Here is a 269,017-nt window from a genome sequence, read left to right as displayed (position 1 = left end):
CAAAACACTCCGCGAGAGTCCGGTTGGTCGCCCGTTGGTGCCGATAATAAGGTTGTTTCTCTTTGTTCATGCCGCCTTACCCAGCCAGCCAGCCGCCGTGCCGCCGCCAACTGGACTCAAGCCAAGGAGCAGATTCCAACTTCAACAAGGCATCTGCCGGGACGACATCGACCTTCCCAGTCATCTTCGATTGCTTTTGGGCGGAGCGGGACCCGGGTAGGAAACAAATGACGACGTCAACAAACCCGCAGGCCGGGAATCACAGCTGTCAAGTACAAACTCCCAAGCTTCCAAGGTTCCAAGCTTCGACTGCCCTGGGCAACACAGCCCTTCCCCTTCCGCCCCCCGTCCCCGTGTCCCCATGTGCAGTGCATCGCAGGCAAGTGGAGAGAGGCATCAAAGTATTTTCTCATACTGATCTGGGCGGCCAGGTACAAGATTGAGAATATTGGCTTTTGCTGCTGAGTGGCTTGACGCCAAATCTCCTCCTTTCCCCCCTCCCGGCGCCCTTCCTCAAGCGGCTAGCGGCTGGCATGCTGCTGCCCTACCCCTGTCCCCCTGATCGAAGTCCCCTGTCCCTGCCAGGGGTGCCGGTTCTTTCGCGGACCTGGACCATGGACCACCGGCCACGAACCAGTCCAAGTTCAGGGCAGCGCACTTTGGCCACATCCACATCAGTTCGTCTGCTGGCCCGGTGCGTGTGCAGGTCCCAGGTGAGGGTGCGGAGGGTCTGGGTCTGTCTGTCCAGGTCCGGGTTTTTGTCTTGCGCTGGGTTGCGTTGTGCTGTGCTGCGTTCTGCTGCGCGATAGCGGAATCATTGACAAGTTTTGCCCCCAAACCCCCCGTTCCCTTTTTGCTCTGATTCCTGAATGAAAATACGACGCAGCCCACCACGGGTGCCGTCCATGCTTCGTCCATACTCCACTGCAGAAGCCAGCGCCCGGCCCTTTGCTCTCTACACCCAACGCAGGTTCGTCTATCCGTACCGTTCCTTGAGTAAGGTACGGAGACATACCGCACTGCAGTAGCAACAGCGGCAGCAGTCAAAGGCTTCCTTCCCCTGGACCCCTGTTCCCCTGGTGCCATCCCATCCCAGGAACCGAGCAAGCCAGGGCCAACCGTGCCTCCCACCACGCGAGCGAGCCAAGCCAAGCCAATATTGCTCGCTCTCCCCCCATCCCATCCCATCTATTCCATAGTGTCCCGTCCCGTCCACCCATCCACTCGTTGCTTCTCCTTCTTAATCACCTCCTCTCCCCCAGCCAGAGCCAGGGATCGTCGTCGCCCTTTCAGAGCCTCACCTGCTTCCTGTCGCCAACCGTCCAAGCCGACTGAGCTGCTCGCCTCGACACGACAATACGCCTGTCAGTCGACGACCTCGAGACCGCACCCACTTCGTCTGACTCCTGTCTTCTTCGCTCCGCCGAAAAAGGTCAACCGGCGCGTCGACAACCTGGAAAGCTTCGAGCATTTGGATATCGCTCGAGCAATTATTTAATCACTCCGAATAATCTCAAATCGACCACTTGCGGAAGAATCGCCGACTTGAGGGTTCACGCCAGAGGCCACCGAACCGATTCGCTATTAATCCTTCGACTGCATCGCTCTCAGCTCGCATTCGACTCCTTCATTGGTGTTGTTGGAAACTCATCTGGCGGATCACTCGCTTACCCGCCTACGTCCGAACTCACCGGCTCTCGACAAGCACCGAATAGGTCGCCTGCACAAGTCCTCCGCCTTGGTGCAAGCAGTGGAGTGGTGCTCTTGTTTTTCCTTGGTGCCATAATATATCCACCATCGCGTGCGTGATCTGGTCGATCACCGGCTAGAGACAATCGACGCCGATCACAACGTGGGGTTCTCCAGGGAAACGAACAAAACCATCTGTCCAGCCAACATCGAGCGAGAGGCACCTCTTCTCGAACCTTGCCACCACAGTCCGGCAAAAGGATTATGTTCCGCATCTCCAACCTGCGTCCCGCAGCTTCCTCATGATGGCCTCACCTCTCATCATGTCTTCATTCGCTACACACTCAACCTCCCCCCGCAGGCCACGGTCACTATGGCTTTTCCTTTTCCTCACCATCGCCTCCATGGTCTCGGCCACCTCCGAATCTCTTTCTGAACTCCCGGCTCAGATTACCGCCCCCGCAGTCATCGCCCCCATGGACGCCCTCGTCGTCGACGACCGCACTCCGACCATGATCAAGGGCCGCTGGACCATGATGCCTTACGAGGAGCTCAAGAAGCGTGACGACGAGAGCGCAACAGCGACTGCAACCCAGACAGTCAAGGCAACGGACGACCCGACGACCTTGACTCTCTCCGTTACCGTTCCCGCTGCGACCGTCGAGGCTGCTTCGCCTCTGCCATCTCCCTTCGACACTAGCTTGGCCTTCAACTTCACCAGCAACGACGGCGCCTCGTGCCCCCGCTTCATCAACGAAGTCCTCACCAACTCCAACTTTAAGAAGTGCTACCCGCTCTCTATGCTTCTTCAGGTGAGTTCCACGATTTGCCGACCAAGACGTGTACTAACTTATACAGGGTTCGAGGTCCTTTTTTGAGGCTGAGAAGAAGCTCTTGAGCATTGTCAAGGTGCTCGACGCCACCTGCAGTGCGGATGTCGACTTCTGCACCACGTACTTGAACGGCGTGGCCAGCAACCTGACTCTGGCCGCCAACTGCGGATCGGACTATGAAGCCGGCAACCCTATCGTCATGCAAGCCTACCTCGGCATGAAGTCGTATGAGATGCTATACAAGGCCACCTGTCTCACAGACCCCGACACCTCCATGTACTGCTTCGCCAACGCCGTCACCAACCTGACCACGCCTTCGAATGTCTACTTCTACTACCTCCCTCTCAACATGACTCTCCCCGGCAGCGCCAACCCTACTTGCGGCTCGTGTCTTAGGCGGACCATGGAAATCTACCAGACGTACACGTCCAATCGGAAGCTCCCTATATCGTATACGTACGAGGATGCCGCCAGCCAAGTCAACACCATGTGTGGCCCCGAATACGTCAATATCACGCTGCTAGCGGCCGTCAGCAAAGCGGGGTTGTCAATACCGTCATGGGCCCTGTCGACAGCAGCAATCGTGCTGGCGATGGTGTTCAACTTCTGGTAGACAGCATCACGCCAGCAGTACAGCAGCAGCAGGTTGTTCAACGATCTGTACGGATGGTTATGAGTCATGTTTAGATATTTGATTTTCCAGCAAGCGCCTTGATACCCCTCAAACATTCTTTCGCATTTACTTCTTTTCATAATTCGCCGCCCCCACGGGCCTCTCGAGTTATCACTCGGTCTTTATCTACACCTTTTATATTAGTCTCTAGTGCGTCACATCATGGCTGGGCTGGAAAGAAAAATAGCCAAGAGCTGGCATTGGTTGGCGGTTTGTCGATTTGACTGGGCATTTACACCACAGCCGGGAAGGCTGATCATGATCATATGGGAATATTCGCTGAGGACAGCGATGAAGAGTCGGAAGGCACACGGCGCCACATACTGGCACATTGTCGGCATCCAATCAGATGCGGCACAAATAGTAATCTTTGCATGTGCGAGTCTTAATCCTATTCTTGTAGATACTCTTGAAGATGGTGGTTTATCTTGGGGAATGAGAGGAAGAAGACAACGACCTATCATGGTCATCTCAATACAATCAATAAGTAGCGAAGACCTTGTGCTTTCCTTGCGCGACATGGTGATGGAAGATGATGGGGTGTGAGATTAGTTCTCGGACCCGACAGCCTGTTTGCATTTCATGCAGGTTTGTCCAAGCCACCACCAACACCCAACGGCTAGGCTGGCTGCAGTTTTTGTGGGTTTCAACTTAACTTTGTGCAACGACGATCCGATGTAGGAAGCGCTGATCTTTCTTGGAGTATGCTGATCCTGTCTTAGGTATTCACCTTTTCACATTATCAGACGTAAAGAATCTAGAAGATGGAAGAGCTCCGCCTCCCGCGTTGCACTTTTTCACACCTGAAGTCGCTCTGTTAAGGCAGGCACTTCCGTCAAGAGAAGGGTTACACTTTTTAGTCATTACAAAATGGGTTTCAATATTAGAGAAATGTGATGCATTTATTCTTGTCATAACAATCATTTGTTGATTTTCCTCGCATAATCAGCGTGTGGTGGATATTTAGTGGCGCATGAGGTTGAGAGCTGGCCAGAATAGCTCGCCGCGGCACGAACCAGCTGAGACAAGGGAAAGGAAAAGATTTTAAGAACACATAAATATCTTTCGACTAAAGAGCTATAACATGCAAGCGTAAGATTTTCTTTGCTGCTAAAAAAGAAGAAGACTAAAAGTTGAACGTGTAAGTCGCGCTTTCTTCCCCAACCTAAACACCACCTTCTCCTCCTCGTATTTTCACTGCCAGCATCCGTCCACCTACCTCACCGGCAAACATCAGCAACCAAAAGTCCCCTCCAAATATAGTCGACAACGCAGTGCCATGGCTTCGTCAAAAAACAAGAATACGATTGGCCGTTCAAGAAGAGAGAAGCGGCAGGAAGCGCGCCAGGGGCGACGACGACGAGCATCGGATCCAATTCTCGTCAAAGGATATCGCGGGAAAACTTGACAACAGACGGTAGCTCCTGTATCCTGGGAATACTTCGATGGTTTAAGAAGCGGCATACCTCCTGCACTCCATAGTATCGGTAGGACGAACAGGAAAGCCAGACTCGCTGCGCTCGAACGTGAAGAGGAGGGTAGACGTCAGAAGCATACGCATGGTGAAGAGAGTGAGAACTGGGAGGAGAAGGAGGAGGAGGAGACTGATGAGCAAGGGCATGCACATCGCCTTACGATGGAGAAGACACACAGCGAGCAAGGCGGTGCCGGCAATCAGGAGGCGGGGGAGGAGCACGAGCGGCCGATGCGGGAGAGAAAACGCATTAGGGAGGCGGACTCACTGTGACTGGATCGTGGGGACTCTGGCGAAGCTGTCCCGGAGTGGTACGACCCAACGGCAAGCTCAGATGTTGACCAGCAGGCGATGAACTCTCAGGCTCATCTACCGTCGCGCGAAGGACGACAAAATAACTCTACGGGAGGCGACGACATCGACTCAAGCCGTGGAAAGGAATCAGAATCCAGCGAGGTCGAGAAGATCAGGGCCGTGCGACATTAAAAGGACGAGATGCTGCCGGTTTCCAGGAAGACGATCCGCACCAAGACAGCCGCGACGAAGACGACAAGTAAGAAGAATGGTACCATGATCACCACCGTCATCAAGAAAACTACGAAAGTCTCACGGAAGAGGTTTGAGAGACGATGAATGACGGCGGGTTCACCATGAAATCCTCAGGGTCAGCCCTTCTCTATGCTGCCGGTGGTGCTGGTAGATTATCATCGTCCAATGATAATAACGGTCGAGCAAGCCCTCCACAATCGGCAAAATCAGCACATGACATTCAACCTTGAGGCAGCTGAGACTGAAGCTCATATCAAAGCTCTTCACAAGGAGATAGAAATATTTGTGCGGAAGTAAAGATGCAAAGAAGCAGAGACTGAAGTGGAATAAAGCACACAGGGCGACTTCAGCTTCGTCTGCTGAGCTGGTTGATCAAGGATCCAACCCGAACTTCGTCTCTTAATAGACAGAACCGACGACATTGGTAAAGAGCTGCTCATGTTCATCATACCTACTCCGTGTAGGCAGCGGTTTCTTCGTCACAAGCTTGGACCTATTGACAGCTTTTGGCGTGTTTGCATGGTCAGCTTGCAGCCACGCTGACCGTCCGGATCCGAGGGCCCCAAAGAGGTTGCCTGCCCTCTCCCCGCGCCAGACCGAAGGATGCTGACAGCATACCAAGCTTTGATGGCTGAATCTCCGGCCTTTCCGGGTAAAACCGTGGCCATGGTCGAGTGAAATCGCATATGAAGGTGAAATTGATGCTACCCTCCTGAACCTGAACTTGGAATCTCGCATCGCCCCCAAATGAAATGCTAGTACAGCCATGGCAGCCCAGAACATCATCACAGACGACATGATTGCTATCCTCCAGAAGGAGCTGACCGAGAGCGGCGTCGCGCCTGTTGGTCTCTTGTTTCCCGGGTCCGATGAATACGCCGAGCATCGCAAGCTCCGGGACGGTGCCAAGGGATTCGAGCACATCCGTCCTGCCGCTATTGCAGTTCCACGAGACGGCTCCGAGGTAGGGCGACTCGTTCGATGGGCCAAGTCGATTGATCTCAAGTTCACCATCCGCGGAGGAGGCAATGACTTTTGGGCGCGCAGCATTGCACATGACACCCTCATGATCGACATGCGCGGCATCAACAGCATCAAGGTCGCGGAAGATCGTCAGACAGTCGTCATTGGGGGTGGGGTTCTGATGAAGGACCTGATCCTCGCTTTGGACGATGTTGGCTTGATGACGCCGACGGGGCATACTTGGATCATTGGCTATGCGGGTTGGGTATCGAACGGCGGCTACGGGACGAGCACCCATATCTATGGCATGGGAATCGAGCAGGTCGTCGGGGCGGAGCTCGTGAACGCAGAAGGCGAGGAAGTTGTCGCCGACGAGGAAATGCTTGAGGGAGTCAGAGGTGTTTGCGGTCACCTCGGGGTGATTACAAGTCTGACCGTGAAGGTGTACCCCAAACACGATGTAAGTTGAAAGAAGACCCGCCGACCTGACCGAGCTAACTTCAACAGCCCCTCGGCGGCTTTCTCATCTTCGAATCCAGCGACATCCGGAAAACTTTGGAGGCATACTTTGAAGCCACCCCAAAGCTCCCTATGCCCAAGGAGCTCACGATCCACAACTTCATCAGCTGGCAGCCCCAAAGAGGAGTCGTCTTTAGCGTCATCTGGACCTGGACGGGCGACATCGAGAAGGGACAGGCGTGCCTGCAGACCTGGAAAGACAACGCCCCGCCTTTGCTCATGTCCACCGTGGAGGTGTTGCCCGATAAAGTCCGCCAGCATAATATGCCTCCGCCGTGTCCTCTGAAAGGTGGACAAAGAAATTGTTTCCTCGCTTGTCTCCCAACAAGCGATGCCGGCGACGAGCTGGCAGCAGCCATTCTTGATGGCGCCGAAGCTATGCCCAAGACGACGGGCCCAAACATTGCGTGGGGTGGGATGGTGGACATTGATGCTGCGACGATGCCGCCGAATTGTTTCGTCGACAAGAGCCACTCCTACTTCTCCTGTTCATACCAATACCCGACGGAAGAGTACGCCGACGAAACCATGGCGTGGAGCAAGTCTCTGATTGCAAGGCTTCGGTCGCTAGGCGGGGATATGGTACTGGATAGGGGTTACCCAGCCACGAATCCGCCGGGAGAGAAGAGTGCGGCGGAGCTCTACGGTGAGAAGTGGAACAGGGTGAAGGAGCTTAAGATGAAGTACGACCCAACGAACGTCTTCAGCCATGCGTACCCCAAGATAGATATTTGAACAACTCGTCAGCGGCAATTCGCTTGGCAGAGTACAACAACAGAACGTTCAAGTCCAAAGTAACTCATCAACATGAAGGCATACAGTTGGCATCATATATATTAACACGGCATCTTACATATCAAACAGACCAGACGAAGTGCAAAACATCAAACGTACGGCTCCAACTCCTTCTCCGTCCAGTCCCATAGCTTCTCAACAAGGTCATCATCCAAAGAAAGCTTCGAGTCCTTACCCGTCACGCCCACAGGCCAGTAAAACACGCCAGTCTTCGCCTCCGGGCTCGTCGCGGCCCACAGCTGGTTCTTGGCTCCCTCCCCAACCGACGTCGTCACAGCCCACAGCGCAAGGTTGATCAGGGGCCTGAATAGCGGCCAGCTAGCCAACAGCCCGCTGCCGAGGTTCGTGCTGACAACACCGGGATGGAGCGAGATGCAGCGGATCTCCGGATACCTCTTGGCCAGAGCGCGAGCGTGGTGGACGTTGGCAAGCTTCGAGCAGCCGTAGCGAGCCCAGGTGCTGTACGAGGCCATGTCGGTCTTGAGGGCCTCAAAGTTCCACACGTCTTTCGACGGGTACCCCTCGGCGGCCGAGGAGAGGTTGATGATGCGCACGTCCTTGTCGCTGTCCGACTTGGCGGTCTTGGAGAGCGTGGGGAGGAGGAGCTTGGTGAAGAGGGCGTGGCCCATGTGGTTTGTGCCGAACTGGATCTCGTACCCTTCCTTCGTGGTGTCGGCGGGCCAGGCCATGATGCCGGCGTTGTTGATGAGGAGGTGGAGCTTCTGTTCCTTGGACTGGAACTCCTTGGCGGCTCGCTTGACACTCTCAAAGGATGTCAGGTCGAGTTCCAGGAAAGTGATGGGCGCGGCGTCGGAGACATTCTTCTTGATGTCTTCGATGGCTGCCAGCGCTTTTGACTGGCTTCTAGCGGCGAGGTAGATGTGTGCTGGGTTGTGCTTGCTGAGCTGCGTGACGGTCTCCTTGCCGAGGCCGATGTTGCCTCCGGTGACGATGATGACCTTGCCTGAAAGGTCAGGGATGTCGCTGCTTGGGTTGAACCGGACCATGTTTGCGAGAGCTGTAAGTCGTGATCTTCAGCTGGGGAGATGTCTAGTCTGTCGCGAACGAAACGAAACTGGCCGGAATGCCGATGGAGTCGCTTTATATCACCATTCTCGATGCAATACTTGAGGCGGTCTAGGGTCTACACTAACGCGTTTCTAGAATTTCATTTGTTGAGGCGCCTGGACGCTAAGACACGATTCAGGCCATGGGACGAATAAAGCGGGGTCTGATGAAACCCGCACTCCGAAAGTCTAATAACTTGCGGACGGGCCGGGACATGGAGATACGTAGGCTCGTCACCTAAGTCCGACGGGCGGGCTTGCGGAGCGGGTGGGGCCCGTCGGCAGTTGATGCTTCGAAGGATGAGGTCCCGGCCGGGCGTCAGCCGGCCCTCTGCCGATTGGTGTACCGAATCAAAGTTGGTCCGGATCTGGGTTTGAACGGGGCGCACCTTAACTGTGTTGAAATGGTTTGCATTGAAACAAAGTTTTGACCGGCGGCACCAATGAGATAAGAGTCGCTGTCGTCCCGACTTACCTCCTACTGGCCGCTTTGCGGAGCTAATGGAATCAGATGTCAGCACTGCGAATGCCATAATGAGCGTTATCATCCTCGTAAATCACGACATCCGAACCCTGGCAGCTGTGCGATGAAAGTATTATTCTATGTTGGACCCATGTCTATGCAGCCTTTTTTCTACTTTCTTGAACTGAAGTTCCGGTCGATGGGCTGGATAATGATTCTGCGATAGCTCGTCAAAGGCGGCGAGCCATTGTCCTGGACCTCCAGGATCAAATGGAGAGGAAGACCGCGCTCGAGAGGAATCTTCTCCCTCCAAACCAAACACGACTTTTCTGCCGGGGCAATGGTGATTTCCACCTTGCTTCCGTCCTCGTTCAGAGGCTTGATCTCAAGGTCAGAGACCTCCATGCCGTGGTACGTCTGCAGCGAGCTGGGCTCACGGTACTGATACCACTTATAGCTCAGCTTATCGCCGTCCGGATCGTAACTCTCGGATGCGTCAAACGAGACAACACCGCCGGCGTCTGCGTCAACATGGATTGGTGTCAGACTGGAGTCACCGTTGACTGAAAGAACGGGGTGGTGGTTGACTTTGCTAAAGTCAGACGTGAGAGTCCACTGCATGCGCGCTGCAAAGTCGTCCTGGAAGGTATTCCGCCAGCGCCAGATGGTAGCCTGGTTCGATCTGTGCGGCTTGCCATCTACGCCGATCACGGTGTCGATGGCATCGGCAAAGTGGCCCCTGGCGGGCAGGCCCTTGGAGCTGACATTGGCCGGGATGTAGCGTCCTCCCCAGGATCCGTATATGGGCTCTTCGGGAACACCAAGACCATTCTGGATGAGATAAAGGAAAGTCGGCGTGTCTCCTTCGATGATGAACTCGAAGTTGGGGTAAGCCGCTCCCAGGGGGCCGATCTGGACGTTCTCCTTGACCCATTCGTGCGTCACCTTCGAGCCGTCCGGCCCGCCCTGGTCACCTGCGCAGGGGGCGGAGATGCCGGTCCACGCGGCGCACTGATACTGGTTCCAGCCGTGGACGGAGCAGATGTAGAAGATCTCGGGCCACTGCTGGCGGATCCAGGCGCCGCAGTCGTCCTGGTCGGAGATGGTGTAGACGCGCAGCTTCTGACGCAGGGCCGCGGCGTCGGGCCGGTCGCGGATCTTGTGCAGGACCTGGGCGAGGACGTTGATGCCGCCCCAGACGAGGACCCAGAGCGGCTCGGCGTCGGGCGCGGTTAGTCGCTCGAGGAGCAGCTCGCCGCCTTCGCTCAGGGGGATGTCGTCGCCGACAGCTTCCATGCCATAGACCTGACGACCGATTCCAGTCAGCCATTGTGAGGGGGCTCAAAGAACAGGAGTTGGTTTACCGGAGGGCCAGACTTGATAAGGTCTCTCACTGTCTGTGCCGAAGGGTAGGGGGAGCCCGGATGCGCATGGGCGTTGAGGTTATCGACAACCTTCTCATACGCATTCACAATCTCGTGGAGGTTTTGCGGCGCGACCTTGTTCCTGAGCCATACCGACGTGACGGCGACGACGCCTTCTGTGCGGAACTGGTTGGAGTAAGTGAGGTAACGGCAAAAGGACTCGGCATCGTCAGGCTCGTTGGTGATGTCTGTCAAAATAAAGACTCGCGGCTTTGACGGGAACTGAGTGAGGGCGGCTGCCCCTTTGGTTGTTGACGCGGCCATCTTTGGGATGGGTTTTTGGTGATGTCTGTGGAGGTGGGATTTTGGGAGCTCGGATGCGATCGGACTTGTATTCGGAGTTGACTCGAATCTTTGGTCTGGTGATCGGCGCGAATGTTTTGGGCGGCGACCTGCTATTCAATGTCGTCTACGTCGTCGTCCGCTCTTGAGATTTCTCAAACGAGTCGAAATGAGAGCCCACGCACGCCGTTTAAGAAGGGGCCAAACTCTAAAACTTGGCGTCTCTGACAAAACTCTCCCGTTCACCAGCTGCTCGTCGTCCGAAGAGGCAGTCGGAGGCTCTGAAGAATGTTCGGCGAGGGGTAAGTCCAAGGATGGGGGCTGCAAAATACGGGGAATCTAAACTAGCACCTGATTCAAACCACGCGGGCCTGTCCCGATCGGGCAATTTGAGCCACCCGCGAACCCCTCACCCCATGGGCAGCCTACCACGAATGCGGAGGTGAGTGCCTACGACTCCCGCGTTGGTACGTGGTCACGCCTTGGTAGCACCCTGGTCATTCCCTGCTCGCGGCCCACCTCCGCATAAATCTTGACACCCCCATGGGGGAACCATTTTTCGCTGCGGCGGTAGATGGCAGCTTGGGGCGGTTCCCTCGAACCGGTCGTCTGGGCCCCTCGCCAATTCCCCAGACTTGTCTCCCCCAGACGCTCGGATATGTCGTCCGAGTCTAATTATCATGCCTTGGTTTCCCAATTTTGCATTCGTGTATTAAAAGTCTCTGACAACCCTCAACTCGGGCCAATTGCTTTTCAGTGTTGGCTCGGCATCGACGAAGACATTCTTTCTTTTATTTTTATTTTCTGTGCTGTTGGTTCATGAGATAATCACTCACCATGACTGCACAGAACGATGGCGACGGCTACGAAGCCGAAAAGGTCGACTCGCATGCCAAGCACGTTGAAGTCACCGCCGACTCGCAGTTGGCTCACGCCGCCGACCACGAGGACCACGAGACTGGTATCCTCAAATCCTTCATCCGCTATCCTTGGGCTTCAGCTTGGTGTGTGTATGCCTGCTGGACCATCATCCTGCTCAGTTTCGACACCCAAGCGGCCAGTTCCGTTGTCGGAATTCCCGAGTTTCGAAAGGACTTTGGTTATGAGTACAAGGGACAATATGTTCTACATGCCGTGTGGCAGTCTGCATTCAATGGCGCTCCCGTTGCCTCGTAAGTCCATTGACTCGTCGGCTTCTTTGACATGTTGTGATGGCTGACTTGCCCGCTTAGTGCGGTCATCTCGTCAATTGCCTCCGCCGAGCTCGCCGACTATATCGGACGTAAGAAGGTCCTCGCTCTTGCTCTCATCATATCCTTCATCGCTGTCGCCATCGAGTTCGTGGCTACGACGAACGTGGTCTTCTTCCTTGGTAAACTTCTCAATGGTGTAATGGTTGGTGCTGTCGGTACTGTCATGGTCAGCTATATCGGAGAGGTATGTCGGAGACCCCTTTCTTCGGTGCTGCCCAACTGACTCCTACCACTTAGATCACCCCGTTGGCGCTTCGTGGTGTTTTCACCTGCGGTGTCGGTGTAGCATACGGTATTGGCCCTCTGGTCGCCTTCATTGTCATCAATTACACTGGACAGGTCCAGTCCCGATGGGCCTATCGCACCGTGTTTTGCTGCCAGTTCGGCTTTGCAGGAGTCTCTGCCCTCTTGTGGCCATTCATGCCAGAGTAAGTTCGGCTGGACGCGAAGCCTAGTTCGGTCTGCACCCGAAATAAGCTAACTCTTACTCTGCACAGGTCACCATGGTGGCTCGTGTCCAAAGGAAAGAAGGAGCAGGCACTCAAGAGTCTGCATAGACTTGGACACAGGGGGGATGAGGGTAAAGCAAAGCTCGCACTCATCGAGCTCACCCTTGATGAAGTTCGCAAAGAAACTCAGGGTGTGACATACCTGGAATGTTTCAAGAAGTCCAACTTGCGTCGCACGATCATTAGTATCATGCCCCTAATCATTCAGGCTTTCTCTGGCATCTCGTTTGTCGCTGGGTAAGATACGCACTGTCTCAGACCCTTGACTGCAAACCTCAGCTAACACATAAGTCTAGATACTTTACATACTATCTTCAACTTGCCGGCTACTCGACCTCGATGAGTTACCAGCTACAGATTGCGCAACCTGTTCTGTCAATCGTCGGAAATCTGATGGCTGCTGCTGTCGTCGACAAGGTTGGCCGAAGAAATCTCACCTTCTACGGCCTCGCCATCCTCACCGCATTTCTGCTCATCACCGGAGGTCTGGGAACAGGCACCAGCCAGCCCATGATCAAGGGGACTGTAGCCTTCATTCTCATCTACAGCTGGTGGTACAACGTCTCGATCGGATCGACCGCCTTCTCTCTTCTCGCCGAAACATCGACGTCGCGCCTGAGAGTCAAGACCGTCGCTATCGGCTATGCATCCCAAAACTCCATCAACGTCATGTGGCAGTTCGTCATTCCGTATCTGTGAGTGGATCCATGAAACGAATTTCTGGGGAAGATTACTGACTTGGAAATAAGTTTCAACCCTGATAAGGCCAATCTGGGTGCCAAGATTGCTTTCATATTCTTTGCGCTCTGCTTCTTCTCCTTGCTCTACCTCTGGTACTTCCAGCCGGAGACTGGAGGCCGATCTTATGCGGAACTCGACGAGATGTTCGCAAAGGGCGTTCCGGCCCGGAAATTCAAGACTTACAAGACTACGGTCCAACAGCAGAACGAGACTGCTGCCATGGAAATGGCTCATTAAGGGGGAGCTACGTGAGTGTACGCTATCTTATCAGTGGTAACCCCAAGTCACAAGCAAACTCGTTTAAATGGCATCTTAGAAAAAGTGGATGTTAGTATGTAACGTCAGATTAATTCAGTAGTCTTCTTTGTATTTGCCCAGTTGTGAAGTGAAGGAATCATCATTCCAGCATGACTGAAAAGTTGAGGATATCATTCTTTGCAGAGACAACAAAGCAAGGTCGGTGTATTCACAAAATGTTGAAGGCGAGAGTAGTGCTATAGAGGCATACAATCCATTATTGATATTTGCGAGGCTACCAAATAGCCGATCATTCTAGCTGCTAGAGACTAAGTTTACATGCTACTGAAGCGGAAGACAAGTCTGTCAAAGATCTTGTGATCCATCGTCCATCATTAAACCCAGCCATTAAGACCCATTGAGTCGGTACAAGGAAAGAACCGCTGACGGCTCAGCTCAGACTGTCCCCTAGATGGCAGCAGGGGGAGGAACCTGCTGGTTGGCGGGGGGAGGAGGAGGGGGCTGCTGCTTGGGGGCAGCACGAGCCTGGTTGGGCTTGGGAGGAGGAGGAGTCTGGTTGTTGGCAGGAGGGGGAGGAGCCTGCTGGTTGGGCTGCTGGTTGGGAGCAGCACGGGCCTGGTTAGGCTTGGGAGGGGGAGGAGTGTTGTTGTTGTTGTTGTTGGCGGGAGGAGGAGGAGCCTGAGCCTGCTGGTTAGGCTGCTGCTGCTGCTGCTGGTTGGGAGCCGCACGAGCCTGGTTAGGCTTGGGGGGAGGAGGCGTCTGGTTGTTGGCGGGAGGAGGAGGGGGCTGCTGGTTGGGAGCAGCGCGGCGGAAGTTGCCATTGCCGGCGGCGTTGCGGCCAGCTCCGGTGGCTCCGTTGGCTCCGTTAGCCTGGTTGTTCACAGCGTTGTTGTTGGCACCGTTGTTCGCGGCGGCGTTGTTGTTGCCCTGCTGCTGCTGCTGGTTCTGGTTCTGGTTTTGGTTGGTGGCAGGGGGCGGGGCCTGGTTGTTGTTGTTGTTATTTTTGTTGTTGGCGGGAGGAGGAGGAGCCTGGTTGTTGTTCTGGCCGTTGTTCTGGTTCTGGCCATTGTTCTGGTTCTGGCCGTTGTTGGCACCGGCTCCGGCGCCGCCGTTGTTGGCTCCGTTGTTGTTGCCTCCGCCAATGTTACCGCCTCCGATGGCGCCGGCACCACCCTGAGGAGTAGGGGCAGTCAAGGCATTGCCGGTAAGAAGGGCAATGGCGAGAACGGTGAGAGTGGAGTAACGCATTTTGAAGAATGGACACTAAAGATTGACTTGAAAAAAGTTGACAAGTAGGAGTTGATGTTCAAGTGAGGGTATCGTCGAAGAATCGAAAACTCGAGAATAAGACTTAAATGTTAAAAAGTGCACAGCACAAGAGAATGTTGAAGAGTAGAGGAAAGTAGAAAACTGTTGGTGTTGTTGAGAATGATGAGGAAAACAAAACCAACTCTGGCCGAGATCGAGGCGAGTCTTTATACTTGGATTCTCATCTCATTGTCACCGTCAAAAAAAGGAGGATCGCCAGCTCCGCGTTCAGCTCCAGCTCCAGCTCGTGTCGGCTTGCCATTCAGCTGACGTTTCTCGGGCGATCTCTACCGACAGTCCAGACATGTCGACGCGTTCGACATATGCACCTGGGAGACATCACGACATCGCCACCAGGCATCTTGCAACAACCGGAGTTTAGATGGCATGTCATTGCCCGCCGACCTCAAACGAGCTTTGACATGGACCAGATGGGATAACCCAGCCTCCATCGGACGATTGCGAAGCTTGAATTAGGTAAAAGGAAACAGAAAAAAGACTAGCTTGACCCCAGCCTCACGGCATACCCCGTAAAGAGGCTCTGCAGCTTCAGTCGCATGGCTGAGCCTATCGACGGAGGGCGGGTTGGTTCCAACGGGTAAGCGGGAGCCAAAGCCTTGTGGGGCGGCGGGAGCTTGTTTTGGGAACCCAGTCTCTTCGGAGAAAAAGCGCGAAAAGGGTGCAAACAAGGAGACGTATCACGGGAAGCTGGGGGTTTCTGGCTCCGACGTTGCCTTGTAGATTCGCAATCCTCTTTGGACCCCACACGTCCATGTTTCGACTCTGATGTGACAGCGGGGGCCGTTGATTGCGCGGCCGATCTACACGTGATGTGGGAGATTCCGGGGTCGACGTCGGATTCCGGCAAATCCTGTCATTTTTGGAGCCTCCTTTTTCTCTTCAGCTGAAAACTTCAGACCGACCGCATGGATCGAAGCTCGGGTTTTCAAACGTCTAGAACTCATCGTGGAAGTTCGGCCAGGTGAGCTGAAGGGTGCGACGATCAGGGGTATGGAATGTCGAAAGATTATTGGCCCATTGCGCAGCTACACCGCCTTCGTCAGTCGCGATGACGAACGACTTTTGCGGCGTAGCTATAGAGAAAGTCATGATATTGGTAAAGGCGCAGTTTGAACGGATGGAATGTGGGAGACACATGGCTCTCTGAGGCCCGTGTCGATATGGGGTTTCCGGTGGTTGGGACGGCAGTCATTGGAGGCCAACAACACAAGCATTTCACTAATTCGAACAAACGTTAGGCTTAACTTTACAGTTCACGATGTTCTCCATTCTGTAATTAAATTAAATTGATGCCAAATTCAAGCCTTGAAGGCCCCGTTTACTGTACTGGCCTGGGCGCTACACTCAACTAGTTCAAGCACTCCACCCACGATGATTGAAAACCAACTATTTTAGCGGCGTAGTATGATTTCCCGAGGGAGTTTCTGAGTCCAGAAATATGCAGGCAACTCAGAAAACCGTGATCTAATAATGGAATTCACAAAGACTCACACAACTGCCGTTTGGCTGTGTTTGTCGCTCGGTTTCGATGCTACCTTACGAAAAGCACCACAAGACTGCTACAATGGGTCGGGAACGTGGGTCCTGGGCGTCGCTCCAGACCCTCACTCTTGTTTGCGCTTGGGACCAGAAAAGTCTCCTCATTATTTACGATCCATATTTACACATGATGCAAAGCCAACACAACTAGTGATGCACTAAAGGTGAATGAACGTCATTCTGTCGTTGAGAATCATAAGAAAAACAGCCAAGCACAGTTTGAGCTCACTCAACATGCCCTCACATGCCTTGTACTGCTCAACCGGCTAACCGTGGAAAAGTACATCTTTTTGTGCATTCCGGAGGCCTTCCTGGGCCCAGTGCGGCCACCCGCGTGCTCCCGCAGCACGCGAGTACTGTTTGGGGACATATACTTGCCCGCTACGTCCAGACATGATTTGCTTGAAGATTTGGTGTACGACATGTTCAGGTTCAAGCAGCAAGGCCTTGAACTTTCCTGAGCTGTGCACTCTGTCAATCAGAGCCGTGCGCACATATGTTGGATGAATGATGCTATTCCCGGAGGGGTCGCGTCAGTCTCGTCTCCCGAAATGATCTAGCTAGGGTTTCCGGGCTTGGCCTCACCTCGTTCGGACCTTGGGTGCATGGTAGCGATGCCGAAGTTCCTGTGCCAACCCCTCGTGGAGGGCCAGAGCGCCGACCTTGGTGCAGGAGTAGTCAACGTTCTGCACGCCGGTCACGAAGCTGGCCATGCTCGCAATCGTGACGACGTGACCGTGGTTGCGTTTGATCATTGAAGGGAGGAACTCTTTGATCAGGAGGAAGTTGGAAATAATGTTTACGTCAAAGGTTTGGCGGATTTGCTCCTCCGTCTCGTCGAGAATAGTGGAGATCTTCATGACGCCGGCGTTATTGACCAGGACAGTGGGGTCTCCGTGATCTTGCCGGATCCGGTCAGCGGCCTCCTTGATGGACGTTGCCTTGGTGATATCCGCTTGGTAGAAGTATGCGTTGGACGCTGAAAATTCGGTCAGATGAGGCATAAATCGCCCTGTGAGAGAAGGACGAATAAGAAGACGTGAAAGTTGATGAACTCACGCAGTGGTTTTCTTGGAGGAACTATGTCAATACTGACGACCTTGACGCAGTTCTTTGCCAATTTGCGTACGAGCATGTCGCCCATGTCACCGGAACCACCGGTAACCAGCACCAGCTCCCGTCTCCAGTCATACTTGTCGTGGCTGTAGTTATTCAAGGCGGCATCGCCCAGCGCTCTGCTCGCCTTCTTCACAGCTGTCCAACCGAGTAGGATTGCCAAGGCATATCTTGCCCAGCCATTTCGAGAGAACGATTTGGAGATTTTGGATATCTTCAAGAAGCGGAGCAGGTCGGGAATTCGTCCGGTGACGCCGGAGGGTGCAAGATTGAGTAGAGTCGACATGATGAACAAGCGAAAGCACCCAGCAACCTCAATCAACAATTAACCAGTTGTTATCACTCCCGACTACGTGAACAGCGAGCTCAAAGGGCTATCGTGTATATGCAGGCCGGATGGACGGATGGACAGCGTCTCCGAAGGTGGGGTCCGGGCTCCGTTCAACGTCTTCCCCGCAACTGCCGTACTGCGCCTGTTAAGCTTTCATCAGGGCGACGTCAGACGATGTGATACTCCGCATTTCAGGCCGAGGTTTAACTTCGAATTTCGTCTGTGCGAAGATCTCGAATTGTAGAATTGGCTCTCGTAGCGAGATCAGCGCAAATCATAGTAATGATTAGTGATTCTAACATTCTTCATCGACTTCGAGTCTGAATACCAAGCACGCACTGAACTTGCGTTGTAAGGAAATCTCGTGAACACTCCCCAACAGGTCACCCTTTTTTTGTCAGTACCCCTGTCACAATGGGTTATACCATCGAAGACGGGTTCGTTCGGTCCAGCCGGAAAAACGAGAAAATTGCCATCTCGATATATAAACCAGATGGACTCAAGCGACCCGTTCCAACGATTGTAATGGGCCACGGTATTGGAGCCATCAAAGCTGCGGGCTTGTCTCCTTTCGCGAGCGCCTTCACTTCAGAGGGATATGTGGCGGTGACGTTCGATTATATCGGCTTTGGGGAAAGCGAAGGCACCCCACGAAACGTTCTCAACGTCCAACACCAGTTGCAAGATTTTCGAGACGTTCTCAAGTGGGTGCGGGATCCAGATCAAAGCGAATGGGTCGACTCTTCCCGCATCGTTGCATGGGGCAGCAGTTTTGGTGGCATGCATGTCACAGCGCTCATGAGTGAGGATCATGACCTCGTTGCCGGGATTTCTCAGTGTCCTCTGGTGGACGGCCCCGCGGGTGTCCTTCAAATGCCGCTACTGCGGTCTTTGAGACTGGCAGTCACTGCTACTGCAGACATTGTTGGTTCATTGGTGGGATTCCAAGAGCCACAGTATGTCAAGCTGGTGAGCGACGGGTCTTCGACGGCTATCATGGCCTCCAAAGAGGTCATTGAGGGCTGGTCTAGGTTGGAGCCTGAGAACGGGGAATCTTGGCCGAACATGATTGCTGGGAGATCTTTGTTGAGTATCGTGCTATCCCGGCCGCTGCTGCAAGTTCACAAGAGCACCCGACCGTACCTGATTGTCTTGCCGACGTGGGATCATGAAGCGTCTTTGGAAGCAGCAGAACAATGTGTAAAGCGAGCGCCGCTAGGAGAGGCGCTCAGAGTCGAAGGGGGGCACTTTGACTTATACAAAGGTGGGATATCATTCGAGAAAAATGTTGAGGGGCAAAAACAGTTCTTGCGGCGTGTTTTGATGATGTGAAGTGCTATCGATTTGGGAAAATATTGACAACGGCTGAGTCTGTATAGTAGGCACAACAGTTCACATTTACGTTACTTAGTCATTAAGTTTATACGTTTAACTTCACTTAAATTAGTATTGCTTCTCAAATGTAGCTGTAGAAGCTCTGTTGTTATTTTCATCAACATCCAAACGTCACACCGAACCGTGCGAATACACCGGTGAAGCGGCGTCCAGATTTTGGCGTTGGCTGCGAAGGACCTCCAAACTCTTGCGGATCTTCAACGAGTCGACGGGAAACAGTTCGAACATACGCTCAGCCTGGTCGAGAAGATTTTCCATATCTCCCAATACCCGAAAGATGGGCACCAAGGCAGGAACAGATTTGACCTGGACCAGAACTAAATATGCCGCGAACAGAAGTTGGATGTCACACCAGCTGCGATATGATCGTTCCATCTTGCTGCTCTGAGAGTCCATGGAGATGCATGAGAAGTGTACAAAGAGCGTGGCGCCCTCGATGCAGTCGCGGCACGACTCGAGGATCCAGGGTGCTTGGTCGGAGCGAAGCGCTTGTGTGTCGGGGGGTCGTACCGTGTACTCCATGTCCTTGTGGAGGAAGAAGTACAATACGGGGCGATGTAACAGAAAGGCGCATGCGAAGTATCGTAGTGCGATTTCTCTCTATAGTCACAGAATGTCAGTGGATCTTTTTCTTAACAAAGAGTCTCGCTCACTTTTCGTAAAGGCATGGTGGGAACGCTCATGCTAAATGCTGTGGCGTCGCGTGCGAATTGGGCGCCCAAAGGTTGAGATTGGAACCAGCCCCGGAGGTCCGCGGACAAGTTGCAAACCAGATCGGCAAGTTCGTGAGGCTGGGCATATGCCTTGCTTGTGCTGTAAAGGTACTGGAGTACTTTATTGAGGTGGCTTCTAAGCCACAAATGGCTCTCCAGAAAGCCCGACATGGACTCATCGTTGGTTTTGGTAAGCACCTCGAATGTTTTATCCGATGGTATGCCATCAACTTCGGTAAGGATATCACTAGAACATATGAGTCTTCCGAGGAAATCTGGCTTGCAAAAGTTTCCACTGACCATTCAATGATGTAGTGCAGTCTGTAGTAGAGCCTTCCGAGACTGTGGAGACGTGAGTAAGATGAGGTCATTGATCTTGTGTAACAACGTACGATTCGTCTCCATTCCTCATAGAGAAAGTGCGTATTACCGGGTCTAGTGACTGTACCAATCCCAGTGCATGAAACGGTCTCGCCCAGAAATACATCAAGCAGTAGGCCATAAGAAGAGACAGTGGTATCCGTTCTTCGTCTACAACAGAGAGCAAAGTCCATTGACTTTGGAGTGCATTTGTGAAGCTGGCCTCGGACAGCGCCAGGAGTAGCTCTGGTCCCAAGTTGAGGGGACTATTATCAGCCGATCTTAGTGCGATGGAAAGAACGAGTAATATCGAGATCGGAAGCTGTTTGATGTCCACAAGAACAGTATCCAAGGAGTCCATGTCCATTCCAAACATGTTTCGCAGGTTGTTAGCCACAAACTGACTACTAAGCTTAGGACAACTTTGAATCAACTCCGAGATGTAGACTGGTAGGTTACTCGAAGTATTATCGTAGAACTCTTCGAGCACTCGAGACACTTGCCAGAGCATCAAGGTTGGGGTTGAAGATCTTGACGAGAGGGAGCTGAGCAGGGTTGCGTCTGAGTGATCAGTCTCGGACAAATAATTTGCAGCTGAGATCCCAGGGACGGTAAAATTGATACGGATCCTGGGCCAGTAGACAAGCATTTTGCAAGCGGCTGCAGTGTGAAGCTCTGGAAACTTGACGAGAGAGGAATGCTGAGATGAGGTTGCATGCGCGCTCGGAGTACTATGACAAGTAGACGCAAGTCCTTCGCTTGCACGACGGCTGTGATCTGATCTCTCTTCGAGTTGCTTGAGGCGTGCCTCTACGTGTGTTAACCGGGACAAAACATAGTTATCCCTGTGATCGTCTTAGTGTTTGGGCTCGACCCCCCCTCATTTCTTCCTTGGCAAAGTACACCTGCGAATCCTGAATAATGGCTGGTAGTTGAGATCACTTACGCTTCTAGGCTTGTCGGGGTTGGCCTGTAGGTGCACTCACGTCCCGCATTTCTGCAATGGGTGCAGATCGGACGAACGCCATCGCATCGCGATTTTCTTTGACGGCAGGTATCGCAGGCAAGATTTGTCTTGGGCGTAGGCGCCATCTTCGCGGAACATCATGGCAACGCAACCACTGATTGGATTTCAATTTCTTTGGTGGAGAAAGGTGAAAGTAGAAACATTGAAACGACTGGGAGGGGGAGGGGAAGTCAATCGGTGGAACGTCGGCTAACATTTGTCAAGGTGTAAAAGTCACTAGCCTACGTCACCCAGAGCTGAATTCTAGGTCAAAAACAAGCCCTCGTGGCTGGGAAATGTCGGTGAGATCCTGAAAGATCCAAATGTTTTCAATGCTTAATACAAATGTATTTTATGGCATCTTGTAGTAGGATTATCGGCCTGGGCCGATGCTATTTAGCAGCAGAGGACATTCCACTCCTCAGGGTTTCTCTCTCAGTCACATGGACCACGGACTTGGGATCCTCGGCACCAGCCACGTCCATGAAGCGGTGCCTCTTCCATTGCCGAACCGGAACCTTCTCCAAGAAAAATCGTTCGAGTTCGAGGTTGCTTCGGCCCGTCGTTTCCCCAACACAGAACCAGACATATGTGAGCGTGATAATGGTCGTCCCTGCCCAGACAAACCCTAGCATGGGCCCCAAGTTCGCGTCATAGTACAAGTAAGGGGAAACGAAAGCAATGACCCAAACAGTCAGGAAGAAACAGACAATTGAGCAAGACATGATCTTGTTTCTGTTGCGCCCCACTGCCATCTCCGAGGCGATTGTGAAAGCCAGTGGGCCCAACGAAAAATTGAAGCAGACGATCACGATGTATGAGAAAACCACAATGGCAGCGCTGGTGCCGTTGGAGAACGGAGCTCTCTGCGAACCCAGTCCTCCAACAACGACAAGCGCACCGAAGATGCCGGCTGTGCAAATCAGGAGATTCTTGCGACGGGAAATTTTGTTACCAAGGACAACTGAAACAGCAACTGAGATGACCTGTAGAATATTTGTAATAAGCGAAATTGTGAAGGCCTCCTTGATGCCAATTGATTGCGCGAAAACCACACCATAGGAATAGAAAAACTGGATGCCGTTGATTTGCTGTGCAATCATGGCGCCGCAGGAGTAAATCAGCTTGCGGCGCTCGATTGGGTCTCGCAGAAGAGAAATCCAGGTAGAATCTGCAGCGTAGGCAGCCTCTTTCTTGACCGCCTCGTCTAAAACTTGAATATCGTAAGCAGGTTGATAGTCGCGGTGACTCTTGTTGATTTTTCTCAAAGCTATCTCGGCTTCAGGTAGCCGTCCTTTTGTCGCGTACCATGTCGGGCTCTCTGGCGTGAACGGCAATGCCATGATCATCAGCCCAGGGAGAAGAATCAAAAGACCCATCGGGATCAGGTATGCGTTCTTGTTGGGAATCGCCTCGGTCCCCTGGGTGATGCCTGAGCCGACAAGTTGGGAACAGGACTGCATGAATTGGAACATCATGAGTGCAGGCCCCCGGATCGCAAGTGGAGCCACCTCGCCGATGTACAGCAAGCAGGTGACCGTGAACTGACCGACACCGAGACCGATCAAAATGCGACCGAGGATGATGAGGCCTTCGATACCGTGGGCGGTAAGCTGGACAACTGCCCCTGCAATGATGCAGGAAGAGGCGAAGTAGAACACCGCCTTTCGACCCCAGCGATCGTTGATCGGAGCGGCAAGCAGGGCGCCAACGAGTTCGCCGACATAAATGATGGAAGCTGTTAGCGACATAAAGGACGTCGTCAGGGCCTTGAGCCCTTTGCTATCGGTCGCCGTGCCATAATCGTCGATGAACGGTCGCATACCCAGGAGGCCAGTGTAGTAAATCTGGTCGTAGCCATAACAAAGAGCGCCGAAGGTCGAGACCCCGCAGTACGCCAGGGCCCAGGCGTTAGGACGCCAGTCAATGTTGAACATGCCCATCTCGAGAGGGCTTCGAAAACGCTTCGAAAACGACCGGAACAGAGATCGCTGAACGATGTCAAACTCTTGAGCGAACGGCGCAATCAAGTCATGGCATCTTGGCGATAAATGTTTGTAGATGGCAGGTTGACATCTGGTGGGCCCGTAACACTAGAGACCACTAAAGCCCACTAGCCCCGCCCGTAAGGAATGGATCACTGGGGTACACATTGTCCGAGTCTGGGGTAAGGCTTAGGGAAAGGAACTGTGAAAACGGGGGGCCCAGATTGTTTAATCGGGGAACGCTCCGGTAGACTAGTGAAACTGCTAATATTGGTAAGTCGTGCCTTGAAGCTTAAACAGTGATGGTTATACAGAATGTCGCAGCAAATGTTTATTACTTAGTCAGTGATTTGGTGAGACGCGATACTGTGCTTGAAGCCAGGAGTGTCCTGGTTGGCCTCATCATCCGGGGGATGCTCCGACGGGGGACTGATCCGACGGACCATCCCCCGACATTTTATCATCAGCTATCAGTTATATTTTGATTGCTGTTAATTTTGAAATGATGAAGATGTACCATGACTTACCTACTGCATTGCCAGGTTGATGTTCCACATTTGCTTAGGTGATGATTGTTCGTTATGCCAGCAAGTACACTGCTAAAGCTTTTCAACCCATTGCCTCGCAACTATTGTCCAGTGCATCTAAAATATACTCGCAGCGAGCAAGAAAACATCATCATGGGCACTGGACCTTTACAGCAGCTGCAGGATGCCGGCACAGTTCTGATTGCTGATACCGCCGACTTTGACAGTAAGTCGACTACTTCGCACTCCTGAAGCTCCCTATCAGAAAGCAGAACAGAAATTGCTAATTGGAAGTTAGAAATCTCTCAGTTCAACGCCTCTGAGGGAACAACTAACCCAAGTCTCCTTTACTCAGCAGCACAAAATACATCATACGCTACACTTATATCGAACACCATCGCGTACGCGAATGCGCTGCCTTCGACCATCTCGTCCTCTGAGCGCTTGACCGCGGCAGTGGATCATCTTGCCGTTCAGTTTGGCACGCGAATCTTTAAGTTGACTGGCAAAGTCAGCACCGAAGTGGACGTCACTCTCTCTTTCAACACTGCGGCCACTATCGCCGCAGCTTTGCGCATCATCGACCTCTACCATGAACAGGGTGTACCAAAGAGTCAAGTCCGCATTAAGATCAGTGCCACCTGGGAAGGCATTCAAGCTGCGCGTGTGCTACAGAGAGAGCATGGCGTGAGCTGCTTGATTACGGTGGTCTTTGGACTGGTCCAGGCTATCACTGCAGCCGAGGCCGACGTTGACGCCATCGCACCGTACGTCGGGCGAATAACAGACTGGGGAAAGTTGCACGGTATTGCGAATGATTTGGGTGTTGAGACTGTCTCGAAGATACAAAACTATCTGAGGAAGTACGGTTTCAAGACCAAGGTGATGGCTGCCAGTTTCCGCAGCACCAAGCAGATTCGAGACCTAGCGGGTATCGATCTGCTGACAGCTTCGCCGGCAATTCTTGAGGCTTTGGAACAAGAGTCTGAGCCTGTCGATCGTAGATTGACGCTAGAATCTGGTAAGCGCTTTTGCTGATAGTAACCAACCAGAGTCCAAAGTCTTCTGCTAACTTTCTTTAGCACGGCATATGAACCTGCATAAATCTTCCTTCATTAATGATGAATCAGCATTCAGATGGGCTTTCAATAGTGACGAGTGCGCTGTTGAAAAGTCAGCCGAGGCTATGAGAAAATTTGGCGAAGACACGGAAAAGCTCAAACTTTTACTGTCAAAGATGCTCCAGGTGGGATAGTTTTGCTAGAATTATCGCAAAAAGACAACTCATAATCTTCGATGATTATTTTCGAGGCGCCCCATCCTTCCTGTGATAGAGCGACCACTCTTTCTGCGTTCTTGCTATCGTCGCCACTGCCATCCATCATCGCTATCATTACTACTTCTACGTTGAACATTTCCGCCGTTGTTGTCGTCGGTATCGTCGTTGGCTCTCGTAACGACGATTTGCGATCATTCCAATTAAAGGAAAATCTCATGATCTATCAAGTACATAGAAAGTATAGTCGCGCAGACACACGAGAAATTAGGCGGTATGTTTTCTCGCACCCGAATGGATCAACGAGGTTTCCAATCGCGGCGGAGTTTGGCGTTCATCTTGTGTTAGCGGCTCTTTGTGTTGCGAAGACTATCAAGGCTTGCATCTGGAGGAGCACGATTCTTGGCATATTCTGTATTGTTCATCTGAGCGGATGTACTCTCCCGAATCGTATGACTTGCAGCGATTTAACAGGCTCTCTATCGGCTGCAACCTGCAGTTCTCGTAAGATAGGTCAGCTCACGTCCGCAGCGTGCAACATCAGCTGCGAGTTGTCTCCACTTGGCTTTGTGTGACTTCCCCTCTCTTCGGGGGATCCCCCGATGGGCTAGCGAACTAGTCCATGCTCCGATTCCTAATGTGGCAATGTGATCAGATCTGGAAGCTGTCAACCCCCACATAATTGCTCGGTAATCTGGAAACTGGACGGGGAATGATCCTGTTTCCAGATCTCCCAAACCACGGCCCGATGCTAGCATTTGTCTTGGTATAAGTCGGGAGGGCGGCCCAGACAGGCACCCGGTCTCACCTCTCCCCCAAGCCACATCACGTCGTTCTCTTCACAGCGCCTTCAAAATGACCTACATCGTAGGCTTGAACAGTGGCTCGTCGTTCGACGGTGTTGATGCCGTTCTTTGCCAAATCGGAATCGCGGAGGACGGCCACCCTTCTCGACCCCAATACATCGACGGTCTAACGGTAGACTGGCCTCTCGAACTTCAACCGTTGATACTGCGAGCCTTCAACAATGATTTGACCATCTTCGAAATGACGCGGTTAAACTACGCCGCCGGTGCGCTGTATGCCGAGGCAGCCAACGACCTCATTCAGAGAAACAATCTGAAGCCCGAAGACATCGATGTCATCGGCTACGACGGCCAGACCATCTACCAAGAGCCGCCAGACCGTGTCAAAGAGAGGGAGTATGTTCTAAGTGGAAACAAGAGTCTTGTGGACCGCTGGCTAAAAGGAGGATTTCCTTGCGGCTTCTTTATTGCCGAATCCGGTGTCGTCGCCGCTCTAACCGATGTCGATACGGTCACCCAGTTTCGACCTCTCGACCACGCCCTTGGTGGTTCTGCCGCACCACTCATGCAGTACCTCGACTTTGTCGCTTTTCGGAATGATGGACCGACGGTCACTCTTAACATTGGCGGAATTGCAAACTTGCAACTTGCTAATGCGGACCGGAGCAAGATGATGGCATTCGACACAGGTCCGGGAAATGTCATGATCGACCACATCTCCAAAGCTCGCACTGGGAGAGGCTACGACAAAGATGGCGAGCTTGCAGCGCAAGGAAAGGTCATCCCCAAACTTCATGAAGAGCTCCTGCAGCACGACTTCTACACGCGGAAACCACCAAGGTCCGCATGGCGTCTTGACTTTGGCGCGGCATATGCAGATGCCGTTCTTGAGAGATACTCCGCGGCATCCACCGAAGATCTCCTCGCAACGCTGACACGATTTACGGCAATATCCATCACGAAGAGCCTGACAGACTTCATCCTTCCGAAAACGGAGGTTACAAGAGTTGTGGCATCTGGGGGCGGTACTCGGAACGCGACGCTGATGAAGAACCTCGGAGAAGAGGTAGAGAAGCACGGGTTGAAGCTCGTGACTAGCGACGAGTTTGGGATTCCTGCTGCATACAAGGAAGCCATCAAGTTTGCTACCCTGGCATTTGCCAACAAGAGGAGCTTGGCAAACAATATTCCAGCTGCAGGGGGTGCTGTGAGATATGCTTCTCTTGGAAAACTTAGCCTGGCTCCCCGGAGAGCCAAGAACTCCGAGCCTGTTGTTGGAAGAGACGAGAAGGTGCTGGGATTAAACGCTGATGGACATTAAGTGTTACGAACATTCCATTGTACATGTCTGCTCGGATTATGGATTGAGTTGTAAATGGGCACCAAGCGTTTGAGTGGTAGCATAAGCATACCTAGACTTGAAAGTTATGTAGCATCAGTGTTGTGCCTTATCTGTAAATTCTTCCGAGGACCTTCATCCCAACACTGTGACTTTCTGACGTTCACGGTGCATGTTAACCGACCTTTTAGTGTCCGAATGTCTTGTGGAATGTGTCAACATGAATTCCGCAAATTGGTAGGGTGTGCAAACACTTATGTATCAGGTAGCCTACAGCGCAACGTCGCATGCGACACGTCTACAAACCATATCAGATTGAACTTTTCAAAGCAGGTCTTTCATCATAATTATCTAGGTATCTTTATCAACAAAGAATAGGTCAACGTTCCTCATAGGAGGATGATGTCGTCCAAGAGGACTGGGTTATTCTTTCCATTAGTATCACTCCAAACAACTTCCACCACGATATCTGTGTTCTTCGCCGCGGCGAGACTAAGCGATAGCTTGGTAACGATTCTGTAATAGCCCAATGTACCAGGAGCGTTGAGGTTGCATTTGTTCTGAGAAGATCCACAAGCATCCCACTGGTGAATGCGCACTCTGCCGTAGCTGACGGTAATTTGAGGACCGCCATCATCAATCGTCGCTTTAGTTAGTCTACCAAAGAAGCCGGCAAATGCTCTTGGTTCAGTGATATTGACACCGGCAAGTGTCTGGCGGAGGACAACCCGGCGCACGCCGTCAGATGGAGAGGAACGGGGTGTCAACATGCTAAAACGCGGCTAGAATTAGCTGTGCTCAGGATGGGCAATCCCAACGTGGGGTTCTTACAGAGTTGAACATCCGCCCATTGGATGGTTGTTAGTGATGACTTCTGCCGTAACGTCTCCGGATGTAACCTTAAAAGCCCAGCTGGCAAGGCCACTCTCGAAACCAGCGTTCTTGACGTAAGCACCTGAGTTGTGTGTCAGTACCTTCAACTTGCGAAAGATGAGATTAACCCAGTTCTTCCAGGGGAGACATACTGTCAGCTAAGAGTAAGTCAGTTGAATGTTCAAATAATTAGAGAGTGATTGAAGTGACTTACGAGATGTCCTGGTGCAAGCACTCGTTGCTGCGCGGGCAGGAGCCTGTTTGATTCAGCGTTTGGCGTTAATATTGTTTGAGATGTTGAGTTCTTACAGTGGATGATGTTGAAAGAAAAACTTGAGGGATAGCTGTTGAGCTAGGCGTGGAAACGCTCAAAGTGGTTGAAAATGTGGGTATGGTTGTCGTCGTAGAAGCAACGGAAATAAGTGTGGTTGATGGAGTCACCAGAGTGGTGCCAATAGATGAAATGGAGGAGGAGAGCGCAATGGCAGACGTCATTGAGGCGGAAGATGTTGGCAAAGTAGTTGTCGAACTGGAAGACGGAATGACAATGGCTGAAGACGACGTTGTTGAGAAGTCCAGGTCCAGTGAAGCAAGCGAGTAGAGATTGAGTCGATCGGGGCCACCGCACATCTCCGCCGTGTTTCCTTTGCAGGGCATGTTGCAGCCGTCAGTGGTAGGGATGCCACCAAATTTGATGGAGTTATCACACCAGCATTCTTGCGCGTACTCAACACCAGCCAAGGTGTAGCCAGCTGCAGCGCATGCCGCAATGCAATTGGCAACATTCGTGTAACCACCTTCCACACCGACATAAACACCGAGGCTTCGGCCGCCAATGTTATCTTTCAAGCAGCCTTGGAATTTCCACCCTGTGGGCAAAACGCTGGGTGTCTTTGGAGCAACTGCCCCCTTGTAGAGAATGATACGGTTGGGTCCGCCGCAGAGTTCCGAGTTGTTACCTCCACATAGCATGTTGCAGTCGTCTTCTGGAGCACTTGAGGCCCCCCCTCGAATGGCATCATCGCACCAACACTCTGTACCGTACTCAACTCCAGCAAACGCGAAGCCAGCAGCCGTGCATGCAGTGGTACATTGCAGAACGGACATGGCAGAGCCGCCTCCTGATATACTTGCTCGATATGAGAGCGTTCGGGTGCCACCATCCGTGTAGCAACCGAGAAATGTCCAGCCTGAAGGGCCAGGATTGACAGCAGGGCTAGTACCTCCATTGGAAAAGACGGTCAACCTATTGCCTGCGCCGCAGTACTCTGTCGAATCGCCGCTGCAGACCATGTTGCAGTCCGTCTCAGGCTTCCGTTCGGCGGGGATCTTGTAGTCGCACCAACACTGGATTACGAAGTCAGCGAGAAGAGAACAAGGTGCCGACAGTCATAAAGTAAATATGACATTAGCAGAGTAAAATGATTGAGAAAACACATGCTTCTGAAGAATACTCAACACCAGCCACAGGAAAACCATGGTCTTGACAGAAATTGACGCAAGATTCTTCTGTCATGGAAGGATCCGCGTAGTTGGCTCGAGCCAGTTGACGGCTAGGTCCATCGGTGTAGCAGCCTTTGTAAGTCCATCCATTTGGAAGATTTGCTCCGACATTGACCTCGCGTTTTGCAATGTACGCGGCGTGACCAGACGCCGAAAGAAGATACACAAGAGTTGAAACTGAAAAAGAAGGCATCTTGGAAGTGGAAATGAGTGAAAGAGGGGGAGCCGCGTTGCTGACTAGGCTAAATGGACAACATTCCGCTATGTCAATGGCTGCGGTACTCGTACTTATCAATGAGACTATGATCGCGACGAGAGTCGATGGGTCAGAATTGGCCACCTCGTAGGGCCGACTTTTGTTCCAGCTGAGCGTCCAAAAAGCCACGTTTGCGCGAAGTGAAAAGCACTCAGAAGTCTGGATGCTAAGTTATTCGAAGCCAACATCATTGGTGCCCAGGAAAGCGCCCTGAGAAGTTGATCATCGACAAAACTCGCCGCAATAGGAAGGTTTCCTTCGTACGGGGAGTCTAACGTTAAAACTGTCCCTCTGATGGCTTGCCTTGTTACAACCGGTCTTCTCGGTTCGACGTTCGAGTGGTAGGTGGCCATAACTAACGGCAGTTACTTGTGTGGCTGTGTCACTCCCATTGCGAGGCACTTGTTGAACTATACGGTGATCTGCACCACAGCTCAATTCCAGCTATGACTAACAATTCCTCAGGTAATTAATGTTTTCTTTGATTCATTGGGCATCAAAGTCCGGATTCAGCATTAGCGCCAAGCCCAAACGAATAGCCAGCAACGAATAAGCGGGTTTGCTAAGTGTGTTCTTTGTCAAGCTGGGGAAATCAAGTTGTTTTTGTAGCGTGTTCTAGTTTTTCCATTATTCAGAAGAAGCTGAAACGCGAGCCATGGGAGCTCCAGACAGGAAATGCCAAGAAATATTCAAACGATTCAGAGAATGCGCAAACCATATTAGGCTTCAAGCCTTCAGCAGGCTTGATTGACAGAGAAAAGGCCTTGCTTAAGCTCCTCTTGATTAACCTATAATGACGCAAAAACTGGGGCATCACTCCTTTCCTCCAGAGTCGCGCTGCTTTGAATCACCAAGATGTTTGAGGAAGAATTTGCAACCAGTACGATAAAATACCAAAACTGTATTATTCCAAGAAACGCCCGATGAATGAAATGCAAGCAGCAATGGAGCTCACCGTGGCTCAGCGAACTTCATCCACAGAGGCTCATGCATCAACCTATCCAAACAGTTGGCCTCAACACCAACGAGAATCTCCATTCCACCATCCGGCAAGATCGGCAGAACAACCTGCAACCCGTTGATGACTCCAACATGTGGAGAACGAACAGCTTGAATGCTGTTACCAAGAGATGGGCCCCACTGAACATCGTACAATGAGAAATTGACCCAGGAGCTCTGAATACAGTTATTACCCGGAACATCGAGCAAAGCAGTAGGAAGAACCCGGTTGACGTCTTCCACGGTGTCGATTAACGTCGCAACATCGTCAACGAACTGGTTACCTGCTCGGAGTAGTGCTTGGCGGACCAAAATTGCCAGGTCAGCCAGGCTTGCTGAGCCGAGCATCTTCCGAATCGGAGCGGACGCCGCAACATAGCCCAGGAAGCACCCCATAGTGTGAGGATGGACCGGTGGATCGGTGCGCGGGCGGCCATCTATGGCAATGTTGTAGACGGATACTGGGTCGCCTTCGAGAGTCTCAAGAGGAGACTGTACAGCCATGACCGTGCGCCAAAGAAGGGCAGAAAGAGCATCATTGGTGGAAATCCATTTCTGGTTTGTTGGTTCTGTCGCATTCTGAGGGGATGCTTCAGCCTTGAGTCTGGCCAGAGACTCAGGGGAGAAGTAGAAAACCTGCCCTCGGTGGGCCTCGGAGAGCATGTTAGGTGGCATGCCCTGGGGTGTAAACGGGAGGATGGTATATTCCGGGTGGTCCTCGGGTTTGCCCTTGTTCTTTCCAGAGGGCTTCATGATGCGTTGACGGTCTCTGATTAGAGCCTCGTCAAGCTTGAAGGGGTCGGTGATGTCGAGGCCTTGGGCACGCCGGCACTCCTCCGCCCAAACTTTGGTCCAGGTGAGAAAGGTGTTACCATCGCCAAACATATGGAAGATACACCAGGAGAGAATCATGCCCCCTTGAATGAAGTTGGCTTGGGGAAGAGAGACAGGAAGACGTTCCCCTGCAGAGGGCCAGACGGAGCGGCGCATGATGGTGTTCGCATCGAAAGCAGACACAGGGAATGCTTTGGACTTGAGCTCCGAATAGGTCATCGGGAAGGCCCCTGGTTTTCTCAAGTCCTTGACGGCGATGCCTTCTACTTCGCCTGAGCGCAATCTCTGTAGCTTTAGAGTACCGGCTTGCTTGGCGTCTGGGTTTGGAACAGCCTCGCAATCGAGAACTGCAATTCTTCTCTGGGCGGCTTCATATCCTGTGCGGAGTACCGAAGCTGCTTCCTCGAGATCGTAGTCATCAGGAAGTTGGAACGGGAAGACATAGCGAAGATAGCCTTTCGGACCGATACGCTCAAGAGGCGTAAGATCGGGAATCTCTGTCCATCCTGATAGGGAGCCCATGGTAATGATAGGTTGTCGAAAAATAATTCGCTTTGCAGAAATCAGTGAAAACGGTCGAGGGGTAGGGAGAGGGGCAAGACTGATTTAATGACAGCACATAATGTTGAAGGGCCTGTTTCGCCGTCTTGAGTTGTAAGAGGGTCGGCCAGACTTCCTCCGACGCATTTGTGCTGCGCCTCAGACGTACATTCTAATCACTTCATTGTATGTTCGTCCAAGAACCAACGACCGCCATGGTGTACGGATTGAAGATGCCTGCACCCCCGTACCAACAAGTGGACCGAATTTCATCCCCGCCATTCCAAACGGGGCAAGACCGACAGGATACTGTTGAGCATGCAGAACATCTTCATTATTCTTTGCATTGCACCTTCAGGTGAGTCGAGCTACTAATCTCTTTTGAAACTGCCAATGGCTGCTCGCAACACATCGTCAGATCGCCTACTGCTTTTGAATATTGACCGGAGAAGTTGGAGATCCTTGTCAACGGAGTCACACCCTGACCACCGCTTAACGATCCATGCAAGCCAAGTCGGCCCGCTAGGAATTACTTCCCCGTCCGCAACCCGTCAAGATGCTAAAGAGTTCCTTACATGACAGCGGCTAGGCTCAAGCACAACGTACATAACCGTATCGAGATGGAGGCATCGTTGTGTCTCCCTGATTTCTTCATTGCTACATGTGTGAAGATCGAGCGGTGTAATTTTGTTTTTCGACACATGCCACTGATCTGGGAATTCCAAAATCGCAAGGGGTAGGTCGAAGTGTTCAAGAACCTCAAGTCTACAATGCATCGGACCTCCCCCTTCACTTGTTCGTCCATTTCTTCCGGATGCATGTGAAGAATGCTCATCACATTTCAAGGGCTACAGTGAGCTGCATATACCAGGGCCAACCGCAGAATCGTCGTCATGAAATGCCTGGGACCCTGGCAGCTCGAGCCGCCTCCAGAGGAGAACCAACAGCATCCCCTCGTCTGTGCATTCGTTCCCTGTACGGAGAAACTACACATGCATATACGGTTCCACTTTATGGAACAGGCCACAAGAGTATCATACGATGTGAACCAACGGCCAACGACATCTTTTTCTCGTGCTAAGAGAGGAGCCGATCCGAATGTGACTGTGCACGGAAGTTGTATCCCACAACCACTGAATATCTGGGTCTTCATCAACCAATCTGCAAGGTTGTGGAGACTACGTCTGGGATAACGACGACCAACAGCCAGCACGAGCCCAATCTTCGAATTCCAGCTCAGACTCGCGTCCAGAATTTCTTTCCCCGCAACCGGCGTTCCTTCCGCGTAGAGACTCTGCCGCAGCCATTTCCCGCCGAAGCTGCTCGGTTCTGCATGACGAAAATCTTTCTTGTCGTGGTCGAGGAATTATGTGCGGCGTAAAATATGTCTTTCCGCCCCCATTCATCATGGCGTTGCTTCGTGCCGGGTTCTCGATCTCTTTACCTCGATGATGGAACCCAATGCAGACATTGTTGCTGTATTTGGACCGCCGCCGGACGGTATCGACATTGCTGAAAGCAGCATCGCGCAAAACAATGCTGCAGTCATTGTTCTCGCAGTCCTCGCTTCTGCGGCTGTGGCTTTGAGAATTCTGTCCAGGATTCTTCAAGGGCATGATTTGAAGGCCGATGACTGGGCTATCGTTGGGTCTTTGGTATGTTCCTACAAGACGAGACGGGTCCGAATGCTGGACTGACCTTTTTGGTGATAGCTCCTCGTCGGCGCGACGGTCGGCCTTAGCATCGCCGGCGGTACATATGGCGCCGGCAACCATATCTGGTCCTTCACGCTCCCTGGTCTTACGAAGGTCTTCCAGGTAAGTTGGCGCTTCTGATGATAACGCGTTCATTTCTGACAACAGTCTTTTGCGGTCAGATTCTGTACGCCTACACTTTTGTTTATGGCACCGCCTGCGCCGCTACTAAGATCTCCATCCTCCTTTTTTACCAGCGTGTCTTCATCTCAAGAGTGCCCTCCTTCAGATTGTCGTTGATTACGGGCTACTTCCTCTCCATTGCCTATCCGATCGTCATTTGGGGAACTATGGGCAACGCTTGCAAACCCTTGCACTTTTACTGGGACCAATTCGTTGGAGCGCAAGGGACATGCATCGACCTGAACACATTCTACCTCGCCCTTGGTATCATCAACATGATCAACGACATCATAGTTCTACTCCTTCCGATACCACAAATTTTGAAATTGCAGATGTCGGGGAGAAAGAAGCTGGCTGTATGCAGCATCATGCTTCTGGGTAGCTTGTGCGACTAGCCCCTTTTCTCTGCGTGGAAATTCAATGGCTGACATAGTCAATAGTGTTTGCGTCGCCAGTGTTGTTCGAATCTGGTACCTCGACAAGTTCTCCAAGTCCTCGGACGTTACCTGGATGATGGGCCCCGTGTTCATCTGGTCTGCAATCGAACCGTCAGTTGCAATAGTATCTGCTTGCCTTCCCCACCTGGCACCTTTGCGACATCTCGTCCGCCACAAGATATCGTCTAGTCAACGGAGTAATGGCCAGTCCGGCCCATCATCAGCCAGTGCACCATGGAGATCGGGAAAGGGGGGAACAGGGGGTAACTCGCAAAAAGGAGCTGGTGCACTTTTCACGTATGGAGGTTCGAGATTCAATTTTGGCAGTGGTGGAGATGGTAGAGTGAAGCTTGACGAAGAGGGAGACGAGATAGGTCTCACAAACAGAATAACGGCGGGAGACGGTGTCGGGAAGAGTATGTCTGCCGCTTCGGGGTCAGATGAGAACATCAACGGACGGTCCATTGTAGTTCAATCTAGTTTTGTACAGGAAAGTCTGAGAACTCGATAGTCAAATATATCATGATTGCCAAGCATCATATGTTACTAGAAGCATGCTGTATTGCATTGTGGTCTCTACCAGCATACTAAACCATCGCTGTGATGGCTGTTCAAAAATCAAAGCGAAACTTGCAAATTTGGCATGAGACAACGGCATGAGGCATGATGAACATCTTCTACAGTTAGGCCTAGAAGAGATGCATTGCTGCCAGCGGTTGGTAAATTTTGCGGCATAATATTAAGCAGTAACCAAATTGGTGTGGTATGGGGCAGGAAATAACAGAAACGCTGGGAATCTTAGAATTCTTTCCACATCTGTCAGACTCTTCCATGATTGGTTACGCATGCTTATCTCCTCTTTTCGTAACGTTGAACGAATTGGCGGGGATGGTTCCACAGACAAGCAACCTCAAGGATCCGATTCTCACCGCTGGTATCAAGCTCATACAATAGCTCTCAAATCGACATAATGAATGACGGCGATCGTCTCTCGTTGGCTGCCAACATCTCAGGAATGATATCTCTCGCCGATGTTGTCTTTAAAAGCGGCAAACAACTCTATGAGCTTTACCAACGTTGCAAAGCTGCGCCTACATCCAAAGCACAGCTCCTCGCAGAAATCACAACGTCATCATCAATTGTCGCAGGGGCAAGAATATTTCTTCAAGAGTACCATAGCTCAGCTTTCGTTCTCGAAGATGGACACTCATTGCCGCATATCAAGACGATTCTTACCCTTTTCAGCCAAGAGTTCGATCATTTGAGTAAGATCCTGTTGGCAGCACAAGTATCTCCATGCGACGGTTGGTTCAATCAGATGACGAAGACTTTCCGCTGGGCCATGGAAGAGTCAACAACCAAGGAAGCTTGTCATCGTTTGCATCATCTTAGGACTTCGCTGGCTTCTGCACTTTCAGTCACTGGAAGGTAATCACAGCGCTCTATTGTCGGCACACAGTTGCAGGCTATAGCAAGAACCTATCTGCTAAAGATTCCCTAGGCGCAACGATATTGTTGTTCGCAAAGAGATCGACAAGGTTGTCAAGCTTACGGAGGCAACTCAAAGAATGCAAGATGAGATGAGAATACTCCTCACTTCACCGTCATTGACACCTGTCATATCCCGACCAGAAGTGCCGATGCAAGACCTAGCAACCATAAATCTCGTCGAATTCGAGAAGAGCAAAATCAAAATTCGAGAACCGGTGCAAAACGACCTCACTATGCCGTTGATGCTAATGCAGAAAGCGCTGCTGATGGCATTGAACGATGCAGCGATTAAAACCTCACTTATCCTTCCAGACGAAAACGCTAGATTTATTAGCAGCATCATGGAACGGCTGATGATTCAAGCTCACGGCTCGTCTGCGAACCGGATTTGGGCCCGAAGTAGGCCAACCCAACAGAACTCCGCATTGCCGCCTCGACAGCATGAACAGATTTCGCTAGAGCCATGGATGAGCAATGCTGTATTCGAGATACCCCGTCCAAATTCAAAAGTCAAGCAAATACAGACGCCTAGTGGTATTTTGGGAGGCCATCCTCACATTTCACAAGAGGTCTCAATGGCAACTCCTTGGGGAACGGTTAGGATCTTGCTGATCCAGGGTGGAGATCATACAGAGCCAGAGGTTCTCTGCTTCAAGTTCAGTTTTTTTGTCAAAGCAGACTTATCCATTCCTGGCCTCACACTCACATTTGCTTCCAAGCGTTTGGGCACAGAGGTTGTCTAGTATTTCTGAATACATGTACTTCACGATGGCTTCATAGACCATGCAGACTCTTTGTGTCTTGCTTCAACAAAATGCTCGAGATATCACACGATCAATCTTTCGTAACACCACCTCTCGAGAATCCTTCCAGACTCTGTAAAACATGATTTGGCAAAAGCTACTGAAATAGGTGGGGATCAAAGTGCAGTTTTATATTGAGTAAGGTCTGAATGAGCGGGTTGGCACAATCGTTTGCTGTGCCTCGTTACTACTCATGGATTCTCTGACGTCAGCTTCAGTGTAATGTGTCTTGATGGTGACGTCGAGCAGGCAGCAGCGGTACGGATTTCTGCTAGAATTATTTACTATCTAGGAGTTGAACTTCATTTGGCATATTCATGTTTCATGCGAACTCGTATCTATCAACAATAGCATTCAGCTCTGAACATGGACTCCAGAATCTAAGCCGTCGATATAAATATGTCGGACGCGGGATCTCAGGAATGGTGTCCTTACGTTGATTGCGCAGAGACGGATAACATAAAGATTAAGCCCTATGCTGACATATCAGGCTACGGAGTAAGTAGATCTCCCCAATGGTATCTTCTAGGCTGGTCTGGACTGGTGGCTAAGTCCGTCTCAGGTTGTATGCGGATTCTTGGGAACGGCATATTTTGTATTGCTTTTGGTGATTGCAGACTACATATTCGCATTCGATCCAGATGAAGGCCCGCTGCGAACACATGAGACTGATAGTAGGCTTACGGGCAAGGTGCGATGGCAGCCAAATCCCGTTGACGATCGCCTCCTCAAACGCCTTCGCAAGGATTTCCACCTTCCACTCAATGGATCTGATCGCTTTCCAGCGGCATTCAACGAGGCGTGTTTTCCTTCATGACGTTACAAAGCTAGAAAGATTAGCCTTGATTTACTATCAATTAACAATGTCGTCGCATTATAGTCTGTCATTACGATGTGTGATATTCAGGTCATCACCGGCCTCGGCATACTTTTAACTGGCTATATCCTCCTTCCATGTGGACTAAACGCATACCACTGGCAACTCGCGGTATACCTGGCCTGGTTCTATGCAGTAACACACCTGTCTGGACTGTCGGTTCTTCGGACGCGTCTCAACAGATATATCTGGGCAAAGTACGTGCGATACGGCTTGATGCTTTCGCTCCTTATCTTTCTTGTCGTTGGAATGTTGCCCACCGGACTGTTCTTCGACCTTTCCAAGCCTGCTGTGTGCTACTTTTATCAGAGTGGCAACACTCCTCAAAGAGAGACACCAAAGGAGGACGATCCGGACTGGCAGGCAATGGTGCTTTCAGTGTTTCTGCTCATTTTTGGTTTCGTCACTCGCTCTATCAAGCTCTTTCGTCCTTTCTCGGCCACTCTCAGAACAAGGCTCAGACAACCGATTGGAGATTGGTCGGAGAAGAGTTTGAAAAGTCTCGCACGACCTCGCTCATCCCACGCTTAACTTGAGTCACTGAGAATCAACTTGGTCTTTAAACCGGTCTTGTCAGTATTCTTCATGCTCCGCCTCAGCTTTGACTTGTACAGCTCTACGATGTTCGAGGTAAGCAATGTCAATAACTTTGTAAACGATCTCGTCGCTCTGACAGAATCTATCAGGTGTACTGGCTTTTGGTGATCCTGTGGGCAACGCGAAGTTTTTGACGTCCGAAACTCCCCTCCAGATGACAAAGATGGTTCTCTGAAGTTGGAGGAGAATAGGTGGACATTCGGCCAGATATTGCCAGTCATCTTGCTGATTGGCCCAGCTTTCACAATCCTCGGCATATTTGCGTTTCATTTAACGAAAAAAGAGGCCCCCAGCTCTGGTCCACACATAGAACTGAACGGTTTTGATGAGGTCGGACAAAGGACAGCATCGGAAACAATCCCAACGCAAAGTCCTAGTCAAGATCTCGAAAGCAACGAATCTCCAATCGTAATCGAGCAGGTTGGTGGACGACCGAGGCTGAACCAGATGATTTAGCCACGGATATTGACTCCCAAAAGTTTGATTCCCATGGACTGAAAAATTACGGTGACACGCTTTGGCTGCCGACCTGTTTGGGATTTTTGTTTTTCAATGTCTGAGCGGCAACGCTTAACGCTTTTTCCATGGTATTCTTCTCTAGCGCGGGACCTGAAGAGGGCTGGACGTCATTGTATGAACTCTGGATCAGCGAGTTCGGCTTCATCTATCCTTTGTTTATCAGCTATCCCTGCGCTTGCACGACCCTAACTCGTCTTGGTTTAGGCATGAAGAGATGGCTGGTACACGTCCGGAGGCAATATCGTTTTCTTCGTATATGCTTCGTCTTTTACACCCTGGACTTCTTCATGCTTGTTTTGCCGCTTAGCGGTTTGGAACTTGGGTGGCTGTCTTACTTCGGGGGCCTCATTAGAATGTTTTCCATGTACTTTCTGAATGCCTTGTTTTCATTCAGGAAAGCACTATTGTATACTTGGATGGTTACAAATGTGGCACGTTGAGATGTGTGCCGTTAGAATATTTTGAATGTTCTAAATATATCTTTTCACCCGCGATTGACTAATCGCGTTGAATCAATAATAATGATCAACAGCTAAATTGACTACATTGACCAGTCAATAAAACAAGTACACAGGTACATGTAGTGGTTGGAGATGCCTTCTATTTTCATTTTCATATCTAGCCATCTATCTAATCCGCACCAGTCAACTCAAAGTAACGTCTGATCGCAGGCAAAAACTTCTGAGCCTGGCGGAACTCGCCCAGCTTAACGCGCATCTGGTCAAAGGCAAGCAGGACGGCCTGGTCGGAGCCGTCCGCGGTCTCCCGTTTCTCGGCGATGGGGACCTTCGCGTAGCGCTGCGAGAAGTGCGTGAGAAGCACGCGGCGGGCGCCCATGCGGTACGCAACGTCGAGGGCCTCGGACATGGTGGAGTGCTTCTTGGCGATGGCGTCGCCCTTCTTGTCGTCGTCGAAGGTGCTCTCGTGGATCAGGAGGGTGGCGCCCTTGCCGGCCTTGACGAGCGAATCGCTGGGCCGGCAGTCGCCCGAGAAGGCGATCTTCAGGCCCGAGGGGAAGGTGAAGACGGGAGCGTAGGAGTTTTGGCAGTGTTTGACGGGGACGAGGACGGCAGAGGCGAGCCTCGTTGGGTCGTCCTCGGGTAGTTTGGCGTCGTCCTTGGGCCAAACAACATTGCGAGCCTCGATGCGACGACCGTTTACAGTTTGGATATTTTCAATGCGACCATACTCCTGCAGAAACAGATGCATACTCACGGGGCAGTAGATAACAAGCCTGGGTTGAGGGCTGATATGTTCGGTGGCGTCGCACCATGCACGCAGTAGGCTCGCTGTGCCAAGATGGTGGTCTGCGTGCATGTGGCTAATGAATATGCAACGAAGATTCCGAAGAATCTGGACTAGTTCGTCAGCAGGGAAAGCTCGTCGCAGCTGACCCATTGTGTTTTCGCCAGCGTCAAGAATGTAGTTGCCATATTGCGGCACACGAATGAGTGTCGAAGAAACATTGCGATACTTGGATGGCAGAGCGGACCCAGTACCGAGGGGTATAATTTCGGCGTCTCTGTTGGGGATGTCCTTCTCAACTTGCTGAACCTCCGCCATAAACTTGGGCTCTTTGATCGCGGCCTTTGCCTCATCCGCGAGTGCCAGGACTTCTTCCGGAATTGCACCGGCTTCTTCAAACGTCGGGAACGGAAGAATTTCGTCATCTTTCATGCTGAAGCTCGGCGAGAGCATCGTCTTCATACCGACGCGGCCTGCTTGTACATTCGGGCCAATGAAAGACAGGTCTCGAACGCTGTTGTCAAAGTTGAGGAGAGGAAAGCGGTCTGGGTCGATTCGTCGTAGCTTTGCCAACAAAATGGCGCAAGACTCTATAGTCACCATGTTTGGGCTTGTCTGTGGGGCCAGGACGATGTGGTTCACATCAGGCCTCTCCCTCATGAAGCTTTGAATGCGGGTATCGTCGATGACAGTCGGACCGAGAAGCCAGTAGAAGATGGGCACATTTTCCATCAGGGTAGAGTTCTTCCATTCTGGCCTTGCAAGAAAAGATTCCACTGCCGACAAGCTTGGGATATCAACCAACGCAAACCCGCATGGCTTGATTCGCTCACCCAACACCATGTCAGGTGTCACATCGACACCATCTGCACCTTTGACAGTCTTTCCAGCTGCTAGATGCTTGAACTCAACTGGCTTGATGCCATATTGCTTGGCGAGTTGCGGATTGAACTTTCCTCGACGACCTCTGTTCTTGACAATATAACAAACAGACATATCGGATGGTTGCTTCGGGCTTGGAAGACGTACGACTTTAGTGGCGGGCCAGGGGAATCGCACGAGAACATCGATATCGGGGACGGGCCCCTTATCGCCAGGCAGAGGTCCCTTGTACCTCTCAATTTGCCCATTCTTTCTCACGAAAATAGTGGCGGGGAGGGAAACATTGTGCAGCTTCGTCTCACAAAGAGTATCCTTGCTCCAGTCCGAGTTGAACATGTCTTCCACCACAGCAGCGACACCTTCGCGATTGAGCCTTTCGTGTTCTTGTGGAGCCAGCGTGGGCTGGGTCGTGTGATCAGACGCCACTTGCTCATCCTCAGCAGCCATGACCTCATGGCTCCTCTTACGCGACCTAGCCTGAGGCTCACCGGCAACAACAGGGACTTTCCAGACCTGAATGGCATCATCCTCCCAGTCAGGGTTGGTGGCTTCGGGATTGGCAATCCTTGGATCGTCATGGCATTCAACGGGATGGATGGGCATGCCCTTCCTGAAGACGAAATACCTTGCCGTGGCGAGACTGTAGGTAAGGTTGCGGCCTCCATGAATCTCTATGCGCTCAGGGCCCTTCGTCTCCAGCAACGCCTTCTGGGACTGCTTCCTGGCCTGGTTCTGAGCCTCAATCTCCTTCCGACTGCCCTCGAGGACGTCGGCGACTGTGAGCATCATGCCAATCATCCCACCAGTGTATTCCCATTTCGTTTGACCAGACATGAACATGTTTTCCAACTTTGCCATGGCGACCTTGCGCTGACCCAACGCTCTTTGCGTACCCTCTGACAGATGTCCAAAGAGATACCTCCGATGGTCAAAGTGCAACAGCAAGCTGCCGCCCGTGTCCGCCGTCGGGGTCGTAGTAATTTGGACGTGATTCGTCATGTTTTCAACGCGCTCGTTTGGTTGCCAGGGAATAGGGGATTTTCGTATCGGCGGCCCTGTGAGCAGATAGAAGCGTAGAAACCAACGGCCTGGTGTCGCTCTATTCCAGTCGCTGGGGATCAGGTAGGCGGTCTTGCCACCAAATTGGTCTGGATTGCCTGTGTGGACGACCCTTGCCTTTTCTGATAGGTGAAATGGGCTGGTGTTGTAGCACAAACGGTTGATCGAAGCAATGAGCTCTTTGGGAGCACGTTTGAAATCGGCCTTGCCCAACAGAAATTCGTCAACGTTTTCAGGTTTGGACGGTCGTCGAGGTCGGGGCTCCAAGTTCCAGAGGCGTTTTCCACTTCCGCCCGATGAAGCTTGCTCGGGTTTTATTGTGTCCGCGGACCTTCTTCTCGGCGTCGTAGTGTTTGTGCTGGCTTTTGGCTTGACGGCGCGATGTTGCGCAGATGCTGCTTTGGCTGCTGGAGGAGGGGTGGGTCGAGGGGTAGGTCGTCGGGCTTCGTCGCGACTGTTCGGTCGAGAAGCGGAAGGCGGTTTGTCGAGTGGCTTCTGTCCGAGAGGCTTCGCAAAAAAAGGACGGGGTGCGGAGGGAGGCGCGCGGCGACGAAATGTTGGTCCAACGTTCGTCCGTCCACGTCCCAGAGGCATGGAGAAGGGGAAAAGAAAGAGTGTGTGGAGCGCGAGGCTCAAAGGGAGGGGAGGGTCTTGAAGAAAAACCCGCTGGTGGATATCAAGACATTGGAGAAGGGCAAAGAACTGCACGTCCAACGCCAGAGCCAAACGAGCACCTCGACGGGTTGAAGTGGAACCGAGTTCTGACTATCGCGGCAACGGCGAGTGACTCTTGCTGTACGACATCGGCGAGTGAATCGACAATGGGCGGCGTGGCTGTTGACGCAAAAAATTCATTCCATCCTTGCTGAGGTATCCCTGCAACGCCTCTGATAAGGGCTTATCGGAGGCGTTGAGCTGAGTCATCAACATGAGGAATGTACCCAACACTAGAATAGATGCAATTGCAATTGAACAAGCCAAGTTGGGATCCGAAAATAGAGGTAAAGAAGCTTATTCTTTTTTGAAGTCATATTCGAACCATGATATCTAACGCCCTTTTCAACCCTGAAGTGATACCTGCGCCAAACACCACCGCCATATTCGGCCCCAAAATCACATTCTGCACCATGGATATCCCGTTACCCCTCCAAATATGTCCGTCGACGCCGTCTCCCAAGCCAAATCATCATCACATTTCCCGATGTGCCGGCATCGTGTACCAAGTCTTTGACGCCCCCGACGTGTACTGCTGGTTCCGACTCAGCACGATCGCAACCATCTCCCGCGCAGAAGTGAGACGAGGTTGCGACTCATCATGCACACGGGGCCGCGAAGGGATCGTTGCCATCGTCACGACTTGCACCGCTGTGCGATGCAGTCATAACGCCTGACCCTGCCAACCCAGAGATGTTGTTGACAGAGCGGCACTGCGCTTGGTGGTGGTTTGCGCCGCGGATGCCGTGGGCCGGCTGCTTGCGGGGCCGAGGGGCTGTTGCATGTAGCCCAGCTCCGCGTCAAGCGGAGCTGATGCCGATGTGCGTTGTGGGAAGTGACTGCGGACGGAGGCAGCCCCGGGGAGTGTTGCTACACCGCCGAGAAGGAGGAGAGCTGATGAGGATGATCGGATGGCGCTCATGATGATTATGCACTGTTGAAACTTGGGAGTGTGGATGGTTGCAACTGTTGTGCTTTCAAGTGGAAGTTCTCTTGAGTTGGAATCGACTGAGAACTCGAAGTGTCGAGACCTGAATACTTATACTCGAGTCTGGATCTGTTGAGACGGCATAGCTGCAACCTCACCATCCCTCCCTCGAAAATCGATACCCGACCGTTCCTGGCAAGCGGCCACTCGGCGGCATTCCATTCACATTTGCAAAGCACCTGCATGGAGAAACAAGGCCAATAACGGGCCGAGCCCACGGCCCCATCAGGCCATGCACCGTGTCGATGGCACGACGGGAATGGCGGGGGTGGAACGTGTTTGCGAAGCTGAGGGCGTACCGAGTATGAGCCGAATGGGGAATCGAAAGAATGCCGTCTCAGGTTCCGTGCCTCTCCCCCCCACGGGCGGTTTCCTCTCTGTTGATAACCGTGTAACCTCGATAACCATGCATGGCCACTCGGGGAACGTTGTTGTCTCTGCCCGTCTCTCAACGCACCATCTCAACTGGTTCGATGCTGTTTAAGAAAACAGCCCACGACTCTCGCTAACCACCAGATGTGGTCCCCTCCCCGCCCGCGGCCGCTGTTGAGACATTCATCTCGCCGCTGCAGCCCAACCCCAACAACGCGGGCATGCGAACAAGAGACACCCGTCGCGCTTGATAACTGGCCATGTTCTGCATCTCGAACTCAGAATCATGCGCTCAGAATTCTTTGTGGTGTGGTGGTGAAGTCAATTTGCCATCAACCAAAACACAGCAGCGACGGAGGCGTCCTCACAAATACCGATCCTCAGATGTCCCGTCGATCTCTTAGTCGCCTGTCTGGGCCTATTGCAGTGCCGTAGGCCGCTCCCGAAGCAATGCATCTATCAGGTCGAGGCAACCTTATCTTATCGAGCCATCCCGCCATCACATCCCGCCATCCATGATCCCCCACCCGGCGTCCAAGCATCTCCACATTGAGTTCCATGTGGAGGTTCCTGTCCTGGCCCCCGACCTGTCACTTGGCTTCCGAGTTCCGATTTCCATCCCCCGAGCCTCAGCCCGGGTCGAATCCCAGCTTACGGAACGAATTACCAATGGCCAATTTGTCAACGACAATAGCTTCTCGCAAGCCGGAACGCATCTCAAATCCCCCAGACAGCTAGATTTTGCACCAGAAAGGACCCTAACCCAACCCCAAATCCGGCCCGCCAAGTCAATTGCATCATGGACAAGGGCCCCTCCTCGAACCCTGCCACCACCTCTTCAACCCCTCCATGCCCCTCCACATCTGGCCCCCCTCGGCGTAGACTCCACCATCCGAGAAGCTAGGCCGGCAGCTATCGGTAATGGGTAAGCATCAGTAAGGGACACCAACTGAGAAGTGACTGCCTTTCCGCTTTGTGTTTCCAAACGTCCTCGAGAGAAAGTGGGTTCTTCCAACGCATCCCGCAATCGCAGAATTGACTCGCGCCCGCTCCCCGTTTCGTGACCCGCGATATATAACCCACATAACCTCCCGCGCAAACAAAGCCATGCCAAACGTCCGCCCTCTCCTCCTCCGTCTCTCCACGATACCCTTCTCCCGCCCATCGCCCTCCCTCGTCCTCCGCAACAGCCGCCGCGCATTCTCCAAAATGGCCCAGCAAAACACAAAATTCGAAGGCGGCTCCTCCGCCACGCACAACCCCCACCCAGACTTCAAGTCCGTCGAGGCGACACGGCCCCCCTTCGACCCCTCCCTCAACGTCCGCTTCACAAAGACAATCGACCCGGACTGGAAATACGGCTCCGGCGCCAACGCCCTCGGCCAGTCCGCCGCCGCGCACGTCTCCATCGACCCGCACGAGGAGGGCCGCCCCGCGGGCTTCAACTACAAGCTGCTCATCTCGGGCGTCGTCCCGCGCCCCATCGCCTTCCTCTCCACCCGCTCCGCCGACGGCTCCGTCACCAACCTCGCCCCCTTCAGCTACTTCAACATGGTCAACCACGACCCGCCCCTCTTCGTCGTCGGCTTCGCCGCCTCCGTCGACAAGCCCAAGGACTCGCTCAAGTGCCTGCTCGAGAGCAAGGAGTGCGTCATCAACATCATCTCCGAGGGCTTCCTCGAGGCCGCCAACGCCACGAGCGTCAACGCGCCCTACGGCAAGAGCGAGTGGGACGTCAGCGGCCTGACGCCCGTGTCCGACTGCAAGCACGTCAAGGCTGCGCGCGTCAAGGAGGCCATCTTCAGCATCGAGGGCGTGCTGGACTCGTTTAAGGAGTACGACTCAAGAGCCACGCCGGGAAAGAAGAGCGGCGTCGTATGTATCATCGAGGGAAAGAACTTTTGGGTCAGGGAGGATGCCATCAACGAGCAGAGGAACATCATTGATCCTACGGTGAGTTGTTGCAGTCGTTCATCACTAACAGGGATGCTGATGCTGACGTTTAATAGGTTCTCCGCCCGGTAAGCAGACTTGGCGGCATCACGTACGGTCGTACCACCGAGGTCCTTGAGATTCCCCGCGCGGACTGGGACAAGAACATTGGCGGCGAAGAGGGGTACCAGAAGATCAAGAACGCACAATAGAATATCTGAGATGTAGTGACGACACGTGAGAGAACATATAGACGGGGCAACCAGAGAAAGTAATGACACAGCAACTCATGCGGCGGCCCGTGAAGGCGTCCGGCGGATATATAGAATGCAGAAATGGAAATACAAGGACACGGTATATACCCATGCCGTCAACCCCAAGACCGAACTCCAGAAAGGCATAACCTGGTATCTGACCGTTTTTCATGCAAGTCATACTCCCCTCCTTCGGGTCCAAGTCATTATAAAACGCTGGCTTTATAGGTAGATACTCTGCCCTTGCTTTGAGACGATGAACTCGCAGCCCAGTTGGGCCACCTCTTCGTGGGCCCGCAGCTCATTCAGGATTACATCTCTTGTGTTGCGTCCGTCGAAACGCTCTTTGACGTGAATGATTACGATTTTGAGGCCTTTCAGGGGAAGGCCCAGCTGATGTCCGTCTTCAGACTCGCTGACGCCGAGCTCCGCCTCTCTCAGCGACAGCTCTTGGGTGGGCGTAGTAAGATGGGGGCTCTCCACAGATGTTGCAGCGGGCGGAAGTGGCGGCACGTGGGATATGTCTGCGGACACAGCGCGTCTTGCTACCGATTTCGGGCTGATAGGGGACTCGTCGCCGCTAGCCAGACGGCCGAACGCCCCGCCTGTCCTACGGCGAGGAATGGTGTCTGCATCGGCCACCCGTTTGCGTTTGCGTGATGGATGAGGTGCGTCCCGAACATTTTCAACTTCCTGAGCTAGATTGCCCAGTTCTTCGATCAGAAAGCTGGGTTTCAGGTGGCCGAAGAGACGGTCCACAGACTGCGAATCGTCGTAGGAGCATTCGATGAAGATCGCGCCGAGTTGACCTGATACGATTCTGGGGGCGGCTTCCTGCCATACAAAATGATTTCGGGGGGACAACGAGAGCGAATCTGGTTCAACGTCACCGAAAATGAGGATCTGATGGTTCGTGGCGAGATCAAGGATGAAGTAGGCTGAAGAATCGACGACGCAGATGCTTGCTTGAGGTTCCGGCGCAATGGAGTGGTTGCGCGCTGTACTGGCGATGTTGTAGGGAAGGATGCGTGGCGATGCAACGGAGGCGGCGTCAACAGAACCGTAACGTAGTGGCGTCGCAGTCGAGGACGTCGAGCCGCGGTGAGGGTGGCGTTCGACACAGTGGCCGTGTGAGATGGCGTGAGCCTTTACCGCAATGCGGTCGGCGACCTCGAGGTAGCCTTTGGCTTCGCCTTCGCCAATCGCCGGTGAGCCGCCTTCGACAAGCCTAGTGAAATTTACGAGACCTGCGCCGTTGTTCTCGTCTGACAGGTTAGGCCAGATTATATTATTGAAAATATGACTCTTGAGGGCGTCAACGGCATAGGGCAGGGCAGCCACGCGTTTTGGGCGGGTAAGTCCAGCAGTATTGATGACAAGTCCGGCGAAGTGGTCCAGATGAGGATGTGTGATGAGATAGGTGTCGATGAGAGATTTGGTTATATACGACGCGATAATTGACGGATATAGGACCGGCGCATCCGGGGGGAGCATCCCCGCGGTCAGCTCCAGCCCGGCAAATGGGCCTTCTTTCAGGATATACGGAAGGGGAACCTGCCCACCAAGACCCGGAGGTGTCGTTTCCTCAAGTATGCGGGTGATGGCGGAGAGACCAACACCGGCATCGACAGAGATGAGAGAGCCTTTGGTCCACCCGGAAGCGACTGAACGAACCAAGAGGGAGGTCGTATTGTTTTCTTGGGGACCGCCGCCGGCGCCCTGCAGCGGGTTAGTGGGGTGCGACGACTCAGATGCATATCAACGAGGGGATTTCGTGAAGTGCGACAGGTCGCAGTCTATTGGTCAGCGCCTCATTATATCGATCTCAAGATTCATAGTATCTTTGAGGTATTTCTTGAGGTTTGCTGATATGCGTGGTACCCGATGTGCACTTGCAGATTCAGGTTGGCTCGCGGCTGCAGAATGAGTTGCCTATTCGGTACGATTGGGGTCCCGATAAAGACGACTGCATGAACGGCAGAGAATGCGCCGCCCGGTTGGGTCGGGTTGACTGCGCGGCTGTCCATTGCGACTAATATCGACTCCCATCAACGAGAAATGGCGGTCGAGTGTAGCCAGCGAAGAAACTAATTGCGCCGCTGGGCCGAACAGGAGGCAGACAACGTGACGGGCAGCAGTTTCGGGATGCGAAGGACGACGGATGATGACGAATGAAGACCATAAACAACAGCAACAGAAGACGAAAAAAGGCGACAAAGATGAGATGGACGTACCAGAACAATGACCTGAAGAGACGGCCGACGAGCCTTTTCCGGCTCCCCGTTCGTGTCTGCCATGATGGGGTCTTCTCAGCCCGAGGCGCAATGCAGATTCACGTTATGAGATGCGTGTGAGAAGATTAAGATTTCTGCCAGTGGTGACAGCGCAGCCAATGCCGCTTCGAAAGCCACCACCCGCCAATACAGAATTGCCGCGATGAGGTAATGGGGCGCGTGGACGTGACAGGAGGAGGGACGGTACGGCACGGCAAATGGACTTGGCGCAAAATGCGACGTTCAGATGCGCGCGTGTTGGGTTGCTGTATCGCGGAGGCCGGCGCAACTTTAGCGGAAGTATGAGTGGTGGTCGCAACGACTAGCAGGTCCAGGATGAACAGCCTGAAGGGATGATGAGCGGACGATGAAAGATTTTGAGGCGAACCGTGATGGTTGTTGTCGGTGAGTGATGGTTGGTCGGCAACTGAAGGGAGCTATCCAGGTGTAAGGCACGACGAGGTTGAGGCGAGGCGAGGAAGTCAAAAGGTAAGACAGCCTTTTCCAGAAGAGTCGTAGTAGCCTTCGGGGTGGGCTTGTTCCCCCGAGGACATCAGCCTGCGAAAAATATGAGGAGGCTAGAAGAGAAGGACACCGTTTCGAAGCAGCGAATCGAAACAAGGGCTGGGGCGCAGGTCAGGTCAGGTTAAGGTAGATCGGGTCTGATGTTTGCGCCTACGCCGCCCTCTTTCCCTTTTGATCCCTTTTTTTCCCTTTACCTCTTTCTCAAATGTCCTTCTTGCTGGCTGTCGGCGATTGGCGACGGCGACGGCCTCCACACAGCTCGGTGGTCCCAGGTCCCTGGGAGGAAATGGGGATTGGGGAATGGGGGGGATGGAGACGGTATGGACGGCTTCCCCGATGCGCCGGCCGACGACGTCGTGCACGACGCACGCAGTGAGTGGATTTGGCGGCAAGCGCCCCTCCGCGGTCGTCGGTTGCGCGTAGTGCTGCTTGGGTAAACGTAACGTAGGTAAGGTAGATAAGGTAAGGTGCGGTGCGGTGCGGATACGGGACCGCTGCAGAGGATTAATTGATTGTGGATTCCGGCCTCTTGGGTGTAAGGTATTAAGGTCGGGTAGGTTGGGGTGCGGATGATGGTGTGTTTAAGTCCGATGAGCTGGTTTTTTGTCAATGGCTTTGTTCGGGGGGTAGGGCGTTGACTTCAGCAAAAGGTTGTAAGAGAAAACGAGAAAGAAGTAGCAGGGAACAAAGGGCAGAGGCAACGGCCGAAGAAAGGCCAAAAGGTAAAGCAGAGAGAAGCACACACCTCGGTCGGATGCAGTGACAATGGAGCGGGCGTCGCCAGAAATGTTTGTGCTCTCTCTCTCTCTGTGCTCTGTTGCTACCTTGGCTGCTGCTGCAGCAATGCAGGTGCGAGTGCAGCACAGGAGGTGAGAGGTGCCGGGTGTGTGTGTGTGTGTGTGTCGGTGCTAGCTGCTGCTGCTGCTGCTGAGGTGCTGCTTGGAGGATTAGCGCTGCAATGTGCTTCCACTCGCAACTTGGGTGGGAAGATACCTGCTGGAAAGGGCGGATCCTGACAGTCAATGTCAAATGTTCTGCAGCTTGAGGTGAGTGAGATGCAGCATCCGGCTGTAGATTGCTCCTAGTGGGTGCCCTGCTGCAGTGTGGTAGGTGCTCAGCTGGCTCGTGCTCAGCTCCCCAGATGCTCCCCAAGGCGTGTGGTGAATCTGAGATCCAGGCTGAAGATGCGATGCGGCAAGTGGTGCCGTGATGAAGTGCAGGTGCTTGTTATGGTTGGTTGATCGGTTGGTTGTTTAGTCAGGGCAGGTACTCAGTAGGTAGGTAGGCGGTGGTGTTGGTTGTTTGGCTGCAGTGATGTAGGTTGTTGCCGTTGTATCGCGACTTCAGTCCTGCCGGCTATTGCTCACGCGCAGAAGGTAGCTCCAAGTTCTTTCCTTCCCGCCAACTCGTGCGTGTCGTGGTAGCTTTCTTCCGGCTGTCAGGGTCCTAGGCAATGAACCACCTCATCGAAAAAGGCAAGAACCACTGAGAGTTCCGGCTGCCGTTTCCCGAAGCTGTCGGGTCGGAAGCTGTCCCTCACCCTCTTTGCGCTTGCCTGCCGTCGTGACCTCCGTCCTTCCTGCTCTTTCTTTGGACGTTGGGCTGGCTGCCTTCCAATTCTGGTATTTCACCTTAACCAAGGTTGAACTCTGCACGACGTGATGCTGCCCGTCATTGGCCTTTCTCGCGCCAATTCTCGCTCTAGTCTCGGCTCTCGTCTTCGTCTCTTCCTCGATCTCGAACCCAATTGCAGGCCAGTTGCCCCAAAGCCTGCTGTTCTTCGTCCTCACTCTGGTCTCTGCTCGCAATGTATCGCCTCGTCTTGCTCAACCCAGAAAAGCACAATCCCAGAAGCGACGAAGATCACCCGGTTACACCCCAGGCTAAGCTTCAACCCAGTGTTCCAGCTCTGTGCCGTCTGATGTCCGATCGCCAATGGCTCGCGGGGGAGACCGGGCTTCGAAGCCGAGCAATCAATCCCAACCTTGGGACGAAGCAAATCACTTCCACGAGGCAGCGTCACCCTTTCCTCGGATCCCTGGCACCCTCTTCGCAGCGCGCGATGTTGCCTCTGCGTATCCGGTTATCAATGCGATGGCCCTCTGCGAGCGTAACAGACTTTGAGTCTACAGCGAACCGTCAAGTCAGAGAAGGAAAATAGAACAACAGAAACAAAGTCTCCAAGTCAGGCCAGAGTTTCTCGTGCCAGAAGTCGAGTCAAAATTGCCTCATCGGCCTTTCGAGAACAACCATGTCCACCTCCTTCATGACAAACGACAGAAGACAATGACGACAAGCCGACAAGGACCGCGCTCTCATATTTGTATCTACCGTACCTCGACTTCCACGCGAAAACGCCTCTTAGTACGTGGCTATCCCGTCCTGCCAATGCTCTGACTAACCCACGATTACATTGTTTGCCTTGCGCCATCATCTGCACCACCACCTGCAACTGCCCTCGTTGTGTTTCGTCTCTTGCGTCCCGCGCCGACGCCGACGCCGCTGTGCGCCCTGCTCGCTTACATTCCGGTCTTACCAGTTCAGCCCTGGAACCGACGGGCACACAAGAACGGTCGACAACGACCGCGGAATCGATTGGGCGGATCACTTGCACTTGCTCTGTCGATACAAGCGCCATGGACACGCCGTCTTCAGCGAGGAGACTTCAGTCGTCGTCACGCAGCTCTGCATCCATGCTGCACTAGCGCCTCACCCGCCTTCGGCCTCGCCGCTGCAGTTGGGTGCCAGCGATTCCCACCAGCCAAACCTGCGACTCATTTGTCCACATCTACAACCCGCTTTCAACCTTCGTTGCTCCGACATTGCTTGCGCTATGCTGAATTCTGTCTGCTCACAAACCATGCCATAATGCGGACGAAAGTCCATCACGATGCTCACCCAATCCATGTCGCTGCATCCATTGGCGCCTCTAGCGTGCCATGAGGCTGTCCCTGATGGAAACTTTCTTATGTGGAAAGCCCCGCTCTTCAAGGGTGCCACAGCCGCCTTCATCACCCAAATTCTCCTCCGGTTCCCCCTCCCCCTCCCCGGCCGCCGCCGTGCAAGCCCTGCGGGCGGCTGTCCAAGCTTTCCCAATCTCTTCGAATCCTCTTTTCACGATCAAATCGTGGCCATTAGCGTGAGCGCGTGCTCTGCGCCGCCCTCTCATGCCCGGCCGTTTGGGACCGTTGTCTGACAGGGCGTTTGCGGCTGCCCCGGTCCAACAACTCCAATACTTGGCAAGCCCTTGGCTTGAGCCTGGATAGTGAGTCAGGTCTCACAGCCGCAACAACGGGGAAAGCATGTACGCGCTCCTTAGCGGGACTTTTTGATATATGTGTCTGTCTACTTTTGTCTACCTGGCCCGGTGGCTACCGGCCTTTGTGCTCCGAAATATTTTCCGTCATCCCATACACCCTTGTCAAGTTGACAAGATTAAGTCTAAGTAAACAAAGATACGCTGGCAAATTGCTCGAGGTCCTAGCTCGAGACGAAAGAGAGGATGAATAAACTATATACAGAATGGCGCACAAAGACACCGAGGTCTCCATCTGCAGAATGGTTTCAGGGCCAGCCAACAGACCAAGGCTGCGTGGGACGTGCCCAGTCCAGTGCCGAGAACCGAAGGACGGATCATGAGATTGATCTGCACTGACGGCGCTGGCGTTTATGGCTGTCGTCCAACTCACACTCGTCCACCAGGCAGCGTTGGCGCTTATTGCCGTTTGTTTCGGCCAGCTCAGCGTTGCGCCCGTCATCCTCAGCCTTGCGGCGCGGTGTCTTCCTAGTGGTCTTGGTATCGTCCACTGCGCTCTGAGGAGCTTCCTCATCCTCGCTGAAGATCTCCTCGCAATCGGCCAACCGAGCAAGCGCTCTTGACCCGGCGTCCCTCTGCGCCTTTGCCCGCTTCTTCCTCTCGTTCACCTTTTTGACGTACCAGCCTAGGTCGCCCCTGTGCTGATCGATTGATATCCCGCCGCGGGAATCCCGCATCTGCTGCCGGACACCGGTCTCCAGGGCGAGATGTTTGGTAGTCAGGGTGTACCATAGCTTCTGCTGCTTTTCAACAACGCGGTTCTCCGTAGGCAGGCCGAGAACCTTGTTCGTCTCGCAGAGTGCCCTCCACTCCTCGTAGCCCTGCTTCTGCGCCTCTCGCCAGTTCTCGTACTCCATGACCATCTCGTCGCCGTCCCGGTTCATGGCCATCGGGTTCTTCTCTTCCTTCTCAAAATGTCTCGCGTCAGGGCGCATGTCGAAGGCTTCCGAGATCTCGAAGAGGTCAAAGCACCGGTCCATACAGTACAGATGCATGTACCCGGCGTTGAAGAACGGGTTGTACTCCTTACCGGAAGACTCTGGCCGCTCGTCGAAGCAGACCCTCCAGAAGCCCTTCAGAATGGTGCCCGTCGGCACGGGGCAGCCGTTCCAGCGGCATTTGAGCGTTCTCGGGTCCGGGACGCGGCTGGTGCAGCCGTGCGGATGGTTCTGTATCCAGATAGTGAGAGGGAGTGAGAGGCGCTTACGCTCCGTCATGTAGTGCAGGAGCTCGTCACGCGAGAAGCGGCACTCGGGTTTCCATTCGCCGGTGGGCCTGTACTGGAAGAGAGGCTTGGTCGCGGGAGAAGGGCCGCCCCAGTCCGGCGTCGCGGGGGGCACGGCGTACCAGTCTGAGGCGTCGATGTCTTTTGCCTTCGCGGGACGGGGGATGCGTTTGATTACCTTGCCGTTGACGACTGGCGGCGTTGTGTCGCGGGCGGAGGGCGCCGGGGAGGCGGTTGTTGAGGGGACTGGGGTGGCGAGCAGTTGGCCCTGGAAGTCGACTATGCTTGAGGGTGCGAAGCTGACAGACGGCTCGACGCTGCAGCGCTCGGACTTGATGAAGGTGGGAGATGCCGGGGCGATTGGCTGTGGGCGCTGGAGTGTTGTCGTTGCTGTCGAGAGTGTAGTTGAAGGGAACGGCGGGGGATAGATGGACTGCGGTGAGGTTAGGGAGACGGCTGGCGGAAGAGTGGAGAGGAGGGATACCGCCTCTTCGTCGAATGTGAATGGGATTTCACCGGTTGAGACGGTAGAGAGGTCTGAGAAGAAAGAGTCGGTGGTGGTCAGGGCGGTGGATGTCTTTGTCTCGGGGACGGAGACTTCGGGTAAAGTGAACAAGTCAAGGTCGAGGTTTGGGGCAGTTGGCCAGGTGAAAGACGCCGTTTCGATGTCGTTTGTGGCCCATGTTGAAGGGAAGGAGAAGAGGGAGGCGTCGGTACCTTGGTGAGGCTCAGCCGGGGCTGAGAGGTCGGCCATGAGGGAGAAGAAGATATCCTCGGGACAGGCCTCTTTGTCCTCGTTGGGGGGTGCCGAGGGTAGCACGAGCGTGGAGGGAGGTTGTACGCCCTCGGGCCGCTGGATGAAGAGGTTGGATGGTTGGATCGTCGGCTCGACGTAATCACCAATGTCGATGTCTCTGAAGATTGATGTGAAATCATCCTCTAGAGGGTTCGTTTCTGTTGGTGGAGGCGTTGCGCCTGTTGGTTGTGAGGAGGGCAACGGGCTGCCTGAAGACGCGTCCGGGGCCGGCCCGGCGCAGGCGTCGAAGTCGAAAAAGAGATTCGGGTCGGAGAAGTCATCGAATGATGTAGACGGCATGTCGAAGGTGGAATCGAAGCTGTCGAAGTCCATGTTCTCCATTTTGACCTTAACTGCAACGTCGCTCTTCTGGCGCTTTCGTCTGTCGACTGCTCTCCGAGTCGTAACTTCGTTTTCGAAAAATGGTATTAGAATTAGGTGGTGAGAATCGAATGGAATGTTTAGAATGCTGCGGTGTGTCTGAATCAGGAAGTGTGTGATCAAGAGCTGCGGGCGATCAAGTTTAAATGTTCTGGGGCAGGATTCGTCGTTTGGGTCATTCCCCGTGCTGTCAAGAGTGAAGAAAGAGCATTGTCTCTTTGGCCGAGTTCGTGGATAAAGATTTCATTTTGCTATTATAGATGGTATGGACAAAGTAGTGCTGCAGAACAGCAGGCGACTGTGAGGAGACAAGCCATGACTGTGAGTGGACAATGGCCTTGATGAGCCGCAGCCAAAGGAACATTGATCAAGCACAAGACAGTTCGGTGTGACTTGGAAACAGAGGGATAAGAGGACTCGAGCGAGTGTTGGCTCCATTGTCTGACTTCTTGAGGTATCTATTTCATTCGTTAGTGGCTGAAGAGCTGCGTGTTGCGAATGAAGCGGATACAAGAGGTGGGATCAGGAGCTCAAAGCAAGTTTTTCGACACAAGGAATTCCGAACAGGTCTGTGTTTTTGCATTCTCTCATCATTTCATGAGAGCAGGTGTGGGATTCGACGCGAGGTAAGCTTACCAATTGAAGATGTAGCTGAGGCGATGAGCAAGTAAGTTCGATAAAGTCGAGATGACTGATCTATTTCTTCGTTAGTGGCTGAAGCCTGAGTTGGTGCGAATGCTGAAAAGAGAAGAATTCTCAAGGTCAGGCGCTTAAAGCAAGTTTATCGACACAAAGTGTTTCCGAACAGGTCTGTGTTTTTGCATTGTCTCATCATCTGAGGGGATTGGGGCGCAAGACTGCGAAGAGATTCAGCTTACCTGTTAGCTACGCGACTGAGATGTCGGAGAGGTTAGTTTGCAGCCAGAGTCGATAAGATTGAGGCCCAACACGACTCGGTGGAGGCCTTGACCCTTTCTCGACCGATCATAACCTTCGAAGCCGAGGCGCGCAAATATTCCTCGAGACTGGTTCTCGTGGCGCGCCGGGCGGTAAATCAAAGATCGCGTGGAAGCAGCTCCTCGTCTGGCGTCCAATCGCGTCTCCTTTCATCCCACTGGAGGGCAGCTGAGAGGTTCGCAAAGCTCCATTGATGAGAGCAGCGACTCGAATAGAGTCCCATCTGCCAATGATATTTGCGACGGAGTGCTGGGAAGTGGCTTGAGGCAAACGCGTGGTGAGGAAAACTCTTTAAATATGGCTTAGGTAAGTTGTAGAAGAAGGTTGGCGACGAAGAGCCCCGCCGTCGTTACGGCTGGCTCGTGCGCTTGAAGGTCGACGAATCCTTGTCGGCACTAAGCCGTTTAGAGAGCCAAGCCTGATCGAGGCATTTAGACGAGCCAATGACGCAGAGCAGCGTTAGATGGGATGGATCTGCAGATTCCATTCCCTCCAGCAGGCGCTGGTGGGCAAGCAGAGACACTCATCAGTGCTGGGAAATAGATGGTGAACGACGTGGCTGTTGTCGGATCGCATCTCGGGTTTGGACTTAGATGAAGTGTGGTCCCTGGATGCAGGCGAACAAAAATAACTTCTTAGGCCTGCAGTAGCTGGGCATCAGTACTGACATAATTGGCGATGGTTTCTGTGTCGTTCAGGCAGGTCCAGGGGCGTGAGATCGATGGGCACCTCGCAACAGGGAAGCATTCGATGGAAGGCGTTGGGCCGTTGGCTGGACCAGGGCCGGCAGTCACCTCCTTCAGTCATCCAGTGACTTGGCTGCCCCGTTTGGGACGTCCTCCGGCCGGCCGTCTACTATTCTGGGTCGATTCTTGATTTCGGGCTGCTGGCATCGACCGCATCCCGGATTTGATCCTCAACGATGCTTGTCCCTATGACGCTATCATCGAGTGCCGCATTTCGAGGTGTTTCCGCCGGTGACATGAAGCCTCATGCGCTGATGTTTCTCCCCTCACCCTCAAAGCCGAACCCCCAACCCCTGCGAGTTGTTGCCTCGCGGGTACCTGAAAGTCTGCTGGGCTTTGCAATCCGGGATCTCGACGCTAATCATCAGCTTGACACCGGCTGTCGGCCTGGGTGAACAGGATGAACTTGCCAGAATTGCCCCTCATTGACGCTGAGTGTGGACTGCGTAGTGAATGCCCCCATCGAGCACTCTTTGAGATGCTCCGTCGCGGCGCATACAGATTCCACCATTTGCTACAGAACATGCGCTCTACTTGGCCGAAAAGCTGTCCGTTCTCTCCTGCATGTCTCCAGGGTATGACAACCGCAACGTTTTCGCACTCGTATCGCTGCTTGCTATCCAGCCAACCACCACCAATCTTTGTCAGTTGAGGCCGGGTGCCGCACCACCCAACTCCCCGTGTTCCCGCCTCGAACCCTGAACTCGCCCTGTACGTACTGCTGAGAAGTGGCCTGGACTCTGGACTGGCACCCGGCAGGTTCGTAGGTCGCCTTAGTCGCCCACCACCCTCATTTTTGGCCAAACCCAGTAACGCAGCCGCTGCTCCTGGTGCTCTTCCTGGCCCGACCTACGTCACGAGACTGAACGAACTGCCTGGGTGGAGGAGAATGAGGAACGGCCTGCACCTGCACCCGCACGCAGCCCGCAATCCGCAATCCACACCAGCAGGACACCGGGCATTCTCTGCTGGACCTGACTTGCTCTTCCCACTCTCTGCACAGAGGAGAGCAGCCGCCAGTCGGGAAACGGAGTCAGAGTCAGGGACATCGACCAGCCATCGGGGTGAACACAACATCGACAGCTCTGGTGCCCTGACTTGCGATCGGCCCTCCTTTACCTCACCTTAATCCTTAACTCTGGACGACTCCCACCTCTCCCCACAACGCCCATTACCTTACCCGGGGGTCTCGGCCACTTCCAGACCCTCTTCGCATTCCTTCCCATCGTTACCGTTGCAATCGTCGACCCAAGAAATCCTCCAACATGGCACAATTAAGCCCCGACTTGCAAAACAAGCTCGACGAGCTGGAGAAGGAGTTGGAGGTACGTTTGCGACCCCGTGGCGCCATGCGGCGAGCCCGCCCCAAACCACCTCGACAGCCCTCACGCGCGCGCATCGTGCCCGAGCACCCGCAGCCGCTGCCAAAACCTTGACTTTCTCGCATTGACTGACGCGCTTTTGTTTGTAGGAAGGCGACATCACAGAGAAAGGGTAGGCATTTCCCCTCCTTTTGTCCTCTCTCCAAATCCCCACGCCGGCGCGACAGCGGCTAACGAACCCCTCTTCCCTCACAGATACCAGAAGCGACGAACGCAGCTCCTCTCTCAGTACATGGGCCCTGGCTCAGCCGGATTTCCCGCCGCCCCCGAGACCAGAGGCGGGCTGGGTATACACTCACCAGACAGTTCAATCCATCCCTCGAGCGATGGTCACCGAGCAGCCGCTCTGGCCGCCCTCGGCGGTAGAGATTCCGATCCCACGAGCCCGACGTCCCCAACCTCTGGACGACCGCAATCACCATACGGAGGTCATGGATCCGCGGGGTACACATCTCCTGGATATACCTCGCCAGGCGACGACTATGGCTCGCCCCAGATGAACCCCGCGGGCCTCCTCAGACCTGGTGGCCCCCTCGCGGAGCACCGGCCGACTATGAAGCAGCATGATTCTCTCTTCTTGGGCAACCCAAACGAATCGCACACTCGATCAGGCACTATGGTTTCGACCGATTACGCCTTCAATCCCGACCAGCAGGGCGCCTACATAGACCAGATGCAGAACCAGTACGATAGCCGCACGGGCACGATGTTGGACACGACAGGTTATTTCTCGGGCTTTACTGGAGGCCAGAATTTTGACCAGCCCCCCCATGAAGAGTACGGCGGAGGACATAGATATTCCTCCGGCGAGGCCTTCTCGCCCACGGCAGCCATGGCACCACCCATGCTGACTGCAAACGACCTACCTCCACCAGAGTCGCTAGAGTACCAGATGCCCCTAGAACCTCGCGATCTCCCGTTTGCCATATCCGACCCGCATGACAGTAATACCCCCATGTCAAAGTTTGACAACATCGCCGCTGTCTTGAGGCACAGGGGCAAGACGACAGCAAAACTTCCCGCGTACTGGGTTCTTGACAGCAAAGGCAAAGAAATTGCCTCCATTACGTGGGACAAGCTCGCCTCAAGAGCCGAGAAGGTCGCACAAGTTATCCGAGACAAGAGCTCGCTCTACAGGGGAGACCGAGTTGCGCTTATTTACCGCGACACAGAAGTCATCGATTTTGCGATCGCTCTGCTGGGTTGTTTCATCGCCGGTGTCGTGGCGGTCCCCATCAATGACTTGCAGGACTACCAGAAATTGAACCTGATTCTCACGTCGACTCAGGCGCATTTGGCTCTCACCACGGACAACAATCTGAAGACATTCCAGCGCGACATAACAACGCAGAAACTGAATTGGCCCAAGGGTGTTGAGTGGTGGAAGACGAACGAGTTTGGCAGCTTCCACCCGAAGCGGAAAGATGATGTCCCGCCTCTGACGGTCCCGGACCTTGCCTACATTGAATTTTCAAGGGCCCCTACTGGTGATCTGAGAGGCGTTGTGCTCAGCCACAGGACTATCATGCACCAAATGGCATGCTTGAGCGCAATTGTGTCTACGGTGCCTGGAAATGGGCCGGGTGACACCTTCAACCGCACCCTCCGAGACAAGAACGGCCGGCTCATCGGTGCCGGAGCCACAAGCGAGACGTTGCTGTCATATTTGGATCCCAGACAGGGCATCGGTATGATCTTGGGTGTCCTCCTCACTGTTTACGGAGGGCACACCACCGTTTGGCTCGAGAACAAGGCGGTTGAGGTTGCCGGACTTTATGCCCATCTCATCACCAAGTACAAGGCAAGCCTAATGATTGCGGATTATCCCGGTCTCAAGCGCGCCGCCTACAACTACCAACAAGATCCCATGACAACGAGAAATTTCAAGAAGGGCATGGAGCCCAATTTCCAAACCGTCAAGCTCTGTCTGATCGATACTCTGACGGTCGACAGCGAGTTCCACGAGGTCTTGGCAGACAGATGGCTGAGGCCTCTGCGTAACCCCCGCGCTCGTGAGGTTGTTGCGCCAATGCTCTGCCTGCCAGAACATGGCGGCATGGTTGTCAGTATCCGTGATTGGCTCGGAGGCGAAGAGCGGATGGGATGTCCTTTGAAACTTGACATGGGTAGTGACGTTGAGTCCGATGTGGAAGAAAAGGAAGAAGTAAAACCGGCACCTTCCAACGGCTTCGGCAGTCTCCTTGGGGGTGGGGGCACTGCTACTACCGAACAGCGCGCTAAGAACGAGCTCAGTGAGGTACTTTTAGACCGAGAGGCCCTCAAAACGAACGAAGTCGTAGTTCTCGCGATCGGAGACGAGGCTCGGAAGCGAGCAACTAGCGAGCTAGGAGCCGTTCGTGTTGGTGCGTTTGGTTATCCGATACCCGATGCTACGTTGGCTGTCGTCGACCCCGAGACTGGCTTACTGGCATCACCACATGCGGTTGGAGAACTTTGGGTCGACTCGCCTTCACTGTCGGGCGGATTCTGGGCTCTTCCTAAGCATACAGAGCAAATATTCCACGCCCGTCCGTACAAGTTCGACCCAGGTGAGCCGACGCCGACACCTGTGGAACCCGAGTTCCTGCGAACCGGCTTGCTAGGTACGGTAATTGAGGGCAAGATCTTCGTCCTTGGCTTGTACGAGGACCGAATCCGCCAGAAGGTCGAATGGGTAGAGCACGGTACTGAAGTCGCGGAGCACCGCTACTTCTTCGTGCAGCATCTCGTTGTCAGCATTGTCAAAAACGTACCCAAGATCTACGACTGCTCGGCTTTCGACGTCTTTGTAAACGAAGAGCATCTACCAATCGTAGTGCTTGAGTCGCCAGCAGCGTCAACGGCCCCTCTCACCTCAGGAGGACCTCCGAGGCAACTCGACACAGCACTGCTCGACTCTCTCGCCGAAAGGTGCATGGATGTTTTGATGCAGGAGCATCACTTGAGGCTGTATTGTGTTATGATTACGGCTCCTAATTCTCTCCCTAGAGTGGTGAAGAACGGACGCAGAGATATCGGTAACATGCTTTGCAGGCGAGAATTCGACCTGGGCAACTTGCCCTGCGTCCATGTCAAGTTCGGTGTTGAACACGCCGTTCTCAACCTGCCAATTGGTGTTGACCCAATCGGAGGCATCTGGTCGCCGATTTCATCCGACTCACGCGCCGATATCCTCATGTCCGCCGACAAGCAATACTCTGGTATCGACAGAAGAGAAGTTGTCATTGACGATCGCACATCCACGCCATTGAACAACTTCGGTTGCATCACCGACCTCATCCAATGGCGTGTCGCCCGGCAACCCGAAGAGCTCGCTTACTGCACCATAGATGGTCGTGGCAGGGAGGGCAAGGGCGTTACTTGGAAGAAATTCGACACGAAGGTCGCAGCTGTGGCGTTGTACCTGAAGAATAAGGTCAAGGTCCGCCCAGGCGACCATCTCATCCTCATGTACACACACTCCGAGGAGTTCGTCTTTGCGGTTCACGCCTGTATCAACCTTGGAGCGGTGGTCATCCCGATGGCTCCCCTTGATCAGAACCGTTTGAATGAGGACGTTCCGGCGTTCTTGCATGTTGTTGCTGACTTCCGCGTCAAGGCTGTCCTGGTCAACCAAGATGTCGACCACCTCGTCAAGCTCAAGCCTGTTGCGAACCACATCAAGCAGGCCGCGTCCATTTTGAAGACCCCGATACCCCACTACTACAACACGACCAAGCCGCCTAAGCAGAGCAGCGGATTGAGAGACAACGGCATCATGATGCAACCCGCCTGGATCCAGTCGGGTTATGCTGTCATCATTTGGACATATTGGACGCCTGACCAGCGCCGTATTGCGGTTCAACTAGGCCACGATACAATTCTGGGCATGTGCAAGGTCCAGAAGGAGACGTGCCAGATGACAAGCTCGCGCCCTGTTCTTGGGTGCGTTCGCAGCACAACTGGTCTCGGATTTATTCACTCGTGCCTGATGGGTATCTACATCGGAACACCGACGTACCTCCTTTCACCTGTCGAGTTCGCCCAAAATCCCATGTCACTATTCGTCACGCTTTCGAGGTACAAGATAAAGGACACCTACGCTACCCCGCAAATGCTGGACCATGCCATGGCCATGATGCAGGGCAAGGGTTTCACCCTCCATGAGCTCAAGAACATGATGATCTCGGCCGAGAGCAGGCCACGCGTGGACGTGTTCCAGAAGGTACGGCTTCACTTCGCCGCTACCGGCCTCGACAGAACCGCCATCAACACTGTTTACTCGCACGTGCTTAACCCTATGATCGCGTCGAGATCATACATGTGCATCGAACCTATCGAGCTCTGGTTGGACACCAAGGCTTTGCGTCGCGGACTCATCTACCCCGTGGATCCCGAACAAGACTCTAAGGCTTTGCTCCTTCAGGATTCCGGCATGGTCCCTGTATCAACACAAATTGCCATCGTCAATCCTGAGAGCCGACTACTCTGCCACGATGGCGAGTACGGTGAAATCTGGGTGGACTCGGAGGCTTGCGTTAAGAGCTTCTATGGCTCCAAGGACATTTTTGACGCCGAGCGTTTCGACGGCCGGACAGTGGATGGTGATCCGAGCATTCAGTACGTCCGTACTGGTGACCTGGGTTTCCTGCATAACGTGAGCAGGCCTATTGGTCCTGGAGGTGCACAGGTTGATATGCAGGTCTTGTTCGTTCTCGGCAACATCGGTGAAACATTCGAGATTAACGGTTTGAGTCACTTCCCCATGGACATTGAAGCATCTGTGGAACGATGCCACCGAAACATTGTCAGCGGTGGATGGTAAGTCATGTGCACGACCCCCGTATTGTACAAGTGCTAACAAACGCAGCGCCGTCTTCCAAGCCGGTGGTCTCGTTGTCGTACTCGCCGAAATTACCCGCAAGGCGTATCTCGGTTCCGTCGTCCCAGTCATCGTCAACGCCATCCTTAACGAGCATCAAATCATTGTCGACATCGTAGCCTTTGTCAACAAGGGCGACTTTCCCCGATCCCGCCTCGGCGAGAAGCAACGCGGCAAGATCCTCGCCGGATGGGTTACTCGTAAGATGCGTACCCTAGCGCAATTTGCCATTCGGGACATGGATCCTGCAAGTATGGGAGGCGACCCTGGTGTTCAGGACGGACCCGATCCGCACCGCGCTTCTATCGGCAGCCAACGTAGTATGGGTGGCTTGGCGCCTGGCTCCTCCAGCCTTCGCAATGTCGAGCACGCACCACAGATTCTGGAGCAGGAAGAGTTCGACCAGCAGCACGGACACATGGCTGCCCTGCCTTCCCAGGGCCAAATCGCAGAGATGCCGGGCGACGAAGGCACAATGTACCAGGGTCAGGCAAGCGCGCAGCAAGGTCACGGGTACGACCTGCCCGACTTCAACCAATTCGGTGGCGACGAAGGACCGCCGCCAGTCGGAGCGAAGCCGGGGTCGAGAGCAGGACCGGGAGGACCGCCACCTCAGATCAATCTACCCGGTGTTGATGGACGTGAAAGCATGGATCTGTGGAAGAGCAAGGACGGCGGCCAAGACGACGACTGGACTGCTCAAGCATTGATGCACATGAACCTTGCCAGTGATTTGGAGAAGAGGCATTGATGGCATTGAACATAGGGGGGCATTGTGGCCCTTTGGGCTTGGTTTGTGTTTTATTCTGTTAAGCCTTGGGTGGCAGTCTGCGGCGTCGGACATGGTTACGATACCGTAGTTGGGATTATGAAGTGTTTGGATAGAGGATTCCCCGTGCATGCCTCAAAAGATCATTTTTAATTCATCATCGCCCTTTGTTTCTAAGGTTTTTGCGACATGGAAAACGTAGCACGGGGCGTGTGTTCTTGTCGCTCTCAAGACCCCGAGAGCGATATAAAACCCCTCACAATGCGATTCAAATGAGATCCACACAATGTCTCGGGTTCTCATCAGTGACAAGATAGGGTGACCATGTCTTTAAACAGGTTGCAGGCCGGTCTTTCTCCGTCAGTGGCTCAAGATCTTGCCGTTTAGAGTTAATGACGTTTCTCCATCGCAAGATGTTAGTGAGTATTCTTCCGCCATACAGTCATATTCAAACAGGACAGAGATGGACGCGGGCAAAGGGCGGTTGAAGCGCTGTGCAAAGGTGCCGCATCTAGTTACCGAATTCGCAGATCAAAGCTGGAATGAGCTATCCCAAAGCCTTGGGGTACGCCCAGAAACCAATCGATCCGAGAAAACTACTTTGCCCCAGCTTTCCAAATCCCTCGAAAGTATCATACCATTCTACCAATAGCTCCCGTTAGCAACGTCTTGATGTCCACGATAGGAAGATACTTTCTGCCACATCTACAGGCACGAATATTTGAATTGGGCCCGGCTCTGTCTTATATAAGACACACTTCGCACATTCCATGATCTCCAGAAAAGCCAGCAATGTGGTTGTGAATTTGGGTTGCACGGCTCATATTCTGACTTGTCATAGCTGATGGGACTGCTCTTGTTCTGAGCAAGTCGTAAGCCTTACGGTGGTTTGTTCTCTCGGTTTATCTTTGTCTCTGTTGTTCTTCGTAGTACGATTTGTTTATTCCATAACTTTATTCGGTACGCATGCTTTTATCAACGATCGAGGGCACAGCTTCATTGCAGGCTTTGGGCTGTGCGCGAGAGCTGGCTACTCTGTCGAGTTCCGTTAGCACGTGTCCTGCGAGTCATTCTTGCGGAAGTTTAGTCCATAAATATTCGACTGTCCTTAAATAGTCATGGGCTTCGTAACTGGCTGGGTGTGAGTTTGTTAGACATAGAAAGGTTTACAGCGTCGTTACAAAAGCATTGACCTTGTCACCACATGTTGCAGCATAAAGGCTGTCGCGAATGGAACACGACTTGATCGAGACATGAATGGCGTGTGAAGATCGTTGAGTATTTGAATATACGAAAAGCGAGGACACATCGACATGGGCTTATCGTCGTGCGCGACGCTGATACATTAGTGCTTGTTACATGTAGTTTCGTGGTGCCTTCTCAATCTCCCTTTCTTCAGGTATTTCTGATGGAAACAAGTTAAATGCCATGTCTGGACAGTCAATCCTTCCTTATATTCTTACTACCTTGGATAGCTAAAAGTTGCAGCTGACATTGTGCACTTATCACCGTTTAAGTAGTAGCTCATAAGCACTTAGTATCTTCCGCTCTTTTAACGTCCCAGCTCACAAGATGCTGCTCCGATGCTAAGAATCGCTTTCCTCATCACTGTCCTCGTCGGATTCTGACTCTTCTTCGGGCAGCTCAAGGGCTTGTTTTAGCTCTTTTGTCCATTGTCGTACCGGCTTTACCCCCTGCCTCAGATCTTTGTAGGAAGATTTAAGTGGCTCCGGGAGCTCTTCTACGTCAAGGAGTCCGTTGTCATCGATGTACTGTTCCACGTAGCCTATCATTGGCATCGCGAAAGCCCCTACACGCGTTGACGAGTCGCGTGCATAAATGCGCAGGAATGCTTCCAAGAGAACGTGAGCTTTGGGGACCACCACTGGTTCTTTTGATGACTTGAAGACGCCTGAACCATGACCCGGTCTCCAAGAAGGGAGAGCGCTGTCATCGGAGGCGAGGACGAATTGAGGCGGGAGTTTGTCTGGGCACAATAGATTGCTGTCCAGAGGTGGTAAGAACCAAAGAGTCTCCGAATAAAGATAGATACCAACCGTGATTTCTGATTGGTCGATGTGAAAGTGATGGGCGGGCGGAGGCGTGTGTCTTTCTTGTGAGCTTGTTGGGCAAGTTTCTGGGTGAGGACACGGTCTGAGGGTATCTATCCTGCCGATAGCATCGATTCCGGCCGTCAAAAACTCGTCTGGAACGACGAAATCAACCGACTGAAAGGTGTTAGGACCAAATTCAACATCGCATTGGTCAAAGCACTCACTGAGATGATCGAAGGTATGCCGTGAACATTGAGTAGATGCTGGCCCCATAGAACGCCGGGAATTTGGGAAGATTTGAGTGCGCATGCTATCGATGCTACAAACGATTCCGAGTCATCTGACATGTCCATTTTTTTTGTGTTGTGAAAATACAAAGATAATACTGGTGCTGCTGGCAGACGTGGATGATGAGAACACACAAGCATGAAGTGTTATCACACGTGATGTTCTAGGTTCGTTGGGACGGGAGAGGTTTGGCTGTCTTGATTTGCGCTAAATTTAGCGATTCACTGGACATTGGGCTGAATGGGTTCGGCGCTTGGACAGCCTATCACAATGAACTTGCCATCTACAAACACCTCCAACCAACGATTGATCACCAGTCACATTGGGACGTGATGTCCACCTTGTCAGAAATGTCGCACTTGGAGAGTTTTGCCCTTTTCCAAGCTCTACCTCCCGAACTGCGAATGAAAATATGGGGCGACGCACTTTCGGAGCCGACTGTTTGGGCCGCGGTTAGCAGAGACTGCGGAGGTTGCTCATCCTGGGCAATGGCCTACGTCGGGCAGGTGCCATATCTGGCCGGACTCGCATGCAGAGAGTCTCGGCGGCTGCTGAGGAAACTTTACACATCGCCCCTCCGAGGACCAGGATTAGCGACAAGTTTTGGCGCCTACTGGGTCAATCTGGAGAGCACAGTCGTCTACCTCGGTAGCTCATCCAACGCAACCGACCTCATGGAGGCTTTCAGCGTGGATGGCTTAGCCAGATTCAGACATGTAGCTCTTCGATGGTACCAATTCGGCAGACTTGCCAGGACGTGCCAACGGTTGGCAGAAACATGCCCGGCGCTTCGCACGATCATTATTCGACGCGACGAGTCAGACGATGTGACCAGTGAGTCGGTTCGTGATGATCTGGATCCAGACTTAGCCGCCTACTACACGACGATCCCAGGTTCCGTCGACCCCGAAACATCACACGACAAGCTAGATGTCTCTCATTTCCGCTCACTTCTCCTGGAATATTTTGGAGATTCTCCTCCCAGAATATATTTGGTCCCCACCAGTTCCGCGAACTTTCAAGGATGAGAGCATGGCCTATTACACACGACCATAACTCCTCGTGTTGGTGCGGCCTCTCCAGACGAAACCATCCAATGGAACAGACTGATTCTGTGGCGCCCAGAAATGCTGTTGGTTTGGTCGTTGGGACGCAGGCAGGCAGCGCCAAAGGAATGCTCCAAATGTCAATCGGCATCATATTCTCTGTATTAATAGAGGCCGAATCTCCGTGTGACAATGGCTTGAATATTCCAGTATCGCATCACACAACATTCGTCTCTGTATTCATCACTTGTATATTACACATTATATTCATCATTCTATAACCATGCCTACTCGTATCCAACTTGAAGCTGCCGCCTCTGAAGTCATTTCTGTTCTTAAGGGGATAAGAGAGTTCTCCAATGCCCGGATTGCAGTCATTGGCGGGCTAGCTCTTTGGAAATATCTGCCCAATGGTAGAACCACTGAGGTATATCATATCAAGCACGTGTGTACTTTTCTTCAAGCTAATTTGGTCTTAGGACGTTGACTTCATTATCAACATCGATAGTGCTCCGCAGGGAGTCAAGCAGAGGCTCCTGAGCCTTCCTAACTCTCCCTTCATTCAACAAGCCCAATTTTTCTACTATAAGCATGGGTCAACGTATACTCAAATTGACATCACTCCTCAATGGCAGGTCAGTTAACCCTCAAGAAAGACGCTAACGATTCTTCGTCATCGCGTTCTATCAAAAGACGGTAAAATGACTTTCTTCTAACATTATGACATTCAGTCTCCATATATGCCAACTGCTGCATTGGAAGTTAGGACCGTGCCAAACGGTGTTATCCCCTACATCTCGCCAAGTGATCTTATTGTTTTCAAGATCAACTCTTGCGGGTTGCGAGCTCAAGCGGCCAAGAAGCGTACCGATGCCGCGGATGCTCAGGCGTTGCTGGAGTTTGCGACTAAGTCTTCGGCTCTAAGTCTGACGAGTGCTCAGAGAGCTGTTGTGGAACCTTGCATCGCTGATGTTGTTACTCATGGATCGAAGAAAGAAAAGTGGTGGAAGGAGCGCCTCGGTCTTTGAATCTTTGTATCCGCTTTTGGACCACAAATGTAAGCATAGTTTCGTAGTTGCCGTAGTAGAGTTTGGCTTTTGGTAGATTCTGCTGTCTTTTCCAAATTGATACGTGTTGGAATCAGAGTTCGCATCAGCAGTTTGTTAAGAATTCAATTACAAAATTGGTCAAGTCTGATGACGTCAATTGACAAATTGACAATGTTGTTTCTGGAATAGTGATGCCTGCGGGAGGATTCTAGGAAGACAAGATCAAACACAAAAGTATCAATCCTGTCGTTAATCACGTGCCAAATGTTGTCAACCGTTATGGACAAGCTTCAACTTACTTCATCACATGAATTTCCCGGGATTCAAATTAAATATAACAATTCTTTGGGCTTCGTTTGGCTATAAATAAGTCTTGTGTTTGCTAAGACTACTCTAGAAGCTTCTCCTCATCAAAGCCAGCGGCTTGAGAAAAGTAATATCCTCTTTGGTTTGTAACAAGCCTCAAAGGCTCAGCTCCTTGATCCCGTTCAACAGTAAAATCACAGTTGAAATGCGTGTGGCCAAACGCCCAAATCTTGACTTTGCCGCTCTTGAAGCATGCTTCATCCGACAGATCCGTCGCAAAGCCTGGCGTGATAGGGCTTGTAGCATGCCTCGGGTCCAGAGCACGACTGTCATTTGAAGGGCTCCAATGCGAGAAGATGATGATCCGCACATTAGACTGCTCGAGTTCTGTGACCTGGGTGTTGAGCCAGGCCAGGTCCCGTTTGTGGGCGATATTATGCGGGTCAATGTCCCACTCTTCTATTTGAAAAAAGTCTTGTAGTCCCATGGAGACGTGGTCGTGGCTTTCAGGAGGAACGTGAGAGAAGAGGCTACACCCTAATACAACGATGTTCGTATCGGGCACCTGGAAAATTGTTCGGTCCAGCAAGACAAATTGCCCTAGCGACGGGTTGGCACTAACGTCTTTCTCAAATGCGCGAAGAATCTCGAGTGTTTCGTGCCAGCTTGATCGATACGCTTCGTGATTTCCGGGGACGAACAGCACGACGCGGAATTGGCGAAGTTGTTGGGTCAGGAAGGTGAGACAGTCGTGCTTGTGAGCCGCAATATTTCCAATATCTCCCAGCAAAGCCAAGATTTGGGCTTTCGGGGTGATCTTAAAGACGTCATACGCCTTGGGCGACTCCAAGTGTAAGTCAGAGAGAATCTGAATCGCCATGTTGGTGAGGTGCAAGGATGAAGAAGTTTGGAAATGCAAGTGCTGCCCGACGAGAGGAGTTGCGCTAAATTGTACCAACACATAGTGCTAAATTATCCGGTCGCTGATACGCACACTGTGCTTCCAACGTCGCCTCACAGAGTCTGGAGCGTTTTAACTGTTCGACTGATACCGCCCGGGAACTCAGCGTTTATCAATTTCTTGTATCTAATTGTAAGTATTAGACCTTCTCACGAACCAAAACCACGAGACAGTACAATCTGGGCCTATACTGGGGACATTTTGTACAAATTCTATTTTGCTTTCGGTTTTTGAAAGCAACAGTTTCGACTTCTTTCCACTTGGAACAAGGAAATTCGGTAAGAGATTCAGCTGAAGATTTATATGACCTCAATTGTCTGGAAATGTCCTGTCCGAGACTTGACAAATTCCCCATCCATGATCCCGTGAACATACGCCTCTCCAACAACCAAGAAGCCACCGTCAGTAACAGGACGGAGAATAAAAGGCACATCTGCACCAAGTATAACCCACACGGAGTCTCCGTCCCTCGTTTCCAAAGGTCCAAGTCCAATATACCCTTTCATACATCCAAAAGGCCGTCTTCTGCGTAGTTTGACGCTCGCGATATTGGCGTACTTCACGCCTTGGCAGACCACGCCGCTCCTAAGAGCTTGGTACGCTTGAAACGTCTTTAAACCAGCCCTCTCCGTTTCCCAATTATACGCATATGCCCTATCTGCAATCGGGGTTCTCCACAGAGCCTCTTGCACATCGGTCGGAGTAGTGTATACCTCACTTGTCTCTCCCACCAAGACTTCAAGGTCTTCGATCCACGATGCGAGAGAAGCTACACGCGCCAAATCACCTGCAAGATTGTCCGCTTCAACATTCGGTGACCCCACCTGTTTTATGTCGTCCACACGCAAGGCTTCTAACGACATCCGCTTGCCTGAGATGAAGCATCCCGATAAACTCTGCGGACGGCCTGCCGAAGCAGAGTACGCACTTCGTAGGTTCCCGCCCCGAACAACAAAGTCGGAGGTGATGCTCAAAGGCTGCGGTATGTATTGTGATGACCAGTCTGGCGCCCAAGAAGGAGCTCGTTGTACGTTCGCAGCTGCTGTTCCGTTTTCCTGACATGTACCCGCAAACGAAAGTAGTCTCGGGCCGTAGAAGCTCAAGCAAGCTGTAGCAACTTCAACTTGCACCGTGCTCCAGTCTTTGCTGTAATCTGCAACAATCGACGGGCTCTTCTCTGGATCAATAAGTCCCAGAAGCGCAAAGACATAATCCCGTGGGTCCGAGGCTTGAAGCTGCTGCTGAGGGGTGGTTGCCATTCTGGATAACAAGGAAAACAACGTAAAGAACGACGAGTTTGACCGCGTAAAAGCGACTGGAATCACTCTGTCCAGAGCCGTCGTGAGAAACAGCGCCAAAGCAGAGCTGTCTTGCCGCCCGACACCGGTGCCGACGATGTTGAGATAGTCTCGTAGGCCGCACAGGAGCCAAAAGCCCCAAAAGAACCTGCCCCAAACAATGTCTGCACCGCCGCAGCAAACAAATGTATCGGACGACAACACACGTTCTTGAATGACCCAGACACGCCGAAACCAGGGTCTGCCGAAAAGCGAACTTATTGCCGCTAGTTTTGTCGAACCCCCTCGAGAGAGATTGGCCAGAATTCCGTCGAGAATTTTCTGGGTTCTGATCACTCGGCGAGTGGATGGGGTGTCGGAAAATGGAAATTTGGTCCAGCTGGGGACGTGGTCGTGGAGCCTTAGTCCTCTCCTCCCCAGTGTGTGCAGCGTCTCGATAGCAAGGTCGCTATGCTCGTCGGCCGGTCCCAGCCATATCATGGTTCTTGTCGCCGTGCTGAAGATGGCGCCCATCTGGGCGACTTGCTGCGTCCTCTCAGACTCGTTGTGCTGGTCGATGCAGATAGCGTCGACCCATAGTGTCGGCCCTGGTTCTTCATCGTTCCCAAAGCTGCTCGCCACATGCCTCAGCGCCGACTCCAGATTCTCAGTGACTTGAACGTTTCGTCCGTCTAGGATGATGGCGCGAGTGGCTGTTGAGTCTCCCCAAGCATAGGAGAGTGCTATGTACTTAGGATTAGTGTACAGACTGGCGTGCTTCAAACGACAGCGGACCGGCGATTGTGTGTCGATCTTGTGGAGAGGATCAACCTCAATGAGGCGGATCTCTTTCTCTAGTGGGCTCAGGGGCCGGTACGGAAATCTGCCAGCGGTCTGACTGCGAGCATAACCAGTCATTGCTCTCTGTTGGATTGTAGTCTGCGGTAGTGTTAGCAACCACCCGTGTGGAAGAGAGGGGCTAATTCTGAATGATAATCCGATAGGCCAAGTTGTGCGTCGAATCACGGGACCAACAGGCCTGTCTAGAAAAGTTGTCATGCCGAAACCTCCACAATCCCTTTCGGAGACCTCGACCAACAACACGAGAAAGTGCATTCAAGCCAACCACGGCCGTCACAGCGATGAAGATGCACAATATGAAGATTAGCATGTTCTAAGCCAACTTAGCAGGTTTGTCGCCCTCCGTGAAAGTCTCCCCTAGCCATGCCAACACATCCTGACCAAACACAGCGGGCGTCTCAAGCAGCGCCCAATGCCCACCCCCCCTCGTCACAACCTTTACATGAGGCAAAAGCCCAGCCTCGATACTCGGCTGGAGACCTGCAGGCCTGCAAACGGCATCCTGCTCGCCGCCCCAGTACAACGTCGGCACCTTCACCGCCACGGCATCTTCGGCGATCAACTTGTCCGCCTCGTTCTGCACCTTGGCGACCATGGACTTGTACCAGCACTGCGGCGCCTCAAACCCGGGCTCCTTGCCGAGGCGCTCCATAAAGTCCGCCTTGTGCTCGGCTGTGGCGTACGGGAGCGTGGGCTGCGTCTTGCCCTCCGTCACCCACCTGCGCATGCCGCCGGGGCTGGTGAAGGTGTCACGCCAAGAGGCCGGGTCGCCGAAAGCCGCGCAGTACACGGCCTCGAGGTTGCGGTTCATCAGGCCGGGCCCGTCGTCCGCGGCGAAAAGGTGCCAGTACTCAAAGAGGCCTGCGCCGAACACCTGGCGGGTGATGTTGTTCACTGTGTCGAGGTCGAAGTCGCCCATCGGGGGCATGTATGTGACGTTCACCATGACGAGCGCCGAGACCCGGGCGGGGTGGAAGTTGTAGAGACGCTGGGCGAGGGCGCTGCCCCAGTCGTGGCCCAGAGAGATGACCTGGTCGAGGTTTTCGGCGTCGAGGATCTCGACAATGTCGGCCGTCATGTGCTGCCAGCCGTACGCCTTCGGGTCGGTGGGCTTGGATGAACCGCCATAGCCGAGGCAGTCAAGGGCGAAGACACCGTAGCCGTGTGGGATGAGATGATCGTTGATCAGGCCTGCCCAGAGTTTGGCTGAGTCGGGCCAGCCGTGGAAGAGGGCGAGAGTGGGCTTGGATTTCTGGGGAGGGGATGTGTAGTAGGTGTAGGTGAATCCTCGTGAGACCTGGAGGGTCTTTTGGGTGAGCTGTGAGAGGTCCATGGCGGTTGGTCTGGTCTGATTCTTAGTACCTTTCCATAGCAGAGATCTAAAGTTGCGGGGGGAGACGTGCGAGCTACTTATACAGTGAAGTGGAGTTTTCGAGGTACAGAAGTCCCATGCAACCAGCCGTCACGCCAAACCTCAAGTAACCTCGTCGTCTCGGTCAAGAGTTGCACATGACCCGAAAGACACCAACGAAGCTTTCTAAGATACGACTGAACCCCGGGTTTTGCCAGATTACTAATATCCATTCGGGACCTAATAGTAAACAGGATCGACCAAGTCCGGGTTCTTCGGGGATCATGAAACCGCAACACTGCATTACTCAACTTCCAAACTGTTGTCTCGTGCGGGGTTGAAGAGGACAGAGTCTCACAGCTGATATCAATTGGCCAAAAATAATGGGTACATCGGCGAAAATCAGAGGGGAAAATTGGAAAAGAAGCAGGCCCTGGTCGAGTGCTGAGTCGATAAGAAGACGAGAGCCAAGCATTGAGCATAGAGATGCATCATCGTGTTCCATCAGCCTGCTTCCCGCAGCTTGGCTGCAGCTAGTGAGGGGTGACTTCTGGCAAGAACCCATCAGAATGATAAGGTTTTGCAAAAATTGTTCATCAGGTAGTTGGACTTCCAACTGCCCTCGCGGGTTAGCTGTTCGCGGGTGAGAATGCTGATGTCGGAACTAACCCACCAGGCCACCGCCAACACCACCGAGGCGTCCGGTGCCCATTAGTCAGGCGAAGTAACTACCAACCTACTCAAAGAAAGACACATGACACCTCAACAAGAGTTGTGAACACTGAAAGATATTTTGCGAAGTGTTTTGTGATTGCGTTATTTCATACGTGGTCCTAATTAATGCGTGATCCGGCCCTCTTCTCACACCCTTCAAACATGCAGATCCTGAACCTCCTTGCAAAGAATCTCTACTGGGCGGAAAGTGCTTCTGAAGGGCGTGCGACCAATGATCAAGGTTTTGAACATGACTGTCTCCTCCTCTGAGTACGACTTGCCATCAGCATTAGCCGCCTCCTTCATCAACTGGGCCACGCTCTTGCCCTCCTGAAACTCGCCCTTGATACCACTCTTCTCTTCACCCCAGAGCTCGAAAAAGGGATAACCGTACTGAGCATATGTTTTGGCGTCGACAGGCGTGTTCGGAGCCGGCTGGCCGGTGAGCGCAGAAAACGACTCAATGTCCAGGATTGTGAGGTTCATCATCACCGAGGCCTCGATATCCCACACATCTGCAGGGTATGGGTCGGCTTCGATTGATTGTGTGATCAGACCTCCGGCTGCGAGACCCATTTCCTTGACGTTCGGGGTCGGCGCAGGTGCGCTTTCAAGCGCCCTTGTATCTGACTTCGCCATTCCAGGCGGGAGAGCTGCACAGGACATCAAGGTCATAGGTCCCTGGCTGCCAAGACCGCCTTTTCTACACCTCCCGAAATAACCGCCTCGGTGAACTGGCTGGGCGTGTGTAACACTCAGAGTGAAGGACTGAGGCGGGAAATAGACGTCGCCGAGCTTGATCTCATCGTCAAAGTCCATTCCGATCTCTCGGTGTCGCCTCGTCGCGTTGGTGTACTTGGAGAGGGACTGGTCCTGAACGGCAATGTCGAATTCGTCTCGGATGCGTTCCTTGACATCTTTCCAAGTGCTGTCGGGGGTGAGACCCTTCTCGGCCAGGTTGAAGGTGCGAGTGGTGACCTTCTGCTCCTTATTCTCATAGCGGACATCGAATTCGGTGGGAAGATGCTTCTTGATGGGGATGATCTCGATCTGAATACCGCCAACCTTCTCCTCGCCAGTGACCTGGGCCTCGACAGAGAAGCCGTTGCCCTTGGGCTCCGCAACGAACTGCCGAATCTTGCCATCTTCGGAGGCAATTCCGTCGAGCCAATGCTGCTCAGGGACGACCATGTAGTCCTGGATTGACTTGCCGCTGCTTAGCATCTTCTGTCTCTTTTCCTTGGTCTTCTCGTTCTCCGTCATGGGGAAGCCGGAAACAGCGTTGACGCCGCCAACGTAGATCTTGATGGCGAAGGGGGCAGCGGCAGTGAAGCTAATCCACATGGCTTCGCGTTGGTACATGGGGAAAAAGATGCCGCCCTTGTCGAGGATGTCTTTGGGCATGCCGGGGTAGTCGCGAATCTTGAAAAGCGGGAAGTGACCAAGGCCGGGAGGGAGGGAGTTGATGTCTCTGTTGTCGGGCACGCGAATAGTGCGGTTCAGGTGAATGTCGAGGGCATGCTCTTTTCCACCATGGCGAACGGAGATTCCAGTAGCAGGCTCATTTGGAGTTTGGCGGTCGACGCTGACGGTCAGTTTTCTGCTGGGGTCAAAATCGGCGGTGTTTGCGCGGATCTCTGGCATAAGTTCGATGGCGTCGCCTGCATTATCGTGGGTGGTAGTGACCATTTTGAGTGTTGATTTGGCTGTCAATCGGATATTGCGGGGAGAATGTGATGGTATTAAGAGTGGTGAGGTTGACGTTGTCGTTGTGGTGGTGATGATGGTGTGTGATGTCCTCTTCGGATTTGATGGGAGAGAGCAGTCTTGTATTCTTATACCTCATGAATGAGCACGACAGGGAGAATGCCACCTTCCTTACTTGATGGCCCTTTCCCAAACATGAGTCAATCGGATCGCAGTCTGCAAGCCATAAAGGCATGTAGTTGCCGTTGTGCGAGCATGGAGCCTCATGGTGGCGTTGAATGGGGAAGGACAAAGGATGAATGTCATTGGTTGCTTTCAGGCGAAGACTGGTTGCCTCCGGAAGCTTGTGCATTTGATTGGCCAGATCTGGCTGGCACTGCCCGATCTCAGGGCCTATGCTGCAGGCACGGGCCGCAAATTGCACTGGCTGAGGTTGAGTTTTGCGCAACGGCGTATTACTGCTCGTCGAAACTCGCTGCCACACAACTTCATCATTCCGCTGTACGTCCCAGGCACCGCAAAATTGGACAGGCTATGTATTCAAGGAGAAACTTGTCTATTCCTTTTGGAGCCGCCTAATAGCCTGCATTCAGCTCCCGAAAGCTTGAACACTGCTTGCCTGCCAGGCTACCTTTGTACCCAGCCAATGACAAAAACCACAGACGTGGTCTCTCCTCGGTGATGGCAAACGATGATGGCAGTCCAAGGCACCCAGCCCCTTGCCTATGTTTCCATCCTCAGAAACACGCAGAAATGTAGCGGCTCTTAGGAAACCACATTGTCCTTGCATCTTGTGATGCAAACTCTGGGTACCCAGACTGGACCACGTTTTTGACATCCGCACGCCTGCAGCATCAATCCCTGGACGACAGATCCAGCACCAACAGCAACCAAAGGCACCATCCTGTCTTGTCTGCAGTCAATTTAGCAGCTCAACCGCCAGCACTTCCTGCATCAGGAAATGGGCGGCCGCGCAATAAAGTTTCCTGTCAAGGGACTCTCCGCAGAGGCCCTGCCCCCTGCAGACCACCGTTCGAACCCCCTATCCATCCTCTCCATCCGCTGGCCAAGATCAGATCATCACCTCAGGTCGCTGCGGCCGCCCTGCCCCTGTGCCGCCCAAACGCCGGACGGGCCTGCTTGCTGCTCCGGTCGTCTCCCCCTCAGATCCATGTCCTCGGTACTGCTAGCTTGCAACACCAAGTCCTGATTGGCAGCTCACATGGAAGAACACCGCGAGAAGTGACAGACCCCGAACGGCGCGAATGCCGCCCATCAGGCCACCAAGAAATCCCCAACAACTTGCTGTGGGACCCTGGACGTTAGTGGAGGGGCGCTCTGCAATTCCCATAGGGCGCATCGCTTTGCCAACCGAAACCAAAGCCCGTTGTCGCGAACTGGCGGATCACCGAAGAAACGACAAGTGACAGAATGTTTGCTTTGGATTTTCTACTCCTACGCTTTCTGCTTCTTGTCGGCATGTTGCTCGGCGCTGCCCTCCTCGGCAGCCCGCTTGGCCGGCGTAATCTCGTCGCCCTTTGCCCTGGCCGCTCCGTCGTCGCCGTCATCGTCATCCGCGTCGTCCGCCCGCGCCCCGTCGTCACTCTCAAACTCGTCCATCATCTCCGTGTCGTCGCCCTCGAACAGCTCCCGCCAGCTGCCATCCCGCACCTTCTTGTCGTTCCCGTGGAGCCCGACCTGGTACGCCTGCTTCATCGCCCGGAGGCATATTGTTCTCCGTTCGTTGAAGTCGAACATGGGCTTCGGGTACACTCCCTCTTCCGTCTTCTCCCCACGCCCCGTCACCCGCACTCCGGCCTTCTTCTGATCCGGCAGCGGCGCCTTCCACGGCTCGTAAATGTACTTGGCGTCTAGCTTCTTGAGCTCCGGCACCCAACGCCGCACGAAGTCTCCGTGCTTGTCCCACTTCTGGCCAAACGAAACCGGGCTGTAGCACCGGAAGTACTGCGAGAAGAAAGCCGTGCAGCTCAGCCACTGCCAGTTGCCTGCGTTGGCGGCCGGCTCGTGGTCAATGAGCCACTCTTCAAAAACCTCGCAGCCGCGCTCCCAGTCGATGTAGCACCCCCCTCGAGTGAGGAAACAGGCCACTGAGTGCCGGCCTAAGTGGTGAATCCATCCCTCCTCTCGCAAGTGACGCATCAGGGCGTCGATCCACGGGAACCCCGTCAGTCCATACTTCCACCTCCTGAACCACTCGTCGGCCTGCTTGGAATCGACGTGGTACTCGCCAGTGATGAGCCCCGTCTTGGAGTCGACCTTGGATGGCAAGTGCCACGGGATGAATCGGCAGTAGGGGTTGTTCGCCGTCTGGGTGAATTTATACCCCAACGCGGCGTGCGCCGCAAAATACATGTCGCGGAACAACAGCTGGCCCAGCAGGTTCTCCGGTATCTTCGCAGCTCCCTTATACTTATCAATAACCTCCTTCGCTCTCCAGTAGAACTCCCGCACAGACAGCGCCCCAAAGTGCAGGAACGGCGACAGCAGCGTCGTCGACTGCGGCTCAAACGCCGCCGGGCTCGTCTTGGGCTTCTCAAACGTGGCAGTGTACTTCTTGTCCTTCAAGATCTCCTCGAGCATCGCGAGCGCCCTCGTCTCTCCGCCGCGGTGCGGCGTCGTCGCAGACGGGAAGCCAAGCTCCTCCATCGTCTCGATCGCAAAGTCACCGTCCGGCCCAGAGATCTTCTTATACGCGGAGTCGCCCTCCGTGCGCTGCTCCTTGTTAAAGTCCGGCTTCGTCTTGGGCGGCGTCGGCTCAAAGTCCACCGGCATCTCGCCGGGGTCCGGGAGCGCCTCCGGCGCCGGGATCGGCTTCGCAATGGGCCCGACCTTGGCGCCCGCCGCCTGCAGCTGCGCCATGGACATGGTCGGCTTGCCGCCGTGCTTCTCCACGACGGCGTCGCTGTCCCACAGCGTCCGCCCGCTCTTCACAATCACCGTGACCCCGGCCTTCTCGGCCGCCTTGATGACCACCTCGTCCCGCTCGCGCCCGTACGCGTCCGTGTCCTTCTCGAAGACCAGGTGCGTCACCTCCCACGCCTTGAACAGCTTCGGGAACAGCGTCTGCGGGCCCTCGCGCAGCACGAACAGCTTCGACTTGGGGTTGAGCTTGGTGATGCTCTCCGACAAGTCATTTTGACAATCTAGCCTGTCGCTTCGGTCAATAATCTAAGATTCAAACTGTGTCCCTGGGCCTTGACAAACAGGAATTGCCACCGGTTCAGACCCCCTCGGGCGCGGTACACGTAGTGCGGGTCCCAGGTGAAGATGGGCCACAGCACGGCCGGGTCCAGGGAGAGGGCGGCCGCGAGGGCGGGTGAGTCGTGCAGCCGGAGGTCGGTCCGGAACCAGTAGATGACGCGCGGGCGGGAGGGCATCGTATGTTTAGGAGGGGGGGCGCGGTTTGAGCGAATGACCCTGAGATTTCGGTGAGTTGTGTAACATCAACAATACCGAGTAATCGGTGTCGCCAATTGACATTTGCATTTCCGAGTCACGGGCAAGGGAGCATATGGTGAAGCTATGACCAACGACTCGAGAGCTACAGGGGAAGAAAGTCAATGATGTCAATGACTCTCAGCCACGCGATTTCTCTCTCTCGAAAAGAGGGGGGGGCTTTTCTTATTCAGATGAGAGGAGCCTATTTGCTTTTTTTGAACATTCCTCGGTTGCACCCGCTATCTATCCCCGGGGGATACGTATCGCACCGAGTAGTGTACTGAGTGCTGGGCCACAAGGCGCACCGGGCTTGCGGGAACGTTGATGTTTAGATTTTCTAAAACAAAATCACTTGGGCCCGACCTGGAGATTTCGCCATCTCCCGAAACTTTAGCGGCCATGTCGCGAACGGTTGTCCCATCCTCACCCCGCGATTCGGTCAGGGTGTGGGCTGGCAGACGCAAAGATCCATGAACCCTGATTCAGACGGTCTCTCGGGTAATGGGGGGCATAGAGAGGGGGGAGGGTTTCCTCGGGCTGCAGATCTAGGGAGATTAAACAGGTCCGCGGGTCCCAGATAGAATGCAGTCCTTCTTCTTCAGAAATGCGCTTGCTCATCGTCCATTCTCGCGCAGGCGCGCGTGGTCATACGCATTGGATGCCTCAGCAGAGCCAAGCCGACCGTGAAGCCGAGTCCGGTGTGTCCTGTCTCGGCCCGTGTCGCCATCACACGTAGAGCGGTCGAGCCGAGGAATGCGAGCGATGTTGCAACGATGGCCCCGGTGGCCGGATACAGATCGTCGACGCCAACGTGGTGGCGATGGGCCGATGTCTAAGTCAAGCGTCTCTCTCCTGCGGACCTCACGTGTTTAAGGAATTGCAGTCTCATGCCGCCATCGACGTGTCGATCGACTCCTCCCTTGTTTGCGGCTCAAGACAGCCCAACCCCTACTAAGCCCCCCAGGCCATCACATGTCCGCGGCACCTTCCTGCGCGTAATCAGCATTCAATGCACGACGATACTCGGTGTCCGGAAAAAGGCGGCGCCCCGACTTCAATTGGTCTCCTTCTGGTACCTAGCGAGGCAGCAGCAGATCTGTACCTGATGGAAGAGTACGAAAGACGGTTCTATACATGATGATGCCCCTCTTCCTGCCGACGATGCAAACCAGGCCTCATACACTACCAAAGTAAAGCTCAGACTTCCTTTTCTCCATGATCATGACCCATAAAGTTCCACTGAGGGTATAATAGATACGAAGAAAGGGTGTATAGAATCGACAGATGAAAATGGACAAATGGGAAAACAAATATAACAAATCCGCGGCCCAGACCTCTGTCCGGTGTTCCCTTTGAAGGCTCATGGTGCGAGGGCCAGCTTGCCCGATGTGGTCGTCCCCAAATATGCCACTGCTGTGAAGTGTAGCGCACGCTCAATTCTTATATGCCCGTGTCGCAGCAAACAGCCCGAGTCGGACGAGCATTCCCAAAATGAAGAGTATTGTTGCCGTGTATTTGCCGATCTGAGCCGTCCCCAAACCAACGCCAATTATGATATGCTTCTTTTCATCTCCTTCGATTGTCGGTAGATCTTCGACGATTCTCTGTTGACACGTCTCGGTTACTTCACCGCTGCTTCTTTGACTTTTTGCGCTTGTTTGACGACCCGCCCTCTTCGTCGTCTTCATCGCTGTCATCTTGACGACGTGACTTACCACCGGACTTTTCGTTGCCCTTCTTGATAGAAATCAGGCAACCCTGCTCCTTCAAACGCTTCGTGAGCGGTGTGCTGGCTTGCATGCCCGGGAAATCCTTGGCGTTGTAGACTTGAAATACGTCACTCATGATGGTGGACTTGATGGGGGCCTTCGGGGAGCGATGCATCGGGTCGACGACGATCAACGCAAACCTTAGACGAAAGGGGCCAGGTGTACGGACCGACATGTCAGGGAAACAGAAAAAGCAGCCCTCTTCGCCGTTCTCGTCTTGTCCCACAAAAGGGGAGGATACCAAGGATCCCATGAGCCGCTTTCCTGGTCGTACGTAGTCCGAGGGCATGTCGGTTTCGTCTTTTATTCCATCCTTGCACCAAATACTGCAGTGAACGACGTAAGCCGGGTGATGGATCCTCTGGTACATTTCGTCTGGCGTAAGGTCGGGGTTGTTGATCCTGAGCTGGACAATGGGCGGCGGGTCGATGACTCTGCGATCCCTCTCGCCATATCCACAGCATCTCGCCGCCACTGGTTGTTGTCGGAAGTAGATCTCATATTCGTTCTTGGGCGGTGCAGGCTTCTGGTCGATTGTGTGTTGCACAGCCTGTGATGCTCCGCCGCTAAGGAGGTGTTCAATTTTCACCGATCTGTCCGGCTGACTTGAAGCGCTCCACGGCGCTCCAGCTGGCGGCACAGTAGATCCAGAGCGTACCGCTGGTATTCTCAAGCTCTGAGGGGTGAATGGAATAGCAACCTTTCCGTCATGGTTGCTGTTGGGAACACGCGGGGCTCCCGGCATTTGCGGAGGCAAATTCCTCGACATCATATGCTGCTCTCTTGCTTCCTGGTACGGGTCATAATCTCCGGCAGGCGGCGGCGGTGCCCTTTGTGGCTCTCGGGGAGGTTCATAATTGGAGTACTGAGGCTGCGGCATAGGTGCTCGGTACGGGTCGTTACTAATTGCAGGTGGTGCGTAATGTTGGTACTGCGGTGGTGCTTGGTGATAAGTCGGCGATGGGGGCTGCTGGTACTCATGGTAGTGGTGATACTCGGGGCGATGATACGGCGGCTGGTGTTCTTGTGGCATCGGTCTCGGATGCGAGCCTGACATGCCATTCATCAGGCCGGACGGAGGTGGCAGACGGGAGGATGCAGTTTCGTAGTACGCATCCCCGGCAGGCCTAGGCGGCCCGTAAGTTGGGGATGGTGCCCACGAGGTGTTCCTTTGGGCCATGTCGTCTGGTTGAGCCCTGTAGTCGTAAGGTTGTTGTTGTTGAGGTGAGGGTTCGGCGTGATTGTAGGCCATGGTGAAGAGATATCTGCAGAGCAGTTGAGATGATGACGGGCTGCTGCTTCGAGCACGGTGGGCGGTTAGCAAAGCAGCCTATTCCGGCGCGAGGCCACAATCCACGTTCTCGGCTCGAGGTGTGGCGGCCGGAGCAGACTCACTGGGTGGAGATGGTCTCAGATCCGTCCTCAGCCCTTGGCTAAGTTCAGTGTGGGAAAACGTGACGTTCAGCTCCGGATGCGCTCAGTGTGATCGGCGTGTGGAAAAGGTGCGAGTTGGAAATTAGATTGGCGAATATGAGTGGATGGCAGAAAAAAACGGCGTCAGATGGTGGATGCAGGTCAGACCACGTCCATGGGAGCTCATGGAGGAGGACAAAGATGAGGAGGAGCTAGTCGGTTGTCGGGAACAGAGGATAATGTTGGATGCTGAAGAAGAATAGACGAGTGTGCGGTAGCCGGGAGGGGCTCTTTTGTGGTCGTGTCTTGCCCGAAGCACCTAGTCCTTGGCGTACGAACTTGGACAAACGTCGCTGGAACCCAAGGCTTCGTAGCAAAAGAGAGACAATTCGTTCCCTTTCTTATTTCCCTGTCGAGACCACCGGTCGAGGCGCGCAATTGAGACACAGTCTTCTAGTCGTTATCGGCGACGGGGAGTGCGGGCATCTACATGTACGAGTGATTGGGGCGTCTGGCAAGACGAGAGTCAAGCGACCGGGTAGACCCTTGCAGAGAGTTTGGGCCTAGCACACTCGGTCTGACGGCAGCACCCAGGAACCGGGAGAAGCGATCAGCGGAGAGAGGATCGATTCGTTTGGGCGATACCAAATGGCGTTGCTGATGGTACCGTATTGCATGCGGGACGGGCGAATGTCGGGTGATGCAGCAGCGCAGCGCAGAACGTATGTACGTGGGTGAGATGGGCGAGTAAGCGCAATAGGGAGCGTCTGTTGGTTTTTTTTTCTTTTTTTTTTCTTCCTGGACTGGTCGAAACAGAGCAGGGCGAGTTAGATCGTGTCGGCCGGAACGGTTAGGCGGACGGCGTTAGACAGGTTTAAAACGTATGGTGGGCGTGGACAAAAGAGAGGGCGTGCAATTGCTGATGTGCGCCGGTGAGGCAGAGCGAGGCGAGGTTGAAGGTGAGGGCGGTGGAAAGTAGAGAACGAAAGAAGAGGGCACAGCGGCGGGTATTGCGCGGTGGGTGGTTGATGGCATGTATGTATATGAAGCCGCGGGCAACTAGACAGGGTCCGAAACGCAATTCCCAAAGTCGATTTGCAGCGCCGGGTTCTGGACGAATTGAGTGATTGGCGGAGGGCTGGGTCGCTGGATGGGTAGGATGGCTTAGGCCGAGTGGGAAGGGTGCGTATGGAGGAGGCCCCTTGTTTGCTCGCCGAAGGGCCTGCACGGTGTGTATGGTATTGTATTTGGTGTGGGATGCAGCAATTCGCAGTGTTGATGGTCTTCTCGTCTGAAGCCCGTCTGCGCGCTTGTCGTGCGGCAAGCGTGTAGACGAGTTGGACGGACACAAGGGGAAGGGCAATGATGGTGTTGATGGGACAGCTGAGAAAGAATATGAAGACGAGAGGAAGAGGGAAAAGAACGTGGGTAAGAATGCGGATGAGGGCCAGTGTCCAGTGAGTTGAAGCGCAGCCAGCAGGTCCAGTCCAGTGTGCAGGTCCAACCAGCATCAGCACGCGGCAGTGTTGGCTTGTCTTGTCTTGTCGAGAAGAGACCAGGATCGGGCCCCACGTCGGACAATGTGATGGATGGGGAGAGAATTGGAGCCTTGGAGCTTTTGGGACTTGCGTGGGCTTGGACTTGGACGAGGGACGCGAAAGCCGACCGAGGAAGACGATGTGAGGGTAATGCTTAAGCGAGGATGGGAGGAGGCGAGAACGACGACAGGAGCGATGGCAGTACAGTAGCAGCAGATGCACGTCAGAGGGGAGACGAGTTAAGACGGCCGAGATGGAGATGCCGCTGGTCTGCTGCGGTGCCGTGGTATCGGAGTTGGTGGTACAAAGTACTGATGGTGATGCGCGCCGTCCAAGTTAGAGTATCCGTAGTTGAACTCGAGACCAGATGACGGGTACTCCCAAGTCCAAGCCAAAACCCGGTGCCAATTGCAGGCGTGAGGTGTGTGAGAAGAGGGAGGGAGGGAGAGACGAAAGAAAGAGGCGTCGACTCTCTCGAGGCGTTTGTCCAGTGGGGGGGGGGGGGGGGGGGGGGGGGGGTTNGGGGGGGGGGGGGGGGGGGGGGGGGGGGGGGGGGGGCGGAGGAGTTGTTCAGTCTGAATTGGTTCATCAGGGCATCAGGCGAGGAAGAGACTAACCGGCGCGGAAACGGCTGAGCTGGGGCTTCCCCTGGCCCACTGGTTCAATCGTCCACTTGTGCGCGGCGGCCAGGATGTGAAGGAGGACGAGGGACGAATGGACAAGGGACGGGGACGAGGACCAGGATCCCAGCAACTGCAACTGCGAATTGGGCCGGAACAGGGACCGGGATCATGGGTACGCCCCCCAGGGCAAGACAGGAAGCGACATTGGCCGACAGCTGGGGATGCACCGCATCGAGAGGACTCGGCCGGCCATGAGGATGGCCAGAAAATACTGTGTACAGCATACTAAGGAGGTATGCAAGCATGTACTTTGTATGCGAGAATAGAAGATGGAAATGACGGGATTTTAGGTAAGACGAGGGGAGACATCTACCTGGTGGATATCCTTAGGGGACTTTGATGCATTCAATACCTGAAGATATCTAAGGTACCATCTGTATGCACTGTAGTATTCAACGCAGACAGAAAGAAGGAACCTCTAGTTTTGGTAGATAAACACATTCTCATCCGTGCATACCTCGTTTGAGCTCTCTCCCAACACAGATGAGCTGCCTTGGGAAATGCAAAGCAACTAAACCAGAAAATGCATCTGGTTGGCCAGCAGCATATCAGGAGGGGATAAAGTAAGTAAGCACTTGGTCGTGCTTTCCTCGCAACAGGTGGGAGGTCACTGGTGCGAGGAGGAAGGAAGATGGGAGATAAAGGACGGTGGGTTGCAGCAGGTACGTACCACAATTATCCAAAAGCCCGTGTGCCTTGCTGCGGACTTAGGTTGGTACGCAGGCAGGAAGGAACCTTACTTACTGAGGCAGGCAGGTACTCCGCGTGAAGGCCAACAACCGCAGCCCACCTCAGCTTAAAAGTAAGTACCTTACTTCGCGCTACAATTAGGAAACCGGTTCTCGGGTTCCAACCTCAGGTGTACTGCGTTGACTCCTCGCAGCTTCAGCGCCCACCAGGGCTGTGTGTGGTGCGTTGATGGCTGTTGGTGGCTGTTGGGGCGCACCTGCCCTCGCCTCGGAGCACCCAAAATCGCTACTTGGTGGGCGCACAGCCTGCTGAAAGTCTCCAGGTCCATTGGCGCGCAGATTGCGCATGCGAGCCTCCTGCGCCCAGCAAGCAGGTCTGCGAATCAGACGACACTTCTCCCCTCCGGTCAAGTCCTGTTGGAACTTGGGACGCCGCAATGGATGCCCTCGATGAAATGCGATGCGACCTGGCATGCCCGCCCTCACCCCTCCAGGGAAAATGGGGAAAAGGGCGCCCCCCATGTCCTGGCCATGTCCATGTTTTTTCTAACCATCCATCCACGAGCCCATGTCGATCTGCCCCCGTCACGCCTCTGCCCTCCATCATCACAGCCCGCCCTCGTCGGAGGGCGGGCGCGACTCCGAAGAACTGGACACTGGAAGCACAAATCACTCTGCCCTCCTCATAAGTCGCTGTTTGCCCCTCCATCAAACACTCTGGTGCTGACGTCCACCCAGTGATTGCTATCCATCACTCTGACCAGAGACCTTCACATGTATCCGTACCGAGTATGGAGGGCCTCAAGACAGACAGGGAAACCGGAGCAGGACATATGCGGATAGCGTGGCCACCTCATCTTGCGGGGATCGCTCGTGTCTGGGGCCGCTAACTGACGGGTAAACCCATAGCGGCCGACGATTGGCGCCGGGGGACTTGCCTGACGGTGACGGGCCTTTGCTGGCTTTGGACTGCTGCTGACGGAATCGTTGGCAGCGTCTGAAGTAAGAAGACGCCTGGCCTGTAGGCTAGAGACTTCCCTCGCGCACCTGTTCCGCACCAGGAATTGACGACGACGATGGGGCTTCGTGTCAGCCAAGATGACAGAAGCTGAGGAGTCATTCTCGACGGATCCCATCCCACAATCCACGTGTGTCTCTTCTAAGTACAGGTGGGAAAGGAGCTAAGCAGGGGAGAATCGCACAGTGTCTGTTTGACCTTCTACGGCAATCCTGGAGGCTGGAATGCGATGCTGGCGCTACTGACGCAGATACTGCAGTGTCCTGGGCCCACGCAGCAACACCGCATACACTAAGCCAGCCCGACATATCTCACTCTGGTGGTGAGCTGGGCTTCCACTCCAAACTAGTCTTCGGATCGTCGCCTTCGAAGCCCCTTCCATGGGTAGCAGCAGCATCGGATACCTACCTTCGATGGGGGTTCGATAATGGCACGAGAAATTGGAACTGGGTCGCCTGCACCACCCCCCAACGAACACTTTTCACGCTTCTGGAAAACAATTCGGGGGCTCCTCAGATCACTTTTCTTTGTCGCCTCCACTGCCCTGCATCTGCATCTCCCGGACTCCGGAAAAGAAAATCTGCCCGTCTGCTTCGCCTGCCTCTCTTGCCTCGCATTCGCCAGTCACCTTGTAAGGAAGCCAAGTTCCAACAGACCGTCAGTCATTAACACAGTGGAAATTAGTTGCTTTCTGTCGCAGTGGAAGAGCCGATCACAAGACGGACCCAATACCGTTGTCTCTTCGCATCTACAACTGGCTAGGCTGGCGGCCGAAGTACACCTGCCGCACACGAGGTACGCAGAGTGCGCCGTCGTTCAAGCGCCCCGCCCTGAAACTCGGTCTCACGGCGCCCATGTCCAACGCTGCGAATGACAGAACGAGTCGAGGTCCAATTCCCGACCGTACGGATACAGCGACTGCGCAATTACAATTACCACTGTCCATGACGAGGACCGAGGCATGACCGATGCCATCTCATCTCAGCGCCAGACGCGCCCAGCCCGGAACTGGCACTCCCTCACCTGCCGGCCTGCCTTCCGCCTGCCTTACTCTGCCTGGCTCTTGCTGCAATGGCACCGTACCCTACCTGCCTACTCTGAACCGCCCAGGCAATCCTTGCAGACACAGTTTGGGCGGTTCTCGCGCACATCTGCGCCTGCTCAAACGCACACCCGAGTCGATCGTCTTCTCCAGGCATCTTGCCCTGTCCTGCCTCATACTACATACTCATCTCAAGCCATCCTTGCCGCTTTCTCTTACCATTCAAACCCTACGACATGTCCGGTCCTCAATCGAGAAAATCTCCCGTGCCGCTTGCTTAGCAGATCGTCAAAATGGTCTCCCAAACCCACCACGATCGGAGCCACCTCCGTTAAGCCCTCTGCGCATTACTAATGGAAAACCGACCATGTAACCGACTGCCGGCTCTTTTACTGCCGACTTGAGCATTTATCATTTCCCAGTCGACATCTGGCATCAGCCACTCTATCAGGCAGGATCTCGCGTCTTGAAATCCGACCTCGGCTCCATGAGTCCTCCGCAAGACGAAACACAATTCGTACCAGGCAAGCAGATCGACGAGCTCGTTCGATCCATCGCAAGATGAGAATTGTGCAAGCCGGCAAACGTCACTAGCGGCGGAAGACAACGGCACTTACCGATGGGACGGTGGGCTTGCGAACAATTACACCCAAGGTCAAGTTTTCTTTTGTTCATTGGCCGCCATGACAATCGATGGTCTAGATCGTCTCTGCCATGTACGGATAGAGACGTCTTGCAAACATGGCGGCAAAGTATCGGCAGGTGGACAAGGCCACATGCCCTGCATTCACGACGTACGGATACTCCCTGCGGGCTGCTCCGGAGCCGCAACACTAATGGACGCTATGCATCACTTGGCTGCCCCGACTTTTCTCGAAGACCAGCATCGCGACAGCATCATGACAACTGGCGCCCCATTACCAACCATGTAATTCGATACGATGGTGGGATCAAAAGCGGGCGGCGCAGTTCCGCGTGCACATGTGCAGTACCTACCGTCGTCTCTCTCAAGTTTACGGCCATTCATATAAGCCCTCATTGAACTGACAATAGAACGCGCCACTTGCTGAGCCAGAGTTCTGATGCTCACTTCCCTCTAGAACAATGGGAACGATGTCACAGGGCGCAATTCGCCCACCTTTATGCAGCTTGCTCCGTCTCAACGTCACATCAAGGATCTCCACGCGACATACGGATATCCCGACTGCTGTGCCCACAACTGGCACTTGATCCTCACAACGATTGAATCAACCGACCGCTCGCGGCCAAGACCAATCGAAGTCGATCCCGCAGATTGAGCGTTGAGGGCTCAAGTCTAACAAGACTTCAGTTCTGCCGTTTTTCAGCTTCATTTGTGAATACGGCACACCGGGGGTCGGCAGAGCGACAACCCCGGCTTTAGGCTTGTCGTTTGCCTGTCAAGACTGTGCCGCACAGCATTATCGAGGCACGTCGAATAGCATGTGTCTATTCGTGAACAAAGGTAGACAATGCACATCTACGGCACAAAGCGTGGGGAGCTCGGACTCCTTGATCGAAAGTGCTCTAAAAACAGAATGTCGTCTAATACAGATATGCATCCATGGGTTTTAGACGGCACTCTTCCGAGTACAGCCTTTAGCTGCCAATACGGCAGGCTGGAGACGCAGAGGACTTGCGATTCGTTCTGTGAAATCGCCCGTTGCACATTGTCATTCCAACGTCGCCGCTACCCAGTCATCCGGTCCATCAACCGAGTCTTTGGTTATGGCCACCAACGGGCGACTGCAGCGATCGTGAGCCGCCTGTGTACCAAGGCTGGACGGAGTCGTGCTTTAGAGGCGGTTTGGTCCTCTTCTGCCAAACTTGAGATGACGGCGGGGCGCGGGAGGGCAATCCCAGCGGCGAGAATATAGAGAGGTGCGGTCGAATCAACCTCAACAAGGCTCCCCCTGATATCTCTCGGTCGATGCATCTCAGGCGCAGGCGTAAGGACCATGTTGATGGCAGCAACACACAGACGGATGTGTAACTGTGAAATACGAACTGCCCTTCTCGATTGAATACAAGCAAAGCCGAGCCAGGAGCATAGATCAATCGCGGAATCACGAAAGGCCAATCACTCTTGTTTGCTCCGTACTTCAACGTCGGCCGCCGTTCTCTCACTCAACGGCGCGGGTCATCAACTTTTATGACGAGAGACAAGGAGTCAACCGAGATTGTCGACGTTGACAGACCGGGGATCGGCTGGGGGTGTATCGGCCGGGAGATAATAAGAATCGACACGCCTCGTGGCCTCGAGGAACAAACTTCCAAGTGACGGATGCTTTGTTCACGGCGTCAGACCGGGGAGGAAGGATTGCGAAAGGCCAGCAACTTTGTTCACTTGCGGAGACATTTGAGGGAGGGATACAGTGTGGTGTTGCACTTTGGCTGGCTGGGTACAGGGACTGATCCCTCCTTCCGCGACCCCCAGCGTCCGTGTTCCAACCGTCGCCCCACTTGGAGCCAACAGAAGACGCTAGAGCAGACGCTAAGAGCACGCTAACCACGCAGACTGCTGTGCTAGCGCGTCTTGTTGGTTCACGGGCAGTCATTTTTTCGCTTTCTGCCCTCCTCGGGCGATTGCCCAGTGTGAAGTTCGCCAGGGCAGGCAGGGGTCCTTGGGGGTCCTTCCCGCCAAGGTCGGATTGAACGATGGGTCCGTCATCCCGCCAATCTACTCTAGCTCTGACGTGACGCCTGAACGACTCACCACCTCATGTCAATCAAAGTCCATTGCTGAACGGGCACTGCTGTGGTTGGCACTGACACCGGCCCTCGCCCGTTCGCAATTGTCGCCGTCGTCGCCGCCGTTCCTTAGTCCGGAAATGCTAGCCACCATCATCCACCACCCACTCATCGTCCTCCGTTGTTGGTTCACCAGAAAGCCACGCGATGAACGGAACCGCTCCAGACCAGTCCCAAGCCAACCGTCGATGGATGAATCCGCCCGGCTGAAGCCACCGACCATTGTTCTTTTCAGGCACAGTCCTTTTGATTGACGGCGCTAAGCCTGACTGACACCAACCCACGAGGCTACGGCCGAGACCCTGTCCGACTACCTCGATGCTCACCATACTCGACTCGTGTCTCGAAACCCGTCAGCTTGCTTTTCACCAAGCCTCCAACGCACGACATCCGGCATCTCTCTGCTCGCCCACGCGATTCTACTCGGTGACTGCCCTCTGCGGAAACCTGTCTGTCTCTTCACTCGCCCATTCTCCACGTCGTCCCCCCCGCATTGCCGGGCATGAAGGTCTGCGTTACACCCCAGCAGAGGCACCCGCACCAATGAGACGCCAAATCCAGCTCCCCAAAGTCACGAGAAAACATGCGCAACGAACGTATCTCTTCGTCCCCTTTCCCACAGAATTCTCACCCGCACAGATTATGCCGCTGGTCGTACAGGATTATCAAGGAAGGGCGCCAGCTTGAAATGAGCGACCCAGCACGGCGGTAACGCCTGCGTTTGCGTCGCCACCCCCGGCCAAGAATCTTGCGTCCCGCTCGGTGTCCAACACGGCAGCCACTTGATAATCATCTCATAAGCCTTAAAGCCGCCGGTTTGCATCTACAAACTCCGCAGGATCTGGCAACCTGACGCTGGGCCCTTGCTTTGTGCGACTCTCCGTGCTGGGACGGGGAACCAGTCTGACCTCTCCCCGGCTGATGTCTGCAGCGATTAACTCCAAAGGTCCAGGCCGAGTTGCCCAGCTCAACTACGAATGCCGGACTGCATCACTCATCACCGCCACGTCTCATCCTCGCTACCGCCTCATGCTAGCCAGGCTCATCTGCGCTGCTTTTCTTCGCACTGTTTGGTGACAGACTCTCGGGTCCGGTCCAACCTCCCAAGAGGCCTTGCTCGCGCATATATTTCTCCCAACGGCAACAAGGCCGCTCCTAATGCCGCTTGCACCACCAATCACAATATCCCATGCATGACCGCCCCCACCGCAAGCAACACCATAACCAGACACTCCAGGATACAGCACCCAGGTTTCTGAAGCCAGCTATTCTGGGCGTTTTGCGGCATGTGTGCCTGCCCCCGATGATGAAGAGTCTACAGTACCGGTGGTGGGTGACACGCCAATGTGACGATGCAGATTTCAAGGCATCATCATTCAGGTACCGCAATCTGCATTTTCCATACCGGAGCCGACGGCATTATGACATCCGACATTGCAGATGAGCCTTCTCCGCTCCAAATCGTGGTCCAACGCCACTAACATGGAAGACGTAGATGGACAAGCAGACGAGCCAAAGAACTCGGCAGCTGAGAATGATGAGTCTGCTCGCGACACGACACGACCCCGCATCAGTTTGATCCAATGAACCAAACTATCGTCCCTGACCTCGATAGGCCGAGTCCGCGAACACCATGTGGAGGCGCTCGGCCGCGGAAGCCTCGACCTGCAGCTTTTCTCCTAGCGTCCAAGATGACGGGCTGTGATACCACTTTGCTCCTGTCACAGTGCATCTGCGGCCTAAAGGGGGCCTGTTGCTGAAGCCACATCACGCATAATACGCAACTACACCCTCTGGGGAGAAAAAAAAGCCGACCTGGTGGGAACCAGTAACCTGGAAGACTGGCGCACCCTCCTTGGCCTCCTGTGCTTGGAACCAGATAACACTTGTTCCAGTCCAATCTAGCAATCTCACACATGTTATTTTCGCCGGACGAATCATCACGCCCGACATTTGTTGGCCCAAAGTCACTGTTTTCTAAAATCTCGGCCGGACTGCCGTATATGATGCGGATCTTCGAAAGGATTATTCATAGGTTCTGCGGGCAACATCCGAACCGAGTTGGCGACGCACGCGAGGCTTCAATCCGCTTGTTAGGCAACCGCATCAGCAGTCAACCAAAGGTCGCCGATTGGTCATCGTCCGAGTTTGATCATGTTCTCGTTAAGTCTTTGGGGCCATGCCTCCTATCAAGGTAGTTCCATCCCACTTTACTTTCGATACATGCACCATCTGCTAAGCCGGCGAGTCGACTAATCACCGGCCGCGAAATCTGGGTCGGTTCTGCGACGTAACCCAACCACGCCCCCTTTACTCTGTCAGCAACTCATACCTTCGCGATTTGAGCATATGAGCCATGTACAGAAGTCCCAAGCCAGTCGGCCACTGAGACATCTGTAATAATTATTGCTTACATCCCCGCATTTACCACCGACACGACTTTGCTTTTACTGTCATGGGGGCAGAAAGCACCGATGATTCGAAACAACGGCTAAGTGTAGCTGGCTTCAACGGCATGCATAGCGCGGGTTCTTCATACCTCGTTTGCCTTGGAATCGTTCTGGAAGATTGACTCGAGGGGTGTTGCATCGGTGGGCGGCGTGGAGCAATCTAAGACCGTTGCACTTGGTTGGTCGTAATATTCGAGTGTAATCTGCTCCAATATTCACAGGTAACTCGGTAGCCTGCCTTGTTTAGACCTTGCTCCGATCTACCAGAAGACTCTCTCATATTCACTCTGAAGACTAAGACTCTTGCCTCGGCCTCTCGTCACAGAGTTTCGCCGCTCGTCTGGGTCAGCTCTCTCATTCGCCGAATCTAGAGAAATGAAGGTGATTTGGTTCGAATGTGAAGCTATATCCGAACGTCGGAAACTTCAAGGGAACTTAATCTAAACGCAATGATTACTCTACAAACAGGCCTGCGAGGGGCTCTCCGACTGAGAATCCACTATCAAATCGCTTCTCGGGGCCGTCTCAGGATGGAACACACGAAACATTGCGACGATTTGAAGCCTACCAATTCTTTCCAGGCCTGCCTTTGGTACTGAAATTTCTGCAACGTTGCTCGCTGGCGGAGAGTCCCTGGTTGGATGCCGGCGAGGCCAGTACCGCGGTTCTTGGCCCGTTCTCATCTGCGAACAACGTCGTCGGCACTTGGGAAGAAGACGCACACCTCCTTTTGACCACAAAGGTGCGAGATGTGTCAGTTCTCAATGAGCCTCGCCTGTTTTCGAGGCCCTTGCAGTTTATCCATCAAGTGGTGACAGACAACAGGCGCTGATTAACTTGTTCTCCCGACGGCATGTCTTTTGCCCCGGGCTGGGGCTGATTGGGTGGCAATTGGATAGGAAGAGCGGGGATGAAGAAATCGAGCTGCCCTGAGCTTCGCCCAGTACCACCCCCAACTCGTATGGGGCGCGCGTGGCCGTCAATCGCTTCCTCTTGTGGCGTGTGGCGGAGTGCTTGGGTTGTTCAGCTGCTGTTGAAGATTATCGCATCTCCGAGCGAGGTTGTCGACGAGAAACTTTGCTTTCTCTCGGGCTTGGCCCTTTTTGTTTTCAGGTTAGCACGTATTGAAAGCCTTTGGTGATTGGTCCTTCTCAAGGAAGATATCCGGCTTGCGGACTTGCAGGATATCTAAGCCGGTTTACATGTAGAATACTCACGGGTTTCCGTAGTCAAATCCGGCGTTCACGTCTATTCAACTTTGGCATGGACCTCATTATCTTGTCATTCGAGGCTGTGACCTCTCTCAACCACCGAGACAACGATGCCGTCCGCTTCCGCCTCCATGCCTCCCAGAGATCCCAACGGCTTCCATGGGTCATCGAACCAAACCTCATTCTCTGTGATGCTTGCTGTGTTCGTTTTATATGATAAGCTGCGATCATGACCGTCGTAGAGAGGCCTTTCGTGGCATGTCCAGTGGGTATTCAATGACGGACTTCCAGGGCGTCTCAGCTGAACTACGAACAGGATGTTCGCAGCTTTGAGAGGTTGAACTCGGCTTCTCTGGTGTCAGGGTTTCTTGTCTTGTCTATCTATAATCAACCCTGCTGTCCTAGTGTTCATAGACTGTCGACTCCGTCAGTCACGAAGATAAAACAACAATAATGATGTCTAATTCTTTCAATCACTCTGACGAAAACATATGTGCTGATAGCACGCGATGCTAATCTGGCCGCTTTCTCTGGCCCGCTTCCTGCATTCTTCTGATTTGATAAAATCTGGACTGAGATCAAGGTCAGGTTCCTTGTTAACAGCTGAGGCTATAGATGGCTTGGTGGCCTGTCAAGGTCAAGTCATCAAGTCTCGTCCACCTTTGCCGTCTTCTCTCATCTCCCAAAACCTAAACACTATCTTTTCATCCAAGATGAATACAAAATTTCTGATGGCACAGCTTTCCTTTTTTTTTTTCTCTTTCCATTCTCTTGCGTATAATATCGGAGGGCTCTTCCACCAATCCATAACCCAGCGAATCCTCCACCACGAATAACCAAACCACCAAAACACAACCGCCAGAATGGAACCAGCTTCGCAACCCCAGGAGCTCCAAGCACCAAACTCAAGAACCCGCCGCGCGGTCTCGCGGCCCTGGGACTTTCTCAAATCTCACCTCCGCCCCGTCTGCCAACACGTCCGCCGGCACTTCACCCGCCCCAGCGCCGCCGACGACGCGGCGCGCGCCCTCGCCCTCGCCCGCCGCCGAGCTCACCTGCAGGTCCTGCAGGCCAACTTCCGCCCCGAAGTCGTGCAGAGCCTGCAAGAGACGCCGTGGCTCGCGGCGCACCTCGCCGCCGGCGGGGAGGACGCGTGGGACGAGAGCCAGCGGACGTTCCCGGACCGCGTGGCGGGCCACGTCCTCACGCGCCTGCAGATGCACGACTTGAACTTTGTCGAGAGGAGGCAGGTGAATCTTCCGGCGCGGTCGGTGCGCCATCTGGAGTCGATCATGGAGCTTGTCTTTGTGGACGAGGTTGCGAGGAAGATGGCGGCGACGATGCGGGAGGCATGGGTGGATCCTGAGGGGCCAAGCTGCTGGCGGGTTTTCAGGCATAGGACTGTTGCGGAGTGGTTGAGAGCTATGGTCGAGCTACAGTTTTCTTGAGGTAGTTCTGATGTTCATCAGGGTCTGTGAGTGCTTCTCGAACGCCTGGCATGTTGTGGTTTCTCAGAGCTAATACAGATACAGCCTCGGGCCGTGACGCGCGATCACTTGTCAAGGGGCGGACCATTCATCAAGTCCGCCTCAGTGGAAGGGTCGTACGCGGAGCACTGGAAAGCGACGGCATTACGAGTGAGCTCAGGAATGGTCTACTCCGGCCCCTGAGCAAGGGCTCCCGAACGCCTCTCTCGAGCAAACCTAGACACCGGCAACCGCGAGGAACTTGTGCATCTACCGCAGGACCGAAAATACCTACACCCACAAGCGCGACAACTGGCCTGACTCATTCACGAACCTGGAATCCGCCGCTCTCTCCGCCGAAACGATATAGATGGAGAATCGGATGGCCCCCCGCAACATCCCGCGAGTCTTCACAAGGTTCAGTCCCCTGAGGGCGTTGCTGTGGGCTTCAGTCGAGGAGCAGATTTGCTTGATCGATCCCAAGGCCAGGCTCTCGCCATGTTGGCATGGATTGAAGACTGCTGGCGAGACGCTTGCCGGTCTTGTTTTCTTTAAATTCGGTAGCTTCACCCCTGCTCCTAGTGGCTTGTGTAGCTACACTATCCCGCGAGCTCGTGAGCAACTCTAAGGTCGGCGCAAAAACAACACCAGATTGCGGAGGGTGAGTCTACTGATGTGGTACGTGGGTTGGGTAATGGCCAGCCGAACAATAGCGCCTCAACTTGCGGGATGAATATGTGGCGAACCACCTGGAAGGGTGGACGGGCGGAAGCGCTTCTCAACTGCTTGCACATTTCGAGCTGTTCGTTTTTCTCGTCCAGGGAATCAAAAGGAGTTGTCGACTCTGCGCCTAGATACACCAACCTGCTCGAACTTATGCTGCCGGAATGAAACCTGTAGAAAGTATCATCGACCTATCACAAAAGATCTAGTCAAACATTCTTTTCCATTCAGCTCACATATCAAGAATATCTTCTGCAATCAATTCACACAGAAAGGGCCTTTTGTAGACGCGAAAACATGCCCTTGGGCGGCACTAGAAGGCAAGATTTCAGAGATTTCAAATTGTACCAGCAGTCTATTTTTATCCAAACTTCACTCAGGAGTCAGACCTCGCTGTGCCACTTTTTATTGCAGCACATTGATTGAGGAAAATTCCCGCGGTTTCGCCTCATAATCCAAAAGAACACCAGAACTGCTCCCACACACGGAACTGCGAGCCACTTGCTGTCCAGGTGCAGATGATCGGAAATGTAGTTCAAGACTTGCCCATCTGACCCGTGCCATGATCGACCCGCAGCATGTCCGACCACGGTCCTGACATGGCGCTCGCTGAGCAACGCCACGCGAGGTTGGTTCGTCCCATACATCCACATGTACTGACGATATGCCGCAGTCAACATCAACGGCCCCGTAGACCAGAAAACCCTCAAGTACGGGAGAAGTATTCTCTTCGAAGTCGAGCCGCCGCGTCGCTTGGCCTCTTGCAGAGACCACATTAAGAAGTCAGACCCCTTCTCCGCCATGAAGAAGTGATTGCTCAAGCCTGCAGCGCCTCCAGTGGGCGCGAATACAGCTTGTAGACCAAGATGTTGGAGACACATTGTTGCTTCGACGGATCGAGGGTGGACGTCCAGATCAGCATAGATTCCTCCCTCCGCATGTATCACGACCAGACGTGCCAGATCTGCTCGCTGGATACTGTGATCGTAGGTTTCGTATGTCGGTAACAGCCATGAGTAGTTCGACTTGATGAGGGAAAGGATGTCGTCGTCGGTCCAAATTTTGACTTGATAGCCCCTTGGTTCGAACATGGACTTCCAAGACTCACGGGAAGCTCTTGCTGGATATGTGCTAACGTCTGTGGTCTTCCATATTTGGTGAATTGTGTTTGGAATCGTTTCGTCGAGTTGGCTGTCATCGATACTCGAAAGTGTCGATGGAGGGCATTGGTCTAGAACTTCGATCGGCTGGCTTGGGAGACTGAAGTCGTTCGTGTTTGTGTAGCTGAGTTGATGCAGGACGAGGAGTGCTGTGAGCGAAACGATTGTAGCGGCCAAAAGCTTTAAGCAGCTTCCACGGGGAACAGCGACCATTGTAAAGACTGAAGAATAAGAATTGGCGTTCAAGTATATTTAGTGATAAAAGAAGGATGAGACAGTCGTTGATGGCTGAATGTAAATGGGATGCAGTGTAAATTGAAAGGGGTATCTTGACAAAATTTCAAACAACGGAAAGAAAACTTGCAAGTTGGCGCTTGCAGGAAAGGTAAGGAACGGGAATTTAAAGAAGGCAGTGGTCAACCAGAAATTTTAAGAGGGAATTGCAACCATTTCTTGAAGAGTTGTGATCGTGAAAGGGAAGTGTCGAACCACTTGTTATCGGAGGGCCAGCTTGATCTGACTTAATATACAGCAGGTAGGACCACGGAACTGACTCTTGAACCACTAAGCAGAAAGGACCACCCTAAAATCACCTGCCCTATGTTCACGACAGCCTTCCGTCTCCGTATGTAATCAGAAATCGCCAACTGACGATCTCTGGACGGAAGGTGGACTTCCAATCATGCAGCAGCACTGGGGCGCAGCTGCCGCAGCCAGGTTCGCTTCACCCACCAACTCCGTCGTGACCATCTGATGGTCAATGCCATCCGAACCCAGGCATCAGCAAAAGGGATCCCGGTGCTGTCAATTCTGAGTGCGAGACCCCTTTACCCACGAGTCAGAATCTAAAATCGACACCCGGTGGAGGTTTGTACCAACATGATCATCTTGATACGAGGTCGAAAGCAGCTGGGTTCTACACTAGCCCTACCGCATCTCGGTAGGTGCCGGAGGATTTGGTTGTCGTAAAAGATTCCGAGCCAAGTCTTTCGCTTTGTTTCGGGCCTTGATAATGAACATCGTTGGCCACGTACGAAACAGCTAGCGACCATCTACGCAGTTAGCTCTGAATTATTTCTTCATGGTTGTCATCTATTGGTTCTTTTCGCTTTTCATCCTTACGAATATCATTTTTCACATTTAATGGTAGCTACAAAATTCCTGTTATGTCTACGTACAGTTTTTGTTGGTGCCGGAGCTCGGAAGGGCCCCAACTCCATTTTCGTCTGAATCACCCCCTTCCAAACTTTGAAGACCGGAAGATTCCAGGTAGTTCAGACATCCCTGATCATTTAGTTCATAACAGACACTCATTGTCTATACTTAGAGTTCGTCGGCCAAGAGCCTCAATTTGCTCAAGGAAAGAAAGGCGATACGGAGCAGCTTCAGGACCCAGATTATTCAATTCGTAGAAGAACTTTCCCTTTGGACAGAATTTGAGCAAGTCGTTCAAACACTAGTCCCTTGTAAGTCATGGAGTGGTTATTAATATTTTGGTTCTGTGCACCCACATTGTTGTAACGCATGAGCTGAACCCACCACAGGCAGCAACATTTGTCCCCTGCTCAAGGCAGCAGCATTTTGCACCCAATCTCCCTCCAACGTCGAAATAGAGTAATGATGTCGCGATTGACGGAGAATTCGGTCCCCGTATCTGGTGCTGTACTAGTTCACATTTTGCATGTTAATTTCAACTAAGTTCTGGCCGCAGTAGTCATCCCAGGAAGGTATTTGTAACCGGAAACCCTCGCTATCACAATCGATTTATTCTCTAGAGGCCGCCGATGATTGCTTCGTGTATTTACTTTCGCGGTACCGTGTCATTGTCGTTGACGTTTTCGACTCTCACCTCCCTACGAAACGCTGTCTGAAAATGTGTAAAGGATTTAGTTGGGGAGCTGTAGAAAACTCATTCCCGTCTTTTGTGAAGAAGTGGTGGCTTTAGGGTCTGTTGCCCCTCTTGATGTTGAGAAGAGTAGTTAAAAGGGGGTGTGGCCTACAGCTGCTTTCTCGCGAAGTCCTTGGAAATCAGAAGAACATCAATCACAAACCATATTGAATAGCACCAGTTTTTCGAGACCATCTGAAGCTGGCTTTACCGCCCTTCTTCTCGGCGCGTATCGTACTGTCCGAACATTGCACAGACAAAAGCCCGTTGGGAGTCGAGACTCGATAAACCCGCATGGGAAGGGAGCCTGGTTGACCAAATGAAGGGTATGTTAAACCCCAGCAACACGAATCGTAGCTGCATTCTGACTCAGGAGGAAATGCTACAAGTGGTAGGCCAAGATATAGAAAGATAATTCGGCTTCATTCCGATAAAGCCAGCCCCTGAATATTTTGAACAGCCTGCTTGGCACATCTAGACCGAATAGCAGATGTGGCTCCTGAAACAATGATGTGGCCTTGATCGTAGCTGATCAAATGAGCCGCAATACGTAGCACCACATTAGACTTTTCTTCACTTTGAATATGATGTTGAGGAAGTTTCGAGCCCACCCAGTAGGAGTTTTCACAGTAGGGGAAAAAGCAGTAAAAGCACCTCGGTCAGTGCCCAGTCCAGTAGCTTCGCAGTCTTCGAATGTGATACCATGGCTGAAATATTCGTGGGGGGGGGCATGACCGGCTCTCCCAGTCGACAGACAACTCCACGCATGTGACTAGTCCGGTCCGTTGAACCCTGCATACTTACGTTTAGCCCAATTTGACGCAGTTATGATCACAAGGTGTGACTTGTATTCATTTGCAGAATTGTTTCACTCGCTTGGCTTTAACAGGTCCAGCAATGGCTGGTTTAGGGTCTGGTAGGGGCTAATCTATACCTCGTTTGTCAAATTCGCCTGGTACTCAGGCTTGTCTTTTTCCCCTCCCCTCCAGTATTGTTGACTAATCGTCGACAATAGAGCACATGATCCGACTGACTCGGAAGATCCAGATGTGTTTCCGTATGACAAATGGGGCATCCCTTCGGAGGGGGATATCGGCATCGCACAAGTCAGCCTAAAGGGCGATTGGTATCGGAAGCCTGGAAGGCTCTTCCCACAACCCGGACAGTGAGTTTTCTTGCAAAGTAATCCAGACGAATTTCATTTAGCACCGATCATGGCTAACGTCCGCTCGTCCCGGGAGCACAAGCAAAGACCCTTTCAAACGCCATACCTCATGGTCTGTCCACATTACCAGACAGGCCGACAAACTGTCGGCTCTCAACCGTCCCAAACCCCTGGCTCGGCCTTTTTGGCCTTGTCGATAGAAAATTCGAATGGCCTTTTACAGCTCAAGGCGCGCTCAGCCCTGCTGACCTGATTAGGGTGCCCAATGCGATGCAGCCTTGCAGACTCGTTGGCGCCCCTTTTCCCCTCCAGAGAATCCGTTAGGTATGGAGCGGCCTACGATGCCTGAGGGCCAAGGTATGGTTGAGATACCGCTTCTGTGCCCATCTATAGCGGAAACGCTACTACCCTACAGTCAAACCCATTCTAAACAGCGACCAGATCTACCTTACGCGATGTGTGGCCTGTGGTTCGGTCTAAGGTGGAAAGTGTATCAAAGTCTACTGAATCCCCAGAATACTGACAATCTATTAATCTTATTTGCCTAGCAAAAACGATCGACCGCGGTATTCCTGTCATGAGCGATGACATGCGTTACAGGATGGAGGCCTCAAGATCACGATCGAACGTAAGAAAAACAAATGTCAAAGTAGACAAGCAAGGCGATGAAGAGATTCACCTTGAGAGCATATTTGAGACAAAGAGAAAGTATGGCATGTAAGGAGCTTGAAGAAGGTACTAGAGGCAAGAGCAGCTCAGATAGCTCCTTCCTGTTTACTTGAGCCCTTCACCCTAATTTACTCCGTTTTTTTTCGATCGCCCCGGAATGTATTCGTCCATTTTCACCTTCAGCACCAGGCTTCCGCCACTTACGCCTTCCAAGATGGAGGTCGATGAAGATGATAACACTATCGTCGAGATTGCCGCTGACGGCGATGTTATCATGGTCGTCGGTTCAGAGCAGAACGAGTTTCGGCTCTATTCTTTGTTTTTGAAGACTACATCCAAGGTCTTCAAAGCCATGCTGGGTCCCAATTTCGCTGAGGGTCAGCAGCTCATCACCAGCGGCAATCGAGAGCTGATCAAGATCGACCTCCCACAGGACGACGTTGAGAGCATGGAGTTCATCTTCAGAGTCATTCATCATCAATTCGACGCCTTGCACAACCCCGAAGACTTCCCTTTCTTCGAAATCTTGGTCGCCGCAGACAAGTACGATCTACTTCCTGCCATCAAATATGCCTTCCACCATGCTTTAGCTGCTGTTGTGGAGAGAGAACAGACCCTCGAGCAAATGTGCTGTGAGGACCTCTGGAAACTGGCCATGGCTGCTGCTTTTGTCACGAATGCCCCTGCCTTCAAAGCTGCAACCCGCGCTTTGATCTTACACTGCGATGAGGGTTATCTCGTGTATGCCAAGGAATGGTCATTCAATGAGGTCTTTGCATTACAGGCATGCGGTAAGCAAAATTGCATCTGTGTTTAGAGAGGAGGTACTAACCGTGTCTTCTGAAAGCCGCTCTTCATGAAGAGCGAACACGTTGGAAAAATCTAGCGATGTCAAATCTGCTCAGAGCATGCCAATCTGGCACCCATGCCGAATAAATGAATTCAGATACGAATTCGTCGTCGGCAGTCCCCACGACTTCATCTATGACAGCCTGAGTGATCAACTAGACCTCATTGAAGCCTGTCAGGAGTACCAGAAAGGTGCAAGATCAGCCAACTTCTACGACAAGCATTGGATGGACGAAACAAAGGAGTATGCAGGCTTGGACCTGGACAATTTTGTCTGAGATGAGATCTCTGGCTACTCATCGAATGTGGCCAGCGACGAGCTAAAACGAGGATCTGGAAGAGCCCTGGGCTGAATAGCTTGGGACGGGACGTACAACACAGAGAAATTGGAAAGAGACTGGTGTGAGAGGAGGCAAGACGTGGCCTAGATACAAGAACAGTATTTTCCAAATATCAAATCGAGAATGTGCTCTCATCCCTTAGCAATGGGAGTACAACGTGTATTCCAAGCGACATCTGTCAGCTGCAGTGATTAATCTGCCTTGCAAACATGACCTGCAAAATCATAGGAAAACCGCCGTGCCGGCACCATCTTCAGCGATAGAGGTCTGGCTACAAGAGCGAATGGGAAGGCGCTCAAGTATCGTTGACAAGCAAATTTCCGTCAAAGTGAGAGGATACAAAAGGGCAATTTTCTTTGTTTGTTTCTCTCTGTCCCCTTGAACGTTGGGCCTCTCTAACTCCATTATTCAAAGGGCAGCCAGGTCAAACCCCTCACAAGGAAAGTGCTATCTATTTGGTTCTTGCCTTGGCTACAGCTTTCAACTTCACCCTCACCCACTTTTTCCGCTTAATTGCAGCCGCTCGTCAAAATTTAACCCCGTCACCACTTCTACGAAACTTTTGGCGTCAAGATCCATACGAGACCCCTCACACGCCAAACCAAAATGGAGGTCGACGACGATGCCAGCATGGCCCAAAATAATGCGAGTACCGCCAGCTACGATGCTAGCAAGATCATCGACGTCGCTGCCGATGGCGACATCATTATGATCGTTGGTCCCGACAAAAGGAAGTTCCGAGTCCACTCTATCATGCTCAAGTTCGCTTCGAAGGTTTTCAAAGCCATGCTAGGTCCTAATTTCGTAGAGGGCCGTCAACTCCGCAACAACAGCCTCCGCGGCGAAATCACCGAGATTAAGCTCCCGGAAGACAACGCCGATGGCATGAGCACCATTTTCTATCTTCTTCATCATCGCGTCGACAAAATACCGGATTCCTTCCCCGCTCTTGTCTTGTTCCAGATCGGCGTCGCCGCCAACAAGTACGATTTGGTCATCATCTTGAAGCACACCATCGCTGACACTATCCATCGGACCATCAATGACGGCAGAGAGTTGGAAGATATGAGCATGCTTGATGTCTGGTATCTTACCATTACTGCAGCCTGCTTCGATGACCCTGCCAACTTTGCAACACTTACTCACGCCTTGGTCTGGCATTACAGCGACGCCTTCGTCCATTTGGTGGAGAAGGCAGCCATCGATGATTTACTGGCGTATCGCTTGTGTGGTAGGTCACAAACCTGCGCAGCTTCAATAAAACGAATATGAGGCTGACAAGCTTTTGTAACAGGTCTTCTTGAAATGGAACGCTCCAAGATTCGCTCCGAAATCTATCAGGGAGTTCTCATCGCGTGCTCCGGGCCAGGCCAGCGTTTTGATGGACATCTTACCAAGATTGATTGGGCCTATAGGCCTGGTGACAAGTGGGATATGGCTGAGACTCTGACAAAGGGAAGCTTACACACGATATGGGAATACGTCGACGACACGGACCTGCAGTTTCACCTCATGGATGACGAGACATACGTCGATGAATCCACGGAGTTGCCGTGGATGAAAGCTGTCCGTAAAACTGGAATGGTGTTGCTGAAAAACGCGCGCAAGACCTAAGACAAGAATGGTTCTGATTCGCAACGCCCTTGAATATTCTTTGGCTCGGAAGATTTGGACAATATCCCATCAATATGGGAAGCTTGGAGAAACAGGCACAACCGGGTTGAGGGAATGAACGATAGTCAGAGATGTACGGTGGCCATTCATCCTGGTCAGCGTAAGCTGCACATACAGCACATGAGTTTCTTTATCAATTGCTTTCAAGAAAATCTGATTGTTCCAGTCGTCTTGCATTAGTGACCTGACTGTTTCCAAGATGCTAGCCTGCTTGAAGGTCTGAGCACCCTAGTGAATTGGGATGACAGAGTGCTTGATTACCGTGTGACGTTGTTACAGAAGAAAGGTGGTGAAATGCCCGAGCGATTCTAACCGAATTGAGTTCTGTTCAGAAGACGGCGTGTTCACCCCTTTTCTGCTCGCGAAGGATGCTGCTCAACTCAACGTCATCTCAGCCTCAAACCCCATAGCTCCCGCAAGACGGACAAAAAAGACTTGAAACGTTCTTCTGGGTCGAGCTAGCCTAACCAAGCCGAGCTGGAGACCGAACGCAAGGTTCAAACATCCGGAGTGAGCTCGAGCCACCACACTTCCTCCTCTTCGCAGAGCACCGCCTCCTGTGGCTGCTCCCCAAGAACGATCACGAGAAGAAGGGCGGCGGCAATTGACAGCTGTCGACTGCGACTCGAAACCTGGGGAAAAAATCAAACCAATCTCATCCTCCGATCGGAGCACGCAGCCAAGGGGCAGACTCGAGCTGAATGCACTCTCAAAGCTTCACCGCCTCCAGCAGGGCGCGTGTGCCGGACGCACGGCACCAGTGCAGAATCAAGAGATGAAAATCTCAACCACAGCCTCACCATCCCCCGACTCCAATCGGGCCAGGCACAACGAGCTGGGGAAACCCGGCCAGCGGCCAACACCCAGAACGCGTCCTCTCGCAAAACAAGCCTCGGCACTGACGACATTCACCCCAATCCTTCCAATCCCCAACCTACCTTCCCAAACGTTCACTCCGCGCAGCTGAGTCGGGGGAAACACCACCAAGAGATTCTTGCTTGCGCCCGGCGTCTCATCGGACCCCGGGAGACCTGGGTCTTCCCTGGCAGCGAGGAGGATGCGGAGGAGCAAACCATGGTGCTTACCAGACAGGACCAAGCAAGCCCAGAAAACCCTGACTGACTCTTGAACTGCCACCCGAGGAGGGGAGAAGGTCGCGTTTGAAGGGAGGGGGAAAAGCCTAAACGGTGGCGATGGCTATGGTGCAAGTAATGAAAGGACAGCAAAACACACAACACATATTGCGCAGCTCCATCTCAGCCTCACATCAGATAAGAGCGGCCTCCCACAACAACAGAATTCTCGTCGGTCCATCAGTGCTGCCTCCTCCAGACTCACACTGAGACCGCCCTCCCTCCCTTACCAGACCTACCGAAGAATGGACAGCCCGCTGAGCAAAAACATGACAATCGACAAGCCCAACATGGTGACGACAACGACAACGACGACGGCGTCGGAAAAGTTCTTCGAAGTGCGCTCGCCGGCCAGCTTCGCGGCGCGGATGTGGTCGCGCACGGCGCACAGCGGCGTGCCTGTCGTGCCGGACGGCGACGTGATCCTCGTCGTCGGACTGGGCGACGAGACGGCGGAGCTGCGCGTGGACTCACTCATCCTGAAGCGCGCGTCGCGGGTGTTTGGCGCGATGCTCGGCCCCCGCTTCAAGGAGGGCCAGAGGTTGCTCGACCGCAACGGCGGCGCCTCATCCGAGCCCGTCAAGATCAACCTGCCAGACGAGGACCCGGAGATCATGGAGCTGATTCTGAACATCCTGCACCACCAGAACTCGCGGGTGTGTCAGATGGCGGCGGCGGATTCGATCCTGGAGGTGGCTGTCGTGGCGGATAAGTATGACCTGGTCGATGCGCTCAAGTACGCGTCGCAGACGATGCTGCATTACCATGAGCCGTCGATTGAGCATCTGACCGTCGGGGACTTGTGGCGCTTGGGGCTGGCGGCAGGGCTGCTGAATGAGGGCAAGGCTTTTGAGAAGGTGACGAGGATGCTGGTGTGGAATCATACGGTGCCGTATATCCAGCTCGTAGACGCGGAAGATGTGGTTGACATTGAGTTCGGGCTGCGGATGTGCTGTGAGTTTGAAAAGAGCACTTGCTCATGATATTCCGAGATGCTGACCATGAGTTACAGATCTATTGGAGAAGGAGAGGCAAGACTTAAAGACGTCTTTGCTGCAGCACCTACTGCCGATTATTTCCACTGGGAATCAGCTGCGCCTGGTTGAGATCAAGGTCGATTCGGCGGAACATTTCGACGCGTGGCCGGAGTTGATGAAGCTGTTCGGGGCCAGCCTCAATGAGATGACCCGGTTCGCCGAGGGGCTCGTTCTAGCGGACCGAAGCCGCCGCGCCGCGGGGCCCAACTCGGACTTCATGAGGCACTTCAGGAGTCGGGGCGGGATACGTCTGGAGGACGCGCGGAAAGGCCGCGACTGATGAGGTCGATGACGGGAGAGAGGGGGATAATAGACCACGGCGCCAATGAAATATGCACTTGCTTCCTCATCTCGTCGGCCCAAACCGTCATCCAAAGAGTACATATGAGATGAAAAAGTAAGCAGTGAGAGAGAGGGGGGAATCGATATCTTGATTTTCCTTGACAATAAAAGTTGCACGGACGACTTAGCTCTGGACGCGGACAATCCGTTCCAGAACAAATGTCGAGATGGCTCCCGTTAAGCTCTTTTTCCAATCGATCGTCGTCTAGTTTGAATCGGCCATGGGATCCAGTTACATGGGTTTGGCAACGTGACATTGAAGGCCAAGCCTAAATTTCACCTGGGGCTAGGGACGCCAGGAACGCCAGGGAGCAAGCCACAAAGCGACAGCCGAGGCACAAACAGACGTGGCTTCGGAGCTTTACAGATTAGATTCGGTCAAACGCCGATGGACAGGCGTGACCCATGCCGAGGAGGATTGCAGACGGGCCCCGTTCCGCGCAGGCCTGCAATCGCCGTAAATACCATTCGCGCAAGTCCGGTCTGCCAAGGCGCTGGTTACGTTGGGCTGTCGTCCGGCCGAGGCACAGATGCAGTGAGAGAGAAAAAAGTTGATAAGCAAAAAGTGGACTCAGGACGGGTCACATATTTTTTTGCGAAAGGTTTTGCTCGTTGCCGGTCGAATAGGAAGCGCAAATGACCCTGGATAGCTCCAGAATTTATGGGCTGACCAGGTGCGGAAGTTGGCATGGCGGAGCGGTCCAGGCAGGTCTGTCAGACTTGTCAGTTCAAGCTTGACGAAGGCAATTTCCAGAGATTTTCGCAAGAGCCGACGGCTCGGGAGCCAAGTCTAGCCAGTCGTGCAGGGGTTCTCCTGGGCCGCGGTCGCTTGGTAACCACTGGCCAGCAGGGTGATTTTGGGAAAAGAAAGGACTGGAGGCTCGAATCGGTCCCGACGATGGATCGGCTCCGAAAGAAAGGGGCGGATCGTTGATGGCTGGATCAAAAGATCGAATGCTTCCTTGATGACAAAAACAGAATCAGTCGAATAAGCAATACAGCGCACCGACGCTAAAATCGCTAGAACAAGTAACAGATTCGTCGCCGAATGAATGGTTCTGCCAGTTGATTGTCCACGGGTCGCGCGCTCGCGCGCTATTGGCGACGTCTCGGCCGACGCGCCGGGAGGCTCAGCTCGAGGTGCGCTAATCTCTGAAGCGGGCTCCCCAAAAAGGCATTCCAGTGTTGTTGGTTCGTTCGTGACGGGCATTGCATTCAACCTGCATCAGCCTCTTATCGGGCGGCATGACGATCCTTCCCATCCATCCTCCAGATCTGGCAGCTGGCCGGATATACCAAATTCCAACAGGCGATAAGCCGGGGGTCTCAGTTCATCCACCGCTGGGCATAATCAGCGACGGTTTGCTGCCTCTATCGTCGTATGTTTGTGGACCGGCTTTCAGCCATGCCTGGATCCTCAATGATTCAGGCAAGTATATCTAGGCATGCGCGTGGCCTGCCTTCTCGGCGTCCTCACAGCATCCGATTAATAGGGCGTGCGCGTCCGCGGCTAGGGATGAACTTGACAAAGTCCGAACGGTCGTCTCAAATCCTGTAGACCTGAAGCCCTGGTTTGTAATAAGAAATGACTGGCATGGAGTTAGCATGGACACCTGAGAAAAGGGGATGAGCGACGGAAAATACAAACAGCCCAAATCCGTTGGAGTTGGGAGGCGTCTGACGGTCTGACCTTGGGTAAGCCATCAATCGACCTCGGCACGGTGTGCAGATCCGCCGACATCCCGGTCTGTGGAGCTCTGCAAGCGGGCCGCCGACCCATGAGAAATCGACTTTGAAGGCTTCGCCCACGTTGTTTTCGGTCGTCGAAGCCCGGTGTGGCCGTTGCTGGAGGGGCCCTGGCTCGCTAGCCAACACGTCATTCCGCTTGTTGGTGCACTAAAAGCAGTGCAGGTAGAGGTACGTACCTGATTTAGTCGGGAAGGAGAGAAGAAGAAGAAAAAAGTTGCCGACCAGAGTGGCTCCACCTGCCTTGCACAACTACGAATAGAGTTTTATGCAATTCCGTTCGTCTTGTGATTCAAACTTCAGTTGGAAGGACCTGCGACCTGCCATCGCAATCCTGACAAGAGTCTATATCCGGACGAGGGGCATTCTGCTCCTGCAGTTGACTCCTGGCATCAGTCTGAATTCCGTCTTCAAACCCTTGCACCGAGACGCAGACACGACACGCCCATACTCCGAATCAAACGATGACTCGGCTGACGAGATGACGGCTTTGCAATCACCATCCGTCTGCTGCAGTCTGTGCGGCGCATTCGCGATGTCAGACAGGCGGCGGCTAAGGCTTGCGCTAGCCCGCGACACCAGTCGCATCGACTCACAAACTGCGCCCGACACGGAGATAACCACTCGGTCAACTGCTGTCCCCGGCCAGCCACGTCCGACCCTCCGTGTCATGCAGTCATGGACGACGACCTGAAGAATTGTGCACGCGGAAGCCATCCCGTTCGGGTGGGCTTGCGTCGGTGGAGCCCCCTTCCCATGACCCCTGCAATCCCGCCCCGATGGAGACACTCCATTGTGATACGGGCACCGACAAAGGGTGAAGAAGGCGAAGGCCATGGAACGACCATTGGAAATCTCCACTGCGGCCACCCGGTTTGGTACGCAGTATATAGAACATACGCCGTCCCAGTTCTCCGGGATTCAGATCTCGCTCTAGATCTATCGCCCATCTTCCCCGACCTGGAACGCCAGAGTACGAGACTGACATCCTCGACGATCGTCATACAAGCACAGTCCAGTCCGTTCAACATCGCGATATAAGCTTATCAGACCACCCGCGCTACCGGATCACCACGAGGCCGCCACGAGTGCCGCTACCACCAACCCATCCGATCCCAGACTCCATCATAATGGTGTCAACACCACACTCTTCGTCGTCTTCAATGACGGCAACAGAGGCCGATGTCGAGGCTCAGAAGCCCGCCAGCAAGGCCAACTACTTCCACCTCCTCTTCGACCAGGCCGGCGTCACCCCGGCTGTTGTCGACCGCAAGTACCCCGGCGAGGGCACCCTTGAGTCGCCCTTCGTCGTTGATTTCCTCCCCGAGGATCCTCACAACCCCCAAACATTCGCCACGTCAAAGAAGTGGACGTACACCATCCTCCAGGCCATCGCGACTTTCGCCGTTGCGTTCGTAAGTACTGCTTACTCCGGCGGCATTGCTGAGGTCATTCGCACCTTCGGTGTCTCTACTGAGATCGGCATCTTGGGTGTCTCACTCTTTGTTGTTGGTTTCGCTGTTGGCCCCTTGCTGTGGGCTCCCCTGTCTGAGCTGTATGGCCGTCAATACCTGTTCATCGGCACTTACATCTGCCTCACTGCCTTCAACGCTGGTGCTGCCGGCGCTCAGAACATCGAGACGCTCATTATCTTGCGTTTCTTCGCCGGTGCCTTTGGCTCTTCGCCCCTGACCAACGCTGGCGGTGTTATTGCCGACATGTTCAGCGCCTCGGAGCGTGGCCTGGCTACTGCCATCTTCGCTGCAGCCCCTTTCCTTGGTCCTTCAGTTGGTAAGTCTAAATCATCCGAACTTATCCCACTGTAGCTCGAACTAACACGTTCAGGTCCCATTGTCGGTGGCTTCCTTGGTGCCGCCGAGGGCTTCCGCTGGATTGAGGGCCTGATGGCCATCTTCACCGGTGTCCTCCTCTTCGTCGTCGGCCTTACTGTCCCCGAGACCTACGCCCCTGTCCTCCTCCGTCGCCGCGCCGAGAAGCTCGAGAAGATGACTGGCAAGCACTACGTCTCCAAGTACGAGGCTCACCAGCCCCGCAAGACCGTCGGACAGCAGTTCAAGGTCGCCCTTTCTCGCCCCTGGATCCTCCTCTTCAAGGAGCCCATCGTCCTTCTTACCGCCATCTACATGGCTATCGTCTACGGCACGCTGTACATGCTCTTCGCCGCCTTCCCCATCGTCTTCCAGCGCGGCCGTGGCTGGTCTCCCGGTGTCGGTGGCCTCGCTTTCCTCGGTGTTGCCGTGGGCATGATCGCTGCTGTTATCTACACCGGTTTCGATAACCGCCGCTACGCCAAGGCTGCTAAGGCCGCCGGCGGTTTCGCTCCCCCTGAGGCCCGTCTCCCGCCTTCTATGGTCGGCGGCTGCCTCCTTCCCATCGGTCTATTCTGGTTCGCCTGGACCAACGGCCCCGAGATCCACTGGATTGTCTCCATCATCGCTTCCGGCTTCTTCGCCGCCGGTCTCGTCCTGGTCTTCTTGTCTCTACTCAACTACCTCGTTGACTCGTACGTCGTCTTCGCCGCCTCTGTCCTGGCCGCCAACTCCGTCATGCGTTCCCTCTTCGGCGCTGCCTTCCCGCTTTTCACCACCCAGATGTACGAGAACCTCGGCATCCACTGGGCCTCGTCCATCCCCGCCTTCCTCTCTCTTGCCTGCTTGCCCTTCCCCTTCCTCTTCTACAAGTACGGCCACATCATTCGCGCCAAGTGCTCGTTTGCTGCGGAAGCTGCCGCCGTCTTGGAGCGCATGCGCAAGACCCATGAGGAGGTCAACGAGGATGAGGCTATGGAGGAGGAGCAGGAGATGAAGCGTGAGCGCACCCTTGAGCGCCAACGCACCAAGGAGCAGCGCCAGCGCGCCAAGTCCAATGCCGCTGCCCCTGGCGGCGTCTTGTCCGAAGCCCCGGCCGAGGACGAGAAGGCCGCCCCCACAGCGTAGGCTCAAAATCCTTGACGCAACCACACTTTCCTCATAATCACGGTTACCAAAAATGTATAGATGGTGGGATAAATGATGATACCCGGAGTCGTATATATGTCGATTTCACGGCATGACTAGCATTGGCGAGGAGTTATTTTTGGCATCATTTATCGGAACATTATCACGGCGGCTACAAGAGCCTCATGCAACTCATCATATACCAGATAGACCTTTCATGTATAATCCTAGTAATAAAGTCCATGGACTCAAGCCTCGTTTTCTCTCCCCTGTGAACTTATGCTTAGGTCTCACAACTCATCTCTCTCTCGGCCCCCAATCTTGATCTTCAACCCCGGAATGTTCTTGACCTTGAGGTTGCTCGACCCCACGATCCTCACATTCGCGCCACCGGCCTTCTCCTCCTTCGGCTCCTCCTGCCCCGGCGGCGTCCACGGCTTCACCCTCCCCTGCCACACGTCTAGTCCCCACCCCTGCAGCTCCTTCGGCGTGAACCCTCTGTCCTTGGGGTAGCGGTACACTCGCCCGTTGGACAGCTGGTGGACCGCGCCGGCGGGGTACCCGTCCCTTGCGGGGTCGAGGCCGAGTTTGCTGGGGAGGTCCGGGAAGTAGGCCGGGTCGACGGTTACGCTCGTCAATGAGGCGTACTGGGACTTTGCAAAGGAGGAGAGCTGCGCGCGGATGGAGGCGCGGGTTGCAGCTGAGGGGTGGAAGATGTAGACCATCGGCCAGCCGCGCTGTGGTACATTAGCGGTATGTTTATGGATATGGGTGGAATGGGGCTAGACACCTTGAGCAAGCGGTCATGGGTGGCGCGTGATAAATCCGTAATGAGAGGACGCGAGGCCTCAAGGAGCCATGAATCTAGACCTTCGGGCGATGAAGAAGTGTGTGTGCTCGCGTCGTCGCGCTTGTAGCAGACGACCTTTGAGTCTGCGGCTTGTGTGTCGACGACGCCGAACGTGAACTCCGTCCAGTACTTTTTCGCCACGTCCTCGAAAGCCTCTCGGAGGGATGTTTCCGAGGGTTGCAGGTGCGCGATGCAGACGAAGTCGTCTACGTCTTTGAATCCATCTGCCTCTTCCGGGCTCACATGCGCGGGGATCTGGAAGGAGCGTTTGGCTCGGTCGATGAAGCGAAGGATTCTAGCTGCGATCAGTGAGGGAAGTCTAAAGCATGCGAGAAAGTGGCCTTACTCATCGGCGGTCTGCGGCCCGGCATAGACGGCCACGTGCTCGGGTCCGCGGTAGAGTTGGATCTCAGGGATCGTCTCGGGAGGGGGACTCGGGCATCTGGAATCGTTGGGGCAGTCGGCGACCCATTCCAGGGGAACCTTAGTCTTGGAGCGTACGGTGTCCCATTCTTGAGCGAGGGCTTTCCTGGTTCCGTGGGATTCCTGTTGGATGGTTTGAGTTGGATGCTACGGCTTGAAAGGATTTGGGGCTTCTGGGGCATGGGATGAAGTTACTTTGACAACTGCGATTAAGTTTAGTGTGATGATGCGAAGATCGGGTTGGGATGAACTCACATGCGACAAGCCTGAGGCCGGGGGTGGGTTCTGCAAGCGGTGCTTGGTCTTCTGCGTAGGTTCCGGAAGCTAGCAGTGACAGCCAGATGCTGAGAGTTAAAAAGGTAGAATAAATCATGCCGCGGCCTCTCATGTGAAATTTCAGTGAGCCGCGAGAAGAGACAGTCAGGTTGCGAGAAGAAGGTTGATGGGATTGGGGAGACGGTGGGAACATCTTCGACAACCCCTGTCCTCCCTCAGACAGGGGTATTCTCCTTAGTCAGGGGCCCGTAGTTCAGGTCACATCGCATGAAACGTCGCTTTTGCCAAGTTGGGAAGTACAGCTAGCGCTTGTGGTCTATTTACCCTGACGAATATCCGGCCAATGGTGATAACAATGATGACAGCAGCGCTGATGGGAGCTGGTGACTAGGTGGTTGTTGCCATGACGTTACAGAATTGTACTGACTTGATGGACTGCCAGACCAACGAATTTGTCGGGCTGTAGCCGAGAAAGAGGGCGGTCGCGGTGATCCTGAACAGCGCCGAATCGTTGAGCTACATTGTTAAATGGGGTCGAAACATCGCTTCTCTGGCAAGCATAGAAGAATGACTGAAATTGTACTTGTTAGCCATGCGGGCTAAGTTGCAAAGTCGCTCGACCGGAATGGGTGCCTGTTGAAGCTCGTCTTGATGGTGAAGGCACGACATGGTGAAATAGAAGTCGTTAGCATCGTCGTCGTCTTCCGTTGACGGCCATGTTTACATGAGCGATGATTGTGGCTGCTTCTTCGGTTCGTTGATAAATGAGAGGCTGTCCCATGATAGCGGGGAACGGCTATTCGACCGTCGGGAAGTATCGGCTGTTAGTTTGAAGTTTGCGAATGCTTTTTTTCTTCACAAAATGACATGAGAACATCCTCGACAGGGTGGATGCCGGTGACGGGCTTCTCCATAAGCACCGCTTGAATATCACTTGGACTCATGATGGTGGTTGTAGATGGTAACGCTGTCGATACACGTGTTGTTGTAGGGAAAGTTCGTCAGAAGAGACGCAGAACCCCCAATATATAAAGGCCTACGATGCATCAGACGCGGCGAGGGAAGTGATATGGACGTGCCTGCATTGATGGAATAACCACAAGGCGTTGCCTGGATTTGATCGCCCCCGTCATCGTCAACCCCGTCTTCGTGAAAGAATACCGGAAAGACACCAAAAGAAAACACAGGATAAGGAAAAGAGAGACAAGGACAGGAACAAAAAGCAAGGCTAAGGAGCAAAAGATTCGGGTCGAACCTCTAAGGTCCAGCAAGCAGGGTTAATGTGGTATCCAGGGCGCTAGCACTGCTGCAGACCTGACCACTAGGCCACTTCGCCCTCTCACTGTTGCAGGAACACAAAGAGCATTTGACCAAGTACCTCGAATCTCGCATGGCAATGATCGTGGAGGACGCGGCTATCTGCCAGGATCTTGTGACGAGGAGCCAGAGTAGAGATCGCCTTTCGCACCATGACCATGAACTGTCTGGCGATCTTCAAGCGAGACTTTCTTCGATTCGAGGGTATCGCGACCATATTGCTGTGCTACCATTATTATTATACTAGTCAAACCCACCCCATTCCTCCTCATCTTCACTATCCTCGGAGCCGTCGCTGTCATCCTCACTCTCTTCTTCACTCTGTTCCTCCTCCTTTTTCTGAGCCGATTCATCGTCGTCCTCAGCCAACGAAACCGGCTCACCAGTGCTCTTCAGCACCGGCATTCCCGTCAAGTCCCTAATAGTCTTCCCCTCGTCATCTCTCACGTACGGACCGTCCTCCTCCACCATATCCACGTCCCCATCCCTCTCAAACGCAGCGACAAAGAAACCCATCACTCCGTGTCCATCGCCCTTGTACGTCCGTATACAGGCCTCCGCAGCCGTTTTGTCCCCACCACACGCCTCGGGAAGTCCGCGAACAGGCCACTCCTTCATCCCGCGGACCTGCTTCTCCCTCACCAGAACCTTCCACCCGCGCTCCTTGGCGACCTTGGACTCGAGCGCCTTCATCACCACGCCCTCGTTCTCTTCAGCGTGGATCGAGCAGGTCGAGTACGTAATCTTCTTTGCCGAGGGAAACCTCATGGCGTGCAGTAGCAACGTCAGCTGGAATCCGGCCAATGAGTTCAACCTCTTTTGCAGCTCCTGCTCGGACTGGATCTCCACCGCGTTGCCATCGTCGTCGACCATCACCTGCTTCGCCTCATCCTTCTCCTCCCGTTTTCGTTTCTTGACATCAGGCTTCGCGCCCTTCGTCTTCCCCTTCGAGCCGCCCGGCCCCGAAACCTCTGGTAAATGCAACTCAGGCATCGAGTCCCGCCCCACGATACCGCTGCCCGAACAGCTCGGGTCCAGCAACAGCGCCCCGGCGTCCTTGTACGCCTCCGCCTGCGGATCGACCTCCAAAAAGTCCTGTCCGAGCCCAATCTTCGTCGTCCCCCTGCTCCCCGCGATCCTAATCATCTTCTCCAGCGTCTGCGCCCTCTTCGGGTCCCTCTCGAACGCGAAGATAGTCTGCTTCGCCGCGCCCTGCTCCGGCTGGTGGCCCTTCATCACCGCCGCCAGATGCGTCGTCTTGTTCCCCGGCGCGGCGCACGAGTCGATCACGTCGCCGTCCTGCGGGTGCGGGTCTAGCAGGTACGCCGGGAAGCACGACGCCTTGTCCTGCAGGATGACGTCGCCGTTCTGGTACGCCGCCGACTTGGTGACGTCCGTGCCGGGCGAGGTGGCCAGCAGGTTCGGGACGTGCGGGTCGATGAAGACGGCCTTGGCGCTCGACGCCGTCACGTCCGCGATGGAGAACACCCGCTCGAAGCCCTTGAACGTCGTCTCCAGCTGCGTCTCGACGTCGCTCTTGAGGTGGTTCACCCGGATCCAGCGGGGGTGTCTGCCCTCCGGGTCCGCGTTGGCGTTGACGTCCGCGCGCAAGGCCTCGAGGGAGGGCATCCGCCGCCGCAAGCGCGCCCGCGTGAGCTCTGAGGTAAGGCGCGCCTTGTGCCTTTCGATGGTCTGTCTGAGGCCGTGTGACTGAGGCAGGGCGATTCCGCCTTTGGCGAGCAGGAAGTCGTGGGCGAGCAGTAGGGATAAGATTGGGGTGAGCTGTGACGGGTTAGTGAGTTCTCAAGATGAGTGAGCGCTGGGCTTTCATACCTTGCGCTCATGGCGAAGCAAGTCCGCCGCCTCGATGACCTCCTTCAGCACGCCGCTCCATTTGCACGTCTCGAACGCCAGGGCGTACACCTGCGCAGGCGGCGACTTGAGCCCCTTCTTGCGAAAGACGCGACTCTTGAGGCTGCCGCCATGGTCAGGGCTGGCCGAGAGGATCTCGGCCGTCTCGTGGTACAGCGACATGTTCCACCCTTCTGTACTCGTTTCTATGGAAATTGCAATTGGTATAAGTGAAATGAGAGAAGAATTATCGAATCGTCCGTCCGGTGTGGTGCATTTCAATGCCTCGGTGAGTGATTGTGGAGCTTGCTCGGCCGTCGTTGAAGAGAATTTGCGGTTCGGAGAATTTTTGCGGGGACCCGGGCGGGTGGAGACGACGGGGGATTGGACGCGCGACAAGTCTCTCCCGGCGCGTGCCCATCAACTCTGTCTCTTTGAGCCGTTTTAATTGGGGGAAGACCAGGTGAAAGTGTCTGGATCAGGATACTAATTCAGAACATGGAAGAATTTGGTCTTGGGGCTGCATGAAAGGAAATGAGGTGGAATTCTTCCCAATAACCTTAATTGGACCCCCGTGGCGGGACGCACTTGGTGAGGTCACTCATCTCACGTAAGTGACCACGACATTCCATTGATGTAGGTATTCCATATGGTCACGTTGCAAACGCAAGCAATTGATGGAAATCGTTTCTGGTTGAACTGTCTGTCTGACTACCAGAACGAAGAGGTCAGCACCTCTATCCATTTGTGTCCCTTTCAAAAACCCTTCCCAAATGCGGCCCTCTCAGGTCGAACAAGAATCGAAATATATGTGTCCTCAGTGTGAGGTATGTATGTAAATCTGTTTCATCATCTTCGTCAAATCCAACGACGCAAAGTCAAAAAAGCAAACGGAAAGCCTCCGAGTGAAGTTCATTTTCCAAAGCCTGACCGAAATCCCCGCCCAGTGTTCGTTTCCAACCAGAACCCCTTGGTATAAGATCTGAAACTCCCGAATTTCCCAACACAGGCCCTAGAATGTCTAATGAAAAGAAGTTTGGTACAGGCGCAAACAAGAGAGGTGCGCGAAGGTGAAAAACTCCGTTTGGGTTGATTGGCCGCTCAGTGGTGGTTGCTGTGGCGGCGGCGCATGTGCTCGTGAACATGACGACGGGCCTTCTTATAGCCGTCGCTGTTGTTGTTCGCGGGGGTAGCGGCGGCCTGGGAGTCCTCGCTGGCAGTGACCGTGACGGTCTTCCAAACAGTCTTGGTGCTGCGGCTGCAAGAGCCCGTGTTGGACTTGACAGCATCACCGAGAGGGTTTGTGGGAGCGACGGCAGGAATTGACGCCTGGGCTGCCTTGGAAGTGACGGCCGCACTGCTGACCTCCTTCTCGGGGGCTTGCTGGACGGGGAGCTGGGATGCAACGGCAGTGGCCGAAGCCGCCGGAACGGCTTCCTGCTTCACAGCGCCGCTGGAAGCAACAGCTTTGGCAGAAGTGGCAGAGGAAGCTGCGGCAGAAGGCTTGGCGGACGCGGCGGCAGATGCAGAGGCGCCGCCAGAGGAAGGCTTAGCAACGATGCCACCGGTGAGTCCGCCAACGACATCGCCGAACGTCCAGCCGCCAAGAGGGTTGCTTCCTGGGAGAGCGTCCAAGATGCCGTCGGTCTTCTCATCAATGGGAGAGGGAATGGTGCAGTCCTTGTTGGTGTTGAGACCCTTGAGAAGACCGGGGCACTTGTCCATACCGCTGGAGCCAGCGTTGCAGTTGTCGATAATCTGCTGCAGAACATCGGTATCCCAGGCAGCAATGAAGTCGGCGTGAGAGCTGTAGCCAGAAACATCACCGTTGGACAGGACGAAAGGCTGGGTGCCTTGGCCCGGAGTCCAGCGGTCGGAGAACTTGGGGGTGTTCCAGTAGACCTCGAAGAACATGTGGGGAACGTGGATGTAGCCGGCAGGGCAGTTGGCACGGCGCTTGTCCGTGGCATCCTTGTTGGAGGGCCAAGTCATGCTGTTCTCATAGTCGTTGAGGGCCTTGTTCGGGTTGTAGCAGGAAGGCATGTGGATGTCGGCGCGAAGGGGAGAAGCGTAGCCGTCGCAGTTCTGGTCAGGGAAACCAACACCGGAGCCCTCATTGTTGGGGTCAACGATACCAGCAGTAGATCCATCAGAGTTCTTGGGGTAAGAGGCGGGGTTGTAGTTGGATCTAGGACAGGTCCACTGTACTGGCTGGACGGGGCCGTCGGCGGGCTCGAGATTCTGCTTGCCACCAGTAGAGGGAACTACTCTAGTAGTGGTGTTACCGCTGACGATCTGAAGACCCTTGGGGAAGGCCTTGATCTCATCGTCGGTACCCTCAAAGCTGCAGATACTGTCAGCACAGTTCCTCAAAATCCAGGCGCAGCACTTACAAGTAGTAGACGTTGACGTAGAACATCTCAACCGGCTCGAACTTCTTGGTCTTGGGGTCCTGGAAGTAAAGCCAGGGGAACCAGTAGGCACTGTTGTCACCAGCAATCATGGCATTGGAGCACTTGGACTGGGCCAAAGTGTCACCGGTAGCTGACATGCCAAAGTTGCTTCCTCCCATGACACCGTGAACGTGCGAGGCAGGCTGTCCGGGGGAGACGATGGGATCAACACGGGTGCGGACGAGCTCCTTGCCGTTGAAGCGGAGGACGGCGAATGTGCGGTCACTAGACTTGGAGCCGGCCGAGGCGGTGCCAACGAGGGCGGCCAGGGTGGCGGCGGCGGCGGAAAACTTCATGTTTGCGTTTGTTTTGTGTGATGAGAGTTGGGTCGAGGTGAAGTTCAACTAGATGAATGAAGAAGAGGTCGTCGCTGGGACTTTTGGGCGTTGAGTAGAGACTGTGGATGCTGATACCGGAGCACCTTCGAAGAGAACGAGTTATCGCTCATATGTGGTTGTGACTCGGATGAGCGACGAAAAGTGTGTAAGACACTGTGAGTGAGAGAGTGAATGAATCAGACGGATCAAAGACGATGTCTGGGTGTTGTAATGAGAGTGGTGCCAAGCAAGCTCAGCGTTGGTTTTGAAAAGGAATGATGATGAAAGGAGAGAAGAAATGCCCAGCAAGTACGACAGGGAAAGGTAGTGGAATGGGAGGTGAGGTCGGGAGTGTAGATCAGGGCTGAGAGAGGCGGACGGGGAAGTATTATAATCGGAGGGCATCTTGGGACGGGGACACACGGACAGGGTGGATGGCAGTTGGCAGCCTACGACCCAGGCATCCTGACCTCACCTCCAGCTCAACTCTCGCCGCGCGGAAGAGGCCCGGGGGGGCAGGAGGACGCTAGTCTAGAGCCCAGGCGCGCTCAGCCGTGACGCCATGGAGTGTTCTGGGTAGTGCGGCCTGGGAAAACCGGCGATGGATGCCCACAGGACCGCAGGGCGAGGATGGGGGCACGGGGAACGATGAGGTGGTGTGGGTGTGGGTGTAAGTCTGCCGGGGGCCGGGGAGGCAACGCATCTTGGCGGGAGACCAGCGAGATGGGCAGGACTGCGGGTGTTTGGCTGGGCTGAGTACCGAGTGCTAAGATGGCCCGCCTCCGTCCCCTGGTGATAGACTTGAAACATGGGATGAACGACAGGGACGAACCCTTGAGCATCAGAGTGCATCGAGGTTCCTTTACTCTTGTGTATCTATTTTCGAGTACATTTACTCAGCTTATCCTGCCATTATTATCCACAACCAAGACGCAGAATGTGCATTAGTGGCATCAACATCAAGGGAAAAAGAACGGGGAAACAAAGTTGTTTAGGTGGCTTCCCACCACCAGAGAAACGGCAGACCGCTGGAGAGAAGAAACAAACGCTGCAAGCCCCTGGATACCAGACCCCCGCTCCTCCTCTGGCCGGGCGTTTTCCTCTCGGCAGACTGCAACTGCAGCTGTGCTGCACACTTACAAACGGGAAACCGCCCAAACTTGAAAAGAGGCAGGCGGGAATGCACAAAAGTTGAGATGGTGTGCTGCAAGACTTGTTCCTGCATAGTGCATGCGAAGGAGGCACCCTCATTGGCCATATTTGCGTCTAGCTGCCATTTTTGTGCAGGTCCTGGGTTGGATTGTCGTCCAGTGTGACGCCGGACGAACTTAGCAGCATGACTCGCCCCGAGTGTGAGTTCTTTTTTTGCTAGCGCTGTGCCGCGCCGAGTGGCGGCCAGTCAGCTTCAACCAGGTTGAATCAGCGCCTTGGAAGAAGCGACTGCCACCTTGGCTCAGTGACCCGCGAGGCCAGGCGGCAAGAGGTAAGCATACTGCTTTGGCAGCGACGGGTGCCCGTTGGTGGCGTAGACGGTTGACATTGGAAACGAGAAGCGCCCCGTCCGTCTGGAAAAGCTAGCAGCAGTTTGGCCGAAGCGCATGGCAACCACAAAAACCATTGATCCCGACTGTTCCATGGCGACAGTATCTGGCGGAATCCGTATTTCAGGGGCAACAGAAGCCGAGGGGCCACCAAGAAATGACGTTCTGGCGGGCTGTCACGGTTTCTCGTCTAACCCGCCATGTCTTTGCCCGTCCATCGAGAGGCTGACGGATTTGATGATGTGGACATTGCCAATACGGTCGTCGTCGGGAATGACGAGGTTGCGGCGGGGTTGACGGGATCTCGGCTGGGATAACGGGCGGTGGAAATAGGGTAAAGCAGCAGTCGTTTGTCGCTATTTTCTTCAGCCAGGTGAGACGGAACAAGAGGAGATACGGTGCTCACTCAATCGAGCCCCAAAATGCCCAAAAGCGAGTCGAAGCAGCAGTGGCAGCTCTCCCTGGACTCAGAATGGACCTCAGAATGGAAAGTGAAGGGGTTGAGGGGTCGAGGGGGCGAGCAAACAGGAAAGAACAGGAAGGGCCGGCCGCTATGCTAACCTTAATCCAGGCAAGTGGTTCCTGGGCTGGCGGGTCCACTTGCGCAGGGGTTTCCCCATGCCACCTGGTACGTACCTTGATTGCAGTTGAGGGCTTCTACACCTATCCCACGGTCTTAAAGGTTAGTGCGGTTCTTGCGGGGCTTTCCATATAACGAAGCCCCGCAAGTACTACGCTAACCTTTAACACCGTGGGATAGGTGTAGGAAGAGAAACTGGAAAGAACAAACGATGGACGACAGTCGCCAACACCTGCCATCCGCTGAGGAGTTGCGGTGGCAGGAGCACAGTTTGGATGTTCTCACCACCTGGCAGTCACGTTGAAGACAACTCCTCTTTCTTGGGTCATCCTTCTCCGTCACGCACCTCAGCCAGCCTGCAAACAATCCCTTTCTTGCCCCGGTGAGGAATCTTCTTGTCTCGGGTGCTCTTGGCCCGGGAAAGACTTTTCTAGCTGCATAACTGCTTCTGCGCTCATAGCTGCCCGCTTTGGTCGCATGACACTCGATTGGGTTCAAAATTCCAACGACACCAGCCAGGAGAACAATCCCATTCATTTTTGCAAGTGGATGGTGACCCAATAGTCTGTTTCCATTCCAATCCTTGGGCCTTTGCGAGGTCATTCGACTGAAGAAGAACGCCGATGGATTTGCTCTGGTGGGGTTCTCCAAAGAGTCCAGACCTTCGCCGATATCTCCCACGGAGGTTGGAGGATCTGTCTTGAACCCTGCCATGACAGATTGCACAGGCCCGACTCAATGGTCAATGGATTTTGAAGGACCACTGAGTCGAATAGCCAGCCGCCGGTGGGGTTTCAGAACGTCTCATCCCGGCGCTCATCCCATGTCTACCCACGTTTTCAACTAGACATTCACGGAACCTCGAGCGAATCACGCTTCGTCGCGGTACCACCGTTCCATTGGTCAAGCCCGACGGGGAGATCAACCTCTACCTCCGAATGTGACCTCGTTACATCGTCTCCCTGTCCATTGCATCGGGATTTCCTTCTCGTCAGCTGCAGCGCCAGCTCACCACATTCAGCGACACGGAAGCTTGACAGCTTATGAAACCGCCACACCACATGCCTTTCAGGGCGTTGCGGCCGCGGCCGCCTGCCCGGAGATCATCGTCATGGCACTAGATAAATGGCTTGCCATCCTCTAGGTCCTCCCGTGACTGCTGCTTGCCGGTCTAGGTTGTTGTCGACTTCGAAGCCATCCGCACGCCAAAGTTTCCTCAAGTCGACCAAATGATGGCTGTCAGATGCGGCTGGCGCCAACCTCGAAAGTGAAGAGGTTGGGTGGCTGCGGAAGCATCACGGGTGGTCACGTTTGCATCTTCGTTTGCTTCCCTTAACAAGAGGCTTTCGTACGGCTGAAACTGCGGACAGGTTTACGCCTCCGATTCTGGAGTCGGGGCGTGGAAGCTCTCTAGACCTGTCACCCTCAGGCATCTTGGCTATGTTGCTGTTCGGCCAGGCTGGGAAAAGTCGGGGACACAACTCTTGCTTCGATCAGCCATCGCACTCTGACTTTGGATCCTGGCAACATTCCCTCCATCTACAACGGCGCACTTGCGCCCTTTGTCCGATTTAGATCTTGTTTTGCAACGGCGCATTCCAACGCTCGCCAATCTTTGCTTACCCGCACCTCGTTCGAGTTTCCTTCTGTCTTCCCAAGACTTCGGTCGGAGACAGTCTCACAGTTTTTGGTCAATTGTTCTTCGGCCAGAGCAATTGTCACCGGACGTCGTCATGGAGTTCCTCAACGGACTTCCCGAGTACCACTCACCGCCGTCAACATCACCGCCCATGCTTTTACTCCTCAGCACTGCCACCGTCTGTTTATTCCCATGTCACTCAGCCTCCGCTCATACGGTCGGCGTCGGGGGCTGGCGAGCGCCCCAATGGCTCTTTTCGCACGTTCATATTGCCAAGCAACCAGAGGGCCTGGTTGGGATGAGTAAGGCCAAGAGCGGACGCGAAATGAACGACAATAGGGCACGACAAGATGCCTCGACGTTCCAATCCATTTAAGCATACCCTGCTCTCTGGGCGACCGCCATGCGATTCATGCTTGCTCACCTTTTGTGAAGCCCGTGAGGGTGTACCCCCCTGTCGCATTCAAGGGCGGAAAACCACAGACTGGCGCGCGCTTCAGAAACGCCGGGCTCACAACAGTGGCCCGCCCAATCAAACAGATGACGAATACCGGTCAAGATCAGAATGCGTGGCTTCTCATATGAAACACATTGTTTTCACCTTCTGGGAAACAACAATGTTCAGTTTTGTTTGCACAGATACGTGGATGCGGGCAGCCCTCCCGTCAGCCAAAGACCGAAGCCACCAGCCATGCAATCACTATGCTCGCTTACATCACCATGCACCACTTCTCGGCGAACGGCAGTTTTCATGCAAATTTGCCGAACTTTCTTATTCCTGTCAGAACATGCGACGATCCTTTGGACGAGCGAACTAACAAGATTCATTTATGAGATGATTGCTGCCCGCTTTGTGATAGTGCTTTGCCGCAGGGACGGATCGACGGCGGCGCGCACGATACCGAGCCCAGTCCAGCCGGGAACGCCATCCAATCTTAAGCCATGTGTCGCCGCCCCTCGACCATCTAGAATCCCTCGTCTGAGCAAGCGCAGCCGATCATGTCACCGCGGCTTGTTGATCCGGGGGAGCTCAGCCGGGTATCTCTCACGGAACCGAACCGTCACCGACATCAGAGCATCTTCCGTGCCCATCAGTGCCGACTAACCTACCATCAGCTCCTCCTTAGCGTGGAAAAAAGTCTCTCAGCTGGTGTTGCCTCCTCCCCCGTCAGATATAGTCAATGTCCTTGCATAAGTGTGCCCTTATCGCGCCCCTTACAGCATCGTGACCCGGAACGGCGTAGCACGAAAAAAGCTTCGCTCGTGTGCGTGCCGAGCGTCCGGATCGCAGTCTTCGGGACTAGGGCTGACAGACATGGGCCCGCGCGGGTGATGTTTGTGTTCGAATGACGGTTACGTGCGTCTCGCTCTGTTGGACCCGTGTGTCTCCGAATATCTAGGAAGGTGGAAGTCAGCAGTTTCAATAATTTTCCACGAGACGAGGCAAGCTGGGTCGACAATTGTTCGAAGCTGACGCAGGTCGTACTCTTGTATCTCCCCTCATGTCTTGGACGAGAGGCCAATCGTCGTTGACGGAATCATCTGTCAAGCTCCGATGCGTTACACGGCAATATACTTGCTGAGGAATCAGACGGCCGAGGTGTTATTAGTTTTGAAGCTGCGGCCATGAGGAGAGGTTCTCTTAGGCAGCATAATCTATTCCGCTTTGGATTTACCAAGTGCTCATGGAAGTGGTTGAGATCACCGTGTATTTCTAGACTGCGATCTAGGAGAAGCCGATCTCGTCGACTTTCTGTCGTCGTGAGAGTAACCAGACACGAAAACATGAAAGCTACTCTGCTGAACCCATGCTGTTTCTTAGCAGCCGAATGAAAATCGAAGGCTCGCACAGCCACTTACCGTCTCAACCTGGATTCGCCTTCTCTCTCCTTGGTAGTATCAATCCGACAAAGTGTGGCCCATCTCCTTTTCAACCTGCTTCATTAACTCCGCCGCGTCTCGTGCATCGCGGTGGAAGTCCCATGGCTTCAAGTCCATCGTTCCAAGATCCTTCTTACTCAACTGCTCCAGCCTTTCAATCCAGAAACCCCATCGTTGCAGACACATCATTGGGGGGCCGCGGTACAAAGGTCCCGGTGCTTCATAGTCCATCGAATCTTCCTTCGGAGGATCTGTACGGCCGGCATTCTCCAGCGCCCATCTGAGAATGGGTTTCCTCGCATGCCTTAGCCATAGATTGGCGACACCCATTCTGGTGGAAACAACCCAGCGGTCTGAGCTCAACTCCTCCTCGAGATTCGATCTCATGGCATCCAAAGCGTGATGGTACGGTCCAGCAATACCGCTCCCAAGACACCTGGCTGCCAATTCGTTCAGACACTTCCATCTGTGAGATTCCGTTATATCCAAATCCGAACATCCTCTGGTTGGATCTGGTAGCATGTTAGGGACCTCTTGTTCGAAGAAGCGCAAGTATCAGGGGACATACCGCTCAAGTAGGCATCCATGCAGTATGAGAACATGGGCAGATCTTGCCAGAGACGTCGCTCCACCTGCAGGGAAACTTCTAGTCAGTATCCGGGGCGTCAAGAAGAAGTTCTTGGGAGCAATGACTTACCCCCTCAATCTTCACATATCCGTGAGCACGCTTTTGCAGGCATATAAGGATGGCAAACATCTGGTCAATGTAGTAGCCCACAGCGTAGCATTGTCCAAAGCGAACAACATCAATGACAGTCTCCCAAAGCATCCACAGCCAGTCTTGGACTTCCACCTTTTGGTCGATAGGCGGGCAAAGACTGTCAATCTTCTCGGCGGCTCGCTCTGCCGCGTCTGGAACGTCGCGCTGCAAGCTGAGGTCCAATGCGCTGATGATGTCGCGCTGTTGCTCAGAGAAGTCTCGGTTTTGGAATTTCTTGATCTGGTGCACAGTATCTGGGTACAGCCCCACGAAATAGTCTAATCCGTCGTCCGTGTCGTCGTTTGTGTCATCGTTTGTATCATCGTTTGTGTCATTGTATGACAAGTAATATGGAGCAGTGTGGTATGAGGCATCGTCGTCAGATATGTCGGATAGAGCGGCTGCCAAATTTTCAGTGACTACCGTGGAGGCTTCTGTTGCCAGGTCTGGGGCGCCGCAGTGATCCAGCGAAATACCAGGAGCGGCAGTCTCGAGATCTTTGCAGGATTGTGATTTGGGTCTGTCTGGAGATCCGGCTGTGGGGTCGACGTTGATGTTTTTGGAGTAATCGACGCCGAAAGGATTCTCGAGGGTCTCTAGAAAGCCGAAATCTCCATACGACGCTTTGGTGGTGCTGCTTCGGTCGATGGGCACAAGCGCTCCGTGGAAATGATCACTGACTCGAAATCCAGGTGAGGGTGAGGGCCTTGGAGGGAGAGCAATCTGGGCAGCGGAAGGCGGGTTTGCAGAAGCCTTTGGGGTGGACTCAAGACCAGATCGAGTAGGTTGCTGAGATCCATCGTTGGCTTCCGGTTCGATGGTAATGTTAGCGAGCATTTCCCTCAGGCTTGCCTCGTCGCCTGTTACGGACTCAGGCGAGAGCTCGGTCATAGGCTCAGTCGCGGGCTCGATGGCAGGTTTCTCGGGGCTCTCCAGTGCGATCTCTGGCGCGACGTCTGTCGGGGGGTCAATCTCGGAGTTCATCCTGTCGTCGGGAATAAATCTCTTCGTCGTCTTAATCGTATGATCGGCCATCAAGTTTTTATTGTCGCGAGAGGAAGAGGAAGGGAGAATCGAGGGAGAAAATGTGAAGGTGAGGGGGAACGTAGAGAGTCGAGGTGGTTCAGAGAGCGGGTTGGTGAAAGAAAAAAAGGTGATGGAAGGTAGGTGCTGAAATATATATCAGTCTCGATCACACCCGATCTGAAAGCAAGCTGCCCGCCCCGCTTGTTCTTTGTAGATGCGTGTGCCCTTAGACGCGGACGACCTGCCACGTGACCCGTTTGTCAACTCACTTCAGAGATCACCCAGCTTCCCGGTGAATTTAACAAACCAATTAGGCAAAGTCACTTCTTGATATGGAAGCAATGAATGTATTGGTTTGTTTTTTCTTCCCGTTGTGGTTCTCAAGCACCCCAATCTGGGAAGTCGTGGGTTGATGTAGGTCCTCCGGATGAAGCTATTCCGAACTTTGGATATCTGTAGTAAATAGAGCTGCTGCCCTAACGGTGGCTGCTCAGCGAAGGGTGTTGTCATCCTTAAAGGTTCTTACTACCTCATATGTTGATAGTGCGCATGGTTTGCCTCGCTGGCGTCGCCTCACGCGTTGCTACGCGGTTGCTTAGGAGATTGATGCCTTAGAAGGTGGGCTTCGTCTGATGATGTGTCGCGCTAAGGGGGGTATCGCGAGTGAATACAGAGACGAGGCCTCATCGCACCGGAGTGATCGCGCCTCAAGACCTTCACCCTATAAAGATCTGGGAGGACCCCCTTTTTTTCCACATACACAACATCATTACCACTCTCGTGTTCTCTCCCCCTTTCTACTTTTGACGATACCTTCAGACTCCGGCAGCTCTGACCTTCGACTGTCTCTCACTACCATATCTCAAACTACCCCTATCATCCAAGACTTGACCATGTCTCTCAGTCTGTCTCGTCTGCAGACCAGAGCAAGCGGCTCCACCAGCTCGCGCCCGACAACTCCTCCCAATACCCCAATGACATGGGCTTCTGTTGTTTCGCCCAAGGCTGGCCATCCTGTCAAACACTCCGAGAAGTCCTTCGCGAGCCGCGTGGCCCGCCAAAAAGAGGCCGAGATAGAGGTCGAAAAAGCCCCCAGACGGAATTCCCATGACTCTTACGTACGCCCACACCCCTTTTGAACTTCCCACGTCAACGAGATTTACCTAACACGTCTTCAAAGTATTCCGCCCACTGCGAGGATGAGCCTCAATACGACCATCTTAACGCCGCAGACATACGCCGCCAAGTTCGACAGGCGCCTTCGGAGCCTCGCTCCCGCGGAGCTTACCCACATGCGTACTATAACAAGCCTCCCCTTCCCCTGCAGGCAGAGCGTGAGTGGACAACGTTTCCGATGAAACCCAGCCCTTCCAAGGGTGACCGTGGAAACAACTACACCGGCGGCAGGCCCGGCCCCGTTCGCGCGATCTACAACGACGCAGAGCGTGACGTGTTCGATGTGGCGTACCACGACGGCAGGCGTGCCAATCGCGAGCCAAAGAACGGACAGTCTTAGGAGAGCCATCCGTTTTCGCTGGCGACGTACCGTCCCGCCTTCCACAACCCGAAGCCTGGCTTGCAGCGCAAGTAGACGCTGTTGAATCAAAGATGAGCAATGACATCTTTTGAGAATCAGCGAGTTTGCGTGGACACAGCTTCTTTCTTGTTAGGCGCGATATCCCTTGTCCTAGACGATGTTTCTTCCATCGCTAACCCCTTTTTCCAGATTGCAAGCGAGGCGCATTGAGGTGCTTGATTGAGAACATCACAAAGGATTGCAGATTGTATGGCAGGTTCTCGGAGATGCAGACAGGCTACTGATTTATCAAGCCAGACGAGCATGAAGCAAACGCGTGGTGGAGAGCTGGATTTGGATGGATAATGACTTTACGTGGTGGATTGGGGATAATGAGATCTCTTGAGTTGCACTGGTTGTGCCGATCTGACGGTGCCATGGCATCGAAGTTGGGACGTTCTGGCATTGGTTTCGTTGTCCTGCACTTAGCTTGCAGATTGGGCTTCATGGGCAAAAGATACCTACAGCGAAGAAGCTCTCAGTTGTGCTGTTTTCGGAAATCAAGATTGTTCTGCTCATGAGGATAACAATCGTCCTTGTGGAATTCCACAGCATGGTAACACAATGCTTGCTATTTCTACAGAGACCATAGACCCTTGAGTCGCGCTGGATCAATGCCAACTACTGAGCTATGATAACTTTTCTGCAGGCCTGGGGAAAAGTTCATGCTGACAATAGAAGACGCACACGCTTCTCGACGATTCTCATCGTCCTCGCGGCCTGGAGTGCCAGTTTCCGCGTGTCTGCTTCCAATAAAGACGCCTTCCCAAGCATCTCCAGGCGTTCAATCCAGAAGCCCCATCCCTGCAGACACATGGTCGCAGGTCCGCCGTACAATGGGCCTGCTTCCAAATATGATGGCGACGTCCCGGCGACTTCTGCACGACCGTGGTCCTCCAGCGCCCACCGTAGAAGAAACTTGCTTGCGTGCTTGATCCAAAGGCAAGCGACCTGCGTCCTGCAGTCTGCGAACTCCGGCAACGTGTTCATATCCTCCTCAAGGGCTATACGCAATGCTATGATAGCTTGGTCATAGTCACTGGCGAGACCTGAGTGCATCAGTCGAGCCGCAAAGCAGCTGATGTTCTTCCAGCTCTGGACGTCTACGGGGTCAAGCTTTTCTGCTTCGAAATTTGTCGTTGGGGCTGTATTGGAAATGATTCAGAATGATTCTTCGAGATGGCATGATAGGTGGTACTTACCATTTTCCCAGAACTGGTCAAAGGCGGTTGGGAAGACGGGTAGATCTCTCCACACGCGTAGTTTGCTCTGGAAACACAATCAGCTGGTAAACAACGTCAGAACATTGCAGAGGCAACCTACGCCCCAGACGTCCATCATCCCTTTGGCACACTGCACCAACTCCTCCAGGATGTGAACACAACACTCTTGTACTGTGTCTATCGATCCAATGTCTGCAACAATGTCGCATAATGAGCCAGACCATGTATATCCAGTTGTTGGCCCTTCCGGTTTGGTTCAAAGGAGGACAGAGAACGTTGAGCTGGCGTGCGGCCTCTTTTGCGGCTTCTGGAGTGGTGCCGGCAATTCCACGCGCGATCACCTTGAGGACGGTAATATGTCCTTGGGTGATGTCCTTACCATCGAGGACGTAGCTTCGCAGGATCTTTTCCTGGATCTCGAACTCGAGAGTAGCAAGTCTTGCGGCCAGGGTCTCGCTATCGATTTCTTCACCATGAGTCTCGATCTTTGCAATATGTGCAATTGGCAACTGTGTCGTGCTTCTTGCCTCGTCTTTTGTCGCAGGCTCTCCATTTGGCTTCGATGAGCGTTCTGCTCGAACTTTGGCGTCCGCCTGCGCGTCCCGTTCCATCGCTGGTCCTGTTTGATATGGAGTATGTGCTCCCGTCTGAGTATTGATCGAGTGTTGCAACGTAGGCCCAACTCTAACGATTGTCTTAAGTGGATGATTGGGATATTGTGTTCTAGAAAGACGTTCAAAACACGAACACGCGTGTGGGAGTTGGAAGATATCGGCAAAAGGTGGAGCGCCAGAGTATCTGCGACTGGGCGAATGCGGAAAGTGCGAGAGGTGAACGTGAAATGACATACCGAAGTAAGTAAGGAAGGAGGTGGTGATAGGAGGATGAAATCACCCACCCCGCCTGCTGATTCCTCCAGGGAATTAGCAGCCTGATTTTCTATCTATGTGACCCAGTGTGCGAAGCTTTTGATACATGAATCAACTTTTGCTGTTTAGTAATTACAAATAAATAAGGGCAAAACTTTGTAAATGTAAATGAGTCATCAATGACTACCATGACGAACGTGAAGTATCAAGTCAGATAACATCCGTATGATGCGTTTGAATACTTGATGGCCCCCTGAGTCGCCTGTCAGCCAGTACTTCGACCGCGAAAGACTCCCTGTCACATCCGAAGCCCCTCGCTACGAGCATCCCATTATGCCAAGTCCGGGTGAGGGCAGGCAACCCGGCAACTGGAGACCCGGAATCATGCCGAGACCCGTCAGGGCGATCTATAACAAAGACGACCGCACCGTCTTCGAGGCGGGATAGCACGAGCGTGGTACCGGACCAAGTGAACCGCAAGCCGGTGCGATATAGAGTACAACCCCATTTGGGCTTGCCAGGGACCATTCAACAATTAAATACAGGGATGGAGACAAAATTAGGCGCTCTTAACCTTGGTATTGACGATATACAGTATATATCTTTTGGTGTCTCCCGGTGTCTCGCTTGTCAGTCACAAGTTGCGGAACTCGAGAGCGTCAGCCTACCCAGATGAATGGTTGAGAAGCGTAGACAGAGAGAATAATGTTTTCGCTCCCACGGGCCGGATATCACCCTGGATGGATCGTTACATGGCGTTGGCGGTAGATTTGTTACAAAAGATTCACAGCAAAAGTCTCAGTAAATAAAGAAGGCGGGTGTTCCTCGAGCATCTAATCGAGGTGGGTGATCTTTCCCGTGACTTAGTAAGTCATAAGACTCCGTGTCATCTTATTTTACCTAGATAATTGACTGAGCAGAGCGGACGGAGAGAAAGTCTGTTGGACAAGCTGGGAGCTCCTATGGACGGTCTTATTTGGTGGTGGAGTCATCATCTTGGCGCGAGAGATGAGGGTTCTGTGTACTTGTTTGCCACATCTGATCTGTATTTTGGCTACTAGCCGAGGAAAATTGAAACCTCCGCGTGGCGCAGATATGTAATCGTCACAGTATTCATAACCATTCTTCTTAGAGCCGACTATTTGCTGTCCCAAATGTTCCGGCCCAAGCTTGTCAGATGCGATCCAACAATCCAAGCCTTCTTCTTTGTCGGCGGTGAATGCAATGCTTGCAAGCAGCGCAACAATCAGAGACTGCTCTTTGACGATCGCCACCTTTTGCTATTGATGCCTCGCACTATCCAGGTTGCCTATGAAACTGCCAAACTTAGATTAAGAAAGATGATTTATATTTACAAAAGATTCACACAAGTATGGGACAATCTTGAGCCTTGTCTACTGCTCATCATGCTCCTGCGGCCAGCAAGCGGCGACCTCAATCTCGCCGTCCTGGCCCTCCTCAAAGCTGAGCGCCACGGTGCCTCCAAATTGGAGCGGACTGCCCTCCCAAACGACAATGTCTTTGCTCCTCTCAAGGCCGAGAATGTCTTCGACATTGCTTGACACGAGACGGACGGTCTCCTTGGCTCCAAGGTTGGCGTACTTGGCTGCCCAAGAGGCCTCGAGCGCAAGGTCGTGGAGGCGGTAGTCGGCTGGCATGACTAAGAAACGAAATGTGTTAGTCTTTGTATTATTTTCATAGTGACTGTATGAAAGGGAAACCCGGGGGGAAACATACTGTCAGATACAACGGCAATGGCGAAGTAAACACCCGCCTCACTCAAGAGACGGGCGACACTAGGCGTCAGGGGCGGGCCGACGACTGCGTCTCGGTGTCGGAATTCGTCGGGTGCGGGGCGAGTCTGTGTGAGAATGAGAGGAATCTGGGATTTGGCGAGCTCCAGGGCGACCTGAGATGCATGGTTAGTCTGATAATGGGCCAGCGTCGGGGATGATACTTACCAGAGGTGCCTCAGCACCGCCTTGAATAACAATGTTCACGTCGGGGAAGTCCTTCTTGATACTGATGATTTGCTGGATATCCCACTGTGCACATGTCAATTACGATGCACCAAATCTGGCCGTTGGTTGACTTACGTGGTTATTAGCCTTGATAATGAGCGGCAGCTTGCCGTGCGCAACCTCTCCGAAGGTCGTCTCGTTGTGCTTGCCCTGGCCGTCCACCAGAATCTTGCGCAGCTTCTTGACGGCGTTGCTAATGGTTCCCACGCTGGCCTTGGCGCCGTCATCGAGAGTGACATGCAGCGCGACCTCGGGCTTGAAGATTCCACCATCGAGAAGGGTGCGGCCCCGTCGTGTGAGGATGCCGACGCTAACACCGTTGACGAAGCCAGCCTCACTGACGGGAGGAGAGATGGCACGAGTGACGCCACCGAGACGGGCGCGTGCAAATGCCTTGCCCTCCAGCTGAACGCCGTACTTGGCAAAGTCGAGGTTCTCAGGATCGTTGCCGTCGCGCTTGAAGTCGGCGTAGCCGTCACCAGTGGAGGGCTCTGTCGCAATCTCCACCAAGCCGAGGGAGGATGTGATGGCCGTCAGACCTGGGAGGACGTGGCCGTCGGACAGATCCACGGTGGTGACTTCACCTTCGGCCGATGCCTGGGTGACTGCAGAAGCACAATTCTTGGACGTGTTGAGACACGTGATGCCTCCCTTATTGATCACCAAGGTCAGGTTCTCCCCGCTTACATCGTGGAAGGTCGAGGGCATCTGCGGGTGATTCTCAAGGAAGGTCGTCGTGATTCCGTTAATGACGAATGTGGGCTTCTTCTTGGTCTTTGAGCAAAAGGCTTCCTTCGCCTCTGGCTCGAGTTCCATTCGCATCTTGGGAGTGATCGGTGCGGGGGCCTTGGCGGACGCTTCGTTGAAGGTCGTGCCCATGCTCTCTTGAACAATCTTGTGCTTAAGCTGGGGGTTGCCGTCGATGTAGACCTGGAGAGGGGTCGCGCCGATAGAAAGGGGATGGGCATCCCAAACAACCAGATCAGCATCGTATCCAGGACGCGCGTAGCCAATGCGGTAACCCAAGTCGATGGCCTTTGCGGGGATCGAGGTGACAGACTGCAGAGCCTGCTCTTCCGGCAAATGGAACGAATGGCCAACACCGGCCTGATACATGATATACTTGGCGTTCAGCTCCGCCGACGTATGGTCAGATTTGTAGGCGACAGGGACGCCGTGCTTGGCGAGAATTGCACCTGCAGACAGACTGGGAGCGTAGGCTTCCCACTTGTACAGACTGAATTCGGCAAAAGTGGCAATCGTGACGTTACTGCAGATTTGTTAGTTGTTGAGGTCGTTCAGATTACCCGGTGACACTCACTCTCCGTAGTTCTTCAGCATCTCAGGGACTTGCCACGCTTCAATGGCATGATGGAAGGCCCGGACCTTGACACCAAACTCGCCGGTCACTCGCAGCATGGTCTCCAAATCTTCAGGAAGATAGCAGTGGTTCTGCATTGCCACGCGGCCACGAAGCATGCCAGCGGTAGACTCGAGCTTCAATTCGGTGGGGAAGTTGCCCAATTGCTCAATGAAGCGGCGTTTCTCCTCCGTCGAGGCCGTCGACAAGAGCTTGGCAGCCTCGCAGTACTCGTCCTGCTTTTCAACCAGCTCTTTGGCCTTGCCAAATTGCTCACGGAGAATCCAAGCATCGGCCATACGAGTGTGGTCGTACACCCGCTTCGGGTTCTCACCGCAGGCGAGCTTCATATATCGATGGCGCTCTTCGATGGGAATTCCGTGCTCGAGGAGGAGCTCCTCCACTATGTATTCGCCCAGCTCTCCAGAGTTGAGAACATTCTTGATCGCAGTTCCCTCACCGCCCATGACATTGGCGGATCCAGGGAGAAGGAGAGACGAGGTGATGCCACCTGACATGATGATCTCAGTGGCCACATCGTAGGCCTTGGTCGAATCAAGAACGCGCACGAAGGGCGTCAAGGGGCCGTAGGCTTCGTTCACCTCGTTTGTGTCGTCGGTGGCAGACAGGCCCGGCCACATCATGACTGCATGGTGGGAGTGCATGTCAACCAAGCCGGGCGTGACAAAACGACCGTGCACATCGTGCTCGACAGCTCCATCGGAGCTGATTGACTTGGAAGCGGTCGTCGCCACCTCGGTGAAGAGGCCTTTCTCAAACTTGATGTCCATTGGCTCGGAGGCAATCGTCTCGCCGTCGAAGAAGGTCGCGTTGCGAAGCACAACAGGCTTCTGCTGGCCGCGCTCCTTGTTCCATCGCGGGTTCGACGTACGCGACTTCGGGTTGGGGCTTTGAGGGAAGGTCTTGAGAGAGGCGCAGTGTTGCAGCGACTCCTCGAACCGGGTCAGTCGGGCGGACGAAGTCGCGTGTTGGGCGACATGGTCGAGCTTCGTCTCGCGATCGAGGAGAAGGCACAGCCAGGTAATGGCACCGCATAGGAAGACGGCGAACAGCAAGCGGACGGATATCAGGCGTCGGGCGAGGGTGCGACGAGTCCGGACGCGGGGATAGGCGGCAGCTTCATACGGTGGTGGGGTCTGGAAGGAATAGAGATCGGTCTCTTTCGAGGACCGGCCTGCTGATTTAGGCATCGTGTGATGATGCTGGGGGTCGAGAGTGCTCCGGGTGAACGAAGCAATTGGTCACCAAAATGGCACCTCGAAGTAGCAGAAGAAGATCGAGGTATTGTGCAGAGTGGGATGTCACATCATTTTATCAGCGGCAGCCTGGGGTAGCTCTCTTGTGAGCTTCAGATTACGACTTTTCGCATCCATGAACGGGAATCTCGACCAGTTGGGAAGGTCAATTCAGCGTCGCTGGAGCTCCAGGAAAGCTTGGGTGATGAGCGGGGAAGCGACGGTGGTATCTCACGCGATAAGCTTCTGGAGCTGTTAGTCCGGCCATTTCGCGTGGGAGTGATCTCTAACAGGAAACAGCCGTCGCCCCCAAAGCTACTTGTGCTCCACTGAAGCTCTCATCGCCAACCGGGAGCTTCGCTGCAGAGTGTGTGCGACAGGGGAACTTTTGGGGAGCAACATGTTGCGTGTCTCATGCTGGACGTGACGCAACCCAGAGTGAGCGTAGCTGGCGCGTCCAGACTCTGCATCGGCGCGTTGACTCGAAGTGAGCTTTGTCACGACCTGCGTGGGAATGCAGAATAGGCGCTTGGACTGTCAATCGACTTGCGAATCTCTGGCGTGGCTCCGTCCAACGTATTGAATATTCGAAGATGAAAGGCCCCTCACTCCTCACCAAACGACGACGAGTCCTTCTTCAATGCTGGGATTCTCAAAGTTTCCTGCTCCATCGGGAACAAAACCCCGGGCCGCCACCTCGTCCCAACTATTGAATGAAGCCTCGTTGCGCAAGGGAATCTTCAATTCAGCCGTTCCGACACCTGCAATCGACAATTGCCCATAGCCAGGGCGTTGCAGATAACCACCTGCTTTTAGATGAGCGAGGAGCTGCTAGAAACACCGGACGATGATCCCTGGGGGCGGGAAGTACGGGGAAAGGCACACTTGGCACCGGATCTGAGCCAGCACTTCCTCGAGTGGTCTTGGTGCACATCAATGGTTGCCTACTGGTCAGTGACCGAGAGGGAAACACTGTGAAGGGGGGAAATTCGTCTCGTCTTTCCCTGGTTGGCTTGGGCCGCCTCCGTCTCTGGTGGACCAATAGGTCTCCCCCTCCCCAAAACGGCATCTGCCACAGTGGGCCTGTTTTGGCTCTGTTTTGGAGTGTTTGACCCTTGGGAAATCCCAGCTGCAGCGACTGCTAAAGCTGATCTGTTCTGGTCTCTCTGCTGGACATCGACAATTTCTGCGATTCAATGTCTCTTTCCAAATTCCATATTTCTTCTGGTTCCTCCTCACCGCGCCTAGATTGATTTGTTTCCTCGCCTGGCATCCAATCATTTCGTGCTTTTTTCGATCTACCAGAGACAGCCTCTGCACTGTAATGCTCCTTCGCTGGCGTCTATATCCATTGTCTCGTCCGTAATCTTTCTATTTCTCGGCAATCGCCTTCGCCCTCCCTGCATCTTCTTCGCCATCGACACCACAGATATCTCCACCGTTCATCACGATGCCGGAAGCCAAATTGGAAGAAGCAGTTCAGCTGCGCCCTCCCCAGTCTACTGCCCGCCTGGTGGAGCGCATCTGTCAGCTGATATTCGTCTACGCCATCTCCTTCGCCGCCATGTTCATGCTAGTCACCAAGATTTCCCCTGGAAAGTGGCCGCTAAAGGAGCCGTCGCTGGACAAGCCCAGACTCAAGCTAGGGGCCACGAACCGCGACTTTCGCATTGGCATCTTTTCCGATCTGCACTTCGGAGAAGTCGAGTTCGCCTCCTGGGGCATTGAGCAGGACATCAACTCCACTCGCGTCATGAAGAATGTCATGAGGAGCGAGCATCCGGACCTTGTGGTACTGAATGGCGACCTAATCACCGGCGAGGACACCCACAAGGAAAACTCGACAGAGTACATCAATCAGATCGTGCGGCCCATGATAGAGGCTGGCCAGAAATGGACCTCTATTTACGGAAACCACGATTCCAAGCACAACCTGGACCGCGAACAACTCTTCCGCGCCGAGAAGGGCTATGACCTCTGCTACACCACCTCCATGGGCGACAAGCTTCCCGGCATCACCAACTACTACTTGCCCATCTTCGACGGCGACGCCAAGGACCCGATTGCTCTGCTGTGGTTCTTCGATAGTCGCGGCGGCACTACCTACCAGACCGACTCCGACAACATGGACGATATTCCCAATTGGGTCGCACCTGAGACGGCCGAGTGGTTCACCACGACCTACGACGAGCTGAAGGAAAAGCACGGCCGTGTCATCCCTAGCGTGGCCTTCGTGCACATCCCGCCCCACGTTTTCCTCGACGCCCAAAAGTCAAATCTAGACCCAAGCAAGTTTCCGGGTCTGAATGCCGACTCCCCGTTGGCCATTCAGGGCCAGGGCCAAGAGGACGACCCGTTCATCGAGGCGTTGCTCGAGGCCGAGGGCCTCCACAGCATCCACGTCGGTCACGACCACGGCGACTCCTGGTGCTCCACTTGGCCCGGCCACGAAGGCGGACTCGGCGCCGAAGCTCCATTCCTCTGCTTTGCAAAGCACACAGGCTATGGAGGATACGGCGAATGGAACCGCGGCGCTCGGATGCTGAGACTGCTGTTTTCCCAGGGCGATAACCCGCAGATGTCGGTCGAGACCTGGGTCCGCATGGAGGACGATCAGGTCATCACACGTGTCTCCCTTAACGAAACCTACGGCCTGGATTCCTACCCTTCCAACAATGGAGAGTGAGGGATAACGGGCTATCTATAACTACAAAGAAACGCATGAATTACAAAGGGTTGCCTGGACGGATTTATATCGCTGCAGTGGAATATGCAGGATAGGCTATTGAGACCCGGCCAAGTCAACCCAGGAAGCAATAATTCCCACTTCGGCTCGTTTCGGCCGCAATAACTGGTCTTCGAGACAAGACATTCGTGGCACATTCTCCCTCCGAAGGATGCAGGATGCTGTGCGCCCACCCTTCTACACATTCCCTCACTCCTCCCATTCCTCTGGGCTCGCACGGAAATTGCACAGTCCTCGCCCTGCGGTCAGCTGCGGTCAGCACCACACTTTGCGGCCGGCCGACGCCTCGTCGCAAGCTAAAAAAGAACGCTAAACAGGCCGCCAGCCATCTGTGCGATGCAGCCATAATACCATTGTCTTCTTCCTTCGCGCATTTTGTCTTTCTGTTCCTCCCGCCATCGATCTTACCGTTCTCCAACACCTTCTGCGGGAGAGTCTGGGTCGATCATTATGGACAGAAACACAACATCCAGTGAGGGACCACCGCCGAGGTACACGACTTGCAAGTCATTCGAAATGTCTCGCCAACCTCTTCAACATGCACGACGACCAGTTTACATCCTAATTGTATACTTACTTCTCCTACTTGGACCCTGGATATGCATCTGCGTCGTCAACCAGCGAACAACGTCCGATCCCTGGGGCATCCTCATGCGGGATGATTTCGACAAGTTCAGCCGATGGATGCGCGTGGCGCCGTTTCTGAGTGCAGTGACGGCTGTCATTGCGCTGCCATGCGTTGCGGCTCTTCTGGCCCACGGTGCAGTGGTGTTCTCTCAACGACGATCTCATCGGCAAGCCCTCAGCCTCCGACAACTGTTCGCTCTTTCCGACATCCAATGGACGGCGGTTTTCTCCAAAGGACAGACATCATCTTACCTGATGATGGCTACTGGATTGCTCCTCCTGGGTAAGCTTTATGGCGACTGATTGTGATCAATTGGCTGACTCTATCCAAGTTGCGGCACAGTTGCCTCTTCAATCACTGCTGATGCCGATGTCCGCTCGTATGGTTTACCCGTGCGACAGCTCTCGCCATCTGACCAAATGGGATCGCACGTGTGATGGCGAAAGGTATCGGGCAGAAAGGGTCGGCATGGAGCCTGAGCCGGCTTTACTGAGGGTTTCCACCGACTTCCCCAACATCATCAGTCCAGTGAGATCCAAGCTGGCCAGCATCACGTCAGCTGACGTCCAGGAGAATCTGTGGCGCGACGGGAACACTGACAGAAGCTTTGTGACTGGTTCAGACCACAAGTACAACGACGCTTTCTGGGTTTCATCTGTGCCCGCAGGTACGACAACGGGACCGCTCAGGCAACACTCGATGAGATTTAACTCAACTGCCGACTGCCAAGTTGCGACTCGTGAAGACGTTCCTTCGGACTGTGTCGGCTACTCAACCACTCTCGAAGGGTTCGGCGTCGCCATTAAGGTCTGCATGCCTGATGACTCCAAGAACCCCGAAGTTGAGAGAGCGCTGCTTCCCCCGCGTCGACGTCAAGACATTGACGAAGTCGTTTTCATCGATGCGCAAATCAGCCTTGAGGCATCGCAGGCCTCTGATTTCGTCTCAGACCCAGCGGAGAATGTCACCCTGAAGTGCACGGCCAAAACAACCCGTGCATTTTTCGAGCTTGGTAACTTCTACACCAATCTCAACCAGTCAGGCATTGTCGACGAGTGGCCCTCGGACGAGGTGATGAAGGCCCAGTACCACGATTACGATTGGGCGGGTAACCTCATCACCAGCGAGTGAGTTCAAACATGCCAAAATTTGAGTCTGATACTAACACTCTGCAGGTCGGATCAAGAGTGGGATCGCGACATATTCGGGGGATGGACTTCGTCTCAGGGCCCGCTGAGGACAACTGTAGAGGCCCTCTTCGGCGCCGAATCGTACCCACAAGCCGTACTCGTCTTGCTCAGCCAAACTTTTCCCGATGGCCTAATGCCTGGCAACCTCACTTTGACTGACGACTCAGTCCGCGATGCTACGAAGAAGGGTTGCGCCTTGCCCGCACCTCTCCATGGCTGGCAAATGCCTTACAACTCCAAAAACGACGAATTCGACACATGGTACCCTTCAATCTATAACGGATGCACTCTAAAGAAGCTTCCCAAGTCGCTGTTCAGGATCGCGCAGGGCCTGCGTCATTTGACTGTGGCCCAAAGCACTCTCGGGGTCGGTATGTACCTGTCGAATGCTGCCGTTCTACAGGATGCAGCTTCAAACGATGCGGCAAGGACAATCTACAACCTCACCGGCACGGCTTTCGTTGCACCAAAATACAGCCTCGAGGCCACAGTCATGCTCAGTGCGCTCATTGCCCTCCAAGCAATCTGTCTCGCCCTGCTCGTCTGGTACATCTGCACCCTGCCTACATGGACGAACACGCTCGATTCGTTTGCGATGTTCAGAGTGGGCTCGCACCTGAAGGACTCTGTCAACCTGCCTCCTGTGGGGCGTGTCGACAAGGACGATATGCACAAGTTCAACGAAATCGATGGTTTAGTCGGAGTCGTCCCTGGGCCGGGCATCACGATGGACGACGATCTCGAGATGGCGACCATGACATCGTCCAATCATCTGATCCGAAGTGCATCTTCGGCGCAGCAGTATGAGATAATCAGACCCTCATCGCCGGCCAGCTCAGTCAGTTCAGCCTCGTCCGTGGATATGCCAGCCGTGCCGCCACAAGCGCGCCAGGTCCCTGATGGAACTTACCCGGGTGGCGTACCCGGGATGTCGGCCGCTGACTTGAGCTCCTACCTTCAGGGAGGAGGTCTTGCCGCGCCAGTGTCCCCAGTCTCATCCGTGGCGTCGTCTGTGAGGAGTGCGTCCCCGCCGCCGCCGTATCTGCCGACGAACTCGCCGAACAGGGAGCAACGTACGAGGCTGCCGTATGAACTTGGCTTAGGAGCCCCGGGACTGATCACGAAAGCACTGTGGAGCAGGAACCAGCCGAAATAGTCGGCTTTGGGAGTAGCATTGGGCCGTCGCTTATCACAGCTAGCAAGCCTTGGAGTTAACATTCATTTATGTCGAATTAGAACTGATACCCAAAAAATAACAAACCTCACATTATCTACATTGTCGACACATTTCGTTCGAGAAGTGATGCTTATGTCGCTTAATGGCCTTCCACGGTGTTCCAGAGCACAACCCTTCGTGTCGAGGGGAGACCATCGCCATCATTCGAAGTCTCCAACAGCGACAGAAATACATCGTCGCTCCAAATCTAGTTTGATCAACGCATCCATGGTATTCAGCCTCTTCGACGCCCACCAAGACTCCTTAGATCCCAGCAGCAGCCTCGACGTTCGATAAAAGTGGTACAGCACCAGCAGTGCCCTCGTGTCACTACTGACAACCATGTCCAGGAAGATGCCGACGCAGAAGAGCGGGAATGAGAAGATGTACCGCTCAAGATCGGCTCTTTGCGGCGGGGAGGGGTTGGTCTCTCTGTACCTCCAGAGCGCGAGGATGACGGAGAGACGCGTGACGATGGCGTGGTATGCCTCGCGCTCTTTTGTCGCCTGGGTAGAGATCTCTACTTGACTAGTTGATGAATCATCATACCGTCTCATAAAATCTGCTACTATGCCTTCACAGTCCATGCTCTGGCTCGCGACGATATTTTCCAGAGCACTGCATTGAGATATCGAGGACATGTTTGCGAAAATACTGTCCGGGCCTTGGGCCCTTGTGCTGGACAGAAATACCCTCACGCCGGAGCTAAGGAGGAATAGCTGGTCACCCTTGAGGTCCAATTGACGATCATCAGCTGGCTTCCCCCCCTCTTCCAGGAAGTCCAAGTTGCACCACGTGAGGTAGTGGATCAACATGGCCGTGAAAAACAGCGGGTTATGCTTCTCACGGCCATCGTCCTGGTTGAGGGCGGCACTAAAGCCAGCACAGCTGCGAGACAGGAGTGCCAGGGCAGCTTCATCGTATACCGACTCATCTGGGCGCAGGACACTAAGGTGTCGCGCTGAGGTGGCCAGCATGGCGGTCATCAGGTACTCTTCCTGCCATACTCGTGAGTCAACTTTCCGTGCTTCTCAAGGACAGCAAGGAATGCCCACCTTGAAAGCGAGGAACGTCGCCGGGCCCCATACTTCAGCAAAGCAGAGAGTAGGAATCGTGACGTGCTGGAAGTGATGGAAGAGCTCCAGGTGGACAAGGTTTACCGGCCCAGAGAGGTCTGGCGGTCGGGAGGATGCGGGTGAGGCGTCCTTTTCAGGGGAAGCGGAGGATTTGTGGGGTGGATCGCATGTCTCGTTTCTTCTGATGCAGTTCGAGCAGGGTGTTTGCTCATCGCACTTGGGCTTCGTCAGAAGCCTCACCGAAGCACCAGGAGGGAACGCACCTTGACTTTCCGCTTCTTGCAGGCGCCGCAGCCGCCGCGGCTCTTCTTGTGCGCCCTCATCTTCTTCGGCTCGTTGTGTGTCGGATCAATGAACCGCAGAGAAAGACCGGATTCTGTATCTGTACCCTGAGATCTCGGGTCTGACATCGTGTGATCGATCACCTTGAGCAGTAGGGGATGACTCTATGGAATGTTGGTGTAGCTGCTGGTTCAAAGGCTCAGGGTTGAACTTTCATAGATTGAAGAGTTACTGTATCTCGACAGGTACTGCTCGATTTGTAAGATTGCGGTTCCAAGTTTTTCTTTGGGCACCATCAAGGACAGGTTCGATGTGAACTCGAAGGGGTGTTGTCAAATACTGAGATGCCTGGGGTAAGCCCGGTTGCCTAACTGGGAATGTGCGGGGGTGGCTGCAGTCCGAATAGAGTTTAGCTCGAGGGTACCTGGATACCAGACCAGCGGTGCCAGGGGAACCGGCGTCTTCATTCGCCAGCGTGTAAGTGAAGTAAACTTGAGGCGGTTGCGAACTTTCTGCGGGCTTGCATAGCACATTGACACTCTGCGACTGGGATACGACTCCATCAAGCAAATTCTTGACAAAACGAGTAAGACTTCGGGTTTGGAGGAAGAATTGTGTTCCCATGACGTCATTTACGGGTCCTACCTCTCTGGAAAGACACTCTTTTTATTTCTCTCGTGAGAAACAACCGCATAATCCACAGTTGATCAAGTCAGGAGGGTACATATATGTCCTGTCACGCCATTTTCGAACACAAATTCCGCTTGTTTGAACGAAGACCATAGCAGGGACCATGGCGCCGCCAACTACAACGAGCAAGGACGACAACGACAGCAAGCATAAAGACTACCGATCAGGAAGTCAATTAAGAGCAGTAAAAGTTTTGTGACCTCTTCATACACTGAAAATCCTCCCAGAAACCCTCCGGTGGAGGGAGTTCCCCTTGATAGTATAGGCATCTAACATTATCCAGACTAACACACCGACAAGTCCTCATGGCCAGCCAAAATCTCAATGAAAGTGACGGTGAATATCACCAAATGCCTTTTTTGTTGTTTCACGCTCACTCACGATCCGGCCAACTAACCAGGCGTTCGTTTCTTGGTACCGCCTTCACTCTGTCCTTCCCCCGGAGACATGGTTTTCCACCTCTTTAGCCATCGACCTACCAGGTAACAAGCAATGATAATGGAGCCTTGAATTTAGACTTTCCTGTACCTGAAATCAGGGTTACGGGTACCTGGCATGAAAGATGCCGGTTCCTGAAAAGATGTTTGAGAGACCTCTGGCAATGGAGGCTTGAATTTAGACTTTCCTGTGCCTGAAAACAAGGTTACGGGTTCCTGACATGAAAGATGCGGGTTCCTGAAAAGGTGGTCCATGTTTGAGAGACCTCTCCGGTACCTGAATGCGAGAAATCTGACCCTTAAGCTCTCACGATTCCTTCGATGAATACCTATAAAACCCCAATCTCTCTCATGGTCTGTTCCTCCTGACATCTTTCTTTCTCTCCTCATCATAACTTGATTTCTATTTCGCTTCCAGCAGATACAACTCTCGTTACACACAACTCTCACCAGATACAACCTTCGTTACACACATCTCTCACCATACACAACCTTCTTCACATACATACACCGTTTTTACCCTGTTTGTCTCGAAGTGGTCAGTATGACCTCTAGCGAAGTATCTCGAGAGTTTTCTCAGCAGAAGCGGGAGGTGGCCTCCAGAAGCCCCCGTTTCTATGTTCAATTCGACTATGGTCTGCCTATTCGATGCAAGCCTACGCCCACCCGCTTCCACGGCGACCTTTGGGTTGAGCCTCGTGACCGGGCCATGGCAGCCATTCCTGAACACGACCAGCCCACACCCCGCGCTCTCAATCTCTTCACGGATGCCTCGTTTCCTGGCAAAGAGTCGTGGGGAAGTGGTCCCAGCGGTCACTCAACACTGGACAACCCCGCGGGAGCCACCGTTACTTGGCAACCCCGCCCCGGTCTCAGCCCCGACTGGACAGCCAACACGTACAGGCTCATCAAGTGCCCCGACTTCCTGGTGGCAGAGCTGTACGCCTTGGCTCTCGGGCTCGAGACCGCCCTCTACCTGTCCCGCGCGGTCCCCGACCTTCGACAAGTGAACATCTTCACGGATTGCAAGGATGCGATCCGTTCACTCATGAGGGCCGACGCGTCGGACAATGATCCCTTGGTCCACAGAGCCGTTGCGGCATCCGCCAAATTAGAGGCCAAGGGTATCAGAACCGCAGTCCGATGGTGCCCGGGCCATGTGGGCGTTGAAGGCAACGAGAGAGCAGACCAGCTCGCCAAAGCAGTTCGCCGCTGCTCGACGAGGAAGGGGGCCGTCCCGACTGAGATGCCAGACAAGATGAAGGAGTACATGGTCACCGTTAACGACTACGAACTCCGCTCCTTCAATGACCGGTCCCCTTTGCCAAGCCGTTCGCCCAGTCCTCAGCCCGCACCATCGTTCTCTCAGGGACCCATGACAGGGTCTTACGATAAACATGGGCTGTGGGTTCCTTCCTCCGTCCTGACACCAATTAACCCAGGACACCCAAGCCCCTTCAGACCGCCCACGCCGCCTGGTTTGGACTTGTTTACCGCATACCAGGCGGCAATGAGTCTGACATGGCCCCAGGCCTACTATCAGCAGCCCCCCGTGCAGACTCATGGGCTAACATACCCTCCTGGATTGATGCTCCAGGCCGGTGCCATGGTCTACGCATAGACCTGAAAGAAGCAGCGTCACCAAACCTGCTAAGTCGGCTGAGTTCCCTGCCAAAGAACGCGAGTCCAACTCTGGAGAGGACTGGACCGGTATTGACGATAATGCCATTCCAGCATCCCACCCGAAAATAAAATATCAGACAACACCTCTTCGGACACCTCTTCGGGCATCAGCCGCACATTAGGGGACCTGCACTCTTCGAACACTTTCTCGACCTTGCTGCAAACGCCTTTGCTGCCCTCGCCTGGCTGCAAGCAAGTTTACCAGCCTACCCCCTAGACCAAAGGCCGTATGGGCTCACCCAAGACATGCCCTGATTATCTGCCGCGTGTCTGCACCTCTTGTGCCAACCACCACGACTGAGACTCCTCGTCTCGTTCGCTTCTCTGGCAGCCGCTCTCCTTCACACCAAGTCGTTGGCCAGTGCCAGCCTCCTTCCAGCCAGCTATGGAGGACATGGTTCTACACAGGGCCTTTCCTACGACTTACATGCCGCCAGCGGCGCTTCAGCGATCAGGCCTCCTCAGGTCGATAAATGGAGACTACCTCGCACTTGCGGAGCCACCATCCTGAAACATCCAGCAGTCTACCATACCGACAGGATAACAACCACACCAGGTCGTAACACTCCCGGGATCACTTTGATCTTGGAATGCGTTGCCGCCTAAACATATACTGTCGGTAGAACTCCTCTCAAACAGACGCAAGGCCTTTGTGCTCCCATGATCGCTTCAAACAACATACTCGTGGTAGACCAACACTACAGTCACCACCTCATCCTCGAATGCGTCGCCTACCTAAGCAAGGTCGTGACGCTGCCATAATCGCTCACAACACAAACATTGTAGTAGACCAATGCTACAATAACCGCCTCATCCTTGAATGCCCAGCCGCCTCATCAAGGCCGTTGCGCTACTCGGTTCACTTATAACAACAACACAAACCTCGTGGTAGACCGATATGCCACTCATCCTAGAGTGCGTCGCCTGCCTAAGCAGGGCCGCGGCACTACCAGGATCGCTTTCAGCACAAACATCATTGGCGACAATGCCATCCCAAGCATCGAACAAGACAATTCTTGTGTTACGACACAGACTACGCAGCACTCGACAGGAAGGACTCTTATGACTCCACCAACCGTGACGACTAGAGTCACACAACCGGCTGAACGCCACTTTTGAACAACACCCAGCGACTGAGTTTAGCGATTGCCTTTGAATTACCTGTTTACCAACCAACCAAAAACCAAAAACCCCCCCAAAAAAAAAAGGAAAAAAAAAAAAAAAAAANAAAAAAAAAAAAAAAAAGGGTCTGCGTGGTTTGTTATTTTATTTCATTTACATCGTGGTGCAGTCAAAGAGTGCAGGAAAGGGAAGGAAATGGAAGGGGAGAAAGGAAGGGAACGATAGGGAAGGAAGGGAGGGAACGGAGGAAGTGCTGCGGTTCTGGTTGTTTGCTTTCGATGCTTACACATTTTGATTGCTTCGTACATACTTCTGAACAGGCATATAGAGAAAGCACTGCTAAGCGGTGCTAGGAATTGCCTGTAAACAAGGCATGGGTTTTGACCCGAGAAGGGTTTCCCATGACTTGGGGTAATATTATCGTACAATAGCAACCTCAAGGTTGAATAATCACATATAACATCAATGATCCCTCTTCTCTGGCGTGACAACCTCTTGATCGTGACTTGCATTGACGAGACGCTCCGTCGCCGTGACTGTCTTATGGAACCTCCAGGGCTTGATGCCGCGCTCGAATAGCTCGTCCAACTCCGCAGCGGAGCGCCTGTTGTGATAGTGTCAGTATGTTTCTTTAATGATTTAGGCGGGAGGCCGTACCCCTTGGTCTCGGGAATCAGGAACCACATGGCTACCACGAACGGTAGTCCCACGCCGGTGTAGAACCAGGCCGTCTTTAGCTCCCAATTCCACTGGTTTCCGTCCACCATGTACGGTGTCAACACATTCATGACCACACCCGCAACACACGTCGACGCAGCTCCGAACCCTGCCGTGTAAGGCCGAAGCCTTTGCGAAGAGATCTCGCCGATGAAGCCCCAGCCGGTAGCTCCATTCGCCGTCATTCCGATATCTAGTCCAACATCATCAGCATTCACCCGTTCAAAGGTCGAGTGCCAACTCACTCCATAGACACGCGAAGAAGACCAACAAGACAAAAGTCGGCCCTCGTCTCGGCACAACCCCGAGAATCCCAATAGCCATACACGCAGCCCACGACAATGTCGACCCGCTGCATGAAATCCACCTTCGCCCGACCTTGTCCGCAATCAGTATAAACACCAGTCCGCTCACGATGTTGATCCCGGACGTGATGCACGTCGCCTGGAACGGGTCCTTGATGCCCGCCTGCTTGAAGAAGTAGCTTGCAAAAGTTGAGAACAGCGTCAGCCCCACGAACTGCTGCGTCATGAGCGTCCACAGCGCCGTCACCGTCCGCTTGCCGTCGATGCCCTTGAAGATGGCGTACCACTCGACATTAGCCTGCGACCGCGCGACCTCCAACTCGTGGTCGACGGCGATGACGAGCAGCTGCAGCTGCTGCTCGACGTCGTAGTCCTCGACGCCGCGGTAAAGCCAGCGCAGCGACTTGCGGGCGGCGTCGAGCTTGCCGCGGGTGACGCACCAGGCGGGCGACTCCGGGACGAGGACGTAGATGATGATCATGAGGCCGATCTGGCTCCACTGCGTGTAGATGGGCGTCTTCCAGTCCTCTGGGGCGTACTGCGACATAACCTGCAGCGCGACGGGTGCGAAGAACTGTCCGAGGGCGAACCAAAAGTTGTAGGCCAGCAGCAGGCCGCCGCGGATTCTCGTTGGGGCGACTTCGGCGATGTAGGTCGGGACGGTGGACTGGAGGCAGCCCACGCCGACGCCCGCGAGCAGTTTGGCAACCAGCCATACGGGCCAGGTCCGGGCTACTGACTCACAGAGGATACTCATGGAGAGGACGAACCAGTACCAATACATGGCGCCCTTGCGGCCGAAGCGGTCGGAGAGGAAGGGGACAGTCGTCATGCCGATGATTTGGCCGACGGACATTATGGAAGACCAGGCGCTGAGGATGGGTGCGGCGAGGTTGGGTTCGCCGCGCGAGGTGGTTTCCGTTGCGAACTGGTTGATGAAGCCTGGGTTGGCGATGATGTTGCCGTTGATGCTACGTTATTGTTAGTGTCATGTGGATGTCTCCTTGTGAAACCCGGTTTCTCAGAAGATGGAAAGGCAGAACACTCACCCAATCTGATAACCATCTGTCGCCGCGCTGAAGGCAACAGCAAAACAAGTAGCGGAGCATACTTTGAAGGCCTTGAAAGTCTCCCACAACGTCAAGGTCTCGTAACCCGACACGCCCTGGCCCTTGGCGGCGGCATCGAGGGTCACGTCCTTGGGGTTGTCATGTTGATTCTCGAGTCCGACGTCGTCGGCGTGCTCAAGGGCAATTTCCGGCTTCTGGTCCTCTGTTTTCGTCATGCTTGAGATTGTCAAAGAACTTCGCTCTTGCCAGTAGGACTACAACGGCCGACATCCTGAGATGAACCGTTATATATCTCGCAATGCCAAAGACATGGGACGCAGACGGCAGAGCGGATAAAGCCAGCACCTCGTTCGTCTACATGTCATCCAAGACCGCTAGGTCCCGGTGGGCTGGGCTGTGTCATTGCGCCAAGCATCTTGGGTCTAAATTGTCCACAATGATACACCGAGGACAAGGAGGGCGTATCCAACAATCTGGGGTAAGAGTCTGGGGAAGTGGCAGTTTGATGGGGAGCATCAACTCCACGACGCCCGTTCGGTTTGCATTACCCCGGAATATGCCCCAGATTCCCAAGGAAGCTGTGATCGGTAGTTCGAGCCAAGAGGGCGAGTCGTGAGGGGAACCCCGCATCAACAGCATCGCTACTCCAACTTGGAAGTTTTAAACATCGTTTTTTACTCCACTCTTTGGCTTGAAAAGGATATCCTACGCTCAAGGTTTGAGACGGTTGGTCAGTTGGTACGGCTGGTTGACTTGGAAGGTCCAACGCAAGTTCCGACTGGACATGGGGTTGTTCGACCCAGAACCTCGGTTGTCAAGAATGAGAACCAAGGCTAGGAAATCATGGTCCCGGACCCTTTACACAGGAATCTGCTCACTTATTATTTGATGTATTGGGACAGAACAATCGCATTCGCATTGAAATGTCTGAAATGTGAAATCAGCGCGGCCTCGACTTGATCAGTTAACAGCCTTCGTTCTTCTGGCAATGTCGAAGATGCTTGGACCCAGGCTGCGTCCACTCTACTAACACGCTATTCAGTCTGTACTAGTCGTCGTACGCGTCAACGAGCATTCACTTTTCAGAGACTCGATGAGATACCAGGAACTTTGCGATATGAACTTGGAAATGTTTTCGATTTCTCACACCAACGCCTGCACTTGCTCTCGTCGTCATCGACCCTACTCGACTCGCCTCTTGTTTCTTCTCCGTTTTATATGTCTTCGTCGCCCGAGACGCTACACGGGACTAAAGGACAACGACTTCCCGTTCCAGTAGCACGGCGTCCATCATCAACCAGAATTCGCATGATGCAACCAATCGTACATGATTTATACAAGACAACTCCACGCACGCCATCTCTGAATTTTTGACCTTTCGGACCACTGCTTCGTCATCTTACAAGTACTTCTTGGGCATCGAGTTCTTTCTTCTCTTGTAAAGGACGTAGCCGACAGCGAGAACGACCTGAGACCCAACAATGACGAGGATAAGCTTGCCGTGGCCAGGAGCGGCGTTGACAATGTTCGAGGACAGGGTGGAGTGATGTTCGCTCATGTAGCCCTTGAGAGAGTGCTCCGTGTTCTTCATCTGCAGGTTGAGATCGGTGCGCATGGCGCGGATCTCGCGCTCGAGGGCGTTGATGCGGTCCTCAATGCTGTAAACCTTCTCGATCTTGCGCAGCTCCGTGCGGAGCGAGTCGAGGATTTGCGAGGTCTCCGCGTGGCGGTTCTCGGCGTGCTGGTTGTACTGGTTGACAGAACGGTAAATGGTGCCGATCTGGTGGTTCACCGACTGAAGACGGTTGTGCAAATCGGCGAACTGCGCCTTGGACGAGGTGATCACGTCGGCAGGGCTGTCGGGGATGGCGTTGAGGTCGATGGGGTCCTCGTTGCCGCTGCGGGGGTTGTTCGGCTGGCCCTGGTTGGCCTTCTGCTCGTGGGCTTGCTGTTGCTGTTGCTGCTGCTGTTGCTGCTGCTGTTGGTGGCCTTGGTTTTGCTGCTCGCCGGCGTGAAGCGAGTCGGACATGACAACCATCTTGAAAATCTCGAAAGAGTCCGGGTTGTCGGCGCTAGCGGCGGTGATACCGAAGGAGTAGCCGGGAGGGATCTTGACCTTGTCGGTTTCGAAGCAAAGGCGTCCGTCGATCTCGACCTTGAAGACGCTGGAGGTCTGACGCAGCTTAATCTGGCTGGGGCGGCCAAGGTTGCGGTAGTGGTACTGGCAGTGACCGAAAGCAAGGCCGCTAATATCACTCTGGGCCTTGTAGTCGGTCGAGCGGTCGTTCAAGAAGCCGCGAACCATGCCACCAGTACCGCCGTGACCGTCGACGACAAGCACGAGACCGTCGAAGCGGCCTGCAGTGTATGCTGAGCTCATGCCAACGTCGTTGGAACCGCCACTGGTGAGCCAGATGTTAAGGTTTCCGCCGGCGCGCTCGCCGCCATTGGCACGGAAGTCGATGTCGGCGATCCAGTTGCTGTGCATCACCTTCTGGGTGCTCCAGATGGAGCCGCGCTGGTTCCCGGGGGCGACGGGGGTGAGGATGATCTTGTTGGAGAGGATTTCGGGCTGGTTTGGTTGTCCCTGGAGGACAAAGTTGGGAACGTGGCCATCGTTGTTGGGCGATATGCTGTTATACGTCGTGTTTAGTTGGAGCTTTTGGGGATCGGCCATATGTGGGCGCGCTGGAAAGATGCGGCTAGGGACCTTCTTACCTGCCAGTGTAGCCAAAGCTGAGCTCATTGATGAGGTACTGAGCTTGTGTCAAGCTCGCACCGAGGAGAAAAGCGAGCGTCGAGCTCAGAGGAGCTTGCGACACACGCATTGCGACTGAGGGTGAGGTGGCACGCGGGAGCTATGTGAGGTGGTGGAAATGGTGGGAAGAGGAGAGAGGGCGTGGATGGGTATCAAAGAGTTGGAATAACGAAGCCGGCCGTACGCCCACAGGGTCGATCAATTGCGTATTAAATCACAGAAGCAAGCTCCTGAAAAAGATGCAGAATTGAAGAGAAAATACGAAATGCAGAAGACGCGGGATCCAAACATGCGTGGGAATGGCGAAGATGGTTAGAGGGCCGCCAAGTTGAGAAACTCGACGCAGGGGTCGTTGGTGGTGGTGCGGTGTCTGTGGGTTGAGGACAGGTTGGCACAAAAAAGTGTCAAAGACTCGCTGTGAAGCTCCTGTGCTGCTGTGGATGGACCACACTGCCCCTTCTGGAAGGCTGTTTGTCGGCGTTGGCTTCCGAAAAGCGGACTGGGCTAAGGAGTAAATGAAAATCAGCTTGAATGGAGAGCGCGGCAGGCCAAATGTTCTTTATGCGCCTCCGGCTTTGCTGGTTTAGTCTAGAAATGTCTAGTCTCCCTCAGGAGGTCGTGGGGTCTCGTGACGATGGATTCTAGAGATGAAGCTTGGGTACTGTTCCGCTGTCTAAGACGGAGCATGAGCCTTTACTGGAGACTGTCACGAAATAGAAGGGACCCTGGTCCACCACCTCCACGTCGTAGGTAGACATGGCCCGAGCTGTGTCGATTGGGCTCGCTCGGTTCCTTGCATTAAGGTGAAGACAACTGTGGCGTGGAGCTCTCCATCTGTGGCTTGAAAAGCACCAGCCACATCCACGTCTGAAGCTTCTCTGACCCACTTCTAGAAGTCGGGGCTGGTTTCACCGCGATTTCTGCACGGACCCCAAAACGGACCCCTGTCCATCGCTTAGTCCACGCCTTCTCCAAAATGGCAAGCTGCAGCTTTGAGAGCAGGACCCCTGACGAAAGCGAAGGTGGCCTGTGATTTTCCTCCCACCTGCCGGGCAGCTTCAGCTCTGTCACCACGCCAAATTGAAGCTCTCACGGCACCACCCTGTTCAATGCGGACAACCTGCTGATCAGCCCTTGGAACGCGCCACAATGGCTGAATCATACCCAACCCTCTCCCAATGCGCGCTTGTCGCCGGCGCTCTGAAGGTCCTCCTCTTCCCGGCCTAGTAAGTGGACCGCCGACCGACCGACACCTCCGAGAAGCCACCCTCGCTGACCTGCCGCGAAGCAAATCCACCGACTTCGAAGTCCACCGGAACTGGCTCGCCATCACAAACAGCCTGCCTTTGTCCAAGTGGTACTACGAGAAGACCTCGGAATGGACCCTCGACTACCCTCCCTTCTTCGCCTACTTCGAGTGGGTCATGTCCCAGGTCGCGAAGCTCGTCGACCCGGCCATGCTCAAGGTCTACAACTTGGAATACGATAGCTGGCAGACGGTATACTTCCAGAGATGGACTGTCATTATTTCGGAACTGGTCTTAGTCTATGCGCTGCAGCGGTAAGTGCACCTACTTGTCCTTCAAGATGGGAACAACAGCTTATATGACATGTTACTAGATTCATCGAGACCGCGACGGGAGGAACGAGACGAGCTGCCCAGGCTGCTGCCATCTCAATTCTACTTTCCCCTGGTCTTTTGATCATTGACCACATCCACTTCCAGTACAACGGCGCCATGTACGGTGTGCTCATCCTATCCCTCGTTCTGGCGAGATCCAAGTCGGGCTTGCTGGGCAGCGGACTGGTGTTTGCTGCGTTGTTGTGCATGAAGCACATCTATCTGTACCTCGCCCCGGCCTACTTTGTCTTCCTTCTCCGTGCCTACTGCTTGTCGCCCAAGTCCATGTTCAGAATCCAGTTCTTCAACTGCATCAAGCTGGGTGGCGGTATTGCGGCCATCTTTGGTGCCGCATTTGGACCATTTGCTGCTCTGAATCAGATACCGCAGATGATGAGCCGCCTTTTCCCGTTCTCACGTGGTCTTTGCCATGCCTATTGGGCCCCCAATGTATGGGCTCTGTACTCCTTCGCGGACCGCGTCCTCATTTATGGTAGGTCATCCACTTACCCATGACTATTCCACAGTAGCATGCTAATAGAGTTTCAGTGGCACCCAGGCTCAATCTTCCCGTCAAGGCCGAAGCCATCAACAGTGTCACCAGAGGACTCGTGGGTGACACTGCCTTTGCGGTGCTGCCAGAAATCAGCCCACGTACTTGCTTCGCTCTCACGCTCTTCTTCCAGGTGCTGCCTCTGATCAAGCTCTTCTTCCAGGCCCAGACACCCTTGCCCTGGGACAGCTTTATTGGAGCGGTGACTTTGTGCGGCTACGCTTCATTCCTCTTCGGATGGCATGTGCACGAGAAGGCCATTCTTCTCGTCATCATTCCCTTTAGCCTTATTGCGCTCAAGGATCGCCGCTACCTCAGTGCATTCCGACCATTGGCTGTCGCTGGGCACGTCTCTCTCTTCCCCCTGCTGTTCACGTCGGCGGAATTCCCAATCAAGACGGTTTACACCATCTTCTGGCTGATTCTGTTCCTCCTGACCTTTGACCGATTGGCGCCGGCTTCCAGAAAGGCCAGGTTCTTCTTGCTCGATCGGTTCAGCACGCTGTATATCGCAGTCAGCATCCCGTTGATTCTGTACTGCTCACTGCTGCACCAGATAGTGTTTGGGAAGCGGTATGAATTCCTTCCGCTAATGTTCACGAGCTCGTACTGCGCAGTGGGGGTCGTCGGCAGTTGGCTCGGGTTCATGGTGGTTTACTTCACGTCATAAAAGGAGTGGAAAATCGCTTTCTAAGCGATGGGTTGTTCATATTAATCGTGTATAAAAGACGAAATAGACGAAAATAAGACAAAGACTGTGCCCTTGGGCGAAACTTTTACATGCCAGTGATGACGGCCAGTTGCCGGAAGTCTAAAAGAGACGCTTCGTCCCGTGGGGGCCTGGTCGACAGGAGCCAATCAAAATGCAGAAACTCACGTGTCTGGAGGCTGACAGCAGCACCCAGATCCACTAGCAGCCATGTCCCAGGCGAGAAACAACATTTTGGAGCTAACGGCTGAGCAGGGGGACCGGGGGTCGTGGGCCCCTTGGACACAACCCATTGTATGCCATCAGCAAACGGAAGAGCAAAACAAACGCATGTCGAGCACAGTTTTGGCCATGCAGAAGCGGGTTTTGCCTAATTGACTGCTCAGGAATGCACTTGTAAGGAAATCACTTACACGGAGCTCGGCGGCCCGGAGTGGCCTTGTCGGAGCAGTCCGGCCTTGATATCGCGACTTTTCTCGAGCCCCGTCTGTCGGAGGCATACAAAAAAGATCAGATATAAACGAATCATATCAAATTTACCGCGGAAGCAGTTGGAAGTAAATTTTAAGGCGTTGTGGTGGTAAAACGGTGCTCCTCCGGGTGCGATCCCGAGGAGGTGATTGACGAAAAACAGCCTACCCGTCAAGGCCGGACGGTGCACATGACATATATGAGGATAAATCGACGAAACTGGAGTCTTTTCGGTCACTTGAGTGCTCAATCGATTGCTCCGGCGGCGACGAGTGCAACGAGTACAAAATCGTGGGTGGCCGACGCGGGTGTGGGATTCCCGAGGTGGACGGAGTCGTGGCGGGTGGAGGAGGGTGAGGAGGCCTGGTGAGCAGCGCTCTGGGAGATGGGATGCGGAGGCACCGTGGGCCGAACGGGCCAAGCGGGCGTGGGCCAGGACCGCTTTTACTGGCGCTCTTCGTCTTTTTCCCTTTTCCTTTCCCTCCCCAAGCTCACCACTCCTCTTCCCACCTTTTTGTTTTTTTCCCTCGACGTTTCACCCACGACTCGCAGGCTGCGCGTTTCCTCCATTAGCCCGCGACCACAACCACCCTCAACATCGCCATTTGCAACCACATCTACCGCCCTGACACGTCTTGTTCGACCCGCACCGCGTCCGCCAACTCGCGTGTAAGTGCACCGCCGAACCCGCTCTCCCCTGCCCGACACCTCGACCGCGCCTCCGCCCCCTCCGGCCGCGACCACAACAACCCGCCACGACCAGCACGACGCGCCGCTATCGACCGGCAGATGCTTCTCGAGAGTCTCTAACACCACTTACACCGGTTCAAGAGAAGGAAGGCTGCAATACAGCCTCGTTGCGCATTCGGACCTCGACTTTTGGACCATGCCATTGTAGCCCACCGCCACCATGGTATGGACCCCGTACGCGCCCCGAGGGAGCGCGCGCCGCTGACTTGCAATTCAGGTCTTATTCAAGCGCAAACCGGTGCAGTTCTTGCCGCCCAAGGACATCAAGGATGACAATGCAGAGGTTCGAAAATTGAACTTCACGGACGATGCGACGAATACTGATGTAAGCCCTCAGGTCTGGCACATACCGCAGACCGGTGAAGTCTTCGCCCATTATGAAGACTATTTAACCAGGTGAGCTCCCCGTTTTTGCGTTCTGGTGGGTGTTCCGAGCTAACTCGGTGAAGAATGGATTTCTACAAACAGGTATGTTTAGTCTAGGTGGGGCTATGGGCCAAGACTCGCTCACACCGCATAGCGCCGATTCATTTGCCAGATCACAGGGCACTCTGGCTTGACGTTTTTCGAAGCTCTCAAGAGCGAGGTTTGTGCTAAGACGTCATCCCCACACCAAGACACTAACACGCGATAGCTTGCTGGCGCCGAAGAAGTCGAGCAAGCCTTCCCCGAAGCCCTCAAGGGCCCGGTGCTGCGACGCGTACAATTCCAAACGGTCTCTCGAATTGATACCCTGGTAGACATGGTTTTTGAAGAGTTCAGGGCGGACTACTACCCTGGCGAAGCAGTCACGGTCAGCACGGCAGACGGAGAGAGGTTGCAGGGCGTTGTCAGAGAAAAGACCCGGTTTGGAGGCAAGGTACTACCCGACGGCACCTTGACACCTCCCTACACTAGATACACGGTCAGCCTCGACGAGAGACCCGGCGCCGAAGCTGTGGTTGACGACGACCACATCTGGCGCGATCGCAAGATCTTCACAAAGTCGGTCCTACGCTCTTTCATAAAGAAGACGGTGACGCGCGAGGCATGGAATGGCGCCCCGTGGCTCGTCAAGCAGGACTATGCGGCACAATATCACATCGACTCTCGGGTCCCGGCTCACCTGCGCTACGATACGAAGTTGATGGAGCGGAAGCAGATCCAAGCACAGAAGCGAGCAAACCAGCCGCACGGCCAAGAGGCAAACGGAGCAAACGGTGTAAACGGAGCTATGCAGAACGGGCCGGCTAGGTTACCAGAACTGAAACCTGCACCAAAGAACCAGAAGGGCAAGCTGCAGCACCAATCTCCGGATTTCGACGGCAAGGGTTCGCAGGGCATGCTTGCTGGACATGAAGGCGTATTTCAGGCGCCTCCTCATAAGAATCCCTTCCAGCTCCCCCTCAACTTCAGGAACCAACAAATGCAGCACCCCATGGCTGCCCCCGAAGTGCCCCCACCGCCTCCGCCGCCAAAATACCCCATCGAAGATTTGCAGGTACCGATGCGGGAGGGTGTTGTCAGACCGCCGCTGTCGTTCTTCTGCAAGGACCCTCCGGCCGAGACCGATGACGCCACCAAGGGCAGCGCTGGCCTGCAGGACAAGATTTCGATGGAGTCAGTCGGCTTGTTCCTGGAGACATGGGACACGCTCAACGTCTATTGCGAGATTTTCAAGCTGGATTCATTTACGTTTGATGATTTTGTTGAAGCGATGTGCGCTGCATCCGAAGAGACGACGATCCAGCTGTTTGAAGAGATTCACTGCGCCGTTTTGAAACAGCTCGTCAGCGCTGAGGCAGACGGTGGCAAGGTCAACGTGCCACTGCCGGAGGTCGAGGAGGAGGATGATTCTGAGGAGGAAGAGGAAGAGGAAGAAAAGGAGCCCACACCTGAACCTGACAGGCCGCCTGCTAGAGCCACTAGAAGCAGTCTGGCGAGGGCCGAGGCCGAGAGACTGGCTGCTGAGGCGAGGGCCGCTGAGAAGGAGAGCGAAAACGTGGAGCCCGAAATCAAGCATCGCGCAGACGAGGTTCTCGAGGACTACGACTGGATTGAAGAACTTCGAAAGCGAAACTTCGCGAATGGCGGCTGGGAGAGAATCATCGTTGGTCTGCTTCATCAGCTGTCGAAGGACGAACGGCACGAGAAACAATGCGAAGACCTTCTCGCACAGATCGTTCCCCCGGAGGTGGAGCAACCCACGCAGGACACCGTCAGGGAACAGTACGCCAATCTCGACGTCAACCTTCGCGTCCAGGCACTGCAAATCATCTGCTTGCTTACCACCAGAACCAAGGCCATGCGCACGTACATGGAGGAGTGCAGCGAACAGATGACTGCTTTCCGCAAGGAGAAGATTGACTGGCAGCGTCAGAGGAAACAAGCGTTAGTTACGTCAACCCCGTCTCACCTGAGAGTGCTAACAACCCGCCAGACTTGAGGAGCTGCGTGTCCTTAACGACCAGCGCAAGATCTTGTTGCCCGACAACATGCCACCGTCGCCGCCTCCTGAAGCAGAAAAGCAGGATGAGGACGTCAAGATGGCCGATGCTGATGACTCAATCGCGGATGCCGAGGATGAAGTTGCCGACTCCGAGGAAGAGGGCGCTCCCCGCAGAAACATCCGCCGTGCCAACGACCGTGCTGCTGAGAGGCAGCGCAAGCGCGAAGAAGAAAAGAAGCGCAAAGAGAAGGCCGAGGCCGCGAAGGTGCCCAAGCAATCGAAACAATTCATCAAGGTCCTCAAGGATATCACCAAGAAGGAGGAGTTCATCAAGAAGTGTGAAGAGGAAATTGCCGTCATCGACAACGACCTTCGCGAAGCAGACTGCGGTCGAACCAGAGTGCTCGGCAAGGATCGATTCTGGAACAGGTACTACTGGTTTGAGCGGAACGGAATGCCCTACGGTGGGCTTCCAGACAGCTCTACAGCTGCCGCCGAATACGCCAACGGCTGCATATGGGTTCAAGGACCTGACGACCTGGAACGCGAGGGCTACATCGACACCGATCCCGAGTACCAGGCCGAGTACAAGACCAAATTCGACATGACTGTTCCGGAACGCAAAAAGCTGGAAGAGGGTACTACTAGCGTTTACAACGCGCGTCAGTGGGGCTTCTACAGCGAGCCGGAGCACGTTGACGAGCTCCTGAAGTGGCTCGATCCTCGCGGATTCAACGAGCTGCGGCTCAGGAAAGAGATTGTGGCCTTCAAGGACAAGATCGTAAAGCACATGGAAAACCGAAAGAAGTACCTCGCCAGCGCAGAGCCCGAGGAGAAGGAGGAGAAGAAGGAGAAGAGGAGAGACTCCAAGCGGATGAGTACAAGGGGCCGCCATCATGAGCCGACGCCTGAACCGACGAATTACCGCTGCCTATCTTGGGAGAACACCACAGCTATGGAGGAACTGGGCCACCTCCATTCTGAGCCCCCTCCTCCCCCAAGACCCAGGAAGCAGACGACAAAGAAGAGACAGGCCGTCGAGCCCTCTCCCTCTCCCGAGCCGGCGCCGAAGACAAGACGGCGCAAGTAAACGACACGAACACAAAGCAGTCACGGCCTGATGGCCGTGTGATGCTGCCTGGCATTCACTGTAATTACTAGACGTGGCCTGTAACGACTCAGCAGAGCCATCGGTATGGGCTGATCTTGCTCAGCACCGGCTTTTCGGGGCTTGTTTTTGGAGCTCTTGCGAGCTTTGTTTTACGGACCTGGCAAAACATAAACTTTGGTGTTCCGGTAACTGAAAAGAAGAAATCTGACGAATGTCCACCACCATTGGGGGACAAGTCGAATTGTTTGCAGCATGGCTGGCGGGTGAAGGAACTTTTCAAAGCATTTGGCTGGCGGGTTGGATGGCGTGCGTGGTTTGCATTAGCTACATGGGCTTGGGTTATAGACTCTCCAAAAAGAAATTCACGGATTATTGTTATGGATGCGCAGACTTGGAACGCGTGTGATGATATTTGTTCTTGGGGAAGGTTTCCCCCGTTCATGGTCTGGCAGATCCAAGGATGACGATGCTTCATGCCGTATGCTGAAGATATTCCATCAAACCGACGAGATGCCGGGAGAGGTCATGGCTACGATGTCGTCTAGTCTAGACAAGATTTCCAAATCTTAGGAAGACGTTGACGATGTACTCGAATACGACTCGACAGACGATATTTCGCATCGTGAATCGATGCCAGTGCATCGGAAGTTGCTTGGATTGGTTCTTTCCCTGCCCCACGTACTTGAGGTCGTTGCAGCTTCAACTCGAGGCAACTACCGAGTGGCATCACTTCTTCCATTGCGTCAAGTGTGTCTGCCATTCGTCAGGCGATTAGAAGGTCGAAATTCGTCCTGTCCTTCACAACCAAGTGGCTGCCAGCTTCGGCTCCTGACCGAGAATACACAGCAGGCAACTCCACAGGTGAAGCTGCGTGAGTTGCTAATGCCGGCACAAATCACAATGAAGAAAAGGCTGCGTTGTAGCCCATCCTTCCCTGACAACTAGGGGCAGCTGCCGTTATGTAGCAAGAGGAGAGGCACGCCGTGCTGCTCCCAACACCGGCAACCACGGGGCAAGACTAGCAACGGCAACTGGACTGGACCGCCGTTCTGACGACTTCCAGGCTCCCTCGTCTGACGGAAACCTCAATTCTACTCCAACGACAACAACACCTCTCCCACATCCATCTACGCCCGTCTCAATTTTGGCTGCACTACCACATTCTTCTTCTCAGCAGTTTGATACTTCAACTTACCGGCTTATCATCGTCCGATTCGCTGCATACCCATAACATCGCCATACTCTTCCCACCATGGCTGGCTCCAGTACCACCGCGACACCCCCGAATGTTGACTGGGAAACATGGTCTATAGGCCACAAGATCTTCCATGAGCAGCGCTGGCAACAGATTCTGGATAGCCAGGATGAAGACTTTAAACGCGCCAACCTCAGATTCCTGAGACTAGAGGTGTCTTCCACGGACACGTCTGACCTTTTCCATTTAGCGACAAAGGTCACTGGTGACTTGAGAAAATACGTGCAATACATCTGGCTGAACATAGCATTCCATGAATGCAAAGGTGAACGCCAGCCTGATGAGGCGGAACCAGATGATAAGGCGGAACCTGATGACGAGGCGGAATCAGACGATGAGGCGGAACCAGACGATGAGACGGAATCAGACGATGAGACGGACAGACGGCACAAGAAAGTGTTGAGAGAAGCCATCCTACAGCTTTTTCGCGCCTTGGAAGATTGGAAAGCGCCCGGTCCAAACGGAAAAGGCATTGCGATCGAACTTAGCGCACAGTCGTTTTCTTACAAGGCGCACTTCAACTTCGACAAGTCATATTTTGGGTCGCGTGACGAAGTAGGGGCTCAACTAGACCCTGAAGTTGGACATCAGGAGCTTGACAAATCGGCTTTTCCGGACTACACGAAGCGTATTCACAAAAATATGACTTTCCGTTTTCCTCTGAAGGATTTTCCTACGCTTCCAGCAGTCACCAAGTTCGTACTCCGCAGACAGTTCCGTCACAGCCTGATGTGCCCGCCAGAAGATTGCAAATACAAACATAAATGGGGATTAAGACCCATCTTAAGGAGGTTGCCCAACCTTGAGTCTCTGGTTTTCGAGCCATGGCGTGCGTGGAATGATGAGCACCAGCGCCTTTGCGATCGAGGTAAGTACGCAGTATTCACATGAGACTCAGGCCAAAGCTTGGACGACAGCAAGGACGACAGCAAGGACGACAGCAAGGACGACAGCAAGGACGACAGCAAGGACAACAGCAAGGACGACCAAGGATGACTGCAAGGACGACAGCAAGGACTCAAGTTCATGCATTATCCCATTCATCACTGACTTTTATCGTTTAGAAGACGGTTTGTTACTGTCGAAGCTGCCAGAAACAATCACAGACGTATCTGTGTATGAGGACAACAACGAGTCCTACGCCCAGAGGATTGCCGGTGTTGACCGCCTTCTTCGTGTCCCCAACGCTTCCCTCGGAATACAGCTTGCTGAGGCAAGCCAAAATCTCACAAAATTATCCGTCGCATTCATGGTCGAAGCTGAAGACTTTTTTGACGAGTGCTGCGGAAAAGAGGCCTTCCGATGGCCACATCTGGACTCTCTTGCACTGACGTCGCGGCTACTCGCACGCGACGATGACAAGGCGATATTGGAGATGCTGAAGAAGGCCGCAAGGGTTGCTGAACGCATGGTTAACCTCAAAACTATGGCGATATGGTTTGGCACCGAACATACAGCTTGTTGTTTCGCATACCACCTACGCAGCGGACACAGTCGCATTACCTGGCAAGGCACTAAGTCTTTGGTAGATGATACCAAGCTGATTCGGCTCTGGACAATTGTAGCCTGGAAACAAGATGCCTCTTTCGACGGTTTCGTGCAGGAGGGTTTGTCGGACATAGGTTGGAAACTGAATAGTACATACTTTGCGGGCTTAGCAGGGCAGTTGAACTCAGCTCGGGAGCTCAAATCTCATGGGCATGCGGCGTTCCTCTTTGGGGATACCTTGCCCGCCGATGTCATTGATCCGCTCTCTCTGTGGCAGATGCAGCAGGAAGCTCGCGTGTTGTGAGCGTTTCCATGTACGTTAGGGGGCGGACTTAGCACAGAATGATTGTTATGGGTTTTGCTAGCCAGGCAGTGTGCCAGTTGGCTATCCGGGCAGTGTCCACACACGCGTATATCCTCGTAAAGCGACTATGTTTCCTTTTGTCGTCGTCGTCGTCGTCGTCGTCGTCGTCGTCATTCTCATCCTCTACCACTGTTATTTCTTTTCGCTACCCCTATTGTTTCTCTACTGCTGTCGTCGTCCCTGCTGGGACTTTCATCGTTCATTGTCCTTCCTGTTACGTTTGTCTTCGGTGTCGTCGTTTCCATTATCTACATCGTTCTCACCCACATAGGTAGCAAGGCTCTTTTGTAGACTTGATGACTTTGGCGGCACTCCCAATCGTCGAGCAAGCAAATGTTGGATTCAACCAGCGTTATCAGCATGTCTTGTCAATTATGTAATCGTTGGAAACTAAGCCTCGCCATCACAACCGCTCAATCGCAACCCAACAAGCAGCGCATACCATCTCAGCAACGCTCGCCCAAAAGCCACACACGACGCTCCCCCCCCCCCCCCCCACNCCCCCCCCCCCCCCCCCAAATCATCATCCGTCTACAACAGAAGAAAAGAAGCAGAGAGGTCTAGGCCTTGCCATTGATGACCCTCAACAGCTCCTCGCCCTTGGGCGCCCCGGTCGAGAGGTTCTCGTAGCCGTCGTCCGTGACGAGGATGTCGTCCTCGATGCGCACGCCGCCGACACGGTAGTACTTTTCCAGCACGGCCTTGTTGATGAAGCGCGCGTGGCGGGGGTTGCTGAGAAAGTAGCCCTCGATGTATTCCCTGCAAAAGTACCTGTATTCCTCGCGTTAGCATTGTTTCACAGTCTCGGATGTCGTTGGGGATGGCGAGACTTACACGCCCGGCTCGACGGTGACGATCATGTTCTTCTTCAGGTACTGCCGGCCCATGTACGGCGGGCGTACCGACGCGGCGGCGGCCGTGGCCCGCGCCATGGCGCCCATCATCTCCGGCGTGATGATCTCCCGCTTGCCCACGCGCCCGCCGGCGCCGCCGCCCATGGCGTTGTTTAGCAGGAGGAGCCGCTCCCTGCCCGAGACGTCGTGCACCTCGAGGCCGACGTGGTGGCCCAGGCCGTGGGGGAAGAAGGCGGCGACGGTGCCGGCGTCCCAGACCTCGGCGGGGTCGCCCCTGAGCACGCCGAGGGCGAGCAGGCCCTCCTGGGCGACCTGGCTGGCGTGGATGTGCAGGTCGAAGAAGAGCGTGCCGGGGCGGATCATGGCGATGCACTCGTCCTGCATGCGCTCGACGATGTCGTGGATGGCTTTCGCCTCGGGGGAGAAGCGGCCCGGGATGGGGAGGGTGCGGGTGATGTCGCTGGCGTAGCAGCGCCACTCGCAGCCGGCGTCGAAAACGACGACGTCGCGGCCCTCGAGGGGTTCGTCGTTTGCGTCGTAGTGGAGGGTGCCCGCGTTGGGGCCGCTGCCGGCGATGATGGCGTAGGCCTGGTCGCGGGTGCCGGCGGTGGTGCAGCGGGCCTGGAAGATGGCCTCGATCTCGGCCTCGTTCTCGAGGTGGAGCAGGCGCTCCGCGACGCGGCGGTGGGCGGCGGCGGAGACGGCGTTGGCCTTGCGGATCATGGCGACCTCGTACTCGGTCTTGACGACGCGGGCCTGGTCGACGGCGGGCTGGAGGGAGGTGAGGTCGACGCGGACGTCGGCCATCTCGCGGAGGAACTCGCCCGAGAGAGGCACCTGGTCCGGGTGGATGACGTAGAGGGTCGACCCGGGGGCGAGGTGGCGGTAGAGGAACTTGTTGAGCTGGGTGGTGTAGCGGACGTCGTCGACGTCGAACTGCTTGAGGCACTCGGCGATGCCCGGGGTGCGGCCGAACCAGAGGACCTGGCGCGGCTCGACGTAGGGCACCCAGAGGATGAGGCGGTCCGAGGCGAGCTCGTAGGTGACGGCGCAGTCGGCGAAGTTGGCGCCGCTCAGGTAGTAGAAGCTATTCGCGGTGTTAGTCGGCACGAAGATCGAGAGTTGGGGGTGGCTTTACTATCGTCGCTGCCTGAAGGCCGGGCCCATGTCCGAGTCTTCGTATTCCCGGCTTGGCTCGCCGGGGAGGAAGATGAGGCCATCGCTAACGTTGAGCTCGGCGGCGACCTTGCGGGCGTGGAGTTTGGCTTCACGGTGTTAGTCTCTAGTCTTTGGTTATATTGACGATGAAACACAGTCATTTCCACGGGCCTCCCCATAGGCTCACATAACATCACGGCAAAGACACTTTTTCACAATCAACATCAAAACGGAAACTTGCATACCGGGATACTTGGCCGGGATCGGCGCGACAGAGTTGACAGACTCGACCGTCGGTGAAGTCTTCACCTCGATAGCCCTTCACCGAAGCACAAAACGCAAATCAGTAAACATTACTCATCAGACGGTGTGAACAGGCAAGAGAATTAGAGCGAGCGAGTGAGTGATGTGAAGGGGTGTGTGTGTGCGTGCGAGCGAGCAAACGCGGGCTCGGCAGGAAGCTCGTTCTGGCATCTCGGGATGGCCGAAGAGGAGCTGCGTGGTGTCTCTCGCCTCCATCGCCAAGGCTCGAGTTCCCGGATTCGACAGAAGGAGATGGAAGTGAACGCGCAATGCTTTCTCCACCTACAGAGCATCAAACTCATCCACCACCACGACATCGTGATCAACGGCGCTCTCCATCGTCATGGTTGCTTCTTTGGCAATGCTGTGCCGTGTCTTGGGTCGTGAGTTAAAGGCGGGGGTCCCTAGTGTTGTGGTGATGGGCGGTGGGTGGTGGTTGGTTCGGCAAGGCGGTCTGACGACGACTGAGTTCCCGCCCAAGAGGCTCTAGAACGTCCCGCGATGGGCCAAGGCAGAGGAAACGCAGATGCGGCTAGGATTAAGGTAAGGTACAAGGTTTGGGTCTTGGGGTAAGGTAAGGCAAGGCAAGGCCAAGGCAGGTTTAGTTGGGCTGGGTATGCAGATGTGACGGGACCTCTGGGTGCGTGCCGCTGCGGCTCTGTGGTTCACTGGTTCAGCCCAATAGGCGATGCGGCTCGTGAAGAGTGGTTTGTGCTGGATGGGGGTGGCGTTTACGTGGCGTCGCGTGCCAAGACTTTCCCGAGCGGTACCGCATCGGTGCACTGTAAGGTAGGGCAAAGTACTCCGTACCCGCAGCGTGGGTTCGGACAACAGCCGCGGGCAGGCTACCTACCTATTAGAGGCTAAATCAGGTCTCGGTTGCAAGGCGAAACCTGGGGATTGGTCGATCGGTGTCGTTTGTTTGGTGGAGGGGCACTGCGCAGGAAGGGTTGGAGAAGGAAGGAGGGGCCGGAATGACGATGACACTGGAGCGTGCGTGCATGTGTCGTCGTCGTTGTCTTCGGCAGGTAAGGTAGGGAACAGGTCGAACCGGCGGCGGCGGTATGCGATGTGTGGTGTGTGGCTCCCGGGTCGTCCCCGTCGTTCTGCGTTGGCGCAAGTTCCGCTCTTCGGTGCCTCCGAGAGGTGACGACGGCACGGGGGCGTCTGTTCGGTGTTGCGGGATTACGGAGTCTGACTAAAACGCCTTGAAGCGTCGCTACGAGCAGAAAAGTGGCCCGGATCGACGAACTCAGGGTTCCTCTGCTCTTGCTGTGAGGAGATGCAGCATGACAAACAACCGTCCCGTGATAGGACGGCCCGTCTTTGAGAAAGAGGGCCCGGCGCGCGAGATTCCCATCGTCCGCGGTGGCCCGTCACGACTCACCGGTGGACCGCCCTTCGTTCAGCCCAGTGCGCGCCGTCGCCCGCCATTCCTTACAAGCGCCCCATCGAAAAGAACATGCAAGAGAAGGAAGGGGGCCGACTTCGGTGCCGAAACGGCCTGCCGCTGCGAGCTGCATGCTGATAAGGATTTAGCGGAGATATCATACCCACCGCGCTACGCCCAGCCAGAGTCCACTGTAGGTCGTCTTTGGTGTGGACCGGGGACGGTTCCTGTGGGAAAAAAGCGCCGCGATCCAATCACTGCCAATGTCCAGCTTCACCAGTGTTGTATGTATCCCTCCTCCGGTACGAATACATACCGCAGTACAGTGCCCCTCTCTACTTACCTACCTAGTAACACCCTTGATCCCCTGGATTTGCAGCGGCGGAAGGTACCGTTCGAACGACTCCCCCCCCCCCCCCCCCCCCCCCCCCCCCCCCCCCCCCCCCCCCCCCCCCNCCCTTCGAACCCCCCCCCCCCCCCCCCCCTGCTGCTCACCTCACCATCTCCATCGGGGTCACACTGTGTGCTTGCAAACTTGTCTCTCAAGGTCCCGCGAGGAGGGGAACGAAGAACTTCGAAGACCTCAATACGGTGAGCCTTCATCGTAGGCAGCGACCGACGGGACCCGACCTAGGAAGGTGGGCAGAACATTCAACACGTTAACGCTTCAGCGTCCGGATGGAGGGCCGCGGTACGGGTACTCTGTCACACATCTTTTTCCTCTCCTCGACGGATACAACGCTCTGGAAACAAGCGGCCAACGGTTCCCGCCTCTTACTCCTCTCGCATCAGCCCCGTCGTTCGTTTCCCTGAATCCCGCATGACTCCTGCTCCAAACCCGATACGAGTAGCGAAGAAAGGTACTTGCTTGTACCTAGATTAGTATCCCGCCCCCAAATGTCGAGGCGTTGGGGAACCGCTTTTATTGCCAAAAAAGCCAAGATCGCGAGAGAACAGTGAACACACACACGCCCACCCACCCCTGCCTGGTAAACCCGTCAATCGCGCCATGCCTTACCGATACCAACCCCCTCCCTCTCCTCCACTGGACAGGCTGAACGTAACGTACCTCGGCGCCCTGTAGGTCAAAAGCCTTGGCCTGTAGCTGCGATGCGATGCCATGCCATGCAATGCACGCCGAGCTGCACTCCATTCTATCACCTACGTAGTGTAGTGTAATGTGCCTGGGGAGAGACCGTTTGTGTCGCAAGTGGTCCCTGGAGAGCACTTTTGTTCCCGCCCGAATCAAACCTCCTTCAACCCCACATGGAGGCTGTCACTCCGTCACCCCATGCTCCAAAGCTTGATAGGTCTCTCTCAGGCAAGGCTGCTCACCTAGGTAGCTCACATAGATTCATACAGATAGATGGTCATGATGTTGGTACAGTTGTCTATATCCAATTGTATACTAGTTGCTGCATCAACTACCATACAGGGCACAGATTCGTAAAGTGCGTCGGGGAGTATGCACACATGTCTCCCCTGAATACATCCATGAACCTTCATTGAACGGCTCATTGGTCATGTTGTTGATGGTGGCGGTCCTTGCCTTTCGAGTCGCCTCGCCCTTTGTCTTGCCTTGCCTTCGTCCTGGTGACCGTTTCCGCCGCTTGCCAATGCAGACTTGATTGTGAAACCCTTTATCAAGTAACAACCTGAACGCCTGCGGGAGCCGATATGCCCCCCCTATATCACTTCCCCAGCCGGCTGGCTCTTTCCACAATCCTCTCCTCTCCTCCTGTCAAAAAAGAGCCCCTAGAAAAATAATCGCACCCTGAGCTTGCAGGGCTCCAAAAATAATGCTGGGTATCATTTGAAGCGAAATGGTGCTGCCGCCCCCCTCACAGGCCCTGATATCCGTTCCTGGCGAGCAACCCCGCCGCCCAGTTGCTTTGATAGCCAGCAGACTCAGCGAGCATCCTGTCAATGTCTCCGGGCCGTTGCTGCTGCATGTGCGCCCGCCTGGCCTGCTCTATCCTCGCGGCGTCCGACATGCCCGGGTATCCCGAGTGCTGGTACATGTTGGACATGTCGAACCCTGACTGGTGGTGTTGGTGGTGGTGTTGTTGCGGCGGTTGCTGCTGCCCCTGTCCCTGGTGCAGGAAGTAGGCCGGAGACTGGCCGAGGAGCTGCGTGTCAATGTCGTCGAATGCGCCGGGCATCATGAATGAGGACGCATCCTGCGGGCCGCTGACGTTGTTCGGCCCGGGTCCCTTCTGGTAGCCCAGCTCCATCATCGGCTGGTTGGGGTAGGCGAACGGGTCCTCCGACGGGAACATGAGCGAGTCAAGCTTGCTGATGTGGTTCATGTTGTTGCTGTGCGCGTGTGGTGGCGGGAATCCCTGCGGACGGGTCGAGCTGGCCGACGTGCTCACCGAGTCCGGAGTCGCCCGCGAAGCCATGTCCATGGAGAGTAGATCCTGCATCGCGAGGTTCGGGTCCTGGTACGCTGCTTCCGAGATGGGCACGCCGTCGAAGGAGCCGCGGACGTGCGACAGCCGCCCGCTGGCGATGGACACACTGGGCGATCGGCTCATGTCTTCGGATCGGCGCTGGTTCATACCCCCGTGCATGCCCGGATGGCCATGGATAGGTATCGAGCTGGTCTTTGGCCCGGGTGCCGATCGCTTCTTCGTAGGGATCGGCTGAGCCTTGGCCTGACGGAGCCTCTCGGGCAATTGTTCAAACAAGACCTGCCCTATGTTAGCCCATGTTGTGCCAAGAGCAGATTGGGGTAGGCACTTACGTTGAGGGCGTCGGTGACCCTGTCGGCGGCTTGGCTCTTGTTCTTCAGTTTCGCAACAATGTCTCTTCCTGCAATAGCGTCCTCGAGTACCTCGGCGGAGCCTGGCTTCTCGGGATTCTCGATGGCGTAGAAGACGAGCGAGAGAATGGCGAAGAACTCGGTGAAGAGCATAAACCAATAGGGCCCAGCAAGCACGTTTTGCTTGCGGATTTCGATGCCGATATGAACAATGTTGCGCGAGACGCTGATGCATGCCGCAGCGCAAGCATACGAAAGCTCGTCAATGTTCTTGTCCATGCTGATCCGAGGAGAGACGTAGTGGAGGAACGGTCTGTAAAGAACCAGCTGCACATGAGCGTAGGCGAATCTCAACAAGTGACGAACGCTGTAGCATTGTTAGCAGATTAATATGTTGTTCAAGGGTCCTGATTTGACCTACCGGATGACCTCGACGGGGCCGTCAGGGCTGGGCCGCCATTGCGCAGGCAGAACCTCGTACCACTCCTGCAATTCGGTCTCGATCCGCTTGATGTTCGCATAGCTGATAAGGTACGTCGCGCCCGGCTTGTCTCCCTTCATGACGCTCTGCCCAAGGCCCTTCAACGGATAGACGAACTTGAGGATCTTAGCAAGAATCTCCATCAGACGAGTGTGGGCATTGAAGGCCTCGAAGAATGAAAAGACCCCTGGCGGGGGAGTCAGGATACCCTCATTCGTGATGTATTCGTCGTCGATCTCAGTTGGGTACGGCTGATCAATGTCGTCTGCGTTGAGAAGCAGCGGGAATCCAAGCATGGCCGAAACGTAGATATCCATCTGTCGGATCACCCAGAATACCCGCTTCCTTACTTCCTGTTCGATGATGGAAATCTGCTCGTGCTTCAAGAACCTATGCAGACCCATGCGCAGGGCTGATCGGAGTGCGATACCCACGAACGCGTAACATCCGCTTAGGTTCGAGGTTGCTTGCAGAAACAGAATCATAAAGAGCAGTGCTTGGAGGGATGTCAGGTCTCGACATTCCGTGATATCCTGGAGGATCCTCCTGGCGGTGTCATAATATTTCATTCTGTGACCGAGGTTAGGTGAGGTTCAAAGATTGGAAGTCGTTGTTACGTACCCTTCTTCAGCGGACTCCTTGTAGGCCACGGGAGGAGCGGTCTCGTCCAAATTGGCATACATGCAGCCCAAGGCCATAACAGCAAACAGCAAGCCCACAAAACGGTGCTCTTCCTTGGTGTAATCTTCGTGAGACTTTTCGTAAACGCGGTCAAATAATTCGTAAAAGGTGGGAACGTGCACCACCCGGATCAGGCAGGTAGCGCAGTTGAGCGAGTAGTAGCAGAGCTTCCTCGCCACTTCTTTGGGGGGGAGTTCAGGGGCAGTCGCCAACGACGCGTCGAAAGGGGAGGAGGCGGCTGATGCTGGGGAATCCAGATTGATCAAGCCAGCAGGTCGTTCTGGTCGAGGGAGAAAGGGTACTTTGGTCACCGGTCCCATCATGCCCCGGAAGTTCTCCTTCATGCGGCGCAAAAAGACGGCCCCAGATGACACTCCGTGAAAGTCCCAACCGCCCTTCTCGTCCAAGTCCAGCTGACCAATAGACTCGATCATGGACAAAAGCTGAGCGTCTTTCTCCTCGGGAATAGCAAAGGGATCTTGCCTCAACTTGGATACCGCTGCTCGTGCATGCTCCCTGTTGCGGAACTCTTGCTGAACGGCAGGGTCGAGCGTGGGATCGGCCAAGTCGACGTCCGGCATGAACTTGCGCAAAAGAGCCTCTGCACGTTGCAGACGGCTTTCCAATGCCTCAATGTACTGAGGAGCAGGGTTGCGCCTGCGGTTTGAAGGCTTGTCATATGTGCATTCTAGCGAAGTTGTCAGTGAATTAGGCATGATAGAGCTGTCGGCATCTACGAACCGTAGCTGTAAACTGAGCAATGAGTACAAGGCTGCTTGCCATCGCACTTGATTTTTTTGCGTCTGCACTCGTCGCATGCCCTGGTTACACGTCGACGTTTCTGTACGGGAGCGTTGGGAGCGTCAGGGCCGCCCGCCTTTTCGTCCATGTCAGAGCCAGAATGGCTGCCGCTGGGTGAGGGAGGCTCCTTGACGGGCCATCCAGCGGAGGGCGCCGCAGATTCGTTGTCCGACATATTGGGAGAGACGCCAGAAGCTTGCGAATCCGGGGGAGAGTTGTTGTCGGTCTTGACAGGGCGTGGTGGAGGACTCATTGCTGGTGGTGGTGGGAGCAAAACCAACAAGAGGTGCGTGTGCCAAGAAATACCAGATTGGAGGTGATGTGTGGTTGCGTAGGAGCTGTTTATGGTGGTGGTGGTAGTGGTGGTGACAGCTCGTTCGAGCTCACAGTTCTCGGTGTAAGTGCAGTTATGGTGGACGAGCTCTTTGCATATTTGTGTATGTGTGCAAGGGTAGTTGCCCGACAAGCCAACCCAATTGCTAGGAACGGCTTCCGGACTGACCAGTCTTGAACATTTGAAGAAGAACGAAACGTGTGCCAAGACTTCGCGGGGGGATAGAAGGAAGATAAGTTTAAACAAAACGGGAGACGAGAGGAGGAGCCGGGGGATCTTTTGCCTCTTTGCTGGCTCGTCTGGGTAGCTGGGGGGTGGAAGGCCCTTGTTTAAGGCCGAGCAGGGTGCGGGTGCGGTGCGGTGCGGTGGTGCGGTGCAGCGCAGCGAGCAGCAGACTGAGAGATGGGCGTGAGGTGTGTGTAAGTCGCGCGGAAGCTGAGCGCGAGGATGGATTACGTAGCGGTAGGTAGCGTCTCGGCCGGGGTTGGTTGAGACAAGAGAGTACACGAGTCGAGGGTATGGAGAATATGGTCCCGCACGGTGCAGTCACCGCGCTACTGGGACTGACTGCAACACACAGGACACGATCTGGCGGCAGCGGGAAGGGTGATGTAGTGTACTCCCCCCCCTAGTCCTGGTACACTAGTATTCTGTAGTGTACCTGCCTTGCCCTCCTAGGACTTGGAGACTGGAGTCTAGCACCCCGGCTCGAGGCAAGCTGTAGCAGTATCCTAGGATCTTGGGGGTGTATGTGTGTGTGTGTGCTCTTCCTGTGTACTGGTTGGGTCACTTAGCGGATAGGGACAAGAGGGAACGGAGACAATACGAAACCGTCGCAAAGGGGGACGGGGAAGCTAGGACGAAAGGGCAATAGGGATCGGTACGAGAGTCAACGCCGTGAGTATGTATGATGTGTGAGTGTGAGTGGTAGTGGAGGGGGGCAGAAGAGGGGATGGAAGTTGGGGGAGTTCGGCTTGGAGACATGATAGAGTGTGTGTGTCCAAGTCGAAGGAGGGGAGGGGAGAGGGGAGGGGCGAGCATGGGAGAAACAGGGGAGGCGTAAGGCAGACTACACTATGACTACTGAGTGGCATGTATGTACAAGGCCAGCAACAAGCCAAGATGAATTAAGGTAAGGCGAGCAGAGCGTCCAGACGACCTGTCGTGGCGCTCGTGCTTGGGATGCTTGGGATGCTTGGGACACTGGCGGAAGCGCGCGAGGAGACACAAGGGACAAGACTTTTCGAACTGGGTTCTTGGGCTGAGAAGAGCACAACACAATGGCATGTACCGCTTCCCCCCAGCAAGCAACAAGACAAGAAAGGGCCCGCCGAAGGGGGACCGGGAGGGGGGGCGTATTCCAGGGAAGATGGAGGTAGGGTGGTGAAAGCTCGGTCGAGGCGACCGCGGTGAGAGATGCGCGGTAGCCATTGGTGACAGATGGCGGCAGCTAGATGCGCGAAAGAGACCATCTCCGCGGTACGCATGGTCTGTGAGCGATGTGCCCAATGACTCCGGTTGTGTTCAATCATTGTACCTGTATATGCACAGAATATGAGGACGGGAAGTACGGGGAAGAAGTTTGTACATGAGCATGTGCCTATGGCGAGGTTGCGCCGTATCTCGTCGCAGAGTACCTTTCCGCTGGGAGGAGTGGGAGGAACGGGGATCGTGTGTCGATTCCACCGAAAGCCAAGACAAAACAAAACGGACGAAAAGAGACGCTCAAAATCGAAAGGGTGCCCGCCCCTGGACCTGACATCTGTTGGTGCTAGGACTCTCAAACTCTGGACAAAGGGGAGCATCCCGACCCGACAGTGTTCTCTGCAGAGTGCAACAGGCAGCACGGGCGAAAAGTGCGGTGCTGGGATAAGCTAGAACTGCGAGGACGCACTGAAATGTACAAGAACAGAAGGTAAGGTAGAACGAGACTTTCAACCCCGACGGTGGTCAGTGGCATAGAGTCCGGACTCGAGGGGGCATGCTTGTTTCCGTGTTAAAAGCGCCATTGCAAGTGGAGGGCGTCAGGACAATGACGAGATTGGAGTAGTTGGAGCTTCTATCTTGAGAACCTGAGCTAGGCTCCGTTGAGTTAACATGTTATGGGCAAAAATAGCAGTGCTTTGTGGTGCGGCTAATCTGAACGAACGGAAGGGTTCTTTTGAAAAAGCCAACGGTGCGAAGGGGGCGAGAAGCTAAGCGTGGATGTAGAAATTCGGGTTGGGGTTTGGCTTCGGGCCCGCAGAATTGCAAATGCTCCCTTCCCTTGTCTTGACGATAATGATGATGGCCAATCTGCCGGGCCTGTGACCAAAGAATGGGGACTGAGACTGGGACTGGACCTGGGAACTGCCGTTGGTGGCTGTCAGTCAGTACCTGGGCGAGTACGGCGTACACTACCATTTGCGGAGGCGCAAGTGGTACGTGTAATTCCGTGTAAACACAATTTGGCTGATTGCGATTGCAAGGAGCATCTCGTCTCTGCTTCGTCTCATGGCTATCGAGTGATTAATTGGCCGTGGGACGTACCGCGCGGGAGACCACACACGCTTCGGAACACTCTCAGACTGGCTCTGGGCCGTCGCAGGGCGGGCATACTTCAGCGAGCAATCGCTCTGTATGGGATGAATAATAGCGGCGAGAGTGAGCGACCTGAGTCGAGCACGCAGCAACCGGACGGGCATCTTTGGGGCCCCCGGCTGATTTGACTCGAAAAGGAATAATAAAAGCGGAGGTTTTTCGGGAATGGATGCAGCCCGTTTTTGTTCGATGGAGACTCTTTGAGAGAAAGAGATCCGTTGCAACCAGGACCCGTCGGCCGCGGAACGCTGAGTTGCTCCTGAGAGCCTGTGGTGCAATAAACCGGCCCCCCTTCTGCTGCTGCTGTGTGCTTCGCAGAGCAGCGACCGTCGACCTTGCTTGCTTGCGCCATTCAGTCAACTCTCCTCACAGCATCATCAGTCATGCCGCAACGCTGCAGCTCTGCGTCTTGTGGATTGAGAGCCTGCGGCGCCAACGATGTTCGTGCATGCATTTGGATGCACGGTGGAGCCGGGGGTACGTATGCCTTTTTACCCTTTTCTGATGTTTGTGTCTTTTGCGAATCTTGCTTGAAGCCAACCGCAGCCCTGAATTCCACGCCATTCGGTACCTTACCGCATGGCAACGTGGTGTAAGGAACCTCAATCTGCACACAAACGGTAAAGCTTCTGGGTAGCAGTAGCAATGACAGACCGCCACGGGACTGTCATCCGCCCGGCCTTGTCCGGCAAGCTCCATCAAGCCTCCAGTGTCTGCAAGACAAACCAAGGCCTGGTCTGACGGTCCACCACCGCTGGGTTTAGAGGATGCCATTCAACAGGTCTAGGGTGTTTGTATGTGTCCATTAATAGATCACGGAAGCAAAGAGAGAGCAAGCCCAGGCGCTTTGTCTTGTCCTCCAGCTCAACTCAGCAGGAAGAGACTCTCAGTGGAAAGGCACAGAGAGAAGGAAAAAAAAAAAAAAAAAAAAAAAAAAAAAAAAAAAAAAAAAAAAAAAAAAAAAAAAAAAGTCGAGTACTCAGTCAACGCTGACTTGTCCCACCTGCCTGCTATGCACGAGACGCTGGATAAAAAGTGATCCCATTGGATCGGAATTGATTCCCAGGACACCCCCGGTCAGGTCCCCGACAAGGGTACCTCCTCAATGCAAAGCAGTACCTGTTGCGACCAGTCGAGCGCAAAGGTCAGCAGAAAATCAAATTAAAAAAAAAACGAGACCACAAAAACCTAGTGAAAGCAAAATGGTAATGGTAATCAGAGATGGGGGACTGGTCTGATCCGTCGCCGTCGTCATTTAGTATGAGGCAGATAATGACCATCCCTAGTCCCTGGGTGCACTCGGTCCCGAGTACAAGGTAGGTCATCAACTTATTCGGTCTCCGAGTTGAGCTGGCGGAGCTAAGGCTTTTTGACTTGGCCAGACGATACCACGGCGCATGGCAGGCCCAGTTTCCAAATTGTAAGGACGGGGCCTGCTGGCTCAGACGGTCTGTGATGGTGCAGAGAGTCTGGGCTCCGCGCCCGCGCCCTCGCCAGCAGCCAGCAGCCAGAAGGTCTTTCGTCCTTGCTTCATCGGTCCATCCCAAGCATCGCATGAGAGTGGCTCTCTGTCATCGACCATTCCCAGCAATGGCCTTGTCAGCGACATTAGCCGCTGCCTCGTCTTGCGATTGCCTTTTCTCTCTCTCTTCAAGCTGTGACTCTTACCCTCCCTCGGCCTCCACCCACATTCCTTGGTGATGGAGGCAGGAATTGGTCCGAGGTTGGGATCGAGGGTCCGGTGCGTTTGTTAATTGTGTCGCCATGGTGGAGAGGCACGATAGACACGGCAGGCGAGACCATCCGCGCCGATCCAAAAAAGTATGGAGGATGGCATACACCTTCGTGACCTTGCACAGGGACTGGGAGACAAGCTAGACCAACGGGAGGGTGCCACTGGCCAAGAGCCAAGTTGCAGGACAAGAAAAGGCGGCGGCGACGAAGACGACGACGACGACGACGACGACGCAGGCGGGCCGCCCCCTTTGTCGTGGCATGAAGCAAGGCCGTCGAGTCTTTTGGTCGAGTGTGTGTATGAAAGTGAGCGTTCAGGTGTGTGAGTTGTGTGCGCGCGCAGGCGAGTGGCCCGCAGGACCCCTGTACTTTTTGTTTGGCCCCCCTTCCGGATAGCCAGCTCGCAGAAAGATGGGCATCTGGCATGGCCATCGCGAGATTCTGGGCTTTGGATGCAAGCATTGTGGGAATGGAAGACGCATGGAATATTCGAAAAGGCTTCGTTTGGTGGATTACCGTCGCATGGTTGACGGGACGTTGTCAAATGGTCCGCCCTACAGAAGAGCAGGGCCCAGGGCTGAGGGAAGGTGAGGTGCTGAAGTCTTGGCATCCGTCATTGGGGTCGACTTTATTGCGAGTTTTGGCTGTCAATTTTCTCTTTTCGCGGGAAGGGGGGAGCCATTGGATCAGATTGGCGTCCCGTCGGGTGATTGATTGCGTTAAGGTACAGAGGGTACGGGTACGGTAGGTGCGATACCTGAGCCCTGGAAGGCGCTTGGGGGTGGTGCTTGCCGCTGGGCTGGCTCTGGCTCTGGCTCTGGCTCTGGCTCTGGCTCTGGCGGCTTGGCTTGGGACGGGGGGTGAGCTCCTGCTCCAAAAAGCTCCAGCTTCCAGCCTTAGGGGTCCTTCCTTCCATTGGGGTGAGTGACCTGCACCTGCCGCTGATTGTCTGTCTCTGTCTTAGAATGGGCAAGCGCTGGGTATCGTTCCTGCCACAGGTCACCCGGATGCCGTGCTTTCCCCCTCAAACGGTACAAACGGCAAGAGGCAGGAATCTTTCTTTGCCCCGTAAGTACCTTCCTTGCTTGCTTGCGTGAGTTCAATACCAAAGGTAGGAGCTGAGGTACGAACTGACTGAGGCGACCGGTAGAGGGTGACGACAACGGCAAGTGCCAGGCCACGGACCACAGAGCAGCAGCCAACGGCAACGCCAATGCCGTGACGTCCCTTGGATTGGAGAGTGTCGAGGTCCAAGGTGTGTCCACCGCTCCCACTCCCACTCCCACCACCGCGTCAGCCCAAGGGCGGGGGGCCAGAAAACGCAAGAGCTTCCTGGTCTTAAGTCTTGGCACGCTCGATTTTCCTCGTTGCCAAGACTTCCACCCCGCCCCTTCGCGCTTGCGCTTGTCTTGACAACATCCATCGATTGTAAAGAGCCTCAGTTGATATATCAAACGCTCTGGAGATGCTGTGAATTGGGCGTTTTTTCCCGTTGTTTTTTGCTCTCAAAACTGCCCAAAAATGCCTCGTCGCTGCCGACCGTCTCGCACCCCCAGGAGTGTGCCCGGGTGTCAGAAAGCAGGAAATCAAGGAACCGGCCACGTTACCTTGGTGCCCTCGCCCTCGCCCTCGCCCATCCGCGCCCGCCCTCGTTATTTCCGCAAAAATTCAATCAAAGAGAAAGAAGAGCCAAAAGACTTAATGCATGTGTCAGCCACTAGCAGGGCCACCATTGTTGACACTGTCCACCAGAGGTACACCCAAGTACAGTGTGAGCAGCATGGGGGCGGACCGACCGTCCACATCGCTAAATCTCGGTACGTACCCTTTCCTTTTTTCCCCCCTTCCCCTTCCTCTCTCATCTTTCATCTGCATCCTGGCACCCTGGTACCCTGCTATCCTGGCACTGCTTCAAAACCCCGGCAAGGTACCTTACAGATTGTACCCGAACCACTCACTCAACTCTGAATCTGCCCGAGTGGTCCTTCTCTCCAGAGCAGGAGCCACCCGAGCCGACCGCAACGCTGAACCACAGTTGAACTCACGGCTGCTTGCCAGTCACCACGACCACATCACCCACCTGCGACCCCCTCCATCCCCTGACGCGACAGCGACCCGAAGGCTTCCATTCAGCGACAGCACCCACAGGACCACACAACACGCCCACTACACCACGATAACGGCCAGACTTCTGGGCAGGAGACCCTCGCAAGACGCGGACATTCATTCCAACGTCCATCCTCTGGGAAGCAAGTCATGACTTGGGTATTCAAGGTTGCGTCTTTTTATGGAATACGGATACTCTGTCTCTGACAATATCCTCCTACCTTTTGCCCGACTGATGAGTGACCCCCCGTCGCAGGGCCCAGCGTTGGAAATGGAACCCGTCACTCGCGCCCAAATTCGCTCCAGCACCCTGCCCTTGCTTCGGCCCTGCTCTGCTGGACTGGACCAGGCCCGGTTGACCTTCCATTGTGAGGCCTGACCTGGACCTTGTCTGGCTCTCTGGAGACTTGTCTGGCTAAAGACCAGACCAAACCAGCCCAGCCCAGTTGCTCTAGGCTCTAGCTTACATGCCGCTGTCGCAGTCGTTGAAAATCAATCTCTCGGGCGAGCAACCCTTCGCCGATGGCTACACTTTCTCCTGCAGCAAATCAGGAGCACCGTCAACAAAACAATAGACTGAAAACCCGAGCTGAATCTGAGACTAACCAACAGGGATCCTTTGCTTTCCCCAATCCCATCAATCGGCACCAGTCAACTCTGTTGCGCATGGTCACAAGGCCTGCGCATTAGATCACTTTCGCCAGACATAGACGGACAACAGACGGAGAGCATCAAACAATAACATGCTGCCGTAGACGTCGACCGCGTAAGACGTGCAAGCCAAGGACGCTCGTATGGCATCGATCGAATTGGCATGCATTACCGCACCCAATGAAGCACATACCACCTGCGCTCGACAAATTCAGCCCGTCTTTTTTAGCTTTGAGTTGCTTGGAAACAACACATACTCGGTCAACTACCGTCCTGTCACCTGCTGTCTGTGATCATTCCATCACCTAAAGTGCAGCGTAAATGTCTGAACGGGTACGTACCTAGACCTGCCTTGCAGAGCACATCACCTTCAACAAAATAAAATATTGGCTTGTTTTTCCTTGCTTGAGTTGCTGATTTCTGCGGTTTGGATTCGGGCTCCAGTCGCAATCGTCATACCAGTGCCATCCTCAATACTGGCCCTGGCCCTTGTCAGTGTTGAGGATTCATGTCCAACTGATCCATTCTGATCCAACCCCGATGCTGCCCTGTCGGTCCATGACGGCCTTGCCTCCATCCATCAACCCTCCTCCCGCTCGGTCATCAAACGAATCAGTGCACGAACAGGCCAAGGGTACGAACGAAGAACAAGGTGCGGCTTCTGCTTCCGCGGTCCATCTCACCACCGGCCGAACAGGGTGAGCCCAGCAGCATTGGAGTTTCCGGTTGATGTAAACTTTGCTGCCGTTTGTGTTTACAGCTGGTCTCACCACGACATAAATCGTCGTAGGCTTCGTAGTGGCTTTGTACTGAGCGTCTTCGCCGCGCTAATCGCATTAGAAATGTCAGGCTATGAATGCACAAGTCCGCTTTTCGGGCTGTATAGTTGCCGGTCGACCTATGCACAACTCGACAGCCTGACCAGGCGTAAGACAACACGAAGGGAATGCAGGAAACAGTGGCATCTGTCAGGATCAAGTGGACTTCGTAGGAGTCGGTAGCCAGCTTTTGCATCCCATCCGCACACATTCTGCAAAGTACACACAGAGGAAAAAATAGGACAGTGAGGTGAGGAGGCAGGCAGGCGTGGCAGGTTCCATGGTTCCCTTCACTCAATCTAGGTACCTTACCGTATCGCCAAGACTTTGTACCTTATCCTTATTCTCAGTGATCGACCGACTGCCGCATCTGGTCACCAATCACTTGCTCCGCGACACGCAACGAGATCGCCAGTGTCATATCTGCGATTACCATTCTGCATACTTTTCCGCTTCTACCACAACGTTGCAGTTGCATTCACAAGTGCAGCACTACTTTTTGCTCTTGACACACAACGTCCGAAGAGAGTCGCGACACGGACAGACAGCTCCTCGATACACATGCACCTCAGCTCAAGGACTTGTATCCGCTGTACGGAGGAAGTACCTCTGGCTGTTCATTGCCTTATTCAGGTACCTCCCCTCCTTATTCAATTACCCCGCAAAAACGGCCCCCAGCCACTGCCAAACAGTCTCTGATTCGCTGGAGGCGCCACCAGCCTGCTGCGCCTGCCTCTGCCTGCAGTTCCCATCCTCACCATCCCTCCATCTCTCCCATCGTGCCATCACATCACCTCCATCCAGTCGTCCTTGCCCCGTCTCATTCATCTCTTGCGCGCAGTGCGACATAGACGCCAGGGTCCATTCTCCATCGCTGTCATTCGCCTGCCGCTCTCCGGTTGCATCCCACGAGTTCATACACGAGACGGTCACAGAAGCGGCAGAAGCAATTCGAGCGGCATATTCCTGCCTGGCCTAAGCAGTCGACCGACGTAAGTGAGGCCTTCCACCTTTCTCTGAGCTTCCACCTTTCCACCTTGTACCTTGTCGGCGTTAGCCTCGCCTTCGCCTGCCTGGCCTGCCTATCCGTACCGTACCTTACCTGCCTTACCCTTCCCCAACTGTCACTGTCCCGTCCCTGTTCAAACGGCCAACCTGAGATAGAGCCCCTCATTCCACCCGACCTCAATCTTCCACTCATTCCACGACCATCCACCTCTTCCACCAACCCCTTTCTCTCTGCTAGCCCGGGCAACTCTAAACCGCTATCGGTGCCATCGGCCACCGCACCTCTCATCCCCATCCCCGGCCCTCTCTTCGCCGTCCTTACCCTCGTTGCCGGCGTGCCTTTCGTCCCCCTCGCCTCGGTCTCGTTGCCGTCCTCCGCAGTCCTCTTGCTCGGTACGACACGCCCCCCACCCCCTGGTACAGAGCGCTGTACTGGCCTAACGTCCGCACCATACCTTGCCGTACCTTCATTAGTGTCACCGATACACACCTTGCCAGCCCCTGCTAACGGTCATTTACAGAGCGCTGATACGATATCGCAATCTCATCATGGCTGCCACCAACGCCAACGCCAATACCTCCCTGTTGACCTTCTTCACCCAGATGGAAAATCAGGGCGGCGTCATTGTCAAAGGTGCGTACGCCCGTTGTCTACGTTGTCTAAGCCTCGCTCAACGTCCGAGCTAAGCCTCTCACTCATCTTCACCGTGCCCATCCCCCTCACCGAGCCGGGCCCCGGTCCTCCCTTTCCCTGTCTTGTCTCAAATAGGAAATCAGTGCCAAGACGCGTGGCCTGCTAACCCGCTGTCACTCTCTAGACATCCCCAAACTCGATCTGGATCTGTACATCCAGAACTACACAGGTATGTACGCTCTGCTCTCACACCCCAGCACCTCGTCTCAACCTTGTTTCTCGTAAACTGCGCCTTGTTGCCCGTCCATACCCTCGCGGGTCCTCCTTGGCTCAGCCTCCGTCCGCGCCTCCGCCCTCGTCTCCCCGCCTGCCAAGAAATTCCGCCGTTCCCCCCAGGAACCACCACTCATATGGGACTACGCTACTCACTCTTCTCTCACCTGTCACAGGCCGTACCCGCTTTGAACGACTGTTCCTGATCGGCCGGACTTGCGTGCCGCTCTGTGTCGACGCCCTGAAAGCTGCAGTCGCCGAAGCCAAACAGGGTCAAGACATCCAACGATACCGTGAGGCTTTTGAGCACATTCACATCGCCGCTCCTTCTGAGCCAGAGGCCGTCTTCGATCAAGAATGGGTAGACAATACCGACAGGGCCAACAAGGCCAAGACCCACAACCTTGAAAATGAACTGAAAGGTTACAAGATGAATCTTATCAAGGAGAGCATTCGGGTTTGTTCACAACGATAATATGGCCCTTACGAACCTGGGAACTGACAGAAAGCTACAGATGGGCAACGAGGATCTGGGCCGTCACTTCGAGGCCACTGGCGACCTCAACAGTGCTGGCGAGGCTTACAGTCGAATGCGACCTGATGTGAGCACATCGAAGCATATCATCGACGTCGGCAAGCACCTCGTTCATGTCTCCCTTCAGCGACGCGAATGGCCCATGGTCATTGCCAACCTGAGCAAGATCACCGGAGTACAGAACGGCGATGACGAAAAGGGGCTCCAACCCTACGTCAAAATAGTCCAGGGGATTGCCCTCATGGGTTTGGACAAGTTTGAGGAGGCAGCGAAGAGCTTCTTGCAGACGGATGCCGGCAAAGAGGGGGTGGACTACAGCAACGTCGCGAGCCCCAACGACGTGGCAGTGTACGGTGGCCTCCTGGCTCTGGCGACCATGGACCGGAAAGACTTGCAGACCCGCGTTCTTGACAACCAGAACTTCAGAACCTTTTTGGAACTGGAGCCTCACATTCGCAAAGCCATCTCTCTCTTCGTCAACGGTCGGTACTCGGCATGCCTGGCGATCCTCGAGGCGTACCGTGCCGACTACCTGCTGGACATTTATCTCCAGAAGCACGTCAATGCCTTGTACTCTCAGATTCGGAGCAAGTGTATTGTGCAGTACTTCATTCCGTTTTCTTGCGTCACCCTCAGCAGTTTGGAAGAGTCCTTTGCAGTTGATGGCCAATCGCTCGTCGATGAGCTCGTTAGCATGATCAAGAATGGCTCCTTGCAAGCCCGAATCAACACAATTGACAAGGTAAGTCCGCGGCCCCCGGATTCGAACACCCCAAAGCGGAATCGCACAGTGCTAACGCACAGGCCAATCGCCAGACATTGGTCGCCGTGTCTCCGAACCCCCGAGCCAACCTGCAAAAGCTGGTCCTTGACACGATTGATGGCTACGAGCGGGACGCTCTCGAGCGGATCCGCCGCATGAGTATCATCGCAGCAGAGATGGAGGTGAAAAACCCCCGTAAGGGAACTGCTCATGAGGTTGTTGATGCACTCTGGTTCGAGCAGTCGAACCGGCCAATGGCGGCCGCCGGCGAGCTGAGCTGAGCTGCACAATGTACGTCGCCCTGAAAAGGGTACCGGCCGAGTGTTGGAGCAGTTCTCCGCGCATCGGACGCGAATCGGCAGGCGATGAATGCTGCCGAGCCAGAGAAACGAGGGGCACTTTTGACGATCCACTCGGGCACCCTAGTCAGAAACCCTAAAAATTGGCTGGTTGAATGCCAATGCAGAACGGGCGGGTTGGCGCTGGATCATTGGTTCCCCTGAGAGAGGCATACGTACGCTCGCCAACACTTAAGCAACACTGTGGTATCATTCAGACGTCATGGCACTTTTTGCGCCAGACACAACCCAATTAGCCACTAGAATCGGGGTCACTGGTTGTAGGCTTCACGCAGCTGGACGGTGGAGCGGCCAGAGGAACATTTGGTGGTGTTGATCGCGGGATCCCCGGGGCCGATAGATTGAGGCTTACGCAGCAGGCATAGGGATGTGTCAAGGGAAAGGGTACAGTGGCACCAATGGGAATAATCGGGAATGAACTGCTGCCCGTATTCTATGCGACACTGCGTGCTTCTGCTTCGCCCGAACCGTGTCCACTACGTGAATCCAGCATTGTTCGTGCCTAATTCCAAGTTAAGCTTACCCTGTCGACGGGATCAGAGGACGATAGCCGGCGCTTCTCCTCGTAACGGTCTAGCGGTCGAAGACGGTGTTGTGTGCCACATCTCGACATGCGCATGCCTGCAAACGCTGTTGCACAGTGCTGTCAAGTCTCTCTTTCTCGCGTTTCTCGCTCAACGGAGAACGGACCTGAACCACCAGGGACCTTTCGGTAGGTGTAGGGGTGGTGGTGGGTTGGAAGGGGAGAGAGCCTGGGAGGAACAGACACCTGATGATCGCTGCTTGGCTCCATTCTCAAGTGGGCGCAAGGCTCCATTAGCATGACCGGGGCGATGAAATCACACCGAGGCAGAATAGTCCCCATCCCCTGTTTCCCCGTCGCATCTACCGCAAATAAAAGCCGGTGAGTCTTCAAAATGGGGCGCTTTTTGGGGGGGGGGGGCCGTCGCTTCTGCTGCCGCTGTATCTTTTGTCTTTTTTTATTTTTCTTACTTAGAGGCCATAAAGACTGTCAGGGATGCAGGGTATAGGAAACTCGGAGGCATGTCTCCAACTGACCCTTGGAGGGTAGGAGGGGCGCGGTTCGCGTTCCTAGACTGCATCAGGAAGTCCAACAGTCCTTACCCACGATCCATCGCGGCAAAAGAGTAGGGAGGGGGTAAAAAAGGCTTTGGTCTCCATCAAAACTCCATATCCATATCGACCTCGCTTTCGCCTTCCTTTCCCTCTTCTAGTGGGATGCCCGCCTGTCCGTCCGGGACTAAAATGCACCCGCTAAAACAATGAGCAAAATATTACAAACAGTATCGAAGTACAAGTTTTCATGGTGATGATGGCGCAAGTGAGCCCGCAGAAGCAGAAGTAAGGGGAGTGAGCGAAGGGGGAAATGCCGAATGTGCGTAGCCCTGTCTGATGGCGCATTACCTCCACTCGAAAGACTCCTCCTTTGGCGGTCTCGGCATTGTAACAAGTTCACAAAAGTTCTGCCCCAAAAAAACCTTGGTGACCTTGGCAAAACTGAGTCGTCGTACGCAGTCCTCTTTTTTTCCGCCGTCGTGCATCGGGTGATTGGGCTCGATTCGCTCATCCCATCAATTGCCGCACGTCGGTGGGCGGCCAGCGGACCTGCGCAAAGGTGAGCAGACGCTTGATGCTCTGCAGGTACTTGCGGGTGACCTCGTCGCCCATGACGTGCCCGCGCTCGCCGTCGTGCAGCTTCTCGCGGGCACTGCGCTCGTGGATGCCCACCATGGTGACTCCGATGGGCCAGGCGGCTTTGCCGATGGACAGGCGGAGGTAGCCATCGTTCGCGTCGACGTAGCGGCGCTCTTGCGCGGCTTGGACGATCTCGATGATGGGGGCGAGGAGGTCGTCGTCCAGGTCGTACTTTTCAAACTTGCGAAAGAGCTGCGAGGTTGGTGTCAGTAATTGAGTGGTTGGCTGGCAAACGAGAGTGGTCGTGGACATACCGGCTTCAGGTTCTCGCGGCTTTGCACCATCGCGCTGTAGGCCGTCTTGCTGGCTGTGGTGTCCCGCCGCTCTTGCTCCATCGCCTTTTCGTACTCCGTCAGGACCATCGTGAAGTACGAAGCGAGCTGCCTGAACAGCCATCGCCTGCCCTCCTTGTCCTTGGGCACCGTGCCGTCGACCTTCATGTCCTTCTCTTCGACGAGCTGCAGCGTCGTTGGTATCGGGCCCTTGGTCACCACCGTCGTGAGCCTCCTGTACCTCCGCAGCCTGGCCGCGTGGCTCTCCCCAAACAGCGTCGCCGGCTCGCCCAGATCGCGCAGCTTCGTGTAGAGTTCTTCGTCGGTTATATCCTCCATGCCGTCCTCCATCTCAGAGACATCCTCGCTGCTAGCCTTGACGAGCTCAGGGAGCCCGAGCCGGCGCCGTCGCGCGCGCTCTTCCTCTTCCTCTTGCTCCTCCCGCCGCTTCCGTGACTCCTCCGCCAGCCGTTGTCTCTTCTCCTCGCGGATCTTGTGCTCCTCCGCCGCCTCCTCCTCCCGCTTGCGTTTCGCGGCGGCCTTCTGCTCTCGCTCTTTCTCGAGGCGGGCTTGTTCGGCCAGGTACTCCTCCTTCCGCTTCGCTTCGACGTCGGCGCGCTTGAGGTACTTTGAGGTTGACGACGAGCTGGACTCCTTTGAGGACTTGCCCAGCTCCTTTGACATGAGCGCTGCGAAATCCATGTTGGCGGTTCGCTGTCTATCGATCGTTGGGGTTTCGTCGTCAGGGGGACTTCATCGGTCGTCGTGGCCAGTGCTGGCTAGGGGTGGGTCCGTTCCAGCTCAGAAGGGTGTGTTGTCTCGTGCCTGCGTCGCGATGGCAGTCCCGTCCCTTGATGGCCGTTTGTCGTCGCCCGCGTCGATGAAAAGTCGATGAGATGTCGTTGAACAGCTCGGCATGGGATAAAAGAAAAAAATCGGATAAAACGTTCCGCAAAAGCTTACTTTGCTTTATTTTTACGTGTTTCCCCCACACCTTGGGGGAGGCAGTGCAAAAAGTTGTGGTGGACGATCCATGCATGGAAGCTCTGGAAGATCGCGCTTAACTTGCACAGCCTCACTCGCCTACGACCTTGACTCCAGTCCGGGGGAACGCACACACGCAAACTAGTTCCCGCGTTTTCCTGCTGGACACCCCCCGAAAACGTGTCTTTGTACCTGTTCGTCGCAAGGGGAGCTTGTCAAGCTTTTTTTCCCGGGCGTTTTCTTTTACTCCACCGATTTCCTGTGTTTTGCAGGCTTAGGTGCTTGCATTTGACGTCGTGTGTGTGGTGTTGGTTTCGTGATATCTCACCCATCCGACCACACTTCCTCGCCTTCCGAACCACTTGCTCAAGCCAGAGCCAAGGAAGGACGTGATGGCTTCATACGATCGGGAGGTGACTACCCCATTCTTGCTCCGGCTCTTTTACAAGAATGGGTCATTTCACAGGTAAAGTGGGACTCAGGCACCCGGTCGCTTTGGGCTTGTAGACATAGCTTGCTAATGAATTGTTTCTCAGGCCGGACGAGTTCGCATCGAGGAGCCTGCCACCGTCGCTGTCGCTCTACACCTGGCCCAGCAGCACCCTCACCGAGCTGGCGGAGCAAGTAGCTGCGGAAGATCCCTCCCTCCTCCCAAGCCCGTCCGTGGGCACAAGGCTCGCGTTCCGATTGATCTACCCCGACGCCCGAAACGCAGCAGCCACGGCGGGCGCACATCACGCCCCGACACAACCACGGTTCATGGTGAAAGACTTGGGGAGCGTAGTGCTCGGCGGCGACGGCGCTTCGGCAGCGCTGCTTGCCGCTGCCAACGGCGCGGAGGGAGACGATGGAGATACCGAGATGATGGGAGCTGCCGCGCTAGCAACCGCGGAGACAGCGACGAAGGACAAGACGCTTGGGGAATTCAAGTTCGTGGTGGGCGACTACGTCTCATGCGCCATCTTGCCGCCGCTCGCCGACGGCTCCGTTGCGCCGGCGATAACGGCACGGAATGATAGGCCACCGGGCCCGAGGGGTCCTGCGGCTGGGCATCCTCCGCACAATAACCGGCGAGACGCTGGGTTTGCAGGACGCCCGGGTCGGGACAGGGAACGGCGTCGCTCTGGGTTTGGAGACGGCGGTTTCCCTGAGGGCGAGTGGAGGAGAGGTGAGAGGCTCCCTGATGAGGCCCCTGACCGGTCTTGGGGAAGAGGGAGGCGGGGAGAAAGGGGCGACAGATGGTGATTTGGCGCAATCTCGTTCAGTTGCGACCCGAGGAGTTCCTGGCTTTCCGGGTCTTCATCGACTTTGCCTTACACTGGAAACGACAGTGTCGGCTTCACTCGTTCTGAAATGGGTTCTACAGACTTTGGTCAACGAGGTAGGCTTCGGAAGCTATACGCCGCTCCGTGGTTGTCGGCCTGATAATTACAGGGGACCGCGCGATCGGGTAGCCATCTTCGGGATGTGAAGGCCCAATTCGTCCAGACTTGGAAGACATAAGCGACGGATGGAAAACTGCATCATATGACCGATCCAGGCTCTTCATTGAGCTCCGAGAAGACGTTGGGGACGAAGCTTGACGCCCAGGCGGGTTTCCTAGATAGCTTCCGGCATAGAAGCAGCATGAAAGGTTACGAACTATGGGAGACGACGATGATCAGGGGCCATCGATGGGTTTGTCAAAGCCCCAGTAGGCACATTCAGGGCAAGACGGGATTCAATGCTGAGAGTGCATCACCGAAGTAGTGTACATCTATGGCTCTGTCGGGACATGCCATCAACTCGAGAGGGTTTGAAAGACGAGCAAGCTTCGCCAAATATGTCGGAGGCAAGGAAGCAGAAAGGGGGCTTCGGATCACGACCAAGGGAACGATTGCGGTCGCTTCGCAATCGGCACGGCGTAAATGTTGTCAAAAGGGATACCAATTGTTTTCATTAGGGTCGTTAGCACCCGTACATCATCAGGACATATCAATCAGAACATGGTTCAAACACGGCAAATGTGTGAGGCGTTGCTTCGAACAAATGGAAACTTGAATTGTTTTTCATTTATTTCTTCCGTTCCAGCGTGGATCTCCAGGCTTATGTACGACCACAGCTCCATAGTACCAAGTCAATCTATCGCTCGTAGACGAGGTCGCCCTTGCGCTTCGCACGCAGATCCCAGAGACCCTGTTCATTGTGTCAGAATGTGTGCCACTTCAAGATTCCAAACCGTGCTCATCGCTGGGCAGGGTTCGGGAGAGAGTAGGGCTCACGTCGGTCTTGTAGCCAATGTATCCGATGATCGCGGGGACAACGGCAATGTAGATGAAGGAAATGCGGGCTGTTCTCGGCGTCCATCGGAAGAAGATGTGTCTGTTGCTCTGCATGTCTGCTCGGCGTCCTCGGTTAGCACCTCCATTGCTTCCTCTCTCGCGACGCAATTGAACGCATTTTCACAATCGTCCATCATCGCTCGGGTGAAGGGTTCGACGTACGTCCCAGCTTAACCAAGGCCGGGTCAAGGGCCAGCTCTGTTCGCAAGGATTAGTATTTCTTCGAGGTGTATCTTTGGGGGGTCGAATTAGCTCACTGTGGTGCTCAACGCCGCCTGCCATCTTGATCGATGTCAGAGCGATGCTCAATCTGTGTCCTGGAGTAGAATTGGCTCGGTTGGGACGACGAAGTTTGCGGGTTTCCGGGGTCAATCGGCAGAGCTCATCGACTTGTGCTGCTTGAAGCGTTGTGATGCGTGATGCTCAGCCGACCGTTGGAGTTGCTTGCTTAGGTAATGATGTCCCCAGCCTTGAGGGTCAGGCAACAACCAATCACACGGGCTGTATTAGCCAGACGCCTTGCACTGTAACACTGTGCAAAGACGTGCTCTTCGTAGCGCTCTCACAGTTCAATTTAATAATACACACTGTCTACTGGACTTGTCGAGCCCGTCGCAGGCTTTTTCTAATTGCAACTGCACTTGTTTACATAATCACACCCAGTCAACGTGCCAGAGTGGTTAATGGGCTGCCCTGCTATTACATCTAGCTTCCGCTGGAAAATAACACAGGCAGTGGCTTCGGTCGCGCAAGTTCGAATCTTGTCGTTGACGCATTTCCTTTTTGCTGTTTTTCCTCAACTTCATCCCGCATATTCCGCTCTCTCCGTGTGTGGTTTCGCCGCTACTTTTGAAGTTGTCGTCTGAACTTTGATTGTTTCTCCCAGCATTCAATTGAGTTGTGCTGCAGTCGCAAAGTACCTCGCACTCGGGTTTCAACGAAGATTACCCAGTGCTTGTAATATTTACTCCCTGATCTTTGCTCCATACTCGCAGCATTGAGGGCAATGCTTTCTGCTCGATTTGACCCCCCGATATTCTAATCATTACGACGCTAAGGTGTGAGATCATTGACCAGAGGAAATTGCAGTCGGAGCCAAGAGTTCCTCCAAGGACGCAGTCTCTCCGATGATCATGAACTGGGCACTTGATTGGGATGTCGACCGATGCATTTGTGCCGAGGTAAGCCTAAAATGTGGGGTCCTCATCTGGTGTTGCTCAGAATGCGCTGCTGCGACAGAGGACGGTCTAAGTGTTTTTGTTTGGAAGCAGGTGAAGGTGAACTCGGTGGGGCCCGGACACTTGAGTTTCCGGTGTACTAGTGACGTATAAAATGAGGGACATGACCTCGGTGATTTATTTGTTTGTCGATTAACGTGTACGTTACTGTGATTGCAAAAAGGTCCGGCCATTGCCTCGAGATATTCCAGCTACGTCCATTAACACCGGAAACGATAAGACGCAATACCACATTCCAAGCGAAATATCAACAGGATGGCAACAGAAGAACCCAAGGTGAAGCTCTACTGGTAAGTCTCCGTGAAGCACAGTCTCGACAGACCCTCACATGGAACTAGGCTGGAGCAGTCCAGAGCCCAGAATATCCTTTGGCTGCTCGAAGAGCTCAAAATCAAGTATGAAGTGGAGGTCTTCCATCGCAACAAACAGACTCTGCTTGCCCCTCCAGAGCTAGCCAAGGTTCATCCCCTCGGCAAGTCTCCAGTCATCGAGATCTTCCCAGGTGGCTCTGGAGAGTCAATCAAGCTGGCAGAGAGCGGTTACATGACGCAGTACCTGTGTGATCACTTTGGCAAAGACTCCGGTCTTATCCCCAAGAAGTGGAAGGACGGCCAAGAAGGCAAAATCGGAGGAGAGACCGAAGAGTGGACGAGATGCCAGTATTATCTGCACTACGTTGAAGGAAGTCTGCTTCCAGTCTTTACCTTGTCTCTGGTCATCTCAGGTTGGTCTACCTCTCATGCTTCAATTGAGCATCTTGTTGGATCTCGCAACTAACACGCCTCGTCAGCCCTCAAATCGGACAATGTCCCCTTCATCGTCCGGCCCATCACTTCGGTGGTCGCAAACAGGATCTTCAGCATGATGATCTTCCCCAACGCCAAGAAGCATCTGTCCATGATTGAGGAGCATCTTGCAACTGCTCCAGGTGGAGGAGACAAGTACATTTGCGGTCCCAACTTGACGGCTGCCGATATCCTGCTCAGCTTTGCGCTCATCGCTGCTGAGGGCAGGCTCGACGGATTTGGAAATTGGCCAGGAGGTTCAGCCAAGAAAACTTACCCCAAGGTATTTGCGTATATTGAGCGACTCAAGAAGGAGCCCGGGTATGAACGATCTGCTCAGAAGATCCGCGAGATTGATGGCAAGTTCGAGGCCACAATCTCTCGATTCTAAGGGGTATGGGGTTGGGACACTGGTGGGCGGAGAACATATACCACTTTGCATTTGTTTTATTTTTTTCCTTTCCTGTCAGTAAAGCTCCAGTCGTAACATTGCTACGTAACCACCAAATAAAAACGTCACTTGATCTGGTGATCTGAAGCTTAACAGCTTTCGTGAAAGTGTGAGAAGCGAGCCTGGGCCCAAGCTCTCTCGGATAGGTACGTCTTAGCGCTACAGCCAATGGACAGGGGTATTGGTCACCAAATCGGCGTGCATCCTTCCGTGCCCCGACCTTTCGTCCTGGAAAATTTATCGAAAACCACCAACTTGCAGCTCAACGCAAGCCTCCAAACCCACGTCATACGGTTGCTCGCCCGATTGCCAGACGCCATGCTGGCTTCGAGGACGGTATGCGCTCGCTGCCGGACCAGGCTTCTGGCCGGCGCGATCGCTGCCAGCACCACACGCCCAAACTCGACAGCAAGTTTCCCCTCCGTCACTGCCGAGCAACCCTCCGACACTACAGCGCAGCCACCGCGGGCCGAGGCCTCTGAGGCTTCTCCAAACAAGGCCCGATCAAGAAGATCAAAGAACGACGCCGATGCGAAGAAGCGAGCGCTGGACTTGTTCGAAAGCGCCATCAACAAGAGCAAGGGCGAAGAAGCCGTGGCGCAGGAGACGCCGTACGCCTTGGAGAAGCTGGCCCGGCTTGCCAAAACACTCGATACTGTCCTGAACTCGAATTTGAGGAAGAATATCACTTTCGAAATCGCAGCGAGGAACTTCGTTATGCTGAAGACAGAGGTCTTGCCAAGTTTGCGAAACTCGAAGGCACCACAACCTATCTTGATGGAAGCTGCGCAAGCATTGCGACAACTTATAGACTTCAAACTCGTCAATACGCATGCGAAAGAACTTCCGAGCCTGACAGATCTCTGCCGACTCATGTCTGATTTCGGAAATGTGAAGCCTCAGTCGCGTTTGCAGTTCATTAACACATTCCTTAATGCAATCTTGCCAACGCTTCCCGAAGCAAAAGATACCGCCAATATGGAGTCTGCAACTGTGGAAGAGAGGTTACTACAGGATCTTGTCGATTTCTGGAAGCATTTTACTGCGTTGCGGCGAGTGGACAGCGGTCTCGGATCCGAGCCGAAATTCTGGCTCACCTCGAGACCGGACTTGCGCAGCAGCGACCAGCCGGTGAAACTCTTCAGGCTGCTACTGCATTCCGTAGCAGCCAATGTGGTCGGATTGGACACTGCGTTAGTGACTACGTATGTCCTGCTTTCAGACCCTGCGTATGAACACACAAAAGCGAGGGAAGATGCGGCGCCTCTCCTCGAAGCGTTGGAACCTATTATCAAGCGTTTCGACCGCGAAAAACTTCGCCCTCTATTTGAGGCGCAACCCAGGCTGTGGCAGTTTGTTGAACCAAGGGCAGACTGGCGGGTCATTCAAGCGGCTCCCAACGTTTTGAGTGAGTCCGCCACTGCTGCGCCAGACGGCTGGACCCCAAAACATGGCAAATTCGCCTACGCACTGTGGCACAAACGCTTCAACATGGCGTACCGTGGAAACGACCATGCAGCCGTGCAGCAGGCTTGGAGAGATCTTATCAAGCCACCTAATGATGCAAGTCGGGCGGGCAAACTCCGTAGATGTCCTGAGCTGTTTGATTACATATTGCACATTGCCTGCCACAAATCTCGTTATGAGAAGGCGATATACACGCAGGTCATCTCCGAGGTTTTAGAATACATGAAGGCCATCGGCCTCGAGCCAACAATCAGGACATACACCTCTATGATGGAGGGCTGGAAGCTGGCAAAGCGAATCGAGCCTATCGAACACATGTGGGAGTCTATCACGGCAGCTGGGCTGAAACTGGACCATCAGATTTGGTCAAGTAGGATATCTGCGCTTGGCGGGCTTGGAGCAGGATGGGATGGCATCAGAGCGCTCACCCAGATGGATAGAGCGTGGCAAGAGGCAGTAAAGAACGGAAGAGAGGACCAGGCTCTTAAACCTGCCATGTCGAACGTAAATGCGGCCATATCCGGGCTTCTGTGGCGAAACCGCATGGACGGCGTGAAGAAGGTCTTGGAGTGGGCTTCTGAGAGGGGCCTGCAGCCAGACATTTACACCTTCAACATGCTTCTCTCCAGCATGTTGAAGCAAGGTAAACACGAGGAAGCGGACAGAATACTAGTCAGCATGAAGGCGGCGGGTGTCAAGCCAGACGGCGCCACTTTCACTATCATCATGGACACCGCCTTCGCCGACATATCCCAGCAGTCGCCCGAGGAGCAGAAAGCCACTATTGGGAATGTCTTCAGGGAAATGGAGGCCTGCGGTATCGACCCGAATCAGGAGACGTACGCCAAGATGATACATTCTCTCATCAGACAGGGCGACGTCGCGCGGTCGTCCATCACAGCCATCCTCGCTCACCTGCGCGCCACCGGCCAGCAGCCCTCCACCGAGATCTGCACCATGCTCGTCGAGTACTTCATCGACCATCAGCCCGACCTCGACACCGTTCGTGCTCTCGTTGACGACCGCCGGTCCCGCGCACGCGCTCTGACGGACCGCGTCTTCTGGGAGACCGTCATCAAGTACTACCACCGCGCAGACGATCTCGACGGCGCTCTCGAGATTGTGTACGACCTCGACGACTGGGGTATCTGGCCCGGCCTGCCGCTGCTGGAGCCCTTGCTCCGGTCACTGCTTCACCGCAAGGACTGGGACGCCGCTAAGAAGCTCGTGGGCACCGTACGGCGACAGCCCCGTCCGGAGGCTGCTGACCGAGAAAGTCGGTACTGGAGGCATGCTTTCTGGGCTGTGGCAAGGGACTACGACTTGATTGATCACAACGCAGAGGTGGTGCACAATTAGTGGAGGTGGCCCTCCCCTTGTACGATGTCGAAGAGACTGTTGTACAACACGTTAGAATACTAAAACCCATGCCTCTTCATTTGCAGCTTCTGTTGAATATGGTTTCCCCGAATCATGGTCTGATCGCAAGCTCCATATATGCTCACCGGCTGGTGACTCAAACAACCTCCAAGTGTCAACCACGGCGGCAACACTTTGCGGAGGAATCTATTCATGACAGTGCCCAAGTTGCGGCCCGAAACCTCCAATATGCTCTCATGCTCCGAGATAGAATCTAGCCAACAGCACGGAGAACATACTTAATCCCCTCCCAGTGCTCCTTGACCGTCGGCCGAATCAACTCCGGAGGCAGCACAAAACCACCGGCACCACTGGTTTTAGGCCTCAACTCAACGCTCCAAGAATACGTCGCATTCAGCGCGCCATGATGGAAATCCCTCGCAGAACCAGTGGAGTAGTACAAGATCTCACATGAAGGCCCGACCTGATACTCCTCGCCACTCGTAGCATTAATAGCAGCAGCGTAACCGCCGCCAACATCACGCTGTGCCTGTAGGTTTTTGGGGAGGACATCCGGCGCGCAGGAGAACCCCCAAGGCAGGAGGATGAGTTGCGAGTAGCTGTGCCAGTCAATGAAGAGCCGAATGCCTCCCGGCGTGGCGGCTAGCTTGCGGGAGAGAGCGGAGAGAACGACGTTCTCGGTCGTATCACCTGGGCTGAGGCCTCGGAAAGTCTGGCTGCAGGGATCTGAGGAAACGCTGCCGTCCTCGAGGGGGTAGTTCCACTGAAAGTCCCAGTTACGATTGCCGTCAGTGCCGATACAGGTTACGTTGGAGCGTGGTTGGCGGTTCTTCCGCCAGAGACGATCTGTCGTTTGCGTATATACGAAGCCTTGATGGAAGTTAGTGGATTGAGGAGCACGAGTGGGACGGGACGGGGAATTCTTGCCGTCTGGATTGTGGAAGGGCACGATGTAGAAGTCGTAAGCGTCGAAGAATGCTGTGACGTTCTTGTTCCCCGACCGATAGCCTTCGATGAGCTGGTAAGTCAGGTATTCGACGGTCTGCATCAAGATGTTAGTACATACGACGTCATCTCATTGGAAACGCTACTTACCATGGTTGTGATCCATTCTCTGGCGTGAACGGTACCGTGCCAAAGGACAATGGGTTTGTTCTCTGCCGGTTTTCCACCCCAAAGCTTCAGCCCAAAGATGTTGCGACCTTCGTACGAAGATCCAATGTCCAGCCACTGCGAGTTGTTTGGGAACGCAGCATGAAGATCCTTCCAATATTGTACGTGGTCATCATATGAGTGGTAGGAATCGAACCAGCTTAGACTTGGCAAGCCGCCCCGTTTCGTCAATGGGGTAGAGCTAATGACTCGAGATTCTTCCCTAATCTGGTTGCCCAAGTCGTTGCTCAGAAGTTGGGCATCAAGTCTCAAAGCCTCGAAGCCGCCGATATCATTTGGCGGAACCGCGACCTCAATGAAGTCTTTCAAGTCAATTGAAGGAAATGACACTAAACGGGATTGGAGGTCGCTGGGGGCATTGGCGGTTGAGACCCGGTATACATGGTAGCCATCGTAATTGACTTTTGCGTCTCGCGGGGCGTTGCTACCGGTGATTTTCACAGCAGAAGCTGCGACGAGTGGTGACAAGATCGCCAGGCAATTGGCGAGCTTCATGATGACTTTGAGCTTGGCCCGACTGCTAGTGTTGCTCGGAATGGCATCGCATACTGGCCTGGAAATAACATTTGAACCAAGGAGACTTTATACGCGCAAGTTTAATGGGCTTCCTCTTGGCTCAATAAACTCAACAGGGGCAAAGTGAGGGGTTCACTCTTGATAACATGCAAGCCAAGACCAGGGTGCTTGGATGACGTTCTGGAAAGCCTTTGCTTGGTAGCATTCTGATATTTCTTTCGTGAAATGGTCTACTATTTGATGGAGGTAGCCTGTATAGGTTCGCCGTGGTGTTGCATGGAAATGCAGAGCTACTCCCAGAAAAGTAGGTGCGAAGCATTTCGGGGTCTAAGGCGACTCCAACTTCCACATTACGTTTGCTTGGCATCGAGGATAACCGGCCACTTTAGTTGAACCTTCCGTCTGCGGATGCGGAAGAAGCATAGGGTTACTTGGATCTGGCGCACTGCCAGCATGTCAACTTACGTGAGTCATTCGGCGGTTTTGGACTTTTGGCCAAGAATTAGGATTTATATGCTGGCGATCACGCACTCGCAAGGCCTGCTCCGGAATAGTCCCGGCGAGCCCGGCTCTTAACGGGATCCACTTTTCGGTTCTCTTCCGTATTCGTACCCGACACATCCGGATGTCACACGGAGCCGGTTCGAGCAGCATTGTGTCTACCTAGGTAAGGTAGTGTTCTTTGGCAGCCAAAGTGACTCGTTCATTACTAAGTTATATAGCCCACCAAATATCCGGGGAACATTAGTGAGCTAGAACTCCGTATGTGTAATTGTACCAAGCAGTAGGAGTGTTGTGTGAATATTGGCCGCCTTTTCTGGACCAGCCTAAATCCGGCCTTCGAATCCGCAAAGCTCTATCTCAGATTCCTCATAGGAAAAACAACAAGCAGCGGGATTTCATGCAAAAGGATTTCAGATTCTGTGCTAGTCGGGCGTGCGGGTGAATGATTGAGCACACCTTAGCTGGAGTTCATCCTACTTAGAATCGGACCTATGCTCCGGCGTGCGCCCCCTAAAGGCTCCACTAGGCTGCTCGGCGTCGACCGGTTTGGACCCCAAACGCCAACCCCAATTCACCTTACAGTTTACCTGAGCGTCCCTTGAAGCTGCAGTAAGTACAGATGGTCCGACGTCACAGGTGCCTGTGACAGCCGCCACTTTCTATAATTTTTTTTTTCTCTCCAACTTCGACGCGTCGTCTATTTTTTCAACACGAGTGTTTCCTAGCAAAAACATCGAATTATTGTCGCCAAACGCCAGCTCTACGACCTACGAGCGACTTTTCTGTCGCGGAATAATCGCACTGCGAAATGGGCTAGAAATCACAACCGAAATATCGATACCGACCGACGCGATGGCTACCGAGAGCTCCAAACCTTCGTCGCGCGACGAATCTTCCGACTCTGGAAGCGGCAGCGACAGCGAAAATGAAATCCCATCGGCAGCCACGCCGACAACGGTCGAATGGCTTGCAACCGGCCGTGCAAAACGTTCCACAGCCGGCAACCGAATGAAGTCGATGCTGGCCAATGAAGAACCCGACTCCGATCTCGAGCTCCTGTTTGCCGAAGACGACAACGACGAGGGCTTCACCGATGTCGACGATGGCGGTTCCGACGTACAGATGGACTCGTCATCCGACGACGAAGACGAGCAGAACCAAGCGGACGATATGGAAGGAGAAAAGGAGCTTGAAAAGCAGGCCAGGGAGAAGAAGGCTGCGGCGCGGAAGCGAAAAGCCCAGGAAGTCATACCGGCCAAGTTCAGGAAGAAGGTTCGCATCGATGCAAATCAGAATACTGCGCCAGCTCCACGGCCCAAAAAGAAATCAGAACGATCAAGTTGGCTACCGTCGCCTGCCGACATGCCCGTCCGTGCCTCGTCCCGACAGACAACAGTGCTCAGCAAGGAGCAGCTGCATCAACAGATGAAGGAACGAGAAGCGAAGCGCTTGAAGCAGGCGAAAGCAATGGAAAAGAAGGCCCAGAGGCTTGCGGAATCAAAGAAGCCCCCGATGACACAAGCAGAGCGACTCGCTGAAGCCGCCATTGTGGAAAAACGGAACTCCAAGTCTCTGAACAGATGGGAAGAAGCGGAGAAGGCTCGTGAGGAGGAGCGGCTGGCCAAGATTGCAGCGCTGCAGAATCGCACGCTCAAGGGACCTGTCGTGACGTACTGGAGTGGCCTGGGCGAATGGGAGCATCATTTGAAGCATGTTGGCAGGGTCGCGGAAGAAGAGAAACCTGTGCGGAAGAAGCGGGAGAAGAAGGAAAAGCCAGAGAAGGGCAAAGGCAAGGAAAAGGACGCGAAGGCAGGCGAGAAGGCGGAGGAGAAGAAGGGAGATGGACCAACATCCACTGCGACTCCTACGCCTGGGCCCGAGACTACGCCTTCGAAGCCGGCAGACGGACAAGGGGAGTCGAAACCTGAAGCTCCATCAGCGCCATCAGTATCGACAACTGGTGACGCGCCTCAGACAAATGGTACCACGAAGGCACCATCGCCACCCACGCCATCTCCAGCAACACCGGCGGAGGCAACTCCAGCCATCAAAAAAGAAGACCGACCCAGCGTCATGGCACCTCCGTCTATGGTACCGCCTTCATTAGCCTCTCCTTCGTGTGCGCCTCCATCTCTGGCAGCACCTCCATCTCTGACACCTACAATTCCACCACCGGCAACAATCTCACCTGCACCCCCACAACCTGAAAATGAGCCAAGACTCATGGCACCACCATCAACATCACCTCCACCATCAATGAGCGCACCGTTAATGGCTCCTCCGCCAATACCTCCTCCGCCAAAGACTTCGGTCCTTGCGGCTCCAATCCTGGCACCACCAGTCCTCGCGCCGCCCCTGGGAGGCATACACCTTGGACACCACAACTCACAACCTAAATCCAACGTTCTCGCGCCGCCCAACACGTCACAACATCGATCTCCTCTCTCCATGCCCGCTCCGCCTCCACCTCCAACGGCGAGACCGCCACCTCCGCCACAGGCACCCCTTCAACCGACTCAACCTCGAGCTCCCCCAAAACCTCCCGTTGTAGCTCCGTCACCACCGCCGCCGCCTGCAGATCCCCCAAAGCCCGAAGAGCAACCACCAAGCGAGGTCGCTCGCAGCGCATTCATCCTCCGCAACTTTGATGAAGACCTGATCAAGGATAAGACAACCCAGACGCAGATTCTGTTCGGACGGAGGATGGACCGCCTTGCGAAGCCCGCCCATCGCCCAGTCTGCGTCATCACGGCTCACCCTGCTCGCTACCGGGACCCTGATACGGGCCTACCTTATTATGACGTTCGTGCCTACCGGGAGATTCAAAGACTCCGTCGTGGTGAGTACAAATGGAGCAGTCTGCTCGGCGCCTGGGTCGGCAGTTGTACCTACGCAGCTCGTGGTGTTCCGGAGAGGTTCCTAAAGGGTGACGGCAAACCCAAGCCCAAGCCAAAGGAGATGGAGGTGGACGTCACCATCGGGGCACCCTCCGAAAAGCAAGAAGGCAAAGAGGACAAGACCGCCTCGCCCCCACAAGAAGGGGGGAAGGAACAGCCGGAAACGGTGGCGGAGAAGCAAACGGTTCCAGCCCCGTCTCCGTCCGCACCGCAGACGCCGCAAGCGCCGCAGGCCGTGGCCCAGGCGCCAGCCCAACCTCAGACTCAGGAAGCGAAACCGGCAGCCACCGAACCTACAACGGCCCCTGTAGCCGCTTCGGTCGCGACAGCAGTCTGAGTAAGAAGAGACTTTGGTGGTTGCGTCCCTGAATAATGGCGGCGGGAGAACGCCTAAAACCTCAGACGCTCTTTATAGGCTCCTACCGATCAGATCGGAACGAGGGCCGAAACAGGAACGGGGGGGTTAGGGGAACGTAGGGGAAGTGGAGGGCGGGCAGCCTGTGCATGAAGAAGCTTGTTTGCCCGTTGGTGTTGACGCCCGTAATGAACCGCTCTTGGTCTGTAATCATATCTCTATATCGTATGTAACAATACTCTCAGGGCGCTTCTTCGAAGCCAGCCTCTGACGTCTCGAGAATATCTCGAGCAATACATGTTCTGCCTCACAAGGTCGCCGAACCAATCTCTCTCACGTTCTGGAATCTGCATCAGGTCATCAAACAAGATTACCTAGAACGCTAGAATTTCAAGTTCACCAGCTTCACGAACGCACCCACTCGCAGTACACCCCACCCAAAAGACATCGGGTGCTGCCACACATCGGAGCACTTGGGGCAGAAACGTTAAACGGGGCTCCGGCCGGAGATGTGTCGGCGCCGGAGCTCTCTCTATCATTTCGTCCTGCTGCAAACAATACAGGTATTAAGGGGGTCAGGAACAAACCGGAAGGTGTTAGAGAGGGCGGCCCTGTCCACTGGAAGGGGTGAACTTGCCAAACGAAAGGAAAATAGACGTTGACGGGCACACAGTAGCATGAAAAACGTTAAAATTGAATTGTCTTGGAAGTGTCGTTGAGGGTGTGCTGGCGTGGTGCGAAGACTCGAAATATGCTTTCCTTCACAGACGGTACAGATCCTTTCTCATGTTGGGACGTTTTCAATCTTCAGACCAGGCACACTGAGATGAGAAGACTCTCTGTCGTTGGCCGGCGACCTTAGTCACAGCTCGACCCGTTCAGCCATTCACACCCTTCGTCTCGACTCTCACTACACGCAGCTCAAGTTTTTCTCATTACTCGTGTGCGTACAGTCTATCCCGTGTAAGCATAGTCAGGCACACACACAGAGTCACACAACACCGCACGGGGAGGGCGACGACGAGGAGGGCAAGAAAGGCACCTACACACCATCTTTCGTCCTCCCTACCCAACCGTCGTTACGTACGCACGCAGCGCACGCACATAACTCACCCACACGTAGACCACCACAGAAGGGGAGAGAGTGCGCGCGCGGGCAGGTTTGCTGCAACACAGACGCATGATTACAATTAAGCTCTCATCAAAGCACACCAGACACATAAGACTCTCACACACCCACCCACTCACCCATCTTAATCCATCCCAAGCTTTCGGGTTCGATATCGGATTCCCGTCTGCCCCCCACCGGCCACCACCCGCCGTCCGTCAACCTCGTCCACTCATTCAGGCACTACACTTTCACTTCTCATTGACAGCCTCATCGGACGAGTGATCAGGTCTGGGCAGGTCCAGGGGAAAACTGCATCCACCCGAAGGGAAAAGGACGTGTTTGAAGATCGCCTTGCTTAACGTTCACGTGGTGCTGGCTGACCCCCTTGACACTCCCACCACCACAGGCGCCTTCCCCGAGCGAATTACAAGCCAGTTATCCGTCTTGGCGGGGACCTGCAGAACGACAACGAGACTGAAGACACCAAGAAAGAGAAAAGATGGGAGGATTTAACTCGCACGAACATGGACCAGCTCACCACAGGCCGCTGTAATGCTCGCGGCCCTTCGACCAAACCCATCTCGACCGTCCCTCTCTCGGCCGTGAATGTAGGGCTCGTAGCTTTCCTCCACGGCGGCCCCGAAAAGGGGACTGCGGACACACGCATACCACCACCACCACCACCATCATCATATCCTGCGATGCTATATCGTCCGTTTTACCCCCCGAATAAGATTAAGAGAAGGTCGTGTCGTCACCACCCTCAATACGCAGGTACGCACAAAAAACCTGCTTAAGCTTGCGTACCTGAGCTGGAAGAATGAGGGCAATCCCCCCCTCACGAGACCTTCACCATGCTGCTCAACACCCTCTTAGCCTCTGCGCCCCCGCCTCACTAGTACATGCAGCAAGCAATGCGCACGCACGACGGGCGTCCGAAAGAGGGGGAAATTAGAAATCATGAAGAATGTCCGTCTAGAGGAAGTATCGTCAAATTCGAAAACCTGATTAGCCCAATTGTTGCTTTCCCATCAGGAAGAGGAGTAATCCCGCGCTACGCGTGTCTCGGTCGGCGACTCCGCTCGACGACGACGATTAAGAACATGCGGAAAATGAATCCAGCATTCAGTCTCGAGACTAAACTTTTCCATCATCTTCGATCTGCTGCATAACGCCAGTCAGTACATCCTCCCCACCTACTTCGCGTTCCCGGCCACTGGTAACTTGATCAGCAAGCTAAGCTTCTTTGACGGGTTTGATCTTCCTCTCACACTTGCACACACACAGCACCTGACTGACTACTGGGCCACGCGGAACTTGGACATATGGGAAATGAGAAGCCGCCGAGCCTCATGTTCGTGCGCCCGTGCCCTGCTGCCCCAGTTTCGATGTGCTTCCTGTTTGGATGCTGTGAAACCTGCTGCGAAGATGTGTCTTGGCTTTTCGTCGCAACCGGCCTATTTTCGAATCAATGCTTGAACCCCAAGTTCTCCAGATGGCGGGCTGTATGTGTTATCTTTAGATCGTAAGAAACATTGGCAACATTGGCAAAGTGGCTGGGCAGGCACTTTGGTTGGGCGGTGTAAGTCACGCGCAAAGATCACAATGTTTGTAGATGCAAAAGTTTCTTGAGTCATTGCAGATGTTTCATTCGTCACCTAGCAAATCCATACATCGTTCCGCATGGCACGTTGCCAAGCTCATCGCCATCAACGGCGCACGTTGTCATCCAGTCCTTCTGGCTGGCCTGAAAGCCGCAACAAAGAAATCCGACTAGATACTCCAAGCACCGCCGCGATGTAGATGCCCATCCCCAACTTTTTGCGCCGAATAAAAATCACAAGAGGGCAGCTTTTTGAAATGCCTGCGAACTCTCCATCCCATTTTCCCCGAATCGCTCAAAAATACCCACTCCATAAAGCGCTGTCGGCGTGATAGCCGAACCATGAGTGGAAGTAGTAGAAGGGGAAGTGAAAATGGGGTATATCCTCGTCCAGTACTCCGCAAAAATCCTTGCCGCCGTTTGTTCGTTTCTCAGTGGCTTACCCACTTAGAATGCTCGTATACCCTTCTTAAAGAACAGGGGAGCTAATGCAAATATGAGAACTGTTGTATAGCCGTGTCTATGTGTGACGTTACTGTAGGTGGTTGTGTGTCTGTGGTCGTCCATGTGTGGGACAAACCGGGAAGACTCTGTTTAGACACCCTTGCCCCGGATAATGTCGACCATCCAACCCATCTCGTTGACCAGGTCATCGAGCTGGTTGTCGGTAGGTGCGGAGACCACAGTGGTGGTGACACCTGGGTGGTTTTTGATACCAGGTGCACGGGGCAAACTGTAGTTCTGCTCCAGAGACGGCTTTCTTGAGCCGGGTAGGGATAGAGGCTGAACGTAGTTGACATCACTCTCGTTAGAGAAGCGGTCGTCGTCTGTAGAGTCGTAGAAGGAAGGAGCCTCATCCTCAGGGGAGATGGGCTCGATAGAAGAGGCGACGCTTGAGTCGGATGAGAATGAGAAGCGTGAGGCAGGAGGTATCTCCTCAAGTTCTCTGATAGGCAGAGGAGGAAGGGGAGAGTACTTCTTCTCACGGGTGAGGACTTTGACGTTGCTCACAGTGGGTAGTGTACTATCAGAGTGGGAGCGCTTGAATGGCGGTGGTGAAAGGCTGGTAGCGTAGTGGTTGATCTCCGAGAGGGCTGAAGAGGCAAAGTTCTCATCATCCTCGATCTCTTCCACAATATCATCAGGAATGTACACAGTAGGCCGGTTCTCGTTAGCCCTTGCGAACGGGTTCTCATCAGAGAGGAATCTGCGCAAGCTCTCAGGGGAGAGATCGCGAGTGCGGCTGCCGTCTGAAGACTCGCTTCTGCTGTCGTCGGAATGGGTGTATGAGTACGGAGAAACAGGACGCTCATCATCGTCCATCTGGCGTCCACGCTCAGTGCTGCGGCTGGTAGAGGGCTTCCTGGAGAAGAGACGGCGCCATGTTGGTGGTGGTGAAGTTGAGCCAGAGCGTGCAATCGCCCTTGACGGTGGAGCCGCGGGGGCGGAGCCCAGGCGCTGGTGGGGGCTGCCGGGGATGGGTGGTGGTGGGCGTGGAGTGATGAACTTGTCCTCCGGATTCATGGTCCTGTACTCGCCTTGGTGAAGAGAGCCCAATGATGCGCTGCGCTTGCGTTCCGCCGCCATCTCATATGGAACTTCCAGAGTGTTTACGGTTTGTCCTGGCAAATACGGGCATTGCGTGGTGGTCGGCAGAGCAGGGTTGTGAGCTTCATGGGTACCGTCAAGCTCATACTGAGACGTGTTAGCCAATGTCGATGGCATTTCAGCCACAAGACCATTGCTCACGTAGTAGTAGTAGGTGTTGCCCATCTTCAAGCCACCGTTGCGCTTCTTGTCCCGCGCTCCAAAATCATCGTCGATGGTGATATCGTTGAAGGTGTGGCACCCGCGCCATTGGCCGCGATCTCGTCGAATGTCTCGCTCCATTGTGTATGGTTTGGAAAAGTTGTCCCAAGATCCAACCAGCTTTACTGTTCTTACGGAAGGGTGTGTTTGGCTGCAGGTCGACTTGGTTAGCAAGATGATACTTGGGGATGTCAAGACATTATATATCACGGAAGCTCGAGGATGTTGACAGTGATGCATGCAGTCAGCCGCTAGGCTCACGCCGAGCCTCAGGCCTGGGTGGCCCTTGTACCTGTCCCCTCCCGAAAGCGGACGAGGTGCCGACCAAGGTCGGCGATGCCTTTTGGCTTTGGCAGGCGTTTGACGGAGTTCTCGGAAGGTTGCCGTTGGGCTCATGATGGAGGGTGGAAGAAGAGGAACGGGCGCAAGCCAGGGCCGGGGACGTAGGGCATAGCATAACCCGATATAAACTTTTCCGTCCGACAATGTTCGAAACATGAGCCCAAGCAGTTGGTTAAGCACAGGCAAACAAACTTCGGCGCCGGTCCCCGAATGCCCTCCCCGACTTCTTGGGGAAACTGAAGAGACTATGAAATGCTAAATGAGGACAGGCGACGAACTTTCGCCGGCCTGGTACACGCTGTGGTGGTGGGGTTGGGCGAGACATGGGTGTAGAGGGTGATGGGACGAGGGGTGAAGCTGTTGTTGTTCAAACATACAATTATGCGAGTTCGAATGACGGTACGTAGATCGCACATTCAGGTAGTAGTGGTGGTGTATAGCGAAAGCGACGCCGAGATTTCGACCAGCGAACGGAATGAAGGAACGAAAGCGAACAATATGAACGACCTATGGGCCTGATAAAAAGACTCACAGCATAAAGGTGAAAAGCGTCGTAGTAGGGTCCATGGCTGGAATAGGTTGGGCAGAGCCCAAATAAAATAGGACGTGGGAGTATGTCTCAATTAATGGGTTTATTGTTCCGCGGCGCCGCAGCAGCGCAATCCGCCCGGAGACTTTGTTGGCTGTTGGTAAGGTCGGAGGGCTTGGTATTTCCACCTCTGGTTGTTGGCCCGGCCGGTGCGGTGTAAGTCGACTTGGCCTTCGTTGGTTGGGACAGCACAGTTGGATTTGATTTCAGTGAAACACCAGGAGGCTTCCCATTCTGTCGGAATAGACGCAGAGCAGCTCCAGATTGAGAATAGGCAAGGCAGATTTGAAATTGACGGAGGGGGTCGTCGACCAATGGAGAGGAGGGGATGTGCGTGGAAGCGCCGTGACGGCAGTCTGGATGGGCGAGGTCGACGGTTGACTGGTGAGCGCTTAGAGAAACAAGCGGGCGGGCCCTGGGCATGCAGCAACAGAGGCTGGACGGCGACGCAGGTACGGTTCTGGGTTTGGAAACAGGCGAGGTAACGGAGGAATTGGAGTTTTCCAGAACTGTGTTAGAGGTTGAGATGGAAGTCAGGTACCCGTTTGCTCAGGATTGGCTGCGGTTTTGGTTTTGCTTCTGGGCGTCGGGCTCGGTGGATCGGAGTGTGGGTGGGTGTTGAAGGGAAGTTTCCCGCAAGTCGCTCTCTAATATATATGAACCTCGGACGGAGCTGGGGAGCGTCTCGAGAACCTTGAATTTGGATCTGAATGGAACGGAGGGCTGAGCAATAAGCAGAGCCGTAAAGGTAGCGTAGGCTGAAGCAGTAGCGTGGGTGAGAGAATAATTGGACGGTCGCAACAGAAACGTGCCCTGGCAGCCAGTCGAACCAGACCCAGAGGAGACCAGAACCAGGGTCTCCCAGACTATTTGAATGGTCTCTCGCGCACGAGCACAAGGTAAAGAAGAACAAGAACAGGTGGGTTCAGTGGATATAGTGGATTCTGGCTGGTCCTTCTCTCGATCTGGCGGCGGGAGTCGCGCTTTGAGCCCACCCAAAGGCCCCTCTGGCAATTCCGTAAGACCCGTGAGACCCCGGTTGAAGAGGCGTCGATGGTGAAGGCAAGCGGCGTCAAGTCAGCCAAGTTGGGTAAGCTGGGGGCGGGCTTGCTGTTGAAGGCTTCGCCGGGGTGGGTTTTGTGGCTTTGAGGTGGCAGAGACCCCACGGAGTTGGCCAAGACCCAGAGGCCTTAAAGGCCGCGGCCTTTCCTGAGGCAGCGAGGATTGGCTTCGTGGTGAAGTTGAAGCGGACGTAACGGAGAGACTGTGACGGCTTCCGTCAACCAACAGCGTCTTTCGGAGGCGAGGCAACACCAACAGCAGCTGCTGTGAAAGGGGGCGGCGGCAGCGTGAAGGGCACAGTTCATGCAACGCGCTAATATGGCCAGGGCTAGCGAAGCCTCGTCAGGCCATGTGGGTGTCCTCGTTCGAGGTTGAGTGCCGGGTGCAGCAGCAGGGGGGGTGCTGCCGTGTGGGAGAATCGATTGGATGATGGGCTTTTTGATTAAGGTCCGTCGATGTAAGGTACCACTGGGTAGGGATTGGCCAGCAGCGATCTGAGGTGACGAGATTCCGCTGTAATCTTGTCGCGGTTGTCTGCCGGCTCAAGGCGATCAGGTCTCACAGCCCAGTCCACCAGTCTCAGACTCGAGGGGACAAAGATGACGGGCTGGCTGATGATGTCGCTTGCAAGTTGCTGGCTTCTCGTTTGGCAAGATGCGATGAGAGTCGGAGCGGAGAAAAGGAAAGGGAAGGACAGGAAAGTGGAAGCAGAGAAGGAGGTGCTACGTGACTGTCTGTTGCGTTGCTTCTCTCACGTCGGCAGGTCTGTGTTGCGCCTTCCTGCAATTGCATTTGCAATTCCAGGCATTGCATTGCACCTGCACCTGCACCTGCACCTGCGCTTTTGCAGACCAGACAGACAGACAGTCGCCAGAAGAAGGGAAGCCACGACGTGCGCCTGCTTCCTGCTTCCTGCCAGTCCGTTCCTGCTTCAGCTGCGGCTGCACGTTGCGTGCGCCTCTCTGCCATATTTGGAAGCATCACCTGCAGCCCCATGCCTCTCTGGTCCACTGCAGGCAACAACAAGTTGGAAACAGTGCAGCCTGCGATGCTCTCCATTCTGCGTCGTACTTGATCCAACGGAGGACGGAGGACGGGCCACCCACAGACGGACGGCAGGGACGGGAACGCGGCAGAGACGGGAGCAGCAGACTAACGGAGATGGATGTAAGAATCTTCCGTCGTCGTTGTCCTGGCAAGAGGCAGGTACAGGCCGAACATGATGGCACTCCGGGCTTGGGTATCCCAGGCCGACATCGTGTATTCCTTCCTCGTCTCCCAAACACTGAAGAAAAAGCGTCACTGTCTTCCTGTCCAGCTGGCGAACCGTGACGCTCCAAGGGCCAATCAATCTCCTTGCGGCAGGAAAGCCCCACGCCGAACTCCGTCTATTAAGCTCAGACTGCCCTCCTTGTTGGGTCCCATGTCCCACGTCGCAGCCTGCCTGTTTTGCCCAACCAACACTGTTGTACGCAGGGCCACGGGACCTGGTCTGCTTGGGATGCGCGGGAGGGAGCGTCCACGTCGTCGATGATCAAACAGAGCACACGTCGTCACCGCAACTCGGCAACTCTGGAGCTTTTCTGTAGGCAGTACCCGACTCCCGCGCCAGTGCTTCCCGCCCCCAGACGTACATTGGACGGTCGAACTACCTGTCCAACAACTCCCTGTTTCCCCCGAAAGACAGGCTTACACGGAACACTTCAAACAGCCGACCAAGCTGACTTACAATCCGAAGTCCTCGCAGCCCCCTGTCTCCCCGCGCATGAAAAGCAACCATCGCATTGCAATTAATCCGTGCCGCCTATGACGCTCTCAAGGTCACCTCCGGACGGCAATGAAGTCTGTGAGGTTGTCTGCGAGCTTCAGAGAGATGGATGCGCCTCATGGATGTTGGCTTGTTCGTGACGTCGCGGGCCCCGGCCATGACGAGAGTCAGTTCTCTCAATGCCAACACGAGGACCCTCACCGCCGGATGGACAATCGCATTGTCCGTTGCGCCGGCCCTTCGAGGTGTCACTCGGCCACGGCATTCTATATCGATTGCCGCCCGTATCATTGCTGCATTACCACAATCCGACAACATCGTGGTCCGCTGACCACCGGAAGAACGGCGCAAGACGACCCTCGACAAGCTGACCTTTCCTGCCTTTGGCCGCGCATGTCTCAGTCTCGAACAGTTAGCATCCTGCAAGTCGTTGCCAGTAGTCCACGGGCGTCACCGGCCCTTTTCGCTTCCGTCGCATTTCGGCCACTCACGGACGCTGCTGTCAATAGCTCCCAAGCATCGAGATGCAATCGGGGACCGCCAGTCCAGATCGGACCTACGCCGAACTCATGTCCGCCGCCGACGGAGACTTCAGCTCCAGCTTCAGCACTACACTACAGTCCGGATCTTGGCAGGCGTCAAGGCTAGCTGCTGCGATATGTCTCGCTGTCGAGCGGGACCTGCAGACACATCATGTGCACTAACTTAGTGTAATGTACCGGCTGCAGAACCCTGCATCTCTCTGTGGTGTTTTGCAGGCTGGATCCAGAAAGATGTCCACTCATATCGTCACGTTGCCAGCATACGCACCGCATAGCTTCGCATTAGGGCCCCTCTAGTGTCATCTCAGCTGGAGTGTCACGGCAACGGTTTATTGACGTCAAATTGGCTCATGCTGAGGGTATTGATATCAAGGCCAAGCACATTGCCCACTCACCAATGTCGCTACGCTGCCAAGGGCTCTAAGTCAGTGCAGATGGCAGCAGTGATGCCTTGACAAGACCAAGTGAAGTGATGCCAAACCACTTCAGATACCACAACCATCGCGCAGCGTCCGCGATGCACCCCCTTCTGGAGCGCTCTCCGTTTGCGTCTCAAACGACAAAGGCACGGACGAGAGTCGCTTGGCTGGACATTAGTTGACATATTGCTGAAAACGATTTCGACCTTCCCCAGAACCCACAACCGCCAAGTGCTCCTTACCGGATTCGTCGACTCGATGTGTCCGCGATGCACACGCCCGTCTGGTTCATGCGATCTACCACACGTTCGAGCCATCGTGATCGCAAATTACCCAGACCACCGCCGCCGCCGACTGTCACGAAGAGTCGGCGTTACCTCAAACACACCTGAGCTGCCCAATCATGCTCGACTCACATCTCCGACAACTTCATCTCGACCTCGTCTACCTGGTCTCAGAGCTTAACTCTAAATCTCAGACAGCACAACGCTCGTTATCGGTGTTAGGCCATAGTGGCACTCGGCCGGGGCTGGTCAGGTCCGCGCTCCGTTCCGACCTGGACTGTTTCTTTGCCAAATGCTTATTGTCTCTCTGGTTACGGCCGACTCGATCTTCGTCTCGACTTGACTCGGAGGCTTTCTCTTTGTCTTTTTTGACGATTCCTTAAAGGGGAAGACAAAGCCGACGACGGGCACGCACGAATGCCTCTGTGCTCCTTGCGCATTTTGTCTTTGACGTGACTCGGCTTCATTCTCTCCACGTCGCAGAAGACCATTCATGTCACGTCTCCAGTTCGTCCCTATTGCTACTTCTACAGCTTAAGCTGTGCCTATTGCTGTCCCGCCGAACCGGTCCCCGATCGCCCGAGGTCCCTGGATTGATTGGATCCCCAGACTCTCCCTGTCAGGGCAAGACGAACGGCCAGGAACATTCGGGGGCCGTCGGGCGCCGGTCACTCATTGGCTGTCGCGTCGCTCACCTGAGAAACGACACACATCAGGGTCCAATCCTTAGGAACGAACCGTCACTAGCGGTCAATCTCACGGACTCCCCTGAATCAGGCTGTTATGAGACATGAAAAATTGACGATACTTTTGTGAAGTAGGACGATAGCATGTCTCAAGAAAAGAAGCAATGCCGGCGTGTCACAGTCCTACGACCGATAGAACAGTAAACATGCAAAATTTCCCGGGTTTCACACCTCGGCCAATCATGTTACGATGTGATGTGAGCACCGTGAAACCATCATGTTGGCTTGGTGCTATTCATGTACAACGATTGCAAAGTCGTTCGTCGTATCAACGCCGCAAAGTAGTGGGTGATTTTCATCACGCGGGTCTAATGGTTTCCCCTCGCTAGATGATACTCTGCCATCTATAATTTGGCATCTTCAGCGGGCTGCCTGCGGCTGCGATTCTGTGTCATTACTCACTCGACCCGGCATCAACGTCCAGACGATATGGAACATGCGAAAAGAACGAGACCCGCTTCGCTTCGCAGATTGACGGCGTCGATCACTTTTCACTAGAACCTCGCGAATCACCGCTCAATGCCCCCGTCGTCCCGTCCCCCCCTCCCCGTTCTCCCCGATTACCCGAACTGTTCTGATAGACCCACAATCCCAAATATCCGTATTTCCATTTCGAGGTGGATGGAGAGGGACCTGGGACCCTTCGTTGCTCTGTGTTTCCCCTGCCGAGCTGAGAGAGGGAACAAGTAAAAGAGCACGGGAACCGCTGCGGTCATGACGCCCAGTTGCAAACACTTTGCGCGCAGATCACACAAATCCTCGGGTGCCTTCTCTGCCGTTTCGTAGCACGGCCGCGCAAACCCAAAGAACGGTCCCCCATTGTGCGGTGCAGCTGCAGCGAATGCACTCCTGACATGTTTGCCTCCCGCTCGCGCGCGCGCGCAGCCTAACGCATCATGTCATGTTCGCGCAGCCTAAAACACTCGCACAAACAATGAAGCCACCAGCAAACACGCCAGAAAAAACCCAACTGAGTGGTGCTAAGGCTGAGCAGCAGAAACGTGGGCTGTCGTGGTGTTCTTTCCAACACTAATTTGACCCTAAAGCACGCAGGGCACCGCGGGCAGCGGATACACGCAACAAAAAGTCAGAATCAGAAACGGTCCAGGCAGGAGAATGGATCGTCGGATCATCTTCTTTCCAGGAACGGTGGCGACCTGGACCTGCGCAAGCTTGCAGCGGGATGAGCACGGAATGGCTAAACTTGCAGCGGGACTGCAACAGAAGAGGCCTCACTGGCGAAAACGCCCCAAACAATGCATTCCCTTTCCTAACGCTCGACTTTGGCTGCCATTGGATATGTCAAATCAAAGTCGGGAGTGGCGATGACAGGTTCCAGACAGATGCCTAAGATGCCTGGATGCCCCAAGCGTTCGGACGGCCGAGCCTCGAGGGGGACCACCCTTCGGAAGTTACAAGTCCCATCTCCGAACGTCAACCGCGCCCAGTCTTCGCCTCCTATTATGCTGTTCCGTTGCCGGAGCCGTACGCAGCGTGACGTCCGTGGCTCAGGGGTGACATACATGGCGCTCTCTCATGAAAGAGATCCGTTCACTATTTGAACAATTGCATGTAGAGTATTTGACAACCACATGGGAAGGGATCACGAAGTATATCTGTTGCCAAGCTTTCTCCTATAATAAGCATGGTGAGAGTGACCGCATGATGTGATTGCAGGAATTATTATCGTCCATTAGGTGTGTGTGATGTGGTAAGCTGGTGTGGGAGTTGATGACCTCCCTCTCGTGATTGATCCTCCCAACCTCCTAAGACTAGTTTGTTCATGGCCACGTTCCGCAAAAGCCGATGCGATTGCCCCTCCTCCATCCTTCGCTGCCCGACATCTCAAAGGATGCGGGCCGCGACGGGAATCGCATATGCTGCATAATGGCGTGGAGAAGAGAGAACCCTCTCCATCTCCCCTCCTCCTCCTGGCTGTGTCGCATACAGGCCAACTTTTTCTTTCCCCTTCCATCTCTTCTCTCGTGGTCACAGTAATCGAATCAAAACAAGAAAACATTGCTCCCAACATATTGTGTGTGTGTCACATGAAAACGCCCATTCCCATGCTTTCCCTATTGTGTCTTGCTTGTGAAAAGTTGTGTTTGTTTTTTGCGCCCCTAACCTGATGGTATCCCTTCTCTCTCGTCGGATGCAAATGTTTCCCGTGCCCTTTTCGAATTCCGAATGATCCAAACTAGTCTCGACTTGTGTCAAAATAAAGCGGGAGGGCGGGCGCAGGGTTTACAGAAGAATCGAAGAAAAGGGGTGTTGTTGTACGGTAAATTATATGTTGTTTCGTCGTCGAATAACGTGGTTTCGGATCGATTTCGGAGTCTATCGCCGATCACCTCCCTCGGCCGATTCGGGGATTGGCTGCGCTTCTCATTCGGACTTGGTCTCCACCGCCTTGCTGTTGCTCGCTGCCACTTGCTGTACGCGGTTTTTCCTGTCGCCCTTGTACCTCGTGTCCAAGATGCGGTCCCAGAAGATGAAGAAGGGCTGCGAGAAGTTGGTCTTGATGCCCCATGTCTGGTGGTGGATGTCGTGGTAGGCGGCATTGTTGCTCGAGATGTGCTGCAGGGGATCCCAGGGCAGGGAGTAGCCGCAGTGGTCGTCAACGGTCTTGATGGTCGAGAAGCAGAAGAAGAGGAGACCCTGGCGGGCGGTCATGCCCGTAAGAAGGAAGCCAATACCAGCGCCGAGGGTGTCGAGGAGGAAGCCCTCGAAGGGGTGGTTGTACAGAGCACCGTAGGCGTAAGGAACGTAGAGGCGGTGGTGTCGCGAATGGAAGGTAGCTAAAGGAGCACTCCGTCAGTCTTTTGAAGCTCTTCCGGAGATCCCGGAGCGCAAAAGTTGTTTGCGCCGAGGGGTGAAACTTACTGTACATCCACTTGTTGACGTGCATCAAACGGTGGAGGAAGTACTGCCATGTGTCGAGGACCGAGACAGCGGCGAACAGCTGCATACCGGGGATGACCAGCCAGTAGATGGCCTTAGCGACAAAGAGCTCCCAAGCGGCGAAGGCGGGGACGACGGAGTGCGATCCGTCAAGCAGCTCGGTGGTGAGGAACGGGTAGTGACCTCCAGCGAGGGCGCCGGCGATGAACGGGTGGCCCGAGGCAGAAATGTTCTTGGAAATCGAGGCGGCGTTGAGACCGAGCAGGCCGAGGACGGTGGGCAGGGCGCGCTGGGCGAGGCGGACGCGGGTCGCCCAGACGGCGACGTCGTACTCTTCGCGGCCAACGGTCTGCTCGTCGTCAATGACCTCGAGGAAGACGGACATGGCGACCTGGATCAGCTGCTGGATCAGGACATCGCGGGCGACCTCATAGCGCGAGACGTGGTTGCGCTTGGTGATCTCCTCGGGGGTGTGAAGGCGGTACTGGGGCCAGACATCGTATGTGTCAATGAGGTGGAAGAACATTGACAAGCACCAGTAGACGACGATCGGGCCGAAGACGTTGAGGTAGCTGTCCGGAATGCCAGGAATGAGCTCCGGCTTGGGCCTCAATGTGTAGGCCGGAAGGGGCGGAAGGTCGGCGGCCGCCGACGTGAAGTTGAGGGCCATCGTGGGAGGAACCGTTTCGTTCACCATGGCCGGTGCGATTGTCGTCGTGGGATTGGGCGATTGCGATCGGTATGGTATCGGGTGGTGGTGTAAGGGGAGAGAGGTAGGTTGTGAGGCGAATGGATTCGGTCGGAGGGCGCGGTAATGAAGGAGCGAGGTGAGGTTAAGAAGGAAGGGCGGGGGGCGAAGCACGTTCGCAGGCCAAAGGAGCGGACGGGTTGGATATGTACGGATATGAAATGCCAATCCTTGGGTGCAAATGCAGACAGGGCTGAGACGAGCAGTCGACTGGGCCTGTGGCGAGTTGTTGGTCGAGGTCTCACTAGCTTTGACTAGCTTGGTCCTTGTCTGCAATGCAAAAAAATGATAGCGCTTGACTTTAGGTATGTAAGTACACAGTGAGAGAGAGGTGGGAGCAGCGCAGAAAACAACAGCAGCAGGTATTAGAGGTACGGTCTTATTCACTGGGCTGGCCGCTCGGTGCTTTAAAAGATGATAGGCAACGGTCTTAGCGGCGACGGCGGAAGAGCGGGCGGGCAATTTTTTCCCTTTCTCGGAGGCCGGGCTCTTCTCGAGGCGCTGGCCCTGCGGTGGTGCCGTGCTGGCCCATCACCCACTCCAAGAATGATGCGCTTTATCAATCTCGCTTGTGAAAAGGCGCGGGCCTCTCGCCTTTCGACTGTCTCCCGGTTTTGCCACGGATCGAACCACAAATGCCGTCGCGTTCTAAGCTTGGTCACTTGGGGGACAAGATCAGCCGAAGCCCTTTTAGACTCTGTGAGCAGGCACCGATTGCCATTCCATTTATGCGTGCACTCGTAACTGGGTTCAACAATTGCGCGCTCCCTCGCTCCCTCCATTGCAAGTCTCGCCGCGTGTTGGCACTGACAGCCGACAGTACGCTGCGATGACGAACGCCTGCCACTACAACCACGAGCTGGCTCCTCGCGTAATTCGCGGCGGCCTTGTCATGTTGTCATAACTTTAACACCCTGCGCGGCTTGCTACGCTGCCGTGTCAGGCCACCGGGCTCTCCCCTGTCACCACCGTGGATACGCGGACAACTCGGTGGCTTAAGTAAGCCCGGCTCGCCGTGATCCACGAAGCTGACTGGTCGAGCCGTGTTGACATGAAGGGGTGATGCTTAGTAAGTCCAGAGCCCAATCTCATCGTGATGATGCGCCCACTCGCTGCTGTCAACAAAATGTCTTCTCGAGGATGCCCCTTTCCGTGCCATGCGTCAATAACATCCGCATATCTGTCGAATGAATCCAGACAGGACATGGCTTGATCATGACGGGTGCTGGACTTGATGACTTGTCCAAAGTGAGGCGTTGGTCCCATCATAGCTCCGCCCAACGTGCTATTCTAGAAAAGGGTCATTCTCACAAGGGTCAGACCCAAGACCAGACGATGCTCCATGTCGGAGAGAGGTTCATGTGACACGCCAGAGACTGGCAGTTGAAAGATCGGGCTGGAACTCACCGCTGTGGCACCCTGCTGGGCGCAATTGAGGCTATCCCAGCTTCGAACGTGGATGTGGTGGATATCGCCCTGGAGCCTTCAGCGGCTGCGGCGCCGTCGCCTCAACTTCATCGGCTGGCTTAGCTAAGACACACTCACCCAGCTGCACCTTGCTACATTGGCAACAGACGAGGCAGTTGACCAAGAGGCTGTTCTCAAGTGTTGGTATCATCAAGCCGTACAGGTCAGGGGTTCCTATGTACAAGAATCCAGGTTGGTGCGATCCATTCACAATGGTAAACACGATGCAAAAACAAAGTACCTTCCCAGGTTGAGATTCCATCAGGTTGATTGACATATGCGCATTCCAGCAGATCAGGCTCGCCCGCAGCCAACTGCGAGTGTCCTCCGGGTCCTCGCGCACGTTCTCGCCCCTCGGCCAGGCCGCCTGTCCCGTTAGTCAAGCCCCTGTCTCTTCACACAAATCCTTAACACGCACCCGGCCGACCATCGAGACCAGTCCGAAAACGACCTAGCGCCCAAAACCCCACCAAACACAGTCCTCCCACTTGCCAAATTTGCGAACACTTTTCGCCCTTCAAAAGCGACCCCTCTTCTCTTCTCCAGACCCAGACAACGAATTTCCGTTTCGCAGTCTCGTTCATTTTTCACACCCCTCGACCTTCCCAGACAAACCGCCAAGATGATTATCTACAAGGTACGACACCAAGCCCCTTCAGACGACATACCGATGGCCTTGCAGAGGTACACGAGCTAGATGGATTCTGTACCCCGCCATTTTGGGCGGCGGAGGAAAAAAGCGACAGAAAATGTTTTTCTTGATAGGGGGACCGGAAAGCTAACCAGAACCCCGCAATTAACAGGACATCCTCACCGGAGACGAGATCATCTCGGACTCCTACGACCTCAAGGAGATCGCTGGCACTGTCTACGAGGCTGACTGCGCCATGATCACTGAGGGCACTGTCAACGTCGGTTCGTAATACCCTACCATAGGCCCCCTGGGCGCTTACCCCGCGCCTCCTTCCTGTTCCAGCGAGAAGAAACAACAGCGGCAGGATGCTAACGGAGCAACGCTCAGACACCGGTGCCAACGCTTCTGCCGAGGAGGCTGACGAGGGTATTGAGGACGCCGAGGTCAAGGTCAACAACATCGTCCACTCCTTCCGTCTCCAGTCCACCCAGTTCGACAAGAAGAGCTACTTGACTTACCTCAAGGGTGCGTAAAATTACAGGCGAATCATGGCCAGCATGTTGAAATTGAGGTTTCGCTGACACTCGTTGTTCAAGGCTACATGAAGGCTGTCAAGACCGCCCTCCAGGAGAAGGGTGCCGATGAGGCCAAGGTCAAGGAGTTCGAGACCGGCGCCTCCAAGTTCGTCAAGGAGACCCTCCTGCCTAACTTCAAGGACTTCGAGTTCTACACTGGCGAGTCCATGAACCCCGACGGAATGTAAGAAGCAACCCCAATTCATACTTTTCGACATTTGGATACTGACTTTGATCAGGGTCGTCCTCCTGAACTACCGTGAGGATGGTGTCACCCCCTACATCATCGTCTGGAAGCACGGTCTTGAGGAGATGAAGGTTTAAGAAATCTCGACGGAAAAAGTTCTGTTTTCGAGATTTTCTTCGGTGCTGGGCTCCATTTTACGTCTGGACACCTTGCTATAGCGTCCATCTGCTTTGGCATATATCCCTTCAGATCCTTAGCAAGCAAAAAAGTGAAAAAAGAACACTCGGTGTTGGCCGTAATATTTTGAATGATTCCACGGGTGCTGAAGTGAACTACAGATGCTGCTTCTGTTCCTATTCAATGCCGAGTTATATCTACAGAGTGCCATTCCCCGCAGGGTGGCCTGACTGGCCGTAACAAACAACGCCACAAATGCATGCCTTATGTAATGATAACAACCCCGCCTCTATCCAATGCGCAGTACTCTAGAACGTCGGCTTGGTAGCCAAGGGAATCGGGGGGGGTTCATCATCGCCGGGCGGCGTCGGCTGAGGTGCCCCGCCGATCTGAGGCTTCTTCTTTGGTGGCGGAGGCGGAGGCGGCTTCTTCTTCCCTAGAGCGTTTACGAGTCCGGGCGGCGGAGACAACGGCGTGGATGCGGCACTTGAACTACCCGTCTGCTGCTGCTGCTGCTGCCCGCTGGCCTGCCCGGCATACTTCCCAACCTTGTCGGCAATGCCGTACTTCTGATTCAGATTGTTCGCACTCTTGACGCCGGCAGCGACCTGCTCTCCGTGTCGTTGACGGAAGTTGTTGAATGTGGACGCAGCAGAGCGGGCATCTGCCATTGACACTGATTTCGGGTCCTTGTGGAAGTTAGACGCCGTGCGGAGAGCTGCTTGCTTCTGTTCCATTGTAGTCCCCTCCGTTGGCGGCGGGCTGGCTGATTGCCCTGAGCTCTTGCCTAGCTTCGCAAAGCGGTTTTGCAGCTCGTTCATCTGTCCGGTGCTAGGCGGCGAGAAAGCCCCTGACCGCGGGGGCGGCGCAGGACTGCTGTTGTTGGAGCGGGACGGGGGATCGGGGGGGGCCGGCCTTCCAATGCCTAGGGCGGGTACCGATACCCCTGCGGATCCAAGCCGGTTCAGTGCATTCTGGTTGAGATATCCCCCGCCACTGGATGTTGGAGGAGGTGCGGGTGATGCTGGCGCGGTAGCTACCGAGGTTGCGGATGGTGTTCGAGGTGGAAGTCGAGGTGGCAGGCTCGGCGGTGGCCGTGTTGCCGCCTGGCCGGGGGTCCTTCCGTCGGCACCATCTTTCCGTCCCGGCGGCGGGGGCAGGTGAGAAGTCGACAAACCCGTCGTGTTGACCCGGAATGGCTGTGGCGGAGGCGCCTCCTCTTCCTCTTGTTGCTGGGCGTAGCGATTGTCCTCGTAAGGCGGAGGCGGCACACCAGGCGACGTTGCACTCGATCGTGGAGGCGGCGGCGGGATAGGTTGGCGTGGATCTCTCCTCGGCGGCGGTGCAAAGGAAGAGGGATCTTGTAGAGACGATAATGGTCTGGCGACGTGGTCTGCTCGATCCTTCTCCTTATTCCTGCCCAAAAGTCCATTCTGTCTCTCTCCGTCAGCTTATCGATTGCGTGCTTTCTGCCATGATTGACCGAACGCACCACTTGGCCCTTGAGCGTAGTTCCCTCTTTCTCAGGATGCCACCCATTTTTCATGAAATTGCCGAGTCCTGAAGACATTGTGCCGCACACGTTTTCTCGAACGTCGAAAAAAAGGTTCGATAAAAAGGGGAACACCCAAGAAAAAAAGAAGTTCGACTCGGGTTTCGGGCGGTGTGAAAAGGAGAGACAGGCGTGTCCGGTTGTGCAATTAATGTAAAAGCGTCTCCGGTGGAGGTTCAATCATGGATGTCTCCAGCGGTGGCTCTTCGTCAGCGCTGCATCCTGGTTCGCTGCGTGACGTCGGCTGGTGTGGCAGTGACACTAAGCGGGAGTGGACGCCCCCGCCCCGGTCACCATTGGGCCGCTAAGATAACGGGCAGTCGGGCGCTGGCAGGGCCGTCAGCGGGCAGGTAAATCGTGCTGGACGCCTTGCGATTCAGGCGCGAAAAAGCGCCCCTCCGCTGAAGGAAGCAGCGCCCTGGGCCTGGACTAAATATTGACTTTCGTCGCGTCGGTCGCGTCTTCGATTTGCATGTCATCGTTGCTGCTTACCCGACTGCGACCAACCCCGCCGATTGACTGCAGCCCAACAGCCCGCGATGGCGCAACGAAATATTATCGACGTCGAACTGTTGACTGAACACCTCGGATACGCGCCGATTGTATGTTGGTTTCTGATTCCTAGTCAGCGCATCTTGGGGTGATTGTGAGGCTAACTACGGCGCAGTCGCTCCTCGACAGCATCATCAACAACGTCAACGCAGTCGCCGACAAGACCCTCGACCGTGTCGAGCAGGGCCTCTCCAAAGCGCCACCCAAGGCCCTCGGATTCGAAAAGGCACTCAAACAGCAGAAAAAGAAGGCCGCCTCAATTGAACAGCAGGCCAATGTCGAGGAGACGGCGAAGCTGGAGATCATTGACGGGGTGCACAAGCTCGAGACGCTACTATGCGCAGCTATCGACAAGAACTTTGACAAATACGAGTTGTACGTGATGCAGAATATTCTCGGCATTCAACCAAGCCACCGGAACTGGATGCGCCTGGCCCACTACGACGGTCTCGACTTTACGGCAGGAGCACACGAGGACGCACCGACGAGGGAGAGCGTCGACGCGCTGAGACGGAAGCTGCAGGCCAGCCAACGGCTGAATGTCATGCTTCACGCCGAGCAGGCCAAGAACGCGGCGCTACTGGCGAAGTTGAAGGAGGTTGTCGGCGGTAAGCCCACCGGCGCCAGGAGTTCGCTGGGAGCTGCGGAGGTCAAGGTGGAGGGTGCGGACGATAAGGCGCCGTTCCAGTTCTTGCACAATAAGGGTGACTTGACAGGGGCGGACGCCAAGACGCCGATCACGACCACTACAGCGTTCAACTTGTCACAGCTGCAGGCGTTGCGGGCTCTGTCAACTTCGCTGAGGAATATCATGCCTGACCTGAAGGACCCAGCCAGCACCGAAGAAGGAGCAGAGAAGAACAAGAGCTGGAGGCGGGAAAGAATGGAGTACGTCGAAGGCGAAACGAGGAAGCATCTTGAGAGTGTCAGGGGCCTCGAACTGGGCAAGGACGGAGAAGTTCGAGACGGAGAGTGGCAAGGCGAAGGAAGAAAGTTTGCCAAGGGCGAAGTTGAGGGACTTGAAAGCGTGGTCGCAGCTCTTGGGGGAGGCTCAGGTGAGCCCGCTGCACAAGACGATCCGGACGCCATGGACGAGTCATGATTCACTCAGCTCGTCTGAGTCGCGATGGGATTGTTATTCAAACAAGGCCACGACAGAAATACGGCGCCAATTCTTCACTATCTTTCTATGCTCAGCAAGCTATAGCAACACTAGCAACGCCTCCGAGAGATGAAACTCGACATACAGAGCACACACGCTGAGCGCTTCAGAGGCCAAGAAGTACCTTGCCCTAGCCGCTTCACAGCCGGACACCATTATTGGTGTTGAAGGCTCGTCAATCACAGGACTGTGGGCCGACACCGCGACGGTCCCCTGCTCATTTCTTGCTGCTAGGATCTACACAAAAGGAATTGGCAAAGCATCATTTCGAGTAACCTGGGCAGCTGCCAGTCTCAGAGATTCGTCGAACCGCCTATAGCTTGACCGAGCTCGTACCCGCCCACAGCTTCTAGAACTTGGATGCAACTCTGGACACCGGCCACATCGAGTCCAAACGCTCAGTCAGAAGCTAGGTGTCCGGGTGCGTCAAGGAGTGGAATGGGACGGTAGAGTCATACGTCGCAGGCGGGCGGGAAGGACCAAGAAACGTTACGACGTCACGAATCGAACGGGCATGTCAAGTGTGAGGAGGGAGGAAACAGATTAAACAAGTACATACCAGATGAGCTCGAGAAGGGTAATTCAGCCATGGCTCAAACCCCTAAACCTACAAAACCTACTGCACTTGAGGTTCGTGATTTCGTATCAATGAAGTAGGGCGTCATACCTCTAGCCCCTGTCGTACTTCATCTGACTTGGTTGAAAGGATTGAAAGCGGGTGCACAATAAGGGAGGGGCGGCGCTGGTCTTCGAATGAAGAAGACCGCGGCCGCCTAGCCACCTCCCGAGGTCATTACAGATACCACAGCTCTGCTGCAATGTCCAGGTCGAGTGTGTGTGGGATTAGCCAAGTGACCACATGTCCTCATCTTGACCGCTTTGGTTGAGGTCGCCATGAGCTTTGACGGCCGCCAGAGATAGACAGCAAGCGAGGCCCTCTTCTTCTCGCAGCATCTCCTTAATGATTCACAGCATTCTACATGAGTTTTTGCTATCCAGGCGGATAGTATGACGAGAGTAGTACTAAAAACAATGAGGACGACCAGGGTGATAACAAGAAGGGTGATAATGAAGAGAAAGGTCATAATATCGCTTGCATGATAGCAACATTATAATAATACAGCATCCCTCTTCCTTCAGCTGTCACTCCTGATGCTGTGCAGCACCATCACTGGTTTGGTGGAATGGCCCAGCACGCATTAGACATGTTGAACGAAAACCCTCTGGTTGATGTTGATTCTACTCGTTGTATTTGATCTACAGCTAGCGCGAGCCTGCTGCTATGTACTTCATTCTCGTGACTTAACGCCTATCTGCTGATTGATGATTGATTGTTATGCTCCCGTGACCCAAACCCATTCCCATTAACACCAATGACTGTAATACAAAACCATTGAAAGGGGCAGAAAAAAATCACATCTCCTCACTGATACCCTCAGAAACCTGGTCCCACTCCTTGCACCATCCGAACCAGTATCTTCTGCGACATTCGGGCTCTGAAGGTGCCTTGGTGGGTGCCGTAGTCGGAGTTGCGGTCGGCGCGGGAGGGGCCGAGGTGATTAGATGAGAAGTGGTTGTTACAGGTAGAGAGGCCGTCGTCGAGACCGCGTCCTTGCATCCCCAGAAACGGCCTGGTGTCATGCAAGTGGTCGTGGCAGACTCACTTGTCGTCGTTGTTGACGTAGTAGTTGTCGTAGTGGACATAGTCGTCGTCTTGTCCTTGCATCCAAACCATCCGGGTGTCTTGCAAGTTGAAGTCGTCGACGTGGAGGTGGTGGTTGTGGGACCGCCCGTAGTCGTCGTCTCGTCCAAACATCCCCACCAGCCAGGAGTCTGGCATGTAGCAGTGCGAGTGCGAGTCGTCGACCTTGTCGACGTCGAAGACCTGGATGTGGTCGTGGTCTCGGTGCCGTTACTCTCATACATCTTCCAGTTGACGCAATCACGGCACTCGGGGGTCGCGTGGCATACCGGGACATCATCATACTTCTCGATCACGTCGTGGATGACTGATCGAATCTTGTGTGTTCCGATACCAACACGCCATCCCTTGTCGGCCACTACGTCGTAAACACACTCAACTCCGGTATGGCAGGCGGACTCCATGGCGTATCCGGCGAAAGAACAGGTCGCGGTTGCGCCGTTACAGGTGCCGATGTAAATGGGGTCTGCTGTGTGACCAAAGTGGAAGGCACCGGTATTCTGACGAGCTTGGTGGACCATCTGCTCGGCTCCTGGGGGTACTGGCAAGCCCAGTCTGCCGGCAGCGAGCGCCTCTGGTACGGCTTCGAAGGTAACGACAGGCACACCGTAGGTTAACCCCAGTAAGGAGCTAACGGCGCCGCCCAGGGAGTGGCCAGACAGCCAAATGTTTGCATCGGGGAAGATCTCGGTGACGTTGGAGTATAGTTCCTTAGCCGCTGTATAGTATCGGTGCTCATCCTTGAGTGCTTGAACGACGCAGGTGTTGTTGCATGAATAAGTAGACGTGGCGCAGTCGCAAACTTGATGCCAGGTCCACTGTCCTTGCTGAGCACAGCAGCAGCTGAAGAAAAGGTTGTCGTTGATTTTGTCGTTGGTAGTGGTGCCATCGCCGTCGAAAACCGCGGGGGACGTGCCCTTCAGTCCGATGACAACAGTCGAGTTCGTCGCATCGGCCCAGATGTGACCGCGCAAACCGTCGGTCTCCCATCCAAAGTCCGCACTCCTATTGTACGGGCCGCCGACTTCTTCCCAGTCCGCTTGTCCCTCCTCCTCGACGTACGCGTTCGCTGCCATCATCGCCATACTCAGCACGGTCGCCTTGTCGGTGATGTTGGGTCCGGGGACTTCGTCGGTGGTCCAGGATGAGGGCGACATGATGTTCACATAGCCGCGCTGTCGGGCTTCGGTGACCATGGGGTCTACAACAGACGGGCGGCGATCGACCAAGCGTTCTATCTTGAGCGGCGAGCTCCGAGCCTTCAGGGGCGTGACCCTCTCCCTCTCGAAGCCATCCTCTGCGGCCAGCCACACCTGGCTCTCGGCGTCGTTTGCGTGGCTACGGACATCCCTCCGTCGGTGTAAGTCAGGATGGCGATAAGTGCCGTGATGGAAAACGTGTCGTAGTGTAAACAGGTGCTCGTCTGAAAGGGGTTGTTGGGTGGTTGGCGGCAGCAACGGTCCAGGAGGCAGGACTGCTTGTTCTTGTTGGGGAGCTTCCCCTGCGTATGTCAAGGTTGGCGATACCGCGAGGAACGATAAGAGCAGCTGGGCCGTGACTCTGCCAGCAGAGGTGCATGCGCCGCGATTCCCCAGTTTTAGTCGCATATTTGGTGGTTGTTGTAGAATGAAGGATGGTTGACCAGAGAGCCAGGCGAAGACGGGCGACAGTCTGGTGTTGCACATATGAATCCCGAGGTTGGGGAAGGGCGGACGGGATCAATGATGCCGACGTTGAGATGCAGAGGATTCGCGTGCCCGTTATGACAGCATCAGGTGGGCAACTGGCGGGTGTTTACGTCGCCTCCGAGTCGCGGAGGGTGCTCAGACCAGGCCTGATAACCCACTGCTGTATCCGGCAGGTCTCCGCCTCCAGATCTCTGTTAAGATCTTAGCGTATCCACGCCGCTTTCACGTTAACAGATCCCCTGAATCAGTACTCAAGGCACCATGCCTCCTGATAAGGCGCAATCAGGGAAACCCACACCAGCATGTGACCATGGTCACCTCAGACAGTGCATGTCCTCTGTATTTCCAGCCAGTCGGAGGCCTGACACTCGTTCGTGTCCGCCACTTTGGGGCATCATGGTCATCTTCAGCGGACGCTCGGTAACTGGACGATCCCGTCGCGCTCCCCAGGGCGGTGCAGCTGCCATGGATACCTAAGGTAATTTTTGACAGCCCGAGGCAAATCAAGCGTATTCATGCTGGAGGTGGATGTCTACGGGGCTTGACACGGGATTCTGCAGGCAGTGTTGTGGACGGGTGACCAGACCGCCCAGGTCCCCGGGGCACCTTATTGGAATACCTGGACTGCCTGCAGATGGGTAGGCACATTGACGATTTGAAAGCAGCTTTGGCTGCCTTCAATCTTTGTCTGCTGCGTTGGGCCAGAGTCGAAGATAGCATGGTGCCCAAGGTGTTGAATAACAGAGCCGGCCACGACAGCAGATCGAGATGGCAACATGTCTGTCTGTTCCCCCTCGCTGGGCGACGTGTCTGACCCAGGTCAGAAGGTGAAAGTACCAACCTAACCAAAACGGACGAGACGGTGAAGCATCATTCGCCCTGTAGTAGAGCGGCTCCTGGACGAGGTGAGGTAGCCTACAAAGTAGAGCCAGCACGCCCACGCCCTGCCTTGCCCAAATCAAGCCCCCTGTCATGCCTATCCGTAGCTCCCCAGTACATGCATGCAATGAAGGTCGGATCCGTCTGCAGATGACACCTTCCACCTTTTCTAGTGTTCCAATGAGACAAGAGCGGGGACGAAAGCTCCCACAGTAGCTGCCCGTTGCTTGCGTTACGTCGCCTTGTTCATGTTGCTCTGAAGCTTCCATTCCATCTGCAAAGACATCGGCTTCCACCTTGTTGCTTTTGCTTCTTTTGCGCGGGCACCGAGCAGGCCGTGCTGCCATCGCAAAGAAGCCCTGACATCATTCTGTTAGAGATGCGAATAGAAACATAACTGCCATCTTTGGCCATCCTGCGATCCATTATCCCTGCCAACCCGCTCCATTTATGGCATAAATCCGCCTCACACGCGACTCAACCGTCCCGCGTGCTGCCGCCAGGGATCTCTTTCCTCTGATATCGGGTTTCAAGACCGGCTCAATACTTAATGCCGCCCTGACGACAACAGGTATGCACTTCTTGAGCCCGCGACATTGGCCCGTCTTTTCGTACTCTTGCAATCTGCACGGCTGACAGAGATGGCTTCTAGCACCGTCGAAACCCTCATGGCGTCCACCGGCCCCTCCAAGTCTCCCGCCGCTCGGCCGAGCACCATACGAGCCCCATCCTTCACTCGCCAGAGCGAAGATAGCGATCCTCTGAGAGTACCGAAACGAGCCCAAACCTTTCAGAATGGCTCTGCACCCGACCCGTTGGCCACGCCGGCCGTCCCCAGCAAGTCGAAACAGGCAGACGAACCAGAGGCCCCAGATGCTTTTGAAACACGACCCTCAACAGATAACGACGATGGCTTCGACGGCAGAGGATCTGTGGACCTGGGCGAGTTGCCAATCGAGCTTGTGAGCTTGACTGACAGGTAGCGCACCTGATGCCTTCCAAACTAGAGTACGATGATCTGACAGAGCACAGCTTCGTCGAGTCGCTGACCACGAAACATCACCCGACGCCACTGAACATCGACAATGTTTCCCAGCTTTTCCAGGATTTCTATCAAGTCGCATCAACACACATCAACACCCACATTTCTTCGCTGGTCTCCCGGCATAACCGGGAGGCGTCTCCCGCTCCGTCCGCGTCATCCAAGGTCTCCACAGCCAGTAGGCTCCGAGCCAAGGCAGCGTCTCTCGGCAACAAGGACAAGCCAAAAGTTCTGCCCAAGGCTGAGCCGGAACAGCAAATGATCACCGCGGAGGAGCTGGCCAACAAGAAGAAGGCTCGAAAGGCGATTGAGGCTAAGCGGGGAGTCATTGAGGAGGCCGTCGAGCGAAGGCTATGTGAGGGCATCTATCACAAGATTTATCGCCACAAGAGCACCCAAGATGAGGCGCAAGATGCGAAACTGCGGTCCAAGACTGCAGCGTTAGCCCTTGTTGGTATTGGGCCCTTGGACCTTGGAATCGATCTTGGAGACGACAAGGCGCAGACACCTGAGGCGGCTGTCGAGAAAACCGAAGAAATCAAGAAGTGGCTGGAGCAGGCCAGGAGAGACCTCATCATGATGAATGAGAAGAGGTATCCGCTTGGCAAGCTTCACCATCTGAAGGCAGCTCATAAGAGCATCGTCGAGACTTTGGCGCACTTCCATCCGTCTGCTTCCGCGGATGAGATCATGCCGATGCTCATCTTCGCACTCATCACGCTTCCTCCTGAACACTTGAACGTCATAAGCGACTTGCACTTTATTCAGTACTTTAGATGGGATACCAAGTTGACGGGTGAGGCCGCCTACTGCTTGACCAATCTGGAGGCGGCCATTGCCTTTCTGGAGACGGTCGATCTATCCACGCTAAGGGCGGATGAGCTACCCCAAGGTCCTGGAAAAGGTCCGAGCCAGCCGGGGACGCCCCGCGCTGACACGTTTCCTCCGGCCTTCCCGCCCGGCTTGACGGTAACAGCGGACACAACGGTGGAGACCGCTACTGGGAACGCTACCCCAACGAAGCCGCCCGCTTCGCCCTCGGCCTCGGCCGGGCTGCGTGCTGCAGTTCAGGCTCGGAATAGAAGACTGAGTGAACTCGTTAATACGCCTGCCCAAGCCATCGGTGCTGCCAGTGATGCTGTTCTCAACACTGCTGACCAGCATATCAAGACCATTTCGACCAGCTTGGGTGATAGCTACAAATTTCTCGTTGGGAAATTGCGAGAGTCTCAAGGGTCACCCACAGAATCGGGTCAGGGGCTAGTCGTGCCAAAGACTCTTGATGATGCCAGGAAACTGGTCAGCACCCCGCCTCCCGAGGACGAGGACTCGGTGAGCGGTGCTAGTTCCATTCACGGTACAGAGGATGCCGACTCCACCCGTCGAGCTCCCTTACGAGAGGACAAGATGTTGAACCTCATCGGCGGACGGAAACCTAGCAGAGACCACAGTGCCGATAGTTCTCGCAGTGTGAGTAGTTCCAAGAAGGCTGCGCTGCTGAAAGAGAATGACGAGAAGGGTTTGCCCTCGTCGTCGCCGGCATCGGGTTCAAACCCACTCGACTCTGTGCGCAACTTTGGCAATTCGCTCTCCAGGTTCTCTGGCATGGGTATGATTCGTGGTCTTAGTCGGACTGCATCTACGCCCGTCGTGGCCAAGGAGATGTCACCGCCAAAAGATGGTCCGACCAAGGCGGCCGAAGGTGTCGACCTTGCAACGGTATGGTTCCCATGGACATCAGCCAGGATTCGAGACTAATTTTGGTGTAGGCCTTCCCAGACATCGCTGCCGCTTTGCCGCCTAAGCAAGCACCGGCCTCCAAGCCAGTGCCACAGATCAAACCACCCAACAAGCGTTTCATGGAACTCCAAAATGCGGGCGATCTCAAGCTTAACGAAGTACTGGAGCTGTTGCGTGACTACAGGAGACTGGCAAACTCGTTGAAGGATATGGGTGCATTCGAGGGCCAGAAGTGAGATTCCATGTGGCCGCCTTGAAAGGCAACTTGCGTTCATTACGAGTGGGACAAGGGCAGCATATCGGAGACACTGGCGTTTTGATTTTTGTTTTGGGACCTGTCGGCAGTCAAGGCTGCAGGTAAAGCGACGCTTCACCACTGGCAAATTATACAAGGAGGGTCGTGTGGTATTATTACTAGACATAGGGTTTTTACAAAGTAGCTTGAAATAAAAGAAAGACCGCCATACCCCACATCCTACGTGGTTGATCAAGATGGGAAAGTGCTGATGCTTCCGCATGACCTTTGCAAACATCTTCTGCGAGAAATGCTTTCTGGGAAATCCCCGGGCGCCAGTGGGATCAAAGCAAGAGTGCCTCTCCGTACATTAAACATGAACATCGTCCCTGTCAATGGCACGGCCATCATGTCATGATGATTTACCGAGGCACCAGCGAAGGAGAAGAAGAGAAAGAGAAAGAAAAATGAAGGGTTTCTACTCTGATTTTTGGTTTTATATGTACCTGACAGAACGACAAGAAAAAAAAGGAGTGAGAGAATATCCATTTCGCTCCCTGCGACGACAAGAGACTCGCTCGCGCCCTAAACACCCAACCAATGCTGTGGAAACGATGCTTGAACGCCCGCCTCCCTCTTCCCCAACCTCTCTCCACCTATTGCTTTCCCCGGTTTACCCGTTTTCAGAGGCCCGGGAGCTGGGGATGTGTTCGGAGGGCCCTCGCCCAGGGAGGGATACTGATGTTTTGTGTGTTTGCGTGTGTGTGATGGTGGTGGTTGCGGTATATGTACCTTTTGGGTTTTTGTTTGTGTGAAGTGGGCGTGATTTTGGACATAGGAAAGAAACCCGAAGAGTAGTATATGCCTCCCTGCCTCCCAGACCGTTCCATTATTGTCCGTTGTGTGGTTGTTTTGATTTTGTTGACTTATTTGGTTTGGTGATTTTTCTCCGTCCCCGAGTTGTTTAGTGGTTACCGTTCAACTTGGGGTCCTTGGGCGGCACCGTGCTCGCGCGGTTGGTGCGCTCCTGGAGCACGCCGATGGGCACATTGCCAGCCTCCTTCTCGTCGTTGATCATCTTCTCCATGAAGGCGATGTAGTCGTACTGCGGCATGCCGCGGTCCTCGGAGGTGTCTGGCCCGTTGTGCGGTGGGATGATCTCAATGAGCTTGTCGATGACCTCGTCGGGTACCAGGGAGTGGCGGAGATCCATCTCAGTAACGTAGGGCTTGCCGTCGGCTACCTCACGGAAGGACTGGAATACCTGCTCGGCGGTGTTTTGATCCTCGGTCACGTCAACCATGAAGCGGATGAACTGCTCGAAAGTGACGTGGTCGCGGCCCTTTGAGGTATCCATGAAGTAGTCGTGCATCTCATCCTCAGAGAAGACGAGGCCAAGGGAGGCAAGGGCGGCGCTGAATTCAAGTTCCTGGAGTGAGTTGGTGTCGTCCCGGTCAAAGTGGCGGAAGACAGACTCGAACTCCTCAAGCTGGATGGGTGTCAGGTTGGTCATGTTGCGGGCGACCATCTGGTTGTCGAGGAAGGAAAGCTTCTTCTGCACTGAGGACTTGACTAGACTGTGCTCATAGACCAACTCATCGTAGGTGTAAGTGGTGAAGTCATTCTCCTCAATGTTGGCCTCCTGGCACTTGGCGTCCACTGCAGCAATAGTGTCAAGATACTTATCGAGAGGGGGGAGGTTGTCGCTGAGCTTGCGGACGTGATGCAGTTGGTCCTCGACATCACCGTCCAGACCTGAGATTGCCAATTGCATGGTATTTAGAGCCATGGCAAAGTCGTTGGCCTTGTCGGCGAAAGATTTGCGGAGGGCGTTCTTGATGCTGTCAGGAAGTTAGTATGGAAATGGTTTCCTTGTGAAAAGATGCAACACTCACTCTCTGATGGTCTCGTTGATCAGCTGTGCTCGCCTCATCTCCGTCTGCGCCAGAGTCGACCATTCCTTCTCCATCGTCTCCAGCGACAACTCTGGTGGGGGGTCATACGGCCGCAGCCTGTACGTGCCCAGCTTCGTCTTGATGTTGCCCAACAGGGTGGCGAGCTCGCTCTTCTCGGCAACCCAGTCTCTCTTCTTGCCCCTCTTGAACGCCGCGAACTCGTTGGCTTGGGCTTTGGCATCGGCGTACGTTCCTTGGAATGTAGCCTGCTGCCACTTCTCAACCTGCTCCCTGATCTGCCTCAGAAGCTCTCTCATGCGCCTCTCATACGCGCTCTGCATCTCCCAAGCGCCAGCCATGTTGTTGACAAACTTCTCCACGCGACGTCCCGCATTCTCGACCTTCTCCATCTGAGAGAAGGCGTGGAACCAGTAGGCGATATAGGTCATGAGTGACCTCTCATCGGGCTTGGCAACGTCACACACATCCTCAACATCCAGCAGCTTAGGAATACCAATCTCCTTATGCGCGATATCGAAAGCCATCTGCATGTTTCCCCGACGGTCCGACTTGTCGAGGGCGTCGTAGTCGATGAGGTCTGGTCTGTGGATATCGAGCAGGGCGCAAAAGGCGAGTCCGTCGTTCCAGCTGCCGCTGAAGTCGCGGACCTCCACCTCGTCGTAGCAAGCTGTTTTTCTTTGACACCACAGGAGCAAGCCCTCCTTGGCTGTCATACCCTCCTCGTTGATGTCACTGATCGTGAACCGCAGAATGAGTGTCCAGATCAGACCAAGGATGATCTTCTGGTTACCGTCGACGACATCCTCGGCACCGATGTTGGTCATCTGAATGCCCCTGGACTTGATGAAATCCAGACCGGTGTTGACATTTTCGAATCGTTGAACACGAAGCTTCGGCTTCGCCGCGTAGCGTCCCAGTGTATCGTTGGACAGGCTTTCTAGCAAGTGGATGAGGATAACCTGCGCAAGCAATCTCTGTTAACCAAGAGAACCCCGCAATTCTGGGAATAGGGGCTTGCAACTTACACCATCGCTGAGATCACGCACGAGATCCTTGACTTCGAGTGAACGAGCCTCCAACTTGGTATTGAGCCTGGCAAGGAAGCACACATGTCAGTCACTGATCGTCGTCACCACGGACAGAACCAGGGTCCTTTTTCTCGGGGTGGGGTCCGGCTCGTACCATTTGGTAAAGGTCTTTTGCTGGACCGTGATCCATTTCTGCTGTTCAGCAAACGCCATTCTCGTCAAGCCCTGGTCATGCGGCGGCTCAATGGCAGCGAGGGCATCGGCGGGGGAGGATCCGGTGGCAGAGCGGAATCGGTTCTTCTTGGCGACGCTCTCCTTGCGAGTTAATGCGAGGCTGCTGCTTCCAGATCTCTGCAGGCGCTGCGCATGCAACTCCTTTTTGTCTCGTCGGCTTCGCGGGCTCGGGGTGGTGCTGGCGGAGCTGTTTGTACGGAAACGCGAGTCGGGGGAGGACTTTTCTGGAGTCGAGTGCTCGGTGTTGGTCGGTGTGGTCGGGGTCGTGGAGGCGGGTGAAGATGTAGAGGTGTGGCTGCCGGTGGTGGATTTGGTGCCGGCCGAGTGGTCGTGTAAACAAAACTCGGGGAATTCCTCGTTGCACTGGACGTTGCCGGGCAGACTCGAGCCTGACAGTGGGCGCTGCCCCTGAGGGCCTCCCCCGGTGGACGTCATTTCGGGCGATTCTAGTGGCTCGCTAAGTCGATTGGCAGCGCTCGTCCGCTGCAGGCGCCGGGATTTCGATAGTGATGTGGCTTATCGATAACGGCCCAACTGCCGGTCTGCTAGGATGAGGGGGGGAAACGTTTCTTCTGGACGTCTTCTAAGGGTGCCTCTTTTAGCAGGTGAATGGAATGTTGTGGGTGAATATGTCTGTGTCACTTACAGCTAAAAGACACTAAGGTTGGTTAGCAGGTTCAATGCGTGTTGAAAACAAAACAAGCTGGCAACACGGCAACGGCGAGAAGAGTATCGAGGGAGTCAGTCGCACTACAAACCGCAGTAGGGGACACTTCGCAGTTTATACCATTCATCGGATTCCCTCCAACGCATTCCAACGCCTTCAGTCTCTTCTCAAGTACAGACGAAAGACGTCGCGCGGCGCCAACAGAGCGAGGTCTCCCCCAGGCGCAAGATCCCTTCTGAAACAAGAGCCTGTCTCCCGTCCCTCCACTCCACGATCAGGAACGCGCCCCTTTCTCCCATCTCTCCCACAAGGACCCCGTTGATCCCTCCGCTAAATCGGCCCTCGACGAGTGCTCGAGTCGTCACTGTCGCCTTCGCCCTCGTCACCCCCAGCGCCAACGGGCCCGCCCCCTCATCCCACTGTCTAGGCCACTTATGCATGCCATAATGCTTGAAGCTGATCGGCAGGGATCCCCAAGGGTGCCATGGAGGTCGTGACTTCCAATTCTGGCCGCCGCGAAGCCTCTTCGTCGTCGCGGATAAGGCAGTTGCAAGAGATAGGGGGAGGCTTGCAGCTCCTGTCTTATGCTATTCGCCGGGCCCTCTTAGTTGCCCATCCTTGAACAATGGCCTCAATGGCCCGTTCTGGCTTTTCTGTCTGCATTCTTGGAACATTCTCCCCTTCAGCCACTCTCCATTTTGTGGGGGAAACCGCCGACAAAACGGCGAACCGCTCGAGGATCGAAATTCCATCGACGGGGGTCAGTTCCTCTACCCGCAACGTCGTCTATCCCGTGCCGCCGGCCTCCCGCTGTAATCCTCCGAGAGACCCTCGCGCGCGGTGGAGAGAAGGTCGAGGACGCATGAATGCACCGCGGGTACTCTGACGAGGACCGCGTCAAAGAGCTCAGACGGAGATTGGCAAGGACACTTTGCCCAGATCCCAAATCTTTTAGTTTCACAGGCCTGGAGATGGCCGATGCTGTTGCTGCTGCTAGCCCACCCGTCTCGTGGCCTCTGCGGACAAGAAGAGGCACGAGGGTCATTTTGCCGGGCGTCTGAGCCAGATTGCGACACGTCCCGCCCCTAGCCGAGACAATGAGCATGAGATGAAGAATGATGAGGTCAGACTTTTGGTCTGAAGAATGAGAAAAGGCATGCAGCCCGATTCCGAGGCCAGATCTGTCAGCACGGCACGCAGGTGGCAGAATGAGACGGAATTCGCACTTTTCCTCTGTTGGAATGGTGCTTGCTGAGCTAGATGCAATCTTCAGCAGATAAGATTGAAGTGTAATGCTACATGGCTTTCGGATGCAAGTTGGAAATCGTCTTTGAGACGAGCCAGTTCAGTTGCATTCTACCTCGCCAATCTCGACTTGGCTTCGCTTAACACTGTTGACTGTGGGCACCCGAGAGGACAAGCCCATTTGCAGCGATCTCGAAAACGGCTTCAGACATAAGACAACCTGAATATGCAGGAGCTTTTGTATCAACGGGCAAAACACTGTGAATCTTTTTTGCGGCGTGTCAAGTATGAGCTGCGCCTCTTTTGGGTTGCTTGCACCGAGTCGCAAGTCTTACTTACACCTAAGGCTGATGACTAAGACGACGTCGTTTTGGGGAATTCGAGATTGAGAACCACACCGGTCCGGATTTCGTCATCCAGGAATGGGGTTTCAGAGGCAAAAATGGGGTATTCACTTGCGAATAAAGCCAGATATTTAGACGATAAACAGCCGGTCGGATCGATGGACCATTGAATGCTGAAAGCCAGTTGGTCCTCCACTCCTCGGCGAAAACAAGACTTTTGCCGACGGCGAAAACTAACATTTTCACCGAGCCAAATGGTCGGGACTGCTGCACCGAACCACTTGATCTATGGCACGCAGGAATCAGAAGCACTCCAGGCGCTGTAGCGGGCTTTGACGCCATCGGGTTGGCAATTCCGCACTATTTACTGGCTGTCCCTGCAGGGGATTAGTGCTTAAAGCCGAAATCGGGACCAACGTCACCCGAATCTCGAACCTCACGCAACTTTTTTGAATTCTTCAACCCGCTGGGTCCTCAGTCTTTCAAAACCTAGCCAGGACACTCAAGAGAGCCCCGAGTGCGGCTGTTCGGTGCCCCTTTCCCTCCCCTCTTCTTTCCTTGTGTCCCACAGCCACATCAAAGTCATAATGGCCTCTAGATCAAGGATTCAGCCCCTCTTCCGGGCCGCTGCCCGGAGACAGACACTGCTGAGCGCCGGCAGCCGGCATCCCGCCATGCGGCAGATCTCGGCCCCGGCCGCTACCGCCGCAGCCGCCCGGTGTCTCTCGACCACGGCCGTGAGATGCGCGCAGGACAAGAAGGAAGTCAAGCTCACCGCTGCCGCCTACCCGGACCTGAAGCGGGATTCGCGCTTTGCCGAGGTGACGGATGCTCACGTCGCCTACTTCAAAGACCTCCTGGGCCCCTCCGGCGTTGTCGACGGCGTCACCACCGACGCCGCAGACGACCTTGCGGCTTTTAACGAGGACTGGCTGCGCAAGTACCGTGGCCAGTCGCAGCTTGTACTCAAGCCCGCGTCAACAGAAGAGGTCAGCAAGATCCTCAAGTACTGCAACGAGCACAAGCTCGCCGTCGTACCCCAGGGCGGCAACACGGGTCTCGTCGGAGGCTCCGTCCCCGTCTTTGACGAGATTGTCATCAACATGAGCCGCATGAACCAGATCCGCTCCTTTGACGACGTCAGTGGCACCCTCGTCGTCGACGCCGGCGTCATCCTCGAGGTCGCCGACCAGTTCCTGGCCAGCAAGGGCTACATCTTTCCCCTCGACCTGGGAGCCAAGGGCTCCTGCCACGTCGGCGGCAACGTCGCCACCAACGCCGGCGGTCTGCGTCTGCTCCGCTACGGCAGCCTCCACGGCAACGTGCTCGGTCTCGAGGCCGTCCTCCCCGACGGCACCGTCGTCGACGACCTGTGCACCCTGCGCAAGAACAACACGGGCTACGACCTCAAGCAGCTCTTCATCGGCGGCGAGGGCACCATCGGCATCATCACCAAGGTCTCCATCATCTGCCCGCAGCGTTCCCAGGCCGTCAACGTCGCCTTCTTCGGCCTCGAGTCTTACGAGAAGGCCCAGCAGGCCTTCAAGGCCGCCAAGGGCCAGCTCGGCGAGATCCTGTCTGCCTTTGAGCTCATGGACGCCCGCAGCCAGGACCTCGTCCACGCCGTCAGGGGCAACAAGCGGCCCCTGGAGGGCGACCATCCGTTCTACTGCCTCGTCGAGACGAGCGGTTCCAACGGCGACCACGACTACGAGAAGCTGGAGAAGTTCCTCGAGGACGTCATGACCAACGAGATCGTCGAGGACGGCGTGCTCGCGCAGGACGAGACGCAGAGCAAGGCTCTCTGGAGCTGGCGCGAGGGCATCCCCGAGTGTCTGGGCCACTGGGGCGGCACGTACAAGTACGACGTGTCGATCCCGCTCAAGGAGCTCTACCAGCTCGTCGAGGACACCAAGGTCAAGATGGAGGCGGCCGGGCTGGTCGGTGACACGGACGAGTTCCCCGCCATCGGCGTCGTCGGCTACGGTCACATGGGCGACTCGAATCTGCACCTCAACGTCGCTGTCAGACGGTACGACAAGCGCATCGAGAAGGTCCTCGAGCCGTTCGTCTACGAGTGGATCCAGGAGCGCAACGGCAGCATCAGCGCCGAGCACGGCTTGGGCGTGGCGAAGAAGGCGTTCATCGGCTACAGCCGAAACGAGAGCATGGTTGGCCTGATGAAGCAGATCAAGAATCTCTACGACCCGGTAAGCGGATTCTCGGTTCCTTTCTTTTCTCCTTCCTTCTTCCCGACGGGGCAGACTCGTTTACCCTTCCGTGCCGTTCGTGTAAGACTGAGAATGTGACCCCCATTTGTCACTTTGACTCTCACCTGCTGATGATGATGACTCCCCCCGCCGCCGTGTGCTGTCCCCCTCTCCCCCCCACACGATGCTGCCTGTCACTGCCTCCCCTCCCGCATGAAAATATTGCCCATCAGCCCTGCCTGCCTGGCGTGTGAAAGGAATGCTGACGTTGGGCCAATTAGAACGGCATCATGAACCCTTACAAATACGTCTGAGAGGGCGCCAAGAAACGATACCCCCCATCCCTGGACGGAGACGAGTCCGGCTGCCTTAGCCTTTCGGGCCTGACGTCTGGAAACGGTTTGTTGACGCGTGGTTGGAGCCCACGCCTGTGACTCCGGCTGGGTTCCCAGCCAATCAATGACCACCACCATCTGGAAAGAAAGAAGGCAATGTGGTTTTGTAAAAGGAAAAGAAAATCAGGTGTGTCGTGTGAGCGAGGGGACTGTCGGTGTGTGTGTGTGCCGGCGCGCGGCGCTCGTGTGCGTATGTGTGGGCATGACTGACTGCGCACTCTCAAAGGCGCCCTCTCGTGGTGGTTTAGAAGACATGACTCCCAATCGGGACATATTTTGAGATTTTTGTCTTACAGAGGGAGAAGAAAGTGCCTCGGCAAGCGTGATTTAGTAGGATATCACACGGCACATACGAAATGCACACTAGATTTATCATCATCATCACCAGAGAGACGTGAGGGGAATAAAAGAACACAGCCATGAAAAATTTCCAAATCCATCACAATCTGACGATCATCCGCCAACCCTCGGAGCGCCGAACCATGCCCGGGGGACGGGATTGACTTGGATCGGACATGTCTAAGATCGGACGTTGACGAAAACGTGATGCGATCAGTCGGTCAACCCCAGTTCAACAGTCCCCCCAGCCTCAACCGCAGCGGCCCCATGGCGTCCCGAGGACAAGTCTCAGCCCTTTTCCCAGCCCTGGGGGAGAGGGGAGGGGAAGGGGAAGGGGACTGATGACTCTACGTTCCAAGGACAGTAGTCACATACCATAGTATTGATGGGCAACGACGTAAGCACGTCCATTGGCTACGGTACGGCCGCCCCGAGCATCTCCCAAGGTGAGGGCGAAACACCAATGACAATCGCGCCGTCGCCGACACCCGAAGCCCCGCACACCCGCAGACCGGCGTCTCTGGTGTCTGGTGTGATCGTCCCTGCCTGCTGTTCTGGCAGGCGGTGTCAGGATTGGGACTCGTGTGTCTCTCGGCTGCCGCAGTGCTTTTCGGTTTCTCTTGTTTCCCCCCCTTGTCTCGATGGGATGGTGCCTGAACCCACGTCGTTCCCCCGGCCGGCCATTCCGCACCGACTGGCTGACAGTGCCCTGGCAGAAATCTTACATGCTCAGCTCTCATTTGCCCCTTTACTGAGGATACTGAGTGCGGCACTGCGACTTGCCAACCTCTCCCCTCAGCACTCTCAGCGGCCGCACCATGTCAGCCTCCGAGCGACCAATCCGGAACCAGGGCCCGTATGTCTCGTGGGGCCTCCGAACCCGGCCCCCTGTCGTCGGTCTGCAGCCCTACGGAGGCAGCTCCTAAGGGGGACGTGCACACCGTAGTTACCGGGGACGAGGAGGACATGGTGAGAAGGTTTACACTTTTTGTTTGCTTTTTGATGTTAGTCCCGCCTGTCAAGTCTCGGGTCGCACTTGCAACGATCCAATCTTGGCCAGTCGATGCTGTCATCCTTCACCGGGTGATTGTTTTGATTCCCACACTTGCGCATTCCCACGCGCCGCATATGCGTAGGCACCCTCTTCAAAGACACTGATCTGATACAATCATTTTCCCCATCCAGGGGCCCGGTCTTGGCCACGGATTTGCGCTCCTCGGTTCGATATCGAGGAACGAAACTAGAACTAGATTGATAGCCTCCGCCGATGCCGTCTCATGCAAGGAATCAGAACCGGAACATCATGTTCTCGCAAATCGAAGCTCATCGTGCCTCGGCCGGGGCAATCGTGATGCTCTATCTACCCGCACCCTGCCTCCGATTCTAACCAAAGGGAGGCATATATTTGATCGTCTCGGGGCGGCCTGCCTGCATACGCAGCCGCAGCCATCTTATTCGCCCAAGCAGTCCCGGGTGTTCAGTTCCCTTGCTCCCAACTGTCCATACACCGTCATGATCCACACTCGGTAGGGCTGCAGCACACCATCCACCAGGTTATCCCGCGAACCATTGTTTGCCTAACACGGTCCCACAGACGTCGGCACTCGCCCACGTAAGAACCTCCCACTCCGCCATCCTGGACCACGGGAGACCTCTTGACGTCCCGCTGCGGCTGTGTTGGGGCATGATATATACCGGGACTCGTGCGCCTGCCTTTCCGCGTTCGTCGCCTTGAAGAGGCTAGGCCAGCTATGGGCATTGCGTATCTTCCAACGTTGAAGTTTGAGATTTTGATTTGTCACCATGGTTGGAGTCCGTGGTAAGTATAAGGGGTGCGAGACATGCAGGGCCCGGCGAGTTAAGGTAAGCCCTTAGAGACCCTGAAGAGCGCCTCTTGGGAGAGACAACAGCTGACGGCTCGATGACTGCCTTAGTGCGACAACGAACGACCGTACTGTCGGAAATGCATCGACAGCGGCCGCGAATGCGCTGGGTACGAGCGCGAGATGGTATTCATCACCGCAACCATCGACGACGGCGGCCGTTGCTCGTCTCACCCTCCCCGACAGGTATCCTCGTCCAAGAAGTCTCCGAAAGCAAAAGCTGCCGAGCAAACGCCGCCTCGCCTCGCACCAACAGAGCCGCTAACACCCGCGTGGGATGACTTGATTTCCTTGTCTGAGAATGGCATCGTGTACTCGGTGCAGATTGCGACTCTGCATGCCAGGCTGCAGAACGTCTTGCGAGGCGAGGAGGACCGCAATCGATTCAGCTTCCCCATTGCCTTTCCACCGTACCTACCGATCGACGTGGAAACCTGGGACAACGGAGGCAACACGGACCTGGCTGCGCAGAACATGATTAGCCTCTTGCCTGCCGGTAACGTCGCCGGTCCACCAGACGGGATATGCGCATTTCTGTTCGAGGTGAGCGGATCTGAGTATTTGCAGAGAGAAAAAGACTGCTGACATGTAGCAGCAAAACCCAGCTTATCTTGTGACGAACGGCATCACCCCTTGGGGCGTACCCCAGGAGAACCAAGATGTAGTGAAGAAGTTTGGGCCGGAACAATTCAAGTACTTTCCGAATCACCATTTCTTCGTCAGGGTGTACAGGTGTAATGCTGTAAGGAACCAAGAAGCACTGTTGTACCGCCAGCGGCTAACTTGTAGGACAAGATCATTCTTGCCCTCCTTCATAGGAAAGCGACCTTCTTATCCTCATTTGAGTGGTGTACAATCCCATGGGAGATGCACCCCAAGAGTATCTTTGACAGACTTTTCGACGTCATCGTCCATCTGCCTGGCATCTTTGCCCGAGTCGACCGCACCATCCCATTCGCTGCAACTTTGCAACGCCGACTGAAAGCGCAGGAACTTTTGAGCAGTTGCTTGCAGGTTGAACAGCAACTGGAGGAATGGCATACATTCGCACGCTCCCCGACCCTTGAGCATCCGTATGCGTACTGGATCGAAGAATCGGACGATCAAGATGCACAACAGGTTCCTTTCGCCAACCCTTTTGCTGACAACTTCGCTTTCAAGGACGGGATTACCGCCGTCATGTTTCTGTACTACTGGATGACGCTGTTGCTCCTCCATCGGTGCATCGAGAGTCTGCACCACGCCATATTTCAGCCAGTAATCGAGGATTTTCCGAATATGTACCCGGACCTGCCGCCACATCTACAGATCAATCTAGCGAGATATCAGCAGCGTCGGGAATTCGCGGCCAGAGTATGCCGTGCACTGGACTTTGCTCTCAACACGACAGTACAGCCCGACCTTCTCGTTGCTCCTCTCGCCACGGCTTTGGAGTTTTACCGGGAGCTCAACTCATCCTCGCGGGATGGAGAGCTGGAGATCATGTGGTGCGAAGGCTTCAAGCTGAGGCTGGCATCGAAGGGACAAGACATTGCCAATGTACTCCAAAGCAGGCAGTGGGCCGACCTGGCGAGATTTTGAACGGAGCGGGCTCCTTATTTTCGATGGTGCTAGGTTGACGCTGGCAACCAAAATTCCTACCCGGCTGTAGACAAAATGGTGGAGGTATTGGGATACACGGACTTGATTCGGCTGCGTGGTGTTGACGGATTGCTTTCAACATTATTTTATCGAGGATCCAGCGGTCGTGGTGGTTGCGCGATGGACTGGCCGCCATCGTGGGAAAGTGTTGTTTTGTAATATATCATAGGCTGCTTTTGACGCCAAAGTCATGACGCCAGAGTCATGACGACACGGCGAGAACACACCCGCTGCAGCTGAATACTTCCCAAAAATGTAAATTTGGTCGAATTATTGCAAAATTCTCGACATTGCCGCTTTCAAACTGGAGGAAATAGCGCATGGTTTGGCGTGAATTGAACCTCCCGTCGTCAGTGTAATTGTCATGGAGGATCTGTGTCAGTTCAGAAGCGGATAACCTAGCTGACCGCGTGTGAACACTGAGATTGGGGGGAATCTGATGTAGCTGTGCACGGACCAATCCAGACCTGATGCCCGAAGCTCCCCTCGCTGAGCGTGACCGTGGTGGGCGGGAAGGTCCATTACCCGGACTTTCCCCGGCGGTACAGGAGCTTGGAGCTACTCAGCCTTCCATGCCAGCGCCAGCAGGTACCGAAGCTTCGTCAGACCTGCAGCCTGCCTACCTTACCTCACCTAGTACTCCATCCATCCTCCACCGACCGCACCCCTTCCATCCACGGCGATTGTCCCGCAGTAACGAACATCTCGCCGAACTGAACAAAATCAAACAACTCCTTTTCCACCAGCCGTCATTCAGCAAAGATGGCTTCCGGCTACGATAGAGCATTGTCTGGTACGTCGCCCTGCCTGTCCGTTAATTGCAATGTGTTGAGCTAACCCGCCGCAAACAGTCTTCAGGTCCGTCAACATCTCTCCCTCGAACCTGCCCAAGCCCGCCAACTAACTTGCACAGTCCCGATGGACACGTCTTCCAGGTCGAATATGCCGGTGAGGCCGTCAAGCGAGGTAATAATGCGCGTCCGCCACATCCCAGGGCGAACTCCAGCTCACTGTTAGCATAGGAACGTGCGCGGTCGGCGTCAAGGGCACCGATGTTGTCGTTCTCGGATGCGAAAAGCGATCAGCCATGAAGCTGCAAGACACCCGAATCACCCCGTCCAAGATCCAGCTCCTCGACACCCACGTCTGCCTGGCCTTCGCTGGCTTGAACGCCGATGCCCGCATCCTTGTCGACAAGGCGCGGTTAGAGGCTCAGTCCCATAGACTCACCGTCGAAGACCCCGCCTCGATCGAGTACATGACCAAGTACGTCGCTGGCGTCCAGCAACGGTACACGCAGAGTGGTGGTGTCCGGCCATTTGGCATCAGCACCTTGATTGTCGGCTTCGACAGCGGCAGCAAGGTTCCCCGCCTTTACCAGACCGAGCCCTCTGGCATCTACTCGGCATGGTATGTTCTTGGTCTAGGAGCTTGCGTGAAATCACCTTGCTAACCCCCTTACAGGAAAGCCAACGCCATTGGCCGTTCAAGCAAGACGGTTCGCGAATTCCTCGAGCGCAACTACAAGGAGGACATGGACAGGGAGGCTACCATCCGCCTGGCCATCAAGTCCCTCCTCGAAGTTGTCCAGACTGGAGCCAAGAACATCGAGATTGCTCTGATGGCTCCGGGAAAGACGATCGAGATGCTCCCGGTAGAGGAGATTGAGAACTACGTCAAGAACATTGAGCAGGAGAAGCAAGAGGAGGCGGCCAAGAAGAAGACGGGCCGGACGCCAGGAACCGGAAGCGCGGCCATCCTGACGAGAGGCTCCGGTGATGGTGACGAGTAAAGGCATGAAAAGGCGTTGGGTTCGCGGATAGACGACACTGATGAGGGTATCAACCAAATACCATTGTATTACCACCTCTAGACATGCCGTGGGGAATCTACTAAAAACGGTGTCCATAAAATCGCCTGCTCACACAAATGCCAACTAACCTCCACCTCATCCCAGCTTGTCCGCATCGTCGGTAGGATCGAATATCGACTTTCCTTCGACTTGACGGACACGCTCGTCCTTGATCATACGACTGTCCTTGCGCGCGTCCTCGCCCTCGACAGAGATGGCGGCCTTGGGAGTGACAGCGTCGATGACGAAGTGGTTATCGCAATGTGGGCAGTATTCGTCGGATTCCTCAAACTCTTGCGCGTCCTTGCGGAAGCACTTCTTGCACTTCTTGCAGGCGAAGGTCATATCGAAGGTCTGCATGAGAGGGTGCCTCTCCTGCTCCTGGTGGCACTCGGCGCAGTCGAACCATTTCTTGCCTGTATGGTAAAAACCGGTTAGGTATGTCTTTCCAGGCACGGAGAGTTCTTCGGCGGCGTACAGCATGGCGAGCGGATGGCGACTTGCGCATTCAGGACGTGTTTGCTGTCACGAGCTATTAGCTGGCGGTCAGGGGGCGAAGGCTCGATGGAGCGTACCACATGGTGTATGTTCTTCTTCTGCGTTAACCGCGTTTCAACTCGAATGATTGTTTGTTCCGTAGTTCAAGGTTTTTCACTTGTCTTGTACAATCTGGCCAGCGGTTTCGGGGGATATGCAACTTTTGGTGGTGGTATGGAGGTGAAGAAGGTTCCACCAAACATTTGGGCTGCTGATAAATTTGGCGGGGTCCTGGCTTGTCGCCTCCAGTGCCTGATTCTTCCCGCTGCACACCCCGCCAAGTGGGTGGGGGATGAGATTGAACGACAGCATTAGTATTTTGCCAATGAATGCGTAATTCCAGGAATGCATGTAGCTATTGCCTGGGAAGTCTTCCAACGCAAAGAGAAACAGCACTAAATTCTCTAGCATTCTTTTCCCGATTGAAGTTCTTGCTTATATCTTGCACTTGTTCCTGCGGTGCTGTCGCCAACATATCGCCGCGTAATTCTCTGCCAGTACTTGACCATAGAGACAAGGCCATGGCATATCAAATGCACATTAAGGCATATCATAGTTTCGGAACAAAAGATTGATCGAAGGCACCTACTAACTAAGAGAAAGGTATACAGGCACCTAACCGACTGTCTGTCACTGAGTGCTTACCTAGGACCCTGGCAGGTGGGGCACGCCAAAGCTGGAGTGCAGGAGCCCATCCAATAACTTGCCTTGCCTGCCTGCCTTGTCTGCCTGGGCCTGCTCGGGTGTTGCTGCTTACCTACCTACCTGGTACTTTAACACAGGCCCCATTTGCAGGCTACATCATTTGCCTCTGCACATCCTCTCTTCACATCCTTTCTCTACATCGTTGCGACGCCCGATATCCCACAACATTCATCCGCCACGATGCCGCCGAAGAGGAAGGCTCAAGGAGCCGTCACCGGCAGCCTCAAGGCAGGAAAGGGCTCGGCGGTGTCCACGCCAGGGGGCGCTACCCCCAACAGGAGCGTCGCTAGTGATAATGAATCCTCCGTGGTAGATCCCATTAGCGAATCCGAAGATGAGAACCTCGAGAAGAACGTCGACAAGTTCTCCGTCGACGCCTACCTCGATAGACCAAAAGCAAATGGACAGGAGTCCATGTCGGCGCTGTTCAAGAAGAAGCGTGACTTCTCGTGGCTCCAGATGAAGCCCGACTCAACGAACCGCCCACTCTACATCGACCCAGCAAAGGGGCGCATCTTCTTGGAGAGCTTCAACCCGCTTGCCGAGCAGGCGCAAGATTTCTTGATCACCATCGCCGAACCGATTTCGCGACCGTCCTTCATACACGAATATGCCCTCACGACACACAGTTTGTACGCTGCTGTGTCGGTTGGCTTGTCTCCTGGCGACATCATCAACACCCTGGACCGCTTCTTGAAGATGCCTTTACCGGAAAGCATTCGCAAGTTCATCGAAGGCTGCACGCAAAGTTTCGGCAAAGTCAAATTGGTGCTGAAGAACACAAAATACTTTGTCGAGAGTACCGATCCGGTGATCCTGCAGAAGCTTCTGAAGGATCCAGTCATTGGACCTCTGCGAGTCCACGGAAACGAAGAGATCACAACAACGGCTGCTCCTAAGCAGGGCCCCCTGGTCATTCCAGGCACCGCCAACGCCGCAGGTGTACGGCAGGCCGAGGAGCAGAAGGCCAAGGGTCGTGAGGGCGAAGCGCAAGCTCAGGATAGTGAAGTTTATGCAGCGCTGAACGACGACGACGACGATGACCAGGAAATTACCCATGCCTTCGAAATCTCGGACGATGCGGTGGAGACGGTACAGAAGCGATGTCTTGAACTGGAATATCCGGTGCTGGAGGAATACGACTTCCGCAGAGATGAAGCCAACCCGAATTTGGAGATTGACTTGAGACCTGGTACGCTGATTCGACCGTACCAAGAAAAGAGTCTGTCTAAGATGTTTGGAAACGGCCGAGCAAAGAGTGGTTTGATCGTCCTTCCTTGCGGTGCTGGAAAAACGCTTGTCGGAATTACGGCAGCTTGCACTGTGAAGAAGGGTGTCATTGTCCTCTGCACTAGCTCCATGTCGGTTGTGCAATGGCGAAACGAGTTCCTCAAGTGGTCAAATATCAAGCCGGAGGATATCCAAGCCTTTACCTCCGACAACAAGGGCGCGATTTTCCCGGGTAACACGGGTATCATCGTTACTACGTACTCCATGGTGACGCAAACTAGAGAGAGGTCTCACGAGGCGAAGAAGATGATGGATTTCCTTCAGACCCGAGAATGGGGTCTTATGCTTCTCGACGAGGTTCACGTTGTGCCTGCTAATATCTTCCGCAAGGTCACGTCGTCTATCAAGACGCATTCCAAACTAGGACTTACTGCCACCCTTCTTCGTGAGGATGACAAGATTTCGGATTTGAACTTCCTCATCGGACCCAAGCTGTACGAGGCCAACTGGATGGAGCTGTCCGAACAGGGACACATTGCCAAAGTTCAGTGCGCTGAAGTATGGTGCCCAATGACCGCGGAATTCTACGACGAGTACCTCAAGGCCTCGGCGCGCAAGAGAGCATTGCTTTATATCATGAACCCTCGCAAGTTTCAGGCTGCTCAGTATCTCATCAATTATCACGAGTCGCGCGGGGACAAGATCATTGTCTTCTCGGACAATGTGTACGCATTGAAGATGTACGCCGAGAAGCTGCAGAAGGTGTACATCTACGGAGGTACAGGCCAGGCCGAGCGCATGAATATTCTTCAGAACTTCCAGCACAACCCGCAAGTTAATACGCTTTTCCTTTCAAAGATTGGAGACACGTCCCTCGACTTGCCCGAGGCCACTTGCCTCATCCAGATCTCCTCGCACTACGGTTCCCGTCGTCAAGAGGCGCAGCGTCTCGGCCGTATTCTCCGAGCCAAGAAGAGAAACGAAGAGGGCTTCAACGCCTTCTTCTACTCCCTCGTGTCCAAGGACACGCAGGAGATGTACTACTCCTCCAAGAGACAGGCTTTCCTCGTCGACCAGGGCTACGCTTTCAAGGTGATCACGCAACTCGCCAACATTGAGAAGACACCTGGCCTCGCATATGCGGCTGCGAGTGAGAGACGCGAACTGTTGCAGAAGGTGCTGATCGAGAACGAGGCCGGCGGCGAGGACGAAGTCATCGACGACTTGTTCCACAGCGGCAACATGGGTCGTGCCCCGGCCAGAGGCAAGAAGAAGGCGGCGGCGCGAAGGACAGCAGGTCTGTTGGGAGATCTTTCTGGTGGCCAAGACATGGCGTATATGGAGCAGAACAAGAGGGTCAAGCTCAAGAAGGCCAAGGCTGAGAGCAGCACCTTCTTCAAGAAGATCCAGAGAGAGAAAGCTAAGCGCTAAAATGTATAATGAACACGGTCGAGGCGTTTGGGGGCTTGCGGGATCACGCCACAGAGCGCGGTTTGCTCGGTGTACTACTATAAAGAAGACTATATAAACGTCCTTCAACAAGAATGCAGTCACAGCCATGGCCTTCGTTTGCAAGGCGGCTCTGCATCGGTAGCTAGACTGCCAAGATTGGAAATATTACTCTGCCCAAGGACTTGGACGCTTGTCACTATGTGATCTTTCTCTTTGCTTGCTTTCGGATGGACAACCTGCGTGGCCGATCCATGGGTAACTGCATCGTCCGGTGAGGTCTTCTTTTGTACGGACGGCTGTGTAGGGCATTTCATTGCAATTCCGATATCAAGGCTTTCCGAGTCAAGTTGCTTCTTTCATTTGCCAGCCGCCGGCATTCAGCTCGTGTTGCTCGGGTACCCGGTCTGTCCACTAAGACCGGCGTCTGTGTTCACCGTCACTTGTTCAGGTATCCCGCACGGAAGGAAGGGTATTAAAAAAAAATAGGGGGTCGAAAGGGAAGTGTTCTCCGGTCCCTGTCGGTCGGTCAAGGGCCCTGTATCGTAGGGTTGGAAACAGAAGCTTCCGCTAGAGGATCGACAAGCTTCCGTGGGCAGATGGCCGGGTACTATCGGCCGGCTGCAGAAATTGGCATTGCAAATCCGATGGGCGTTTCTTATTTTGTCGTGTCAAGAAAACCCATGTTGCCAATGGAAAAACGTGATCGTTTGGGGAAAATCAGTTGGAGGTGACAAACAGCAGCCAGTTGCGGATGTTTGGAACCGACCGCACTGAGATCGCCAAGGACGCTGGCCCCTATCTGGTGTTTGTGAAGCGAACAGGGGCTTGATAGGGTCCTCATCAAGGGATGGATTACGCCATGGCAAAAAAAACTCATTGCCCTGTTCAACGTCCCTGGAGAATTAGTCGGTCTGCAACTGGGCAAACGTACCAGTCGGCAGACATTCCCCTTCACGTGGGCCAGCTGACGAATAATTCGAAGGAACAGAAGGGATGGTCTTGGCGAGTGATACGGGTTGAGTCGGTGTAAAGAGCCGATGATCGCTCCAATACCACAGGCTCGCCATATCTAGACGGCGTATCTCAACGGCGTGGGCGTTCAAGGGTGTCGGGGATGTCTTGGCAGTCCAGGTTTGGAGATGAGGGTCTTGTGCCGCCATCTCACAACTCGCGTGCATTGCCTCTCGCTAGGGCTTGGTCGAGTAGGTCCGCGTCGCATCGGTTGAGGAGCTGGCCATCTGGAATTTTAGCGGTGAAGGCGGGTGAGCAGAATCTCAAGGAAATCAGCTGGTGAACAAGTTGTATCCAAGTGGTGAGACTGAGAAGTGACAGGGGTGTCGTCTGCGGTTATTTGGCGTTGTATCTCAGATCTCATCTCGGTGGGCGGCTGTGTTGCTGCCTGTCTGTCAGTGCCTGTGTTCTAGACCCCAGGACCCGGCCGGCAGGGCGGGCGGGCGGAACGAGCGACCGGCAGTCCGGTTGAACAGGGTTGGAATTGTGGTTGATGAGCCAGAAAGCAGCATCTTGGTGGCCGACAACGTGGACTTTCCGTGATTTTCCATTGACTTTGACTGCGTTCGGCCCAGACAGAGATCAGGATTGTTTTGTCAGGTACCTGTAGCTAGGTAGCTTGCTTATTTTGTCCTCTCCTCGAAGGCGAGTCGAAGGCAGATGGCTAGTTGAACCAGCGAAGCTGCAAACCAGAGAAGACCAGAGTGTGACAGAACTAGCGAGTGTTAGTGAGAGTGCTCAGTAAATGCGGCTGACAGATGTGCGATGCGGTGCCAGGTTGCATTTGTTTCCAGGTTGTGGTCGAGCTTGTGCAATGCCTCATGTAAGCCTCGCTGTATGAGATATGTTGCGCCTAAAAAAGACTCAACGGGCTTCAGGATATCTGGGGATACCGATAGGTTTCATAGGCGGTATGGCTTGCAGGTGGTACTTGCTGGCTTCGGCTAATCGAGGTACGCCGTTGGAGTGTTGGCGGCAGCGTCTCTTCTGAAGCTTTTGGGCGATGGGGGTTGCGTCGGCTTGGCTGGGATGGCCGGTATGGCGTGGCGGCCATGCTGTTTCAATATAGGGGTCAAGAGGGCATTGTGTTGCGCCGGTGTTGCAACCACGCGAGAGTCATGGTGAAGGCGTCCGGGGTCCGAACGGGTTTGTTGCTGCTGAGGAAATGCAAGCATGCTGGAGGCTTGGTTGCGATTTGGGCGAGTTTACTCCCGGAAACCGCGGCGCCGTTGTAAATAAACAGACGCATACGACATCTTCGGGGGCGATCTGCAAAGCATGAATGGCGCCTCCAAGAAAGATGGAAACTGAAGATGCGTCTCGGGATACCGTGGGAAGCATGGATATGCGCGCAGGGTGGTGGGGAGGCAACAGCGACGAAGGAACCGGCTGGTGAGGGAGGGGATATGCATGCGTTCACATGCCACCACCACCACAGCGCACCTCCTTCGAGAGATTGACCAAGAGATCCCTCGAGAAGGAGGGTGAGATGTGCTGGCACAAAATGACGTATTCCGTAGCGTCGTGCCCCTGTTACCCTGTCGCGTCGCAGCTGCAGTCTGCTGGACTCTTGCTCCTTTGGGCGACTGCAGCAGCTCTGCGGTGTTCTGCTTGGGCGAGAGGCTGCGACCCACACCTTCAAATAAAGTTGCTTGGCACTGTGGCACTCCGCCGGCTGCTTGGTCGGGGGAACTAATAGGAGATTTGGGGGTAACTAGCAATGGCGGGTGTCTTGCAATGGCACGCCGCGAAACACATCTCACGAGTTGCATCTCATCTCACCTAGAGTACCGGGTGGGAGGGTAGGCTAAGACGGCTAGGTGCTACCTTACTTTATGGTGAACAGTCCGTCGCAGACGGCAGGAACCCCTCGTCGCGGGAAGGAATGTCCATGCTCTCCTGCAGTGTGTGATGTGCAGAGATGAAGATAGCAACACATGAATGATGTGCGCAGATGATTGGCGATCACTCCGACTCGGCCGCGGACACGGCGAGGGCGGCCTTGAATAGGCGGATGTAAGGTCAGGTCCCGCAGACTATCCGTACCGGGCACTTACGTGGTATCGCAGATGCTGCTCTGTAAGGCAAGAAACCTGAGGTGATCCAATGGTGTGATTGTGTAAGGTACTGACTGATCGAGTGCCAGACGGGTGCCGTTCGATACGACGAGATGCATGCCCACTATTTGTTCCTGCTTCCCTCTCAAGAACACTGTGAAATTCGATTGTCAGGGCCCACAGCCAGCCGCTTTCCGTGCTCTGGAACGGATGATGGAAGGCACTTGCCACTAGGAAGCTGGGGGAAAGCACTCCGGTTTTCCGGCGATGGACTTTCGTCCCTTGCCAGATGCAATTCATCGACCTCGACTGACTGCTTCCAGCCCAGGGGAATTATTTTTCTGTTCCATCGTGAGTGGATCCCACCAGTCACTGCCAGACAAAGCTTAGCTCGCCCCATGCTGCTGTTAGTGTTACCCCCAGGCACAGTTCCAGCGTTTCCATGTTGCCATCAAACCCCAATGACGACCCTGTCAAGGGCATGGATGGCAGGAGATGTGGACCTGGGACTTGCCGCAGCAGCAGCTGTTGAAGTGAATTTGGGCGCGCCGTGGTCTGGTCACCACTCCACTAGAGGCTGTCCGCAACGCCCGCAGTCCGCTGCACCATCCAACGGGCCTGCGTCTTGCTCCAGTGTCCCTTTCTAATTAAAAACAGAAAAAAAAGGTGAGAGAAAAAAAAATTGGAAACGGACGCCTCCGGGTTGTTGACCCCCGTCACACAATAAAGATCCCAAACACGGCCGTCTTTCTTTCTTCCCAGAGTGCTGGTGCTGTTGTCCGCTACTTTGCTCTTTTTTCCTTCGAGGAGCCAGGAGCCAAGAGCCAAGAGCCTCGGGCATTGGCATTGGCATCGACGCCGGCAGTCAGCAGCAGCCAGTTGCTAGTAGCACTGGGCAGTGGCATCCAATCTGTGTCTTGGACGATTGTCTGCAATCGGCAATCTCGCAGTGCAGCAACAGCGCCTGCTTGTGCAGCAGCACCTCACCCATCGGATGCCTCTTGGGTGCGCCCACTCACTCGCCTTCTGAACTCTGAACTCATCCGATCGAACCTACCTCACCTACCTTGTCTACCTACACCTACCTTTACCTCGACTCTTCTTTCCCATCCTGACTTTTTACCCCCAATTCGCCCCTGCCATACATCCTCCTGCTTTATATACACGGACTCCGCCTGATGTCACGCTTACCACGACCGGCTACCACTACCCCATCCCAGTCGCCGCGCACCAATCGATCATAATGAATTCCAGCTCAGCCGTCATCCAATCCTTATAACAAGGACGGTTAGACTGAAGCATCACAGCCACAAGCGCCAAGACCTGGCCCATTCGCCAGCACCCACGCCCACGTTACCAACACTACCATACTCATACAAATCCCCCAGCTGATGTCGCGACCGGCTTGCTTTTAGACCAGCTCGTTTTCTCCCTCCTCCCATTACACACTCCGCGAATCCTCGAGATCATCGTCGCGACTCGAGAGAAATGCTCGACGACGCGCGTGGCTGGCTGCTCGCCCAGCTCCGGGCAGCCAAGCCTTCCTTTATATCCAAGAAGCCCCATTTCAACTTCATCTCGGCTCACTGTAAGTCGCCGTCCCAACTACCGTCGCATTTCCCATCGCCGTCTGCGCACTGCGCTAATTGCACCGCGCTTCCATTTTAGACTTCTGGATCTGTGGCCTCACCATCCTCGGCTCTATTCTGATTTACGCCACTGCCGGCGGCCAGATGGCATACATTGACGCTCTGTTCTTTGCCAGCGGAGCCAACACACAAGCCGGCCTCAACACCATCGATGTAAATCTGCTGAACACTTTCCAGCAAATATGTCTATACGTCTTTGCCATGACCTCCAACCCCATCACCATCCATTCCTCCGTCGTCTTCCTCCGACTCTACTGGTTCGAGAAGCGATTCCAGACCGTCGTCCGCGAGGCTCGCCAGCGGCGAAACACCATATCCAAATCCATGTCCAGAGCCAGGGGAGATGACTTGAACCAGGCAGAGAGAGGCCGCGGCCTGAGTGTACGGAACATCCAGGTCATCCATAGGAGGAGGGGTCGGATGACCAACGACGGCATCGTGTACGATATGAAGGACGACGAGGACGGTCGCATTTCGCCTGGCAGCAACGGCTTCGTCCCAATTCCCGGAACTCCAGCCCATCGGTCTTCGGGCGAGCAGACTCCCAATACTGCCCCGGGGTCCCAAGATGACGCCAACGACGTTGATGCATCGCAAAACCGAATTACCTTCGCCCGAAATGTTTTCCGAAGTGATGGAACCGAGCCGGAAGTCAAGCTCCCGCCGCCATCTTCTCCTGCGCACTTGGCCATCCTTGAGCGGCAACGCAACGACCAAAACGGGGAGACCCTGCGAATTCCCAACCCTAGAGACGTTGAGAAGGGGATAGAGCCTAAGCGTGTTGAACACGGCGATGCTCCAGAGCCGGAGGACGACAGAGACCATAACCATGAACATTCCGCTGCCAGCGAGGCGAATGGGATGGCCAACGATGTAGGCAATGTTGGCCGACGACAGACGATCAAGATCGAAGAGCCGGAGCGGCCTCGAGACCACCACCACGAGCCCCCTGTCAAGGATGAGCTTGCAGATGAAGCCGAGGCTATCGGCAGAGCCATTTTCCCCTTCTCGTTCCGCAGGCATCGCAAGAAGCAACCGCAGGATGACGCCACATCAGAAAACGCTTTGACGAGAGTCCGGAGCCGCGTCGATACGTTCCGATCAGCCTTGTCACGCGACAAGCAAGACGACATGCCCTACCTCAGTTTCACGCCTACTTTGGGTAGAAACTCTGCCTTCCCTGGCCTGACACAGGACCAACGTGAGGAACTAGGAGGAATCGAGTACCGGTCGTTGAGGACGCTTGCCGTCATTCTACTCTGTTACTTTTGGGGCTTCTCGCTTTTTGCCGTCGCATGCCTCCTTCCATGGGTCCACACTAGCTCGAACGACAAATACGGGAACTACATCGAATCCAACGGCGTCAGCAAAGCCTGGTGGGCCATTTTCACCGCGAACTCGGCCCTCAACGATCTAGGTCTCACCCTGACCCCGGACAGCATGAACTCTTTCAACGACGTGCCTTTCATTCTGTTGATCATGTCGTTCCTCATCATAATTGGCAACACTGGCTTCCCTGTGATGCTCCGCTTTGTTATCTGGGTCCTGTCAAAAGTTGTTCCTAAGGGAGGTCTCCATCAGGAGCTCAGATTCTTGTTGGACCACCCCCGTCGCTGCTTTACCCTGCTATTCCCAGCAGGTGCAACATGGTGGCTGTTGACTATTCTCATCGGTCTCAATGTCCTCGATCTGTTGTTCTTCGTTCTCCTCGATGTAGGTGCTTGATTTCCACTCACATAGCAAACAGCGCTGACTTCTAGTTTAGCTCAACGACAATGCCGTCAGCCATCTGCCTGTTGGCCTCCGCATCGTCGACGGCCTGTTCCAGGCGGCATCGACCAGAACTGCAGGTTTCTCTGTGGTCAACATTTCACTTCTGCACCCTGCTGTCCAGGTTTCGTACATGATCATGATGTACATTTCCGTCTTTCCCATCGCCATCTCTATTCGTCGCACCAACGTTTACGAGGAGAAATCACTTGGCGTATACCATCACCCCGACGAAGATGTCGACGCTGCGAATGAGAATAGCGCCATGTCTTATGTCGGAACCCATTTGCGTCGACAACTTTCCTTCGATTTGTGGTACGTGTTTTTGGGGCTCTTCATCTTGGCCATCACCGAAGGACCTCGTATCCAGAAGAAAGACTTCGATGTCTTTTCTGTGCTGTTCGAGATAGTAAGTGCCTACGGTACCGTTGGACTGAGTCTCGGCTATCCCAACGTCAACGCATCTCTCTGCTCGCAGTTCACCACCGGAGGCAAGCTCATCATTATTGCCATGCAAATCCGTGGAAGACACCGTGGTTTGCCTTACGGCCTTGATCGCGCTGTGCTCCTTCCGAGCGAGTCGCGCTTTGAAAAGGAGGCTGAAGAGGCGCCGTTGCCGGTACTAGTACGATCTGCTACTGGCGCATCAACTGGAACAGCTGTGAGCGCCAGTCGATCTCATCTGAGATCGAGAAGGCAGAGCACTAATCGCGGGAACATCAACATCTTAACTCAATTCCTGCACCCTGGTCCTCCCATGGTCCCGCACGAAGACAGTTTTACGTCCCGACGCAGCAGGTCTTTCGAGGTTGGCGACCACCATCTGCCAATAGCAGAGGAGATGAGGAGGCGTGCCACAGAGCCAGCTGAGGACGATAGCACGTCTACCGACTCTGAAGTTATGAACACGACTCGAAGAGTCAACACTACACCAGCGCGCTAGACGCTGCAGCAATTGGTCGGCCCGAGGCCATCAACACCTGAGGAGTAAAACGATGAGCAAGCCTTTTGCGGAGTTATACACGATATCGGCACGTTTGCGGAGTTACTGGTTTGAAATACATATTTGGTGCGGCAGTCATTCTTTTCTGAAGACAGGACGGACTAGACAAGCTCAAGCTACGGACATACCTTGTGAATTGGCGTTGGGAAATTCCTGTACATTCTTAGGATTCTGTACAATTATGATGACTGATGATCGAGAGTTTCATTTTTCATGTCTGCGTCCCTCCTTTATCTAGTGATGTGTCTTCTGTCGGCCCGTGGCCAAGGTTTGTACCTAACTAGACCCAGCCAAATCTTTGAGACCTCCATTCAACCCTCATTCATGAAAGCTCCGATGCTCCATCTCTAGAAAGCCCCATTGTGACACACGCCATTCTTTCTTGTTCTGTAGATTCAGTAACCTTTCTTTAATTTTCATGCTTTTTGGCACATGCCTGCGTCAGCACTGCCTCCCTAACCCAAGCCTCTGCTCCTTTACCACCCTGCCATTTCCATTTTCTGTTTGTTCTCACGGTATGCATCTTGATTCGTATTCCACTGATTGTAAGAGATCTTTTTGTGTTCATGTACAAGGCTCTTGGGTCCGTGTTGTACAACCCACCAGTTTTCTAATCGTACATCACCCTACGAGGCCGTTACGGCCAAGATAATGTCAAAGTCTCCCCTACCACGCATCCTCTGCAGCAACCGGGACCCCTCAAAATCATCACTTCTGCTCCTTCTCGAACCTCGAACCAACCTGTCCCTTCGCCCTCGCACGCATGCCGTATCTCTCCTTCTTCCAAGCATAGACGAGGTGATCGACGTTGCCCATGTCATGCTTCGGCTTGCGCATGTACGTGAGACGAGCACGCCTCGCGCGCTTGGGCCTGCGCCAGACGATATCGATACCGATGACGGTGGGCGAGTAGATCTTGTACCACATCTCTACGCCGACCTTCATCAGCTGCGAGCGCACGAGGATGGCCGTGTCGACGCCGCGGCGGCGGATGCTGATGCACACGCCGGAGAAGGGCTCGCCGGATTTCGTGGTGACCATGAGGACGTCGCCGACCTTGGCGGCATCGGGACGGGTGATGTCGAAGAGGCGGGTTCGGGCGCCAGTCGGGTCGAGGGTCGCGCGCTGCTTGGCGTCGAGCTCGGGCATGGGGTTCTTGTGGGTGGTGCGGATGCTTTCGACTTGCGGCCAGACGTAGAACAAGGGCTTGCCTTCGGGTCGGACTGGGTGCTGTCTTAGCAAATCCATCTTTGTGAATGTATCGTGAAAAACTGCTCACATTTTGCCGGCTTGGGGAGTTTGAAGGGTGGTTTTGCCCGAGCAGAGCCTTTTGGTGGTGCTTCAGGCTTCTCGACGGCGGTGGCCACGGACCGGGTGAGCAGTCTCTGGTGGCGCGTCTGACGGAGCGCTGTCTTCAGACAGCCCACAGGCCGTCTGAGCAGACAATTTGCGTTCATTTTGAGGTGTAGTGGGCGATTTGGACCCGAAAGGCGTTGCCGTCGACCCAGGCGCAGAGTAGCTTTCGTAGGAAAGAGACCAAAAAGTCGATATCCGGAGTGCCAATTGCGGGCTGTGATTGGCTCGGTGCATCAATGATGCGGAGCCGGGCGCGATCGCTGCACCGTTCTTGCATCTCCAAATTTTTGGAGGGGACCCTGCACTACCCGTAGCTCCCTCGTCGGATGTCTCGATAGTCTCGACAACAACCCACGCCATATACGGAGACCATGTCCAGGAGTTTAGTTGGAAGGGCCCTGAGGGCAAAGCCGTCGGTATGGGAGCAGCCGGCGGGCTGCATCGCGCAGCAGCAACGGAGCTTCAGCCAAACACCATCCCACCAAAGTACGTTCCGTGATCAATGTTTATACTGAAGAAGCTAACCAGATGGTGGTAGATAATAACCAAGTCATCTTTGACAAGACCTCGAATCCCGGCCTCGCTCCGATCCTCGAAGAGATCCAGTCCAACATCATCCTCCCCTTCCACCTCCCCATCCACCAGCGCCAGCGTGTGTTCTCCCCGAAGATGAAGAACTCCCTTCGCACCGACCCCGTCTACGTCGAGGTCGACGGCCACGAGCACAAGTTCACCCACATCGACCAGGACGCCCTGCCGCCCTCACGCGAGATCACCTGGAAGGCCCTGCGCGAGATGCAGACCGCCGAGGACTGGAACAACTTTGGCCGCCTGCTGGCGGGCATGCGCATCGCGGGGCGCCGGTACAGCCAGGTTGACTTCGCCAAGATGGTCCGTCTGGCGGGCTCCAAGGGGCAGATCTTCACCATCATCGAGGCGGCGCGGCAGGTGCGCAAGACCGGCTTCAAGCTGGACACGTCGGAAAAGGTCAACGAGACGCTACACTACGTGCAGATGCGCGCGGCCCAGAGCGGGTGGGACAAGGAGTTGACGGAGCAGAGCCTGCGGTGGGCGGAGATGGTGATTGAGATGATCGAAGACGACAAGCACAAGCTCAAGCACGACCCCACGGTCAAGCGCGGGCAGCAGGTCCGCTGGCCGCTGCACAAGGACCCCCAGGTTCTGGGCGCGGCGCTGCACCTGGCTGCCGTGCTGGCTGTGAAGCACAACGAGGGTAAGGACGTCGACGGCAAGGTTACGCGGTACGCAAAACAGGTTGTGGAGAGGTGGCCCGCGGACAAGGGCTTGAAGAAGTTGCACCCGAGGGAGGCCTATAAGAACTACCAGACCGGTGTCGCGTACCTGGCCTCGAGCAGGACGCAGTACCTGGCCACTGCCAGCCCTATCCTGCACGGTCTGTTCCTCGCCGCCCGCGTAGTGGATCAGCCCACGGCGGAGAAGTTGCAGGCCATCGCTGCGACGCTTGGCGCCGAGGTGAAGCAGGCGGTCGACAGCGACAGCACTCCTGCCGAGCGCGGCTTGTCAACCTACAATACCCTCTTCGAGTCCAAGGCGTAGGAGACGATCGGGACATATGAAGGGAGGGCATGATTAATGCGAGAAGAATGGAGGTAGAGGATGGCATGAAAAAAGAATCAGACGACGCTCCAGGAGGCAGGCGGGGGCTATGTACAGCTGATATGTAAGATTATCTATGTATACAAGCATCAAAGGCACACACCCAAAAGAGACGGCCGACTACGGCAAGACAATGTACTTTTCCAGATGCTTCGGTATCGCGCCCAGGAGCTTCTTCTCGCCCAGCCACTTGCGCGAGAACAACCTCTCGGCATAGCGGTACGCGCCGTCGCACAGGATTGTGACGACGGTGTGTCCCTTGCCGAGCTTCTCTGCGACCTCCTTGGCGGCCACCACATTGAGCGCGGAGCTGGCGCCCAGGTACAGGCCCTCCTCGTCGAGGCAGCGGTACACCATCTCGATGCTCTTCTCGTCGGCGATGGTCATGGAACCGTCGACGAGCCCGATATCGGGCGCCAGGTTGTCCGTGATGCGGCCCTGGCCGATGCCCTCGGTGATGCTGGACCCCGTGCGCTCCACCAGCTTGCCCCCGGAGCTCACGTACGAGTGCAGCACGCTGCCGGGCGGGTCGGCGAGGAACGACTTGACGCGGCCGCCGCTCTTGTCCTTTAGGAAGCGCGTGATGCCCGCGAGCGTGCCGGCGGTGCCCGTGGCGCACGTGAAGGCGTCGACCTTGCCCTGCGTCTGCTCCCAGATCTCGGGGCCCGTGGTCTCGATGTGCGCGCGGCGGTTGGCCGTGTTGTCGAACTGGTTCGTCCAGACGGCGTTGTCGAGGCGCTCGGCGTGGCGGCGGGCCTGGTGGTTGTAGTTCTCGGGGTTCTCGAAGGCGACGGCCGGCACGGGGTAGACCTCGGCGCCGAGCAGCCTCAGCAGGTCGATCTTGCCCTGCGACTGGGTGTTGGGCATGTAGATGACGAGCTTGTAGCCCTTGGAGCGGCAGACGTGCGCGAGACCGATGCCGGTGTTGCCCGCGGTGCCCTCGACCACGGTGCCGCCCGGCTTGAGGAGGCCGCGCTCCTCGGCATCCTTGACGACGTAGAGGGCGGCGCGGTCCTTGACGGAGCCGCCGGGGTTCATGAACTCGGCCTTGCCGAGGACTTCGCAGCCGGTTTCGGCGGAGAGCTTGTTGAGGCGGATAAGAGGGGTGTTGCCGATGGCTAGAGAGGAAGATGTGGGGTCAGCGTGCTGTCAATTGAGGGGGAGAGGAGGAAGGGAATGAGGGCGTACCGCCGGTGAGGCCCTTGACGACGCCCTGCGCCTTGGAGAGGTTGAGGGAGTAGGCGCTGGGAGGGTCAATGGCGCGGACGGCCGTCGTCGCGAAGCGACGGACACCGAGACGGTTCATGGTGTCTGTATCTCGGAGAGTCAATCACTCCAAGATTCAGAATTACAGCCCGGGGAACAGCTGTGTAGTGCGGTAGGTCGACTTGCGACTTGGGTAGTTGGCGGTTTCTGGGTGTGTTGAAGAACCTCCGGCATTCGGCTTTCTAAGCTGAGTGACAAGGGGTGGTCCCTCCCGTGGTGGGGTTCAATTGGGTTCTGCGTGCCGCTAAAAAAAATCACGTCAGAGCTTGAGGCGGCCGTGGTGGGGTTGCTAAAGAACGGCGCGGGGCCGCGGGACGGCAGTCGGGGGAGCCGGCCGATCATCCCGTACCGACGAGACCGGTCCGAATTTAGGTGAAATAGATGCTTAGAATTGTGTTGCGCGCCTCGGGACATATTTTGCGAATTTCATCGAACAAGGCCAGTTCGGAAATAATGTTGAACACGGGACAATTAATAGCCTATGCGTATGACGTGCATTCTTGACGTGGACTAAAAGTTCCTTTTCAATATTAACAGCGAACGCACACTGCTTGATCTAGGACTTCTGGGAGCATTTCTTTTTCCTCAGAGAAACTTGTGCTGGCCCTGACGCCAACTAAGATAGAGACACTTCCCGTTCTCAGTCACGACCGCACCAGGCAAATTGCGACGGTTAAGACTTTTGGAATAGGCAGTCCCTAGGACAACAATAGCGCTACGAAGATGCTAAGGCTCGGACACAGAGCATTCTTTCATTCCAGGGCCACCACTTCATTCCCTAGCGTTTCTGCAATATTTCCCTAGTCGAGCCATACAATATAGATCGATTTGGGTGTGGGTAACCATATGGATATCCATGGATATGGGTACCCATGGATATGGACACCCATCGGATATCCATGGGTACAGGTAAGGGTATAGTCTGGGTATAGCAACGATTTGAATATCCGTGGGTACGGATTCTATGGGTATGGATACCCATGGGTACGGACATTGTTTAGACATCCGTAAAGACAACCACATGGGTAATGGATGATGGTTATGGGTACCCACGGGGACGGATATATTCTAGATGTGGATGTGGTTTAGATGTGGGAATGTTTTGGATACCCATGGGTATGGATTGGATATCTGTGGGTATGATCTGGGGATGGGTATATGATTTGGTCTGGATATCCGTGTTGTACGGGTTCTATGAATATGGATACCCATTGAATACCCGTTGGATACCCATGTTAGGGATAAAGTTTGAGAATGGGTACCCATCTGGATATTTATGGGTAATGGGTAATGGGTAATGGGTAATGGGTAATGGGTAATGGGTAATGGGTAATGGGTAATGGGTAATGGGTAATGGGTAATGGGTAATGCTATGGATCATGAGGTTGTTGCTGTAACACATCTAATTTACGGCGTTCCTGAGGATTCCTCTACACTAGACAGGTTAGAGAGTAACTTGACCAACACACACAGTCAGTGTTGACTGATTTAGCAGTGCTCACTTGTCTCTCTGAAGTTGGCTGAATAGAAGCATTGATTTTCGTGATCCCCCGTTAGGGAGTAGCTTAGACGTAAAGACACAGCGGTCGAATGTATACTCCAGTCTCCTTGACTTCCTTCTCTATTTTCATTTCCTCCTCCATTTTGGCCTTCTGTAGGTTACCCAGCTGCTTCATATAAACTTCTGAGGTTAAGTTTTGTTTATATTGATAAATTGGATATCCATTTCACCTATATAGAGAAAATGGTGGCGTCCACAGGACATGTGCCACTTTTGATGCTCCCAGCCGTCTCATTCATCACGGCGCCTCACCTCATGATATAATCATTCTCTTGCTTTCACCAAGCGCCGCAGTCTTCTCAGTGCTGCTCCAAGTTTCTCACATACGGCGAAGGGAAGAGCCCCTTGGCGCCCATGTAGACCCCAAAGAACCAGTCCCCATTAACATCCTCAATCTCCCTAATCTCAGCACCCTTGGGAAACATTAGCTCATCCTCAGCCTTGGGGAACCAAGCCCACGCCGCGTTGGCCCGCATCCCCGCACCCCCGTCCGGCGGGAACCCCTGTGCCAGGCCCTCGCTCGTCGGGGCATCCTCCGCCACATCTGTCGTGACGAAGCGCTCGCGTCGCTGCGAGCCCTCGGTCCACCACCACTTGTGGTGCGCTGGTTCGTCGCCCGGGGCTTGTTCCATTCGCAGCCCGCGGCCTCCTACGAGGTCGGCGAGGACGTGCCGATATTGCCCGCCGGGTCCGTCGTGGAAGCCGACGACAACCATGCGGTGCCCGTTGAGGCAGCGGCGCCAACCGGCGTGGCCGTTTTCGGGGCTGACTTGGCCGCGGGCTTCGAGTTTGGCGTAGCAATTGGTGCATATGTCGTAGTCGCCCGGGTAGGTGTCTGGCTCGATGGAGCTGGTGCAGGTGAAGCAGTGGTACCGGCTGTGGCTAGGCACGATGGGGTCCTGGCATACGTCGCAGCGTGTTGTGAAGGTAAGAGGCTTGAAGGGGCCGATATTATGGATGTTTGGCCCCGTCAGGACAGCCGAAGAATGAGGCGGTTTTGGCGATCTCGGGCTCGCAGGCGGCGTGTGAGATTGCTGGGGCTGATATGTCAATGGCAGAAGGGGGTGAGTGCAGGATCGTCCCTGGTTCACGCAGTTATTGCAGAAACCCCAGTCACCCAGATTGCACGAATCGCAACGCCAGAAGCACTCATTCGCCCATGACAGGCAATTTGCACAGAAGTTGCCGCTCTCTAGGCGCTTGATCGGGTCCTCAGTCGTAAGCGTCCTCCTACCTTCCGCTCCGCCAGGGATGATCTTGGGTTGGAGGTATCGGTTTGCCGTTAGCATGTGAGGTCTGGGTAGATCCTCGCGACCGGCTTGGCGAGCTTTCTCCCACTTCGCCCACGCGCCGTATCCGAAGCCGAACCAATGCAAGCAGCCCTTGCCCGAACGGTAGCATTCGAGACAGATATTCCAGTTGCCACTGGCACAGATGCCGCAGTTGTAGTGAAGGTCGTACTCAATGTGCTGCTTGGCACACCGGGAACATGCGATGGACGGCTCGGGGTAAAGCTGCGAGCGTGTGCGTTGGTGTCCTGGTGAGTTTGGGCTGCCGATGCCCAGGCCGACTGGACTGGAGAGGGTCTGACTGATGATGGACAGATCTGCTGGACGGTTTGGCCGCTGGATGCGAGGCGATAACGGCTCTATGGGCGGGGAGGGGGCAAAGTTGGCAGATACCAGCGCAGAGTTTGGTGCTCGGCCGGCGAAAGAAAGATCGCGGGACGTGGGGGAATCACTAGGAGGCTGTGTCGTTGGAACAGAGGGAGTGCTGGAGCTTCTAGCTTCACCAAAGACTGTCCTGGGCGCCGATGCATCGCCAAACTGTGTACGGGTTGTGGTGGAAAGGTCCGTCTGTGAACGTGTGGCCACGCGGACTTCAGACTGCGAAGCTGGAACCGGCGTGGTCGCACTACGGCCGCCGCTAGAGGTTCGACGTCTCCTTCGCCTCTCTTCTGGACGGATTTCGAGGTGCATCGCACTTTGTGAGAGCGGGGGTCGGCTGCGATCGTCGGGTACGCCTGTGGCACTGGTCGATCTCGAGTGTGGTCGCTGTCTGCTTGATGGCCTGCTGCTGTCTGATGCAGTTGCCCTGATCTCCTGAACACGGTCAGGAGAGTGTCTCGACTGCCCATCAGTATCTCTCCTCCTAGTTCTGTCACCTCTGGCCCGCTCCCGCTCCCTCTGTCGGCGCCGATAGGCCTCCGTAATCTTTCGGCTCAGCTCGTCATTGCGGCTGAGGTCAATGTTGTCGAGGTCGAGACCATCGAGAAGGCCCTCCTCCTGGATCTGCCTTGCGAACTCTTCAATCTCCCTCTCGATGTCTCGCTCACTCAAGTCTCCGGAGCTGATCAACGACCTCAGCGACGACTGATGCTCAATTTGGCGACGTCGGGATTCCGCCGATGACTCCTCACGTTGCCTTGACTCACTCCTCCGCCTCCTCCTCTGCTCACTTGGCCTTGCGTCGGGCTGCAGCTGGTCTCCATGGGATCGACCTTCTTCGGTGCGGGGTCGTCGACTGCCCTCGTGCCTGTGACTCTGACGACTGTCGCGACTAGGATCTCGACTTCTGCGCGTTCTGCCGTCTCCAGAGCTGCTATCCTCCCGGCGTCGTCTGTGTCGCGGAGCCAAAGAGGTTTCCACCCCGGCCTCCCGCAGGCTCAACTCCCGCACATCCTCTATTAACCTCCGCTCTTCCTCTTCCGCCCGCCTCTCGTCCGGCGTTCTTTCTGGACTGCGTATGCGCGGGAGCACCTTGTCCCCCGGCTTGTACTTCTTGACCATTTCCTCAATATCCGCCTCAGATCTCTTTCGGTCGGGGTTTGCCGCAACGAACATGTCGAGGAGGGTTGCGACGGTGGCATTGTGCCTCGTGTCGCGCACTCGCGCACGGCATGACGGGCAGGTGAAGATGTTGGAACCTGATGCCGGCGGGTTTGGCGAGTTTTCGGCCTGCTGGGCTTGAAAAGAAAACCAGTCCTTTAAACATGCGCCGCAATAGGTGTGCAGGCAGTCGAGAAGAGTCAAAGGCTGGTAGAGGAGCTCGGTGCAGATCTGCAGAGACGAATCGGTCAGCGCAAAAAGAAGCATTTAAGGTGCCCCTCCCACTTTCCACCGCTGTCACTCTCACAGGCTCTCTAGACTCCCGCTCTAGGGCGGCGCTACGGGGCTTTGGATCAGACGACAAGGACGGGCAACTTACAGAGCACGTCAGCTCCTTCTCCAGGTCGAGGGCAGGCTTTGAGGAATCCATGGAGCACCACGAGATCCCAAAAATGCCGGGCACCAAGGCAATGTCTTGGGGAAGACGTGGAACTGCCCAAGATGCGCCTGAGGGGACATGGTTCGTATTAAGACTGGCTGGCGGTCGTTGGCGAGCTGCGGTGGCGGGGCGGGCTTGAAAGGCAAAGGCTAGGCGCGCCGTGCCCGCAGCTGCAAGCACTGGACCACCAAGGAAAAAAAAAAAAAAAAAGCTCGGAAAACTGCCTGTGATGGATGGCAGCTACAGAAGCCCAACCCCACGTCTGCTGGCCCCGGCTCCCTTATCCCTGCTTACCGCCGTGTCTAAGACTAAGCTGAGGTCACTGCAGCCCTTTCACCAGATCTCTCAGACAGGTAACCCCCCTGCAGCTTTACGGGAATACGAACTCAATGGGCTCGAGACTGGTAAACTTCAGGCTTGATTTCGTGTTGCGAAACCATCATACTTTGGCGGGCCTTTCTATTCATGTGAGTGCTCTCATAAGAAAAGTATCTTTCGCGATGGGCATCCGTTGCGGCTGTTTCGAAAATGTAAGTCAACGTCGACGATAATTTGGTTGTTTCTCCACGGAGAAGCCTAGAAACAGGACATGCCGCCCTTCCTGTCCGAGGCGGATGACAAGACCATCCGGAGGAGCGAGGCCCAGCACGCTCGGCGACGCGCTGACTGTGCTCGCATTACATATCCCGCTCGAGTACAGCGAACGGATTTCCCCAAGAACCGAATTAGGACGGTTGCACGACATTTTGTCTTCCTCAGATTCATACGCGTCTCTCATACATTGATCATTTCCTGCCCGACTTCTCAAGAGTGCGTCCATTCCGCCTTCTTCTTCTCCGCAAAGGCCTTCATGCCGACCTTTTGGTCATTGCTTCCGAACAAGCTGTGGAACACCCTTCTCTCAAACTCAACGCCATCCCTCAACGGCAGGTCCTGGCTCTTGTTCACGACCTCCTTGCACGCGTTGATGGCTACGCGGGAGTAGCCGGCGATCGTCTCGGCCGTCTTGAGCGTCTCCTCCATCAAGATCTCATATGAGGGGAAAGCCTTTGCGGCCAGGCCCCACTGAGCGGCATCAGCACCGCTAAACGGCTTGCCGGTCAGGATGAGCTCCATAGCCTTGGACTTTCCAATAGCACGGGTCAGTCGCTGACTGCCTCCAGCACCGGGAATGGTACCAAGTTTGATCTCGGGCTGGCCAAAGTTGGCATTCTCGGTGCAGTAGAGAATGTCGCACATCATGGACAGCTCACAGCCTCCACCGAGCGCGTGGCCTGAGACAGCTGCGATGATGGGCTTCTTGACTTGAGTGGTGAGTAGCGACCAGGATTCGATGAAGGACTTGGTGTATGCCTCCGAGAAGGTCAAAGGCGCCATCTCCTTGATGTCGGCACCGGCAGCGAAGGCCTTCTGCGAGCCCGTGAGGATGATGACGGAAGTGTCATCTGCTTCGTTGAATGCTCTCAGGGCATCATTCAGCTCTTGAATGAGAGGGGTGCATAAAGCGTTCAGTGCCTTGGGTCGGTTCAATGTAACTGTTGTGGACCTGTGTAAGCATCACGAACAGGCGAAACGTAGCTGGCTGAGCGGGCACTCACCTTGGCCAACGCCGGGCTTCGGGTTCGAGACCTGGATGTATTCGTACGAACCGCTGGCATAACCACGGGTGAGCCTAGGCAGAGTCGGGGCCTGCAATCGGGAGGCAATCGGCCGCAGGTATCGGAAGGAGTTCATGGTGATGGAGCTTCGGGCGTAGCTTTGATATACAGATGAACCACGAGACCGTCAACTGGTTCGGACGTTTATGCTGGATAAGACAATGGTCACGCTGATTACTCAGAAAGAGAGTCGGACGGAAGATGTAATCGGAGAAAGGCAGCTTCAATTGGAACGGATTTAATGGTGAGGGCCGAGATAAGTGGTGACAGTGATGTAAGAGGTCAAAGTCAAGCTCGAGCTCCCCCAAAGCTCTCCCTGGGTACGAGTACTTTGGTTGGTGGGTAGGTAGAGCTCAGGCTGGAAAGCATCGGCTCTCCGTGCCCCGGGGCCGAGGATACAGTCGGTCGCAATGGGAGCACGGACTGTGCACTGTGACAGGCCCCCCCGCGTCACAGGCTCCATCGTTGCTATCGTCGCTGAGAGCAGCATCCTGGTCAAAGGACCCGTTTCTTCAGATGTGCTCCACCCATGTTCCAAGCTCCTCCTCCAAGTGTCGTGCTTGGAGGAAGACTGCGCCACAGGGGCTCGTTCTGGGCCTTTCCTGCCATTTTCCAGGGGACCCAATCACTGGAGCGAGTTGCTAAACCACCGGGTAAGATTCGGGCCAAGCTGTTGGGTGCCTCCCGCTTTGCGCAATCACTGGTGCACCTTTGCAGTTAGGGGACAAGCCTTACGTGGCTGAACCTACCTGCTATTCCTGAGATCCCGCCAGTCAACCCAAAAATTCGTCCGGACAGATCGCGACTGCGCCAGCTCTTTTTTCCCCCGTAGTACCATCCTCCTCGACCTGCACCGCATCTTCTGATCGGCGAACCCTCACGACAACAAGAATAACACATATTCTTCGGATTCACAGCTGGTCATACCCACAACAAACTGCCCAAGATGGACACCATGGAGCCGGAACAGACCCCTTTCTCCTCGGTTACTACGCATACCTCCAAGATCCAGAGAGTACGCACGCACGCCCGCCCCGAGCCTCGCGGTTTCCCCAATCAAGTAGCTAACCTTCGCGCAGCAATACCAAGCACTTCTCGATCAGTCAACGCCATTTGTGCTCTACAGATGGGTCGGTACCGGCGTCTGCCTCCTTGTCTTCTTCGCCCGCGTCTTCGTCGCGCAAGGCTGGTACATTGTCGCATACGCTCTCGGCATCTACCTCCTCAACCTCTTCCTAGCCTTCCTCCAGCCCAAGTTCGATCCGTCCAACGAGGCGCTTGACAATGAGATGGAAGACGGAGGCGTTGGTATTCTCCCCACCAAGCAGGACGAGGAGTTCAAGCCCTTCATCCGCCGTCTCCCCGAGTTCAAGTTCTGGTACTGGGCCACCCGCGCCATCCTCATCGCCTTCTTCTGCAGTTGGTGGGAGATCTTCAACGTCCCCGTCTTCTGGCCCGTTCTGGTTATGTACTGGTTCATCCTGTTCTTCCTGACGAGTACGTGTCTCCTCCCTCTCAAGATACCCTTGGCGCAAAGCTGACCAGACCCCTCTCTAGTGCGCAAGCAGATCCAGCACATGATCAAGTACCGCTACGTCCCCTTCACTTTTGGCAAGAAGAACTACGCCGCCAAAAACAACTCGTAGGGGAGGTTTAGTGGGCGCTACCGGTAGAGCAAACGCAGGTGCCTCGCTCTTGAATGCGGCGTTGGCAGGTGTAAGTCTAGGCACGCGCAATAGACAGAATGGGAAGGCAGATACGAGGATGCAAAATCATCCATGATGAGCCTGGACAGAAACGACGGTGACGACGGGGGAAATTGTACGTATAGAACTGGCGTCGGTATGAGTGCATGCTTGCGACGGCGAACTACGCAGGGCGCATGAGGAAGCGCTCCTCTTCGGTCGGGAGTCATTGCGCCATTGATGAATGATGGACTTGCTTTGGGAATCGTTCATCTCATACACTACGTATTGTAATAAGACAGGCACAAAAAGTGTCGATTGCCCTTCATAGTTGTCGCATAGTTGTCGCCTATTTTACACTGCGAGCTGTTTGGCTTCCTGGGAGTCGATACCATCCGATAAGTCGATAAGGCTTGGTTGGGGTTGGGTCCGGGCGTTGGCGCAATTGAGGTAGGTGCCCCCAGCTCAGCCTCGTGGAACTTTTCCGCGGGCCAGATGCACCTTCCTCCCGAACCGTCAACGCGACCGCGACTTTGCTCCTCCGCTAATCAACCAAGCTCACCCTTCAACCCCCAACACTTCAATTCGATACGAGAACACAATTCGCACTCAAGCCGAGCTGCGATCAACCGTCAAAATGTCTTCATCTGCGCCTCGCGGCGGCGAGCGCATGATCCATCAGGATTTCATCGCCAGAATCAGATACTCCAATGCACTACCGCCGCCCCCCAATCCACCGAAGCTGCTCGACATTCCCAACACTGGCCTCGCCAGCGGCCAGTATACGACGCCCGGCTTCGCATCACGTCTTGCCAGAGAGCAGCCGTTGAACATCGAGGTCGACGCGGAACTGGGTATGCCCCTGGACCTGGTTGGCATGCCAGGCATCTTCGACGGAGACGAGAGCTGTGAGTGAACCGAACGATCGCTTCCATGAGTGCCCTTCTGACGTACTCGAAGCAATTCAAGCACCTTCACACCCTCCTCAAGTCCATCCCCATGATCGACCACTCCTCAGACCGCTGTCCACACTAGGCAGAGCCAAGAGCAGCACCGAAGCCTCGGTCTCTTTCCTTCGCAGAACCGAGTACATCTCCTCCGTGATGCCCCGAAAGGGGGCTGCCGGCGCGGCCGGCGCCTTTATAAACCCCAAGCTCAAGCGTCCCGAGAAGCGTCGCTCGCCGGAGCCTGACAAGGACTCTCCCGCTGCCATCAGACGCAAGATCGAGAAGAGCTTCGAAAGCGCCGAGCGCTTCCTCAGCAACCCGACCCGTCATCGCCACCCGAGCAAGCCTAACGTCCGCCTCATGTCATCCCACCAGCTCCTTCCCGATCATGACGCGCTCCCCGACTCTGGCGCCTACGTCACCGTCAAGCTCCTCACCAACCCTGTCGCGAGCGGCAACAAGTACGACCGCCGCCTCCTCAGCGGTCTCCTGCGACCCCTCGACAGAAGCCGTGAAGAGAATGAGGCATTCCAAGCCGCCATCGAGGCTCACGAGCGCGACCCCGCCCGCAACCCCAAGCCCCAGAACCTCATGGACTACAGCTTCTTCTTGCCCGCATCAGTTTCCACAGCTGAGAACTTCCGCTCCAAGTTTGATCCAGAGAATCCCGATAAGGACGACGATTCTCTGTACACACATAAGAGCGAAGGCACCGACGGTTGCTTCAAGTTCTCGCGTCTCCGTGCCTACGAGACAACCAAAGAAACGGAGCTGGACCACAACACCAAGTACGACGAGGAGCTCATCCTTGCCTTCAACGACGAGCCGACCAGCACCCGGCAGAAGGCCGCTTACTACTATCCTGTCATTCAACGCACCCAAATCCGCCCTCAACGTGCCAAGAACATTGCACGCACTCTCACCCAGGTGGAGGACGACACCCAGGTCGTCAACGAAGTTGAGATTTCCGTCTGCGACCCCAAGGGTACGACCGCGGAGAACATGAAGCGATACCGTGAGAAGCCAATTGGCTTCGTGGAGGAGGTCCAGGAGCCTGAAGGAGCCGAGGGCAATGGCGAGGAAGCTGCCCTTCCATCGCCCAGCCCTGAAAGGGATGCTGACGGCGATGAAGAGGACGATGATTAGGGAGTAAAAGCATGAAAGGCATGAGACACCATTGGATTTGAGGATTCATGACCTAAGCGATCAGACACAGCTCGGCTGGACGGGCGTGTTGTAATACCATTCAGTTCCTTTAGGGCCAAGTCTGCGCAGTTGGTGAAGCGGAGTTAAAAGACGGCAAGTAGACAAGGGACCGGACAATAGGAAATGAGAAAAATGTCGAGCCGTATCATCACGATCGCAATCAGTGCTTTGATCCGCGAACTCACAGCTGGAGAACCCAAGTACCGTGCCATGACATGATTAGGTTTTGTAATATCTATCCGTTGGGTGGGTTTATAACACATGAGGGTGAGTTTTCTACCTCGTTCCCGCCGTTTCATCATACAATTTTCTTGGGAGGAACTGGAAAATTCCACAAAGGAGACTGACAGCTACATGAAAAATCACAAGCAAATTTCCCTCTTTGCCTTTCTGGTATAGTTAAAACCTCTCTAGAGAGGCACACAGACGACTGGACGTTGCCTTCTGCAGTAACGACTTTCATACCCCGTTTCATATACCACCGAACTCCGTTTTTGGGGGGTTGCCCATGATAAAAACACACTACTGAAAATGACAAGAGAGCAAGGCCAAAACAGACTTCTACGCTGGCAGCGGCGGAACCCCTCCTGCCGAGAATCCAATCGTGTCTCTTTGGTCGTCGGTGACGCGGCCGTATCTGTGATGAGTAAGTAAGCATGATGGGAATGGCGTGGGTATGAATAAGGGGTGGGTAGGGGTGAAACTTACTCTAACAAGAGGCGGAAGAACCAAACCTCCATGTCCTCCTTGCGAAGAACCTTGTTCGCCCAGTCGCTGCTGCTGATGGCCATGCGCTCCGCCTCGTTGCGTCCCAGGGCGCCGTCGCCAAAGAAGCGCACCGCCTCGAGCCAGTCGTCGCCCTGCAGGCTCATGGGGATGTAATGCGCCCAGGGGCGCAGCCACTCGAAATGCCACTCGCGGAAGATGGCGAGCTTGAAGGTCAGGGATTTGGACTGCAGGAAGGCGTAGAAACGGCCCGAGAAGGCGTTGCCGTCCATGTCGAGGAGGTACTTGTACTTCCAGGCGTCCTGCTGCTCCGCGTGGCCCTGAATCTTGAAGAATTCCTTCTGAGCGTCGCAGTCGCCGGGGTCGCATTGGCCGACGTGCGAGAAGTAGACGTCGATGATGTCGCGGTAGTCGCCGCGGGGGACCTGCTTCACCTCCCACTTGGGGTTCTTCTCGTCGCCGCGGTTGATGTAGACCTTTGCCTGGTCGGCGGCGTTGATCTTTTGAACAAAGTGCTGACGGTGCTGCCGGCGCCAACCGCCGTTGCGAGAGAAGCCACCAGTGGTTGAGCCGCGCCAGTAGAGGCGGTCTTCCTTCTGCTCCCATGGCATATCCTTGGACTCATCGTATGCGACCTTCTTGTACCAGTACCACGGAGACGGATACAAAATGTCGTTGTAGGAGGAGATCTTTGACTGGGAGAAGATGGGGAACAGGTCGTGGACGATGTTGTAGGCGTTGGGGCGGTCGAAAAAGCCGAACGTCTCACCCAAAGAAGGGGAGAGACAGATGTCCGACATGGCAGTGATGTTGTAGATGAAGCCGAGCTCACTGACGCCGTACTTGCTCAGGTCGTCTGACAGTTCGTCCTCTTCGAGACCGCGCGAGGGGCTGTCGGGCGGGCATGACATGCGGGAGTGAGTCCAAGTCGGCTGGTGGGCGAAGACGTTGAACCGGGTGCGCTTATACTCCTCGATGATCTTGCCTTCGCTCAGGTCTCCATGTCGCTTTGTGAAGGCGTTGGACGGGTTCGGGGATGAGTTCGCCTTGGGCATGTTCACATCCTTGGCCCTCTTGACGAGGCGAGCCAAGTCTTCATGTGGCACCACAACGCGCGGCTCATCGTGGATGTTGAAGGCGAGGTCCATGCTGGGCAGCCACTGGATGAACTTCTCAATCATGCCTGCGGTTGCCTCGCGCTGCCAGTCCTGTCCGCCCTGAATGTGCGATATCTTGTGGTCGCGAATCAGCAGACCCAGTAGCTTGTTGTCGAAGCCAAGTGCTTCTCTCGCACGCTCCCGTATCGTTTTCGGCTTCAAGCCCCAGAAGGGCGTGAGCATCTCGTGTATCATGTCGAATTCGTCAATGAGCTGGACGCCGTTGGCCTTTGCGAACTCGAACCACTTGTCGAAGTTGGGCGGCGGTGGGATGCCGTAACGTCTCTTGTACTCGGCGACGGCATCCTCGAGGGTCTTGGACTGCCTCTTGAGCGTCGTCTGGAAGTCCTTCTCGGCGTCCGTCATGAGGTGCCACATCGGGTGCGAGGCAGTGCCTGTCGCCGGCTTGGGCCGTCTATCAGGAGGGGGGCCCAGGTAGCCAGGTCCATCGTCAACGGGTGGTGGCTTCGCAGCTTCTGGCGCGGGTGGAGGAGGGTTGTTGGAGAGGGGTGACGTCGATATCGGTCGCTGGTCTGGCGGCAATCTGAATAATGAGAATAGACAGATGGTAACGAAGGCGACGAGGCCAAGGGCCGTCCATTGGCGACGGCGCATGGTGATGATGTAGCCTGCCCCTCGCAGCGGGCTACGTCGAGGCTATTCCGACTGACTTCGGGGAAGTTGTGCGCAGGAAGGACTGCGCCGCTGGAAGCGAAGGTGGGAGGGGAGGTAAGACAGACAAATCAATGCCTCATCGCATGAAGAAGAAAAGACGTTACGCCAAAAAGTGCAGCCGCGTATGCGTTGACGTTGGTGTAACAAGCTGGATGAGTCTGTCCTATTGCTCAAGTGCTAGTGGAGGTATTGCTGTGGTCCTGGAGGTGCTGCTGCCACCAAACCTTCCAGCTCGCTTCTGGGCCGGGCGGACGCTAGATTGGCAGGTCTGCGATTGACACGCCCCTAAAAGATCGCCTGAAGAGCGCCCAGATTGGAACGCGTTCATCCGTCCAGTGGCGTCGTGCCAAGCGCGACAGGGGTCGTAATTGGACACCACTAGCCACCCAGAGTTCTGGTCTAGATCATTACAGACTAAGGATCCCTTTGGGAATGACACGAGTCCCATCTACGAAAGCTTGATTTGGTTGAGTCCTACTCGGTAAGGTTAGTGGAATGCATCTTGCCATGTAGCGTTGAGACATCGGTCAAAGGGCCATTTCGACCTTCTTTGAGCAGGGCAATCATCGCACCCAGCCTGCCGGAATCTCGCCCGCACCTACATAGCGGATGTGCTTCCTAAATCAAGCTGATCCAGAAAATGGCATGCAGAAAGACGGCTGGGGATTTCCCATTCGTTATTCAAACTCACGCATGATCTGATTATCTATATACCCAGCCTGCTTATGTATGTCACTACGAACATGCAGCTGCTGGTCTTGGCCCGTCAGGTTCTTGGCCAAAACATTTTGCACAAATCAGATATTGTGGCTGGGTGTCCAGAGACATGTCTCTGTAAATGTTCTTTCTCCAACGGCAGCTACAGATTCGAGGAGGTATGGATGCGTTGGTGCCGCGAAACGTCTCCGACCACGACATCGGGAGTTTTTACCTTGGAAATTGGGATACGTATTGACTCTGCTGGTCCGCGAAGGAATAAAGCAAAGTCAAGCTTTCCGCTGTAACCCTCCGATATTACTGCGGTAATGGTCTTATCTGGGTTTCGGGAGCCAGTGCATAGCATCCGTGTGCTACGTAGGGAAGAAGAAAAGCTCCGTGGGGTTGGGGGCTGTCTGACGCATGTACCTGACGGGAGGCTTGCGGTTGCTTTTCTTCCGACCGAATATGCCCATTATGCCTCATTTTTGAGACTCGTAGCAGCAAACGCCTTGGGTGATTGAGATGTTCCTCGGTGAGAGGGTCGGTGAGGCCTCAGAATGAGTACATTGAGATAGCGGTCAAAAAAATGATGCACGACATACCTGCGTCGCATCAAAACAGCATCACGTGGAGGGCACTTTGGTGCGATAAAAATTGGAAGCGGAGCAAAAATGCTCTTGAGATATCGCAATTATGCAAAACATACTTGCATTGCATCGCTTAATTATCACGTGTAGGTCGCAGAATGGGCCTTCTGGAGCCTGTTGCCAGTTTGGGATTAAGGTGAAGCTGGCGATGGAACATTCGACAGTGCTCACCGAGACCATAGCCAGGTCTTGTGTGCGCATATCTTGCACACGAGAAGCTCAGGAAGCGCAGTATAAAAATCTCGCAAGAGACGAACCCGAAAGATAAGAACGAAATAAAAAAGCTCAGGAGCGGAGTCGAACCGCTACCCTACGAAATTCTAGAGGACGTCAGTATGAATTTCTACCAAGTTCTGAGTCAACGGGACGAGTCGTTAACCACTAGACCACTTGGTCTTGCGGGCTTGGGTGAAGAGCAAGAGACGGAAGGCAAAGATAAACCCTACCGCGTGTGCTCATGTACGGCAGGATAACATCGAGGCCAGCAGGTTGCTCCTACCTGCGATGTCCGCGTGTCTAGCGGATCCAGGTGCAGAAGCATAGACGTGTATTTGAGTTGGCATCTCCTATTTTTACTAGGTCGGTATGCTATAGAATTCATTTCCGGCAGGCTCTAATCTCACCTCCAGCATCGTCTCTACTATCCTCGTCGTCTCCATCAAAGTCGTCATCGTCGTTACTGTAGTTTTGGACGTAACCTCAAGCCATTTCAGTACACGGAGAGTGTGTATAGCGGCATGGGCACAGGGAATATGGTCTGTCTCTTGAATTAAGCTTCAATTAAATTTCCGAGCTCCGGCAAACGGCACTTGTCCTAGGTAAGTAGTAGCCTAAATCAGCAAAGCAACCCATGTCCCATGTGAAGCACTCAGTATTGATTTCGCAGCAACTTGAAGCACATCCCACTGAGGATAATGAATATCATGTCTGGAGGTTGGAGTGAGTTGAACCTCCTTATGGCCCGCTCAACTTCGGATTTGGTGCGACGATATGGATGAGTATCCTACTGACTAGACTCGTCTAACAAACCCAGAACTGCGTGTAACTCGGAAGGAACTAACGGAAGCGACTAACCTAAAGTATTTCGATTTCGATGTACCTGAAGTTAGGAGTATAGTGTAAGGCAATTGAAATTCGTCGACTAAATTAGTTAGGATGTCGTTGCGAAACTAGCGTGTAGCTTATCTTACCCCTCTATAAAAGCTTAGCTTACCCCCCCCTATAGATACCCTATAAGTTTAAGCCTATTTTAGATATATTACTAAGGTTAGGAGAGGTTCTATAAGTATATTTAGTAATATATTTTAAAGTACCCTTTATTATATAGAGGCTATATAATTTAATAAATAAATATTATAATTTAAGGTA

The 269,017-nt window shown here is 54.5% G+C and overlaps 74 protein-coding genes and 1 pseudogene across 75 annotated transcripts; 34 read left to right on the top strand and 41 right to left on the bottom strand.

The window, feature by feature from the left end:
- Window positions 1-2,012: 2,012 nt before the first annotated feature.
- On the top strand, window positions 2,013-3,135 carry GCG54_00007780 (uncharacterized protein; the record flags this gene model as incomplete). Its single annotated transcript, XM_045407757.1, has 2 exons — window positions 2,013-2,501; window positions 2,548-3,135. 2 exons carry the CDS (start codon window positions 2,013-2,015, stop codon window positions 3,133-3,135), a joined length of 1,077 nt encoding a protein of 358 aa, XP_045259492.1.
- A 2,849-nt stretch (window positions 3,136-5,984) lies between these two features.
- On the top strand, window positions 5,985-7,435 carry GCG54_00007779 (putative oxidoreductase ORF5 in fasciation locus; the record flags this gene model as incomplete). Its single annotated transcript, XM_045407756.1, has 2 exons — window positions 5,985-6,641; window positions 6,689-7,435. 2 exons carry the CDS (start codon window positions 5,985-5,987, stop codon window positions 7,433-7,435), a joined length of 1,404 nt encoding a protein of 467 aa, XP_045259491.1.
- A 149-nt stretch (window positions 7,436-7,584) lies between these two features.
- On the bottom strand, window positions 7,585-10,713 carry GCG54_00007778 (putative oxidoreductase; the record flags this gene model as incomplete). The annotated part of the gene is made up of 4 exons (XM_045407755.1): window positions 7,585-8,527; window positions 9,038-9,060; window positions 9,380-10,330; window positions 10,390-10,713. 4 exons carry the CDS (start codon window positions 10,711-10,713, stop codon window positions 7,585-7,587), a joined length of 2,241 nt encoding a protein of 746 aa, XP_045259490.1.
- An 855-nt stretch (window positions 10,714-11,568) lies between these two features.
- GCG54_00007777 (Alpha-glucosides permease MPH2) lies at window positions 11,569-13,471 on the top strand (the record flags this gene model as incomplete). The annotated part of the gene is made up of 6 exons (XM_045407754.1): window positions 11,569-11,903; window positions 11,964-12,168; window positions 12,222-12,412; window positions 12,482-12,730; window positions 12,790-13,188; window positions 13,243-13,471. 6 exons carry the CDS (start codon window positions 11,569-11,571, stop codon window positions 13,469-13,471), a joined length of 1,608 nt encoding a protein of 535 aa, XP_045259489.1.
- A 3,155-nt stretch (window positions 13,472-16,626) lies between these two features.
- Window positions 16,627-17,762, bottom strand: GCG54_00007776 (Dehydrogenase RED2; the record flags this gene model as incomplete). Its single annotated transcript, XM_045407753.1, has 3 exons — window positions 16,627-16,873; window positions 16,946-17,339; window positions 17,420-17,762. The coding sequence occupies 3 exons, from the start codon at window positions 17,760-17,762 to the stop codon at window positions 16,627-16,629; spliced, it is 984 nt and encodes a 327-aa protein (XP_045259488.1).
- Window positions 17,763-18,221: 459 nt separating this feature from the next.
- Window positions 18,222-19,139, top strand: GCG54_00007775 (putative 31.7 kDa protein in traX-finO intergenic region; the record flags this gene model as incomplete). The annotated part of the gene is made up of 1 exon (XM_045407752.1): window positions 18,222-19,139. The coding sequence occupies one exon, from the start codon at window positions 18,222-18,224 to the stop codon at window positions 19,137-19,139; it is 918 nt and encodes a 305-aa protein (XP_045259487.1).
- Window positions 19,140-19,313: 174 nt separating this feature from the next.
- Window positions 19,314-21,367, bottom strand: GCG54_00007774 (uncharacterized protein; the record flags this gene model as incomplete). The annotated part of the gene is made up of 5 exons (XM_045407751.1): window positions 19,314-19,802; window positions 19,856-20,162; window positions 20,216-20,257; window positions 20,308-21,120; window positions 21,222-21,367. The coding sequence occupies 5 exons, from the start codon at window positions 21,365-21,367 to the stop codon at window positions 19,314-19,316; spliced, it is 1,797 nt and encodes a 598-aa protein (XP_045259486.1).
- Window positions 21,368-21,673: 306 nt separating this feature from the next.
- Window positions 21,674-23,224, bottom strand: GCG54_00007773 (High-affinity glucose transporter RGT2; the record flags this gene model as incomplete). Its single annotated transcript, XM_045407750.1, has 1 exon — window positions 21,674-23,224. The coding sequence occupies one exon, from the start codon at window positions 23,222-23,224 to the stop codon at window positions 21,674-21,676; it is 1,551 nt and encodes a 516-aa protein (XP_045259485.1).
- A 722-nt stretch (window positions 23,225-23,946) lies between these two features.
- Window positions 23,947-27,196, top strand: GCG54_00007772 (Transaldolase; the record flags this gene model as incomplete). Its single annotated transcript, XM_045407749.1, has 4 exons — window positions 23,947-24,019; window positions 24,092-24,814; window positions 24,876-25,047; window positions 25,951-27,196. 4 exons carry the CDS (start codon window positions 23,947-23,949, stop codon window positions 27,194-27,196), a joined length of 2,214 nt encoding a protein of 737 aa, XP_045259484.1.
- A 407-nt stretch (window positions 27,197-27,603) lies between these two features.
- GCG54_00007771 (WSC domain-containing protein) lies at window positions 27,604-29,783 on the bottom strand (the record flags this gene model as incomplete). Its single annotated transcript, XM_045407748.1, has 5 exons — window positions 27,604-27,985; window positions 28,046-28,169; window positions 28,302-28,344; window positions 28,397-29,434; window positions 29,523-29,783. The coding sequence occupies 5 exons, from the start codon at window positions 29,781-29,783 to the stop codon at window positions 27,604-27,606; spliced, it is 1,848 nt and encodes a 615-aa protein (XP_045259483.1).
- A 1,014-nt stretch (window positions 29,784-30,797) lies between these two features.
- On the bottom strand, window positions 30,798-32,201 carry GCG54_00007770 (uncharacterized protein; the record flags this gene model as incomplete). Its single annotated transcript, XM_045407747.1, has 1 exon — window positions 30,798-32,201. One exon carries the CDS (start codon window positions 32,199-32,201, stop codon window positions 30,798-30,800), a length of 1,404 nt encoding a protein of 467 aa, XP_045259482.1.
- A 1,469-nt stretch (window positions 32,202-33,670) lies between these two features.
- On the top strand, window positions 33,671-35,044 carry GCG54_00007769 (uncharacterized protein; the record flags this gene model as incomplete). The annotated part of the gene is made up of 4 exons (XM_045407746.1): window positions 33,671-33,874; window positions 33,932-34,036; window positions 34,096-34,481; window positions 34,537-35,044. The coding sequence occupies 4 exons, from the start codon at window positions 33,671-33,673 to the stop codon at window positions 35,042-35,044; spliced, it is 1,203 nt and encodes a 400-aa protein (XP_045259481.1).
- Window positions 35,045-39,450: 4,406 nt separating this feature from the next.
- GCG54_00007768 (Ribonuclease Z 1) lies at window positions 39,451-41,946 on the bottom strand (the record flags this gene model as incomplete). Its single annotated transcript, XM_045407745.1, has 1 exon — window positions 39,451-41,946. The coding sequence occupies one exon, from the start codon at window positions 41,944-41,946 to the stop codon at window positions 39,451-39,453; it is 2,496 nt and encodes an 831-aa protein (XP_045259480.1).
- A 1,438-nt stretch (window positions 41,947-43,384) lies between these two features.
- GCG54_00007767 (uncharacterized protein) lies at window positions 43,385-43,642 on the bottom strand (the record flags this gene model as incomplete). Its single annotated transcript, XM_045407744.1, has 1 exon — window positions 43,385-43,642. One exon carries the CDS (start codon window positions 43,640-43,642, stop codon window positions 43,385-43,387), a length of 258 nt encoding a protein of 85 aa, XP_045259479.1.
- Window positions 43,643-45,187: 1,545 nt separating this feature from the next.
- GCG54_00007766 (uncharacterized protein) lies at window positions 45,188-46,224 on the top strand (the record flags this gene model as incomplete). The annotated part of the gene is made up of 2 exons (XM_045407743.1): window positions 45,188-46,033; window positions 46,090-46,224. The coding sequence occupies 2 exons, from the start codon at window positions 45,188-45,190 to the stop codon at window positions 46,222-46,224; spliced, it is 981 nt and encodes a 326-aa protein (XP_045259478.1).
- A 264-nt stretch (window positions 46,225-46,488) lies between these two features.
- GCG54_00007765 (3' 5'-cyclic-nucleotide phosphodiesterase 1) lies at window positions 46,489-48,563 on the bottom strand (the record flags this gene model as incomplete). Its single annotated transcript, XM_045407742.1, has 2 exons — window positions 46,489-47,985; window positions 48,501-48,563. The coding sequence occupies 2 exons, from the start codon at window positions 48,561-48,563 to the stop codon at window positions 46,489-46,491; spliced, it is 1,560 nt and encodes a 519-aa protein (XP_045259477.1).
- Window positions 48,564-52,697: 4,134 nt separating this feature from the next.
- On the bottom strand, window positions 52,698-54,743 carry GCG54_00007764 (uncharacterized protein; the record flags this gene model as incomplete). The annotated part of the gene is made up of 1 exon (XM_045407741.1): window positions 52,698-54,743. The coding sequence occupies one exon, from the start codon at window positions 54,741-54,743 to the stop codon at window positions 52,698-52,700; it is 2,046 nt and encodes a 681-aa protein (XP_045259476.1).
- A 3,007-nt stretch (window positions 54,744-57,750) lies between these two features.
- GCG54_00007763 (acyl-CoA ligase-like protein) lies at window positions 57,751-63,479 on the top strand (the record flags this gene model as incomplete). The annotated part of the gene is made up of 4 exons (XM_045407740.1): window positions 57,751-57,810; window positions 57,957-57,979; window positions 58,063-62,667; window positions 62,717-63,479. 4 exons carry the CDS (start codon window positions 57,751-57,753, stop codon window positions 63,477-63,479), a joined length of 5,451 nt encoding a protein of 1,816 aa, XP_045259475.1.
- A 1,604-nt stretch (window positions 63,480-65,083) lies between these two features.
- On the bottom strand, window positions 65,084-65,904 carry GCG54_00007762 (uncharacterized protein; the record flags this gene model as incomplete). Its single annotated transcript, XM_045407739.1, has 2 exons — window positions 65,084-65,725; window positions 65,776-65,904. The coding sequence occupies 2 exons, from the start codon at window positions 65,902-65,904 to the stop codon at window positions 65,084-65,086; spliced, it is 771 nt and encodes a 256-aa protein (XP_045259474.1).
- Window positions 65,905-66,189: 285 nt separating this feature from the next.
- GCG54_00007761 (uncharacterized protein) lies at window positions 66,190-66,867 on the top strand (the record flags this gene model as incomplete). Its single annotated transcript, XM_045407738.1, has 1 exon — window positions 66,190-66,867. One exon carries the CDS (start codon window positions 66,190-66,192, stop codon window positions 66,865-66,867), a length of 678 nt encoding a protein of 225 aa, XP_045259473.1.
- A 301-nt stretch (window positions 66,868-67,168) lies between these two features.
- GCG54_00007760 (uncharacterized protein) lies at window positions 67,169-67,913 on the top strand (the record flags this gene model as incomplete). Its single annotated transcript, XM_045407737.1, has 3 exons — window positions 67,169-67,312; window positions 67,365-67,520; window positions 67,617-67,913. The coding sequence occupies 3 exons, from the start codon at window positions 67,169-67,171 to the stop codon at window positions 67,911-67,913; spliced, it is 597 nt and encodes a 198-aa protein (XP_045259472.1).
- A 409-nt stretch (window positions 67,914-68,322) lies between these two features.
- GCG54_00007759 (uncharacterized protein) lies at window positions 68,323-72,672 on the bottom strand (the record flags this gene model as incomplete). The annotated part of the gene is made up of 3 exons (XM_045407736.1): window positions 68,323-69,162; window positions 70,887-71,417; window positions 71,782-72,672. 3 exons carry the CDS (start codon window positions 72,670-72,672, stop codon window positions 68,323-68,325), a joined length of 2,262 nt encoding a protein of 753 aa, XP_045259471.1.
- Window positions 72,673-73,560: 888 nt separating this feature from the next.
- On the bottom strand, window positions 73,561-75,093 carry GCG54_00007758 (uncharacterized protein; the record flags this gene model as incomplete). Its single annotated transcript, XM_045407735.1, has 1 exon — window positions 73,561-75,093. The coding sequence occupies one exon, from the start codon at window positions 75,091-75,093 to the stop codon at window positions 73,561-73,563; it is 1,533 nt and encodes a 510-aa protein (XP_045259470.1).
- A 1,473-nt stretch (window positions 75,094-76,566) lies between these two features.
- Window positions 76,567-78,548, bottom strand: GCG54_00007757 (Cryptochrome-2; the record flags this gene model as incomplete). The annotated part of the gene is made up of 2 exons (XM_045407734.1): window positions 76,567-78,280; window positions 78,337-78,548. Coding segments are annotated over 2 exons (1,926 nt in total), but the record flags the coding sequence as incomplete, so codon positions are not given.
- A 1,648-nt stretch (window positions 78,549-80,196) lies between these two features.
- On the bottom strand, window positions 80,197-81,591 carry GCG54_00007756 (Sexual development regulator VELC; the record flags this gene model as incomplete). Its single annotated transcript, XM_045407733.1, has 1 exon — window positions 80,197-81,591. The coding sequence occupies one exon, from the start codon at window positions 81,589-81,591 to the stop codon at window positions 80,197-80,199; it is 1,395 nt and encodes a 464-aa protein (XP_045259468.1).
- A 12,424-nt stretch (window positions 81,592-94,015) lies between these two features.
- On the top strand, window positions 94,016-94,600 carry GCG54_00007755 (uncharacterized protein; the record flags this gene model as incomplete). The annotated part of the gene is made up of 1 exon (XM_045407732.1): window positions 94,016-94,600. The coding sequence occupies one exon, from the start codon at window positions 94,016-94,018 to the stop codon at window positions 94,598-94,600; it is 585 nt and encodes a 194-aa protein (XP_045259467.1).
- A 1,276-nt stretch (window positions 94,601-95,876) lies between these two features.
- Window positions 95,877-96,714, bottom strand: GCG54_00007754 (uncharacterized protein; the record flags this gene model as incomplete). Its single annotated transcript, XM_045407731.1, has 2 exons — window positions 95,877-95,950; window positions 96,003-96,714. The coding sequence occupies 2 exons, from the start codon at window positions 96,712-96,714 to the stop codon at window positions 95,877-95,879; spliced, it is 786 nt and encodes a 261-aa protein (XP_045259466.1).
- Window positions 96,715-100,380: 3,666 nt separating this feature from the next.
- GCG54_00007753 (uncharacterized protein) lies at window positions 100,381-105,537 on the top strand (the record flags this gene model as incomplete). Its single annotated transcript, XM_045407730.1, has 5 exons — window positions 100,381-100,992; window positions 102,026-102,644; window positions 102,708-102,999; window positions 104,465-105,174; window positions 105,233-105,537. 5 exons carry the CDS (start codon window positions 100,381-100,383, stop codon window positions 105,535-105,537), a joined length of 2,538 nt encoding a protein of 845 aa, XP_045259465.1.
- Window positions 105,538-108,475: 2,938 nt separating this feature from the next.
- Window positions 108,476-110,302, top strand: GCG54_00007752 (Efflux pump FUB11; the record flags this gene model as incomplete). Its single annotated transcript, XM_045407729.1, has 2 exons — window positions 108,476-109,136; window positions 109,191-110,302. 2 exons carry the CDS (start codon window positions 108,476-108,478, stop codon window positions 110,300-110,302), a joined length of 1,773 nt encoding a protein of 590 aa, XP_045259464.1.
- A 290-nt stretch (window positions 110,303-110,592) lies between these two features.
- GCG54_00007751 (uncharacterized protein) lies at window positions 110,593-112,520 on the bottom strand (the record flags this gene model as incomplete). The annotated part of the gene is made up of 5 exons (XM_045407728.1): window positions 110,593-111,039; window positions 111,093-111,447; window positions 111,499-111,698; window positions 111,838-111,919; window positions 112,435-112,520. 5 exons carry the CDS (start codon window positions 112,518-112,520, stop codon window positions 110,593-110,595), a joined length of 1,170 nt encoding a protein of 389 aa, XP_045259463.1.
- A 51-nt stretch (window positions 112,521-112,571) lies between these two features.
- GCG54_00007750 (uncharacterized protein) lies at window positions 112,572-112,795 on the bottom strand (the record flags this gene model as incomplete). Its single annotated transcript, XM_045407727.1, has 2 exons — window positions 112,572-112,672; window positions 112,711-112,795. The coding sequence occupies 2 exons, from the start codon at window positions 112,793-112,795 to the stop codon at window positions 112,572-112,574; spliced, it is 186 nt and encodes a 61-aa protein (XP_045259462.1).
- Window positions 112,796-113,411: 616 nt separating this feature from the next.
- Window positions 113,412-115,202, bottom strand: GCG54_00007749 (25S rRNA (cytosine-C(5))-methyltransferase rcm1; the record flags this gene model as incomplete). Its single annotated transcript, XM_045407726.1, has 2 exons — window positions 113,412-114,950; window positions 115,002-115,202. 2 exons carry the CDS (start codon window positions 115,200-115,202, stop codon window positions 113,412-113,414), a joined length of 1,740 nt encoding a protein of 579 aa, XP_045259461.1.
- A 918-nt stretch (window positions 115,203-116,120) lies between these two features.
- Window positions 116,121-117,768, bottom strand: GCG54_00007748 (uncharacterized protein; the record flags this gene model as incomplete). The annotated part of the gene is made up of 2 exons (XM_045407725.1): window positions 116,121-117,363; window positions 117,413-117,768. 2 exons carry the CDS (start codon window positions 117,766-117,768, stop codon window positions 116,121-116,123), a joined length of 1,599 nt encoding a protein of 532 aa, XP_045259460.1.
- Window positions 117,769-123,448: 5,680 nt separating this feature from the next.
- GCG54_00007747 lies at window positions 123,449-128,626 on the bottom strand (annotated as a pseudogene). Its single transcript has 6 exons — window positions 128,116-128,626; window positions 127,995-128,061; window positions 127,466-127,937; window positions 124,128-125,175; window positions 123,999-124,062; window positions 123,449-123,942 (listed from the first exon to the last, which is right to left on the bottom strand). Coding segments are annotated over exons 1-6 (2,656 nt in total).
- Window positions 126,110-129,331, top strand: GCG54_00007746 (uncharacterized protein; the record flags this gene model as incomplete). The annotated part of the gene is made up of 3 exons (XM_045407724.1): window positions 126,110-126,334; window positions 126,397-126,725; window positions 129,154-129,331. The coding sequence occupies 3 exons, from the start codon at window positions 126,110-126,112 to the stop codon at window positions 129,329-129,331; spliced, it is 732 nt and encodes a 243-aa protein (XP_045259459.1).
- Window positions 129,332-130,278: 947 nt separating this feature from the next.
- Window positions 130,279-133,476, bottom strand: GCG54_00007745 (uncharacterized protein; the record flags this gene model as incomplete). The annotated part of the gene is made up of 5 exons (XM_045407723.1): window positions 130,279-130,544; window positions 130,622-130,793; window positions 130,846-130,929; window positions 130,981-132,175; window positions 132,227-133,476. 5 exons carry the CDS (start codon window positions 133,474-133,476, stop codon window positions 130,279-130,281), a joined length of 2,967 nt encoding a protein of 988 aa, XP_045259458.1.
- Window positions 133,477-134,971: 1,495 nt separating this feature from the next.
- On the top strand, window positions 134,972-136,207 carry GCG54_00007744 (putative inactive purple acid phosphatase 16; the record flags this gene model as incomplete). Its single annotated transcript, XM_045407722.1, has 1 exon — window positions 134,972-136,207. The coding sequence occupies one exon, from the start codon at window positions 134,972-134,974 to the stop codon at window positions 136,205-136,207; it is 1,236 nt and encodes a 411-aa protein (XP_045259457.1).
- A 510-nt stretch (window positions 136,208-136,717) lies between these two features.
- Window positions 136,718-139,241, top strand: GCG54_00007743 (uncharacterized protein; the record flags this gene model as incomplete). The annotated part of the gene is made up of 3 exons (XM_045407721.1): window positions 136,718-137,177; window positions 137,227-138,022; window positions 138,071-139,241. The coding sequence occupies 3 exons, from the start codon at window positions 136,718-136,720 to the stop codon at window positions 139,239-139,241; spliced, it is 2,427 nt and encodes an 808-aa protein (XP_045259456.1).
- A 221-nt stretch (window positions 139,242-139,462) lies between these two features.
- GCG54_00007742 (uncharacterized protein) lies at window positions 139,463-140,787 on the bottom strand (the record flags this gene model as incomplete). The annotated part of the gene is made up of 3 exons (XM_045407720.1): window positions 139,463-140,299; window positions 140,357-140,593; window positions 140,641-140,787. The coding sequence occupies 3 exons, from the start codon at window positions 140,785-140,787 to the stop codon at window positions 139,463-139,465; spliced, it is 1,221 nt and encodes a 406-aa protein (XP_045259455.1).
- Window positions 140,788-142,330: 1,543 nt separating this feature from the next.
- Window positions 142,331-143,407, top strand: GCG54_00007741 (uncharacterized protein; the record flags this gene model as incomplete). The annotated part of the gene is made up of 1 exon (XM_045407719.1): window positions 142,331-143,407. One exon carries the CDS (start codon window positions 142,331-142,333, stop codon window positions 143,405-143,407), a length of 1,077 nt encoding a protein of 358 aa, XP_045259454.1.
- A 1,646-nt stretch (window positions 143,408-145,053) lies between these two features.
- GCG54_00007740 (putative glucose transporter HXT5) lies at window positions 145,054-146,898 on the bottom strand (the record flags this gene model as incomplete). Its single annotated transcript, XM_045407718.1, has 4 exons — window positions 145,054-145,195; window positions 145,249-145,501; window positions 145,554-146,584; window positions 146,663-146,898. The coding sequence occupies 4 exons, from the start codon at window positions 146,896-146,898 to the stop codon at window positions 145,054-145,056; spliced, it is 1,662 nt and encodes a 553-aa protein (XP_045259453.1).
- Window positions 146,899-148,082: 1,184 nt separating this feature from the next.
- Window positions 148,083-149,511, bottom strand: GCG54_00007739 (uncharacterized protein; the record flags this gene model as incomplete). Its single annotated transcript, XM_045407717.1, has 2 exons — window positions 148,083-149,316; window positions 149,402-149,511. The coding sequence occupies 2 exons, from the start codon at window positions 149,509-149,511 to the stop codon at window positions 148,083-148,085; spliced, it is 1,344 nt and encodes a 447-aa protein (XP_045259452.1).
- A 1,079-nt stretch (window positions 149,512-150,590) lies between these two features.
- GCG54_00007738 (Dolichyl pyrophosphate Glc1Man9GlcNAc2 alpha-1 3-glucosyltransferase) lies at window positions 150,591-157,063 on the top strand (the record flags this gene model as incomplete). Its single annotated transcript, XM_045407716.1, has 10 exons — window positions 150,591-150,667; window positions 150,730-151,002; window positions 151,062-151,555; window positions 151,612-152,264; window positions 153,648-153,719; window positions 153,763-153,941; window positions 153,995-154,013; window positions 154,066-154,131; window positions 154,180-155,915; window positions 155,965-157,063. The coding sequence occupies 10 exons, from the start codon at window positions 150,591-150,593 to the stop codon at window positions 157,061-157,063; spliced, it is 4,668 nt and encodes a 1,555-aa protein (XP_045259451.1).
- Window positions 157,064-158,336: 1,273 nt separating this feature from the next.
- GCG54_00007737 (uncharacterized protein) lies at window positions 158,337-160,131 on the top strand (the record flags this gene model as incomplete). The annotated part of the gene is made up of 2 exons (XM_045407715.1): window positions 158,337-159,034; window positions 159,351-160,131. 2 exons carry the CDS (start codon window positions 158,337-158,339, stop codon window positions 160,129-160,131), a joined length of 1,479 nt encoding a protein of 492 aa, XP_045259450.1.
- A 620-nt stretch (window positions 160,132-160,751) lies between these two features.
- On the bottom strand, window positions 160,752-162,851 carry GCG54_00007736 (putative Xaa-Pro aminopeptidase; the record flags this gene model as incomplete). The annotated part of the gene is made up of 5 exons (XM_045407714.1): window positions 160,752-160,962; window positions 161,026-162,132; window positions 162,184-162,310; window positions 162,449-162,522; window positions 162,793-162,851. 5 exons carry the CDS (start codon window positions 162,849-162,851, stop codon window positions 160,752-160,754), a joined length of 1,578 nt encoding a protein of 525 aa, XP_045259449.1.
- Window positions 162,852-165,737: 2,886 nt separating this feature from the next.
- GCG54_00007735 (Activator of stress protein 1) lies at window positions 165,738-168,876 on the bottom strand (the record flags this gene model as incomplete). Its single annotated transcript, XM_045407713.1, has 5 exons — window positions 165,738-166,589; window positions 166,643-167,027; window positions 167,082-167,711; window positions 167,763-168,510; window positions 168,564-168,876. 5 exons carry the CDS (start codon window positions 168,874-168,876, stop codon window positions 165,738-165,740), a joined length of 2,928 nt encoding a protein of 975 aa, XP_045259448.1.
- Window positions 168,877-178,403: 9,527 nt separating this feature from the next.
- On the top strand, window positions 178,404-180,340 carry GCG54_00007734 (COP9 signalosome complex subunit 1; the record flags this gene model as incomplete). The annotated part of the gene is made up of 5 exons (XM_045407712.1): window positions 178,404-178,488; window positions 178,673-178,717; window positions 178,938-179,218; window positions 179,277-180,038; window positions 180,101-180,340. 5 exons carry the CDS (start codon window positions 178,404-178,406, stop codon window positions 180,338-180,340), a joined length of 1,413 nt encoding a protein of 470 aa, XP_045259447.1.
- Window positions 180,341-182,002: 1,662 nt separating this feature from the next.
- GCG54_00007733 (Pre-mRNA-splicing factor 18) lies at window positions 182,003-183,108 on the bottom strand (the record flags this gene model as incomplete). The annotated part of the gene is made up of 2 exons (XM_045407711.1): window positions 182,003-182,326; window positions 182,389-183,108. 2 exons carry the CDS (start codon window positions 183,106-183,108, stop codon window positions 182,003-182,005), a joined length of 1,044 nt encoding a protein of 347 aa, XP_045259446.1.
- A 674-nt stretch (window positions 183,109-183,782) lies between these two features.
- On the top strand, window positions 183,783-184,635 carry GCG54_00007732 (uncharacterized protein; the record flags this gene model as incomplete). The annotated part of the gene is made up of 2 exons (XM_045407710.1): window positions 183,783-183,856; window positions 183,927-184,635. 2 exons carry the CDS (start codon window positions 183,783-183,785, stop codon window positions 184,633-184,635), a joined length of 783 nt encoding a protein of 260 aa, XP_045259445.1.
- Window positions 184,636-185,511: 876 nt separating this feature from the next.
- On the bottom strand, window positions 185,512-185,993 carry GCG54_00007731 (uncharacterized protein; the record flags this gene model as incomplete). The annotated part of the gene is made up of 4 exons (XM_045407709.1): window positions 185,512-185,565; window positions 185,652-185,767; window positions 185,874-185,909; window positions 185,969-185,993. The coding sequence occupies 4 exons, from the start codon at window positions 185,991-185,993 to the stop codon at window positions 185,512-185,514; spliced, it is 231 nt and encodes a 76-aa protein (XP_045259444.1).
- A 1,211-nt stretch (window positions 185,994-187,204) lies between these two features.
- Window positions 187,205-188,125, top strand: GCG54_00007730 (Glutathione S-transferase 1; the record flags this gene model as incomplete). The annotated part of the gene is made up of 3 exons (XM_045407708.1): window positions 187,205-187,239; window positions 187,288-187,673; window positions 187,740-188,125. 3 exons carry the CDS (start codon window positions 187,205-187,207, stop codon window positions 188,123-188,125), a joined length of 807 nt encoding a protein of 268 aa, XP_045259443.1.
- Window positions 188,126-188,503: 378 nt separating this feature from the next.
- Window positions 188,504-191,011, top strand: GCG54_00007729 (uncharacterized protein; the record flags this gene model as incomplete). The annotated part of the gene is made up of 1 exon (XM_045407707.1): window positions 188,504-191,011. The coding sequence occupies one exon, from the start codon at window positions 188,504-188,506 to the stop codon at window positions 191,009-191,011; it is 2,508 nt and encodes an 835-aa protein (XP_045259442.1).
- Window positions 191,012-191,285: 274 nt separating this feature from the next.
- Window positions 191,286-192,700, bottom strand: GCG54_00007728 (putative metallocarboxypeptidase A; the record flags this gene model as incomplete). Its single annotated transcript, XM_045407706.1, has 2 exons — window positions 191,286-192,074; window positions 192,128-192,700. The coding sequence occupies 2 exons, from the start codon at window positions 192,698-192,700 to the stop codon at window positions 191,286-191,288; spliced, it is 1,362 nt and encodes a 453-aa protein (XP_045259441.1).
- Window positions 192,701-194,077: 1,377 nt separating this feature from the next.
- On the top strand, window positions 194,078-196,459 carry GCG54_00007727 (uncharacterized protein; the record flags this gene model as incomplete). The annotated part of the gene is made up of 1 exon (XM_045407705.1): window positions 194,078-196,459. The coding sequence occupies one exon, from the start codon at window positions 194,078-194,080 to the stop codon at window positions 196,457-196,459; it is 2,382 nt and encodes a 793-aa protein (XP_045259440.1).
- Window positions 196,460-199,785: 3,326 nt separating this feature from the next.
- GCG54_00007726 (uncharacterized protein) lies at window positions 199,786-201,081 on the bottom strand (the record flags this gene model as incomplete). The annotated part of the gene is made up of 2 exons (XM_045407704.1): window positions 199,786-200,886; window positions 200,941-201,081. 2 exons carry the CDS (start codon window positions 201,079-201,081, stop codon window positions 199,786-199,788), a joined length of 1,242 nt encoding a protein of 413 aa, XP_045259439.1.
- Window positions 201,082-209,137: 8,056 nt separating this feature from the next.
- Window positions 209,138-210,350, bottom strand: GCG54_00007725 (Sphingolipid C4-hydroxylase SUR2; the record flags this gene model as incomplete). Its single annotated transcript, XM_045407703.1, has 2 exons — window positions 209,138-209,550; window positions 209,636-210,350. The coding sequence occupies 2 exons, from the start codon at window positions 210,348-210,350 to the stop codon at window positions 209,138-209,140; spliced, it is 1,128 nt and encodes a 375-aa protein (XP_045259438.1).
- Window positions 210,351-212,490: 2,140 nt separating this feature from the next.
- Window positions 212,491-213,401, top strand: GCG54_00007724 (Translationally-controlled tumor protein-like; the record flags this gene model as incomplete). Its single annotated transcript, XM_045407702.1, has 5 exons — window positions 212,491-212,505; window positions 212,672-212,783; window positions 212,845-213,027; window positions 213,099-213,261; window positions 213,317-213,401. The coding sequence occupies 5 exons, from the start codon at window positions 212,491-212,493 to the stop codon at window positions 213,399-213,401; spliced, it is 558 nt and encodes a 185-aa protein (XP_045259437.1).
- Window positions 213,402-213,749: 348 nt separating this feature from the next.
- On the bottom strand, window positions 213,750-215,011 carry GCG54_00007723 (uncharacterized protein; the record flags this gene model as incomplete). The annotated part of the gene is made up of 2 exons (XM_045407701.1): window positions 213,750-214,874; window positions 214,934-215,011. The coding sequence occupies 2 exons, from the start codon at window positions 215,009-215,011 to the stop codon at window positions 213,750-213,752; spliced, it is 1,203 nt and encodes a 400-aa protein (XP_045259436.1).
- Window positions 215,012-215,532: 521 nt separating this feature from the next.
- On the top strand, window positions 215,533-216,647 carry GCG54_00007722 (Kinetochore-associated protein MTW1; the record flags this gene model as incomplete). The annotated part of the gene is made up of 2 exons (XM_045407700.1): window positions 215,533-215,595; window positions 215,661-216,647. 2 exons carry the CDS (start codon window positions 215,533-215,535, stop codon window positions 216,645-216,647), a joined length of 1,050 nt encoding a protein of 349 aa, XP_045259435.1.
- Window positions 216,648-218,142: 1,495 nt separating this feature from the next.
- GCG54_00007721 (putative lipase atg15) lies at window positions 218,143-220,016 on the bottom strand (the record flags this gene model as incomplete). The annotated part of the gene is made up of 3 exons (XM_045407699.1): window positions 218,143-218,338; window positions 218,372-218,592; window positions 218,679-220,016. The coding sequence occupies 3 exons, from the start codon at window positions 220,014-220,016 to the stop codon at window positions 218,143-218,145; spliced, it is 1,755 nt and encodes a 584-aa protein (XP_045259434.1).
- A 1,601-nt stretch (window positions 220,017-221,617) lies between these two features.
- On the top strand, window positions 221,618-223,994 carry GCG54_00007720 (uncharacterized protein; the record flags this gene model as incomplete). The annotated part of the gene is given in 3 exon segments (XM_045407698.1): window positions 221,618-221,938; window positions 221,956-223,737; window positions 223,788-223,994. The coding sequence occupies 3 exon segments, from the start codon at window positions 221,618-221,620 to the stop codon at window positions 223,992-223,994; spliced, it is 2,310 nt and encodes a 769-aa protein (XP_045259433.1).
- A 963-nt stretch (window positions 223,995-224,957) lies between these two features.
- Window positions 224,958-227,606, bottom strand: GCG54_00007719 (Alpha-actinin-like protein 1; the record flags this gene model as incomplete). The annotated part of the gene is made up of 4 exons (XM_045407697.1): window positions 224,958-225,834; window positions 225,889-226,868; window positions 226,935-227,001; window positions 227,050-227,606. 4 exons carry the CDS (start codon window positions 227,604-227,606, stop codon window positions 224,958-224,960), a joined length of 2,481 nt encoding a protein of 826 aa, XP_045259432.1.
- A 2,408-nt stretch (window positions 227,607-230,014) lies between these two features.
- Window positions 230,015-235,835, top strand: GCG54_00007718 (putative D-lactate dehydrogenase; the record flags this gene model as incomplete). Its single annotated transcript, XM_045407696.1, has 4 exons — window positions 230,015-231,637; window positions 234,306-234,797; window positions 234,850-234,996; window positions 235,050-235,835. 4 exons carry the CDS (start codon window positions 230,015-230,017, stop codon window positions 235,833-235,835), a joined length of 3,048 nt encoding a protein of 1,015 aa, XP_045259431.1.
- An 822-nt stretch (window positions 235,836-236,657) lies between these two features.
- Window positions 236,658-237,687, top strand: GCG54_00007717 (Proteasome subunit alpha type-4; the record flags this gene model as incomplete). Its single annotated transcript, XM_045407695.1, has 5 exons — window positions 236,658-236,688; window positions 236,747-236,753; window positions 236,809-236,861; window positions 236,918-237,305; window positions 237,360-237,687. 5 exons carry the CDS (start codon window positions 236,658-236,660, stop codon window positions 237,685-237,687), a joined length of 807 nt encoding a protein of 268 aa, XP_045259430.1.
- A 156-nt stretch (window positions 237,688-237,843) lies between these two features.
- GCG54_00007716 (uncharacterized protein) lies at window positions 237,844-238,343 on the bottom strand (the record flags this gene model as incomplete). The annotated part of the gene is made up of 2 exons (XM_045407694.1): window positions 237,844-238,163; window positions 238,226-238,343. Coding segments are annotated over 2 exons (438 nt in total), but the record flags the coding sequence as incomplete, so codon positions are not given.
- Window positions 238,344-239,169: 826 nt separating this feature from the next.
- GCG54_00007715 (DNA repair helicase RAD25) lies at window positions 239,170-241,650 on the top strand (the record flags this gene model as incomplete). Its single annotated transcript, XM_045407693.1, has 1 exon — window positions 239,170-241,650. The coding sequence occupies one exon, from the start codon at window positions 239,170-239,172 to the stop codon at window positions 241,648-241,650; it is 2,481 nt and encodes an 826-aa protein (XP_045259428.1).
- A 4,577-nt stretch (window positions 241,651-246,227) lies between these two features.
- On the top strand, window positions 246,228-249,101 carry GCG54_00007714 (Low-affinity potassium transport protein; the record flags this gene model as incomplete). Its single annotated transcript, XM_045407692.1, has 3 exons — window positions 246,228-246,327; window positions 246,408-248,101; window positions 248,154-249,101. 3 exons carry the CDS (start codon window positions 246,228-246,230, stop codon window positions 249,099-249,101), a joined length of 2,742 nt encoding a protein of 913 aa, XP_045259427.1.
- A 768-nt stretch (window positions 249,102-249,869) lies between these two features.
- GCG54_00007713 (uncharacterized protein) lies at window positions 249,870-250,618 on the bottom strand (the record flags this gene model as incomplete). Its single annotated transcript, XM_045407691.1, has 2 exons — window positions 249,870-250,384; window positions 250,441-250,618. 2 exons carry the CDS (start codon window positions 250,616-250,618, stop codon window positions 249,870-249,872), a joined length of 693 nt encoding a protein of 230 aa, XP_045259426.1.
- A 270-nt stretch (window positions 250,619-250,888) lies between these two features.
- On the top strand, window positions 250,889-252,095 carry GCG54_00007712 (uncharacterized protein; the record flags this gene model as incomplete). The annotated part of the gene is made up of 2 exons (XM_045407690.1): window positions 250,889-251,003; window positions 251,056-252,095. 2 exons carry the CDS (start codon window positions 250,889-250,891, stop codon window positions 252,093-252,095), a joined length of 1,155 nt encoding a protein of 384 aa, XP_045259425.1.
- Window positions 252,096-252,172: 77 nt separating this feature from the next.
- GCG54_00007711 (Cysteine synthase 1) lies at window positions 252,173-253,461 on the bottom strand (the record flags this gene model as incomplete). Its single annotated transcript, XM_045407689.1, has 3 exons — window positions 252,173-252,202; window positions 252,288-253,273; window positions 253,344-253,461. The coding sequence occupies 3 exons, from the start codon at window positions 253,459-253,461 to the stop codon at window positions 252,173-252,175; spliced, it is 1,134 nt and encodes a 377-aa protein (XP_045259424.1).
- Window positions 253,462-255,281: 1,820 nt separating this feature from the next.
- Window positions 255,282-258,240, bottom strand: GCG54_00007710 (uncharacterized protein; the record flags this gene model as incomplete). The annotated part of the gene is made up of 2 exons (XM_045407688.1): window positions 255,282-258,041; window positions 258,190-258,240. The coding sequence occupies 2 exons, from the start codon at window positions 258,238-258,240 to the stop codon at window positions 255,282-255,284; spliced, it is 2,811 nt and encodes a 936-aa protein (XP_045259423.1).
- Window positions 258,241-259,053: 813 nt separating this feature from the next.
- GCG54_00007709 (Enoyl-CoA hydratase) lies at window positions 259,054-259,983 on the bottom strand (the record flags this gene model as incomplete). The annotated part of the gene is made up of 2 exons (XM_045407687.1): window positions 259,054-259,784; window positions 259,848-259,983. The coding sequence occupies 2 exons, from the start codon at window positions 259,981-259,983 to the stop codon at window positions 259,054-259,056; spliced, it is 867 nt and encodes a 288-aa protein (XP_045259422.1).
- An 870-nt stretch (window positions 259,984-260,853) lies between these two features.
- Window positions 260,854-261,553, top strand: GCG54_00007708 (Protein RER1; the record flags this gene model as incomplete). Its single annotated transcript, XM_045407686.1, has 3 exons — window positions 260,854-260,922; window positions 260,987-261,404; window positions 261,465-261,553. 3 exons carry the CDS (start codon window positions 260,854-260,856, stop codon window positions 261,551-261,553), a joined length of 576 nt encoding a protein of 191 aa, XP_045259421.1.
- Window positions 261,554-262,229: 676 nt separating this feature from the next.
- Window positions 262,230-263,685, top strand: GCG54_00007707 (RNA polymerase II-associated protein 1-like; the record flags this gene model as incomplete). Its single annotated transcript, XM_045407685.1, has 2 exons — window positions 262,230-262,500; window positions 262,553-263,685. 2 exons carry the CDS (start codon window positions 262,230-262,232, stop codon window positions 263,683-263,685), a joined length of 1,404 nt encoding a protein of 467 aa, XP_045259420.1.
- Window positions 263,686-264,306: 621 nt separating this feature from the next.
- GCG54_00007706 (uncharacterized protein) lies at window positions 264,307-266,243 on the bottom strand (the record flags this gene model as incomplete). The annotated part of the gene is made up of 2 exons (XM_045407684.1): window positions 264,307-264,382; window positions 264,454-266,243. The coding sequence occupies 2 exons, from the start codon at window positions 266,241-266,243 to the stop codon at window positions 264,307-264,309; spliced, it is 1,866 nt and encodes a 621-aa protein (XP_045259419.1).
- Window positions 266,244-269,017: the final 2,774 nt, after the last annotated feature.

This window comes from Colletotrichum gloeosporioides (genome assembly GCF_011800055.1).
Source record: "Colletotrichum gloeosporioides strain Lc1 chromosome Unknown consensus_77, whole genome shotgun sequence".
Taxonomy (NCBI): Eukaryota; Fungi; Ascomycota; class Sordariomycetes; order Glomerellales; family Glomerellaceae; genus Colletotrichum; species Colletotrichum gloeosporioides.
The sequence above is the reverse complement of the archived record's forward strand: the minus strand, read 5'-3'. Positions and strand labels throughout refer to the sequence as shown.